Source organism: Lytechinus pictus, chromosome 12 (genome assembly GCF_037042905.1).
Source record: "Lytechinus pictus isolate F3 Inbred chromosome 12, Lp3.0, whole genome shotgun sequence".
In the NCBI taxonomy this organism is placed as follows: Eukaryota; Metazoa; Echinodermata; class Echinoidea; order Temnopleuroida; family Toxopneustidae; genus Lytechinus; species Lytechinus pictus.
This window is the reverse complement of record NC_087256.1, coordinates 26,680,574-26,968,931: the sequence shown is the minus strand read 5'-3', so window position 1 is coordinate 26,968,931 and position 288,358 is coordinate 26,680,574. Positions and strand designations below refer to the sequence as shown.

General features: G+C 36.4%; 12 protein-coding genes and 68 non-coding genes across 83 annotated transcripts; 49 read left to right on the top strand and 31 right to left on the bottom strand.

Moving 5' to 3' along the window:
- Window positions 1-6,411: 6,411 nt before the first annotated feature.
- On the bottom strand, window positions 6,412-7,591 carry LOC129272650 (ceropsin-like). Its single transcript, XM_064107210.1, has one exon. The coding sequence runs from the start codon at window positions 7,589-7,591 to the stop codon at window positions 6,476-6,478; it is 1,116 nt and encodes a 371-aa protein (XP_063963280.1). The 3' UTR covers window positions 6,412-6,475.
- Window positions 7,592-13,030: 5,439 nt separating this feature from the next.
- LOC135156082 (ceropsin-like) lies at window positions 13,031-14,146 on the bottom strand. Its single transcript, XM_064107209.1, has one exon. The coding sequence runs from the start codon at window positions 14,144-14,146 to the stop codon at window positions 13,031-13,033; it is 1,116 nt and encodes a 371-aa protein (XP_063963279.1).
- Window positions 14,147-19,583: 5,437 nt separating this feature from the next.
- LOC135156081 (ceropsin-like) lies at window positions 19,584-20,699 on the bottom strand. The gene has a single exon (XM_064107208.1). The coding sequence runs from the start codon at window positions 20,697-20,699 to the stop codon at window positions 19,584-19,586; it is 1,116 nt and encodes a 371-aa protein (XP_063963278.1).
- A 21,109-nt stretch (window positions 20,700-41,808) lies between these two features.
- Window positions 41,809-42,807, bottom strand: LOC129273085 (rhodopsin, GQ-coupled-like). Its single transcript, XM_054910135.2, has one exon. The coding sequence runs from the start codon at window positions 42,805-42,807 to the stop codon at window positions 41,809-41,811; it is 999 nt and encodes a 332-aa protein (XP_054766110.2).
- A 17,473-nt stretch (window positions 42,808-60,280) lies between these two features.
- Window positions 60,281-61,297, top strand: LOC129272654 (melatonin receptor type 1B-A-like). The gene has a single exon (XM_054909770.2). It carries the CDS (start codon window positions 60,281-60,283, stop codon window positions 61,295-61,297), a length of 1,017 nt encoding a protein of 338 aa, XP_054765745.2.
- Window positions 61,298-77,037: 15,740 nt separating this feature from the next.
- Window positions 77,038-78,155, top strand: LOC129272653 (rhodopsin, GQ-coupled-like). The gene has a single exon (XM_054909769.2). It carries the CDS (start codon window positions 77,049-77,051, stop codon window positions 78,153-78,155), a length of 1,107 nt encoding a protein of 368 aa, XP_054765744.2. The 5' UTR covers window positions 77,038-77,048.
- A 17,222-nt stretch (window positions 78,156-95,377) lies between these two features.
- Window positions 95,378-134,559, bottom strand: LOC129272352 (armadillo-like helical domain-containing protein 3). The gene is made up of 26 exons (XM_064107429.1): window positions 134,409-134,559; window positions 124,250-124,396; window positions 123,131-123,187; window positions 122,527-122,592; window positions 121,762-121,842; window positions 120,439-120,546; window positions 119,561-119,653; window positions 118,662-118,736; window positions 118,249-118,335; window positions 117,394-117,450; window positions 116,914-116,957; window positions 115,134-115,197; window positions 113,614-113,663; window positions 112,469-112,550; window positions 111,658-111,736; window positions 109,869-109,976; window positions 109,011-109,135; window positions 108,248-108,311; window positions 107,328-107,388; window positions 106,608-106,696; window positions 105,451-105,533; window positions 104,423-104,549; window positions 103,406-103,481; window positions 102,146-102,221; window positions 101,627-101,743; window positions 95,378-100,450 (listed from the first exon to the last, which is right to left on the bottom strand). Exons 1-26 carry the CDS (start codon window positions 134,460-134,462, stop codon window positions 100,358-100,360), a joined length of 2,163 nt encoding a protein of 720 aa, XP_063963499.1. The 5' UTR covers window positions 134,463-134,559; the 3' UTR covers window positions 95,378-100,357.
- Window positions 134,560-139,022: 4,463 nt separating this feature from the next.
- TRNAP-AGG (transfer RNA proline (anticodon AGG)) lies at window positions 139,023-139,094 on the bottom strand. Its single transcript has one exon. It is a non-coding gene; the product is annotated as a tRNA-Pro (tRNA).
- Window positions 139,095-140,379: 1,285 nt separating this feature from the next.
- Window positions 140,380-140,451, top strand: TRNAP-UGG (transfer RNA proline (anticodon UGG)). Its single transcript has one exon. It is a non-coding gene; the product is annotated as a tRNA-Pro (tRNA).
- Window positions 140,452-141,790: 1,339 nt separating this feature from the next.
- Window positions 141,791-141,863, bottom strand: TRNAI-AAU (transfer RNA isoleucine (anticodon AAU)). Its single transcript has one exon. It is a non-coding gene; the product is annotated as a tRNA-Ile (tRNA).
- A 1,030-nt stretch (window positions 141,864-142,893) lies between these two features.
- TRNAP-UGG (transfer RNA proline (anticodon UGG)) lies at window positions 142,894-142,965 on the top strand. The gene has a single exon. It is a non-coding gene; the product is annotated as a tRNA-Pro (tRNA).
- Window positions 142,966-150,443: 7,478 nt separating this feature from the next.
- Window positions 150,444-150,515, top strand: TRNAP-UGG (transfer RNA proline (anticodon UGG)). Its single transcript has one exon. It is a non-coding gene; the product is annotated as a tRNA-Pro (tRNA).
- A 368-nt stretch (window positions 150,516-150,883) lies between these two features.
- On the bottom strand, window positions 150,884-150,956 carry TRNAI-AAU (transfer RNA isoleucine (anticodon AAU)). Its single transcript has one exon. It is a non-coding gene; the product is annotated as a tRNA-Ile (tRNA).
- A 597-nt stretch (window positions 150,957-151,553) lies between these two features.
- On the top strand, window positions 151,554-151,625 carry TRNAP-UGG (transfer RNA proline (anticodon UGG)). Its single transcript has one exon. It is a non-coding gene; the product is annotated as a tRNA-Pro (tRNA).
- Window positions 151,626-151,996: 371 nt separating this feature from the next.
- On the top strand, window positions 151,997-152,068 carry TRNAP-UGG (transfer RNA proline (anticodon UGG)). The gene has a single exon. It is a non-coding gene; the product is annotated as a tRNA-Pro (tRNA).
- Window positions 152,069-152,435: 367 nt separating this feature from the next.
- Window positions 152,436-152,508, bottom strand: TRNAI-AAU (transfer RNA isoleucine (anticodon AAU)). Its single transcript has one exon. It is a non-coding gene; the product is annotated as a tRNA-Ile (tRNA).
- Window positions 152,509-152,922: 414 nt separating this feature from the next.
- On the top strand, window positions 152,923-152,994 carry TRNAR-UCG (transfer RNA arginine (anticodon UCG)). Its single transcript has one exon. It is a non-coding gene; the product is annotated as a tRNA-Arg (tRNA).
- A 1,471-nt stretch (window positions 152,995-154,465) lies between these two features.
- On the top strand, window positions 154,466-154,537 carry TRNAP-UGG (transfer RNA proline (anticodon UGG)). Its single transcript has one exon. It is a non-coding gene; the product is annotated as a tRNA-Pro (tRNA).
- A 370-nt stretch (window positions 154,538-154,907) lies between these two features.
- On the top strand, window positions 154,908-154,979 carry TRNAP-UGG (transfer RNA proline (anticodon UGG)). Its single transcript has one exon. It is a non-coding gene; the product is annotated as a tRNA-Pro (tRNA).
- A 367-nt stretch (window positions 154,980-155,346) lies between these two features.
- Window positions 155,347-155,419, bottom strand: TRNAI-AAU (transfer RNA isoleucine (anticodon AAU)). The gene has a single exon. It is a non-coding gene; the product is annotated as a tRNA-Ile (tRNA).
- A 414-nt stretch (window positions 155,420-155,833) lies between these two features.
- On the top strand, window positions 155,834-155,905 carry TRNAR-UCG (transfer RNA arginine (anticodon UCG)). The gene has a single exon. It is a non-coding gene; the product is annotated as a tRNA-Arg (tRNA).
- An 802-nt stretch (window positions 155,906-156,707) lies between these two features.
- TRNAI-AAU (transfer RNA isoleucine (anticodon AAU)) lies at window positions 156,708-156,780 on the bottom strand. The gene has a single exon. It is a non-coding gene; the product is annotated as a tRNA-Ile (tRNA).
- Window positions 156,781-157,654: 874 nt separating this feature from the next.
- On the top strand, window positions 157,655-157,726 carry TRNAP-UGG (transfer RNA proline (anticodon UGG)). The gene has a single exon. It is a non-coding gene; the product is annotated as a tRNA-Pro (tRNA).
- A 372-nt stretch (window positions 157,727-158,098) lies between these two features.
- Window positions 158,099-158,170, top strand: TRNAP-UGG (transfer RNA proline (anticodon UGG)). Its single transcript has one exon. It is a non-coding gene; the product is annotated as a tRNA-Pro (tRNA).
- A 364-nt stretch (window positions 158,171-158,534) lies between these two features.
- TRNAI-AAU (transfer RNA isoleucine (anticodon AAU)) lies at window positions 158,535-158,607 on the bottom strand. The gene has a single exon. It is a non-coding gene; the product is annotated as a tRNA-Ile (tRNA).
- A 414-nt stretch (window positions 158,608-159,021) lies between these two features.
- Window positions 159,022-159,093, top strand: TRNAR-UCG (transfer RNA arginine (anticodon UCG)). The gene has a single exon. It is a non-coding gene; the product is annotated as a tRNA-Arg (tRNA).
- Window positions 159,094-160,072: 979 nt separating this feature from the next.
- On the bottom strand, window positions 160,073-160,145 carry TRNAI-AAU (transfer RNA isoleucine (anticodon AAU)). The gene has a single exon. It is a non-coding gene; the product is annotated as a tRNA-Ile (tRNA).
- An 873-nt stretch (window positions 160,146-161,018) lies between these two features.
- TRNAP-UGG (transfer RNA proline (anticodon UGG)) lies at window positions 161,019-161,090 on the top strand. Its single transcript has one exon. It is a non-coding gene; the product is annotated as a tRNA-Pro (tRNA).
- Window positions 161,091-161,465: 375 nt separating this feature from the next.
- On the top strand, window positions 161,466-161,537 carry TRNAP-UGG (transfer RNA proline (anticodon UGG)). Its single transcript has one exon. It is a non-coding gene; the product is annotated as a tRNA-Pro (tRNA).
- Window positions 161,538-162,359: 822 nt separating this feature from the next.
- On the top strand, window positions 162,360-162,431 carry TRNAP-UGG (transfer RNA proline (anticodon UGG)). The gene has a single exon. It is a non-coding gene; the product is annotated as a tRNA-Pro (tRNA).
- Window positions 162,432-162,798: 367 nt separating this feature from the next.
- Window positions 162,799-162,870, top strand: TRNAP-UGG (transfer RNA proline (anticodon UGG)). The gene has a single exon. It is a non-coding gene; the product is annotated as a tRNA-Pro (tRNA).
- A 367-nt stretch (window positions 162,871-163,237) lies between these two features.
- Window positions 163,238-163,310, bottom strand: TRNAI-AAU (transfer RNA isoleucine (anticodon AAU)). The gene has a single exon. It is a non-coding gene; the product is annotated as a tRNA-Ile (tRNA).
- A 431-nt stretch (window positions 163,311-163,741) lies between these two features.
- Window positions 163,742-163,814, bottom strand: TRNAI-AAU (transfer RNA isoleucine (anticodon AAU)). Its single transcript has one exon. It is a non-coding gene; the product is annotated as a tRNA-Ile (tRNA).
- Window positions 163,815-164,229: 415 nt separating this feature from the next.
- On the top strand, window positions 164,230-164,301 carry TRNAP-UGG (transfer RNA proline (anticodon UGG)). The gene has a single exon. It is a non-coding gene; the product is annotated as a tRNA-Pro (tRNA).
- A 363-nt stretch (window positions 164,302-164,664) lies between these two features.
- On the bottom strand, window positions 164,665-164,737 carry TRNAI-AAU (transfer RNA isoleucine (anticodon AAU)). Its single transcript has one exon. It is a non-coding gene; the product is annotated as a tRNA-Ile (tRNA).
- A 495-nt stretch (window positions 164,738-165,232) lies between these two features.
- TRNAI-AAU (transfer RNA isoleucine (anticodon AAU)) lies at window positions 165,233-165,305 on the bottom strand. Its single transcript has one exon. It is a non-coding gene; the product is annotated as a tRNA-Ile (tRNA).
- A 415-nt stretch (window positions 165,306-165,720) lies between these two features.
- On the top strand, window positions 165,721-165,792 carry TRNAP-UGG (transfer RNA proline (anticodon UGG)). Its single transcript has one exon. It is a non-coding gene; the product is annotated as a tRNA-Pro (tRNA).
- Window positions 165,793-166,155: 363 nt separating this feature from the next.
- TRNAI-AAU (transfer RNA isoleucine (anticodon AAU)) lies at window positions 166,156-166,228 on the bottom strand. The gene has a single exon. It is a non-coding gene; the product is annotated as a tRNA-Ile (tRNA).
- Window positions 166,229-167,211: 983 nt separating this feature from the next.
- TRNAP-UGG (transfer RNA proline (anticodon UGG)) lies at window positions 167,212-167,283 on the top strand. Its single transcript has one exon. It is a non-coding gene; the product is annotated as a tRNA-Pro (tRNA).
- Window positions 167,284-167,658: 375 nt separating this feature from the next.
- Window positions 167,659-167,730, top strand: TRNAP-UGG (transfer RNA proline (anticodon UGG)). Its single transcript has one exon. It is a non-coding gene; the product is annotated as a tRNA-Pro (tRNA).
- Window positions 167,731-168,552: 822 nt separating this feature from the next.
- Window positions 168,553-168,624, top strand: TRNAP-UGG (transfer RNA proline (anticodon UGG)). The gene has a single exon. It is a non-coding gene; the product is annotated as a tRNA-Pro (tRNA).
- Window positions 168,625-168,990: 366 nt separating this feature from the next.
- TRNAP-UGG (transfer RNA proline (anticodon UGG)) lies at window positions 168,991-169,062 on the top strand. Its single transcript has one exon. It is a non-coding gene; the product is annotated as a tRNA-Pro (tRNA).
- Window positions 169,063-169,429: 367 nt separating this feature from the next.
- Window positions 169,430-169,502, bottom strand: TRNAI-AAU (transfer RNA isoleucine (anticodon AAU)). Its single transcript has one exon. It is a non-coding gene; the product is annotated as a tRNA-Ile (tRNA).
- Window positions 169,503-169,933: 431 nt separating this feature from the next.
- TRNAI-AAU (transfer RNA isoleucine (anticodon AAU)) lies at window positions 169,934-170,006 on the bottom strand. Its single transcript has one exon. It is a non-coding gene; the product is annotated as a tRNA-Ile (tRNA).
- A 415-nt stretch (window positions 170,007-170,421) lies between these two features.
- On the top strand, window positions 170,422-170,493 carry TRNAP-UGG (transfer RNA proline (anticodon UGG)). Its single transcript has one exon. It is a non-coding gene; the product is annotated as a tRNA-Pro (tRNA).
- A 363-nt stretch (window positions 170,494-170,856) lies between these two features.
- On the bottom strand, window positions 170,857-170,929 carry TRNAI-AAU (transfer RNA isoleucine (anticodon AAU)). Its single transcript has one exon. It is a non-coding gene; the product is annotated as a tRNA-Ile (tRNA).
- A 495-nt stretch (window positions 170,930-171,424) lies between these two features.
- On the bottom strand, window positions 171,425-171,497 carry TRNAI-AAU (transfer RNA isoleucine (anticodon AAU)). The gene has a single exon. It is a non-coding gene; the product is annotated as a tRNA-Ile (tRNA).
- Window positions 171,498-171,912: 415 nt separating this feature from the next.
- On the top strand, window positions 171,913-171,984 carry TRNAP-UGG (transfer RNA proline (anticodon UGG)). Its single transcript has one exon. It is a non-coding gene; the product is annotated as a tRNA-Pro (tRNA).
- Window positions 171,985-172,347: 363 nt separating this feature from the next.
- On the bottom strand, window positions 172,348-172,420 carry TRNAI-AAU (transfer RNA isoleucine (anticodon AAU)). The gene has a single exon. It is a non-coding gene; the product is annotated as a tRNA-Ile (tRNA).
- A 983-nt stretch (window positions 172,421-173,403) lies between these two features.
- Window positions 173,404-173,475, top strand: TRNAP-UGG (transfer RNA proline (anticodon UGG)). Its single transcript has one exon. It is a non-coding gene; the product is annotated as a tRNA-Pro (tRNA).
- Window positions 173,476-173,847: 372 nt separating this feature from the next.
- Window positions 173,848-173,919, top strand: TRNAP-UGG (transfer RNA proline (anticodon UGG)). The gene has a single exon. It is a non-coding gene; the product is annotated as a tRNA-Pro (tRNA).
- Window positions 173,920-174,286: 367 nt separating this feature from the next.
- Window positions 174,287-174,359, bottom strand: TRNAI-AAU (transfer RNA isoleucine (anticodon AAU)). The gene has a single exon. It is a non-coding gene; the product is annotated as a tRNA-Ile (tRNA).
- A 437-nt stretch (window positions 174,360-174,796) lies between these two features.
- TRNAI-AAU (transfer RNA isoleucine (anticodon AAU)) lies at window positions 174,797-174,869 on the bottom strand. The gene has a single exon. It is a non-coding gene; the product is annotated as a tRNA-Ile (tRNA).
- A 391-nt stretch (window positions 174,870-175,260) lies between these two features.
- Window positions 175,261-175,332, top strand: TRNAP-UGG (transfer RNA proline (anticodon UGG)). The gene has a single exon. It is a non-coding gene; the product is annotated as a tRNA-Pro (tRNA).
- A 374-nt stretch (window positions 175,333-175,706) lies between these two features.
- TRNAP-UGG (transfer RNA proline (anticodon UGG)) lies at window positions 175,707-175,778 on the top strand. Its single transcript has one exon. It is a non-coding gene; the product is annotated as a tRNA-Pro (tRNA).
- Window positions 175,779-176,627: 849 nt separating this feature from the next.
- Window positions 176,628-176,699, top strand: TRNAR-UCG (transfer RNA arginine (anticodon UCG)). The gene has a single exon. It is a non-coding gene; the product is annotated as a tRNA-Arg (tRNA).
- Window positions 176,700-177,044: 345 nt separating this feature from the next.
- On the top strand, window positions 177,045-177,116 carry TRNAP-UGG (transfer RNA proline (anticodon UGG)). The gene has a single exon. It is a non-coding gene; the product is annotated as a tRNA-Pro (tRNA).
- Window positions 177,117-177,491: 375 nt separating this feature from the next.
- Window positions 177,492-177,564, bottom strand: TRNAI-AAU (transfer RNA isoleucine (anticodon AAU)). The gene has a single exon. It is a non-coding gene; the product is annotated as a tRNA-Ile (tRNA).
- An 874-nt stretch (window positions 177,565-178,438) lies between these two features.
- Window positions 178,439-178,510, top strand: TRNAP-UGG (transfer RNA proline (anticodon UGG)). Its single transcript has one exon. It is a non-coding gene; the product is annotated as a tRNA-Pro (tRNA).
- A 371-nt stretch (window positions 178,511-178,881) lies between these two features.
- Window positions 178,882-178,953, top strand: TRNAP-UGG (transfer RNA proline (anticodon UGG)). Its single transcript has one exon. It is a non-coding gene; the product is annotated as a tRNA-Pro (tRNA).
- Window positions 178,954-179,321: 368 nt separating this feature from the next.
- TRNAI-AAU (transfer RNA isoleucine (anticodon AAU)) lies at window positions 179,322-179,394 on the bottom strand. Its single transcript has one exon. It is a non-coding gene; the product is annotated as a tRNA-Ile (tRNA).
- Window positions 179,395-179,808: 414 nt separating this feature from the next.
- TRNAR-UCG (transfer RNA arginine (anticodon UCG)) lies at window positions 179,809-179,880 on the top strand. The gene has a single exon. It is a non-coding gene; the product is annotated as a tRNA-Arg (tRNA).
- Window positions 179,881-181,689: 1,809 nt separating this feature from the next.
- Window positions 181,690-181,761, top strand: TRNAP-UGG (transfer RNA proline (anticodon UGG)). The gene has a single exon. It is a non-coding gene; the product is annotated as a tRNA-Pro (tRNA).
- A 364-nt stretch (window positions 181,762-182,125) lies between these two features.
- On the bottom strand, window positions 182,126-182,198 carry TRNAI-AAU (transfer RNA isoleucine (anticodon AAU)). Its single transcript has one exon. It is a non-coding gene; the product is annotated as a tRNA-Ile (tRNA).
- An 875-nt stretch (window positions 182,199-183,073) lies between these two features.
- TRNAP-UGG (transfer RNA proline (anticodon UGG)) lies at window positions 183,074-183,145 on the top strand. Its single transcript has one exon. It is a non-coding gene; the product is annotated as a tRNA-Pro (tRNA).
- Window positions 183,146-183,517: 372 nt separating this feature from the next.
- TRNAP-UGG (transfer RNA proline (anticodon UGG)) lies at window positions 183,518-183,589 on the top strand. The gene has a single exon. It is a non-coding gene; the product is annotated as a tRNA-Pro (tRNA).
- An 850-nt stretch (window positions 183,590-184,439) lies between these two features.
- On the top strand, window positions 184,440-184,511 carry TRNAR-UCG (transfer RNA arginine (anticodon UCG)). Its single transcript has one exon. It is a non-coding gene; the product is annotated as a tRNA-Arg (tRNA).
- Window positions 184,512-185,312: 801 nt separating this feature from the next.
- Window positions 185,313-185,385, bottom strand: TRNAI-AAU (transfer RNA isoleucine (anticodon AAU)). Its single transcript has one exon. It is a non-coding gene; the product is annotated as a tRNA-Ile (tRNA).
- Window positions 185,386-185,799: 414 nt separating this feature from the next.
- Window positions 185,800-185,871, top strand: TRNAR-UCG (transfer RNA arginine (anticodon UCG)). The gene has a single exon. It is a non-coding gene; the product is annotated as a tRNA-Arg (tRNA).
- A 1,750-nt stretch (window positions 185,872-187,621) lies between these two features.
- TRNAP-UGG (transfer RNA proline (anticodon UGG)) lies at window positions 187,622-187,693 on the top strand. Its single transcript has one exon. It is a non-coding gene; the product is annotated as a tRNA-Pro (tRNA).
- Window positions 187,694-188,587: 894 nt separating this feature from the next.
- TRNAI-AAU (transfer RNA isoleucine (anticodon AAU)) lies at window positions 188,588-188,660 on the bottom strand. The gene has a single exon. It is a non-coding gene; the product is annotated as a tRNA-Ile (tRNA).
- A 1,516-nt stretch (window positions 188,661-190,176) lies between these two features.
- On the top strand, window positions 190,177-190,248 carry TRNAP-UGG (transfer RNA proline (anticodon UGG)). Its single transcript has one exon. It is a non-coding gene; the product is annotated as a tRNA-Pro (tRNA).
- An 814-nt stretch (window positions 190,249-191,062) lies between these two features.
- On the top strand, window positions 191,063-191,134 carry TRNAP-UGG (transfer RNA proline (anticodon UGG)). Its single transcript has one exon. It is a non-coding gene; the product is annotated as a tRNA-Pro (tRNA).
- An 807-nt stretch (window positions 191,135-191,941) lies between these two features.
- TRNAP-UGG (transfer RNA proline (anticodon UGG)) lies at window positions 191,942-192,013 on the top strand. Its single transcript has one exon. It is a non-coding gene; the product is annotated as a tRNA-Pro (tRNA).
- A 5,364-nt stretch (window positions 192,014-197,377) lies between these two features.
- On the top strand, window positions 197,378-197,450 carry TRNAI-AAU (transfer RNA isoleucine (anticodon AAU)). Its single transcript has one exon. It is a non-coding gene; the product is annotated as a tRNA-Ile (tRNA).
- A 717-nt stretch (window positions 197,451-198,167) lies between these two features.
- LOC129272350 (filamin A-interacting protein 1-like) lies at window positions 198,168-218,701 on the top strand. The gene is made up of 8 exons (XM_054909502.2): window positions 198,168-198,448; window positions 201,092-201,723; window positions 203,729-204,031; window positions 209,360-209,584; window positions 210,285-210,512; window positions 214,807-214,932; window positions 215,985-216,101; window positions 217,253-218,701. The coding sequence occupies exons 2-8, from the start codon at window positions 201,127-201,129 to the stop codon at window positions 217,598-217,600; spliced, it is 1,944 nt and encodes a 647-aa protein (XP_054765477.2). The 5' UTR covers window positions 198,168-198,448; window positions 201,092-201,126; the 3' UTR covers window positions 217,601-218,701.
- A 12,229-nt stretch (window positions 218,702-230,930) lies between these two features.
- LOC129272348 (uncharacterized) lies at window positions 230,931-248,592 on the top strand. Its single transcript, XM_064107257.1, has 9 exons — window positions 230,931-232,156; window positions 235,415-235,668; window positions 236,411-236,633; window positions 237,101-237,957; window positions 243,490-243,600; window positions 245,520-245,652; window positions 245,960-246,070; window positions 246,962-247,114; window positions 247,994-248,592. The coding sequence occupies exons 1-9, from the start codon at window positions 232,067-232,069 to the stop codon at window positions 248,075-248,077; spliced, it is 2,016 nt and encodes a 671-aa protein (XP_063963327.1). The 5' UTR covers window positions 230,931-232,066; the 3' UTR covers window positions 248,078-248,592.
- A 3,982-nt stretch (window positions 248,593-252,574) lies between these two features.
- Window positions 252,575-257,759, top strand: LOC129272347 (uncharacterized protein C6orf163 homolog). The gene is made up of 4 exons (XM_054909500.2): window positions 252,575-253,182; window positions 254,854-255,056; window positions 255,907-256,109; window positions 256,317-257,759. Exons 1-4 carry the CDS (start codon window positions 253,050-253,052, stop codon window positions 256,687-256,689), a joined length of 912 nt encoding a protein of 303 aa, XP_054765475.2. The 5' UTR covers window positions 252,575-253,049; the 3' UTR covers window positions 256,690-257,759.
- A 4,458-nt stretch (window positions 257,760-262,217) lies between these two features.
- Window positions 262,218-271,397, bottom strand: LOC129273081 (uncharacterized). Of its 4 annotated transcripts, none has more exons than XM_064107748.1 (8): window positions 271,022-271,397; window positions 270,275-270,433; window positions 269,374-269,406; window positions 269,016-269,066; window positions 268,073-268,152; window positions 266,725-266,893; window positions 264,225-265,973; window positions 262,218-263,653 (listed from the first exon to the last, which is right to left on the bottom strand). In XM_064107748.1, exons 2-7 carry the CDS (start codon window positions 270,378-270,380, stop codon window positions 265,912-265,914), a joined length of 501 nt encoding a protein of 166 aa, XP_063963818.1. In that variant the 5' UTR covers window positions 270,381-270,433; window positions 271,022-271,397; the 3' UTR covers window positions 262,218-263,653; window positions 264,225-265,911. The 4 variants fall into 4 exon arrangements, with proteins under 4 accessions (XP_063963818.1, XP_063963817.1, XP_063963819.1 ...); XM_064107747.1 differs by having other exon boundaries at window positions 271,144-271,397; XM_064107749.1 differs by having other exon boundaries at window positions 262,218-263,829; window positions 264,079-265,973; window positions 271,144-271,387.
- A 2,863-nt stretch (window positions 271,398-274,260) lies between these two features.
- LOC129272346 (DDB1- and CUL4-associated factor 10 homolog) lies at window positions 274,261-286,913 on the top strand. The gene is made up of 5 exons (XM_054909499.2): window positions 274,261-274,723; window positions 279,777-279,890; window positions 280,261-280,458; window positions 281,267-281,648; window positions 282,469-286,913. The coding sequence occupies exons 1-5, from the start codon at window positions 274,380-274,382 to the stop codon at window positions 282,880-282,882; spliced, it is 1,452 nt and encodes a 483-aa protein (XP_054765474.2). The 5' UTR covers window positions 274,261-274,379; the 3' UTR covers window positions 282,883-286,913.
- The last annotated feature ends 1,445 nt before the right edge of the window (window positions 286,914-288,358 follow it).

Genomic DNA, 288,358 nt, shown 5'->3' with positions numbered 1-288,358 from the left:
TGTAGACTTGGTTAAAACGCAGACGAATGTTTTACTATGATGAGGGTTTTTGGCTGAAATTATTCTACAAGTAACTTTTATCTCTGGAAGAGGGGTAGCCCTTATATGCGTTATCAACCTTCATTTTGTTTACATTATGCCCGGAATTTCATGGAATGGAAAGGGAATCGTCCCCGCCGTGCAAAATTGCAAAAATGAACGGCAATGTACACCAAGGACACATATACCACCTTCGCTCGGGAATTCTAATTCAAATCACAGTTTTTGAGTGAGCGTGTGAAAGGTCCGATGATTCTAAAGACGAATTGCAATCATTATTATTACTATGATGATTCAAGATTCACGTGTAAAATGGCCCTTATTCAAGTCCCTTTAAAATTGAATATGTGCCCTTGCTATTTGCCTCGATTGAAACGACGAATTAACTCAGTGTAATATTTTATAAGGTATTATCGTCCCTCCATAGAAACAGATCGATGCATCCAAAATAGCCAATTATCTGTTGATAACCGCTATCAAACACGAAATGGGCATTCAACGGTTTGCTGTGAGGTCTCATGCGCCGTAAAACATAATCTAAAATGTATAATTTTCTCCGATAGCGATGTGCACATCGCATACTTGCAGGAGTTGCAGATTCTACGCTGTACTCGCCCTTATACAAACAGTATTAACTCCTGATGAAAATCTGATGTGTATACGAAATATACACACACACAGTGGCGTACCGTGGGTCACGGCATGGGGGGGGGGGCACCACCAGAAAATTTAGTCACTCAGTGGGCGCGCGAAGCGTGCTCAATAGGTAAACAGACCTATTTGATACAGTAAAATTTTAAGGGAATGTGCCCTTAAAAGAATATGTATCTCATTGATCAAACTATACGAGCGCGAAGCACGAGCAGGAATTTGTGTATATATTGACCCAAAACAGTGACATTTTAAGGACTATTTCTTAGGAATTCATGAAGAGCATACATATCTCACCATAGTCATCTAATGCGAGCGCCAAGCGCTTGCTGACGTAGGTCCATGGTTAGAACTATACCTAAACCCATAAAACACTTTTTGTATTCATTGTAATCATGTACATGATACGTATTTACTATTTATTGAAATATTGCGAGCGCGAAGCGCGAGCCGAAAAGTTTTGAAATTCATACCTGGAGAGGGGCATTTTGAGGCATGGTTGTGGGAATTCATTAAGACCATACGTCCGTATTTCAATAACCAAATGATGCGAGCGCGAAGCGCGCGAGCTGAAAATTTTTGATATTCAGACTAGAAAAGGGGGCATTTTAAGGACTGTTTTAGGAACTCATGAAGAACAGATATGTATCACCAATCTACTAATGCGAACGTAAGCACGGACTAGAAACATATTATATTCAGACCTTAAAAGGGGGCAATAACTTTAAGTACTCATGAAAAAGAAGCATATGTCACTTCATGAAAAAAATTAAAACTCGAAGTGCGATGAAATATATTTGATGTATATTGACTTGAAAACGAGATGTTTAACTACCATTCAATCATTTTTTTTTCATAAAGTAATGATAAATATTTCTTATATGATATAATATAACATAATATGCCTATAACATAATATGATATAATATAATATAATAGAATAGAATATATAATGATTTCTTCTTCTCTCACTACGTTTCTCTTTCTTTCTCCTTCTTTTTCTCCTTTTGCCCCGTTTTTTTTTGCCAGCCGATTGAGGGGGGGGGGGGGCACGTGCCCATCCAGTGCCCCCCCCGTAGTTATGCCATTGCATGTACCCGAACAGACGTTCAGAAATAATAACATGATAATAATGTTCGAGTATATAGATAGATAGAAAGATAAATAGATTTGGTGGTGATTGGTGGTGATTTTTTACCTGATTGCTAAGAAAGCATGAATGCTTGTAAGAAAGCAACCAGACGACCGACGGCTTAAGGTCCTCTCCGGAGGACCTGGTACTGAGGATTAATGCCTTACCAAAGGGCACTAGCGCACCAAGTGGGAGTCGAACCCGGGTCACCGGAATACGAGTCCCCCGCTCTACCGACTGAGCTATCGCGCCTCCATCCGATTTAGATAGATAAGACAGATAAATGTTATGTTAATGAAAATCAAGACATCATTGCTCTAAGGCCGAATAGTGATGTATTTACAAGGTAATTACCCGAATGACACAAAATTGTTAAAACAATAACAGATAATTACAAAACAAATAAAACAATTATTAAATGCTACTAAAAGTACATATCATTGTGGAATTTTGAAATGAAATATTTACTGGAATGTAAATCGGATGTCTGGAAAATGACTCGTGGGTAGGCTACTGAAGTATAATCAATATTATGTCTAATAAAAAAATTGAAATATTCAACAGTTCAACAGAAACATTAAACAATTTGGCAAAACGTATTTTGAATGATGAAAATATAAAAAGATGTATACGTTAAAAGATATGAGTTTATGAAAACGCGGGTAACGCATGTGGTATTATATATACCCGGTATACTGTTCCTTTGTTTACATTTACATTTATCATTAATTTCAAAGAATCGACCTATAACAATACAGATTACATAACATGTTATCTAAAACAAACGTAATAACATAATGAACAAATCCTTGTACTGGTGAAAAGAGTGAAGAGTATAGTTACTTTTACTGGTGTAAACATAATATATTTGAATCATGGAGATATACTGGTGGTAAATTATAGTAAGCAAAGCAGAATTAAATGTTATCTGAAAATATCAATTTCGTTTAAGGACTAGACAAATTACAAAAAATCAAGAATTAATTAAGAAGTATTACGAAGTAAAAGAGTGATTGAAACATGACAATATATAAGTACAGTATATATTCAGATCATAATGCATTATGATCATTCAAGTCTAGTATTAAGCAGACCGAACACAGTCCATTCTTATTGAGGAGTCTCACGATAAATGGCAGGGCACTACTACGACACTGTACAGACCTGCAATTAGGTTCTCTCAGTTTTTCACTGTGTCTCAGGGATCTGTGAGTGCTCTAAAGTTCAGGTAGCAAGTCATGAAACTTGATAAGGAGAGACTTGGCAAAATGCAGGCAGAGCACATCCCGTCGGTGATAGAGAGTGTCAAGTTTGGATAGTTGGAGAGCATTCTTGTATGTCACATACTGATCACCATAGACATGATAGATGAGACGCAATGCTCTCTTTTGAATCCGCTCTATTAGTTCAGATTCAGTTTAGTTTATTTCACTTCCATTTTCTGATAATAAACATATCAAACATATATACATATGTATGAATGTACATAACAGAATAAGTGTCATAAGAATACTTCAATAATTAATTAACAAATTCGTAGGAAATAGTCAAAGTATATATAATTCTTTTTGTTCCAAACACATTTTGATAATTAGACAAATTATAGATTACAGTTAGCATGTTAAAATAAAAATGAGGGACTTATTAAAAAGCAAAGCTTGTAATGGTAAGTCCCTTGGGATAAATTTGTAGTAATCTTAATCGTATGTAATTAAAAGTAAAGTAGGACAATCTTGACCATAATATGGTCAAGATATATTATATGAAGAACGGCAAAATAGGTTTGAATAACAAGGAAAGGGGGGGGGGGCTGTGACTACATAAATTAGGGGGAGAAGGGAATAAAAACTGGGGGGAATAAAACAAAAAACAAAAAACGGTTATGTGTCCAGCAGAGAAAAGGAAAAGGGGAGGGGAAAGAGAAATAGGGTCGAGAGTCAAGTATCGTGGAAAAGAGAAAGCAGTTCATATGTGTTGTGTTATACGTTGTACTCATTAAGGAATGAGAGTTTTAGGTGTTTTTTTTTTGGAAGGTGTTTATATTTCTATTTTGTTTAAGGCTTTGGTGAATACCATTCCAGTATTTGGGACCTGTGTAAATGATGTTTTTTGTGCGAGTGTGGTTCTAGTCAGAGGGGGATGATATTGATTTTGAATAGCTTGTCTTGTAGGGTATGTATGGATGTCAGTGTTTTTGGTAAAGAGTGAAGTCTGTGTCCGTTGAGAATATTACATTCATGAATGAATTTAATCGTTCGAGTATATACAGTTCTTTCTAAAAATTTTGAAAATGAAGTCAATAATGATATGGGTCTATAGTTGCCCATTTCTCGGGTGTCTCCTTTTTTAAATATAGGTATGACCTTGGATTTTTTCATTTGGGAGGGGACGATGCCACATGTTATTGATAGATTGAATATGTGTGTTATTGGTGTCACAATTTCTGAGATGACGTGTTTTAGAATTTTATTCGTGATTCCATCAAAACCTGGGCTTTTTTGAGAGTTTAAGTTATTTACAATGTCTATGATCTCGAATTCTAGTATTGGGGCAAAAAATATTGTTTTGGGGTTGGGATCTTCCAGAAAACTGGAAAATACTTTTTCTGAGGGTTCGATATCTTTGGCAAGATTGGGACCAATATTAACAAAGTAATCATTCAAGCTTTGAGCAATCTCATTTACGTCTGTTATAATAGTGTCATGTGTATTGATTTTATGAATGTGTGATTTATCAGTGTTTTTATTGAGCACACGATTGATTGTTTTCCATGTACTTTTGATATCAAATTTATTTTTTTCAAATTGGTTGGAGAAATACGTTTCCTTAGCATGTCGTAAAGTACAAGTAAGACTGTTTTTATACCGTTTGTATTTATGTTCAATGTGTATAGATGGATTTGCTTTATATTTATAAAATAGTCTGTTTTTCCTGTTAATACAGCGTAATAGAGATTTAGTTATCCAAGGCTGACGAGGTGCCTTTTTATATTGTTTAGTGTGAGTGGTGCGTGTGATAGGTATATCTCTGTTATACAAGGCCATAAAATAATCCATGAACAACTCAAAAGCTTCTTGAGGATCTAGACATTCCAAGACATTAGACCAGTCCAAAAGTCCTAAACTATTTTTTTATTTATTCATATTTTCTTGGGTTGCTTTGCGAGATCCTGCTGTGTATTGTGAGGTAACATGTTCGTGAAAAGAAATATGTGAGAAAACCGGGAAGTGATCGCTTATGTCTGACAATAATATTCCTGACGTGCATTGATTGCCCTTCTAGATTAGTGAAAATGTTATCTATGAGTGTAGCAGATGTGTTGGTTATTCTGGTTGGTTTATTGATTAGTGGGATGTAGGAGTGTGAGTACATGCAGTCTAAGAAATCCTGACAGAGCGAGCTTTCTTCTGCATTGAGCAGGTTTATGTTAAAATCCCCCATAATAAAACAGTGTTTATTTCTTAGAATGTTAGAGGACAATATGGTTTGTAAAGATGTATTAAAGTCAGAATGGGGACATCCCGGAGGGCGATAAACAGTACCAATAATAATATTTTTTTTTCAGATGTGGTTATTTCTACAAAAAGACTTTCTAATGATGGATGCATTATATTCAGGTCATATAATATCGTACTCTGTTGTGGTGTAGCGGTTCTGACTCTCGCCTTGCAATCAGAGGGTCGTGTGTTCGAATCACATCGTGGCCTAGTGTCCTTTGGCAAGACGTCAAAATCGACACTTTGCCACTCTTCACCCAGGTTGTTAAATGGGTTCCCGGTAAGATGCGACAGCACTAGCGTACCTAAGGGGGGGGGTGGCAGACTGCCCCCCTGACGAGTCATAACTCATGCAGGGGACGTACCCCTGCCCCCCTGACGAGTCACAACTGATCCATTTGTAATGTAAAAAATGCAATAAAAACAGACGTGTGCCCCCTCTTTTGAACCTGAAGACCCTTTTTTTTCTTTTTGCTTGTCAATTTTTTTTCGGGTAAGAAATCCTTTATTTTTGGTTGAAGACCTTTTTTTTTTTTTGCTTGTCAAATTTTTTCGAGGACGAAATATCCTCCAACAAATTTGCGCCCCCCCCCTTGGAAAATCCTAGGTACGCCACTGTGCGACAGCCTATGTAGTATGCCTAGCAATCGAGTCTTAGAACTCTTGTTGGAATGCTTCCCAGGGAGTGGAGAGAGTGTATACATTGTGTGCGGGCATGCCAGGATTTTAAGACAGGGGTAATAATATCTGTAAAGCGCTTAGAGACGTCGTTCCGATGTATTAAGCGCTATGATAAAAGCCGATTATTATGTATTATAAAACAAAATGTTCATGTCAAGTGAATAAAGTTTATCAATAAATTCAAATTCAAAATAAAATTCATATGATATCATCAATCGTACCAGATTTGTTGATGTTTGGAGTACGCTATTTATCATTGCTAGGAATACAAGTGGACCGATCGAGGCGTGTTCCTTGTTTAAAACTGCGTTTGCTGACACCGAGGTAGTCAGTTTGTCTAGATAACGCGCAACGTACACTAGGCCTGCGGCTCTTGTCACTTATGATGAAAAATATTTTATACGCGTTTCAGTCAGATGTCACAGATGTCAAGCAGTCACAGAAAGCCTTCCATGATTTAGTTTCTATGACAAATCTATCCTACAGATCGACAGCTTAGGATTTTCTTGAAGACCACCTGAAAGTTCGGATGCTTCAAACCATAGATGATCGGATTGGCCACACTGTTCCCTAACAGTATCATAGTAGTGTACAGAGTAACTGCACTAGTACCAGGGATAACGAAATTAACAACAGTGGCTAGGAAACAGAACATGAAAACACAAACGACCATGAAAAGATTCTTAGTGATCTCGATTTCCTTTTGGTTGATTGCCTTGATCATGGGTGGATGAGAACCTCCAGAATCAGATGAAGAAGCTTGGCCTCCGCGTGTACTTGCTGACGTGGACTTGGTCTCATCATCTGTTGCGTACTTGTTTCGAAATTGGTCATTGTGTCGACGAACGTGACTCAGAAGCAAGGTGTAAAGTGTAAGAGTGAGCAGTAGAGCAACTGCTACCAAGGTTCCTTGAAGTAAGACGTAATAAGTTGTGGATGTTTGCCCACCTTTTAAAGAACATGTGCTGTAATATTCGGAGTAGCCGAGTGTCCCGAGACCAAACACTGGAGGTAGGACCATGGCTGATACCGAGAACATCCAGATTATCACAGCTACGACGATGATTCTCTTGGGAGTATGAAGACCTTGATGTCCTCGGATAGACTTGGTGATGACATACCACCTTATAAATGCTATTGCTACAAGAGTGTATGCACTGCAGCAGACGCTGATGTAGAGTACTGCGGCCACTGTTGCGCAGACCCCCTCGTTCACTGGGTAAGTTCCTGTCTGACTTAGGAGACCAACACTTTGGAAAGGTATAAAGGAACACGTCAAGATATCGGCGAAAGCGAGATTGACGACCAGAATATTGGTGATCGTCCGTAGGTTTTTGCTAACAATAACTGAAATGATGACGAGGGAGTTGCCCAAAAGACCGACCAATGCGAATACGAGCAAGACGGATGCAACAATTACGCGATGGCGGAAGGGAACGACACTTCTTTCCGATGAAGCACTTGGAATCATCGTGAAATCGAATCCTGAATCTGAAGTGCTGGTGATATCCTGTGCTTCTGTGGTAGGGTATATGGTTTGCGTGACGGCAATTGATACATTTAGGAAATCAGAGAGAGTTGTATTTGCCATAATCGGTTCAATATGTTTTCTGCAGTGTGATATTCTGGAGAACAGTAGTAGAAAGAACACAAAATACTATGGCATGCAAGCCTCCAAATCAAAGTTAAAATACCTCTTAAAGCACCATTTAAAAAACAATATACATGGCAGCATTTATATATATATGTATATAATATATAAAATCTCCAAGCTATTTATATTCATCTGCAGTTGATTTCACCGTTACGCTCGAGTGTCTCATCGAGGATAACCTACAATTATGACAAAGTACTTCGTCTCCTCAAGTTAACTTTTATTTCAAATTTGAAAAATTGACAAGAGTGGATTCGTGTTTAGACTGTCTTGAGTGCTTTTGAAATTGTCACTGTAGGCTGCGTCCTAGTTTCCTTGAGCGAATTAACGATCTAGCTCAAATAATGAAATATTTATAGGATATTTGTGCCTCGGCTCTCCAAAGAAACGGGTGCGTGCAAAATGGCCAATTGTCTCCTAATAGCTGCTGTCAAACACTGAATGGCATATCAAACATCCTTGGTTGAAAAAAGGGTTTTTTTAACCATGAGTGCTCAAAACGCCTTGAACCATAATCTAAACCGGCCATTTTAATTTTATCCAAGAGCGATGTCTAAATGACTGACACTTCAACATGCATCGCATAGTTTTAGCTTCTCCGCTCTTCTCGCCATCAACTGCATAGGTGGATCCAGGGGGATCCAGCATAGGTGGATCCCCCCCCCCCCCTGGATCCACCTATGCAGTTGATGGCAAGAAGAGCGGAGAAGCTAAAACTATGCGATGCATGTTGAAGTGTCAGTCATTTAGACATCGCTCTTGGATAAAATGTTATGATAGTGCCACTTCGTCAAATGACCATGTCGGCTAATGCCATTTTCCACAAAACAGTTGTATGCACAACTGTCCCTCACTCACTGTTTTTTTTTTTTTTTTTTTGGCTTATACAATATTTAATTTTTACAGGTTTGACAATAAGGGTCAACTTGACTAAACCATATAGTATTAGAGTAATGATAATTCCATGTGTTCAGGGAGGAATTAATCTTTGTTTCGCTTGACAGTGAGGGGAAATTAGAATATTTCACATTTCATGTAATAAAATACAAAGTAAATAGTGAGTGGATGACGTCACCAGTCTCCTCATTTGCAAGCCAACCAGGATGTGCATAACTGTTTTGTGAAATTAAGCGAAACTTTAAAATGTCATAACTTTCTTATTTTACATGCGATTTTGATGAAATTTTCAGTGTTTATCTCGTTGGATTTTTATCTTTTTATTCAAATAAACTTTTTGTCGGAGTGGACTTGTCCTTTAAGTGCGACTCTTTTTTTGTGAAACACTCCCAGGATTTGAAGTACGGTTTGATAGATCAAGGCAATTTTGTATTATGACAGTCATCCCGCAGCCGCCCGTTTAAAACTTTGATAAGTGATCGCCCCATGAGCAATTAGTTTAACTTTTAATTGTCGTGATATCGAATTGGAACTCTTTGATCGGGGCTAATCAAAAGTCCTCCAATTAAGTTTGAGTTGGACAAATTACATATGTAGGGCCCCCAATATAATTATATAAATGCTTATGTACAACGTCATAGATTAGCTCCACAGAGGGTCAATAGATAGGCCTACTTATAACTTTACAAACTACACTTAAAAAAACCTTGATTTTGCAGAAAAAAAGATTTTGCAGAAAGCAGTAACAGAATCACTGTGTAAATTCCTAAAACAGGAATTTTTCTGCAATTTAACAGAACAGTTCTGTTTAAAAAGGGGAAAAGGGCGTTTTATTAAAGAAAATTTGTAAGGTTACATACACCAAATACCAATTTCCTGTAAGATTACGCAATCTGGTAATATTACAGGTGTTCTGGAGACTCTGCTGCAGGAACTTCTTTTATTTTAAGGATAAATTTTCTAACAGTGTAAATCAACCCTTTTAAATGAGAAGGTTACCGTACGGATATAGGGGGGGGGGGGGTTCGCGTCAGAATGTCTGTTTTATCAGGTTTATTGATTCAATACAAAACGTTTATTTATACGACTATCCTATATTCATACGACGTACATGAACTTTATTATGTTACAAATACCCTGAAATTATTATCTTACAATATCATATCAAAAATTATAGTTGTCGCCAAGGTAACCGTAACTTGACTACTTAGCCCCCCCCCCCCGTAAAATAGCCTACATGTGCATACGTATAACAGTAGGCCCTAAATTGAATGCGACGCGATACCCCAATGATTCCCCTATGTATGGCAGCGCTTCTCAACCTTTTTTTACTCGAGGACCACTTTGACTTTGGGAATTTTTTTGGAGACCCGTGCACCTACCAAAATCTTAAGAAAACGTCCATTTTGATGAAGACAATATTTCGTGAAATTTGAACACAAAGCTCTGAAGCACGTTCGAAACCAACAATATGAGAATTAGATCCTGGTCCCACTGGCCGACGGACACAAAACGTTTGCACAAAGGACACAGCGGACGAGCAACATTTCGGGGGTGGCTCCATCCGTTTTTATCCGCTCTAGAAATAGATAAATGGTGGCGAAAATTTGCGAAAACAGAGCGGAAAAAAGGGACGTGGGTAGTATGTAGTGGGGATGTTAAATGAATGTTTATCGGAAGCCTAGCACATGAAAGCGGATGGAAGTGGGGTACGTTTTACCGGAGGTTTTGAATACTTTATATACGAGATGCGTACGCTTACATCCTTTCTATTTCCGCGCTACTACAGTGCGTATAAAAAAAAACGGGACAGATTTGAAAAGTCTATAAAATTTTGGTGTTAATAGGTGCTACGAAGTCCTATCTTTCAAATGCCATTAAAAAATAAAGTTTTGTTAATGCTTGAGCGAACTCGCTTGGCGTTTCGAAGCTACAAGCTGGTCAATGGCTTGTTCCGCTGGGCTGGTTGTGGCTGCCGTAAGATCTTCGGCGTGGCTATCAAAGGTATTGCTCTGCGAGGTGGGCGTGGCATCAAAAGAGCACTGCATTTGAAGATGGCCTGGCTGTTTACATCGACGACAAACGACAGGATTGCTACACAGTGAGCGGTGATGACCTTCGCTCAGACATCTTGAACCCACCACAGTAGATCAAGGGGTAGATGGGATCTGGCCAAAGTGAAATATCTTCCCTTTGAAGGGGCCAAAGTTCATGAATCTGGGCAAGGGTTTGGGGGCGACTGTATGTACACAACTCTGTCACCAGTGAAGCAGTCCGTCAATTGACCATCCACCCTTAGCCTCTGGTAGATTATAGGACCAAGTATCTTACAGTTCAATTTATCAAGTTCATCAGCTATCAAAGTATCATGTGCAGATAGGGGGATATCTCTAATCACTAGGCGTAGGCTATTTTCTTTCCCAGCGGAAAGAAAAGGGTTTTTGTCGTACACTGTTACGTTTGCGTTTCTCATATTTATTCCATTTGTAATGAGTTTTATTCTAGAGTTTTGACTCTCGATATAGAGTCTTCACAGGCCTCCAATTTTCTGCACTCCCTTTATTTCACGTCCTTTAAGAACTAGAGAATGAGGGCGAGCTTCGGTGAAGGTAATCTGCATGGCCTTGCATTTAGTGGGACTAAATCGTGTATATGACGGCTATTGGCACCAATAGCGAGTCTAAAGCATCCGGAACCACACTTTATCCACCCATACTGCAAGCATCTCCAAATGTCATATTGTATTATGGAAACGTCGTGATGTAGCGGTTCTGACTCTCGCCTTGTAATCAGAGGATCGTGTGTTCGAATCACACCGTGGCCTAGCGTCCTTTGGCAAGACGTCAAAATCCACACTTTGCCACTCTTCACCCAGGTGTTAAATGGGTACCCGGTAGATGCGACAGCCTACGTAGTATGCTTAGCAGTCGGGTCTTAGAACTCTTGTTGGAATGCTCCCCATTGGAGTGGAGAGAGTGCATGCATTATGTGCGGGCATGCCAGGATCTTAAGACATGGGTAATAATATCTGTCAAGCGCTTAGAGACGTCGTTCCGATGTATTACGCGCTTTATAAAAGCCGATTATTATGTATTATAAAACAAATGTGTATGTCAAGTGAATAAAATTCATCAATAAATTCAAATTAAAAATAAAAATAAAATTCATATCATCAATCGTAACATATATGTTGATGTTTGGAGTGCGCTATTTATCATTGCTAGGAACATAAGTGGACCGAGGCGTACCGTGTCCTTTGTTTAGCAACTGCGTTTGCTGACCCTCGGGCTGACCCTGAGGTAGTCAGTTTGTCTAAATAACGCGTAATACTAGGCCTACTCTTGTCACTTATGAAAAAGATATCTTATACATGTATGATCTACGCCAGGGATTCTCAAATAGCGGCCCGCGTGCCACTTGTGGCGCACCGAGCCTTGCGGAGTGGCGCGTGGGAGCTAGCCGGTATGAACAAAATGGGAAAAATGTAAATTGAGATGTTTGATGTTTGATGATAATTTTACACAAAGGGAAAAACAAGTCAGTTATAATTTAAACTTAAGTCTTTATTGATTTTATTTTTATTTTATTTTTATTTTATTCTAACGTTATGGTTTTTATATGCTTGGTGTATGGATTCATGTGCAACTGTCAATAGTCATGTGCATCACGAGAGAGGTATACAAATTATCTCTATCTGTCTATGATCACAAGTGATCTGATAGCCCCGTTCATCGGATATCTATCACGTTTTCAACTATTTCTACGGCTAGTAATTTCGCATTTCCAGATTATACATTGAAAATTTATGGAACTGCTCAGAATGATGCAGCATTTGAAATGATGACAATAAAGCCAGGCTTTTAATCAACAACTTGGACTCCTGGCAAAGCACATCATATCGGAAAATGTGGTGACATAAAATTATACAGATATAAAATAAAGTTCTTAATCTGCATATTAGTGTGGCATCACAAAAAGTAAGTCGGGTAAGTTTTAACCAACAAATAATTTTCACAGAAGTAAGGAGTTTTAGACATATTGAAAATCAGAAACTTTGTTTCCGAAGCCGATTATTTAAAATCCAAGGTTGTGAAAGAGAAATGCTGCAAGGTATTGCCTGCTGTGATGTGTTCATGCCTTCGAGAACTAGCGGTATCACTGGTATGTTATGAAAAGTCACTTATCATTTAAAAATTAATAAATTGTGTAGTTTGTTTGCATTTGTGTTTCTTTTTAGACCCCCTCGTGGCCATTTAAAAAGCCTCATATTCCAAAGCTTCAAGGGGCTCCGCCCCCTCGAGCCCACCAGGGGCCCCTCAGCAATATTTGGCTCGTTAGCGCTAGGGGAACAGTACAGATTCTCAACAAGAAATGTGGAGCTTAATTGAGAATGACTGATCTACGCGTTTCAGTCAGATGTAGAATTTGTCAGTCAAGCAGTAACAGAAATCCTTCCATGATTTAATTTCTATGACAAATCTATCCTACAGATCGACAGCTTAGGATTTTCTTGAAGACCACCTGAAAGTTCGGATGCTTCAAACCATACACGATCGGATTGGCTACACTGTTCCCTAACAGTATCATAGTAGTGTACAGAGTAACGGCACTAGAACCGGGGATGACGAAATTAACAACAGTGGCTAGGAAACAGAACATGAAAACACAAACGACCATGAAAAGATTCTTAGTGATCTCGATTTCCTTTTGGTTGATTGCCTTGATCATGGGTGGATGAGAACCTCCAGAATCAGATGAAGAAGCTTGGCCTCCGCGTTTACTTGCTGACGTGGACTTGGTCTCATCATCTGTTGCGTACTTGTTTCGAAATTGGTCATTGTGTCGACAAACATGACTCAGAATCAAAGTGTAGAGTGTAAGAGTGAGCAGAAGAGCAACTGCTGCCAAGGTTCCTTGAAGTACGACGTAATAAGTTGTGGATGTTTGCCCACCTTTTAAAGAACATGTGCTGTAATATTCGGAGTAGCCGAGTGTCCCGAGACCAAACACTGGAGGTAGGACCATGGCTGATACCGAGAACATCCAGATTATCACAGCTACGACGATGATTCTCTTGGGAGTATGAAGACCTTGATGTCCTCGGATAGACTTGGTGATGACATACCACCTTATAAATGCTATTGCTACAAGAGTGTATGCACTGCAGCAGACGCTAATGTAGAGTACTGCGGCCACTGTTGCGCAGACCCCCTCGTTCACTGGGTAAGTTCCTGTCTGACTTAGGAGACCAACACTTTGGAAAGGTATAAAGGAACACGTCAAGATATCGGCGAAAGCGAGATTGACGACCAGAATATTGGTGATCGTCCGTAGGTTTTTGCTAACAATAACTGAAATGATGACGAGGGAGTTGCCCAAAAGACCGACCAATGCGATTACGAACAAGACGGATGCAACAATTACGCGATGGCGGAAGGGAACGACACTTCTTTCCGATGAAGCACTTGGAATCATCGTGAAATCGAATCCTGAATCTGAAGTGCTGGTGATATCCTGTACATCTGTGGTAGGGTACATGGTTTGTGTAGTGGCAATAGATGCATTGAGAAAATCTAAGAGAGTTGTATTTTCCATAATCGGTTCAATATGTTTTCTGCAGTGTGATATTCTGGAGAACAGTAGTAGAAAGAACACAAAATACTATGGCATGCAAGCCTCCAAATCAATTTTAAAATACACCTTAAAGCACGATTTCAAAAACAATGTACATGGCAGCATTTATATATATATGTATATAATATATAAAATCTCCAAGCTATTTATATTCATCTGCAGTTGATTTCACCGTTACGCTCGAGTTTCTCATCAAGGATAACCTACAATTATGACAAAGTACTTCGTCTCCTCAAGTTAACTTTTATTTCAAATTTGAAAAATTGACAAGAGTGGATTCGTGTTTAGACTGTCTTGAGTGCTTTTGAAATTGTCACTGTAGGCTGCGTCCTAGTTTCCTTGAGCGAATTAACGATCTAGCTCAAATAATGAAATATTTATAGGATATTTGTGCCTCGGCTCTCCAAAGAAACGGGTGCGTGCAAAATGGCCAATTGTCTCCTAATAGCTGCTGTCAAACACTGAATGGCATATCAAACATCCTTGGTTGAAAAAAGGGTTTTTTTAACCATGAGTGCTCAAAACGCCTTGAACCATAATCTAAACCGGCCATTTTAATTTTATCCAAGAGCGATGTCTAAATGACTGACACTTCAACATGCATCGCATAGTTTTAGCTTCTCCGCTCTTCTCGCCATCAACTGCATAGGTGGATCCAGGGGGATCCAGCATAGGTGGATCCCCCCCCCCTGGATCCACCTATGCAGTTGATGGCAAGAAGAGCGGAGAAGCTAAAACTATGCGATGCATGTTGAAGTGTCAGTCATTTAGACATCGCTCTTGGATAAAATGTTATGATAGTGCCACTTCGTCAAATGACCATGTCGGCTAATGCCATTTTCCACAAAACAGTTGTATGCACAACTGTCCCTCACTCACTGTTTTTTTTTTTTTTTTTTTGGCTTATACAATATTTAATTTTTACAGGTTTGACAATAAGGGTCAACTTGACTAAACCATATAGTATTAGAGTAATGATAATTCCATGTGTTCAGGGAGGAATTAATCTTTGTTTCGCTTGACAGTGAGGGGAAATTAGAATATTTCACATTTCATGTAATAAAATACAAAGTAAATAGTGAGTGGATGACGTCACCAGTCTCCTCATTTGCAAGCCAACCAGGATGTGCATAACTGTTTTGTGAAATTAAGCGAAACTTTAAAATGTCATAACTTTCTTATTTTACATGCGATTTTGATGAAATTTTCAGTGTTTATCTCGTTGGATTTTTATCTTTTTATTCAAATAAACTTTTTGTCGGAGTGGACTTGTCCTTTAAGTGCGACTCTTTTTTTGTGAAACACTCCCAGGATTTGAAGTACGGTTTGATAGATCAAGGCAATTTTGTATTATGACAGTCATCCCGCAGCCGCCCGTTTAAAACTTTGATAAGTGATCGCCCCATGAGCAATTAGTTTAACTTTTAATTGTCGTGATATCGAATTGGAACTCTTTGATCGGGGCTAATCAAAAGTCCTCCAATTAAGTTTGAGTTGGACAAATTACATATGTAGGGCCCCCAATATAATTATATAAATGCTTATGTACAACGTCATAGATTAGCTCCACAGAGGGTCAATAGATAGGCCTACTTATAACTTTACAAACTACACTTAAAAAAACCTTGATTTTGCAGAAAAAAAGATTTTGCAGAAAGCAGTAACAGAATCACTGTGTAAATTCCTAAAACAGGAATTTTTCTGCAATTTAACAGAACAGTTCTGTTTAAAAAGGGGAAAAGGGCGTTTTATTAAAGAAAATTTGTAAGGTTACATACACCAAATACCAATTTCCTGTAAGATTACGCAATCTGGTAATATTACAGGTGTTCTGGAGACTCTGCTGCAGGAACTTCTTTTATTTTAAGGATAAATTTTCTAACAGTGTAAATCAACCCTTTTAAATGAGAAGGTTACCGTACGGATATAGGGGGGGGGGGGGTTCGCGTCAGAATGTCTGTTTTATCAGGTTTATTGATTCAATACAAAACGTTTATTTATACGACTATCCTATATTCATACGACGTACATGAACTTTATTATGTTACAAATACCCTGAAATTATTATCTTACAATATCATATCAAAAATTATAGTTGTCGCCAAGGTAACCGTAACTTGACTACTTAGCCCCCCCCCCCCCGTAAAATAGCCTACATGTGCATACGTATAACAGTAGGCCCTAAATTGAATGCGACGCGATACCCCAATGATTCCCCTATGTATGGCAGCGCTTCTCAACCTTTTTTTACTCGAGGACCACTTTGACTTTGGGAATTTTTTTGGAGACCCGTGCACCTACCAAAATCTTAAGAAAACGTCCATTTTGATGAAGACAATATTTCGTGAAATTTGAACACAAAGCTCTGAAGCACGTTCGAAACCAACAATATGAGAATTAGATCCTGGTCCCACTGGCCGACGGACACAAAACGTTTGCACAAAGGACACAGCGGACGAGCAACATTTCGGGGGTGGCTCCATCCGTTTTTATCCGCTCTAGAAATAGATAAATGGTGGCGAAAATTTGCGAAAACAGAGCGGAAAAAAGGGACGTGGGTAGTATGTAGTGGGGATGTTAAATGAATGTTTATCGGAAGCCTAGCACATGAAAGCGGATGGAAGTGGGGTACGTTTTACCGGAGGTTTTGAATACTTTATATACGAGATGCGTACGCTTACATCCTTTCTATTTCCGCGCTACTACAGTGCGTATAAAAAAAAACGGGACAGATTTGAAAAGTCTATAAAATTTTGGTGTTAATAGGTGCTACGAAGTCCTATCTTTCAAATGCCATTAAAAAATAAAGTTTTGTTAATGCTTGAGCGAACTCGCTTGGCGTTTCGAAGCTACAAGCTGGTCAATGGCTTGTTCCGCTGGGCTGGTTGTGGCTGCCGTAAGATCTTCGGCGTGGCTATCAAAGGTATTGCTCTGCGAGGTGGGCGTGGCATCAAAAGAGCACTGCATTTGAAGATGGCCTGGCTGTTTACATCGACGACAAACGACAGGATTGCTACACAGTGAGCGGTGATGACCTTCGCTCAGACATCTTGAACCCACCACAGTAGATCAAGGGGTAGATGGGATCTGGCCAAAGTGAAATATCTTCCCTTTGAAGGGGCCAAAGTTCATGAATCTGGGCAAGGGTTTGGGGGCGACTGTATGTACACAACTCTGTCACCAGTGAAGCAGTCCGTCAATTGACCATCCACCCTTAGCCTCTGGTAGATTATAGGACCAAGTATCTTACAGTTCAATTTATCAAGTTCATCAGCTATCAAAGTATCATGTGCAGATAGGGGGATATCTCTAATCACTAGGCGTAGGCTATTTTCTTTCCCAGCGGAAAGAAAAGGGTTTTTGTCGTACACTGTTACGTTTGCGTTTCTCATATTTATTCCATTTGTAATGAGTTTTATTCTAGAGTTTTGACTCTCGATATAGAGTCTTCACAGGCCTCCAATTTTCTGCACTCCCTTTATTTCACGTCCTTTAAGAACTAGAGAATGAGGGCGAGCTTCGGTGAAGGTAATCTGCATGGCCTTGCATTTAGTGGGACTAAATCGTGTATATGACGGCTATTGGCACCAATAGCGAGTCTAAAGCATCCGGAACCACACTTTATCCACCCATACTGCAAGCATCTCCAAATGTCATATTGTATTATGGAAACGTCGTGATGTAGCGGTTCTGACTCTCGCCTTGTAATCAGAGGATCGTGTGTTCGAATCACACCGTGGCCTAGCGTCCTTTGGCAAGACGTCAAAATCCACACTTTGCCACTCTTCACCCAGGTGTTAAATGGGTACCCGGTAGATGCGACAGCCTACGTAGTATGCTTAGCAGTCGGGTCTTAGAACTCTTGTTGGAATGCTCCCCATTGGAGTGGAGAGAGTGCATGCATTATGTGCGGGCATGCCAGGATCTTAAGACATGGGTAATAATATCTGTCAAGCGCTTAGAGACGTCGTTCCGATGTATTACGCGCTTTATAAAAGCCGATTATTATGTATTATAAAACAAATGTGTATGTCAAGTGAATAAAATTCATCAATAAATTCAAATTAAAAATAAAAATAAAATTCATATCATCAATCGTAACATATATGTTGATGTTTGGAGTGCGCTATTTATCATTGCTAGGAACATAAGTGGACCGAGGCGTACCGTGTCCTTTGTTTAGCAACTGCGTTTGCTGACCCTCGGGCTGACCCTGAGGTAGTCAGTTTGTCTAAATAACGCGTAATACTAGGCCTACTCTTGTCACTTATGAAAAAGATATCTTATACATGTATGATCTACGCCAGGGATTCTCAAATAGCGGCCCGCGTGCCACTTGTGGCGCACCGAGCCTTGCGGAGTGGCGCGTGGGAGCTAGCCGGTATGAACAAAATGGGAAAAATGTAAATTGAGATGTTTGATGTTTGATGATAATTTTACACAAAGGGAAAAACAAGTCAGTTATAATTTAAACTTAAGTCTTTATTGATTTTATTTTTATTTTATTTTTATTTTATTCTAACGTTATGGTTTTTATATGCTTGGTGTATGGATTCATGTGCAACTGTCAATAGTCATGTGCATCACGAGAGAGGTATACAAATTATCTCTATCTGTCTATGATCACAAGTGATCTGATAGCCCCGTTCATCGGATATCTATCACGTTTTCAACTATTTCTACGGCTAGTAATTTCGCATTTCCAGATTATACATTGAAAATTTATGGAACTGCTCAGAATGATGCAGCATTTGAAATGATGACAATAAAGCCAGGCTTTTAATCAACAACTTGGACTCCTGGCAAAGCACATCATATCGGAAAATGTGGTGACATAAAATTATACAGATATAAAATAAAGTTCTTAATCTGCATATTAGTGTGGCATCACAAAAAGTAAGTCGGGTAAGTTTTAACCAACAAATAATTTTCACAGAAGTAAGGAGTTTTAGACATATTGAAAATCAGAAACTTTGTTTCCGAAGCCGATTATTTAAAATCCAAGGTTGTGAAAGAGAAATGCTGCAAGGTATTGCCTGCTGTGATGTGTTCATGCCTTCGAGAACTAGCGGTATCACTGGTATGTTATGAAAAGTCACTTATCATTTAAAAATTAATAAATTGTGTAGTTTGTTTGCATTTGTGTTTCTTTTTAGACCCCCTCGTGGCCATTTAAAAAGCCTCATATTCCAAAGCTTCAAGGGGCTCCGCCCCCTCGAGCCCACCAGGGGCCCCTCAGCAATATTTGGCTCGTTAGCGCTAGGGGAACAGTACAGATTCTCAACAAGAAATGTGGAGCTTAATTGAGAATGACTGATCTACGCGTTTCAGTCAGATGTAGAATTTGTCAGTCAAGCAGTAACAGAAATCCTTCCATGATTTAATTTCTATGACAAATCTATCCTACAGATCGACAGCTTAGGATTTTCTTGAAGACCACCTGAAAGTTCGGATGCTTCAAACCATACACGATCGGATTGGCTACACTGTTCCCTAACAGTATCATAGTAGTGTACAGAGTAACGGCACTAGAACCGGGGATGACGAAATTAACAACAGTGGCTAGGAAACAGAACATGAAAACACAAACGACCATGAAAAGATTCTTAGTGATCTCGATTTCCTTTTGGTTGATTGCCTTGATCATGGGTGGATGAGAACCTCCAGAATCAGATGAAGAAGCTTGGCCTCCGCGTTTACTTGCTGACGTGGACTTGGTCTCATCATCTGTTGCGTACTTGTTTCGAAATTGGTCATTGTGTCGACAAACATGACTCAGAATCAAAGTGTAGAGTGTAAGAGTGAGCAGAAGAGCAACTGCTGCCAAGGTTCCTTGAAGTACGACGTAATAAGTTGTGGATGTTTGCCCACCTTTTAAAGAACATGTGCTGTAATATTCGGAGTAGCCGAGTGTCCCGAGACCAAACACTGGAGGTAGGACCATGGCTGATACCGAGAACATCCAGATTATCACAGCTACGACGATGATTCTCTTGGGAGTATGAAGACCTTGATGTCCTCGGATAGACTTGGTGATGACATACCACCTTATAAATGCTATTGCTACAAGAGTGTATGCACTGCAGCAGACGCTAATGTAGAGTACTGCGGCCACTGTTGCGCAGACCCCCTCGTTCACTGGGTAAGTTCCTGTCTGACTTAGGAGACCAACACTTTGGAAAGGTATAAAGGAACACGTCAAGATATCGGCGAAAGCGAGATTGACGACCAGAATATTGGTGATCGTCCGTAGGTTTTTGCTAACAATAACTGAAATGATGACGAGGGAGTTGCCCAAAAGACCGACCAATGCGATTACGAACAAGACGGATGCAACAATTACGCGATGGCGGAAGGGAACGACACTTCTTTCCGATGAAGCACTTGGAATCATCGTGAAATCGAATCCTGAATCTGAAGTGCTGGTGATATCCTGTACATCTGTGGTAGGGTACATGGTTTGTGTAGTGGCAATAGATGCATTGAGAAAATCTAAGAGAGTTGTATTTTCCATAATCGGTTCAATATGTTTTCTGCAGTGTGATATTCTGGAGAACAGTAGTAGAAAGAACACAAAATACTATGGCATGCAAGCCTCCAAATCAATTTTAAAATACACCTTAAAGCACGATTTCAAAAACAATGTACATGGCAGCATTTATATATATATGTATATAATATATAAAATCTCCAAGCTATTTATATTCATCTGCAGTTGATTTCACCGTTACGCTCGAGTTTCTCATCAAGGATAACCTACAATTATGACAAAGTACTTCGTCTCCTCAAGTTAACTTTTATTTCAAATTTGAAAGATTGACAAGAGTGGATTCGTGTTTAGACTGTCTTGAGTGCTTTTGAAATTGTCACTGTAAGCTGCGTCCTAGTTTCCTTGAGCGAATTAACGATCTAGCTCAAATAATGAAATATTTATAGGATATTTGTGCCTCGGCTCTCCAAAGAAACGGATGCGTGCAAAATGGCCAACTGTCTCCTAATAGCTGCTGTCAAACACTGAATGGCATATCAAACATCCTTGGTTAAAAAAAAAGTTTTTTTTAACCATGAGTGCTCAAAACGCCTTGAACCATAATCTAAACCGGCCATTATCCAAGAGCGATGTCAAAATGACTGACACTTCAACATGCATCGCATAGTTTTAGCTTCTGGGCACACGAGAGTAATTCATCTCCGCGCAAAGCATGCCGGACAGGCGTAAGTAAAGATCACATGACTTTATTGATTAAAATAATTCATTAAAAATAGATCAAATGTTTGTATATCAAAAGAACAATAGAGATAATGCTATGTTCATACTCTTTCATAATTAAGGCATTGGGGAGGCTAGACTGCATTTTTGTCTTTCATTTTAATTATTATTACCCACAATGCAGTTATGTTTTTTCTGGCAATGAACTGGCCGAAATTATGGTTAGTCTTATTTCAGGCCATTTAACTTTTGATTGAGCTGGGCAAGTACCTGATTAACATATCAAGTCTTAATGTACTGTTAATTGTGACTAATGTCAGTGAATTAAAGCAAAATCTATCGAGGGATTGATTTTTAATGATTTTTTGATGAGCTATGATATAACACGTGAGTGAATGGGGGTCTGTAATACTCATGTGTGCCCTATAGGCAAGCGCGACTACACTTCTACACTGTCGTTGCTATGGCTGGGCGTCGTCTGCTAGAAATCAGTGGTGAGAATGCTTCAAACAGTTTTATACAAAGTGATAGGTTATGTTTAACAGCAGTTGATAAGTATATAACTCGGCATTTGGTGCATTTATCAATCACGATGCTGAAATGACGCTTTCAAATGTATATTCAATGCCTATTATCATTTATCATGCAGAAATGCGAGTTTCTACTGCCAATAGGAGATCAGATCTGGTTGGTTTGAGAGTGTGAAATGAAATAAGTAGGGTTTTCAAAATGATACATAACTTCTAATTATCATCAAGGATTCCTATTTTCAATATTTAGAGCACGCCGAGAAAGAAAGATGAACAAAACACTAAAATACATAAACTTGTCTCAGTCAGATGTTATACATCATAGATTGCGCACTTGAATACTATTCACTTCATTGAAAGCTACGCGGGGTGGGGGGGGGGGGGGCGAGCTGAGTCGGGGTACATACCCTATCCTCCTAGCTTGTACGCAGGGCGGGGTTGATGGTATATATCTATAGCACCCCCTCCCCCAACTTGTGAGTTATAATGAGGAAGAGAGGCGATATGAGCACAAGAATTGCTTACACTCTTTGTTTGTTATCAATTTTCTTTTATTTACTTTGTTTATTTGTATGCGAATAAAAAAGGTAATAAATCACTTCGAACAAAATTAAACATGCTAACAAGAAGTTGTAACTCCACACAATATATATTTTAGCCTATTGATTGACATCAAACAAGTAGAACTTGTAGCTGCAATACCATAGCCTATAGGAAGCGCACAAAATATATGAATGGAACACTGTATTTTTACATTAAAATCAGGGGCGTCTAATGAGACGTTTTCTTTTCTTTTAAGACGTTTAGTCAGATTAGGTATTGAATGCAAGGTATCAATCTATTCAGGAGAACCCACTCTTTCTTTTAAGACCAAAATATTCAACTTTTCTTTGTTTGACCCTCAGTATAGCGCGACTACACTTCTACACTGTCGTTGCTATGGCTGGGCGTCGTCTGCTAGAAATCAGTGGTGAGAATGCTTCAAACAGTTTTATACAAAGTGATATGTTATGTTTAACAGCAGTTGATAAGTATATAACTCGGCATTTGGTGCATTTATCAATCACGATGCTGAAATGACGCTTTCAAATGTATATTCAATGCCTATTATCATTTATCATGCATAAATGCGAGTTTCTACTGCCAATAGGAGATCAGATCTGGTTGGTTTGAGAGTGTGAAATGAAATAAGTAGGGTTTTCAAAATGATACATAACTTCTAATTATCATCAAGGATTCCTATTTTCAATATTTAGAGCACGCCGAGAAAGAAAGATGAACAAAACACTAAAATACATAAACTTGTCTCAGTCAGATGTTATACATCATAGATTGCGCACTTGAATACTATTCACTTCATTGAAAGCTACGCGGGGTGGGGGGGGGGGGGGCGAGCTGAGTCGGGGTACATACCCTATCCTTCTAGCTTGTACGCAGGGCGGGGTTGATGGTATATATCTATAGCACCCCCCCCCCCCCACCAACTTGTGAGTTATAATGAGGAAGAGAGGCGATATGAGCACAAGAATTGCTTACACTCTTTGTTTGTTATCAATTTTCTTTTATTTACTTTGTTTATTTGTATGCGAATAAAAAAGGTAATAAATCACTTCGAACAAAATTAAACATGCTAACAAGAAGTTGTAACTCCACACAATATATATTTTAGCCTATTGATTGACATCAAACAAGTAGAACTTGTAGCTGCAATACCATAGCCTATAGGAAGCGCACAAAATATATGAATGGAACACTGTATTTTTACATTAAAATCAGGGGCGTCTAATGAGACGTTTTCTTTTCTTTTAAGACGTTTAGTCAGATTAGGTATTGAATGCAAGGTATCAATCTATTCAGGAGAACCCACTCTTTCTTTTGAGACCAAAATATTCAACTTTTCTTTGTTTGACCCTCAGTATAGGGCACACGAGAGTAATTCATCTCCGCGCAAAGCATGCCGGACAGGCGTAAGTAAAGATCACATGACTTTATTGATTAAAATAATTCATTATAAATAGATCAAATGTTTGTATATCAAAAGAAGAACAATAGAGATAATGCTATGTTCATACTCTTTCATAATTAAGGCGTTTGGGGAGGCTAGACTGCATTTTTGTCTTTCATTTTAATTATTATTACCCACAATGCAGTTATGTTTTTTCTGGCAATGAACTGGCCGAAATTATGGTTAGTCTTATTTCAGGCCATTTAACTTTTGATTGAGCTGGGCAAGTACCTGATTAACATATCAAGTCTTAATGTACTGTTAATTGTGACTAATGTCAGTGAATTAAAGCAAAATCTATCGAGGGATTGATTTTTAATGATTTTTTGATGAGCTATGATATAACACGTGAGTGAATGGGGGTCTGTAATACTCATGTGTGCCCTTCTCCGCTCTTCTCGCCATCAACTGCATAGGTGGATCCAGGGGGGTGTTATGATAGTGCCACTTCGTCAAATGACCATGTCGGCTAATGCTATTTTCCACAAAACAGTTGTATGCACAACTGTCCCTCACTCACTGTTTTTTTTTTGTTGCTTATACAATATTTCATTTTTACAGGTTTGACAATAAGGGTCAACTTGACTAAACCATATAGTATTAGAATAATGATAATTCCAGGTGTTCAGGGAGGAATTAATCTTTGTTTCACTTGACAGGGAGGGGAAAATTAGAATATTTCACATTTCATGTAATAAAATACAAAGTAAATAGTGAGTGGATGACGTCACCAGTCTCCTCATTTGCAAGCCAACCAGGATGTGCATAACTGTTTTGTGAAATTAAGCGAAACTTTAAAATGTCATAACTTTCTTATTTTACATGCGATTTTGATGAAATTTTCAGTGTTTAGCTCGTTGAATTTTTCTCTTTTTATTCAAATAAACTTTGTGTTGGAGTGGACTTGTCCTTTAAGTGCGACTCTAAGTCAAACTTTTTTGTGAAACACTCCCAGGATTTGAAGTACGGTTTGATAGATCAAGGCAATTTTGTATTTTGACGGTCATCCCGCAGCCGCCCGTTTAAAATTTTGATAAGTGATCGCCCCATGAGCAATTAGTTTAAATTTTAATTGTCGTGATATCGGATTGGAACTCTTTGATCGGGGCTAATCAAGTCCTCCAATTAAGTTTAAGTTGGACAAATTACATATGTAGGGCCCCCAATATAATTATATAAATGCTTATGTACAACGTCATAGATTAGCTCCACAGAGGGTCAAAAGATAGGCCTACTTATAACTTTACAAACTACACTGTTAAAAACACCCTGATTTTGCAGGAAAAAAAATATTTTGCAGAAAGCAGTAACAGAATCATTCTGTAAATTCCTAAAACAGGAATTTTTCTGCAATTTAACAGAACAGGTCTGTTTAAAAAGGGGCAAAGGGTGTTTTATTTAAGGAAATTTGTAAGATTCCATACACCAAATACCAATTTCCTGTAAAATTACGCAATCGGGTAATATTACAGGTGTTCTCGAGACTCTGCTGCAGGAACTTCTTTTATTTTAAGGATAAATTTTCTAACAGTGTAAATCAACCCTTTTAAACGAGAAGGTTACCGTACGGATATAGGGGGGGGGGGAGGGTTCGCGTCAGAATGTCTGTTTTATCAGGTTTATTGATTCAATACAAAACGTTTATTTATACGACTATACGACGTACATGAACTTTATTATGTTACAAATACCCTACACCTATGCTACTTCTGGGCTGAAATTATTATCTTACAATATCATATCAAAAATTACAGTTGTCGCCAAGGTAACCGTAACTTGACTACTTAGCCCCCCCCCCGTAAAATAGCCTACATGTGCATACGTATAACAGTAGGCCCTAAATTGAATGCGACGTGATACCCCTATGATTCCCCTATATGTATGACAGCGCCTCTCAACCTTTTTTTACTCGAGGACCACTTTGACTTTTGAAATTTTTTTTGGAGACCCGTGCACCTACCCAAATCTTAAAAAAACGTCCATTTTGATGAAAACAATATTTCGTGAAATTTGAACACAAAGCTCTGAAGCACGTTCGAAACCAACAGTATGAGAATTAGAACCTGGTCCCACTGGCCGACGGATACAAAACGTTTGCAAAAAGGACACAGCGGACGAGCAACATTTCGGGGGTGGCTCTTATCCGTTTTTATCCGCTCTAGAAATAGATAAAAGTGGCGAAAATTTGCGAAAACAGAGCGAATAAAAACGGACTTGGGAAGTATGTAGTGGGGATGTTAAATGAATGTTTATCGGAAGCCTAGCGCATGAAAGCGGATGGAAGTGGGGTACGTTTTACCGGAGGTTTTGAATACTTTATATACGAGATGCGTACGCTTACATCCTTTCTATTTCCGTGCTACTACAGTGCGTATAAAAAAAAACGGGACAGATTTGAAAAGTCTATAAAATGTTGGTGTTAATAGGTGCTACGAAGTCCTATCTTTCAAATGCCATTAAAAAATAAAGTTTTGTTAATGCTTGAGCGAACTCGCTTGGCGTTTCGAAGCTACAAGCTGGTCAATGGCTTGTTCCGCTGGGCTGGCTGTGGCTGCCGTCAGATCTTCGGCGTGGCTATCAAAGGTATTGCTCTGCGAGGTGGGCGTGGCATCAAAAGAGCACTGCATTTGAAGATGGCCTTGCTACACAGTGAGCGGTGATGACCTTCGCTCAGACATCTTGAACCCACCACAGTAGATCAAGGGGTAGATGGGATCTGGCCAAAGTGAAATATCTTCCCTTTGAAGGGGCCAAAGTTCATGAATCTGGGCAAGGGTTTGGGGGCGACTGTATGTACACAACTCTGTCACCAGTGAAGCAGTCCGTCAATTGACCATCCACCCTTAGCCTCTGGTAGATTATAGGACCAAGTATCTTACAGTTCAATTATCAAGTTCATCAGCTATCAAAGTATCATGTGCAGATAGGGGGATATCTCTAATCACTAGGCGTAGGCTATTTTCTTTCCCAGCGGAAAGAAAAGGGTTTTTGTCGTACACTGTTACGTTTGCGTTTCTCATATTTATTCCATTTGTAATGAGTTTTATTCTAGAGTTTTGACTCTTGATATAGAGTCTCCAAAGGCCTCCAATTTTCTGCACTCCCTTTATTTCACGTCCTTGTACGCTACTCAGTAGACATTTGTATACTTCCTGGTTTGTTAGCGTATTTTCATTTACTGATGGTATGTCCTTGTGTTTAATGAAGATAGGCTTACCTCCGATTGGTTGTGAAGACGGGAGATCACTACTCGCTTTCCTAGCGTATGACTATGAGGCGCCGAATGTACCAATATTATATAGAACAATTATTTGTTATATAATCATTATTTGTTAAATAATAACTATTATTTATATATAATTTACATTTTATTTGTAAATAACTACTATTATATAAAATATCATTTCTAATTATTTATATATAATTCCAAGTAATACTTCATTATTTGTAAATAATAATAGTTCGACATTCCATTATTTATAAATAATGATTATTTGTTTTTCATTATTTATAAATAATGATTATTTGTTTTTCATTATTTATAAATAATGATTATTTGTTTTTCATTATTTATATATAATGATTATTTGTTTTTCATTATTTACAAATAATGATTATTTGTTTTTCATTATTTACAAATAATGATTATTTGTTTTTCATTATTTATAAATAACCCAGGTAACAAGCCAACGTTGGCTCCACGTTGGAAACTTGAAAGTCGTTGGACGTTGGAAAAACTTGATGGATTAACGTTGAATCGACGTTGGAAACTAGTTTGATGGAAAGATGATGGACAATCAACAATGACACGACGTTGCAACGTTGGAAACTTGTTAGTTGGAGAGTTGTTGGACAGTCGACAATGTCACAACGTTGGAAACACGTTTGATTTGATTGTTGTTGAACAGCTAGCAATGGCACAACGTTGGCAACGTTGGAAACTAGTTCGCTGGAAAGTTGTTGAACAACCGACAATGGCACAACGTTGACAAAGTTGGAAACTAGTTTGTTGGAGATTTGTTGGACAGTCGACAATGGCACAACGTTGGAGACTAGTAAGTTGGAGAGTTGTTGGACAGTCGACAATGTCACAACGTTGGAGACACGTTTGATTGGATAGTTGTTGACAGCCAGCAAAGGCACAACGTTGGCAACGTTGGAAACTAGTTTGCTGGAAAGTTGTTGAACAATCAACAATGACACGACGTTGGCAACGTTGGAAACTTGTTAGTTGGAGAGTTGTTGGACAGTCGACAATGGCAGAACGATGGAAACTAGTAGGTTGGAGATTAGTTGGATAGTCGACGATGACACAAGGTTGGCAACGTTGGAAACTAGTTCGATGGAAAGTTGTTGAACAACCAACTATGGCACAACGTTGTCAAAGCTATAGAAACTAGTTCGATGGAGATTTGTTGGACAGTCGACGATGGCACAACGTTGGAAACTGGTAGATTGGAGATTAGTTAGATAGTATACAATGACACAACGTTGATAAAGCTGGAAACTAGTTAGATGGAAAGTTGTTGAACAACTGACACTGGCACAACGTTGGAAACTGGTAGATTGGAGATCAGTAGGATAGTCGACGATGACACAACGTTGGCAACGTTGGAAAGCTGTTGAACAACAGACAATGGCACAACATTGGAAACTAGTGTGTTGGAGATTTGTTGGACATGCAGCCAACAACGTCACAACGTTGGAAACGCGTGTTTGATTGGATAGGTGTTGAACAGCCAACAAAGGCACAGCGTTGACTACGTCGGAAACTACTAGTAGTTCGATGGAGAGTTGCTGAACAACCGACAAAGGAACAACGTTGGAAACTATTTTCTTGGAGATTTGTTGGACAGTCGACAATGGCACAACGTTGGCAAAGTTGGAAACTAGTTTGATGGAGAGTTGTTGAACAACGGACAATGGCACAACGTGGAGCGTTCGGAATAGTTTATTGGAGAGTTGTTGACAGTTAACATTGACACAATGTTGGAAACTATAGTTTGTTGGATATTTGTTTGACAGTCAACATAATATCCCGGCATAATATACCCAGTGTTGAGAACGTTAGAAACTGGTTCATTGAAGAATTGATAATGATATACAGACGACTACTCGCATAATTTCCATTGGGGCCAAGGGGGGGGGGGGGTCGATCAAGTAAGTTTGCTTGTCTATCCATGTCACCCTTGGTATCCCCCAGCAATAAGGGGAAAATAAATCGAGAGAGAAGGAAAATAATGGGAAGGGAAAGAGGAACTAAAACTAAGTCTAAGGGGAAAACAAAAATAAAGATGAGGTAGAATAGAGAGGCTGCATGCACCGGGGGATGCAAATGTGTCGATTAATATAGAAAATAAAGGAGAAAAACAAGAAAAAAATGTAGTTCAAGACCAGAATTTCCAGAAACGCCCTCGTCCTTTGCAGCTGGCTAGGTGTTTCACAGTAAGTACGAGATATGTCATAGGCCTAACATCACATAATAACTAGAAGAAATTGAAGAAGGAAATACAAGCATCAAATGTGCCTATTTAAAAATACCATACTATTCTGATGCGCAAAATTAGTCGCGACGTCGGACTCCTTTTGTCATGTCTGTGTAGTCTGCTTCCTTCAATTTTGAACTTGAAGAATCTGGCAGAATTTGGACTGGATATTACAATTAAATTCCAGAATATCTAGTGATCTGGAACAGTACTTATAAGCTGCATATTTAGGACCTACAATCTACAGTGGAATTTTATTTGCACTTGCAGATAATCGGTAACTGCAACCATTGATCCCCTCCGAAAGATCCCGGACTCCGGAGTCAGCTTCTGTGCGCGTACAGTCCGACGCTATTATGTTCGTGTAAGTAGTAGTAAAGTAGTACTTAAAGGAGAAGGAAACTCTTGGAGCAAGTTAGCTTTTGTGAAAGCAGAAAAATCAAAGAATAAGATCAACAAAATTTTGAGTAAAATAGGACTATGAATAGAAGAGTTATGAGCATTTGAATATCGAGATCACTAATGCTAAGCCTAAGGAGATCCTCCCATTGGCAATGCGACCAAGATCTATGATGTCACAGATGAACAACTCTCCCCTTTTGGACACTGAAAATATACCCCAAAACATCTCTTTTTGCTCATTCTAATCATATGACAAACGATTCATCAATGATATAATGTTGTGGAACCTCTGTACTTGTCCTCTCATAAAGAGAACACCTTACATTGTGATAGACTCTATAAAAGTGAGAATATAAGTGAAATAAGTACTTAAGTAATGAGGGAGTTGTACGTGTGTGACATCACAGATCTTGGTCGCATTGCCAATGGGAGGAACTACATGGCATTAGTGATCTCAATATTCAAATGCTCATAACTTTCTTATAATTCATTCAATCTTCCTCAAACTTTCAACAATATGTTTCTTTGATTTTTCTCTTTGATATGGATTCAGCTGGTTTCAAGGGTTTCATTCTCCTTTAACACCAGTCACTGCACAGTATAACCACTCCTAGTACCAATGAGGTCCAAACATTAACATGTATGGACCTCATAGGCGACATTACCCAAATTATGGGTTGGACAATGCTGTTCTGATTTCCAACCCAAGACTTTGGTAAATGTACGCATTAATACAAGGTGCAGTGTTAAGATATAACTTTTATTTGGTCGCATTTAATTGAGTAAGTTCTAAAAATAGGGTTGAAATTAAAATGGATTATTGTTAAACTTACATTTCAGGCCCTTTTTGTTGATTTTCGGTGAGCGTTCCACACACCTGCGACGAGTGATCAACTCCGAAGTGATACGCGTACTGGTCAGCTGATCGGTCAGCTAGCTCAGGTGATCGGTTGGTTATCTTTTTGTCAGACGTTCATAATTTATGTTAAGCGTATCAATCTTCAGTATCTTGATTTCAAAGCATTAGTATTGCAGAGAAAAGTCATTATTGATTGGAATCAGTGGCGGGGGGGTTGGGGTGAGCATTTCTGCCCGTTCCCCCTTTTGAGATTTATAGTAAACATTTTGGAATTAAATATGTTGTTAATACTAGTTATGTGCCCCCCCCCCCTCATGAGAATCACGTACAGCATTATTTGTAATGGGGATATTTCGTTCATATTCTTTTCTCTTTTTGGCCTTTTTTTTTTATTGCCAAATTCAAAATTTTACTGGGAACAAATTAACAATATGACTTTCTATACATCACTTTTAGGGACAAACTTTTTTATGGGGGTGGGGGTTGGGGGCTTGCCAAATATAATCAATGGTGGAAAAAATGACCTTTTTAGTGACAACTTTATAAAAAAATTGTCAAATTTTACGCGAGACAAAATGACCTTCGATCATTGCTATAGTTAAAACCTTTTTTTTTTTTTTTTTTTTTTTTTTTTTGGGGGGGTTGCCAAATATCACGTGGACAAAATGGCTTTCCCTTTTCTTATTTTTGTGGGGGGGGGGGGGCTTGCCGAATATTACGCGGACAACATGACTTTCATTTTGAGTGACCATTTTTTTTTTAACTTGTCAAACTTTACGCGAGACAATATAATGACCGGTTTTTTTTTTTAGTAAGAACCTTTTTTGGGAGTTGTCAAATTTTACTTGAGAAAATTCACCCCGCCCCCCCCCCCTACTTAATTTGGAAAATCTTGGATGCGCCTCCATATAGTTTGAATCATAATGAAGATTAAGATCATGCGTTTATATAGCTTACATCCACGGCAGAGGCGTATACCGCCGGGGGCATGCAGGCTGGCCCTTGATCCCCGGTCCAGTGGATTTCACCAAAAAAAAACGGGATAAGAGAAAAGGAATGAAGGAAGGAAAAGAAAGAAAGACAGAAAGAGAAAGGGAAGAGAAATAAAAGGCCATAAAAAAGCAAAACGAAAGAAAAATGCATGCGAGAATAATTCCGAATGTTATGTCAAAATCTATTGCAAAATTGATATTTGTAATAAAAGTGACAAAGGTTTTGCTCGCTCGCCTCTTCATCTGGTAGGCGCGTAACTAGGGGCGGTGCCCCCCGAAAAGGTCCCTCCCCCCAAAAAAAAATAAGGAGGGAATAGAGAAAATAAAAAGCGAAATGAGAAAAGGGGGATGTATATAACTTAGTTTATAATTGTTTTTCCTTTTTTTGGGGGGAAGGGGTCAAAACATTAACGTTATGTTTTTCTATAAATAGGTCTAATTGCTAAATATCCAGAGTTATCGAGACCCACCTGCTGATATTGCACTGGGGGTACACGATGGAAGGGTTAGGCCCAGGGGCCCCCGAAAGTTCTACAACCAAGATAAAAAAGAAATGAAGGGAATTAATGAAAAGAAAAGGAAAAGTGTAAGTTAAGATATCTATCTCAAATTTAGATTTGCACGAAAAGTTTTTTTCTCGCTTGCTTCACTCGCTTGGAACATATAAAGCAACTTTATTCCCACGCGCCATGTATGCCTACATTGGCCCTCTTTCTTTCTTTTATTTTATTTTTAAGTTGAGCAAGTTCTGTACAAAAAGGCTTCAATACCCCCAAGAAAAGACAAGGCGAGTACTATTTATACATTTTTTTCCATTTAGTAATATCTAGAGTCTAATTTAAAAATAGATTTCGTCATGGAGCTCCATGGTAAGATCTAGTAATTTAAGTCCAACATTTAATTCGCGTGCACTCACTTTTTTAACACAGGAATTAATAGCCTTGGTGCCTAGAGTGAGTATAACATATGGCAGTGTATCCTATTAGTATTACCGGACACCTTTATTTCAGTGCTTTAAAAATGACAACTAGAGGAAATACAATCAAGAAATATTTGCACTTGCTATTCCAAAAATTATGAATATGATAAAATTATTTTATATTTACCAACCGTTTTCTTTGCATCGCAATTGTCGCATACCCCTCCACGAAAAACAGTTATTTTCGCGCGCGACAAATTTCATCATGATTCCGGACGCGCGCCGGACGGGTAAAGATATTCTCCATTATAATGATGTAAGAAAGAATTTGTGTGAATTTTTCTTCATATATCATATCATACATAAATTCTAAGCTTATGTTTTTTTTTTTTCACATCAAATCTGAGCAGATGTTGGTAATAAATTCGTGTTTGATAAATTTTATTTTGACTTCTCAGCTGCATGTTCCATGGCACTGTCCAATACTATGCTCGTTTGTAGTCGTAACGCTCATCAGGTTTGATGAGCTGTCGATAGACGGCTCTAGTCACGGTAAACCTCACGCACGGTATACCTCGAGTCTAGCCGTCGACGATTAACCACAATACACCACACTTCATCATTCGATCAAAGGAGCGGACGAGACTGAAATTCGGCAAAATCAGGCCCATTTTTTCATCAGAAAATATATCAATTGTTAATGCAAAACTACCTTATATGATATTTTAATCATTTTCTGTCATTTTAGAGATAAATAAGGTAAAAGTTTGATTTTTTCGCCTTGTTTTAGCAATCTTGTTCTATGTATTGCTCGGTACGAAATTGTTTTCGTACGCAGTACTATGCGCGTCCGGAATCATGATAGTGTCCGGTAATACAATACGTAACTATACTAACTAACCTCGTAATTAGCTTGTGTGAGTGACTAATACTAACCTCGCAATACGTGTGAGTGGGAACGAGTATGCGATACCAAGGGCAAGTCAACAGTCATTGGGTGATTGCAATAATTTCAAGTACAGTGTTGAAATCTGGTGTTGTTGTTGTGACAACACCATACTTGAATCAGGCTGGTGTTGAGATTGACCTCGGAAAATATGGTGTATTTCCGGCAGTTTGTGTTGAAGGCTGGTGTTGATTGTCATCTGCTGAACCCAACACTGCACTGTGGCTGCATGGTGTTGATGATCTACATGCAATTTCCCCATTCAGCAACACCGACCCCCAGGGATTGGGAGAATCGTGATTTAAAGTTCAGTGTTGGTGTTGATGAACTGTAGCTCACGAACAGGGGGTGAACACGACGAACCATTTCCGTAAAATTATCTTTTACATTTAAGATTAGAGCAAATCATTAGAGTTTTAATACATTTCAATGAAAAATAATATTACGCTTGGTGTTGGAGCTCAGTTCAGCAGCCCTTTCACACTCTCAACACCGTACACCGTACTTGAAATCACCCAATGACTTGCTACCTGGCATTCCTGCCTTATTTATTATACGCTGCCTTGAATTGACCTGGTCGGTCCTGCCTGGCCTAGCCTGGACCGAGTGTTTTCCAACTGCAGTCAAACCTGTAGTTGCTATGTGAGGCATGCTACACTTGACGCTGATGAAATATCATTTAATAGTTATGGCACGAGCGAGACTAGGCCATGGCCATGCATATTGAGATATCAGTTGACTTCTATCTTAATAAAAAAGAGGCACTCTTTAGTTACAGTAGGCAGTAGCTACATTACTCTGAGTGAGGCCAAGCTACGCGACCTCCTTTTTAGATTTTGTAAGTACTGAGAGACTGCAATTACACATGTGAGTTTTTGTGATGATTACTGACGTTGCAATTGGCATTGCATACCGAGTCATTAAACAATTGTAGACAGAAACAGAGATTGCAACTCGCAAGAAAATGTAATACATCTTAATTCTTATTACATATGCATATGTTTTTTGGGTATTAGTCTTGTTTGAGAAAAAGAGGATGTCAAAAAAGTTTGAATGCTACAAAGGCCTCAATAAATATCACACGTAATTCTCTTGATTCCTCTTAATTATGTGAAGAGACTTGTGACAGAAAGAATGAAAAAAAATGAATAGCTGTAATAATAGTTGTAATGTTTTTTTTATAGAATCATGAACAGGTTACAGATGATGATGGCACAGTGTTGAAAACTGTTTGATGGAGATGGCGCATCGTTGGATTTGTTTAAAATTAGACCAACAAAGAATCAATGTTACAAGAACATTTAACCGATATTAGACAAACATCAAATCAACGTTTACGCCAACGTTGGACTAAGATTGGACTAAAGTTGAATCAACTTTCCATCAACATTGGACCAACATTATACCAACGTTGGATCAACGTCACCCAACGTTGGACCAACATTGGACCAACGCTGCCATACCTGCCTCATCTGGACAAAATGATTATGCACTCATGAATATTCATTACATCAGTAAATGACCAAAATTTTAGGTAATATTGCTATAATAATGAGAGTATTTATGTTTATTCAATATTTCCACCATGAAAAGTTTCAGAAAAGTATGTGGCTCCTTTACCATATCATTTATAATCAAAACATATTATTCTAAGTGAAATTTTCAAGGTTAAGTGTGGAAAATGATATTAACTGTATTCTGCCAAGTATAGCAAAGTTGCTCTATATATAGGAGTCAATGACAGGATACAGTGGATAGGTGTAGGATGATAGGAATAGGATATAGGATTAGGATGTAGGATTTTAGGATAGGATAAGACATGATGATAAAGATTAGAGTGTAGAGTTGTAATGGTGGACTTCACCTTGAAACCAATTAATGTTTTGTTAATTACTGCCATACGTTGGAATAACGTTGGAGCAATGTTGGAGCAACGTTGTTACAACGTTGTAACAATGTTGGAGCAATGTTGCCAGACAACGTTGGAGCATTGTTGCTGGACAGCGTTGAACCAACGTTGTAAACATAGTTGGACTGACGATGTATGCACGTGCACGTCCATCGCTGCTTCAACGTTGCCCATCAACGTTGCAGCAACGCTGTTATTGATGACTCAGCCGACATTATACCAACGTTGGAGCATTGATGGTGGACAACGTTGAACTGACGTTGAAAATGTTGTTGGTCTGACGATGTATTGACGTGCACTTCTATCGATGATGCAACGTTGCTTACCAACGTTGTAGCAATGTTGTATTTGACTATTTAGCCAACATTGGATCAACGTTGCCAGACAACGTTGAAACATTGTTGCTAGACAACGTTGAACTGACGTTGGAAATGTTGTTGGTCTGACGATGTATGCGCGTGCACTTCTATCGATGATGCAACGTTTGCCTACCAACGTTGAGGCAACGTTGGGAAAAAATTTCCCAACGTTGATCCAACGTTGGTCCAACGCTGTATTGTTACCTGGGAAATGATTATTTGTTTTTCATTATTTATAAATAATGATTATTTGTTTTTCATTATTTATAAATAATGATTATTTGTTTTTCATTATTTATAAATAATGATTATTTGTTTTTCATTATTTACAAATAATGATTATTTGTTTTTCATTATTTATAAATAATGATTATTTGTTTTTCATTATTTATAAATAATTTGTTGAGTTTTCCATTATTTATAAATAATGATTATTTGTTAAATAATGAAAACGTCTACTTCATTATTTATAAATAATTTTTTCGAGTGCACCATTATTCTCATTATTTATAAATAATCATTATTTAATGTTCGAGTTTTCCATTATTTATAAATAAAGATTATTTGTTAAATAATGAAATATCTACTTCATTATTTATAAATAATAATTTTGTTTCAATATCCCATTATTTATAAATAATCATTATTTATAAACAATTTTTACAGTTTGCCATTATATACAAATAATAATTATTTATATACAAATAACCATTATTTATTAAATAATGCCATTATTTATTAAATAATGCCATTATTTATTAAATAATGGAAAACTCGCTATAACATGCAAATGTGGGACCGCCCATGATATGAATATTCATGATGCGATTTCCTTTTTCGTGATTTTTCTTCACAAATTTTTGTCCATTTCCTCTTCATAATGACATTTCTTGAAGCAATTTTCTAGGGATATGGTCTGATTGTAATATTCTTCATTTTCTATATAACTTCGTCTTCGTAGAAATATCAAAAAGTGTAATTTTATACGATTTTTTCTACAGTTCACAATCCCCATAGGCGCGCGTGTACGGTAGGGACAACCGGTGAATCGACGGAGTGCTCTTCATCGAAATACTACGTTGGTTGGTCCCCGGAAGTGGCGGGCGGAATTTAGCCCGAATCCTCGATGGAAGTCGATCAAGTGCATATGAGCTGAGAGAGTGAAATATCAGTGTACTTGTACAGGCCCTTCTACTTTTTATAAATATTTCTTGTTGCTTTTTTTGTTAAGTTAATTTTTCCTGGTGTAGAGATAAGTTTCATTTCTAATAATGCACTTCAAATACATTTTGGAGTGTCTGTTTGAGGCGTTTGGGGCGATTTCACCCTGGCCCCAAAATGCTCGCAACGACAATACGGGGGGCATGATGACCCCTAATTTTTTAAAAACTTATTTTTCTATTGAAAATTATCACAAAATTCACCAAAAGTGTGCACGAAAGCCTTCGTATTTCACTTTTAAAACTCCAAAAAGTGCCCAAATGACAAGCTTGGTCGCTTCGCTGTGTCGCTTTCAACTTGAGAACATTTACGCGTCTGCTTCCCCCCCCCCCTCCTCCGAAAGAAATTCTGTATACGGCCATGCTCTAAAGAGCCTGGCACATTGATTTATGTATACTTCATTTTCATTATTTTTATCTCATTATCATCATGGCCTTACGCAGAATTTTTTCCGGGGGGGGGGGGGGGTAGGGGGAGCAGGACGCGCGTAAACTTTCTCATTCCGGGGGGGGGGGGGGAAGCAGACGCGTAAATGTTCTCAAGTTGAAAGCGACACAGCGAAGCGACCAATTAAGCTTGTCATTTGGGCACTTTTTGGAGTTTTAAAAGTGAAATACGAAGGCTTTCGTGCACACTTTTGGTGAATTTTGTGATAATTTTCAATAGAAAAATAAGTTTTTAAAAATTTAGGGGTCATCATGCCCCCGTATTGTCGTTGCGAGCATTTTGGGGCCAGGGTGAACTCGCCCCAAACGCCTCAAACAGACACTCCAAAATGTATTTGAAGTGCATTATTAGAAATGAAACTTATCTCTACACCAGGAAAAATTAACTTAACAAAAAAAGCAACAAGAAATATTTATAAAAAGTAGAAGGGCCTGTACAAGTACACTGATATTTCACTCTCTCAGCTCATATGCACTTGATCGACTTCCATCGAGGATTCGGGCTAAATTCCGCCCGCCACTTCCGGGGACCAACCAACGTAGTATTTCGATGAAGAGCACTCCGTCGATTCACCGGTTGTCCGTACCGTACACGCGCGCCTATGGGGATTGTGAACTGTAGAAAAAATCGTATAAAATTACACTTTTTGATATTTCTACGAAGACGAAGTTATATAGAAAATGAAGAATATTACAATCAGACCATATCCCTAGAAAATTGCTTCAAGAAATGTCATTATGAAGAGGAAATGGACAAAAATTTGTGAAGAAAAATCACGAAAAAGGAAATCGCATCATGAATATTCATATCATGGGCGGTCCCACATTTGCATGTTATAGCGAGTTTTCCATTATTTAATAAATAATGGCATTATTTAATAAATAATGGCATTATTTAATAAATAATGGTTATTTGTATATAAATAATTATTATTTGTATATAATGGCAAACTGTAAAAATTGTTTATAAATAATGATTATTTATAAATAATGGGATATTGAAACAAAATTATTATTTATAAATAATGAAGTAGATATTTCATTATTTAACAAATAATCTTTATTTATAAATAATGGAAAACTCGAACATTAAATAATGATTATTTATAAATAATGAGAATAATGGTGCACTCGAAAAAATTATTTATAAATAATGAAGTAGACGTTTTCATTATTTAACAAATAATCATTATTTATAAATAATGGAAAACTCAACAAATTATTTATAAATAATGAAAAACAAATAATCATTATTTATAAATAATGAAAAACAAATAATCATTATTTGTAAATAATGAAAAACAAATAATCATTATTTATAAATAATGAAAAACAAATAATCATTATTTATAAATAATGAAAAACAAGTAATCATTATTTATAAATAATGAAAAACAAATAATCATTATTTATAAATAATGAAAAACAAATAATCATTATTTATAAATAATGAAAAACAAATAATCATTATTTGTAAATAATGAAAAACAAATAATCATTATATATAAATAATGAAAAACAAATAATCATTATTTACAAATAATGAAAAACAAATAATCATTATTTATAAATAATGAAAAACAAATAATCATTATTTATAAATAATGAAAAACAAATAATCATTATTTATAAATAATGGAATGTCGAACTATTATTATTTACAAATAATGAAGTATTACTTGGAATTATATATAAATAATTAGAAATGATATTTTATATAATAGTAGTTATTTACAAATAAAATGTAAATTATATATAAATAATAGTTATTATTTAACAAATAATGATTATATAACAAATAATTGTTCTATATAATATTGGTACATTCGGCGCCTCATATATGACGCGTCAGTACGTGCCGCCATATTCAAAATTCCAAATTCGGCTGAGACTCGTGAATTGAAATCCGTATTTGCAGGGTCACAAAAAAGTCACCCAAAGTCAATTTCTAGATAGAAAGTTTTAATGGGATCTCCGATGCAATATTTCTAATCCAGATGAATTCAAAGCGTTCAAAATGAGGAAATTTCACCGCAGTGAGAAAAGTCGTAACCAAATCAAATGACGGTGACGGGCGCCCTCCTCCGTTGTTAAACATAGCATGTGAATATTGTAAGTCCTCCACTGGGGCCCGGTATATCTTCATCACACAAATGATGTTGCATTTCGTTCACGTGGGAATCCCAATTCAAGTTCCACTGAATAGTAACACCAATCAGTTGTATCTCCCTGATCTCTTGAAGAGTGGTGTCATTAAGAAATAGAGGATGAGGGCGAGCTTCGGTGAAGGTAATCTGCATGGCCTTGCATTTAGTGGGACTAAATCGTGTATATAACGGCTATTGGCACCAATAGCGAGTCTAAAGCATCCGGAATCACACTTTATCCACCCATACTGCAAGCATCTCCAAATGTCATATTGTATATGGAAACGTCGTGATGTAGCGGTTCTGACTCTCGCCTTGTAATCAGAGGATCGTGTGTTCGAATCACACCGTGGCCTAGCGTCCTTTGGCAAGACGTAAAAATCCACACTTTGCCACTCTTCACCCAGGTGTTAAATGGGTACCCGGTAGATGCGACAGCCTACGTAGTATGCTTAGCAATCGAGTCTTAGAACTCTTGTTGGAATGCTCCCCATTGAAGTGGAGAGAGTGCATGCATTATGTGCGGGCATGCCCGGATCTTAAGACATGGGTAATAATATCTGTAAAGCGCTTAGAGACGTCGTTCCGATGTATTACGCGCTTTATAAAAGCCGATTATTATGTATTATAAAACAAATGTGTATGTCAAGTGAATAAAATTCATCAATAAATTCAAATTCAAAATAAAATTCATATCATCAATCGTATAACAGATATGTTGATGTTTGGAGTGCGCTATTTATCATTGCTAGGAACACAAGTGGACCGAGGCGTACCGTGTCCCTTGTTTAGCAACTGCGTTTGCTGACCCTCGGGCTGACCCTGAGGTAGTCAGTTTGTCTAAATAACGCGTAATACTAGGCCTACTCTTGTCACTTATGATAAAAGATATCTTATACATGTATGACCTACGCCTGGGATTCTCAAATAGCGGCCCGCGTGCCACTTAGTCTGCTGGGCAAACCCTTCACTCGAGTTAAGGGTCTGAATGTGCAGCCTACTCATGCCTTGTGTACTGAAGACTCTCTCGCTGTATTGGAACAGCAAGTTTTGTATGTGCTAGTCTTTGCGTGGAGGCACACTTATTGATCAAAGTTTCAATCAGGGTCTGTGCCTGCAGACTACGTGCCACTTGTGGCGCACCGAGCCTTGCGGAGTGGCGCGTGGGAGCCGGTATAAACAAAATGGGGAAAATGTAAATTGAGATGTTTGATGTTTGATGATAATTTTACACAAAGGGAAAAACAAGTCAGATATATTTTAAACTTAAGTCTTTATTGATTTTATTTTTATTTATTCTAACGTTATGGTTTTGATAGGCTTGGTGTATGGATTCATGTGCGACTGTCAATAGTCATGCATGTGCATCACGAGAGAGGTATACAAATTATATCTATCTGTCTATGATCACAAGGGATCTGATAGCCCCGTTCATCGGATATCTATCACGTTTTCAACTATTTCTACGGCTAGTAATTTCGCATTTCCAGATTATACATTGAAAATTTATGGAACTGCTCAGAATGATGCAGCATTTGAGATGATGACAATAAAGCCAGGCTTTTAATCAACAACTTGGACTCCTGGCAAAGCACATCATATCGGAAAATGTGGTGACATAAAATTATACAGATATAAAATAAAGTTCTTAATCTGCATATTATTGTGGCATCACAAAAAGTAAGTCGGGTAAGTTTTAACCAACAAATAATTTTCACAGAAGTAAGGAGTTTTAGACATATTGAAAATCAGAAACTTTGTTTCCGAAGCAGATTTTTTAAAATCCAAGGTTGTGAAAGAGAAATGCTGCAAGGTATTGCGTGCTGTGATGTGTTCATGCCTTCGAGAACTAGCGGTATCACTGGTATGTTGTGAAAAGTCACTTATCATTTAAAAATTAATAAATTGTGTAGTTTGTTTGCATTTGTGTTTCTTTTTAGACCCCCTCGTGGCCATTTAAAAAGCCTCATATTCCAAAGCTTCAAGGGGCTCCGCCCCCTCGAGCCTACCAGGGGCCCCTCAGCAATATTTTGCTCGTTAGCGCTAGGGGAACAGTACAGATTCTCAACAAGAAATGTGGAGCTTCAACAAAAGTAATTGAGAATGACTGATCTACCCGTTTCAGTCAGATGTAGAATTTGTCAGTCAAGCAGTAACAGAAAGCCTTCCATGATTTAATTTCTATGACAAATCTATCCTACAGATCGACAGCTTAGGATTTTCTTGAAGACCACCTGAAAGTTCGGATGCTTCAAACCATACACGATCGGATTGGCTACACTGTTCCCTAACAGTATCATAGTAGTGTACAGAGTAACGGCACTAGAACCGGGGATGACGTACAAATTAACAACAGTGGCTAGGAAACAGAACATGAAAACACAAACGACCATGAAAAGATTCTTAGTGATCTCGATTTCCTTTTGGTTGATTGCCTTGATCATGGGTGGATGAGAACCTCCAGAATCAGATGAAGAAGCTTGGCCTCCGCGTGTACTTGCTGACGTGGACTTGGTCTCATCATCCGTTGCGTACTTGTTTCGAAATTGGTCATTGTGTCGACGAACATGACTCAGAATCAAAGTGTAGAGTGTAAGAGTGATCAGAAGAGCAACTGCTGCCAAGGTTCCCTGAAGTACGACGTAATAAGTTTTGGATGTTTGCCCATCTTTTAGAGAACATATGCTGTAATATTCGGAGTAGCCGAGTGTCCCGAGACCAAACACTGGAGGTAGGACCATAGCTGATCCTGAGTATATCCAGATTATGACAGCTATGGCAATGATTCTCTTGGGAGTATGAAGACCTTGGTGTCCTCGGATAGACTTGGTGATGACATACCACCTTATAAATGCTATTGCTACAAGAGTGTATGCACTGCAGCAGACGCTGGTGTAGAGTACTGCGGCCACTGTTGCGCAGACCCCCTCGTTCACTGGGTAAGTTCCTGTCTGACTTAGGAGACCAACACTTTGGAAAGGTATAAAGGAACTTGTCAAGATATCGGCGAAAGCGAGATTGACGACCAGAATATTGGTGATCGTCCGTAGGTTTTTGCTAACAATAACTGAAATGATGACGAGGGAGTTGCCCAAAAGACCGACCAATGCGAATACGAGCAAGACGGATGCAACAATTACGCGATGAAGGAAAGAAACGACATTTGTTTCCGATATAGCACTTGGAGTCATCGTGGAATAAAATTTTGATTTTGAATCACTGTTGATGCCCTGTACATCTGTGGTAGGGTATATGGTTTGTGTACTGGCAATAGATGCATCGAGAAAATCTAACAGAGTTGTATTTTCCATAATCGGTTCAAAATGTTTTCTGCAGTGTGATATTCTGGAGAACAGTAGTAGAAAGAACAAAAAATACTATGGCATGCAAGCCTCCAAATCAAAGTTAAAATACCTCTTAAAGCACTATTTCAAAAACAATATACATGGTAGCATTTATATATATATATATGTATATAATATATAAAATCTCCAAGCTATTTATATTCATATATCTGCAGTTGATTTCACCGTTACGCTCGAGTTTCTCATCAAGGATGACCTACAATTATGACAAAGTACTTCGTCTCCATTAGTTAACTTTTATTTCAAATTTGAAAGATTGACACGATTGGATTCGTGTTTAGACTGTCTTGAGTGCTTTTGAAATTGTCACTGTAAGCTGCGTCCTAGTTTCCTTAGCGAATTAACGATTTAGCTCAAATAATGAAATATTTATAGGATGTTTGTGTGTGCCTCGGCTCTCCGAAGAAACGGATGCGTGCAAAATAGCAAATTGTCTCATAGCTGCTGTCAAACACTGAATGGCATATCAAACATCCTTGGTTGAAAAAAAGGGTTTTTAACCATGAGTGCTCAAAACGCCTTGAACCATAATCTAAACCGGCCATTATCCAAGAGCGATGTCAAAATGACTGACACTTCAACATGCATCGCATAGTTTTGGCTTCTCCGCTCTTCTCGCCGTCAACTGCATAGGTGGATCCAGGGGGGGGGGTGTTATGACAGTGCCATTTCGTCAAATGACCATGTCGGCTAAAGCTATTTTCCACAAAACAGTTGTATGCACAACTGTCCCTCACTCACTGTTTTCATTTTTGCAGGTTTGACAATAAGGGTCAACTTCACTTAACCATATAGTATTAGAATAATGATAATTCTAGGTGTTCAGGGAGGAATTAATCTTTGTTTCACTTGACAGTGAGGGGAAAATTAGAATATTTCACATTTTATGTAATAAAATACAAAGTAAATAGTGAGTGGATGACGTCACCAGTCTCCTCATTTGCAAGCCAACCAGGATGTGCATAACTGTTTTGTGAAATTAAGCGAAACTTTAAAATGTCATAACTTTCTTGTTTTACATGCGATTTTCATGAAATTTTCAGGGTTTTACTCGTTGGATTTTTATCTTTTTATTCAAACAAACTTTTTGTCGGAGTGGACTTGTCCTTTAAGTGCGACTCTTTTTTTGTGAAACACTCCCAGGATTTGATAGATCAAGGCAATTTTGTATTTTGACAGTCATCCCGCAGCCGCCCGTTTAAAATTTTGATAAGGGATCGCCCCATGAGCAATTAGTTTAACTTATAATTGTCGTGATATCGGATTGAAACTCTTTGATCGGGGCTAATCAAAAGTCCTCCAATTAAGTTTGAGTTGGACAAATTACATATGTAGGGCCCCCAATATAATTATATAAATGCTTATGTACAACGTCATAGATTAGCTCCACAGAGGGTCAATAGATAGGCCTACTTATAACTTTACAAACTACACTGAAAAAACCCCTGATTTTGCAGGAAAAAAAAAAGATTTTGCAGAAAGCAGTAACAGAATCATTGTGTAAATTCCTAAAACAGGAATTTTTCTGCAATTTAACAGAACAGTTCTGTTTAAAAAGGGGAAAAGGGCGTTTTATTAAAGGAAATTTGTAAGGTTCCATACACCAAATACCAATTTCCTGTAAGATTACGCAATCTGGTAATATTACAGGTGTTCTCGAGACTCTGCTGCAGGAACTTCTTTTATTTTAAGGATAAATTTTCTAACAGTGTAAATCAACCCTTTTAAACGAGAAGGTTATTGTACGGATATATGGGGGGGGGGGGGTTTGCGTCAGACTGTCCATTTCATCAGGTTTATTGATTCAATACAAAATGTTTATGGAAGGAAATATTTGAACATTGTATTTATACAATGCTACTTCTGGGCTGAAATTATTATCTTACAATATCATATCAAAAATTACAGTTGTCGCCAAGGTAACCGTAACTTGATTACTTAGCCCCCCCCCGTAAAATAGCCTACATGTGCATACGTGTAACAGTAGGCTCTAAATTGAATGCGACGCAATACCCCTATGATTTCCCTATGTATGACAGCGCTTCTAAACCTTTTTTTACTCGAGGACCACTTTGGCTTTTAGTTTTTTTTTGGAGACCCACCTACCAAAATTTTAAGAAAACGTCCATTTTGATGAAAACAATATTTCGTGAAATTTGAACACAAAGCTCTGAAGCACGTTCGAAACCAACAGTATGAGAATTAGATCCTGGTCCCACTGGCCGACGGATACAAAGCGTTTGCAAAAAGGACACAGCGGACGAGCAACATTTTGGGGGTGGCTCCATCCGTTTTTATCCGCTCTAGAAATAGACAAAAGTGGCGAAAATTTGCGAAAACAGAGCGAATAAAAACGGACTTGGGAAGTATGTAGTGGGGATGTTAAATGAATGTTTATCGGAAGCCTAGCGCATGAAAGCGGATGGAAGTGGGGTACGTTTTACCGGAGGTTTTGAATACTTTACATACGAGATGCGTACGCTTACATCCTTTCTATTTCCGTTCTACTATAATGATGTATAAATGTACCATATTATCTTTGGGCCCTTTTCATTTTCAGCTGCAGTGGATGTGAGTTGCGAGGATGTAATGCCCAGAGGAAGCAAAGAGGATAAAGCGGACGTTTAACGAGTGATAACGGGCAAAACGTTTGTTGCTCGTATATGTCGCGGATTTACATCGCAGACAGCGGAAAAGTTCATCCCGTCTGAAAGTTTTGTGCAGCTCAAAACTTTTTGCGCGGATGAAAATCACAGTGGGCGGATGCTCAATGGATAGAGCGATATGAAACACTATGCAATGAGTACACAACGGATGCATAGCGTTTAAACGAACGGATGGCAAGATTTTTTTTTTCCGTTTTACATCCTCTTTGCATCCGCAAGTGCAGTGGGATCGGGCCTTAATCTGCACTCGCAAATGTCCGGTAAATGGGCGACAACACAATATGCATACATAGGAGGTTCACATCAAAGTTAGATCGAAGCCATCATAGTGTATGTGCAGTGGCGTACCGTGGGTCACGGCTTTGGGGGGGGGCACCAGCAAATAATTTGTGTCACTTAGTAAGAGTGACTTAGTGAGCGCACTTTTCACGCGCTCAGTTGCCTGGTATAGGCCTGCTGACCTAATAGAGACATTTTAAGGACAGTGCCATTAAACGGCTATGTATCTCACAGATTAAATAATGCGAGCGCGAAGCGCGAGCTGAAAATTTTTCTATATTCAGACCTTAAAAGGGACATTATGAACAAATTTGTTATAATTATGATACGTACCTGTCTCGCTAAACAAACAATGCGAGCGCAAAGCGCGAGCTGAAATTCTTATATATATTGACCCCAAACAGGGACATTTTAAGGACTATATTTTAGGAATCCATTCAGAGTATACATATCTCGCCATGGTCATCTAATGCGAGTGCCAAGCGCTTGCTGATTGTGTTAGAATTACATCTTAACACACTTTTTGTAGTCATTGTAATCATGATTAATATACGCATCTCACTAATCACTTGCGAGCGCAAAGCGCGAGCTGAAAATTTTGGAAATTCAGACCTGAAAAGGGCCATTTTAAGGCTTGTTTGTATGAACTCACGAAGACCATACGTATTTCACTAACCAAATGATGCGAGCGCGAAGCGCGAGCTAATATTTTTGTATATATTGACCCAAAACATGGATGTCTTAAGGACTATTTTTAAGGAATCCATTAAGAGTATATATATCTCACCATAGTCATCTAATACGAGTGCCAAGCGCTTGCTGATTTTGTTAGAATTGCATCTAAACACACTTTTTGTAGTCATTGTAATCATGATTATCATATTCACTAATCAAATATTGCGAGCGCGAAGCGCAAGCTGAAAATTTGGGAAATTCAGACCTGCAGGCTTGTTTGTAGGAATACACTAAGACCATACGTATATCGCTAACCAAATGATGCGAGCGCGAAGCGCGAGCTGAATTTTTTTATATTCAGATCAGGAAAGGGGACATTTTAAGGACTGATTCTAGGAATTCATGATGAGCAGACATATCTCACCAATCCACTAATGCGAACGTAAGCACAGAAAGGAAATTTTTATATTAAGACCTTAAAATGGGGCAATCGCTTTAAGTAGTGATGAAAAAGAAGCCCATGTCACTACATAAAACAATAATATCTCGTAGTGCGAGGAAATATATTTGGTGTAATTGACTGAAAACGGGAGGTTTTAGTACAACAGGATCATATATCTCGTTAAACAGACTATGCGAGCACCAGGAACAATGAAGACATAAGGCCCTGAGCAAATTATGTTTCATAAAGTTATGAAAAAGATGTTTCTTATGTAATATAACATTACATAATTATAATATAACATTATAATGAACAATAATTTCTTCTTTCCCACTACGTTTCTCTTCCTTTCTCCCTCTTTTTTTCCTTTTCCCCGTTTTTTTTGGCCAGCCGATGGGGGGGGGGGGAGGGGGCACGTGCCCCCCTGCCCCCCGTAGTTACGCCACTGTGTATGTGCATGTTCTGCAACATGCATTATACCTAAGCGTGCTTTAGTTTTCTTTGACCCACGTAGACCGATCGGACAAAACATGTTCAGATCGACAGGTCTGTGAAATATACTATAGTTTTCCCAATTTTTTTCTCCCTCTGGAGCTTCTAGCGGCCCACCGACTGAGAAGCGCTAGCTGGTATATGACAGTCAACTCTGTATGCCTGCCCTACCAATGCAAAGCTCGTATTCAGTGTCAGAGACGGATCAAAGATTGCAGAATAAGGGGTTCAGATTTATTTTGATAACCGAAGGCGGGGATGGGGGTCATCGATCCACTGAGAACTTTTTCCTTTAAAAATATATATCATATGTCGTTCAATTCTACAAACATGAAACAATTATTTTCCTTACCCACTTTCGAAGGGTTGCGCAAGGGGGGGGCACTACATATCACCGGATGCAAATTGCTTGCAAATCTATTTGGCCTTAAAGGTCACGTACCCAATGTGCCCATGTATCCGCGCCTTCCTAGTACAATATAGTTTCCCATTTAGCTTAAAATATGCTTAATAATGATAATAATAATGGGTATTTAGAGGCGCTAAAAACAAAACGTACCATGCTGATTAGCTTTTTATCAGTGTCAAAGTGCTTTGCACAAAAGCGCTTTGACCGAGAACTTGACTTTATCGATAACGAGAAAGGTTTCATTTCCAATAGTTGAAGAAAATATCCTTCATAAGTAACGTATTTGAATGGCACGTGCGAATTCTTTGTATGACAGTTAAGTTAATCGTTTTTTTAATGCTTTTAAATAGAGCGGAGGCCTAGATATTCGTTTTGATTTTAGACACATAATGCATCTTTCAAAGGCCTTACGTCATATCTTTTGATAGAAAGAGGTCGTCGAATTGAGTGATATTACAGCAGCCACAATCAATAGCAACGTAATTGAGAAATTGGGTTGCTGTAGTCTTGATGAACAGAGTCTTTGAAAATTTCACTTCAGTCCTGATAATATGAGTTCTAATTGAAGGAAGCACTTAAATGTGAAAAGGAAAGTAGAAGTAATGTTATTGGTTTTTTGTATCCATTAGTAACATTCTCACCACTCCCCATGATATAGCCTCGAGTATGTGCAAAACTGTGTAATATCCAAAAACCAGGGCCCCGTCTTACAAAGAGTTACGATTGATCCAATCAGTCGTACCTCTATGGAAATCCATCAGTGTCATAATTGTTTCTCCAGGAAATGTGCAAAATGTCCTTTGTAAACAAAGGAGATCACACCGAACTGACAAGAAATCAATGAATTTATGGATATATACATTCATGTTTAGAAAAAATTTGAGCAAACACGCATTTTATATGTTGACTTTGCTGGCTTTCCATAGTTGTGATTAATCGGATCAATCGCAAGTCTTTGTAAGACGGGCCCCAGGATTTCTTTTTATCTAACCCGACCCCTCCCTCCCCTCTACTCCTGTCACTCTACTCCCTCTCTCATTTTATCTACATAAGGGGGTGGAATAAATGAACAAGGTATCATTGAAATGCTGTTCAATTTCTGAGTTCTGCATTGAAAATTTGTATGTATTGGTCATGTCATGTTCGTGATTTGATTTGATTTGATTTATTTTATTTAAACACGGTAAAAGCCCTCGAGTTCTTAAAGAAATCAACATATTTCCATTAATTTATGCTTAATATAGTTTTTATGTTTCTGCACGTTTTCCCTATGAATTTAAAAATTCAAACAGTTATAAGTGTTTTATACATTACTAGCTCATATAAAATCAGAATGAATTGAATTCCTATATCATTATTACACAAATTAATGTATGCACACGATAAAATCAACCCTCTTGGCAGAAAAAAACAAAGAAAATAGAAAAACAAACAGAAAACAACGAAAGTTGGTCAAAGCCTCAACGGCAATACATCAGAGTAGGCCTATATATCTGATTTAGTTTTCCATTTATATTGTCAGTCATTGATCGCCTTCCCATTATCAGTAATCAAAACGATAATCCGAATAGTGTTGCAAGAAAATGTTTGAGATCAATTGCAAATATTCTGTTGCAATTTTACAACTGATAGATCAATGTTAGCTGTAGCAAATCAGATTAAACTTCTTTTTTCAAGGAGCAGATTAGCAATCAATCACTAATTTGCAATTAACAACAAGACATATATAATTGATTTATGGACCAAAAATAGACTTGCAATTGATCGCAAGTTTCTTGCAACACCCCAATAGTAACACAGATATTTAGAAATATGAACCTTAGTATCACCTGAAAGGGGAATCCAGCCTTGGCCATAAAATGTTGTGTTGGGAAGGAGAAAAATAAATTAAACAGAACGGTGAAAGTTTGAAAGAAATCGGACAAGCAATAAGAAAGTTATAGCTGCTTTAAAATTGAGATCACTAATACTATGTAGATTTCAAATTGGCAACTGGGTAAGTAAATAATGACAAGGGGCAAGGACAACTTTCCCATAGGCCATGTACTTTATTATCAGGGATTTGTGGTTTTCTCCTAAGTACCCGTTCCCCTGGGGCAGTAATCTAAATGTAACACAGGTAGTATATTGTTTTATGTCCTCATGAAAGAAAAATATAATTTGAAATAAAACTTTTGGGAAAAATGACATATTAGCCATAATATGTAATGGAGTACATGGAAGAGTAGTCCTTGCCTTACATCACTATGACATCCCATATGCGGCCAATTTGAAGTCTCCATGGGTATAGTGATTACCAATATTTACAACTTTTAAAAATTCATAACTTTCTTGTTTTTTGTCCAATATTGTTCAAACTTTCACCTATCAACTTGTCTGATTTTTCTTTTCCTTATAAAAACAAGTTTTTATTTGGGTTGGATTCCCCTTTAATAACCTTATGTTTGAACGGGTGGATTGTCATTTGAACTGAATTAGGTAAAGTGACATTGTAAAGTATAAGTGAAATAGTAGTTTCACACCATTCTTATCTCGTTCATCGGGTATTCAGAATCCCATGAAGAATGGGGTGTGTGGGGCACATCCACTCAGAAGATTAGGAAAAGAACCAGGACGAGACTGCCCAGTTTTTATCTTTCTTTTACATGTGAAGTCATCTGTATCCGTTATAGTCCAGGATAGGCCCCATAGAAAACCGACCAAACCTTGCTTTTTCATATATACAATATTTTTTGATGGTTTCTTGTCAATTCGAGGGTGCTGATTACGAATCTGAATGATGCCACCCGTGTAACCTCGAGCATTTTCCGCAAATTGGCAAAATCCACTTTGGCCGCCAAAATATGCCAATTACCCATGAAAATCATAAAATTGCCCGCACATTGGTTATAAAATGTATGTATTTGTGTTGCAGGAGTGAAATACTCTCTGAAAAAACGATTTTTGACAAAAAAATATTTTCTAGATATTCAAAATGGCCGCCATAGACCCCTGAATTCTATATTATGTACAATATGAATGGGAAAAACTAAATTTTACAAAAGTGAGCACTAAATGCAAGTAATTGTGATTTGTTGTGAAATAATGGATGAAAACATGATTGCTAGCGAAATGTATCATTTGTTCTGTCATGTATGTAATAAATGAAGCATTTTAATATTCAAAAAGCCACCAAATACCCTGACAGTATTATGTACAATATTAATGGGGACAAAAGAAAATCACAAGAGTGAGTACTAAAATGCATATTACTAGTATTAAGATAAGCGAGTAGAAAACTGGCTAAAAACATAATTTTATCAAAATATAAATGCAATTTATGTGATAAATGCTGTATTTTGACATTCAAGATGGCCACCATATGCCCATTATACATTATGTACAATGCGAATGGAGAAATTAATTTTCAAAATTTTTGGCTAAAAACATAATTTTATCAAAATATAAATGCAATTTATGTGATAAATGCTGTATTTTGACATTCAAGATGGCCACCATATGCCCATTATACATTATGTACAATGCAAATGGAGAAATTAATTTTCACAAGAGTAAGAACTGTAAAATGCTTGTAATTGTGATCACCGAGTAAAATAATGTCTGAAAACATGTTTTCTAGCGAAACATATAATTTCTTTTGTCATGCACGAGATAAATGCTGTATTGTGAAATTCAAAATTGCCCCTATAGGCCCTAACAGTATTATCTACAATGTTAATGGGGACATGTAATTTTGTAAGAATTTAGATTTACTTGACTATGAAATCCATAAAGTCATGTTGTATGATAAAACATTATTTGAAAACATGATTTTTATGAAATATAGTATTTCTTCTGCCATGTAAGTGATAAATACTGTATTTTGACATTCAAAATAACTGATACAAGCCCTAACTAAATTATGTTACATGCGTATAGGGAATCTATTTTTTGACAAGAGTGAGAATCATGCGTTCATTAAATTTTGTTAATGTTCCTTTTTTATTATCAAAATGTGAAGTATATGCCCACACCATTTTTTTCCTTCAAATTATGTATTATGTTTATATTGTATGCATTATGAATTATTTTGTATATTACAAACAATGTAAATATTTGTGATAATGTATTGTGAACGCAGAAATAAAAATAAAATAAACAAACAAAACAAACAATAAAATGCATGTTTCATTTCGTTTCGTTTATTTCCATTTTCAACAAATACAGTTTATTTTGTACATTTTAACATATAAATAACAAAACATATTTCAAGTATTCCTGTAAAAAAATTATATTCAAGATTATTACATATCAGGTTGAAAATGGAGGAGGCTTCTAAAAAGCGGAGCTTGTAGAGTGCAGCCTCCTAATAAATATTTTTGTAGTTGCTTAGCATATAAAAATCAAAATAAGAACTTGAGCATGAACCAGTTAAATTAAAAGGAAATAGGGGAAATTCAAATAGAAAAGGAAATAAGAAAAAGACAGATTAAAGTCTCCAGAATCCAGCCCCAGCACTCACAGACAGACCTCGTTGATCAACAGGAAAACGAAAGAGATGGAAAAGCGTACGTGACATGATAATCATGTTTGACTTTAAAAAAAATACAAGAGTTTGAGTGATGAAGAGTTAAATTCAGTGGTTATCTTAGAGAAATTCGAAATTTGAATATATATTTGAAAGAATTAAGGCTTGGTGATTCTTTGATGTTTTTATTAATAGTTCCCCAGAGTCTAGGGCCTTCAAAAGTAAAAATTGATTTTGCAAGGATGGTCCGGGGTAGTGGTAAATGGAATACATCTGATTGACGTGTGGGATATTTGTGAAGAGTTTTGTTTTTGTTAAATGAAGAATTAAATATGAATGGTAACATATTATTGTTTAACTGATACATGAATTGACCTAAGTTATATTGGTACAGTCTTTTTATTTTTAGAATGTTATTGTTAAAAAACAACTCATCTGTGTGAGACCTCCAGGACAAGTTGAAAATAACACGCAATGCCTTCTTTTGTAAAAGTAATATTCTATCAAGGTAGGTTGAGTGTGTATTTCCCCAAACAATTGCTCCGTAATTTAAATATAGTAAAATTAATGTTGAATAAAGCATTTTAAGGGAGGAAGTTGGAAGAAAAAAACTTAACTTTGTTGATAACACCAATATTGCGTGAAATTGTACGACATACAAAGTCAATTTGTGTTTTCCAAGATAATTTGTTGTCTATTATGAGACCTAAAATTTTTGTTGTAGTAACAACTTCAATGTTTTTATTGTCCAATTTGATATTAAATGGCAATTGTTCTAAAGAATTGCTAAAAAGCATGCATTTCGTTTTTTGTACATTAATTGACACTTTGATAGCCCTAATCCATTGTACCAATTTATCCAGTTCAGTGTTCAGTACATTTATTAAAATATCGGGGTTATGATGAGAGTAGAGTACATTTGAATCATCTGCAAAAAGGACATAAGATAATATTTCAGAGGAGTTCTGGATGTCATTTATATAGATTATAAATAAAAGAGGGCCCAGGAGGCTGCCTTGGGGAACACCCCAGTTAACATTTTGTAGAGAAGAATTTTGTTTATTTATGCTTACGAATTGTTTACGATTTACGAGGTAGTTTCTGAACCACTCCAAGGCCTTCCCACGAACTCCGTAATTTTCAAGTTTGTAGAGCAGTATTTCATGATTTATAGTGTCAAAGGCCTTGGAGAGGTCCAGAAAAACACCTATTGTATGTTCAATGTTGTCAATAGCTTATGTGATTTTGTCAATAAATGAGAGAGTGGCCTGAGATGTACTATGTTTTTGGCGAAATCCAAATTGAAAATCAGAGATTATATTATATTTATTCAAAAAATTTAATAATCTTGTGTAGATCACCCTTTCCATAACTTTAGACAAAGTAGGTAATAAAGCTATCGGTCTATAGTTACATACATTAATCTTTTCTCCTTTTTTGTGCACTGGTACTATCTTTGATATTTTCATATTGTCAGGCACGACGCCATTACTTAAAGAAAGGTTGAATATGTATACTAATGGATCAACAATATATTCTATAACATTCTTTAATAAAATATTGTCAATACCATCGTGACCACAGCTTTTTTTTGTTTTTTAAGTTGTTCACTATATCTATTATTTCATTTCTATGTACTGGTACTAAAAATAAAGAATTAGGGTTTGGTTGGTGAATGAAATCCGTAAATATTTTGTGTGTTAATGGTATATTGTCTGCAAGACTCTTTCCAATTTGTGTAAAGTATTGATTAAATATATCAGCTATACGAAAAGAATCATGAATTTCAACATTATTGTGCTTTATTGTTTTTATGCGTGCTTTTGTGCTTTGTTTATTTATGGCAGTGTTTATTGTTTTCCATGTTTCATTGATGTCGTGTTTGAAACGAATTAATTGATTTGTGAAATATTTTCGTTTTTCACTCCACAATAATTTAGTGAGGGTATTTTTATATGTAGTATATTTACAATGTGACTTTTCTGAGCGATTAATTTTATCGGCATAGTATAAGTTATTTTTGCGATTTATTGATCGTAATATTGATTTCGATATCCAAGGAAGTCTTGGACTCTTTTTATAATTATTACATTAACTGACCAATGGTACATGTCTATCTAAATGTGAAGTAAAAATGTTCATAAATATATTATATGCTGTATTTGTATTTTGAGAACTGAATGCCTCAGACCAATCCGCGTCTTCAAGACCATCTTTTAAGCTCTGTAAATTATTTGGTGTTAGTCGTCGGAATTTATGTTGCGGTGTATCTTTTTTTGCTAACCTAAACGGAGTTCTTGAAAATATCGGGAAATGGTCAGAAATATCAGATAAAATTATTCCAGACTCGGGTAAAGGAGAAACATTACAAAAAATATTATCAATAAGGGTTGCAGATTGGTTAGTAACCCTAGTGGGTTTTGTTATCAATGGTAAAAAGGATGATGAAAGCATGATATCCAAAAATTCATGTGGCCTGTTATGATTAGATTTAGATATGTCTATATTAAAGTCACCTACCACATAACAATTCTATTATAAAAAACCGGATTTTGTAGAAAGTCTTGCAAGTATTCAAAAAAATTATTTGTGTTGGAGTTAGGAGGTCTATAAAAAACTGCGATCATTATGTTTTTAGAGTTTGGTACCCGAATTTCAATGATAAGAGATTCAGCAATTTCATTCATACAATTAAGATCATTGTGAGTAAAATATTCTAGTTGTTCATTGATATAGAAACCTACCCCTCCTCCCCGTCTATTACCCCTATGGTTTTCTACAAATGAGTAACCAGGAAGTGAGTATAAACCATGTCTCAGTTAGCGCGATTATGGACATTTTGGTTTGTGAAGATGAATCGGATAAAAGGCGTAAATTGTCGAAATTAGAGCTCAAGCTCCTTATATTCATGTGCATTATTGAAAGTGAATTTGTAGATTTATCAAGAGAATTAGATTGATTTATTGTAAAGTAATTCGAACTTGGATAATTATTGTCGTTATTTTCATTTAAATCTGCAGCTAAATTTATCTCCATTGATACGAGATTTTCAAAAGAAGAATTGTAGTTAGTATTTTGGGTTTCGTTGTTCGGCCTAAACAAATCGTAAAACTCATCATCATTCAACACTGAAAAGGGGAAATTTTCAATCACTGGGAATTGAAAGAGAAAAACACGAAATGCAAAAGAGTCGCTTCCAGCGAGGCAAGGACCTGGAGAGAATAATAATTGGATAAAGAAAAACTGGTTATACACATTCCTATGAAGAAAAGGAGCACAAACACATGAAAAGTCATCAGGTAAACATTGACAATTATATACGATGTCAATTGCATTGTAAATATTTTGTACTAAATAAGCATAACAGAGTTGGGTGAGCTCCCGTGAATAAAATAAGCTGGGAAGCCTCCCCTATATAGAATATGATAAGGAATGACACAAATTCAAATTATTCAGGGCATGCTTCCCAGAAAACTGAAAGAAGGTGGAAAGGCATTCGAATGTAGTTATGGTGTTCGTACATTTAAATAAAACTTGTACTCTTACACCTGGTATACAATTTGTTTGGCTTGATCGAAATACCGGTGAATTGATGAATAAAAAGAATGATCGTCTGAGATCCAGATCATGTTACACTGTACATTAATCATAGTTGATTTGTCAAAAACATAAATTAACTAAAGCTATCTTTTTCTTATGTAGAATGGTTACAGCTTTTACAAATAATTATGTCCTATATACGTCCTCAGTGAACAGAGTAAACCTACATGATAATTACAAAGTTATTTCCTCTTTTGACCTTAAAACAGCAATGTACACTTATGATTATGATCAGTAAAGATTTTTTTTCTTCAAAACAGAAAGAAAATTTTGCAGTTAAGAATAAGTCTTTATGAATAATGCACAAGCATGGCATTAAAATGTACACAAAGGTTAAAACAAGATTGTAATTGAATCCAAAATTCCAAAATAAATCCAGATTGGGCAGTTTACTAGATAATTTAGAATTCATCACGGTCACATGTCACAGGTTTGTTTGTTCTTTTTAATCAATGGAGTTACTATAATATATTCCTTTTTTACTCCGAAATGAACCGCGAGATTTAAAAATAAAATAAAAAATAAAAAAATCCACCGGCAAAATATTAATCTTGCTTATGTATATACATTTCCGGAGAAATGAATAAAAGGAATATTTTACTGAGATCCAGGTCATGTTCACACTTAAGTAATCAAAAATAAGTCTAGAGTAATCAAGCACCAACAGATCACTGGATCAATTAAAACTCCTCAAAGATTAAAAAAAAATATATATACCACGAAGTTAGGAACCAATTTCAAAATTTGACCGACACCTATAAAACACATCGTTTATCATGTTTCAATTACCGGATAAATTATTTAGACAAAAAGAATGCTCTACTGGCTGCAGGTCATTTTCATACTGTAGAATTAGTAAATAAATCTAACTCAATTCATCATTGAACTAGCTATTACATCTTCTGTCCAATATTGTTAGCAACAAAAAGAATGGTTATTACTTTAACATCCTTCGTATTTGTAAACAGAAAAGTTAAAAATGCAAAGAAAAAAAATCATCTGAAATGACCAGGTTCTTTCCTCCATTGGTCTAAAATAAATGTACCATGATTAACATGATTATAATTTATATTTTTATCAAAAGAGCTTGTGTTAATCATGTGAATGACTACGTCAATAAAACTGTAAGCAATTGTAATAAAAAAGGTCAAACATTTCTATGCACATGATGATATAAATGAATCAAGATTCAAAATCGAAGGCAAGTCTATAATGCACATGACCATCCGTTTATTGGATTGTGAACCCATTATGCCTATAGAGTATTATTTTGAAAAATTAAAACCACGAGGGTGAAAAAACAATTCCAAGTTTCAACCGGCACTAAGCATGTCCAAATTTTACTCAGTTGAAGTTTTGAATCTTAATTCAGAGGGGTTTATAAAAAAGATCTAGATGAAAATTTTTCTTCTACTATCTTTAAAAAAAGCTCATACAGTCATAGTACTATACTTTCTCTCCCATTGTATATTAAGCATACATGCTTTCATGAAGAGCAAAATAAGGAAATGTTGTTTCTCCTACGGCCTATGTTATTGGTCATGGAGGTAATAAATACTGTACTTTGAAATTCAAAATGGCTGCCATAGGTCCTTAAAGTATTATGTACATTGTAATTTGGGACATATAATTTTGACAGAATTTGGCTTCGCTTGACTATAAGTATTTCACATAATTGTGATGTAAGAGTGAAATATTGCCTAAAACCATGGTTCCTAACGAGGTATATCATATCTGGTGCATTTAAGGTGATAAATGCTGCATTCTGAAATGGAAAATGGCCGCCATGGGCCCTTATTGTATCATGTACAATTTGAATGAGTACAGATAATTTTCACAAAAGGGCATATGGCGGCCATTTTGAATTTTGAAATATTACATTTATCACCTAAATTTTAGATGATATGATATATTTCGTTAGTAATCATGTTTTCAGACAATATTTCACTCATACAACACCATTTAGTCAAGCAAAGCCAAAATCTGTTAAAATCATTTGTCCCCATTCACATTGTGCATAATACTGTTTGGGCCTGTAGCGGCCATTTTGACTTTCAAAATACAATATTTATCACCTACCTGGCAGAAGAACTGATAAATCTTGTTAGAAATTATGCTTTCAGACAATATTTTACTCATAGATCACAATTACGTGTATTTATGGTGCTCACTCGTGTGAAAATGTATTTTCTAGTTCGCATTGTACATAATATACAATTAATGTCTATGGCGGCCATTTTGAAAGTCAAAATACAGTATTAAACACAAAATTTAAACCCGAATGATAAATTTCGTTAAAAATAATGTTTTTTTAGACAGTATCCCATTTATTCATCACAAATAAATGCATTTCAGTGCTCACTCTTATGATTTCTTTGGTCCTCTTTCTCATTGTACATAATACTGTTAGGGCCTTTGGCGGCCATTTTGAATATCAAAATACAGCAATTATCACATATATGGCATAATGAATAATATATTTCGCTAGCAATTGTATTTTTAGTCAGTATTCCACTTGCTTCTCTTAATAATATGCATTTTAGTGCTCACTCGTGCGATTTTTGTTGGCCCCTTTGCCATAGAAAATAATACTATTTGGGCCAGTGGCAGCTACTTTGAATATTAAATACAACGATTTTCCCATGCATGACATAACAAATTATATATCATGTTAGCATTGATGATTTTCATATATTACTTCGTCCATAGATCACAATTACTTGCAGTTTAGCGATCATTTTTGTGAAAAATAAATTTTCCCTATTCATATTGTACATGATAGGGTATACAGAGGTCTGTGGCGGCCAATTTGAATATCAAAAAATAAATATTTTGTCAAAAAAAAATTTCAGAGAGTATTTCACTCCTGCAATACAATTACATACATTTTATAGCCAATTTGCTGGCAATTTTATGATTTTCATGGGTAATATGCATATTTTGGCGGCCATATTGGATTTAACCAATTTGCAGAAAATGCTCAAGGTTACGCGAGTGGCATCATTCAGATTCGTAATCAGCACCCTCGAATTGACAAGAACCCACAAAAAATATTGTATATATAAAACAAACAAGGTTATGCCTCTTCTATCCTGGACTATCAGTCATAATTAGTCATTAGAATCCACAGCAGAAGAACGGATACCTTTAAAACTACTTCTCCAAACTATACGATTGATTTACGCTTCATTTCACTTTGTCTTAGTAGGATATTGAACCGGCTAATCTCCATCTAAATTCTTGTACTTGAATTCTTTTTTATAAATACATTTAAAAGGTCCAATGGTCGATTTATATTTGCTACTATATATAATACCTGTCACCCATGACAACCACCCCGTCCAACTCGTTTCCGTTAGCTGTAACCAAAATTATGGTATCTCGGGAGTGTTCTACAAGTCATGTTCGACAGCCAATTAGAATTGCTTTATAGCCATGCATTCAATTTCGCGTTTAGTCTCCTTCATTAATACGAATGAATACAAATTCGAGACGCAAAGTTTCACATCAATAATATCAGGGGCCGCGGAACGGTTTTCAAAGTGGGGGGCTGACCTTGCAAAAAATCACAATCTTATGGTAATTTTTACGTTTTTGTACACGGTTTTGGAAAAAAGTGGGGGGGGGGGGCTGAAGCCCCTCCAGCCCCCCCCCCCCCCCGCTTCCGCGGCCCCTGTAATATCACATTAAGGAAATATTTTCAATGACGCAATGAATGTCGTCATCGAGTTCATTACCTGCTTTATCTACTACTTTTGATACGGATGTATTTGTTGCCTTTGGCAACGTGCATACATTTCATAATCTCTGTGCCTTTCTTGTCGATTGGTTATTTGCATATATTCCTAAGGAATGAAACCAAATGCAGGGAATTCAAAAGAAAGGTTACAGTTTAGCACAGCTCATTCTGCTTCCTTGTGGCTCTGTAAGTCTGTATGAGCGCGTGGAACAATATCAGATCGAACATTATTTGTTATATATACGCTTTCTGAAATGTGTAAATTTCAGTTTTTTACCAATTCTGCAAAATATCACATGTACATCTACATGGAGGAGTGACCAACTCATCCAATGTTTGTTTGCCGATCGACATTTGCTGATTTTCTTGCCAATGAGAGGGAGATATAAAAAGGCTTGTGAAACAACCTAGCGCTGAAAACTGTACCCTTCAAGACGAAAAAGTGAAGTTCCCAAGAGTGACCGTATCAGAGAACCCTGATAATCTAGCCATGGAAAGCGTAGAAGCAACAGTAGGACCGTCGATAGTTCCATTTAATCATCGAATAGCAGTTGCATTCGTCTTGGTCATGGCTTCAGTTATTGGTCTGTTTGGCAACTCCCTCGTCATCATCTCCGTCATCGTCACAAAGAAGCTTCGTACGATCACCAACATCCTGGTGGTCAATCTCGCCTTCGCTGATGTGTTTACGTGCGCCTGTCTACCTTTCCAGGTGGTCGGTCTCCTCAGCCGTACTAGAGCGTATCCTCTTCCTGAGATCGTCTGCGATGTGGTCGCTGGAGTCGTAACCACCTCAGTTTTCGGCAGCGTGTGTAATCTAGTTGCTATAGCATTCGTACGGTGGTACGTCATCACCAAGTCTATCCGTGGACATCAAGGTCTCCATACCCCAAAGAAAATTTTCACATTGGCTTTGATTATCTGGGTATTTTCTACATCAGCAATGGTCATACCACCTGTTCTTGGCATCGGAACACTCGGCTACTCCGAATATTACGCTACATGCTCCTTGAGAGACACAAACGAACTAGAATTCTATTACATCGTACTTCAAGGCTCTCTGATAGCAATTGCTCTCCTTCTCACATTTCTGTTCTACATCCGTATTTTACGCCATGTTTTACGGCACAATCAGAAGTTCCGAGTTAGGTATTCGACTGAGGACGAAGCAGGTTCAAGCCCCACAGAAGTGCCCCAGAACAAGACGTCCTCGTCAACTTCTACAGGTACCTGTCCACCCATGATCAAGGCCATCAATCAAAAGGAGGTTGAGATCACCAAGAACCTCTTCTTGGTGGTCTGTGCGTTTATGCTATGCATTCTACCCAACGTCATAAACTTCCTTATTCCTGGCACCAGCGTACTAACATTGTACAGTGTCATGATATTGCTTGTAAACAGCGTTGTTAATCCTATCATCTATGGTCTGAAACACCCGAACTTTCAAGAAGCCTTCAAGAAAATACTGACCTGTCGTAAAGAAATGACGATGCAAGTGTCAACCTAAAATTTTGCCGGGGACCCCAAAAAAGGAGGTGGAGATTTTAGCTTACAAATACACCTGCTTTCATGCTAAAATTGGAACTGACCTTCAATGAGTTCTTGTACACAATGATTTGACTGGAAAAGCCCCTATCATTTACATACTAGGTAGTCTTCTTTATATACGCACACATATCATGCAAATGTTTTGGCAATGGGTAATCGGAGATATATTTCGAATATTCTTTTATAGAGTATGATAGCTACTCGATATACATAGGGGATAAAGGATTTTAATGGAACCACAATGTGAACAATTTTCATTATTTGAAATTTTGGTAATATTGCAAAGAGTAGCAGAATAATCTTAAGTTTGGGTCAAGTAACTATACACTCCCCAAAAAGTTTAGAAATCTGATTTTGCTCGACGGCTATCTCTTGTCTATGTATACGATGCGATCATCAAAACATGAATAAATCCTTCATAATTATCTACTGAGAACAATTGAAATCAAGTCAACAAAATCGTGTTAATCTTCGAAACCACAGATGTACAGTACATGTAGCCTATAAGTGGTTAACATTTAGACCCACTGCTCCACTTTTAAGTGGATTTGAAAAAATCCCCTGTGAAATTTTCCTTCGTTGATAGTAAAACAAATTTCTTGTTTCTTTGTCAAAATCTAAAAGTGTTTATTTTAGAGGACAGTTTTTAAGGAAATATAAGAGTAATTAAACATGGTAATGGGTTCGTAGTTCTTCTGTTTTGATCATTCACATGAAATACTTTTGCCGTGTCCAAAGGAAGATGTATATTTTGTCAACAGATTTAACATTGTTATTGCTTCTTGTTATCATACAACTGATGCTTTTAACAACGAAAGTAAATACATATGCAGTTAAAGACACAATTTGTAGTTTAAAATATCTCTTATAACATTCTTTCAAGTCACTGTTGGCTCATCTCATTCTCAGTTGCAATGCCACAAATATTAACAGAAATTTTGCATCTGCATAAATATATAGGCAGAGCTCTATAGATAGAATTTGCAAACTGAAATCAAAAATAGTTTTTAGCACTTCATTTCCTTCGGCAAGAAATTTATCCACATTGTGCCGCACTCGACCCAGGTGAGATGAATGGGTACCCGGCAGGATTTATTCCTTGAACGCTTTAGCGCCTATAATATGGCGGCTCAGCTACAGCCGGGGTAATAATATGATACTAGGTATCAAAGCGCAGTTGAGTATATGCACATAGTAACTGCGCTATATAAATGGACATATTATTATTTATTAAAAAAGGGTAATTAAGTAGGAATCAGTATCAGTTATATGCTGTGTCAGATTGAAATTAAAGACTTCTTTTTAGACAGATGAAGCGTTGCTGCAGTTTTTGTCCTTCGGGTGAAAAGTGATAAAACTCAGTATGTTTGTGCTTCTCCTATTGTATCACACATATTTTTAAAAATAAACTGACGTTTATTTAAAAAAAATCACAATAACTGTACACTCATAGTTGTATTGTATTGTTTTGTATTGTATTTATTTTTCGTCAGTTGAAAATTACAACAACGATAGATATATTTACAATTACAAAAAAATTATCATTGAAAAGACGGAGGGATTGCCCTACTCAGCGTTGATAACATATCAATGCTGTTTTACAGAGGGGTCCCTTATATAGATATACATGTAAATATAATACAGGAAAATAAAAACTTAGTTGACTTACGATAAAGACGTTGACAAAATGTGAAAAAGTAAGAAAAACGTATTTACAATATATATACAGATTATTATTATGTATCTTGTATATTGCTCTCCAACACCAGCAATTTGTTCATATCTATCCATAGCAATGGCACTTTAGAACCACAAATACGTAAAATTTAAGAGTAATTAAAAAAAGAAACTATGAACTTATAAGGCTGAATTCCAACAGAGATTCTTGCCAGGATGGGTTTTACATGTTTGAATCAAGGTTTGTTCAAACTTTCTGTATATATCCCGGGGGGGGGGGGGGCACTTCCATTGACGAGTGGATACCATGCGTGACCATGGGGTCTCCGAAAGCACCATAAACACGTATTTTCCATATTCTGAAAATGCACCCCTTAATAAGTATTGGCGTGTGAAACCCTACCCTTAACAAGTATTGTAAACAAAACGATACTCTTGGCAAGTATTCCCTGAATTGAACCCTAAACAAGTATAGCGATATTATAATTTATGTCTAGACGTCGGTCGTCGGTTTTACCTTTACCTACATCATTGGGTTTAGTACTGCCCAACGTACCTCCCACCTCGCACAAAACAGGTACTCTAAACACGTAGTGTTGGGGCAATAAGTACATCCTTTATAAAACATTTTAGTCTGTTTATACCCTCGCAAATTTGACCCTAAACACGTAGCTTTCTTAGCGAAATAGATACCCTTTTTTCATTATTTTAGTGTTTTTGACACCCTTATTACGTTACGTACGTAACGTGCCCTATCTTGAAAAAGAAATCCTTTTTACGTGTTTTTTTGGTCGCGCATGTCAATGTAAGTGCCCCCCCCCCCCGGGGTATATATACGAGATTGCTTCATCCAGCAGGTACACTCGGAAATGTTCAATATGTATAAAAAATATATATATATATGTATGCATGCTCTTGGCAAAGGACACTAAATCATGGCAACAACCATACAGTTAGTGCCCTTTGGCAAAAGCGAGCATTTATTTTTGTACATTTCTCAGTGAATGTGTTGAATCGAGTGCAATTATTCGCAAAATCTGCTTTTGTCCCTGGTAAGCCATAGTGTAAAATTGTATTCTTTTAAATAAATACATAAACTGCAGTAAATGTTGTAGCTGTAGCACCCGTTTTCTTATTTTAGCAAACCTGCTAACAAATGCCGAATACTAATATTCGGATCTATTATTTTAAAAAAAATCATTTAAACTTGCAAATTTTTCCCCACCTTTCAAGTTCATGCTTTAAAATAATCGAAGAGTTCCAACTACGTTCAAAGAACAAAGGAGGTTTAAACAAACGAAAAAATTAATGCAGTTTTCTTTTATTCAGTCTATGGCTTGAAAAAATAAATGTTTCTCTTTGGAGAATGTGGCCTCTGAATTATGGAATTCTTCCAAAAAAACTGATCCTCATTTCATGTTTAGAGCTTTGAATAGGAACACCAACTATGCAGCATTGGCTGTCTCGAGACAGTTCATCAACTTAGATTGAACCAGCCTTTCTACACCAGAGGATGCAGACACAGCAGAAAATGTCGGCATCTTCATGACTTTAATACTCTCTATAAATTCTAATTTGACTGGATTTAATATGAAATATATACATAGTTAAATATCATTTTATAGAGAAATGTATGATTTTTAAATTGATTTCAGTGTAAAGGGTTATATTGTGGGTGTTTTCGCTTTGTTATAAAAAAAAACTGTTTAAAAAACATTTTTTTTAATTCGCCAACCCTGCTGCAGCCTGCAATTAAGGTGCCGTGTATTGACATAGCTGCAACTTTCATGACACTCTTAAAATAGTTGGGGGAAAAACCCAACTTTTAACCAACCCTGGGCAACATACTGCATGTCCACACAACTATAGGTTAAGTCCTGTCCAAATTGGGTAATAAAAACTAATAATTGGATAATAATAGCCCAGAATACATATATTCTTTTTACCAACATACATTACCCAACACGGTGGACAGTATGTTGCCCAATATTTTAAGTGTGTAGATAAGTAGTAATGCGGATACAGGGATGGCTAAAGGTACAGTTACCCAAAAAATTTTGAAAATATAGTGGTGCCCCATGGAATGCCTTCCTTGCATTGATTTTTTATTTTATTATTTTTATGTTGCTTGTAACATTTCTCGGACAAATCAGCACACCGTAAAAGTCCGACTCTGGATCTGCGTGTGATTATGTATACGTATACGTGAACATGAGTTTGGCACTGCGAGTTGTAAAACCCGTTTTGCAGGAAAAAAATGTTTGTGTGCCTTGTCCCTACCTAACAATGGTAAATGAATGTACTGTTTTTTATTGCTTAAATAAACGACAAATGCTATGTATAAAATAAAATGCTCGACGAATGACGTTCTTTCTAATAATGAGTATCTATATACACAGTAAAAAAAAAATTATACAACGCTGTTTAATATATGAACCTTACAGTAATTGTTTAAACAGTTTAAACAACTGTTTAAATCTTAAGCAACAAAGTTTAATTTTCAATATCTGATTTTCAATAAATTAAACATGATTGTTTAAACGGTCAAACAAATACTGTAAGGTTCATATAGTAAACAGCGTTGTATAAAATCTTAAACAGCGTTTTTACTGTGTACTAGTACGTTGTGTTACAGTCTGACAGTGGTGAATCAAAGATTTGATTGGAGGGTTGGGGCAGTATTTAGACAAAAATGTACATATAAAAAAAAGGTTTGCACGCAAGAGGCCAACTTCGGCCATAGCTATTGCATTGGGTACTCATCGGAGGGGGGGGGGGGGCATTCGCCTGAACTCACCACTGCGCTGCTCTTTTAATTTGTTACTTGCATGGATTCTCACTTGTTCTCACTTACATTATTATAGAAAGTCCATTAGCCTTTTACTGTGAAGATTTTGCTTATTCGCTAGGCGGATAAGTGGAGCACTTTTTTCATCTATCACTATCAAAGTCATGAGAAAATATTGACGTACTAATCTACCTTGCAATAGAAATGTCAGTACGCCGTTAGATCTAATCAATCTCGGTTGATAGACCACATTCCTTGTTTGCTTGAATTAAAGATAGATCACCAATATGCAAATATAATTTAAAATCTAAAATGGCTATGTTTGACCTAGTTTCTCATAATTGCCTGTCGTAATATTGTATCCAGTTGTGCTGATTAACGAGGCTTGAAGAATATTTTCATCTTCTTATAAATCTGAAAAATTAACATAAAATGTATCTGTAACATAATTTTAAGAATATTGATAAGTGAAATCGTAAACATATTTAAAAAAAAATGACATATAATTTCATAGACTTCAAAACCGCCCAATATATCGCCCTTCAAACATCTTTTCTACATGTCCAGTTGTCAATAGTGATTTTTGTTTTGTTATGGGCACGTGTTCTCCGACATAACGATGTCATGATTTCTGATTATTAAATGAACAGAGAAGTGCTATCCACAAGGATCTGCAAAGTATTATTCATGAAGAATGGGTATAGACAATATGATACAGAAGTGCAGATCAGCATTTGATCAAGGTTTGATAAAAATAGTGAAGGGGGGGTGGTAAAAAACTACACAGTTTCTCTTCTCCTTTTTTGGACACCACATATCCCGTAAATTTTCATAAATTAGCAAAATTCGTCATTTTTTTCACAAGCACAAAAAATTCAAAATTTCGACCTTTTTCTCCGAAAATCCTTCAACAAAACATCAAGACAGTCCTAATCGCTCCAACTAACACATCCCCTGACAGTGACGTCAGAGGGCATCATTTTACACACACACTTTGCTATAATTTGTTTTCCAAAATTTTTCACATTTCGCGGGGGGGGGGGGGAGTTCCATGGAATCGCCAATCCTGGGGCTAAACAAGAGTTTGCTTTCCTTGGCCCGTTGCATAATACTTTTGCCATAAAAAACTCTGCCAAAGAAAATTATGCCATTGAACATGTTGAAACTAACACATAAAAAAAAACTTTGGCAAAAAATTACCAGAATTTATTTTATGCAACAGGGCCCTTCACTCTGGAACGGGAGTGGTGGGGGCGTGCATTTCATTCAAGTTGTCAGCTCTGACCATGTTACTTGAAAGACTGGCAGAAATTGTTGTTGGCTAGTTTTCATACGGCAATGAGTTCCGTAACCTGATCGAATCTCTGAAGAAGTATTTCAGGTAGATAGTCCAGTAGAACCTTACTGCAAGCGTTAAGTAGGGTGAAAATGCAATTTCTTTATGGAAGTGTTAATTGAAGGGATACTGATACGAAATCCTGATCTTTCCAATATAAATCCGTCATGAATGCCCCATGTTGGTTCGTTCAAAGATCTCGGTCGACCGATACATTTTGCTAATTAATCTGTGCATGTTTTAAATCACATTCACTCGGTTAACACTCTACAATGCGCGTCTAAAAGCTTAATCTATTTCTATCAATTTGTTTGTCCCTTCTATAATTGCGTTGTACATTTACTATGACACGATTTAGTGGAAGCCGAAAAGCTTCTGCATATGCAAGCCCTATATCCTAAAATGCCAAAATGCTATATTACAGATTTAAAAAAAAAAATCAATTTTCTGGTTTCTTATGTTGTTGTGGATATAGTGATATTTCCACTGAAACCAGATTTATTTAGTAATATAATGGAAAGCCTTATTAATTGGCTACATTGATTTCCATGCTGGTGGTGGTGATGATAAAAACGTATGAAAGTAATGATAATAGTGATAATAACCATCTTTGATTGCTATCAGCTAGAATCATTTTAGCCTTGCGCTGGTTATTAAACTTCTCAATAGAATGGAATTCGGAAGTACCAACTTGAAATCAATTAACAGTATTCAATTTACCTTAAGATTGTTTTCATTATTCGGTCATAATAATCTGTTTTGAAAAATAAGAATTAAGAATAAGAATTAAGCTTTTGGTATTACATGTTTATTGAAACCATATCGAATGGCGCTGCACAGGCCATAATATTGAAGAAAATTGACGTGTACACTTTTGTATTTGCGTTGAAAATCAAAATATGAGAGAAATTTTCCATCTGTTCCCAAAATATCATTAACAAAACGCACCCCATTAGCACACCAAGACCTGAAAAATATTACATTATTATTCATTTTAATTTTTGGATTATTCCAAAGGGCTTGACATGCAACGTCATCAACAATAAGGCGGGAAAGATCTGAAAAGGCCAACAATACCTGTGCCCAAAATGGGTTATTCATTGATATAGCAAGTGATTTATAATGCTCAGCCCCCATGAATAATTGAAAAGATGTATATGCTGCAGGCAAAAATGATTGAAACATGTGAAAAGTAAAATTTTCAGAACAAGAAATGAACCTTCTTATCCATGAAATTTTTAATGATTTGGAATGGATAAAAATATCAGTCATCCTAACACCACCCTCACTATACGGTTGACACATTTGTTTCCTACTTATTTTATCAGGTTTGCCTTCCCATATAAAGTCGTAAAAACATCGGTGAATATCATTCATAATTTCTAATTTTGGTTCTGGAAAAGATAAAAACAAGTAATTCAATTTCGGTATAAATATAGATTTAACAATGGTTACCCTCCCTAAGGGAGTCAAAGATCTTTTTCGCCATACCGCCATCTGACGTTTTATTTCTTTAAACTTTTCTTGATAATTGTAATCGACCATTTTTGATAGTTCAACTGAAAAGTCTTTACCTAGGTACCTAAAATATCCTTCCGAAATCCAGTTCAGTTTGTACTCGTGTAAAATCTCTTTTTTGAAAGTTCTATTCTTCCCAATCCATATCACCTGGGTTTTAGTTATGTTAATTTTGAGGTTGGATACTTTTTTCAAATTCATCAAGTGTATCAAGAGCACATTTTAAATCTTGTTCTGAACCATTGAGTGTCAAAAGGGTATCATCTGCATATTGTAACACTTTAAGTGTTTTCCCATTAATATGCATTCCCTCTAGTTTGTCTGAGTGTCGAATTAAAATACCAAGAATCTCACTGACTAACAAAAAAAGATAGGGAGATAAAGGATCTCCTTGACGACACCCTCTTCCTATATTAAACCTATTTGTACAATGTCCGTTAATAACACACAAGAGGTTGCGTCTGCATATAACAATTTTATCCAGCTTTTAATGGATGGACCGAAGCGAAAAAAATCCAGGACATTGAAAAGAAAATTATGTGATACAGAATCGAAAGCTTTTTCAAAATCAACAACCAAAAGCATGCCAGCTATATCATGTAATTCACTGTAAAGTAATGTGTCATACAATAAACGAATGTTTTCACCTATGAAGCGACCATTCAAAAAACCAGTTTGGTTTTGATGAATTAAAAAAGACAGAACACCTTTGAGTCTGTTTGCTTTACAACTGGACGCTATTTTATAGACAACATTTAATAGGGAGATAGGTCGCCAATTTCTTAACAAGTGTCTGGGTTTGTTTCCTTTCGGAATTAAAGTAATTATTCCCATTTTTTGTGAATTAGACATATGTCCTGAAAAATACGCATAATTTAATGATCTAACCAAAAAAAGTTTAATATCTTCCCCAAAATAACGATAAAATTCTACGGTAAAACCATCCTGTCCGGGCGATTTACTATTTTTCATGAGCTTTAAAACGGAAAGGACCTCATCAACATTTAAAGGACCCTCCAATAAGGAAGACATTTAAGGGGACAACTTAGGAATACCAGGAAAATTTAATAATAATTCCAAGTTGCTTACGTTGGTTTCTTTTTCCGCATAAAGATTAGAGTAAAAATTAAATATTTCATTGATTATGTCACTTTGCATTTCTAAATTATCACCATTTTCAGTGGATAACTGACGTATTTATTTATTAATGCAATTTTGTTTTTCTAAATTTAAAAAGAATTTAGAAGGCTTTTCACCAAACTCCATCCACTTAATCCGAGATCGAATCGCAATTCCTTCATTTGTTTTTAAACGGAATGTTTCCAGTTCTGATTTTGCTTTATCAATTTGATCCAAAATAGATATTTTGTATTCAAATTCAATTTAGTTTTTCATTACTTCCGTTTATTTTTCACAGCGGTGCGGTCTGTGAGTGCTGACCTGCGCTTTCAAGTTACTTAGTTTACACGATTTATTTTTTATTTGTATACTACTTGTCACTGATAATCAATCAGTATTTGTTACTTTAAGGTTACCCTAACCACAAGCTCTTACTTCTTTGTACTCGTTAACCATTTTACTTTCTATCGTTTCGTTACACTATTCCTTGAATATTAATGTAAACCTATCCTGTTAAAAAATAATGGTTGAATCAATAATGAAATAAAATGAATTTACTTGCATATAGTTTAATTATGTATATAAATGCAATGTATACGAGCTGTTATGATATAGTGTCAAGACCATGAATAATCAAAACAAATTGCTTTCATAAGAGTTCGAGAAGTTTGACAAATCTAGAGTTGATTCGTACTAAATAATCGGATTACAGATTTCATCGGTCAAACGTATTGTAATTAAAAGCTTAACACGATCATTGCATAATTTAACACATCAATAATTCTTTAATACCTCCTTCCGACCCAATCAAAAGGCGTTGAGGTAAGTGTACTTGCTATTCAGGAGATTATAACAGTACATGGTTTTGCATCATATACATGGTGGATGAAAAAGAAATAAAGAAGGATCCGATTGTGAAAGAAGAAGATGAAAAGCGGGTTTCCCGTCAAAATAGGGTCAATCTGTTTAAGGGCAGTAACGTTACACGGCCTTGGGAACCGGGGAAGCGCTGAACAGGGGCCGCGGAACAGTTTTCAAAGCAGGGGGGGGCTGAGCCAAAAGTGGGGGGTGACCATGCAAAAAATCACAATCCATGGTCATTTCTACCTTTTTTTTACACGGTTTTTGAAAAAAGTGGGGGGCTGAAGCCCCCGCTTCCGCAGCCCCTGCTGAAGCACCACCAAGATTTTCCTTGGGGATGCTGCGTGTGTTATTTTCACAGGCAGAACCCTTTGTAGTGAAACCCTTTTTTATGTTTGTCAAATTTCTCGGGACGAAAACGACCTTCATTTTGTTTAAGAATCTTTTTTTTTCTTTTGCTTGTCAAATTTTCCTGGACCAAATTTACCTTCATTTTGGAGTTGAAACGTTTTTTTTTTTTTTTTTTTTTTTTTGGGGGGGGGGCTTGTCAAACTTACATCAGCACCCCCTGTAAAAAAAAATCGTTCCCAGGTCCCCATAACGTTTATGTCCATTATCAAATTAAGACTATGAAACTCGCCAGAACAATATTCATCAATATCATTATTATCATAGTCAGGTTGGTTGCAGAAGCAAACAATTCAACCAGCAAAGTTTCAAAATAGAACCACAGATACTTACCCGATTTCCTACATTGTACAGAAATTGGTAATATAACAAGAGTTTGTGTAAAGTTTGGGGCGGTGCAACAACTAGGGGGGGGGGTCGATCGCCCTATCATATTTGTATTGTAGTATATTTGCGGGAAAGAGAAGAGGGGGGAAAAGCAGAAATAGAGAGAAAATGGAAGTCTTAGAGACGAAAAGGATATAAATAGACGTATTGTTAAACGTCAGTGCGTATCAATAAATAGTTTACAATTTAAAAACATCCCTCAAATTGAAAAAAACCATGGCGATAATTTTTCACATACATTCTTAGCCTTTGGTCTCATCTATCAGGTGAAAGAATAGGCCTATTTCTTGGGGAATGGGGAAAAGGCTTCAGGATATTAAGAATACATAATTTTATAAGAATATTTTAAAGTGTAGGCCTATTTTTATGTATAAGCCTTATATATACCCCTACGATATAATGAAAATAATGAGTAATCGCTCACTTAGTATCCTTGCTGGTCCAGAATATTGACTACCCAGTTCGAATCCGTATTGCCACGATGCGTGTTTTTGCTAATTGTTGATACGGCAACATTATTTTGTGCAGTGACATCTGTATCAAATCACGTGTGTTCAATGTCGATTTTCAAGGTCTTCAACAAATCAACACTGCCTTAACCCTTATTAAACTGGGGGGGGGTCAATTTAACCCCCCCCCCCTCGAGAAATTTCGCCGCTTTGCCGCCGCGCAAATTTTTTTTGCCCGCGCTGCTCGCTGACTTTTTACTTTCAAGTCTTGTGCATATTTTGAGACCAAATTTGCGAAGCCCGGATACGCGGTTCCGAAATTACGCAATATTTTGTAATCGCATGTTGGTCCCCAAATTACTCAAAAACGTGATTACGTGTACAAAGTCAATGCAAATTGTGTTTTTCAACCAAAAATCATAAATGTATGATTATATTCATATTTGTTGGTTTAGATGGATTTATTTTATGTTATGTATGATCGCAAAAGGGTCCCCGACAAATTCCATAAAAAAAAAACAAATAAAAAACAAAGGTTTGAAAAAAACTAAGAAATAAATAAGAAAAAAAACCAATAAGATACATATATAGGACATTAATTATTTGTCATCATTTTTTGTAGATTTTTTGTTAAAAATGTAAGAATCTATGTCCACCAAAAATTAGCATTCTACTACCAATATAAATTGAGTTAAAGGTAAAAGCATACACAAAAAAAAAATCAGGGCTAATTTGCATAATTAATTAATGAAAAAATATGATCAATTATTGTTTTTTTTAAATTTACTATACAGTCTTGTAGTTTACATCCGGCTCTATGCGCGTGCAAATTTTCGCGACGATCGCGCAATCAACGGCCGAGATCAGTGTTAATTAGCCCTGTTAAGATAGGGTTAAAGTCCTTTTGACCAACTAATTTTTGGAGGAGCAGAGGTGAAGGCACAGTACAGTGTAAATTTCCCAGAAATTCCAAAAGGTTAAAAGTAACCTCCTAGAAAAATGCCCGTTTGAAATTGAAATCACTCATTTGGTTCAGTTTCAATTATTGACTCGAGTGTGGAATGATTCTGTATCTAACACAATCAAAATCGCCAACTTTACCAAGTCATGTACACGAAGTGTGCTACTTCTATACTCTTTATGTGGGGGAGTAATTCATGCATAACCATGTGCTCAGCAAACGCGGAAATAATGCTTCCTTTTAAACGGTTTTCATTAAGATCATTAATTATCTAATATAATCATTCAAATTGTTCAGCCAGTATCCAAGCGTAGATCAAAGGACATTTAGGGAATTTTCGAACCGGGATGCTGAACACTTTCAAAAACATAGAAAATGTATTGAGAATGCGCGTCAAATGAACAGCCGGGAGGTCTTTGTCGAAAATGGGTGATCCGAAACTGCAGTTTCGTCCTAAGTTTCGGGACCGGACGAAAAATTGCAAAATAATGTATGTCCAGAGTCTAGGATGAAACTGATGGTTTTATTCACCGATTTTCGACAAAGACTTCCTGGTTGCCCTTTGTCATGATCGAAGGATATTTTGACGACACATTTTCTATGTTCTTGAAAGCGTTCTGCGTCCCGGTGCGAAAACTGCCTACTTACGACGCAGGTACAACAACGAAACTTCTGTCTGAGGGGGTGTTTCACAAAGATTTAAGTATGACTTAGAGTCGCGTATAAAAGGCATGACCACATTGGTCAGATCATGCCAAGAGGACGCGCACTACTTTGTATTGACCAGTAAGATTGCGCGTTGCATATTTTGTACGCGTTGGCATCTATAAGTGCAACTCTAAGTCAAACTTGAATATTTGTGAAACACCCCCTGATCTGAACCGACTGATCGTATGTCATTGAAAATAAAGTAATGACTTTGATCGATCAGGCGCCGTTGCTGAAAGAGATGCAATCAATCGCAACTCAAAAAATCTTGCGCAACTTGATTTTCAGCCAATGAAGCACCCGCATTCGGGACTTGCGCTTGATATTTTGACTTGCGTTTAAACGCAGCTCTTTTTGCAGAAGGTCTATTCCGTTTCCTTGTAGTGGCAGCGACGTTAAACCATCAAGATCACGATGTAGCAACCATTCGAGAGATCACTGGCTCTCGTGGGGCACAAGCCCCGTTGCAGAAAGAGTTGCGATTTAACACAGCTCAGAAAATCAAACGCAAGTCTAAACTACGCGCCTCTGATTGGTTGACACTCAAGTTGTGTTTGATTGTATCTCTTTTTGCAACAGGCCCAAGGGCTACGTATTTGAATCGATTATAATGTGAACTCAATTACAGACATCAACTCTACGATTTATCGTCATTTTGCGTTAGAAGGTCACCTTGCTTCGTGACCAATAACAAATGGGTATTCCTCTTTACATCACCTTTATGAATAATTATGGAAAGATTTTCCTTATAATTGGCAGAGCTCCTGCTTAACCGTTATAATTGCTGTCTGAAGTATTTTGATGATCCCGCCTAAAGGAATTCGATCCGCCGTTTAATCAACTAACATCTCAATATCCTCAAATTTGTACTTTCTTCGATCGTTCACCCAGCAAAAGTCAACATACTGGTGAGTGCTTGTTTCATTCTTAATTGATCAATAGTTCATAAATACATTTTAATACCTATTCATGATTACACTTTCATCCAAGTTTGCCTTTGACTCAGTTTTCTTCTTTATGTTGATACCTGATAATTGCATGAACAGTTCATACAAAGATAAACGAGAAGAATTTGAAGTTTCAATGCAGAAAACTAAGTTGTGCAGCAAAAAGAGTAATAATTATGTTAAGGATACGACAACATTGCATAAGAAAGTGATGGCATATTTCTTTTTTCCATTTTTTTTAAAACTTTCTTTATCTAATCTATGGAGGATGTGCATGTTTACCATAGTTGACTCGTTTCAATTTTATTTCAAATCAATTTGGAACGAAAATTTAGTAATTTTCAAATGCCTTAGCCTCGGTGGGGGGGGGGGTAACAAAAGGAAAACAAAGACTTAATAAGTAAGTCTTTGTTTTCCTTTTGTAACCCCCACCGAGGCTAAGGCATTGGAAAATTAGGAAATTTTAGTTCCAAATTGATTTTTTATTCAAACAATAATCAATATCGAGTTATGAAAAATGCAAGGTAATTCAGCCATGTGGATCTATGATTTATTATTTCATGATAACCTGTTTATACGCCTATAACGACGACAAAACATAGTAACATAATCAGAGTTGAATTTTTACGGGGTGCTACAGGATCCAGGATTTTGAAAAGGGGTGGCACATTCTACCCGGTGGAAATTTGACAAGCAAACAAAAATTAGGTTGTCACCTAAATTTAAGGTCAATAATTCGTCCGCAAAAAAATAACCAAAAAAAAAGGTTTTCACCTAAATGTAATTCGTCCGCCAAAAAATTAACAAGCAAAAAAAAAAAGGTTTTCACCTGTATTTAAGGTCAATTCGTCTCTATAGTCTTTTTTCTTTTTTTAATCCTACGGGGGGCCAGCCCCCCACCCCTAGATCCGCACCTGGTGTGCACATTCTCTTTAATTACAACAGGGGTTGTCAAGACTTACGTGCTAATAATGAAAGATGAAAGATTAGTTCAAACGTAGTGTAGCCATGGATAGTCTGCGATTTGACGAGATTTACTCAGATGATACCAGCAAAGCCTTGATAATGTCTTGGAGATGAAGTAGATTTAAGTATCCTGTCATATTGATAGCGGAACATTGAGGAGCCGATGTATACCCAGATTATAATAACCGTGAATGAAATCGGCACATCCATCCATTAATTCAGGGTAAAAGGTCGGAATGACATAGATAAAGGCTTCTTCGTTCTTTGCCCGGAATCATGATTTTGAGATTGACAATGGAGAGTAAATGACCTTGATGACGGCAGGTTTAAGTCCACACCAACAACAGGTTGGTTTGAATAAAAAGAGAAAAATAATACAAGCATAACATTGAAAATTTCATCAAAATCAGTTGGAAAATAATAAAGTTATGACTTTTTAAAGTTTTGCTTAATTTCACAAAACAGTTATATTCAAATCCCGGGCCCCGTTGCAGTATGCAAATGAGTAGACCAATGACATCATCCACTCACTATTTCTTTTGTATTTCATTATATGAAATATGAATTAGTCTAATTTTCTCTTCATTGTCATGAGAAACAAGTGTTTATTCCTCCCTGAACATATTAAATTACTAATTTTTTTAACATTCTGTGGTTAAAACAAGCGGGTCCTTATTGTCAAACCAGTAAAAATTGAATTATTGTATAATCCAAACAATACAAAAACAAAAGAAATAGTGAGTGAGGGACATCATCGATTCTCTCATTTGCATATCACCGAGTTGTGCATGTAACTGTTTTGAAAAAAATAAGCAAAAGTTCAAAATGTCCTAACTTTCTTATTTTTCACCCGAGTTTGATGAAATCTTCAGTGTTATGCTTGTTTAATTTATATTCATTCAAATCAACTTTCTTCTGGGGTGAACTTTACCTTTAAGTCTTGTTTATACCTTGGCGTAAAACGATTGCCCCAGATATGGAAAATTTACTTATATTACCATTTGTTAAAAAAGGCTGAGATTGTTTGAAACATCAACCCATTTTTTAATTGTCATTTTATATATCTTTTTCTAAACAGATGAATGTAAAGTATTACGTCTTAGAGGATCAACGTTTTATTTTGGGGTTCAAGCTGTCAGTAGTCAAGAGAAGATGCTAGGGGATGATTTTAAGCGATGACAAATAGAAGAAAAATCTGAGAAAATGATCAGGTACTGATTAACCTATTTCAAAAGAAGCACGAAAGATTGTAAGCAACTAGATGACAAATGACAAGCATGAATGAGCTTAGTCCTAGTGACTTATAGATGGTCGATTCCTTACCAGAGAGTGACTCGGGTTTCGAAAACAGGTAGTGGTCAGATTGACCACTGCTAGAGCAACTGACTTTCTCGAAACTACACAAGGGTGTACGAATTTGATTATAGGTTCTTTTCTCAGGAGAATTATCATTAAATAATAAAAGCTTACGAAAGTAAATTGTCGACAAAGGTACAGCTGTTGTTCAGAATATTTACTGGTAGACTAGATTATTATGCAATAGTTTGTAAATGAAATAACAAAAATGGAAAATGATTATAACAGCATGGACAATGTAACTGTCATTGCTACTGATTACATAACTTCACTTGGGTCATCAACGCCTCATTTGTTTGCCGTGAAATCTACCGAAACACCCTTCTCGGGCATCGCCTATCACCACCGTCTGGTTGTCTCATCCTGCTTATTTTTCATCATCATCTTGGGACTCTTTGGAAATTCCCTCGTAGTCGTCGCCGTTGCCGTATCTAAGAAGCTCCAGACGACCACCAATATCTTGGTGGTCAATCTCACCGTGGCCGACCTGTTTACGTGTCTCAGCCTCCCATTCATGGTTGTGGGTCTGCTTGCTCAAGGCGAGGAGTATCCTCTCCCTGAGATAGTCTGCTCAATCGCCTCCGGACTCAATACGATATGCCTTGGGGTGAGCGTCATGACCCTCGCAGCCATAGCGTTCATCCGATGGTATGTAATCTCTAAATCAATACGTGGTCATCGCGGGCTTCATACGCCAAGAAAGATCGGCATGGCCATTATCGGAATCTGGATGTTGGGCATCACCATCACGGCCCTTCCGGTCTCGTTGGGAATCGGGGAATTAGGTTATTCTCGGTATTACATGCTCTGTAGCGTCACCGATACGAACCCTTTCCGATTCTACTACGTCCTGCTCCAGGCAGCTGCCATATTCGTCGTACTGGTCATCACTGGAGTCTTCTATGTTCTCATCATGATCCATGTCTTGCGTCAGACCCGCCAGTTTCAGAAGAAATTTGCAGACGACAGTCGATCCACTGGGCCGAAGGCGCCCTCATCCCAAGCCAACGCAGATTCCAGAGCCATGCAGACCGCCTTCATGAAGCGCGAATATGAAATCACAAAAAATCTCTTCACTGTTGTCTGTATCTTCATGGTCTGTTTGGTCCCGAGTATAGTCAATTTCATCATACCAGGTACCAGTGTCCTCACTCTCTACGGGGCGATGGTTCTAGCAGCTAACAGTTCTATCAATCCAATCATCTATGCCCTCAAACATCCAAACTTTCAAGAAGCATTCAAGAAAGTCATTTGCTGCCGCACAGTCGACTCCCGTAACCCTGGCAGCTCTAAACCACGCACGACAGCAACAAACACAGCAACAAACCGCTTGTAGATAGCAGATACTTTTAATATGAGTATTGCACAGAATTCTATTATTTTGTAGATAATGTAAGTATAATTATTATTTATTTATTTATTTATCTATTCATCTATTTAAACAGGATGTTCACAAGATCAGAGATAAAATTACTGTTTTGCATCTTGTCCTTGAGTATAAAAACATAGTAAAATCGTAATAACATCGAGAGGGCATAAGACGTAAAGAAATAGACATTTCGATATGTCAAGAAAACATGAAGCAATTAATTCTTTATTGTTAAGAGCCTCGTGAAAATCATCAATTACCCTGTGATGGCAAGTGATTGTAGAATGGTGTGGGAGAAATGCATATTGATCTACATTTATCATATAATTCTCTTTAATAATTGCAATTGAGCTTCTTTTTTTTCTATCATGTTAGACATGTTAGATAACTGGCATACAACAGATATGGGGCGATAGTTTGTAATGTCATCTTTGTTCCCCTTGCCCTTGTATACAGGGGTAGTGCGGGCAATATTCCAATCACAGGATATTTCACCTGTCTCGAAACTAGCATTAACATTAGAACATAGAGATTCATATTATACAGTGCGTCCCACAAAAAACGAAACCGAGATTTATCGATGATTTATCATAACTTAATCACAAATACAATAGACAAATGACCTACCAATGTAAAGCTCAGGATCTCCTCTTTCATCTGAAATTACTTAGATTATTTCTCATTCACGCATGAGTGAACAAAAACAATTTGAAGAGGGGATACTAAAAAGTCATTTGGCGGGCTGTATCTGGGTTTCAAAAAGAAAAGCACATTTCTAAAAAATTCAATATCTGCTCTTTAATTTGATACTTCAATTACAGAAAATGGTCAAGAAATAAGAAAGTTCTGGTTATTTGAAATAAGGCTTGAATTTCAATAATTTCATAAAATGAAGAGGTTTTGCAGGCTAGCGTTCAAACTCACTCGACACTCCGTTTTGTTGACGATCAGCCATGCATGAAGTCTTTTGTTAACCTTGTGATAGCTTCTGTGGGAAACCGGTGAAAACACGTTTATTTAATGAAATTATGGAAATACAAGCATTGTTTCGAGAGAACGTAACTTTTTTACTTCTTGACCATCTTTTGTGATTAAGGTATCAAATTAAAGAGCAGATATTGAACTTTTTAGGCATGTGATTTTCTTTTAAAAATTCAGATACCCCCCGCCAAATGAGTTTTTGGTATCCTTTCTTCAAATTGTTTTTGCTCACTCATGCGTGAATGAGGAATAATCTAAGTAATATCAGATGAAAGAGGAGATTCTAAGCTTTACATTGGTAGGTCATTTGTCTATTGTATTTGTGATTAAGGTTTCGTTTTTTCGTTTTTTCTGGGACGCACTGTATAGGGAGCAGCAAGTCTTTGTAATTTGGTATCGAAATCCAATATGTCGAGATGACTGCTAGTAATCAAGACAACTAAAGCAAAATGATATTTTTGAAGATTTTATTTGTTCAATTTCAAAAGTGTGAATACATTAAGGGTGTTTCCAATATAGAATGTATGAATTATCAAAGCTCTTAGATATTTCTTTGCCTATATTTAGTAAAATAATCATTTATAACATTGCAGTCAACATTACACATTTTCTGAGTTTTTTTATTTGTAACCTTTTGCAATTCTTTCAAAGTGTTTTTTTTTTGTCTCACGTTATACTTATGAGTGATGTCATTAAAATGCGTATGTTTATTTTTTTTCTAATGAGATCAGTTATACGATTTCTCATCATACGATATGCTCTATTCTTTTCATTTGAAAACTGTAAAATATATTTATTTCTTAAGCACTCTCTTTTATAAATCATCTTCACAATATCGGTGTAATCCAAGGATATGTTTTATTCTTTACGCTTATTGTCTTAATAGGAGCATACTTATTCAAATACTGATAAATTCAACCTTCCATGAGCCATGCATCAGTTACAGATTGTTATAAATTTGTCTTCATCAAACTGTTTATAATTAAGACAACGTTTGATCTTCTGTTCATTAATGGTAGACTTAAAACTAATGCAAGTAAATACAAGATAATGATCACTTATTTTGGCAACGTCACAAATGACATGATTTTCAGGCAGAGATGACTCACCCGAGTATGCTTGTCTATCATTTGAGTAAGAGCAAAAAGATCTTCAATGAGATTAAAAGGATTAACACTGTGATTGTTATCACGTGTAGTATTATAGTCAATATTAATATCTCCAAGTATTAACATTTCTTTCGATTCAGATGAAGCCTAGTTTTTAAATGCATCGATCATTCTTTCAAAATAATCATTGTTTGCATCTTGAGGTCTGTATATATAGCATATAAGTATGTTTTGATTTGATTTGATTTATTTATTTCCGTTTCACAATTGTACATAATAATGATTAACATAACATAACAAGGTCGAAAATACTACAAGACAAAATATAATATATATTTATATATATCCTAATCATAGATTTAAGGAACACAATTCAGTAAATACAGTTATCTCAAATGACATTTGTATTTAAAAGTAAAACGGAGGGACTTGCCGAAAAAAGCAAAGCTTGTACAAGTGGCAAGCCCCTATCTTAGTTACATTACAAAATTACAACAAATAAATATTGGGTCGTAATAATAATTTTGTTTAAAAATAAATACAAACAATGTTTGTGCACTTGACAAAAACGTAACTGATGGATCATGTGAGAAAATATTACGTTTAACAATATTATAAGAGAGGGGGAGGTGAGGGGGAGAAGACAGGAGGGACAGAGGAGTGCAGTAGTAGCAGACGAAGTAGACGACGACCTATGTTAAGAAATACTTACCTTCACAAGTCACTATCTAACCCGGTTCCTTTAAATTTCCATCAATCCGAGGCCGAGGTTGACATTCCAGATAGTGACAGTGCATCACAGGACAGTACTTACCCGATCAACGTGACAACCAGAGGGCCTCGGGTCGCTCACCTGAACATTCATAGTCTTCTCGGCAAATACGATCACCTAAAGGAAAAACTCAGGACGAAACCTTTTGATATCTTGACATTTTCAGAAACGTTGTTAGATCACACAGTAACTGACGAAGAAATTCAACTGGATGGCTACTCACTTGAAAGGATGGATCGTAATCGTAGAGGTGGGGGAGTTGCTGTGTATATATCTCATTATCTGGCTTATACACGTAAACATGACTTAGAACTGTATGGGCTTGAAGCCCTATGGACTGAGATTAGACTACAAAACTCTACCACAATACTGATAGGTACTTTTTATAGGCCTCCTAGTGCAGATTTAGGATATCAGAGATTGATAGAGGATTCCATTAACAGGGCGATAAGTTTAAATAGAGAACTATATATATTAGGAGACTTCAATTGTGACATGCTCTGTAAAAAAAAGTCACAGTTAATTCTGTCACTCTGTAGAACCCATAAGTTGAAACAAGTTATTCAAAATGCAACCAGAATTACTGAAACAAGTGTAAGTTTGATTGATATTGTTCTAACAAATACCTCTCATAACATTGTAGAAAGTTGTGTTCTGTCTGAAGGATTGAGTGATCATAGTCTTGTGTATTTTGTAAGGAAATTACATAGACCAAAGATTAAACCCAAAACTGTAATCTTTCGTAATTTTAAGAGATTCGACACACAATGTTTCTTGGAAGATCTTTCCAAGACTGACTTAGGGAGGCAACTCCAAACTCAAGATGTTAACTTAATGTGGAATGCATGGAAACAAGAGTTTGTAGAATCTTGTGATAGAAATGCTCCAGTAGTAACTATGAGAGTAAGAGGGCAAAAAACACCTTGGGTAAACGATGAGTATATCCAATTATCATATGAACGGGATAGGCTAAAAAGAAGGGCAGAAGTTAGTGGACTGAGTATCCATTGGCAACAGTATCGCTTTTGTAGGAATCATATCAATAATTATAGACATGTCTTAAAGAAGGATTACTATGTAACTAATATAATTGAGCATAAACGAAACCCCGCTCAACTGTGGAAAATCTTGAAAGGTCTCAGTGGCAGTAATGTCCAATCTTCCATTGAATGTCTAAGAGTAAATGATGAGTACATTCATGAACCACTCGAGATAGCAAACGTACTAAACCATTCATTTGCAAATTTTGGTGTTATATCTGAGGGTGCCCCACAACATTATGATGACGGTAACTTGCATCGAGTTGTTTGTAACCATAATTTTGCATTCACGGACATCAACTCTCAGCGTGTACTAGAGATTCTGAAAGCACTGGACTTTAAAAAGGCAACATGAATAGATGGTTTGGACCCTAAATTGCTCAAAGAAGCTGCCCCAATTATATCTGAACAATTGACTCAGATTTTCAATGTCTCTCTCCAGACCGGTCTAATACCAAATGAATGGAAGACTGCTAAAGTCACACCTATATACAAAAATGGTGATAAACAGGATCCAAATAATTATCGTCCGATATCTATTATTCCCATCATAATGAAGGTTCTTGAAAGAGTGGTTCATGATCAACTCCATGCCCATTTTAGTGATAATGATCTGTTTGTAAAACAGCAATCTGGTTTTAGGAAAAACCATTCAACGAATACTGTACTTACCTATTTCTCTGATTATCTTCTGAAGCAAATAGACCATGGCCGTCTAATAGGTGTCGTATATCTTGACCTAAAAAAGGCCTTTGATTCTGTCAGTCATGAATTGTTGCTAAAGAAACTTCCCTTCTATGGTGTTAAAGGCAGAGAGCTTACCTGGATTCAATCATACTTATCTGGAAGAACCCAACGTACATTTGTCAAAGGAACCTTGTCTGACATTACTCATGTCAAGACAGGCGTTCCGCAAGGTTCGATTATCGGACCTTTGTTGTTGTCAGTTATGGTGAATGATTTACCCAGCATTCTAGATAATTGTCACATTATGATGTATGCTGATGACACTATACTGTATCATAGTGCTGAAAATATCAATGATATTGAATTAGTATTAAACAAAGAACTTGAACTTGTGAATAAATGGCTGACACAAAACCATCTGAGGCTAAATTTATCTAAAACGCAATACATGATTTTTGGATCCCCCAGGAAACTACCAACCTGTGATGATATTAACCTAGTTGTTAATAACCATGTGCTTGAAAGAGTCAGTAATTATAAATATCTAGGTGTATGGATGGATGATACCATGACATGGCAAAAGAATGTAGAAGAATCAATGAAGAAGATTGGCTCACGGATAGCTCTTCTCAGTAGGCTTAGAAAATACCTCACGATTGACAGTTCAAAAGTCTTAGCTAATTCACTTATATTACCGTACTTTGATTACTGTAGTAATTCTTGGAGCATGTGTGCACAGTATCTTAAGGATGGCTTAATCAGACAGCATAGGAAAACGGCCCGTCTAATCCTAAAAGTTAATTTTTCTACACCTATTGAACAGGTGCTCCATAGACTCAAATGGGTGTCGATTGAAGAAAGGTGGAAATACCATAGATGTAAAACAATGCACATTATCCTTAACGAGGAAGCGCCAATATATCTCTCTGAACTCGTAGTAAGATCTAGTAATGTCCACTCGTACAGAACTAGAAACTCAGTCCAGAATGGTGTAGTGGTACCGCTTGTACGCACACAGGCTGGAAAAAAGGCCTTTTCTCATAGTGCTGCCATTCTCTGGAACCAGCTGGATAGTGGTACCCGTAGTGCAGTCTCGAGGCAATCCTTCGCTACATCTTATTGGAGAGCGAGAAACTACTGAATTAAAATAACTACTCCTATCTGGCTGGTTCCAGGGACAAGCAAACAAATATTTAAACACAAAATTAATCAATAATCATAGGGAATATATAGTTATATGGATTTGCATATGCACAATATGTTGACTTTTGTTCTACTTATAAATACACACATGTATTTCAGTATGTCTGTATGTCCTGCAGGTTGCTTGTCTCTTTGAACATATTTTCTTCCTTGTTTCTCATTGTTTGTATTTATTATATGTATGTACATGTATTTGTTACTTGTATGCAGGGCCCCCAAGAAAAACAGTGCTTAGTCCACTGATGGGGTTACCCTGGGTAAACAAAACGAAATAAATAAATAAATAGTACACTAAGAAGAAAGAAAGAAGAAAGAAGGCGGGCAGCAGGAGCAGGTACTTTAGCTAATTGCAATTTTAAGAAGATAAAAATAATACAACAAATAATATACATGACTATGTATATAATATGAGCGCATATAATACGCATATACACAAAAGTCGAGTATAATTAAATTAGTTATTCAGCTTGACCTGTTTGCAACGAGTATTGCAGAATTAACATTTTTTTCAGTTTGCGTTTAAAAATATTTACATTAGGGGAACCTTTGAAATCTTGAGGCAGAGAGTTCCAGTAGGCAGGCCTGGAGAAAACAAATTAGTTTTTTGCAAATAAAGTTCTTGTTTAAGGAAGATGATAATATTGTCGTTGCCTTGTTGGGTAGCAGTGTACGGATGCATTTTTACGGAACATATTAGAGAAAATGGCGGGGAGATCGTCCTTGCTTAATTTGAACATAAATTGACTAAGTTCGAAAAGATATATGTCACTTACTTTAAGAATGTTATTTTCAAAAAATAAGATATCAGTATGTGATCTAAAGTGTGTTTGAAAAATTGTTCTTAGAGCTTTTTTTCTGGAGAAGTAATATTCTATTTAGTTGTGTTAGTAGACGTTTTCAGATGATGGTGCTTTTAAGTTCACCCAAACATTTTCAACAGTACTGTCATTTAAGTCATTCCGTTCGTTGATTAACAATGGATTTTTTTTTGGCTAAAATTCCCACACCACCTCCACGGCGACCGTCAGAGCGGTCACGGCGGAATATGCATATGGAGCAAAGCCAGTTCGCAGTTCCATTCTGCGCATGATCAGAAGATTCTGCGCATGATCAGAGAAAGGTCATTTGTACTAAAGTGGCATGGTGGTTTAAAATTTAATGAGATAAGCACCAACTTTGGTGTCTTGATTATTCATATATTCTTTTCAATTGTGTTTTTCATTTGCATCCACAAAGAACAAAAATGCGTCCACGACTGGTATTTCACAAGTTGCCAAGTACATTGTACAACATGCTATAATATGCATTCAAAGTAGAAATGCAACAAGTACCTTCATGGGGTCTTCAATGGTGTGCTATTCTAGTCACCTGGTATAATTCAATTTCTTCATCTTGCTATGTAAGGCATGCATATGTTATATCCTGCTTTGAAATCTGCCTATCATAATGAAATAAATGAAAGGTCATTTGACCAAAATTGTCCCTGATGTAACTACGAACTGGTCTATTGAACTGTTCGCAATAATTAGAGCTAAATTAGTTTCGGTTATACATAATACATTGAGATTTAGTTTGTTGATTAAAATTTTTAGTTCATCCATTTTATCAAAGAAGCTGCAGGCATTTACGTGGGTGGTTCTCAGTCCATTATTTTTATTTAAAAGAATTTTAATGTCGCCCTTTCAAGCTCTCCTCTCTTTGTCCGGTTCCCCTTTCGCACCTCTTGTTTTTGGCGGGTGGTGGTGAATTTGTAGACCAAAAATTTGAGTAGGAGCAGGGGTGAGGACAACTATCGTCAGTTCTTCGACTTTCCTCCTTTCATATATTTTTCTTTCTTTCTCTTTCTTCCTTCATGTCTTTCTCTCTCCCTTTCTTTCTTTTTCTTCCTCTCCTTTTCTTTCTTTCTTTTTTCTTTCTTTCTCTCACCCTCTCTCTTCCTTCCGTCCTTTGTATCTACCTTCTGACTGGGGGGGGGGGGGGCTACTATTTAATCTCCCTCGACTCCCCTCCAGTCTATTCCTTCTCTAAATCTCAACGATCATATTCATTTTTGTATGAGTCAGGGGAAATATTAAGTGTCTCTTGGGAGTCTATACTTTGATCAGCAATATTCGCATTATATTGCATAAAGCGTTCTTTGCGTTGCCATGGTTCAGTGGATCGCTTGTCAAACTCAAGTGGGCGTGGCACCGGTGGTATCCCGGAACGCATCCGATCGTTACTAGATAGAGGGACAGGGGAATTCCGATCGCAGCAATGTCAGCGTAGTTAGGTTGATGACGAATGGTAGTAGTATTTGACTTAGAAGGATTAGCACTAGAAGTTTTAGCATAGGTGTTTTTCGGTGTTACTGTTATATCTGAAGTTAAGATTCCATTGATTCTCGTTGGTATAGCCTTCTGTTCATGATAGAGCTGATGGTAATTGTGGTAACTGTTGGGGATTTCGAAAGTATATTTTGTGAACCCAAAGACTCTACCTTCGTTGCAATGCACATAGCATCGTTGATAGGAATGTTATTACCACCAATATGGAGGATTAATTCTTTTACATTGTATACGTTAGCAAGGGATCGTGCTGGGTCAAAAAGATCATCGATCTTATTAGCTCTACTAATGGTTTTACAGATGGCCTGTTTAAAGGTCAATTTTTCTAAAGATCAATTAAATGTGTTTGTCTGAACCTAGTCTTTGAGTTTATAATTGCGTTTTGAATATAATGGTCTATATTTTCATGTTATGCTATAAAAAAAGTTTTGTGATGGTAGGAACACAGAGTCCAACCGTGTGTGCCACACTGTGAAAAAAAACACTGTTAGATTTAATCATTTCAACAGTGTGAATCACATATTCACATAGTCGCCTATGTGGACACACTATGAACAGTCACACTGCATATCCACGGTGTGCAAATATCTTCACACTGTTGAATTTGAGCATTTTAACAGTGTGAACAATTATGGTCACATAGTCCACTATGTGAGCACACTGTGATCCCTCTGCGTGACATTGTGTTCTTTTCAGCAGGGTTACTGCAATCATGGAATTCAACACTGTGAGTATCATTAATTATATCACTAAACAAAGCATTGTAAGTATACCCCTTCACATAAACAATTTAAAAGAAGTACCAACACTCTCGACAGGATCAAATATCATGAGTAAATTTTCGGATCACTTTTTTTTTTCCTTTTCAGGATTTTTTCAATCAATGTTTAAATAATTTTTATGCATTTCTTGATAGATATCAACACATTTGATAAAGTTTACCGTCTCAACTTTGATTTTATATAATTCTAGATCAATTATTGTACGAAGCAGTTCCTTGGTCATTAGTTGACTGACGTCACTCGATCGCAAACACATGCGTCACACACGATACTTATTATTTTCATTTTCCCCCTCTTATAGATTCGTGAATTTTATCTGCACAACAATGAAACCATAAAAAGAACTATCATTTTAATAAAACAGACTACGCCCCATCTCCGGGAGCGTCGGGTTGTGATATTTTTATTCCATTTCATTTCTTTTCTTTTCTTACTTGTCATTTGTTTTTATTTTTATATTTTATTTTTCATTTCTTATCTTTCATTGTTTATTCAATTTTTAAATTATTTTTTCATTTTATGTATTTTATTTATTCATTTATTCATCCTCTCATTTATTTATTCATTTATTTATATGTATTTTTAAATAGAGTATTTAAACTTTTGCCTTCTTTGTAATTACCATGGTAATAAAGTTCAGGGATGAATCAAAATCATACATTCTAAGTCACATGCATTATAATACCCAAGTTATTTAAACGTAATGACAGAACCTGTGGGCCGTTTCATAAAGCTGTTCGTAAGTTAAGAGCGACTTTAAGAACGACTGGTGAACCTTTCTTATGCGCTAAACCATTGCCGATGAACATTTTGCTTTATACTATTACTAATCCACAAGAAAGGATCACCAGTCGTTCTTCAAGTCGCTCTTAACTTACGAACAGCTTTATGAAACACCCACCTGGATCTCTATATAGCATAACGGGTAATGTTGTTAAATAGTTTTTACCCCGAAGTAGATTTTGTTGTATACCGACTTGTGCGCTCGGTCAACTCCATGTCTACGATTCATAATGTTCTTTATTTTTAAAATTTTCGATTTTGGACTAGATTGGACTAGATATTGAACTATTGTTTAATATTGATATATCTGTTATTTTACTCATTGTCAATCGCCTCGATTATATTTATCTTATGTTTGTTTAAATAAAACTATTACTTGATTTTAATCAAGTAAACATGAAGAGAGAAAAAAATGATGGTGTTTGCATTTTTGACTTCAGGTATTGTACCATTGTCGAAGTTTGATTTTTATTACCTTGATTTTGCATCCACACTCTTCGTAAATAGCTAATAACAATACATACGAACCATGCACATGCTCCGGGCCGAAAAATATATCTATCTAAATAAATAGAGTAAAATTCACAAAGCAAAATGCTGAAAATTTCATCAAAATCAAATAGCGAAACTATTGAGTTTTAAAGTTTAGCAATAGATGGGCTGATGATGTCACATCCCCACTTTCCTTTTTCTTATGTTATTACATAAAATCGTCATTTTTTTATTTTTTACTAAAAGGTCTAAATGATATGTCTCCCTTGGAATAAAATAAGTTGCAGCAATAAATATATAATGCACTTAATCAGTTGTTATTCAAATATTTTTGGCTATTGAAGGAAAACATTTTCATATAATAAAATACAAAAGAACAAGTGGGGATATGACATCATCACTTTGCATTGAATATTTATGAAGACATGCTTATAGAACTGTTTCACCGGAATAATGCAAATCTTTAAAAATGCCATAACGTGTTATTCCTTGTCCAATTTTGATCAAAGTTTTCAGTATTTTGTTTGTCTGATTTTTCTTAATGTGTTCAAATCAAATTATTTTCAGCCTGGAGTATCCCTTTAAGACATGAGCACGTAGGAACCTAATGGAAAGTCAAGGTCGATCATTCTCATTAGCTAGTCATTGGTTGTGTTATGTGTCCAATCAAAAATCAAATACGATACCTAAACGAGAAAGGGTCATTTTACGCTGCCTCTGAAACAATGGATAAATAGGGACTACTGGTGAATGAATCCATTTGATTTTTTTTTATTACAATGTTACTGTACTATATATACGACGGAAACATTTTGTGTTTTCGATTACCGTTTTTTTCTGCCGAAAGAACATGCATGTATGCCAACTCTCTTTTCATCATTAATTCGAGTGGGCGGGGGTAATATAATTTCCCCTGAAATTTCAAAGACTGCATGAAAAAGAAATGATTCTAGAATGAAAATGAGCAAAGTGTGTCAAATGATGTTCCAGCCATTAAGTGTTCTTTTTATATCTTCAATTTCGAGAGATTCATCACTCGGTTGTGTTCAGCTTCCTCACGTGCTATAATTATTACACTGTATGATAAATGTCCATTAAATCATGAAAATTGTATGAGATCTCGAAAACTTTGAGTATTTAAGGCAAAGATATTGTCAACGTAAACACTTGCTTGAGGCGGGATGAGTGATGGAGTTCAAATATTGAAAGTAGTGGAGGTGCCGTGGTCGAGTTCGGATTGGAGATTCGAGGATCGTGGGTTCGAATCCTGGCACGGCACTTATGCCCTTGAGGAAGACATTTATCCACATTGCTGTTTCATCGTACATCGAATGAAAATGCTATATTCATTATTAATACCAATGTGTGGACTTAATTTTGTTCAACATTGAAAGTTCAACCAAGGACCCTCGCCGGATAATCTAACATGTCCTATTTAAGTTTGGACAGTGATTGCCAGTATTTATAAATAGTTACATAATCGAAGTTGTACATACACTGTTGGTCATAAAGGTGGAATAAAATATTTTTGAATAAAAATCGACAGTTTTGTTGGTATTTGAAAGGCTACGCGTAGACAAAATGGTAATTGAGTGATTACATGTTTCCCCATTACACAGGTGACATTATAACATGATAATTTTGGATTACGTAATAAATTCTTTTGTTGTAGACTATAAAAGCATATGCATATGATATTCTGTCCCTTTCCCTTATTTAGCACTGTGTATAAGAAGGTTGCATTTTTTCGAGTTCCTTGTACCGCTTGAAATAAAAATCGGTAGAGACGTTCCCTGGACTATGCCTGGTCCAACGGCAACAGTAACACGCGAGAGAGTGGTAGCACTGCGACAGAAGGGCTACAAGCAGACTGATATCGCAGAAGTCCTAGGGATGTCACAGAGTGCAGTCTCTAAAATCCTGAAACGTCAACGTGAGGCGGGGAATGTGCGGCCACGGAAATCTCCAGGACGTCCCAGATTGACCACAAGAAATATGATCGCCAACTGTTGAATTTCAGCCGCAGAAACCGGAAATTGCACACGAGCCGTCTTCGTCGCTTGTGGAGGGGATATCATGGGATCAACGTTTCCCGGTCAACCGTTAATCGCAGATCGCTCCAACATGGTTACCGAGCACGACGGTTGACCAAATGTCCACGCCTGTCTGTTGGCCACAGAGTAGCTCGTCTTCTTTGGGCTAGGGAGCACAGAAGGCTTCATCCAGGAATTGGCAACATGTGGTCTTCACGGACGAGAGCCGGTTCATCCTTGACCGAAAGGAAGGGAGACAACGAGTTCGTCGATTAGCCGGGGAAAACCTTTGCGATAAATGTATCCACGAGACGACTCAAGGCGGAGGCGCGGCTCAGTGATGATATGGGCCGGCATCCATTATGGAGGGAAAACGCCACTGGTGGTTCCGGACGGAAACGTCAACGCCGCCGCCTACAGGGATATCTTGGAGTTCCACTGTCTTCCATATGCAAGACGAGTGTATGGGCACAATTTCCGACTGCAGGATGACAACGCTAGACCGCAAAGGGCCGCTGCAGTAAGGGAATTCCTGGAGGCAGAGGGCGTCGTACAGTTGCCATGGCCAGCTTGTTCGCCGGATATATACCCCATAGAGCATGCATGGGATGCCCTAGGCCGAGCCATCAACGACAGAGAGGTCATTCCTCAAAATTTGCAGGAGTTGGCAGATGCTCTGAGGGAAGAATGGGACGCTATACCTGTTGACGTCATCAACAAGCTAGTGGACAGCATGCAACGACGTCTGCATGCGCTGGTTCGTGCCAGGGGTGGACATACCCGATACTAGTGACTGAGTAAGAACAATGACTCAAGTTTGATGCAAATTTGTCCATGAAATCACAAAAAAAGTCATCTGGAAAACTGAGAGAGATTGAAAATAAATATCTCATGATCCTTTAATTTACTGTATATTGTCGTCAGTGTTGTTCTATGCTCATGACATCCATCGCTTAGGACACAAACTTGTAAAATATCACTGTCAAACGTGTGTAAAAGTCAGAATAATAAAGTAAAGTGGTTATCATGCACCATAAATGCCATATTCAAATCATGTTGTAATAATTACGCTGAGAAAATTTGGTGAAAAAAAATATTCCACCTTTATGACCAACAGTGTATATTTGAATCTAGGCAAATATCATAGTGTAGAGAGATTGGCCAAATTGAAAAGTTAAATTACAGCGGGACTTGAACACTGCTTTAGAATTTTACAAACTGTGAAAAAAGGGGTCTGATGAAATAGGAAGGTTTATATTAATCACATCATGCAGATAATGGAGAGATGTCCCCTCATTATTTAAGTAAAAATCGTCGCCTGTGCATGCAGAAGATGATCTCCTGGATAGGGGACGGCACAAATTTACTCAGGTTACCAAAAATTACCACATTGCGGCTAAAATCTTATTAAAAGCAAAAATATTTTCAATGTATCTATTGTTTGTAACTGCATATATTTGAGATGCATATTATTAGTGTCCAATTGAATGCTCTGATTGAATATAAATGAATAATCAAAAGTATGTATGAAGAGGTAACTGATCGAAGTGAGAAGATTTGTAAGGGTTTCAGGGTCAGTGCACGTACGTGTAATAGGTAGGTAGGTATAAAGGTAGATAGGTAGAGAGAGGGGAGGGAGGATCGAGGTGATATGGAATTCGGCCTTGCGTTTCTTATACTTGAATTGGTAAATATGAACTATTAATTTGGTGTGACGTTTTTATTTTGACGCCATCAGCGCACCTGCTATAGCTTTAATGAATAAAGAAATCAGCGCTTTCACAAGGATATCTGAAAACGACACGCACTCCCTTCAGTATTCAATATTCGATTGATCAATCATTGAATTTTAAAACCTGCTATAAACCACTTAACGCACGATTAAATGCTCCTTGTTCTCGCGCGTGTTCTATAGTTTACAAAGAACTATTAAAACACGCACCGGTTTTAAAGAAAGCTGGAAATTGAAAGCCATTTGAATTAATGCAGGGAAATCTGTCACCTTTTAAACTACACACGAGCAACAGGCCTACCGATATCAATTATCAATGCCATAGAGCACTAATAACTCTTGCTCAATGGTTTTTCTTTAATTTACTTCTTATTTTCTTATCACGGAGGTTACATAAAAAGAAAGTTTGGCTGTTGCTAGGTTCTATTTGAAATGAAATAAAGACGGAAAAAAGAGCTGAGAAGTGCATGATGAATAGTGACAAAACTGAGGTCTGGAGAGATTGAAAAGAAAAGTGAAGAACTAAAAAAGAAATCTTGACAAATAAAAGCAGGTAACAATGTAAAGACTTCTTAAGCAGGAAATAGAAATTAGAAATCCTCTAAAGTATCGCCAATAACGTTTTTTTTTATACGACTTTTTTTTTTCCATTTACGATATGACGGTTAATCACCTCTGCACTATATAAAAGTCACGGACATACTCAGTTATTGGCGCTATAGAGCGATTATGATCCTCGCAACTCCATTAAGCATGATTAAATTCGGATCATGGCTTTTAAATGTTCAATTATGCACATGGCTACTAAGGAATGACTTTTATCCAGTGCAAATAATGACTGACACTGGAGGGTATTAAAGGGGAATACAAATAGGTTGGTTATAAGTTCGCTAACCATGATTGCTATTAAAAAAATGCACCCGGGCTATAATGCACCACACTTATATATGGATGTATCCGAGTCGGGGGTGGCAAATAATGAATAATCTTTGTGGGTTACACATAGCCCGTAACAAGTCTGTGCGGTACATGATTTAAAATTTATTTATCTACACATTTATTTATTTATCTAATTTTTAGTATTCCAAAATAACAAATAAATTTCGTTGATAACCCAGATAAAATTTTTGATGAATTATAAACTTTTCATTCAAATGCTTAATTATTTGCATATTAACCTAGAAAAGAACAGGTTTCAGTATGTGAAATTAGACTGATTGAGAATCTAATCTGATTTAGCCACCGAGAACAGGCCATTGGCTGAAATTTTTAAAAATTGCGAGCGAGGGAAACAAAATGAAGTAGCAAACATTTGACAATTTTATTATGAAAATCAAATTTTGTGATAGGTTTTGACGTAAATATTTTTTTTTGGGGGGGGGTAAGTGCCCCCAAGCCTCCCCAAGTGTACGCCACTGCTGCGAACAACTTATGAATCGCCTCAAGGAAAGATGGGCTAGGTTTAATGTGTCCCGAGCCCGAGCTAGCAAAAATAAGTATTTTTATAATGATATCGCCCTTTCAAACATTCCTCTGTTGTCCGGTTCCCCTTCGTTCAGCCCCTCTTATTTTTGGCGGGTGGTGGTGAATTTGTAGACCAAAAATTTGAGTACGAGTAGGGGCGAGGAAAACTATCGTCAGTTCTTTGACTTTCCTCCTTTCATTTTTTCGTTCTTTCTCTTTCTTCCTTCATATCTTTCTCCCTCCCTTTCTTTCTTTTTCTTCCTCCCCTTTTCTTTCTTTCTCTCACTCTCTCTCTCTTCCTTCCGTCCTTTTTATCTACCTTCTGACTGGGGTGGGGGGGTACTATTTAATCTCCATCGACTCCCCTCCAGTCTATTCCATCTCTAAATCCGATATTGAGCATTTCTTTTTTTCTTCTACTGTCCCCTACCTCCTTTTTACCGCCCCCCCCCCACCACCACCGCTCCACCTTCTTTGTGGAGTGTTACAGTATAAGAAAAAAAATATGGCAAATGCAATAATGATCATGAATTCATGACGATCATGAACTTTATTCAACGAGAATTAATCTATATTTTATACATATTGTAAACAGAGTTGTTATTTGCCAGAGGGCAGCTGAAGATATTAAATTAATATATTGCAATAAACATATCTAGAAATTAAAATCACATCTGAATCCCCATGGGATATAACCATTATAATCTATGAATACTCCATAGAATACATAATGAGGCATCTTAGCAAATGTCAGAGGCATTTCTTTTCGCAATAATCACACTCAGCGTCTTTTACTTTCTAATCCTCCCATTTGAACATAGACAGAGTAATGGAGAATGGTGGGAAGTTGCTGGGAAAGGCACTGAGCATGGTTCTTGCTCAAAGAATATGGCACAAACTCTTGTTCAAGAGCCTTACTTGTGTATCGTAAACAATAAATTAAAGAAATTTGAATTACTGTTACAAGGTTGAATATACTGTTGTAACAGATGGGTAGAAATCATCCCCATTTTCTATACATGTATCATTAAATAAGACTGACCAGCAATGCTACACACCAAAGTACGAGTAGGGGCGAGGAAAACTATCGTCAGTTCTTTGACTTTCCTCCTTTCATTTTTTCGTTCTTTCTCTTTCTTCCTTCATATCTTTCTCCCTCCCTTTCTTTCTTTTTCTTCCTCCCCTTTTCTTTCTTTCTCTCACTCTCTCTCTTCCTTCCGTCCTTTTTATCTACCTTCTGACTGGGGTGGGGGGTACTATTTAATCTCCATCGACTCCCCTCCAGTCTATTCCATCTCTAAATCCGATATTGAGCATTTCTTTTTTTCTTCTACTGTCCCCTGCCTTCCTTTTTACCGCCCCCACCCACACCGCCACCGCCCATATCCCCCATCTCTCCACTTTCTTTGTGGAGTGTAACTACAGTATAAGAAATACAATATGGCAATATAATGATCATGAATTCATGACGATCATGAACTTTATTCAACGAGAATTAATCTATATTTTATACATATTGTAAACAGAGTTGTTATTTGCCAGAGGGCAGCTGAAGATATTAAATTAATATATTGCAATAAACATATCTAGAAATTAAAATCACATCTGAATCCCCATGGGATATAACCATTATAATCTATGTATACTCCATAGAATACATAATGAGGCATCTTAGCAAATGTCAGAGGCATTTCTTTTCGCAATAATCACACTCAGCGTCTTTTACTTTCTAATCCTCCCATTTGAACATAGACAGAGTAATGGAGAATGGTGGGAAGTTGCTGGGAAAGGCACTGAGCATGGTTCTTGCTCAAAGAATATGGCACAAACTCTTGTTCAAGAGCCTTACTTGTGTATCGTAAACAATAAATTAAAGAAATTTGAATTACTGTTACAAGGTTGAATATACTGTTGTAACAGATGGGTAGAAATCATCCCCATTTTCTATACATGTATCATTAAATAAGACTGACCAGCAATGCTACACACCAAAGCTTCGCAGTACGAATGAAAGATAAGTTTTCAATATCACTAGAAAGTAAATGTATTTTCCTGATCATGGAATTAATCTTTTTCAAATAAAACACCACTTCAATTTTTCATGACAAAAAATATTAAAGAATAGTCTCATTGTGCGCATATGACAGTTCTCATTTTTACCAACCACCCCAACTTACACTCACATTTTGCAAGTAAATGTCTAATAGCAATGTTGACATTATCACTACACTGCAAAAACTCCGGTGTTGATTTAACACCAGCCCGGAATATATATATATGTCCACACCAGAGAAGTGTTAAACAACACCAGTTTCGTTTTGGTCTAACACCAGAAAGGTGTTTATACAACACCAATTAGTATTGAGACAGCATCGGTTTGATTCCAAACTGGTGTTGTTTCAATACATCTCTGGTGTGGACATATATAGATTCCAGGCTGATGTTAAATCAACACCAGAGTTTATTGCAAAATCATTTTAGTTTCTTTCAGTCACAGTGAGCAGAATCAGCTTGGTGGTAAGTTGTGCACCCAAGGGCTTCTTTATTTCTTTTTGCTCATTCACAGCTTTTTTGTAGCCCTCCTCAAAAGGATGAAGTAAGAAACAATGAAAAATCGGCAGAAAAGATCTTTGCAAATTTTGTCTACTGTTTGTAAAAAGAGAACTTTTTTTCAAAGATAACAGCGAGAATTTATAGTTTGCTTTAATAATACAAAGGATAGAGATTTATTCTTCTAGATGACCTTAATAAGGTAACTTGACAAAAGTCAAAGCCACGTCCTTTCGCGCGGGAATCCCGCCAATGGCCTTTTACCATGTATACCGTGTTTACACAGTGACTCGACTCAGGAGTTCGACACGCGAGCCGTGCTCAACATGGCAATTTTATGCTGTGTAAACACGATCGGTGTGATCCCTGTTGAACACGGCTTTTTGATCTGCCAAAAATCGTAAGTTCCAACCTGCGAGCCAAATCAGACACGCTCATTTTTTTCGTAAGTAAACAGGAAGCCGTGTCGAACCTGCATGACCTACGTCAAACACGGCATCAATTTGTGACGTCTATTCTACTTCCGTTCGTGATCCGCGGGCCGTGTCGAACTCTCCTTTTTTGTTTCAGTATAAACGCGATCACAGTTGACCTCATCGCACGCGTTTGACCCTGCTTGAGGATTCAACACTCGAGCCGACTCGTGTGTAAACACGGTACAATTCTCACACTTCAGAGACAAAGCAACGGAGAACACAGGAAAGCCGCTATGAAAAGACACTAGGTGCCTTGACAGGGGATTCCTGCAAAAAGACGCGCCAAAGACATTTTGACAAGGTGACTGAACGGTTCATGAAGAGCCAGGTGCACCGGTACTAACAAAATCCAAAATCTCTCATTTTGGAGATATATCACGTTGACTATAAGATCACTCATCAGTGATAACTTAGTATTAATCATAATTTAAAAAATTATATGTCATCAAACTAGTCATATTCTCATTATGCAGCCAAAATATATTATTTAAACAAAGATAATCTTTCCAATGAAATGTTTGCTCTCCAGTTATTCACAAAGTTTCACATCATGTGGCCAAATTAATTGTACTTATTGCCACTGGGCATTAAAAACCTAAAACCCTTCCATCGCAAAGTTCTAAAATTCAGAAATTTCGAGTGCAGCTCAGAAAAGGCTCTATTTTGAAATATGGCAATGATGGAAACATCATATTACCTGAAGAGTCTCTTCATTACTGTACACAGCCGTGCAAAAAAGTTAGTGAACCCCAACCACAAAATACACTCCTTCATGCCGAGTGTTGAATGTGGACAACAATATTACAATGTTTGGCATGTCCAGACAAACTAACGTTATTGAATGTTATATGTTATCAGGGGGCAGATCCAGGATTTTCCAAAAGGGGGGGGGGGGGCAAATTTTTCGGAGGAAATTTTTGACAAGACAAAAAAAAAAGTTTCAACAACAAATAAAGGATATTTCGTTCCCGAAAAAATTTGACAAGAAAAAAAAAAGGGTCTTACCTCTATTTCAATGGCATTTTTACATTACAATTTTTATTTTGCTTCTCAAAGGGGGGGGGGGGGGCACATGCCCCCTGTGCCCCCCTGGATCCGCGCCTGTATGTTATCACCTTACTTCACAATTAAATATCTAAAACATGGCAGAACTTAAACACTTAAAATCTGTTCATTTTCTGGTGGGGTTCACTAACTTTTGATCAAGTTGCAACCTTTGTTATAACTTCAATAAAAGCCAAGCTTTCAAAGTTGACCTACTGTTTTTTTCAATTATGAGATACAAGATTTCAACAGTCCAGCAATTAAATATCTAACTAAAAAGAAGTTCAGATAGACAGAGATTAAACAACTGGAATGTATACTCCATGTTCATGCTTAATCTGATATGAAGTAAAAAGCAATTTCCAGCTGTGACAATGATCACCAAATAAAAACGAACACAATCTAACAATATTGACACCTTAGTGACTGTATGTTGTAAAACATATAAAAAACTATTAAATGATTCTCTAGAAAATGAGTAATTGTTCCCTGTAATCAGCAAGTAAGCATGGCAAGCTGAAGAAAGGCCTTTTTAAATAAATGATATGTGTGCCATTGTGTGCTTTTCTGTGTTGGCCATTTTCAACGTTCTCCATTTTCAGCCTCAATTTCATGACTTGGTTGAAGCACACTGTGCAGGAACTTACTGTACTAGACATATTGGGCTGGAGCTAGAAATTCATAATAATAATAATTGGCTTTTATAGTGCGCGATATAAATCTGTGACTGCTCAAAGCACTGCACAATTATTATTACCAGATCACTGGATTCATAGCTTTTTAATAATAATAATAATAATAATAATAGCTGGATTTATAAAGTGCTTTTTGCCAGAGGATACAAAGCTCTGCTATTATTACCCCGGCTTTAGCTCAAGCTACCATCACCAGCGCTCGGTGCATGCAAGGGATTAATCTGCCGGGTACCCATTCACCTCACCTGGGTTGAGTGCAGCACAGTGTGGATAAATTTCTTGCTGAAGGAAAACACGCCATGCCTAGGATTCGAACCCACCACCCTCTGTTGAAAGGCGAGAGTCAGAACCACTAGACCACAACGTGCCCGTTAAGCAGCCTGTTAGGAGTACCCTCGCTAAACCAACCACAATGACAGTTGTTTCCTAACGGTACCCAATTAGCACCTGGGTGAGAGTGGCAAAGTGTGGATTGACGCCTTGCCAAAGGACCAATCAGATCAATTGCAAATTTGGGGTCCCCAATCAATCATAATTGTCTTGCAATTAATTGAAAATTGCCAATTGACTGTTGATATGCTTCATGCAACGAAAGGAATTAACTGATTTGCTGCAGCAAAAAATGTGATGGTAGCACACTATAAGAGGAAATGGCAATGGAAGAGCTCAGGGAGAACTGTTCTCAACTCACAAAGTAAAACACCGGCCTGTGGAAATATTGAGATTATATAAGTCAGGTTTGTATTGCTTCTATGAAATCTCTTTTATAAATTACACTGCCGTTGATATAAAGTTATGCAAGCGGATCCCTTGGAATTGATGACAGTTCAGTCCAAAGGTTAACAAAGCCTCAGAGACTTACATGTAGAACTATGACTGAAAAAATATTGCTTGCAACATTACCAGCCTCTATCACTGACATTGCTATCCCAATATTATTAGAGCTGATCTCTTGACATATTAAGGGTGGCAATGCTTTGAAGGTAAAGCCTCTAAGAGAAGAGATTTGCATGTGGAAATATAAAAAAGAGAACCCTGAGTGGTGGTTATCGGATTCCAGTGTCCTAGGTTCACTTAGTACACTAGTACCTTCTGGTAAGACATTCTTCTCATTACCAGGTCCCTTGGAGAGGACCTTAAGCCTTCAGTCTTCTGCTTGCTTGCTTACAAGCATCCATGCTTTCTCAGCAATCAGGTATGAAATCCCCATCAAGTTGCCAGCTACTGTTATTGCCACGAATCAAATTCAATGACTGACATTCTCTTGAGGAATGGCACATTTTAGGGGTTATGCACCACACATGGCTCACAGGTGGACTCTTCAAAGCACATTGTCACTGCTCTTTAAAAGCAAAGGGAAACTAAAAAGCTGTCCCATATTGAGGGCTGGCACATTTAAATATCAAGCCTATGAGAGATGACAGCTAAAATGTTACAGGCAAACTCTTTCACGCAGACGGCCATTAATGATACATACTTCCACAGCTTCATAAAAGCAAAGGAAAGCTCAACTGGCACATTAAAGTGTCAAAGAGTTGACAGAGAATATTGAAAAAAAAAAGCCATTATTAGTTCAGTGAATACCATTTTAAAGATTCCTTATTCATACATTGCACTTGATTATCAGCATATCATACATGTACTTCTTCTACTTCTCTTCTTTCCTCTATCATTTTCTTCTCAACCTCCTCCTCCTCCTGCCAAGGTACCTTCTCCTTCTCAGCATTCTTTTCTTTTCTTGCAATCTCCTCCCCTTCCAACTCTTCTTCACCCCCTCTATATTTTTCTCTCTCTCTCTCTTCATGTCTCTCTACCTCCCCCCATCTAAAATGAGTCTCTTGAAGCCCTGTGCAAGCAGGAAGAGACCACGACGAATGGGGGTCATGGGCAGAGGCAAGGATCACAGCAGCCGAGAGATCAGAATGGAGGCGTTCTGCAGGGGCCCTACGGTATCTGAAGGACAGGCAGCAAAGGGTCCAGAGCATGGTATCCATCGCCATCACTGTATGGTCGAAAACTCTTGAAGAACGCTCTTCTGTTCGAGGTTGCCCACGCCAGAGTTGACCCGGAAGTTGACCACCAGTGATCGCACCTGCAACAAAAATGAAATCATAACAAGTACTAAATTAAAACAAGAAGCATCACAGTACTGTCAACTGGGCTATGTATCTGCGACACAAGGGCATGCAATGACCAATCAAGGTCATCATAGCATGTGCATAGACAGTGGCCAGGGCCCCGGAACACAAAGGTCAGTGATCAATCGCTAATTGCAATCCGCCTATCAAGATCATCATTGCGTGCTCAGTAGACTGACTAGGAACCAATCAAAATTGTTATTTCAAATCAGCAATGAATCGCTAACCTTTGTGTTATGGGTACCTGGTGTGTGTTTCATATAGCTGTTCAGAATTTACAAGTTTATTAACAACTAGTAATACTTTCTTAAGAACCAATTCAGTAGTGCACACCCTCTTAGCTAGATTTGACCAACGTGGTGATGCCTTTTATACCATGTGCAACTGTGACATTAAAGGGGAATGAAACCTTTGGAACAAGTGGGCTTGTGTGGAAACAGAAAAATCACAAATCAAGTTCAAAGAAAGTTTGAGAAAATTCAGACAAATAATGAGAAAGTTATGAGCATTTGAATATTGCGATCACTAAATGCTATGGAGATTCTCCAATTGGCAATGCGACAAAGATGTTTGAAGTCACATGTGAAAATATTACCGTATGATGGACTATAAAATGCCCCCAAAATGTCTCTTTTAGCTCTGTCATATGGATATAGAAATTCTTTATTCATATTGTATTCTTTGAAAATCTGTTTTACATACCCTCATATAGAAAGAATGCATGATCTTCTCAAAGATGTGATAAAAGAGGCAGTTAAGTGAAATATATATATACAAAAGTAATGGCAAAGTTGTTCACGGGTGACATCACACATTGCCAATGGGAGGATCTACATTAAATAATGATCCAAATTCAAATGCTCATAACTTTCTTATTATTTATTCAATTTTTCTCAAACTTTTGTTGATCTGTTTCTTTGATTTTTCTGTTTTCGCAAAAGCTATCTTGTTCCAAAGGTTTCATTTTCCTTTAAGAGCGTCTCTAAGTCACTTAAATCTTTGTGAAACAGCCCCCAGGATTCAGATAACAAAGAATACAGATTTCCATGTATTCAGAGAGTAAACTCATTATCAATGACAAATGGTGAAGCTGAAGTGGGAAGTTGGACCGTCCACCATGCTCGACTTACCAATTGTGTGAAGAAGGCTGATTCTTTTGGTTTCTCTGCGTAGCGTTCAAACTGATCCAAGCTGTCCTGCAGCTTCAGAGTTAGCGTGTCGTAGTTGTTCTTCACGATGCTAAGAACCTGAGACAGAAGAGATCAAAGGACATAAAGGACATAATGAATGACAATGTTTCTATTTCTACACTGACCCATTGATCGCGATATGGCCTAATTCACAAATGAGACTTAAAACGTTTTCTGTTTTTATTTGAATGTGTGCACAAACTGAACTACATCCAGTGGAAAAAAAGAGGATGAAGGATACAGCCATGGGAAAATGTGTCAATGTGAAAAAAAGTGCACTCTCATGCACGTCGTCCCTGATTTGGGATGACATGAGAATGCTGATTTTGATAGTGGATGAGGGAGAGCATGCACAGTGGATTCAATATGTTGCAGCCCTCTATGTTAGTTAATGGGCCAATCAAAAAGCCTATAATGACAACTTGTCAAGTTGACAAGAAAGGGTTTAATGGTTCTTACCTGTTCCTCTGTAAGAGCTGTGGTCTGACTGGCCGCCCAGGAATCAATCTTAGGTGTGAAGTGATTGATAATAGCTCTGCAGGGGGGGGGGGGTGGAGGGACACAAACGCAGAAAACAATTCATAATTATGTACTCTACACGTACAAGATTTAGTGTGGTGGGACAAATATTTGCTTAGATCACAGGCAAAAATAATAAGATGAGAAAGATTTTCATAATAAATAGTATCATGAGATAAAGAGTTACAAATATAATATTTTCAATATCTAAGAGTTAGCTTGGTTTCAAATTTCTCAGAAACATCTCGACATAGAGGGTGGGGTTCAGGCTCTAACTTTGCATTGCAATAAATTGGAGGAAAATGTCTCTATATACAGTATACAACTAATCATAATCAAACTCCCACATCAATATCACATGAAATTTCAAACAAAATAGTGTCACATACATAGGAAATTAGATTTAGGCAATTCCCAAAAATATTGCAACATGGAACCCATAACACAATGGTTAGCGATTAATCGTACGCTGGGTTTTCACCATTCATCAATCGTAGAAAAATGTTCTACGATCATTGCTAAGCTTTGTGTTGCGGGCCCCTGTTTGTTTGTTCACTCCCCAATTTTCTACTTTTCCTTTCAAGTCATGAACTGCTCAAGCCATGGTAATAATTTTAAAGCTTTACAACTTTTTATCTGAATGAGAGAATAGAGACAAAGCCTTTCAGGATGTCCCACATTTTATAGTGAGTCAGGCATGCCCACCTTACGGAATTACCCATTTTGAGAATTTATTTTTGAAGGATATAATTTGAGAATGTATTTTGAGTATACATTTTGAGAATATATTTTGGAAGTAAATTTTGAAAATACATTTTGAGAATATATCATGAGAATGTTTTAAAAAAATATATTTTGAAAATGTATTTTGAGAACATACAGTTGTATTGTGAGAATATATATTTTGAGAATATGTTTCAAGAACATTTTTCAAGAAAATATATTTTGAAATATATTTGGAGAACATATTTTGAGGATATATTTAGAGAACATTTTGAGAACATATTTTGATATGTTTTAAGAAAATACATTCGAGAACATATTTTGAAAATATATTTTGAGAATATACTTTGAGAATATATTTTGAAAATATAAGTAAAAAATATATTTTGAGAATATAATTTGAAAATATATTTTGAGAACACATTTTGAAAATATACTATGAGAGTATATATTTTGCAATGATATGTGATTTCTTACCTGATATTGACAATGTTATTAGCAAGCTTATTGGCGGAGTCTTTGTATTGCCCATTGTTGGTCACATGCCTTCTAGCTGTAGAGAGAAATTACATCAATAATATATTACACATTTCATCTTCAAATTTGGCAAATTTATTTACATTCCTGTTGCTGTTTTATTAATAATTCACCATATTTCTTGATCACTTATTAACTTGACTGCACAATGAGATTACAAACTACTGCATAAACAGATAATCAATAGTCAGACCATAGCTTTAAAGACCAAGCCTGGAGCTAAATGTAAAAGTGACAAATAGGAAATATACAAGCTACATAGTAAACTTCAATGCATATTCACCGCTTGAAAGCCAAGATTTTGCCAAAGAAACACTCAAATTAACGGCATTTGAAAATAGGCTTTATCAAGCTTCTGAATAACGTGACATCACACTTCAGGAACATTGTGATTCCATAGAATTTTACGTAGAAAAGATCAATTATTTTTTTCATTTCTATATTATGAATTTGATTTTTATTTTATTTTGCAAAGGAAAATGGTACCGGTAAATTATTCAATACTCAAATGGATGGAAACCTACAACTCATCACTTGTTTTTTTTTTTGTGACTTCTTTGTTTGGCTCTTATTGGGCTTACAATGAATGTCAAGAAATGTTGTTACACGTAATCGGAAGGCAGAGAGAAATGGAAAGCTGTGCCAAATAAGTGGGAAATAAAATATGGCAACACATTTTCTACAGTTCAAGCTTGCAGGTAAAGATATTAATGATATCTCTATGTGATTGAAAAGAAGCAAATAAAATGCGTAATCTGAAAAGCAAAAAATATCATTAAGTTTTTCTGTGTACAATCCTATGGAATCACATCACTAGAATGAAGTCGCGGATCTGAGGCCAGAGCTTTCGATTAAAATATGGTTTGTTAATTTCACTTTTGGGTTTGGTTAGGGTCTCCTAAGTATGGATTAAATTAGTAGAGTAAAACTATGGGAACATGGACCATCATTTCTCACCCATATGGTAGATGTTGTCAAAGACTTGATGCATACGGATGAGTTCGTAGTAGAGTTGATCGTAGCAGTTTGCTGAAGGCAAGAAGGTATCTCCATAGGTGATAAACAGGTTGAACAGGTTCACCACCTAGGTCAGAGGTCAAAGTTCAAGAGGGTAAGATTTTAATTTTATATGAAAGAATTAGAAATAGAGAGACCATAACAATTTGCTAAATGCAAAATACTTTTGCTGAAGGTGATTAACTTGACAGAGGTCAAAGGTCATAAGGAAAGATTATAATATGTTTTCACACTGTTTAAATGGAAAAGTCATGTAGAAGTAATGGTTGAAAACGTCTGTAAAACCATTTTGGAGTAATTTAGGGCCTTTTCACACGAGAATCTTGAATCATCATTGTAATGATGATTGCAATTCGTCTTTAGAATCATCGTACCATTCACACGTTCACTCAAGAACTGTGATTTGAATTCAAATTCCCGAGAGATGCCGGTATGTGTCCTTGGTGACTTGTCAATCAAAGCACTGCATCGCAAATACAATACATTTCCTTTTATTTCCATGATACAATGCTTGAAAGGTCACGTAAGCTCCGCTCCCCAAAAGATGTTTAAGAGGTCAAGCGTTTCAGACATAAAATTCGTACCGTAATTTGAATGAAACTTAACTGGAATCCGAATCCGGAGTAGACTTTGAATTCTTGATTGTGATTATCGTTTGTGATTCTAGTTTGGTTTCACACGATCTAAAAACTTGTCATTAGAATTATTTTTCACTGGAATCATCATTCAAATTACAATTTTGGTACCATGTGAAAGGGCGGTAAGAAAGAGTATCATGGAAATTGGAAAAGGATTAGTACTGCTTTGCAGATGTCCAACATTCAATGTAGGATAATGTGCTGAAATAAAAGGTAATGACAGCCATATGTAAATTATAATATTTGTTTTGGCTATACCAACTTTTAATATTGAATATTGTACAAATATGACTTTTTTTTCAATTCTAATGTAAGCAATGAGTTAGTTACCTTGCAAGCCAATTCAAAGATGTTGTTCGATGGCAGTAACACAGATTCACTGGCCAAAATATATTTCAGTAGACTGATCAGAGCTGAAAAGAAATTGGAGTATAAATTGGTCATTGATTATGTGCAATGTAGGAATATGGATCACATACAAAACACAATAGAGGAAGTGTTCAAATATGCATTCAGCTGCATAATCCAGTGGTAGACTAAGATAATTGTTTGAACAAAAAAAAAAAAAATCGTTTGACTTTTGAATTTCATTTATTTACACTCATTCAAAAAATACAAATTATATGGACGATAACCTACATATTTACAAAAACAAAGACATGTGCAAAATATCTTACATGAAAATTTCAATAATTTTTCAAAGTAAAAAATATCTATATCATCATCAGTTTCAAAAGTTAAATATGTTCATTATTTCAAATTTTAGAAGTTAATGTATAATATATGCGTGATCTGGCGCGCTTTCTCTCTCTCCATTTGTTTGTGCTTTTCTTTCTGTTACCTTCCTTGTCATGAAATATAGGTGTATCTTGCAAGTTAGTAGGTTTTCATTCGATTAAACCATTATAAGTTTGTATACGATACATATAGTTTTATTTATTTGCTTTGTAACCATAGCATACCTCATTCATTTAAAGGGGTACTCCGGGCTGAAAACATTTATATGTACATGTAAATAAACAGAGCAAAATTCACAGAGCAAAACGCAGAAAATTCCTACAAAATCTGATAACAAATAGCGAAGTTATTGAAATTTTAAGTTTAGCAATTATTGTGAAATATGAAGTCGTCATGAATATTCATTAGGTGGGCTGATGATGTCACATCCACACTTTCCTTTTTCTTATGTTATTACATGAAATCATAATTGTTTGATTTTTTTTCATACATGTGTGAATGTTATGTCTCCCTTCTTATATACCATACCATAAATTTGTTATTCCTTTTCGATTTTGGTCAAATTTTCAGTGTTTTTTTTAGTCTGATTTTCTTCATCTGTTCAAATAATACTATTTTCAGCCTGGAGCATCCCTTTAACACATCAGCATATGCTACTGGATATTTACAGATGTACCACTGAATTAAAATAATAATAATAGTTATAACAAAATAAATAAAAAAATAGATTTAATTGATTGTAATATTACCTGTCCAGATACTGATCCATGAATATTGTAATCTCACTCTGCATTTCTTCTGATAGCACAACACTCTATGAATCACACCTAAACATTTTCTGAAAGAAAAAAAAAAGGAGAGCCTTTCTAAAGACAAAAGCCTACTTCAAGAAAAGTATATTGCGACGCTCGTAATATACCAGATTGGAGGATGATGTATGGAAGCTCTCTTTCCCAAAGCAAACATGGAGGGCCTCCTGACTCCCAATCCCTATCCCAGAGATAAGCCTTCATCTCCCCCCCCCCCCAGCCCCTCTATGAGGGAGATTGACACTGGATTTGAGATTGGAATCATATGCCCTCTATGTTAGCTTTGAGAAAGACAGTGTCCATACATCAATGTCCAATCTGGACTACACTTGTCATTGATGTGTATCAAACACTTTCACAGGAGGGTAATTTCATAAAATACTAGTAGATATATCTGACTCCCTACATGTGTTACCATACAGAAATAATTTGTCACTATTTTCTATTTAATGTAACAGGTTGTTTCTTTCACTCTTCTGCTTCAATTAAACCAATTTATGTCAGGGTGAACTACATGTAGCCCTTTGATGTTCCTTTAAAATCACATGTACAAATTATAAAACAAAGGGAGAGGCAAAATGGGACTAAATGCACACTAAAGCTGCATGATTTTTTAAAGATAAATTTCTCAAATTTTTTTCTCAAGTTGTAAATACTTACAAATATAACTCTTGCGGCAAGTTCCTCATCATGTGACTAAGAATAAACTCAACAGTCAAATCTAAAAGACAAGAACAATAAGAAAATAAAGTTGTTAGTGAAGAAGGAACTAAAAGAACTGAAATTTTGAGAGCTCTAAGCTATTTCCAGGACAAGTGCCTATGAGAAACTCCTATGTTAGATCAGAATAAAGGGATGGGGAAAGGGGAAAGGGGTAGACATTTTGTGTGTGTATAGAACACAGCTCATTCTACATAATGTAATCACTAATCATTGATAGATTTCTGATGTGGAAATGAGATGTTATCCTGAAAGGTTTCATCACCTAATAATGTAACTAGTATTTCATACCAAGTCTGAATACACATATTGTTCAAACACTAAGCCTTCGCAAGAACGCATCACTGTAAGTCATAGAACTGATGTAATTTCAAAATCAATTCTCATTAAATCCAAGTCTTACTGGAATTCTCCTCAAGGAGTAGAGAATGTGAAAACATGCTTAAGTTTTGATGCGCACATTTACTAAACGCGCAATCTCACTGATTATCGTGCAGTAGCGCGTATCCTTTTCGCATGGTCTGACCAGTGCGGTGATGCATTATATATTTTTTGCATGCACCTGGAAATTAAGAGCAACTCTTAGGGGGAGTTGCAAGAAAATATTTGCAATCAATTGCAAAGGTGTTATTGCAATTTCAGATCAATTTCAGCAATATCCAATCAGATTACATGTACACCCCTCTTTTCAAGAAGCAGAACAGGAAATCAATCGCAAATTTACAATTTATTACAAGACTTATGATCGATTCAGGGACCACAATTAGACTTGCAATTGATCACAAGTTTCTTGCAATGCCCCATAAGTCACAAGTAAATCTTTGTGAAACACCGTCCATCTAGGAATGGACTGTACTCACCAAGGAGAGCACAAGCAAGCGGTCTGGCTTGCAGATCTTGGGACTGTTTTCTGTGTCTCATCGGCTGAAAATAAAACAGGAATCATATTTTTATGAAAATACATTCAAAACCAAAATGAAATTTTTATCAATCAGTCTATTGTTAATCTTATCTGTACTTGAATTGTACTCCACAAACTTGTAATTCTTCATAACAAGAGTGGTAATGATAATTACCACCTCAAGCAATCTATGGAGTGGACATAAATGCTTTGCAAGTTGCATTTATATTGTTATTTTTAATGGAGCTCAGTCTGAATACTCTACAAGAGCCCTTTATGAAATTCCCTTATAATCATAGCTAATTTAAAATAGGTGAATAGGGTTGGTTTAGAATTGGCACAATAAAGGAGCTCATTGTAAATGCTCTAGAAAATCCCTTTGTGAAAGTCCCAATATACATGTACCCACAACTTGATAAATAATTGAAAAGTGTTGGTCTAGAACTGATCTAGTACAGGAACTCCGTGTAAATACGGTATGAGAGCCCTGTTTGGAAGTCCCCTTACACTCATAGCTTGATAAATAATTGAAATGTGTTGGTCTTGAACTGATACAGTACAGGAGCTCAGAGTAAACACAGTATATGAGCCCAGTGTGAATGCTCCCTTTATACTCACAACTTGCTGAGTAATTGATTAGTGTCGATCTGAAAACGAGATAGTAAAGGAGCTCAGTGTGAATGCAATAAAAGAGCCCTGTGCGAAATTCCCATTATACTCACTGCTTGATGAAGAGGAACTCTGAATGTAAGGTTAGCATCATGGAGGAATGAATTTGCGTATTGGTCTTCAGCGATGCAGGAGAGAATAAGTAAACACAGCTTGGTATTGCTGAATCTCTCATCATCTGTCAAAACAGAAATATAACAAAACCTATTATTCAATTTACTTATTTATTCATTTATTTCTAGGAAAGTCATCAAGAATATTATTCATTCCATCTGAGTTCAAACACCTGAAGAATTGCACATTAATATTCAAACTTACTTTGAAAATACATTCTGCAACCATTTAAAATACGTCTCAGACTCACTGTGCAGGTTGATGGCAGGTACATGTACGTGTATACCGTGTCAATAGTTACAGAACACATTTTACAATCAATTCAAATTTTGATTTATAGATGTTAATTGTTATACCCTTTTCTCAGGGCAGTTTCTCAACCCCTATCATTATCCCCAAACTAATTTCTAAGTTTCTAAGTTGGTGCGCAAATATGAAGAAGGCTTCAAAGAAAAAACCTCATGTAATGGCATATGATGCAGTTGTACAGCAATCACAAATCGATGCCCCAAGACATTTTTAATGTAATGTAAGCAATAAGAACATGGCAGCTTGTAGAAATATTTAACTGGAATTGGGAGGGGGGGGGGTGGGGCGAGACGCGTAAACATTTTCAAAGAAACTCAAAAGCGATGGAGCTTGTCCATTTTCCTAAGTAAAATTGAAGGCTTTTGTGCACACTTTTGGTGAATTTTGTGAAAATATAAAGAAAGCGTAAGTTTTCAGCAAGCCCCCCCCCCCCTTCAACTGCATACGGCCATGACTTAAAAAGTGTTGGTTGAAATTGAGAGTATTACCTTTAAGGTCTTGCATGATGATGGAGCAGTAACTAAGAAATGTGACAAGAATGTTGGTAGATCCTCCGGTAGATGGAACTCCTCCAACGGTCTGAGGGTTCTGCAAATCTGATTTCAAGAAGAGCAGGCTGCATGATACCAAATACATCGGTTTCACAAAGATTTAAGTATGACTTAGAGTCGCACTTCAATGCCTAGTTGCGTACGGTAGTAAGGGCATGACCACATTGGTCAGATCATGCGAAGAGAACGCGCACTACTGCGTATTGATCAATAAGATTGCGCATTGGTCAGATCATGCGAAGAGAACGCGCACTACTGCGTATTGATCAATAAGATTGCGCGTTGCATATCATGTGCACGTTGGCATAAAAGTGCGATTAAAGTCATACTTCAATCTTTGTGAAACACCCCCCAGCTACAATAACACCATAAGGCGATATTGTAATTGAACACAATAGCTAACTCTATATTAGCTCCATGTCCTTCCCATTCAATTCATTTATTTGTCAAGTATAAAAAAAAATACATAATGTATATCAAACAAATATCAAGTGAACATTGAACATGAAAATGATTCTACAGACAGGATTCCAAAGTAAAAACAAAATTGCTTGATGAAATAAGGGATCCCAACTAAATTGAAAAATATGTACCCCCTTTCAAACTATGTTTTGCTGAGGGTTAATCAAGACATTCCTGAAAGAGTGAGGGAAATATAACCAAAATGTGAAATTCAAATTTTCACAACGAAACAATAGATGTAAAATAGAATTAAATGTCACTAAACTTTTGTAAGATAACAATACTAGACAAAAAAAATATATAACTGACATTATCAAACTTCCATCAGCTTATAAATGTGAAAACAAATTTATCAAATAATGAATAATAATGTTGGGTATTCATATTGCACCCAATTGCGCAATTTTACGCACTCACAGTGTATGAAGAGCAAGTTTCATGACAAATCAATATTGTTGATTTCACAACAGTTATACACATATGTATGTATGTATTCTAGAAATGTAATTCTGTAAGTTTGCTGATATATTGCTCTATTCATATTTAATGATTTGGGGGGGGGGGATCATTTGCTTCAATTTGTACTGTATGTATTTACATATGAATTAAAATTAATGAATGTGTAAAGTCTTTTGAAAATATGCATTATAAATGAATTTTTGTCGCTACATTGTTATAATTAACTTTTTGAGTATTACTGTCATGCACATACAGTGGGAAAAAGGGGAAGGAGCAATGAATGAGTATAGTAGAAAGGGAACTACTTCTCAAGGCAATTCAATGAATATAGAACAAGAGTGTCGCTAAGGCGAGCACATAATACGCCCGCCTGTAATGCAGAAAATGGAGTTATTGGTCAAGCAAGCAAAGTGGAAGGTGGCAACTTCACCTTTGACCTTCAGACCTCAAAACTGTTAAGCTTTCTGGGATTCATGCTAGTATCATACGCATCAAATTATATGAGCCTAGGTTAAGTTTAACTAAAGTTATCTCATTTACAAAGACTTCAGAAGGGTAAGATGAAAACATGTCAGTATGACCTTGACCTTTGACCTCAAAATCAATAGGGTTCCTGGGATACATGCTAGTATCATACACACCAAATTGTATGAGCCTAGCTTAAGTTAAACTGAAGTTATCGCGTTTACAAGGAAAAGTTAACGTACGGACAGACAGACGGATGGACACTGAGCGTGATATCATAATACGTCCCGTCTAAGACGGGCGTATAATAAAAATGGGATAAAAGTTCAAATGTACTTACTACTGACAACACTAGGCACTGCTGGTGCTTGAGGGGACGTGGGTGTGGTTGGAGCACTGCCGCTAGGGTCCGAATGATTCTAAAAACATGCAACAATAATAAAGATTGATTGCAATTATTCCTTACTTTCAGTTCTAATATTCAAAAGCAAAGGGAGCTTATGGGTGAGATGAAAGACAGAGAGAGAAATAGGATGATAAAGAACAAAAAAGGGATAATGAAAATAGAGAGAAGTGATCTGAAGTAAAGAAAGCAAAATGAAGAAGTATCAAGTAATTGTTACCCATTTTTTCCCCCCCTTTCTTTATATGTTACCCCCAAAAGTGATGATGAAGCTGAAAATGTGCAGTTCACACTCTTTGTTTAAAATACATTAGATTCATAATGCATTGAAGGGAAGAAGTGACTTGGGACATTTTAAATCCCCAATTTTTGTTTTTTGGGTCTGCACCTTCAATGGTTTTTTGAACAGATTATGGCGCCATACTATTGCTGAATATCACTATGATCATAATGATCATGGTGATCCTCATCATCACCATCACCATAATTGTCGTCATCATCATCATCATCATCATCACCACCATCATTACCATAACCATTTCAATCATCACCAAAACCATAATCACCATCATCACCATAACAATCATCATCATTATCATCATCATCATCATCCTCACTATTATTAACATCATCATCATCATCATCACCATTGTCATCATCATCACCATCATCATCACCATTATCAACATCATCATCGTCATCGCCATCGTCGTCGCTGTTGTCATCAACATCACCAATAGGTACTTACATGTGATAGTACTGTAATGAAATTTCTGTTGAGATGAACTGCTTCATAGAGAGCCAGTAATGTTGCATTATTGGGATCTCTCCTATCAATAAAAAAAATATATCATCATCAACATGTATTCAGTCAAAATTCTTACAGAGTTGCGACTGATCCAATCAATTGCAACTCTGGAAAGTCAACATATAAAATGCATGTTTGTTAAAAAAAAAATCTAGATACGAATGTATATCCATAAATCCATTGATTTCTTGACAATTTGGTGTGATCTCCTTTGTTTACAAAGGACATTTTGCAAATTTCCTGTAGAAAAATTTATGACACTGATGGATTTCCATAGAGTTACAAGTGATTGGATAAATCGTAACTCTTTGTAAGACGGGGCCCAGATATCCTGTACAGCAAGAAGATCAAGAAATCTAGAACTTGAGGGTTGACAAACAGAATTTCTTAAAAGTCAAGTCCAAAGCAGCAAATATTTTGAGTTGCACAAATAGAGGAAAATCAGACAAGCATAGCACCGAAAATTTCATTAATATTGGATGTAACATAAAAAAAGTTGTATAGAATTTTGTTTATTTTCACAAAAAGCTCAACTTTAAACATATAAATGTATCTTCTTTTTTTTTTACTTTTGTTGTAAAAAACGATGTGTTAAATAAACATATTGCTTTAACAATTTATTAAATAAACATGTTGCTCATTATGATTAAGTAAAGTTCTAACAATTTTCATTAAATAAAAACCCCAATTAAAAGTCAGAAAACAAATAAATAAAAACATTAAAAAAAATTTACAAAATAGATAAGGATGTGTTGATACCATTTTTTTTTTTCAAATTACATTTGATCAGAATCTCAAGTCCTCCCAAATAGCTACTTGGGGCTTTATCTGAATAATCAGACAAAATTCACTACATTATGCATAAATTAGCATAATTGATTAATTAGTTAAGATATTATTCAGAGAAATTGATGTTACAAATTTTGTAGATTTGCATGCCGATTTCTGTTGCGAATGCCAATGGATAGAAGTTGATAGAAAATATATGAGAAATTGCTAATTTACACACCCTCTCAAATACTAAACATGTTGTGAGGAGGGGGCGGGGGGGGAGTGGGTGGGGATGAGCAATATTTCTTACTTACACATAAGCTCGATGTGTACCTGACTCCTCCGAGACAAACATGTTTCCAACCTGTTAATTGAAAAAAAAAGTTCATATTTGAAGACACAATATTGGTGACTTTTCAGCTCATTATACCTAGATCAAAGCATTTCCCTTTGCATTCTCAAGTTATCGCTGCTATGTGGGGCAATCCAAGGGGGGAATGGTTGAGATGACAGAATATATATTTGGCAAAATAAAGATCAAACCTGAAATAACTCGAAACCATGTCTTTGTAAAGAGTAATCATTCTTTAAAATGTCACTTTTGCCATATACTTTATACATGTTCCAGGGTCGAAGAGGCCTTTAATGTATATGCAAATTAGCTCATTAATATTCAAAATACCTATAATTGTCTACAAATCGATTGCAATGATAAGCAATGGCACTCTTCTAAAAACCTTAACTTCATCATAGGGTTGATCATTTGTCAACTGCCTAGAACATCATTTCAGTCCCTTTGTGACTAGCAAATGCATTCAGCTCATTACCATATCTGATGAATATTCATATATGGCCAACACAGCTCAAAATTGTACATTTTACATCAGATTTACTGCTTAAAAACACTTTCTTCTCATTGAAACTGCAGGAAACTTTCCAAATATATTAGTAATTATATCTACTCCACTGAAATATAATCAGAAATACATTCTAGAATAAAGATGCAAAGATATGACTTCAATTCAATTTACTAACCATAAAAGATATACCAAATAGATAATAAATAGCAGAGTTCAACATTAATTCATTGATCCTTCTGGTTCAGAACAGGTGATGACTTGCATGATCATGTGACCATACATGAGATGTGTCAGCAGTCCATTGTTACGCATGGCACATATGCAATCTGATGCTAGCCAGATGGATTCATATTCTTTATAGATAATTGTTTATATGTATCTATTGTGATACAGTCCCACATGTGTAAAATGCTGCTAGGCAAATCGATGGAATATATCCTTATCAATTTTACATTCTTTACTTACTCCATTCACTTACTTTTGTAAAATTGTTGCCCTTTTTTTCTATCAGCAATCATGTAAAGACAAAAAAATTCTACTTTATCCCTATACTATATCATTTCTCTTTTGACAACCGCTCGACCAGATGAAAAAAATGAAGACCATTGGATTATGGTAATTTTTCCCCCATTTTCCTGTCATTCTCCTTGTCTTATTGTTTGTATATGTTGATTATATGTTTGATTAAGCCGAATAAGATAGTAATAATAACAAATGCCCCCCAAAATGTGTAAACTTCACATTTTACATTTTTACATCCAGTAAGAGGCCATCTATTGTCCATATTTTGTTGAAATTGTTTTGATTTAGTTGGAAACCAAATTTCCATGACATTGTTTTGATTTAGTTGGAAACTCAAGAAAAAAATTTCTTTCTGTACTATGAAAGATCGTTTTCAGTTGCTGTCACGCATAGTCACCATGAAAGGCTACATGTGGGACCACAATGCCATTATTTTCTCTGAACAAACTTACCATTGATGTTATTGAGGAGAGCCATCCACTTCCTTTCTCTTCATCTTGCTGGGCTTTATACCTCCTATGATAAACAAAATGGACACCTCTACAGTAAACAAATATATCGGGCTATGAGAAAGTATAGTGGAATTGTTTATCCCAGGTTGGTCTGGCAATGACTATTTTTCCCTGAGGGGCAAAGCCCTGAGGGAAATATAGTAGTTTTGCCAGTCCAACCGAGGATTAATAATTCCCACTTTGCTTAAGAAGGAAACGCCCGATATATTTGTTTTATATCCTACTTTAGAATTTACGACCACAATCTATGCGCTAAGCTTGCAGAGTCCGGTTACTTGCGTTGAATTACCCACTTTTCCCCAAGAGGAACATTGATTGGTGCCGACGCATTGCGGTCGCTGGACTTGCCCGGGAGAGACAGTTCACTGACCGGTGCGCCCGAGAGTTGAGCTAAATATCCAGTTTTCTGAAATGACGTCAGAATATTGGTATAGCGAAAAATATATTGAGGTCTGACGTCACGCAACATCATAGTTAAAATGTATTTGGTCACATGATGCTATTTGAACTAAATACAGGATTTAATCTATGTAGGATATAATGTTATATATTCTTTTACATATTTTCTATATCTGAACGATCAAAGTTCCAAAAAGTGGTACGAATACTAAAATCAAGATCCCAGACAATTTTGAGCCTCCCTGTAGGAATAAAAGCAATTTCAATTCCAAATCACATAAATGATGTCATAATCAGCTGTGACTTGAAGTCGATTCAGACTCTATATCAAACACAAGGCTTGCAGCAAAGCACAATTCTTTTTTTAGTATTCCTACCTCTATGGGGAACTTAAAATAAATATTTTTTTCCAACACGACTTACTTATGAAATGAAAAATGTGATTTATTCACAAATCACGTCTTATTCAGATCGTGTAGTGTATGGCGGGCGTAATATTCATTCTATCCATATACATTAAAAAAAAAACCTGTGTTCAGTTTAATTTCTATTAAGCCATAGAACATGGAGCATTGTGGTCTGGTGTGTCTTGACTCTCCCTTTGAAACAGAGGGTAATGGGTTTGAATTCCAACCACGCCATAATTTCCATTAGCAAGGAATTATTCTACATTGTGCTGCACTCAACCCAGGTGAGGTAAACCGTACCTGGCATGATTAATTCTGTGAAAACCCGAGCGCCTTAAACACTAGCAGGAGTCAAAGCTTGGGTATAATGCACCATTGAAAAGGTAACTACATTGTCGATGCTACATATTGTATCATATTTATATATTTATCTATTTGTCCATCCATCCATCTATCTACCTATTTATCAATCTACATATCTATCTATTCATCCATCTTACAGTACCTAATAATAATAATTGTCATTTATATAGCGCTTTATCAATCTACGACTGCTCAAAGCGCTTCACAATTGTCATGATTATTATTACCCGGTCACTGGATTCATAGCTTTTCTAGCAGCCTGTTAGGCACTGTCTTGCTAAACCAACCACAATGATGGTTGTTTCCTACCGGTACCCGAATAGCACCTGGGTGAGAGTGGCGAAGTGTGGATTGACATCTTGCCAAATATAGGCCATGGTGGGATTCGAACACACGACCCTCTGATTACAAGACAAGAGTCAGAACCGCTACACGACGATACTTCCACCTACCTATCTCTTTTATCTATCTTATCTACCTATCTTTTCATATTTGTTTTCTGTTTCATGCTAACTCTTTCAAAGCAATCTCATATTACAACAGTTTCTTACCCATTAAAGTCTCCTAGTATTGTTGATATTACATGACCCAATCCCTATAGGATGAAAAAAAAGAGATCAGTCAGTACTTCAAACATAAAATGAAGAATTACATGTGTTACATGGAATATAATAATAACAACAATAATAATTTTAAAAATAAATAATAATAATTATAATATTTATAACACTTGCAAGACACTTAATACAGATGTTTGTAAGTACATAATATAACCATCAAATTCTTTGACAAATTTAAGCAAAGTTAGAAATAAAAACACCATCACTTTCTTAATAGTTTTAATCTATTAATTTCAATTCCTTCAAAACTTTATTGCAGGTAAGTGCCTTCATTACAGAATTGGTTTGTATGAGTGACTTTGTGATTATATCATCATGTTCAGGATTACAAAACATGATTAATCCATTTTCTCCACTCCTTGGGGAGCATTCCAGCATCATTTCGAAAGACTTAACTACAACTTTACTTACATTCAAAGCCAGCTCATCATCCAGAATAGAAAGCTTCACAATGTATGCATTGGCAGACTGAAATAAAGAGAGATGAATAGAACATACAAAATTCAATAACAACGGCAATGACAGCCTGCTTTCATAACTTTTGCTCATTCTCCTGAAGACAAGAACACACTTGTCGAAACGTCGAGTTTGGGTGGTCCTTTTCAGGACCAGCATATGCCCACGAAAGAATAATACATGGTGTACCGTGAAACCACTCCCCTGAACGACATTTACATCTATGTTGGACAAATATCCATTGAAGGGTTCAGTTTTGTAATGTACAAGAACTAGGTAGGACCGGTTGCACAATTATTAGTTTTGGTCGATATTTTATTTCAATGTTAGTCTATTATCGCCAAAAACATTGCTGATAACATGATATATCGCAGAGTCTGAATATTCATTACATATGTTCATTATAAGCTGCAATTCTGTGAGAGTAAGGAAGGGGGAAATAAAAGTCAGGCTATCATCGGCGCTTGTCGATGAAAAGCGGGCATTTGGATACCAACTTTAATATGAAGTTGTGTTAAGGCAATACAGTGCAGCATTTGTAGTTAATAAATAGTCATTAACTTTTCATAATGGACAATATTTTGGTGATATTGTGTTACTGTGATATCAACATAATAACAATAATAATAATGAAATTCTGCTTTTATATAGTACTTAACACATCAGAACAATGTCTCTTAGTGCTTTACAGATATATATAATAATCATAAAACCATTATATTAAATTTTTTTCAATATTGCATATTCTCGATAATATCATAATACCACCCACCACTAATAATTAGTATGGTAACTTTTGGATATAATTACCTCATATTTTCTATAGTTGACAAGGATGGTCAACAAGAGTAGCGCTTCATAGCCATGTTCTCCTCTAGCCACTGGATTAGCCATAATCTGAAATAAAGTATCAATTCAAATCAGAATGCTTAGTTACCGAACTGTTTTAATCATTTCTCACTAGCAGGAAAATTCACTCTACAAAAAATTATATTCATAAGATCATGCAATCTCTACGACCACTCAGTGAATTTAATTTTTTTTGTATGTGTTGTTCACACCTAGCACGTTTAGGTTGCAGTAATATCAAACGACATCATTTCCCTTTTGGTGACTCAATGCCCTGTAATGAGCATGCAAGAACCCTTATGGAGCCTGAAAATCAAAAAGAAATATGCAAACATGTTTAGAAATCGATTTATAAAACAGAAAAGTGCTCCTACCTGGACAATAGACTCAAAGACACTGTTCATCATCAGGTATTCTAGTAATGTGTTCTGACTCACATTATTGGCAACCTAAAACAAAATAAATTGCAAAACAAACATCAGAGTAAACAAATTTGATGATAGATTTAAAGAGAAATGAAGGTAGTTGCAGTAAATGCTGATTTCATGAGAAAGTCTGTAAAACCAAGGTTAATTGTCACTATATTATGGTAGATCTAAATCTGGTACTTTCTGAAGTCATGAAATCTAAGCTGAAATACGATCACACTGAAGACTGCCGACACAGATAAGCACATGTGGGACAGTGTACTAATTCTATTGCTTGGAAAAATACCCGACATCGAGCTTGAAATTTGTGCTTGCTTTGCTAATTTCTCAGCAATTACACAATTTATTCCAAAATCCTTTGGAACACATTCTTTTTTATTCATACATACAGACACTTTGGTGGTGATTCTGTACGAACTAATTTTGAAATCATTACAACTGGCATTTACCTTTAAGTTAGAACTTAATGGTCATGTATAGAATTTTTAATTGTTATGTAGATATAGACTATTGAATCCCCTGCAATGCTCTGGTGACACAAAGAGCTATTTTTTCTGGCAATCTATTTTTTTCTCTTTTTTTAAGCACTATAAAGGCTCTTTCCTCTGTAATGTTAGTGATTGCCAATCACACATGTTTTTGAGGGGGTTATTGCGGCTCAATCTAGGCGAGTCCTATCATTAGAAAATATATTTTACGAAGAACCATAACTCAGAAAAATAATAAATGAAAGCGATTGGTGGTTTTTGTAAGGTCACTGTATGTAAATGTTACAAAACTGCAATTCATTCAGAATTACAGAGTTAAAATGTTCAGTTATAATTTAAAAAACAAATCAAACTTACTGTTGAGATGACAAGAAGTACTTTCAAGGCAAGATTTTTAAGGCTGATAGACTGGTCTCCTGTCAGTATACTGTTCAGTCTCTCAATGAGCATCTACATATTAGTGAATATAAGAGCATAATTATTCCAGTTTTGTTTAATAGTTTAATTTAGTTTAGTTTAATTAAAATTAAATAGCAACAATTATAACAATAATGATGTAGAAGATGATGATGGTGGTGGTTGTGATGATGGTGATGATGGTGGTGGTGGTGGTGATGATGGTAATGATGATGGTGATGATGATGATGATGATGGTAATGATGATGATGGTGATGATGATGATGGTAATAATGATGAAGATGATGATAGTAATTAAAATCAAATAGCAACAATAATAACAATGATGATGGAGATGATGATGATAATGATGATGGTAATGATGGTAATGATGGTGATGACGATGGTGATGGTAATGATGATGGTGATGATGATGGTGATAGTAATGATGATGATGTTGATAGTGATAATGGTGATGATGATGGTGATTATGATGATGGTAATAATGATGATGACGGTAATGAAAATCAAATAGCAACAATAATAACAATAATGATGGAGATGATGATGATGATGATGAAGATGATGATGATGATGATGATGATGACACCGATAATGATGATGGTGATGATGATGATGACGATGATGGTGATGATGATGATGACGATGATGACAATGGTGATGATGATTTTGATGATGGTAATAATGATGATGATGGTGATATGGTGATGATGATGTAATGATGATGATGATGGTGAAGAAGAGAAAGGATGAGAGAGGGGACAAGAATTCAGACATGGACTTGTTGCCCCAAAAGTGAAATATCTCAAGCTCCTTACCTGCATGACCTGTTCCGCAGAATCAAAACCAATGAGAATGTTGATTATATCAAAGCCATGATCCACCATAGCCTTCTGATAAACACCTCGAATCAGCGCACACAATGTCTAAGAAAAAAAAATGACATCATTTTTATATCAAATATAGAAAACAATTAATATGATTCTATAATATTTCATAGTATGGTGATATAACATCATTGTTTTAAGTTCATATGACACATCTGTGCAGGGAAGCATTTAAGCAGATTATCGTTTAAGTTTTGTAGTATGCGCAATAGGAGTACCAAAGTGAAGTAGAATATATATATAGTGGCTGTGCTATACAAATTCATCATATCTAATACATCTCCTTGGTTATCAATTATAAAAAAGATAAATATAAAAATAAATCACAAGTTGATAAGAGGGCCAGAAAATCACCTATTTGAGAAATGTGCTTTTTCAAGAAGATAATAATAAGAAAAAAAAAATTATTTGGCCCTGAATATAGACGCAATAGCCAGAATTCAAAATTTAGCCTGCACAAGTTCTCAAAGGATTTTAAAGTTTTCCATTTACCAATTCAGCAACATATTACACTGCAATCTTAGCATATAACTAAGTGAGCTACACTATCATGTACTAGGTACATAAAGCTAATATTTTCAAGATGAAAAAAAAAATTAATCATGTTCAGGAATACCTATATTACCAATTTCAGGGCCCTATAACAAGCTTAGCGATTGATTATGAGGCTGATATTCACTTTCAATCATACGCAATATTTTGCCATCAATCATAGAAATCAGCTGAACAATCAATCCCTATTAGCTTTATTTTACAAATTCAAGCAATGTCTTAACATTCAGCCATAGCAATATGCAAAAAAAATTTTTTACTGATGTCTCACTCTGAAATTAGTAAAAATAACACCATAAAAATAAGCCAAAAATTCAGCTTATACAGTAAACACTTGGGCCCGTATTCTGAACTCAGGTTTATATTAAGCCATGGTTTAAAGTTGTGGTTTAACTATGGAGAGCCAATTGGGGCACCAATCCCTAATATTACACATCCTATTTATTAACTCATTAGACACATACATTGTTCATAATTGTCTATTGAAGTATTCTGAAGTATTTTTCTTCATTATGAACGCAACAGGAAACAAAATAGTAAACATAAGAGATATACAATATAAACAAAATTTTTGAATTTTTGGCTCCCCATAATTTTAGCACAGAGTTAGACCTGACTTCAGAATACAGGCCTTGTCGTCCAATCACTGTCAACATTGTTGTTAAGACAGATCATTAAATAAAGACTGATTTTAGTACTAACCTGAAGTGCATTGACCACACGGATAGGATAGCTTTCTTCCAGAGCCATTGCACAGTGATAGAACAGAGCATTAATGTTTTCCTGTATCAAAGCAAAGAACATGGTCAGGTTTTCATCATCTTAACCTTAAAATCTAATTATCATATTAAAATTAAAAGTACAGCCTTGGAGATTACATTACACACTACTATTATGCAAAAAAAAAAGCCAGGCCTGGTTTAGGGTGAACACAGAATTTATAATGTGCTCATTTTAGAAAATATAAAGAAATAGAGATAAACTTATTACCAAAGTCTGAACTTTGATGTTAACAAATCAGAATATCTATTTTTTTAAATAGTAAATTTGTATCAAACGTTGGATAAAAATATTCTCAGTACTGCTATCCCGTTGAAAAGAAATATGTTTAACCCACACAAAGTTTATAAACTTAAGAAGAATAAGCACCTGGGCTCCATTGCATAAAAGTTACCATTATGGTAACTTTGCCAGGCAATGGTAACTTGTCTGGAATGCTTGATTTTGACTGGCTGTTGATCAGCGTTACCACGGTACATGTACTGTACATGCAGTTACCAGTAGATGGCAAATTTACCAAAAAAGTAACTTTTATGCAACGGGGGCCTGGTGTAAACATGTATATTGATGCTTGAAAAGAATCATTTGAAATAGAACTGACATCTGGATATCTATTTCTTAACACTATCACACCACCTATTAACAATATTGAATTGAATTTTGTTAACGACGACATCTAAAACTTACTTTCAGGTTAAGCAGGCCAGCAGGAGTCAATTTGTCAAGTTCCTTCTCAATATAACTCACATTCGCCTAGAAAAGTGATGAAAAAAGATGAAGGACAGATAGTATTTTTATAGCATCTTAAAACACAATGGTACAAACCTTAACTTGTTTTATGCTGTAAACAGCGCTTTGTATCCTCTGGAAAAAAAATGCTATATACATGTATATATCCAATCATCATCATCATCTTCAATATCATTATATTATTATTATTACATTTATTTCAAGAACTATTTCAAGAATCTTCATGTATCGGGGCAGAACAGGTAGCAAACTAGTATTTTTTTTCCAAATTTCCTGAATTTATGTATACAGGGCCAGTCTAGGTTTAAATTTCTTCCTCAAATTAACAGCCTGGACTACTTACATGAAATTGTGAATGTTTGCCCCCTAACGATTTAGATTCTAGTTTTGAAAAGCTCAAATGTTCAGCAATACACAGAAAATATAAAGCTCCTACATTCATTTCCCACTCTTAGACAAAATCTCAGTTGTTATCGCTATTTGAATACATTGGTAACTATAACAAAATATTCATATATTTTTGGAAAAGAACAGATCTTACCTTCAGAAGAAAGAATTCATCCCAGAAATTTGCATTGTCTCTTGTTGGGTCTTTCCCCTTCGCAAAATATGAGATAAGAAATTTAAAAAATATAGCAAAGACTTCTTTTCAGGTAGACATATTTAGAAATCAATATTAAGAAGGGCAACTACTAAAGCATTACATGATATGCAAATAAAGATACAATAAATCACGCTTTCATTCTGTATATCATTGGTCCAACTCTCAAGCTTAATCAATGTCTATTACAGCCCAAAAATGAATGAAGAAAAATGGGACCACGTGAGCAAATCGGGTTAAAAAAATGAAGATTCAGACAGATAAATTTGTGAAAGTTTGAACAAAATCAAACATACATGTACTATCATAAGAAACTGAAAGGTTATGGTAGCTAAGGATATCGACATGAAAGTGATTAAAAGTGGTTTCATAATAAATAAAAAAATCATGAAAATATGAGAAATATCCTGGTAAGAAATTTGATATCCCACTCATGTTTATATGGTGACTTTTCACAGTAAGTTTACCCAACGCTCTAGTTAGTTCTTATTCTGTGTGCGGGCAGCTCCCAACATACAAGTACAACAAATTGCAAAATTTCCTATTCTCCTGAACAGAAAGCTCATTTAATTGGTGCTACGCATTTAAGCAGCTTTTTATATATACGGAAGCACAAGATTTGATGTTTGCATATTTATTACCCATTTGTCCATTACTAAACCAATTTTAAAACCCAATTTGAAGAAATACATGTACATGTATGTGTCGCAAATAAAGTAATTTTTTCCCTATCTGACAAAGTACATGGACATGTATTCCAAAGCAATGACCTCCCAACAAGCAAACTTTAGTTTGGGGTTTCTTGACTACCTTTGCTTGTGACATATGACAAGGTGGAAACTAGTATGCAAGCTGCATAGACTCAAATCTGACAATTTAACCAATTATACCATATCTAGAATGAAGACTACACTCCAAACTTCCTGCATGTGTCAAATGTAGAGGCAGCCACTAGTGAATCTAGTCTCACTACTTCAGACTCTGTATTATGCATGGTGCAAATTGAAAAAACAAAGGTCTGTGTCTACAGACTAGGTGGCAACTACAATGTCAACTCACCTGGAAGAATGTGTCGTAAATATGGAGTATCTTCTCTTTCAGTTCAATCTTGCTTTGCGATCCCTGACGGAGTACTTGTTGATTAGGATGAGGCATGTTGAAGGTGGACAGGATGAATACAGATGATCTTGGATCTACAACGGGGATCTGTTTGGATGAAACAGCACAAGAAAATATGCTAGGAAAGATAAAGCTGCACAATAATGCATTTTTAGAACCCTACACTAATTAAATGAAATGTATGGATTCAGAATGATGCTTAATTCTCTCAAAACAATGATAACGAAGCAAATTAAAATGTTACTTTTCATGTATACCTACACTCCCCTCCAAAAGTTTGGGAACACCTGCATTCAGTGTGTGTTTTTCTATACTTGGTAGACTTTATTGATATTCAGGCTCATAAAACAGTTGAATTTTTGATTTAAAGTGAAGATTATACAGCAGTGTAAATTTTGTTATTGATTCAAACAAATGTTTACTCTCTTAAATGGCTGGCTACCAGTCAAGATGGTATTCTCTCAAAATGCTAACTTCTTTTATTACATGCAGTTATTGCAGTTATTCAGAGCTTTTACACTAATACATGTGCAACTTCATTCATTTTTCCTTTTCCTAGTCAGCAGTCAGACACAAAAATAAAATTAAACAATACTCAGTGTTTCACTGATATGGAAAACTTAAAAAAAAAAATTATTGAATAAACATAAAAGACAATAAATCATATATTTCTTTTAAATAACCACAATAACAATCAAAAGGGCGTCAGTTTTTTGTTGATCATGGAAACTCATTTATTGCAAAAAGACTTCACAGTTTATTCTTTGTTTTTGTGAAACTGTAACAAACAAAATAAAATCTAGAATGAATTTTAACTTAAAGGCATGTCTTTCTTTTTCAAAGTGTTCCAATTAGACTGCCTTCTCATCAAAGAATCCTCCTTTGACAGCAATAACAGCACGACACACTCTCGGCATCCTGTTGGTCAACTTGTTGAGGGAGTCACTTGAAATACACTGCCATGCCTTCTGTAGTATCTCCCACAGATGAGTCTCACTTGTTGGGCAAGTTTCTCAAACCTTCCTGTATAGTTCTTCCCAAAGCAGCTCGATGGGATTGAGATCTGGGGACTGGGGCGGTCAATCCATGATTTCCAGGACTTGTTTCTCTTCCTTTTTCTTCAAGTAGTCTTTGCATAGTCTTGACGTGTGTTTTGGGTCATTGTCCTGCTGGAAAACGAATCCTTCTCCGATCAGGCGTTTCCCTGAAGGGATGGCCTTCCGCTGTAGGATTGAATGATAGCCGTCCTGGTTGAGGATACCCTTCCTGGTTGAGGATACCCTCTACACTTTGCAAGCTGCCTACCTTTCCTGCACCAAAGCAACCCCATACCATGACATTCCCACCACCATGTTTCACAGTTGGCTTGATGCACTGGGGTAGCATCTTTTCTCCCTTTCTCCGTCTCACATAGGTACGTCGCTTGCTGCCAAACACCTCGAACTTTGATTCGTCAGACCAAAGAACCTTCTGCCACTGCACCAAAGACCAGTCTTCATGCTTCCTAGCCCAAGCAAGCCTTTTCTTCCGGTTGTTTTCTTTGAGGAGAGGTTTCCTTGAAGCCACACGGCCCATCAGCCCTGCTCCACAGAGACGTCTTCTAACAGTTGAAGAACATACAGGCATCTCATGGGTGTTGTTGAGGTCAGCTGTAATCTGTGGGCAAGTCAGACAACGGTTGCGCAGACTGCTCACCCGAATGTATTTATCTTCAGCAGGAGATGTTGTTTTTGGCCTACCACTTCGTCTCCTGTCCCCATTAGACCCAGTGGCCTCTTTGCGTTTCAGGCTGTAGTGAACAGCATGGATACTGATCTTGAGTTTCCTGGCTATTTCTCGCATGGAGTAGCCTTCTTTCCTCAAAACTACAATTGACTGACGTGTTTCCAAAGAAAGCTGTCTTGTCTTAGCCATTTTTAGTTTTTGACTGACTTCTGACTAAGAGAAACTGAATAGGCAAAATGAATGAAGGTGCACTGGAATAAGTGCAAAAAACTCTGAATAACTTTTGAATTCATGAATTTCAAATTGCACTGATGTCTACTCCACTTCCATGCATTTTCTTTAAAGAAGGATTAGGCATTTGTTAAGTTCAGATGTTTTCCAGGATAAAGATGCAGATTTCCATAAATTAGCTGTCTTATGAACAATACTGAGCAACAAATTCTGAGGACATCTGCTGTAACATTCACAAAATAATGGGAAGAATTTCAGAATAGAACCCCAAACAGAACAATGTTAAAAGAAGTAAGCATTTTTTAGAGAATGCCATCTTGACTGGTAGCCTGCCCTCTTTGGCAGCTGCACGTCTCTTAAGAGCTTTGAATTTGTTTGAATCAATGATAAAATGTACAATGGTGTATAGCCTTCACCAGGGCTCCACACTAACCCTTTTTTTCTACTGGTCCAACCTATTCATGTCGGACCAGTAGATACCCAGTTTTTCAATTTTTTACTGGTCCGAACCTAAAATCTACTGGTCCCAAAAAATAAAGAAAACATTAAAAAAAGGTGTGAGTTTATTTTGCTGTCCTTTCTTGTTACCCCCCCCCCCAAAAAAAAAAAAAATGAAGGAATGAATGAATGAAAGACAAAAAGAAAGAAAGGAAGAAAGAATAAAAGAAAGGAAGGAAGGAAGAAAAAAGCAAAGGTAAAGAAAGGATAGATGTGAAGGAAGGAAAAAAAGAAAGAACTAAGGAAAGAAAGAAGGAAAGGAAGGAAAGAAAGAACAAAAATAAAGAAAGAACGAAAGAAAAAAAGGAAGGAAAGAAAGAAAGAAAGAAAGAAAGAAAGAAAAAAAAAAGAAGGAAAGAAATGATGCAAGCAATAAAGAAAGAAAAAAACAAAAGACAGAAAGTAATGAAAAAAGAAAAAGAAAGAAGGAAAGAAGCAATAAAACAAGAAAGAAAGGGTAAAAGGAGAGATGGAAAGAAGGAAAAAAGAAAGAATAAAAGAAACGAAGGAAGAAAAGAGTAAAGAAAAAATGTGAAGGAAGGAAAAAAAACCAAAGAAGGAAAGGAAGGAAAGAAAGAACAAAAGAAAAAAAGAATGAAGGAAAGAAGGAAAGAAATGAAGCAAGCAATATAGAAAGAAAGAACAAAAGACAAAGTAATGAAAAAAAGAAGGAAAGAAGGAATAAAAAAAGAAAGAAAGGGTAAAAGGAGAGATGGAAAGAAGGAAAACAGAAATAAAGGATTGAAAGAAGGAAGAAATCAAGAAAAGGGAAAATGATAGAAGGAAAAAGGAATGTTGGGAAGGAATAAAGAAGGAAGGAAGCAAGCAAGCAATATAAAAAAAAGAAAGAAAATGTAAAAGAATAAATGAAAGGAAGAACAAAAAAGAAAGACCAAACTTCAAAGAAAGAAAGGAAAGGAAGCAAGCAGTAAATAAAAGGAAGAAAGAAAAGGTAAAAGGATTGATGGAACAAAGGGGAAAAAGAAAGAACAAAAGACAAAGAAGAAAGGAAGGAATGAAAGAGAGAAAGGGCTGAAAGAAGGAATAAAAACAAGAAAGGGTAAAGAAAGGATGGATGGAATGAGGAAAGATAGAAAGTAACAAAGAATGAAGGAAAGAAAGGGGAAAAGAAGGAAGGAAATTAAGAAAGAAAGAAGAGATAAATATAGGATGGATGGACTCAAGAATTAAAGAAAGAAGGAAATCAAAAAAAAAAGAAAAAGACAGAGCATTAGAAATAGAGAAAAATATTAACAGGACAGAAAGAATGAAAGAACAAAAGACAAAGAAAAAGGGAAAATTAAAAAAGAAAGACAGTAAAAGAAGAGAGGGAAGAAACAAAGAAAGATTGAAAAGAAAGAAGGAAAGAAAGATTGAAAGAAAACAAAGGAAGAAAGCTAAAACTATCATCATAAATAAATTATCAGTTTCTTTTTGGCTCAATTAAAATATACTAGTACTAGCTACAAAAGAAACCAAGTGTATCAACACACACACAAATGCATATGTGGGGCTATCATGTATTCAGACGATATCACTCGAAACCCGATCTCTTTGAACTAAAACAGAAGTGAAAATTTCTCCTTTTACTGCTTACAAATGACAGAGTTACCCCAATTTTGGCAATTTTTTAGGAAATATGGACATTATAAGAGCTTCTCATTAGTGTGAAATGTGAATTTTGACAGTTCTGTGAGAGATTTCTGCCAGAGGTTAGCCAAGCAAGCTTCGTCCGTGCAGCCAGTAGGAAATTTACCATGTGGGCTGTGTGGCTGGCTAGCCACGTGTACACTGTATGTTACCCTATCAAAAATTGCATGCGATTCATTCTGTGTGTGTTCTGTGTGTGAATGCCAGAATTCAACGGGAGGAAAAGGGTTCGCAATTTGAGTCATGGAATATTTTTCATGTTTATGTTGGACTAGCGAATTTGACCATTTCTGAAAAAGTTACTGGCCCAACAATAGTTTTTATTACTGTTTATGTCGGACCCATAAATCTTGCTATTTTTGGAAAAATTACTGGCCCGACAATGATATTTTTTACTGGTCATGTCGGACCAGTAAATCTTGCTATTTCTGAAAATCTACCGGTCCGACAGTGATTTTTACCGGTCTGGGACCGTCGGACCGGCGCTAGTGTCGAGCCCTGCCTTCACTTTAAAACAAAAATACAGCTGTACTATGAGGCTTAACTTCAGTAAAGTCTACCAAAGTTCGAAAAACACACACTGAAGGCAGGTGTTCCCAAACTTTTGGAGAGGAGTGTATATGTATGTTTATATCTAGTATTAGATAAGAATATGTTTCAGACAAGGCCACATATTTTATTGGGCATATTTCTACAGCACTAATTGAAGAAATAAAAATGGGGGCAAAATACATCACAATTCACAGATACCTTCTACAAAGTGACTAAATTTTACCAGCATGGCACCAGCAAATCTAGCATACAGTGCGTCCCAAAAAAAACTATACACTTTTGAAATGGCTGCCAAACAAAAAATATAGCACTTTGGGGGAAATAACTTATAGATATGAAAAGCCAATAAAGTCAACTTTCAAGTGACACCAAAAAGTTGGAAAACTATTCATGCTTGAGCGAGCACTGCCCACTGAAACAAAGGGTATGAAAATTAGGGTGGGCCGGAATTAGCCTTCCAATTTCTTTCAGGTTTTTTGTTTGGTACTTGCAAAGTTGAGGGTTATTTGGTGAATTAAAGATCAGTTGTGATCAGTTTGTTGTTTGTGAAAATTTAATGCGTTATTTATTAAATTGAATTTATTACATTGAAATTTAATGCATGAGTGATCGTGAATTGCAATTTTTAGTGCAGCATTTTGTCTTTTTTCATGTGGATCTCAACAATGTGTTTATGAAAGTCAGGAGAAAAGGGGGTAATATGACTTAAGTAGGTGAAGAACGTTGATGGGAGAAAGGTCAACAGAACATTTAGCAACCCCCCCCCCCCCCCCCCCGCTTCTCTCCTCCTCAGACACTAAGCTCGGCTAGGCTGGGCAGGAATTAGCCTTACAATTTTTTGAGTGGTTAGTCCTTTGGAACTTGCTAAGCTAAATTAATGAGTGAGATAAGTTTTGGTTTCTTAGGCAAATTTCATGAGTTACTAAATTGAAATTTAATGCATGAGTGAACAGGAATTGTAATTTTAGTGTAGCATATTCATCTTGTTGACCTCAGAAATGTGTTCGTGAGAGTCAGAGTAATGTGATGGTACCTGTTACAAGCAAGAGGGCGAGATATGCTAAGACTTGGTTAAAAGGGCATTCCTCTTCTTTTTGTCCTTTTACAAATTAAAAGTCATATGTACCCTCCCCTCTCCACCTCCATTTCCCAGCCCCCCTCTCTGTCTCCCTTCCTGGATTGTAGCCTATTCAAAACTTAGCTGCCAAGTGACCGCAGAGATGCCAACCTAAAGGGATGGTTGTCAGGAACATTTACCATATTTGTCAGGAACAAATGGGAGTTTCTCAGGAACATCCCGCGGAGTAGCATCGTTTATACAGGGATGCCACTAGGTGTCCTCCAAAAATACTGAAACTCATCGCGGGCCGGGACAGTGTCCAAGAAAAAAAAATTTAGGGGGGTCCACCTTTAATTTTGGGATGGACACATGTCACAGGTAAAAAATTGGACAAGCAAAAAAAAAAAAAAAAAAAAAAAAAAAAAAAAAATTAGGAGGGGGGGTCTGCCCCCACCTCAAATTTAGGGGAGGGGGGGGGGGAGGACCAAGTGGCTTCTTACCTTGTTGTGATTGATGACTTTGAAGTCAATTAGGACTTAGGTTTGAAAAACTGTTAGTTGTGTGTTTCTCATAGAACGCTAGACCAAAAGCTTCAGTCTCTGTATTTTGGTTGTTCAGCTGAACCGCGTTGGCTCCACTCACCAATACATAGACTGAAGAGTTGTTGGCCCGTACATTAAGACAACGTATCAGCTAACCCAGGGAGATCTGGGCTAGCTGATACGTACGTAACCCAAGGAGCTCCGGCCCGCTTTTCGGGCCGGAGCTCCCCGAGTTCCGTATCAGCATGCAGCAGTAACGTTAGATCTAACATTCGGCGGAAACCCGATTTTCGGATCGTTTTTGGTACATCAAATGTCACATTATGAAAAAATAATTACATCCAAACTTACGAGAAAATATATAAAATTAAGAAACATCGTACCTTAGACCGCAGTTACCGCTAATTCCTTTCAAATGATGATAAAAACTTAGTCATCCTCGATTCCTTCGTTGGTCATCGTAAGTTGCCATCTTGGATGACGTCATCATCTTTACAGTCGTATTTACCAGTCGCTATTATACCGCGATTCGTGCCGCTGATTTGTGCTTGTCTATGTGCGTGCGTTCGGAACTTGTCGCTCGCATTGATTGGCCAGGATATCGATAATTCTAATCAGAAAGCCTTGATAAAAGCATAACTCAATGAACGTAGTAGGCAGTGCGCGCGTTTATAAATTATAGTAGAGAAACTCCCGTTGGTTTACCGTTGGCCACACACACGCTGCATGCACGATACATGTATACACAATACACGCATATACATGCACAATACACAATACACGCATATATACACATGCACAGCAAAGCAATACACAATACACAATACACATGTATTGTAGTTGTTTTTTCCGTAACCTTTTTATTGTTGCCGTAACACCGTAATTGGAGGAATAAAATCGGAACAAATACGGCGAATCCGTAACGGTTGGCATCTCTGTGACCGGTGGCTGATGGTCATTTTTTATTGAATTATTACCAAGAAATTTAATGATTATGATGATTAATGAAATAATTTATAGAAGAAAAAAACCTGAATGTTTGATTGATCACATTGCACATTGAATGAGTTGATTTACTGATAAATTGTTGATGAATTGAAATTGGAAGGCTAATTCCAGCCCACCCTAATTTTCATACCCATTGTTTCAGTGGGCAGTGCTCGCTCAAGCATGAACAGTTTTCCAACTTTTTGGTGTCATTTGAAAGTTGACTTTATAGGCTTTCCATATATGTAAGTCTTTTTCCCCAAACTGCTATATTTTTTATTTGGCAGCCATTTCAAAAGTGTATAGTTTTTTTTGGGACGCACTGTATATTGCAGTACACACCAATCATACACGTGTATCACTCCCCAGATCCCGATTACAACTCCCAAAATCCATCTGTAAAGAAAAACTTTTCTATCATGGAATCTGTGTAATATTTCCAAAGCATGCATAGATTTTAGAATGGGATCACCAATTTAAATCAAAATAAATTTGGCATTTAGCACCCTTTCTCAGTAATGTTTTCTCTTTCATTAAAAAAGCCCTTTTCAGCACTGACTGTTTATGTATTGGATATCAAAGCTACAGTGCAAAGAGATTGTATGATCCAGAAATTTTCAGGTCATTCCATGGCTCCATGCTTTAGAAGAGTTTTGAACATGCAAGACAAAAATATGCGAGCGGCTTCCCCTCATATCATGTACATGTAGAATAACAAGTGGAGCGCCTCTGGCAGTTTCACCTGCATTACGCAATTCAATATTGCAGCGGTGACTTTGAAAACAACAATAGAATAATTATTCACAAAGAACACTAACCATATAATAAAATACTATGTTCATTGACCTTAAATGGCCTTTGACCTTGGTCATGTGACCTGAAATTCGTGTAGGATGTTCACTGATATTTGATGTTGAAGTTTCATGAACTAGATCCATAAACTTTCAAAGTTATGATCACAAATCTACAAATTTATATGCCTACCCCCACATGGCCAAAGTTCATTGACCATAAATGACCTTTGGCCTTGGTCATGTGACCTGAAACTCATGTAGAATGAATGCTCAGTAATACTTGATTACCCTTATGTCCATGTTTTATGAACTAGGTCCATATACTTTTTAAGTTATGATGACATTTCAAAAACTTAACCTTTGGTTAATAAGACTTCAATGTTGATTACCCAACATGGTATAAGTTCATTGACCCTAGATGACCTTTGAACTTGGTCACGTGACCTGAAACTCATTTAGAATATTCAGTAATTTACTTAATTCCCTTAAATCCAAGTTTTACGAACTAGGTACATATACTTTATAAGTTATGATGACATTTCAAAACTTGAACTTTGGTTAAGATTTCAATATTGATTCCCCCAACACGGTCCAAGTTCATTGACCCTAAATGACCTTTGACCTTCTTCTTGTGACCTGAAACTCAAGCAAGATGTTAAGTAATACTTGATTACCCTTATGTCCAATTTGTATGAACTAGATCCATGCACTTTCTAAGTTTATGATGACATTTAAAAAACTTAACCTTCGGTTAGAGGATTTCAATGTTGAAGCCGCTGCCACCGCAGCCGCCGTCGGAAAAGCGGTGCCTAAGTCTCGCTCTGCTTTGCAGGCGAGACAAAAATCAATGAGAAGCAATTTTCTCAAAAATTGAAACTGGTTTTATTGCACCTTCAATATATCAACAGATTCATTTCAAATCTGCTCCTGAAAGAATACATTTTTAGTAATGAATTAAAAAAAAATGAAATTTATGCATTTTCATTTTAATTACAGGTACATGTATTGTATGGGGTAGACAGCTGGCAGCCGTCTGTTTCAAGGAGTTTTTTTACTTTTTTTTTTTTTTTTTAAATTTCTCCTCATACACAGACGGCTCGCTAGCGTGCAGCCACCATTAGGGGACTTGCAATGCAAAATCCCCCCATCGGGGCTCTTCAATTTTTGTCTTTAATGAATAAAAATTTTGAAAATTAACCCGACCAAAATGCAAATTAATATTCCCTCTTGGCATTAATTGCCAAAAAACGGAGAAAAATCAAGTTAAAAAGAACAAAAACAGTGACTTACCTCGGCTGTCGCGCAAATTCACTTCCCCGTTTTATCCGATCTTAAGTACATAAACATATGGCAATTGAGTCCCCTGTACAGATCGCGCTAGAACTTCGGTCTCTGTAATTGTATTTGGTGAGTGAAGCCAACGGAGTTCAGCTGAACAACCAATATAACAGAGACCGAAGCTTTTGGTCTATGTATGGGGCAGCTGCTCATAGTCATAGTCATACGTGTACATGTATGACGTCACACACACAAAAAAAAAATCCTAAGTTTCTTCATCAGATGGATTTTCAGTTTTTCACAAAACTCACTTCCAATGACTAGACTAATTTTTCATTCAATTGAAATTCAGTAAAAAGGAATCAAACTAAAATAAAATTATAGGACTAGGCCCTAATTAAAAACAGACTATAATTCAACTTTTCATCCAAACATTAATGTTAACAAGTTGTTACACACTCCAGTCTTTAAACCTCTCTATTCCTGAACTCAAAATCTGCGTCCGCGGTGACGGTCACAAGTTAAATTATGAAGACTCATTTTTTCGTACGACATTCTGCAGTACAAGCAGGGCGGTTTTGCGCTTGTGCAATTCCAATTCGTGAATCACAGATTAGTGATATCTTCATTGGACATGCGTGTACAAGAATTGCTTGCGCCGATAACGGGTAACGTTAACGTGTCGTCCTAGTTACTCGGTGCAGAGTCAGAAAACGAATCTAAAAAAAAATGAGTGATAAATGACTACATTCATATCGCGAATAAGAGTATGATATACTTACTAAATCATCTGAAACTATACGCTCTACGAAATTACTTCGAGAACACCACTGCATTTACAAATGTTCAATTCGTAATGTGGACTTTTCCGATTTTTAACCAGTTCCACGTCGTCGTCGTACATATTACCGTACATGTAGTTCGCACAATTTCAGCGACGTATGGTGTTGCAAAGAATTAAAGAAAATTGAAAATATACGTGGTATTTTTTTAATCTAAAGAATTTACAGGGGTTCATCCATTATTGATTTGAATAGAGTTTTCCTCTTTGGGCAACTGATATTAAATTTACTTAACTACAACCAGCCTGCATATGCCGACTAAAGACAAATACAACTGAAGTAAGAATTAGTCATAAACAGGAATGAGCGACAAAAAGTTGTAATGTTTGCAAATTTTCTGACAGGAAATGTAGATTGAAATATGCAAAAAATAGGCCAATATAGGACATAGGATTTCAGCTCAAAAGGAAAGCTAATTAAAGAAGAAACATGATCGGGTGAATTTTATATCAATAGAAGGGGACACGCAGTGACGAAGGGGGTGGGGCATGTGCCTCGTATATATGCCCTCTGATTCTGCGCCTGATCATCAGTACTTATAAGATGGGAGAATATCCACAGAAAAAGTGGTCTCAAACATTCAAGTGCTTATAACTTTTTTATTATTTCACGTATTTGTTTCATTTTTCTCAAACTTTCATTGATTTCATTCTTTGATTTTCTGTAAATCATACTGTTCCCAGCTGTATATTCTCCTTAAATGCATTGGCGCCGTTTAGCAAGGATTTTTTTTCCTGTGTGGGCACTGGGGGTCATTGCTTTTTAATGGGGGGGGGGGAGGCAACAATTTTTTTTCTGTGCGTATATGTGTCACAGGGGTGGATACAGCTTTCGCCAACAGGGAGTGAGGCCCAAAATTATTTCCCCCGCTCGGTCCGCGCTCAAAGTTGATTTTTGTTTCTTTGAAGAGGTAGTCCTCACAGTCACTTCTTAGCTATTATATTCTTATAAAACAACCAAAATATGAAATAATCTCATATGCCCTATATAAATAAGTACGAGCGCGAAGCGCGAGCTAATTATTTTTTGTCTTACTTTCATGTATTTTGTCGTGATCAAAAATTTAACATTCTGGGCAATGTTTGTATCCTGAACAAGATGCGTATGTAACTAGATAATTACCGCGAATGCCAAGCGCGAGCAGAAATTTCTAATAAATGTTCTGGTCTGATCGAAAAGGGACCTGTGTTAATGACTGTTTGCAGTTACACATGAAGACGATACATATTTCAACAATTAAATGATGCGAGCGCGAAGCCCGAGCTGAAAATCTTTGACATTCTGACCTGAAAAAAATTATCGTTCTAAGCACTTTTTGTAACCATGAAAGGGATAGGTATGTAACTAATGATGCGAGCGCGAAGCGCCGCCGCGAGCCTACACTGTCAAACAAAAACCTGACTTTACAGAAAAAAAAGAAGATCATTTTGCAGAAAGCAATAACAGAATCATTCTATAAATTCATAAAACAGGATTTTTCTGCAATTTAACATAACAGGTCTGTTTAAAAAGGGGGAATGGGTGTTTTATTTAAAGGGATGGTCCGGGCTGAAAATAATTTTATCTTAATACATTAAGTAGAATTCACTGAGCAAAATGCCGAAAGTTTCATCAAAATCGGATAACAAATAATAAAGTTATTGAAGTTTAAGGTTTAGCAATATTTTGTGAAAACAGTCGTCATGAATATTCATTAGGTGGGCTGAAGATGTCACATCCCCACTTTCCGTATATAATATGTCTCCCTTATAATGAAATAAGTTGCAGCAATAATTATCTAATGCACTAAATCACTGTTGTCAATCCAATTTTTCTAGTTCTTGGAGGAAAATAATTCAATAAACCTAAATTCATATAATAAAATACAAAAGAACAAGTGGGGATGTGACATCATCAGCCCACCTAATGAATATTCATGACGACTGTTTTCACAAAATATTGCTAAACTTTGAAATTCAATAACTTTGTTATTTGTTATCCGATTTTGATGAAATTTTCGGCATTTTGCTTAGTGAATTCTACTCTATTTATTAAGCTATAAATACTTTCAGCCCGGACCATCCCTTTAAGGAAATTTGTAAGGTCACACCAAATACCAATTTCCTGTAATTTCACATGATATAATGTAAGATTACGCAATCTGGTAAGATTACATGTGTTCTCGAGACTCTGTTGCAAGAACTTCTAACAGTGTAAGAAAATTGCTAATTTAGACCTATAAAAACGGGATACTCTATTCATGTTTTGTAAATCATGAATAGGATGGGTAATTAGGTATCTTCCTACATTAATAATTTTTTTTTGGACCTAGGTCTAGGACGCGACCGGTACGTCATCATATGAAAATGCTGACTATCTTCCTATTAATTCCTAAGCGCGAAACTCGTTGATATTCCATTCTTAAAAAGGGCCAATTTAGTTATTAGGAATTCATGAAAATTATTTTGTCTTATTTATTAATCCAATATGCTTAATGAGAGCGTGGAATTTGTTGATATTAAGGCTTGAAAACTAGACATTTTAAGCATTTTGTAATCATGAATAGGACGCATGGGTTAATACATTTTAAAAGATTAATGCGAGCGCAAATCGCGAGCCAAATTTTTTATAAATTGTAATGAAAAGGGGATTTTAAGCTTGTTATAGAATAATATGTAAGTATACATAACTCACCAATCAAAATGCGAGCGGGAAGTGCTATTTGATAGGCATACGTTTGACAATCACATCTGAAAAGTGATTATTTTGATAACTTCATGGAATACACGAAGACAATAGGAACTTGGCAAAATCAAATAATGCGACCGCGCAGCGTGAGCTGAAAATGCTGATATTTTAAACCATAAAACGGACATTTTACATAGCAGTTTAAAAAATCATTTTGTAAATTAAAAAAATAATAATGAAAGCTCGATTTCTGAGCTGAAATATCTTTGTATATTGACTTAAAAACTTGATATTTTAAGCTTCACACTGTAAAAAGTATTGGGTAAAAATTTTACCCCGAGGGTATATAACTATGTGTCCAACCAACTTAGGGCAGTATTTTAAAGGACAAGACCACCCCAACAAAAAGTTCATTTGAATAAAAAGAGAAAATTCCAACAAGTATAACACAGAAAATTTCATCAAAATCGGATGTAAAATAAGAAAGTTATGACATTTTAAAGTTTCGCTTTATTTCACAAAACAGTTATATGCACATCCTGGTCTGTATGCAAAAGAGGAGACTGATGACATCATACACTCACTATTTCTTTTGTGTTTTATTATATAAAATATAAAAATATTATAATTTTCTCCTCTTCGTCAAGTGAAACAACAATTAATTCCTCCCTGAACATGTGGAATTAGCATTGTTTGATGCTATATGGTTCAGTCAAGTTGGTCCTTATTGTCAAATCTGAAAAAAATGAAATATTGTATATTTCAAACAATAGAAAACAAAAGAAATAGTGAATGAGGGACATCATCAACCGTCTCATTTGCATGCCACTGATGGGATGTGCATATCACTGTTTTGTGAAAAATAAGCGAAACTTTAAAATGTCATTACTTTCTTATTTTACATCCGATTTTGATGAAATTTTTACCGTTATGCTAGTTTGATTTTTCCCTATTTATTCAAATCAACATTTTTCTGGGGTGGACTTGACCTTTAAACATGGCGGGAAGCATATTGTCCAGTAAGGTTAAAAAATAAGCAGCAAATACTTTAGAATGGGCAAAATTTTCATCACACTGGATACATAAAAATGCATGTTGGTTGGACACATAATTATACTCAGGGAGCACTTACATAATATTTTTTAGAGTGCATATCAGCCTATTGAGCAAAATATGAATCTCATCGAACAGGCAATGCGAGCGTGAAGCGCGAGCAAAAATTTTATATAGTGACATGAAAGATGTTTTTCGCCAGTCTTCCCCTCACCTTATTTTATTCACTCGTCTTCCTCCTCATATTTTCCTCTTCTTTTTTCCTTCTATCTTTCCCCTTCTTTTCATTTTTTCTTTCTCCCTTTTTTTTGCTCCGCCAATTTTTTCCAGGGGGCACCTGGGGGGCACACCAAATCCCCCCCCCCCCGTAGCTACGCCCCTGCTTAAATGCACGATTTTTTTTCTCAGTTGACTTACGAGTAATTATGAATATGCCTGGCAACACTAATCTTGACACTATACTGTATATACGCAATGCCCGAGAATAATTCGATCTCAAACCGGTTGGGCAACATCATCAAAATCGAAACAGACTTGAACTATATGTATCAATACGATTGCCTACAGTCCAAACTAACTTATCATGTTTAAAAGGTAGAAATTAAATATTCTCTTTGTTTGTTTATCTGTTGATTTTATTTTTCGTCTATACAGTAGTATACCAAACTTAAACTAATCACTGGTCAACATAAAATGCCTAACTTGAATAGGAATGAAGGCCTACATTCCTATATTTATTTCCAGTATATAGACATAATAATATGCAAATCTATCAAAATTAGGGCAAAATATATTACGCGGGGTCAGAGAGAGAAAAACAAAAGTTCTTTCGTAGGGCTTGTCCGGGAGTCGAACCCGGGACCTCTCGCACCCTAAGCGAGAATCATGCCACTAGACCAACAAGCCACATTTTCTGTTGTTAAAGTGCGTTTTTCCTTTTATTTCTGTTCTGAGTGATTATTCTGGCTGAAACCCATGGCAACAATCTCAGGGACATTCCACGTCATTTGTTTATTAACATGAAAATTAAATTGATAAATGAATAAAGAAAAAAGATACGAAAGTCTTTTACAAAAAGAGCGAAATTTCCTGCTAGAAGTGATATTTTCACTATTTTTCAAATAAAATTGATCAAACAAACAAGTCATGCATGAGTTAGCAAGCAAAATCAAACTGGACACTTTTCAAGTGTCATTTCCTTTTAGCATTCCTTTCCATAATATAATGCCACTCTGCGCTCACTCAATCATGGTATAAAGATTAGCTGTTACTTATCAAAAACACATGGTGACAAAAAAAAACACACACGGTGACAATATCTCTGTTCTATTTTTTATTGTTCTCAATATTTGAATTCAATTATTACACATCTAGGAGCAATGAACAACTGGAATTCTAATGAAAAAAATGTTCATCAACCAGGCACCCCGGAGGAAATCTCGGGTAGGGTAGGACAAACATCCCGCGTAAATTGATAGACAAGAGACGTTCAAATCATATACATGCATGCATAATGGCATGTTCGGGAATATTCTCCGGGACCTCTCGCACCCAAAGCGAGAACCATGCCACAAGACCAACAAGCCTCGCCTTAATTTTGAAGCGAACAAAATAACTCCAAGTCCGATTAGGCCTAAATTCAAGCAAATGTGGTAATTAAACTTTGAAATTTTGTATTTAAAATATATTCGGGTCTATTATCATCATGGTTATCCTTTTTTCTACACTACATGGCATACTGCTTCTGTAGCCTGCCACAATATAATGGCATGACCAAGGAGACATGACCGTTAATAAAAAAAAAAAACGATGGGCGGCGATGGTCTCGTCCCCCCCCCCCTCGGTTCTGTATATTTTGTCCTTTATTGTATAAAATACCATCATTCACTCCCTCTCATGAACAAGATGAAGGCCTATACCTAAACAAAATAGTGAAATCTCGATTGACTTAAGAAAGCGATTTCAGCATTATCCATGCTCTTGAAAGGGAAGTTTCTCACTTCAACAAGCAATGCAAGCGCGAAGCGCGATCAGAATTCATAATTCTATTCGGTAAGTAAACTTAATTTCGAAAGAGAGGGGGGGGAGTATAGGTTCGCATTGCCAGGGATATTATGCCAATTCCTTTGAAAAATTAATTCTTGAATCGAATCAGACTTGAGGATATTTTGTTCGAATCAGAATCATGTGAGGCTTGTTGGTCTAGTGGCATGATTCTCGCTTTGGGTGCGAGAGGCCCCGGGTTCGATTCCCGGACAAGCCCTTTTGTATTTCTTTCCCGTCTCCGTCTAGGTCTATAATCGACTAGAGATCTCATAAAAAGGTACACTTTCCGACATTTACATATTTTGGAAATGTTAATATAACACTTTGAAATATGAATTTAATTTTTTTATTATTATTGGGGGCTTTGGGGCCTAACATCATCATAATTATTAAGTATTATTATTATTAAATACATTTCCCACTTTTCATACACCATATCAGGTAAGATGGTCGTAATTTTAAAAATAAAAGTATAGGCGGCGGGCAATGTACATTATGGAGGCACACCGGTTCCTTATCTATCGGTCGTTTTATACATCAGAATCAGGTGAGGCTTGTTGCTATCGTGGCGTGATTCTCGCTTTGGTTGAGAGAGGCCCTGGGTTCGATTCCCGGACAAGCCCCTCGCATTAGTTTTCCTTCTCAGTATAATCGACTGAGATCTCCTAAAAGTTAAACAGGCTCTTCATCATGCACTCCAAATCCCGGGGGGGGGGGGCACTCGACCAAAAAAGTAGTGGGTATGTGCCGCGGGCGAGACAAAAAACGGAGGCCTTGGAGCGGGCTTATTGTAAAAAGGAGGGTCCTCGGAACTGGCTTCGGAACGACAAATGTTTGTGAAAACGGGGGTCCTTGGAACGGCTTGCGTGTGCATCCTATGGAACGGAACGGGCATACGTGTATGCAGCTAGCCCAGCGGCACGGGCGCCGGGTGCGCTCGCGAAGAGGCGATGGTCGGACAGCGCTCAGCGGCCGGTTTTCACCAAAATTGCAGCTCATTGTGGCGGATCCGCAATGCGACCGGAACGGCGTAACGAAAAATATGCGAAGCTTTGGAGCGGATTTCTTTCTTCTTTTCTCTCGATAAGAAGAAAATGCTATGCTTCGGAGCGGCTTTCTTAGTTCTTTTTCTAAATAAGATGAAAATGCTATGCCCTGGAACGGAAATTTGAGTGTAAAAATGGGGGTCCCTCCGCGGCACATACCCACTATGCCTTATATACTGAGTGCCCCCCCCCCCCCCGGGCTCCAAATATTTTGGAAATGTGGGTATAAAACTTTGAAATATGAATTATAAGATTTGAAATTATTTTGGCTTACCATCGTCATTGTAATGTTTTGATATACATGTATATGGCCTACTTTTATCAAGTACCTTATAAGTAACATATGATCGTCATAAAAAAAAGTATTGGCGCTGGGCATTCTAGGGCGGCAGTGTTCCTTGTCGAAGGGGCTCGGGGTCTCGTCATGCCTAGTTTAAGATATTTTGGTTGTTTTATGTATAGTAGTACCAACAATCACCTTAAAAATAGAAAAAAATATATTCCAGCTGATGGTCTATATGAGGCTCGAACTCATGACCCTCGCGTTATTAGCACGATGCTCTGCCGACTGAGCTAACAGACCGTTCGCTAATCAATGAGGAGTAATCTGATATTGAAAGATAAGCCAGAAGGGAGTGAATCGAATGATACCAAAGCGATATACAATTCATTCATAATGATGTTTATGATAATATATATATTTTTGTACCGCTTACACGCTTGAAAGTGCAATAAACTGGTTTATTTTGAAAATAAAAGTACACACACAAAAAAGCATGTCGATGAAAATCAATTATATTAAAGGTCAAGTCCACCAAAGAAAAATGCTGTTTTGAATAAATAGAGAAAATTCAAACTATAGCATAACGCTGAAAATTTCATCAAAATCGGATGTAAAATAACAAAGTTATGAGCTATTAAAATTTCGCTTATTTTTCACAAAACAGTGATATACACAATTCAGTAACATGCAAATGAGACAGTCAATGATGTCCCCCACTCACCATTTCCTTTGTTTTTAATTGTTTGAATTATACACTATTTCATTTTTTTACATATTTGACAATAAGGACAAACTTGACTGAACCATATAGTATTAAACAATGCTAATTCCACATGTTCAGGGAGGAATTAATCGTTGTCTTACTTGACAATTAGGAGAAAATAAGAATATTTCATATTTTGTATAATAAAATACAAAAGAAATGGTGATTGGATGACGTCATCAGTCTCCCCATTTGCATACTGACCAGGATGTGAATATAACTGTTTTGTGAAATTAAGCAAAACTTGAAAATGTCATAGCTTTCTTATTTTACATCCGATTTTGATGAAATTTTCAGCGCTATGCTTGTTTGAATTTTCTCTTTTCAAATCAGCATTTTACTGGGGTGGACTTGACTTTAATTTAATTGATTGGATTTTTCTCTTTTTATTCATAACAACTTTTGTTGGGGTTTGCTTGTCCTTTAATGGGGAATATGGTCTTATTTAATTCTTTTCATAATAATCTACAGATTTTAAGTCGAAGTTGTTTCTTTTCTTGACCAACTTACTAAATAAAATGAAACGAGAAGAAAATAAGAGCAGGTTTGGAAAAAGGAAGCAGGTGAGGATTGTTGGTCTAGTGGCATGATTCTCGCTTTGGGTGCGAGAGGCCCCGGGTTCGATTCCCGGACAAGCCCCTATTGCATTATTTTTCCTTTTCGAGCGTTCTCATCGACTGCGATCTCACGAACAGTAAACCTTGCGACACTATGAAGGCTCTTCGTCACTCCAAATATTTTTTGAAATGTGGTCATAACCTTTGAAATATGAATTTTAATGTTTGAAATTATTGGGGCCTTTCGTCATCACTGTTCTTTCTTTTATAATCATGGTTATTCTCTATATTTTCCTGTAGGCCTACCATTATCAAATAACACGAACGCAAAAAAAATGTATGGTTTCCGTATCTTTTTGTCGTTTATTGTATATAATTCACTCCCTCTAAAAAAAGAAGAAAAATTGGAACTTTTGGTCTATATGAGGCTCGAACTCATGACCCTCGCGTTATAGTCTAGGAGATGGGGGGCTTTATTCAGAATTTTTGGTGGGGAAGGTTTGACAGGCTTATCCGGGGTAAAATTGTGTGCTGATTCCAAAAATGTCAGTCTTATTGACCGTACTCACGACATTTTAGCCATTTTGGCCAATTATTGACCAAAAATGACCAATTTGACCACTCTTTGGAAAATGGTCCCTTAACAGAATGCTTTTGTAACCACATCCAATTAAAAGGGTCTATCTTAAGCAAAAATGCACCCAGATTCCAAATAAAGTGGTTTCATTTTCCAAATCACACTAGAAGTGGTCATTTTGGCCATGTTTTGACCAAAAATGACAATTTTCATGATTTTTTTTGTCCGAAATGTGTTACAAACATTGATCAGAACAAAGATTGGATGTCTTTAGTAATCCACATTTATGTTTAAAATGTGCGCTGGATCATAACAATCAACCTCATATAATTTATTCTGTCATTTTTGACCTATGACGGTCATTTTGGGTACTTAAGACATAAACTGACCATTCTCGCAGTTATGCATTATAAACTGTTCAAATAGGCAGGAAATTGAGGTCTGAAGCATGTATTATCTTCTTCCCTTATTGAATGGTAATGCATTCAAAGGTCCTTCTTGTGTAGAGTTTTATGCTGATTCCAAATATATCAGTCTTGATGACCCTTTTCAAAAGCTTATGGTCATTTTGCTCATTTATGTCCCTCAAAATGACCAATAATACAAGTTAAATTTATCCAAAAATACTTCGAATGTTTCCAGAATCTTAACAAGGGTGTGCTGTGACACTTAACATTGGTGTATTAATCCTTAAATTGAACATCTCAAAATTATTTTGACCTCATGTAACTTATTCCATCAGTTTTGAACTATGAGGGTCATTTTGAGTACTTTAGACATTACTGACCATTCGCGCAGTTTTGCATAATAAACTGTTCAAATAGGCAGGAATTTGAGGTCTTCAGTGTTTATTATTTTCCTCCCTTATAAGATGGGAATGCGTGTAGAATTTTATGGTTATTAAAAATAAATCAGTCTTATTGACCCTATTTAAAATCTGTTGGTCATTTTGGCCTCTTTTTGGCCCCAAAATGACTAATAACATAAATAATCCAATAATACTTCAAATGTTACCAGAATCATTACAAGGGTATGCTGTGACACATAACACTGGTGTATGATTCCTTGAAATTGAGCATACCCAAATTATTTTTACTACCTTGGTCATTTTGTCCACCTTGACCCCCGGGCATGACCCCTGCCCAATGTGTGTGTTAATTCACCCTATAGCGAACATGATGAGGATAGATTCAGGATTGCGTTAATATTAGCATCAGTTATTGTTAAATGGAGAAAGTTTTGAAAACTTTTGAGTGAAAATCAATACAATGATTTCATATAGTCCAGTGTTATTGGCCTAACTATTGGACCCTGTGGTCCTTTTGACCACTTTTTCCTCAATGACCAGTGACCACTAATGCTTGATGATAAAAAAATGCCATCGTCAACGTCAAGCTCGTCACAATAATCATTCTCCCTCACATCAACATGCCGGAGATTATTGTTATTATCATTGGCGCTTTGGTACAAAATCTCACAAATGTGTACCACCTTGCAAATTCAAAAAGGCTTCAAACAAACAGGACACCAACAAACCAAAGCTAGCAACAACTAACCAATCTTCCTCAAAATCAAAAAGTCGCCTTTTCTACATCACTGATAGGAAAACTGGAATTCGTTTTTTGGTCGACACAGGAGCTGAAGTTAGCGTTCTTCCTCCATCAAAAGCCGAAAAACATCATCCTTCATCAAAATTCTATCTACAAGCAGTTAATCGCTCAAGCATTACGACTTATGGAGAGCGAAGCCTGACTCTCGACGTCGGCCTGCGTCGAGCTTGCAGATGGATTTTCATCATTGCTGATATTCCCATTCCTATCATCGGGGCAGACTTCCTTCATCACTTTGGTTTTCTTGTTGATGTGCGCAATCTCAAGCTCATCGACTCTTCTACAAATCTATCTATTACTGGCATCCTTTCTTCATCTCCTTCTATTAGCCCTATGTTTCTGAAGCCAGAAAATCAAGCTGCCTACAAATCTATCCTCGAAAAATTTCCTGATATCACACGCCCTGTGTATAAGGAGGCTGAGATCAAGCACTCCGTCACCCATCACATTGTGACGAAAGGCCCTCCTGTTTCATCCCGTCCTCGTCGCCTAGCAACCGACAGGTACAATATCGCGAAGGCGGAATTCGATCACATGCTGGAACTAGGCATCATTCAACCGTCTAGCAGCAACTGGGCATCCCCACTTCATATGGTGCCCAAGAAAACACCCGGAGACTGGAGACCGTGTGGAGACTATCGTGCACTAAATAGGAATACAGTGCCCGACAAATATCCCATTACCCATCTTCAAGACTTTACATCTGCCCTAGCAGGCAAGCGAATTTTTTCAAAACTCGATCTCGTACGAGCATATCATCAGATTCCTGTCGATCAAGCAGATGTACACAAAACTGCCATCACCACACCCTTTGGGTTATTTGAGTTTGTACGCATGCCTTTTGGGCTACGCAATGCCGCACAAACTTTTCAACGATTCATTGATGAAGTAACCCGTGGTCTTCCATTTGTGTACGCCTACATCGACGATCTGCTCATCGCTAGCGAAAATGAAGAGGAGCACAAGCAACATCTCCAGCTACTTTTCGCTCGACTCTCAAAATATGGCGTCGTCATCAACCCAGCCAAGTGTGAATTCGGCGCATCTTCTCTCACCTTTCTCGGACACATTGTTGATGAGAACGGCATCCGCCCTCTGCTCGAGAAAGTCAAAGTCATCAACGATTTCCCTGTTCCTGATTCTCTTCGCAAACTCAGAGAATTTCTAGGACTAGTCAATTTCTATCGTCGCTTCATTCCTGATTGTGCAACTCTCACTCAACCACTCACCGATCTATTGGCATGCAAGCAGAAAAACAAAGCAATCCATCTCGATGATACAGCCCTAAATGCATTCAACTCAGTGAAAACAGCTCTCGCTCAAGCTACTCTCCTTTCACACCCAAAACCTAATGCCCCACTCTGCATTATGGTGGATGCATCAGATGTTGCTGTTGGAGGTGTGTTGCAGCAACACATTGACGATGACTGGCAACCCATCGCCTTCTTCTCAAAACGCCTGCAGCCAGCTGAGACAAGATATAGCACATTCGGACGTGAACTTCTCTCTGTGTATCTCACTATTCGTCACTTCAGACATGCACTTGAAGGACGACAATTCTTCATCTATACTGATCACAAACCTCTCACTCATGCCTTTAATGCTAGACCTGACAGGTATTCACCACGCGAAGTCAGACACCTAGACTACATATCTCAATTCAGCACAGATATAAGGCATATTAGTGGAAAACACAATGTAGTGGCAGACGCTCTATCTCGCATGGAAATCAACTCCCTCACTTCAACTCCTACCATTGATTTCAATGCCATCGCCGCTGCCCAGGAGGTTGACGAGGAACTCAAACAACTCACTTCAACCTCGCTCAAACTCGAACCTCTACCTCTTCCTATCTCTGACTCTACTATCCTATGCGATACTTCAACTACCAATCCTCGACCTTACATCCCATCTAAATTCAGACGAGTTGTATTTGATGCTCTTCACAACCTATCTCACCCTGGCATCAATGCTACCCAAAAACTCATCACAGACAGATTTGTTTGGCCTGGAATTAACAAAGATGTTCGAAATTGGACCAAAACTTGCATACAGTGTCAACGTTGTAAAGTACACCGTCACACCAAGACACCGATAGGTACCTTTTCAACACCTGATGCTAGATTCGATCACATTCATATCGATCTCGTGGGACCACTTCCTCCTTCAAATGGCAATGCATATCTTCTCACATGTGTTGACCGTTTCACCCGATGGCCTGAGGCAATGCCTATTCCCGACATATCAGCTGAGACAGTTGCCCGAGCATTCATTTCACACTGGGTATCTCGTTTCGGTGCTCCCTCAACCATCACTACCGATAGAGGTCGACAATTCGAATCTTCACTCTTTCAAGCTCTAACTCATCTTCTTGGTAGCTCTAGAATTCGAACTACATCTTATCATCCTGCATCAAATGGACTGGTTGAGCGCTTTCATCGGCAACTTAAAGCGTCACTCAAAACTACACCTTCTTCACGATGGACTGAAACTCTCCCTCTCGTCATGCTTGGAATTCGAACTGCAGTCAAATCTGATTTGGGATGTTGCGCTGCTGAGCTGGTATATGGAACAACTTTAAGATTGCCAGGTCAGTTTGTAGCACCTAATCAGAAAGATTGTGATTTGGACCCTAGCAACTATATCCATCGACTGAGAAAACAAATGGAGAACCTCAAACCTCAGCCCACTCGTATTCAGCATCGCAAACCACAGGTCCACCCTGATCTCACATCATGCACCCATGTCTTTGTGCGTCATGATGCTGTCAAGAAACCCCTTCAACCACCCTATGATGGCCCATATCAAGTCATCAAGCGAGCTGATAAGTTTTTCACCATCCTACTCAAAGGAAAACATGAAACTATCAGTCTCGACCGTCTGAAACCAGCATATTTGGAACCACCCATTTCAACAACCGTTCCAACCACTGTTCAACCTAGCTTATCTACTCCTGAAAACCCTAAACCTTCTCAAGTGACTACTACACCAACCACTAAGCCTACGCCTCCCTCCATCACTCCTTCTTCATCATCTACCGAGCCTGAAATCAGACAAACTCGTTCAGGTCGAAAAGTGCATTTTCCAAAGCGCTTTGTTCAAGTCCTTCATTTTAATTGAGAAATTATTTTCTTCATTTGGACTATTACTATTTTCTTTGTTATCGACCGTTTCATTTTATTCAACGATCTAGGAGGGGGCTGATGTAGTATTTTCCAAATTTCATCCTTTTTCATTTCTCAACTTTGCCTTCTATTACTCATCATCTTCGAGAGGACATTACCCTTGGATACCAGTTACTTCCACTCCTTAGCAATAAACATGCCAACAAGTGGTCAATAATGACCCTCACACAGCACACTCACCTGTGACTCACTATAAATTCTCTGAATTGGTACCTCTCTCTCCCCTCTCTCTTTGTTTACATCCTACATCACATTTGGGATGAAAACTACTACTTTCTTTTCTGAACACACTTCTCAAAGTTTTCTTCTTCAGTAAACACGTGTCTTGAGAACGTCGTCAAATAACTTAATACATTTGTGGATTCCATCATCTCACTTGGAGCAAATTCATCCATTGCATCTTCCACAGCATACCATTTCAAATTTGCGTACTACCCTTTTTTCTCCGTTATTTTCACTAAGAGAAAATCCAAATACCGCTTGTGCTAGCCAAGTTATTTTTTGTGATATAATCTTGTGTGATTTTGTGTCATTGGGATTGTGCAATAATTGGAACACTTTGTTATATTGGAGGATTGTCTGTCGGATCTCTACACGCATAAAGTCGGTAAGTGGAGATTGGCTTATTACCATTTCATCTTATAAACCAACCCCCGCTTCAAATGTAAAACTGCGCGACTGGTCAGTTATGTCTAAAGTGCCCAAAATGGCCCTCATAGGTCAAAACTGATGGAATAAGTTACATAAGGTCAAAATACTCTCATGATGTTCAATTTAAAGATATAATAAACCAATGCTTGGTGTCACAGCACACCCTTGTAACGATTATGGTAACATTCGACATATATTTTGATAAATTGAACTGATGTTATTGGTCATTTTGAGGGACATAAGTGGCCAAAATGACCATAATCTTTTGAATAGGGTCATTAAGAGTGATATATTTGGAATCAGCATAAAATTATACACAGGATAGATCTTTAAATGCAATTCCATTAAGAAGATACATGCTGAAAACCTCAAATTCCTGTCGATTTGCACAGTTTATAATGCATAACTGCGCGAATGGTCAGTTTATGTCTGAAGTACCCAAAATGACCGTTATAGGTCAAAACTGACAGAATAAATAATATGAGGTTGATTGTTATGATCCAGCGCACATTTTAAAAATAAATGTGGATTTCTAAAGACATCCAATCTTTGTTCTGATCAATGTTTGTAACACATTTCGGACAAAAAAATCATGAAAATTGTCATTTTTGGTCAAAACATGGCCAAAATGACCACTTCTAGTGTGATTTGGAAAATGAAACCACTTTATTTGGAATCTGGGTGCATTTTTGCTTAGGATAGACCCTTTTAATTGGATGTGGTTACAAAAGCAATCTGTTAAGGGACCATTTTCCAAAGAGTGGTCAAATTGGTCATTTTTGGTCAATAATTGGCCAAAATGGCTAAAATGTCGTGAGTACGGTCAATAAGACTGACATTTTTGGAATCAGCACACAATTTTACCCCGGATAAGCCTGTCAAACCTTCCCCACCAAAAATTCTGAATAAAGCCCCCTATCTCCTAGACTATTATTAGCACGATGCTCTGCCGACTGAGCTAACAGACCGATCGCTGCACATAAAGGCAGTAATTTTATTGTTTGAAATTTGAAGTGCAGTTGAGTATATATCAATCAATCTACCATTATTACCTTCAACCCTAAAAAAAAAGGAAGCTAGGGTAAAACAGAAGTCAGCTGATGGTCTATATGAGACTCGAACTCATGACCCTCGCCTTCTTAGCACGATGCTCTGCGGATTGAGCTAACAGACCAGTCGCTGCTCATAAAGGAGTATTCTTATATGGAAAGATAGGGAGTGAATTAAATGATAAAAATGTACCAAAAGAGATATATACATTTATACGATGTATGGAATATATCTCCATCAATTTAACAGTCTCTCGCTCAAAAATGCAACAAACTGAAGCATGCTGAATGTCAAAGTACACACACACACACACAAAATCAAGTGGAAAAAATCAATTAGATAAGGGGGTAATATTGCCTTACATAATTTATGATTTATACTAACTTACATTATCAAGTCGAAGTTGTTTTTCTTGGCACACTTACCAAATAAAATGAAATAAGAAGAAAATAAAAGCAGAGGTGGTTTGACAAAAAGAAGCAAGTAAGGCTTGTTGGTCTAGTGGCATGATTCTCGCTTTGGGTGCGAGAGGCCCCGGGTTCGATTCCCGGACAAGCCCCAACGCATTATTTTTACTTCTCAGTCTAATCGACTGAGATCTCGCAAACATACGCTTCGTCACTCCAAATATTTTGTAAATGTTGTTATAAAACTTTGAAATATGAATTTTAATGTTTGGAATTAATGGGGCCTTTCGTCATCATTGTCATGATTGTTCATTCTTTTACAATCCCACTTTTCCAAAACCATATCATCATCGTGACGTCGTTCAAAAGAAATTGTATGGGGGCAGGCATTACATGGCGTCAGTGGTCCTGGTCGATGGTGCCCGGGGTCTCGCCACATTCGTTTCCTTACCTTTTAATCGTTTCCTCGAGAATAGTACCACATTCACCCCCTCTAAAAATAAGAAAATATAGCAGCTGGTGGTCTATATGAGGCTCGAACTCATGACCCTCGCGTTATTAGCACGATGCTCTGCCGACTGAGCTAACAGACCGTTCGCTGCTCATGGAAGGAGTTCTCTGAAGAAAATTATAATATGAACATGATATTGAGACTGAGAGTTGGCAAAAAGCAAACCTTTCAGGTTAAGCCCATCGTGTCGGAAAAGGTAAGCTCACGCTTCGTGTTTGCATTACTTGTTTAATTCATGAATTCAAACGGTACTTGAAATGTCCAATTTACAAGTCAGTATTAGTCAGTGAAAAAATATAGCAAGCACTTTGACTTCGGATTATTTTAAAGTGATATAAATTTACACATTTTAAATTTTGTCTTACTATAATTCATCATTTATACATTTATTTAAGGGAACCTTTCCAGGAGGTTCATTACAGCCTTATATTTCGCCTTAATTTGTAAAGTCTTTCGCTTATGAAGTATGCTGAATATCAAAGTATACACACCCAAAAAAAAATCTTGTCGAATAAAAAATAAATAAATAAAGGGGGTAATGTTGTTTTATATAAATATATTTTATACTAACTTACATATTATCAAGTCGAAGTTGTTTCTTTTCCTTACCCACTTACCAAATAAAATAAAACAAGAAGAAAAAAAGAGGAGAGGAGGTTTGGCAAATAGAATCAGATGAGGCTTGTTGGTCTAGTGGCATGATTGTCGCTTTGGGTGCGAGAGGCCCCGGGTTCGATTCCCGGACAAGCCCTTATGCATTACTTTTCCTTCTCTGTCTCATCTCCTGAAGAGTAAACTGTCCAAGATAGGCAGGCTCTTCGTCTCTACAAATATTTTGGAAGTTTAATTTGGTTGCTAAATTTGGAAAAGGAAATTCGATTTTTTATATTTTTTTATTATAGTGAGATATGGTTCTCATTTAAGCAGGCGATGCGAACGCGAAGCGTGATCAAAATTCATTATTCTATGTGATAACCCATAACCTTCAAAGTTTATATTTATATGGAGGGGGAGGGGGTTAGCATCATGAGTTGCCATGGACATTTATGTCAATCTAAAACATAAATGGTGGAAAAATTATATTGGACTTTAGGGTATTGGGTTTGCATCGGAACCAGATGAGGCTTGTTGGTCTAGTGGCATGATTCTCGCTTTGGGTGCGAGAGGCCCCGGGTTCGATTCCCGGACAAGCCCCTACGCATTATTTTTCCTTCTCAGTCTAATCGACTGATATCTCCAAAAAATCATGCGACATATATATTCGTCACTCCAAATATTTTGGAAATGTGGTTAAAAAACTTTGAAATATGAATTTCAATTTTTGGAATCAATGGGGCCTTCCGTCATCATTGTTCTATATTTTATAATCCCAATTATTCCATACCATATCATGATCGTCGTTCAAAAGAAAATGTATGGGTGGCAGGCATTGCATGGCGTCAGTGGTCCTTGTCGATGGTGCCAGGGGTCTCGTCACACCCTTTTCCTTATCTTTTATTGTTTTCTGGAGATGAGTACCAACATTCACCCCCTCGAAAAATAAAAAAACCAGAGCGGCTGATGGTCTATATGAGGCTCGAACTCATGACCCTCGCGTTATTAGCACGATGCTCTGCCGACTGAGCTAACAGACCGATCGCTGCTCATAGAGGGATTACTCTGAAAAAAATTATATAAAATGAACATGATATTGAGATTGAGAGTTGGCAAAAAAGCAAACCTTTCAGGTTAAGCCCATCGTGTCGGAAAAGATAAGCTCACGCTTCATGTTTGCATAATTTATTTATTGACATACTTCTTTAATTCATGAATTCATACGGTGCTTGAAATGTCCAGTTTTCAAGTCAGCTAATCAGTGTAAAAAAATATAGCAAGCACTTTGCCTCCGGATTATTTTTAAAGTGATATACTTTGTCTTATATAAATATGTTTTTTACTAACTTACACATTATCAAGTCGAAGTTGTTTCTTTTCTTGACCCACTTACCAATAAAAATTAAACAAGAAGAAAAAAAAGCAGAGGAGTTTTGGCAAAAAGAATCAGGTGAGGCTTGTTGGTCTAGTGGCATGATTCTCGCTTTCGTTGCGAGGGGGCCCGGGTTCGATTCCCGGACAAGCCCTCTTGCATTACTTTTCCTTCTCTGTCTAATATTCCGAAGAAGAAACTTTTCAAGACAGACAAGCTTCTCGTCTCTCCAAATATTTTGGAAATTGAATTGTTGGAAAATTTGGAAATGTAAAGTTCAATTTTTGAATTTTTGATTATTTTGAGATATGGTTCTCATTTAAGCAGGCAATGCGAACGCGAAACGCGATCAGAATAAGTGATAACCTTAAATTTATATAATTATGTTCAAGGGGGGGGGGGGGGTAGCGTAATGTGTTGTCATTGAAAATTTTGGTGATCTAAAAAATGGTGTAAACATTGAATTTGACTTCAGAGTACTGCGTTTGCATCAGAATAAAATGATGCTTGTTGGTCTAGGGGCATGATTCTCGCTTTGGGTGCGAGAGGCCCCTGGTTCGATTCCCGGACAAGCCTTTTCGCATTTATTTTCCTTCTCGCATGTCTCAAGCGTTCTCATCGGCTGAGAGCTCTTGAAAAGTAAACCTTGCAACATATATATACAGGATTCGACACTCCAAATATTTTTTGAAATGTGGTTATGAAACTTTGAAATATGAATTTCAATGTTTGAAATTATTGAAGCCTATCGTCATGGTCATTCTTTTTATTATATGTATACTTTTCCTCTACCATTATCAAGAAACATGATCGTCATTAAAAAAGAAAATGTATAGGCGGCATCCTTGCCGATGGTGCCCGGGTTCTCGTCACCCCCAGTTCCGTATCTTTTGATCGTTTCATGCATAGCAGTACCAACATTCACCACTCTAAAAATAAGAAAATATAGCAGCTGATGGTCTATATGAGGCTCGAATTCATGACCCTCGCGTTATTAGCACGATGCTCTGCCGACTGAGCTAACAGACCGTTCGCTGCTCATGGAAGGAGTTCTCTGAAGAAAATTATAAAATGAACATGATATTGAGACTGAGAGTTGGCAAAAAGCAAACCTTTCAGGTTAAGCCCATCGTGTCGGAAAAGGTAAGCTCACGCTTCGTGTTTGCATTACTTATTTAATTCATGAATTCAAACGGTGCTTGAAATGTCCAATTTACAAGTCAGTATTAGTCAGTGAAAAAATATAGCAAGCACTTTGACTTCGGATTATTTTAAAGTGATATAAATTTACACATTTTAAATTTTGTCTTACTATAATTCATCATTTATACATTTATTTAAGGGAACCTTTCCAGGAGGTTCATTACAGCCTTATATTTCGCCTTAATTTGTAAAGTCTTTCGCTTATGAAGTATGCTGAATATCAAAGTATACACACCCAAAAAAAATCTTGTCGAATAAAAAATAAATAAATAAAGGGGGTAATGTTGTTTTATATAAATATATTTTATACTAACTTACATATTATCAAGTCGAAGTTGTTTCTTTTCCTTACCCACTTACCAAATAAAATAAAACAAGAAGAAAAAAAGAGGAGAGGAGGTTTGGCAAATAGAATCAGATGAGGCTTGTTGGTCTAGTGGCATGATTGTCGCTTTGGGTGCGAGAGGCCCCGGGTTCGATTCCCGGACAAGCCCTTATGCATTACTTTTCCTTCTCTGTCTCATCTCCTGAAGAGTAAACTGTCCAAGATAGGCAGGCTCTTCGTCTCTACAAATATTTTGGAAGTTTAATTTGGTTGCTAAATTTGGAAAAGGAAATTCAATTTTTTATATTTTTTATTATAGTGAGATATGGTTCTCATTTAAGCAGGCGATGCGAACGCGAAGCGTGATCAAAATTCATTATTCTATGTGATAACCCATAACCTTCAAAGTTTATATTTATATGGAGGGGGAGGGGGTTAGCATCATGAGTTGCCATGGACATTTATGTCAATCTAAAACATAAATGGTGGAAAAATTATATTGGACTTTAGGGTATTGGGTTTGCATCGGAACCAGATGAGGCTTGTTGGTCTAGTGGCATGATTCTCGCTTTGGGTGCGAGAGGCCCCGGGTTCGATTCCCGGACAAGCCCCTACGCATTATTTTTCCTTCTCAGTCTAATCGACTGATATCTCCAAAAAATCATGCGACATATATATTAGTCACTCCAAATATTTTGGAAATGGGGTTAAAAAAACTTTGAAATATGAATTTCAATTTTTGGAATCAATGGGGCCTTCCGTCATCATTGTTCTATATTTTATAATCCCAATTATTCCATACCATATCATGATCGTCGTTCAAAAGAAAATGTATGGGTGGCAGGCATTGCATGGCGTCAGTGGTCCTTGTCGATGGTGCCAGGGGTCTCGTCACACCCTTTTCCTTATCTTTTATTGTTTTCTGGAGATGAGTACCAACATTCAACCCCTCGAAAAATAAAAAAACAGAGCGGCTGATGGTCTATATGAGGCTCGAACTCATGACCCTCGCGTTATTAGCACGATGCTCTGCCGACTGAGCTAACAGACCGATCGCTGCTCATAGAGGGATTACTCTGAAGAAAATTATATAAAATGAACATGATATTGAGATTGAGAGTTGGCAAAAAAGCAAACCTTTCAGGTTAAGCCCATCGTGTCGGAAAAGGTAAGCTCACGCTTCGTGTTTGCATAATTTATTTATTGACATACTTCTTTAATTCATGAATTCATACGGTGCTTGAAATGTCCAGTTTTCAAGTCGGCTAATCAGTGTAAAAAAATATAGCAAGCACTTTGCCTCCGGATTATTTTTAAAGTGATATACTTTGTCTTATATAAATATGTTTTTTACTAACTTACACATTATCAAGTCGAAGTTGTTTCTTTTCTTGACCCACTTACCAATAAAAATTAAACAAGAAGAAAAAAAAGCAGAGGAGTTTTGGCAAAAAGAATCAGGTGAGGCTTGTTGGTCTAGTGGCATGATTCTCGCTTTCGTTGCGAGGGGGCCCGGGTTCGATTCCCGGACAAGCCCTCTTGCATTACTTTTCCTTCTCTGTCTAATATTCCGAAGAAGAAACTTTTCAAGACAGACAAGCTTCTCGTCTCTCCAAATATTTTGGAAATTGAATTGTTGGAAAATTTGGAAATGTAAAGTTCAATTTTTGAATTTTTGATTATTTTGAGATATGGTTCTCATTTAAGCAGGCAATGCGAACGCGAAACGCGATCAGAATAAGTGATAACCTTAAATTTATATAATTATGTTCAAGGGGGGGGGGGGTAGCGTAATGTGTTGTCATTGAAAATTTTGGTGATCTAAAAAATGGTGTAAACATTGAATTTGACTTCAGAGTACTGCGTTTGCATCAGAATAAAATGATGCTTGTTGGTCTAGGGGCATGATTCTCGCTTTGGGTGCGAGAGGCCCCTGGTTCGATTCCCGGACAAGCCCTTTCGCATTTCTTTTCCTTCTCGCATGTCTCAAGCGTTCTCATCGGCTGAGAGCTCTTGAAAAGTAAACCTTGCGACATATATATACAGGATTCGACACTCCAAATATTTTTTGAAATGTGGTTATGAAACTTTGAAATATGAATTTCAATGTTTGAAATTATTGAAGCCTATCGTCATGGTCATTCTTTTTATTATATGTATACTTTTCCTCTACCATTATCAAGAAACATGATCGTCATTAAAAAAGAAAATGTATAGGCGGCATCCTTGCCGATGGTGCCCGGGTTCTCGTCACCCCCAGTTCCGTATCTTTTGATCGTTTCATGCATAGCAGTACCAACATTCACCACTCTAAAAATAAGGGAAAAAATAGCAGCTGATGGTCTATATGAGGCTCGAACTCATGACCCTCGCGTTATTAGCACGATGCTCTGCCGACTGAGCTAACAGACCGTTCGCTGCTCATGGAAGGAGTTCTCTGAAGAAAATTATAAAATGAACATGATATTGAGACTGAGAGTTGGCAAAAAGCAAACCTTTCAGGTTAAGCCCATCGTGTCGGAAAAGGTAAGCTCACGCTTCGTGTTTGCATTACTTATTTAATTCATGAATTCAAACGGTGCTTGAAATGTCCAATTTACAAGTCAGTATTAGTCAGTGAAAAAATATAGCAAGCACTTTGACTTCGGATTATTTTAAAGTGATATAAATTTACACATTTTAAATTTTGTATTACTATAATTCATCATTTATACATTTATTTAAGGGAACCCTTCCAGGAGGTTCATTACAGCCTAATATTTCGCCTTAATTTGTAATTGTATTGTTTAAACTTTGAAGTGAAGTGGAGTATCAACCAATCTACCTCCAGGAAGCTAGAGGAAAATGGAAGTCAGCTGATGGTCTATATGAGGCTCGAACTCATGACCCTCGCGTTATTTGCACGATGCTCTGTCGACTGAGTAAACAGACCGATCGCTGCTCATAGAGGGTACTCTGATATGGAAAGATGGGAGTGAATTAAATGATAAAATGTACCCAAAGAGACATCCAGTACATTTATTCGATGTATGTAATATATCTCTATTAATTTATCAGTCTTTCGCTTATGAAGTATGCTGAATATCAAAGTATACACACCCAAAAAAAATCTTGTCGAATAAAAAATAAATAAATAAAGGGGGTAATGTTGTTTTATATAAATATATTTTATACTAACTTACATATTATCAAGTCGAAGTTGTTTCTTTTCCTTACCCACTTACCAAATAAAATAAAACAAGAAGAAAAAAAGAGGAGAGGAGGTTTGGCAAATAGAATCAGATGAGGCTTGTTGGTCTAGTGGCATGATTGTCGCTTTGGGTGCGAGAGGCCCCGGGTTCGATTCCCGGACAAGCCCTTATGCATTACTTTTTCTTCTCTGTCTCATCTCCTGAAGAGTAAACTGTCCAAGATAGGCAGGCTCTTCGTCTCTACAAATATTTTGGAAGTTTAATTTGGTTGCTAAATTTGGAAAAGGAAATTCAATTTTTTATATTTTTTTAATTATAGTGAGATATGGTTCTCATTTAAGCAGGCGATGCGAACGCGAAGCGTGATCAAAATTCATTATTCTATGTGATAACCCATAACCTTCAAAGTTTATATTTATATGGAGGGGGAGGGGGTTAGCATCATGAGTTGCCATGGACATTTATGTCAATCTAAAACATAAATGGTGGAAAAAATATATTGGACTTTAGGGTATTGGGTTTGCATCGGAACCAGATGAGGCTTGTTGGTCTAGTGGCATGATTCTCGCTTTGGGTGCGAGAGGCCCCGGGTTCGATTCCCGGACAAGCCCCTACGCATTATTTTTCCTTCTCAGTCTAATCGACTGATATCTCCAAAAAATCATGCGACATATATATTCGTCACTCCAAATATTCTGGAAATGTGTTTAAAAAACTTTGAAATATGAATTTCAATTTTTGGAATCAATGGGGCCTTCCGTCATCATTGTTCTATATTTTATAATCCCAATTTTCCCATACCATATGATCGTCGTTCAAAAGAAAATGTATGGGTGGCAGGCATTGCATGGCGTCAGTGGTCCTTGTCGATGGTGCCAGGGGTCTCGTCACACCCTTTTCCTTATCTTTTATTGTTTTATGGAGATGAGTACCAACATTCACCCCCTCGAAAAATAAAGAAAACAGAGCAGGTGATGGTCTATATGAGGCTCGAACTCATGACCCTCGCGTTATTAGCACGATGCTCTGCCGACTGAGCTAACAGACCGATCGCTGCTCATAGAGAGATTACTCTGAAGAAAATTATATAAAATGAACATGATATTGAGATTGAGAGTTGGCAAAAAAGCAAACCTTTCAGGTTAAGCCCATCGTGTCGGAAAAGGTAAGCTCACGCTTCGTGTTTGCATAATTTATTTATTGACATACTTCTTTAATTCATGAATTCATACGGTGCTTGAAATGTCCAGTTTTCAAGTCAGCTAATCAGTGTAAAAAAATATAACAAGCACTTTGCCTCCGGATTATTTTTAAAGTGATATACTTTGTCTTATATAAATATGTTTTTTACTAACTTACACATTATCAAGTCGAAGTTGTTTCTTTTCTTGACCCACTTACCAATAAAAATTAAACAAGAAGAAAAAAAAGCAGAGGAGTTTTGGCAAAAAGAATCAGGTGAGGCTTGTTGGTCTAGTGGCATGATTCTCGCTTTCGTTGCGAGGGGGCCCGGGTTCGATTCCCGGACAAGCCCTCTTGCATTACTTTTCCTTCTCTGCCCAATATTCTGAAGAAGAAACTTTTCAAGACAGACAAGCTTCTCGTCTCTCCAAATATTTTGGAAATTGAATTGTTGGAAAATTTGGAAATGTAAAGTTCATTTTTTGAATTTTTGATTATTGTGAGATATGGTTCTCATTCAAGCAGGCAATGCGAACGCGAAACGCGATCAGAATAAGTGGTATCCTTAAATTTATATAATTATGTTCAAATGGGGGGGGGGTAGCGTAATGTGTTGTCATTGAAATTTTTGTTGATCTAAAAAATGGTGTAAAAATTGAATTTGACTTCAGAGTACTGCGTTTGCATCAGAATAAAGCGAGGTTTGTTGGTCTAGTGGCATGATTCTCGCTCTGGGTGCGAGAGGCCCCTGGTTCGATTCCCGGACAAGCCCTTTCGCATTTCTTTTCCTTCTCGCATGTCTCAAGCGTTCTCATCGGCTGAGAGCTCTTGAAAAGTAAACCTTGCGACATATATCAGGGGCCGCGGAACCGGGGGGCTGGGGGGGGGGGCTGCAGCCCCCCATTTTTTCCAAAACCGTGTACAAAAACTTAAAAATGACCATATGATTGTGATTTTTAGCATGGTCAGCCCCCCCCCCCACTTTTGGCTCAGCCCCCCCACTTTGAAAACTGTATCGCGGCCCCTGTATATATACAGGATTCGACACTCCAAATATTTGTTGAAATGTGGTTATGAAACTTTGAAATATGAATTTCAATGTTTGAAATTATTGAAGCCTATCATCATGGTCATTCTTTTTATTATATGTATACTTTTCCTCTACCATTATCAAGAAACATGATCGTCATTAAAAAAGAAAATGTATAGGCGGCATCCTTGCCGATGGTGCCCGGGTTCTCGTCACCCCCAGTTCCGTATCTTTTGATCGTTTCATCCATAGCAGTACCAACATTCACCACTCTAAAAATAAGGGAAAAAATAGCAGCTGATGGTCTATATGAGGCTCGAACTCATGACCCTCGCGTTATTAGCACGATGCTCTGCCGACTGAGCTAACAGACCGTTCGCTGCTCATGGAAGGAGTTCTCTGAAGAAAATTATAAAATGAACATGATATTGAGACTGAGAGTTGGCAAAAAGCAAACCTTTCAGGTTAAGCCCATCGTGTCGGAAAAGGTAAGCTCACGCTTCGTGTTTGCATTACTTATTTAATTCATGAATTCAAACGGTGCTTGAAATGTCCAATTTACAAGTCAGTATTAGTCAGTGAAAAAATATAGCAAGCACTTTGACTTCGGATTATTTTAAAGTGATATAAATTTACACATTTTAAATTTTGTATTACTATAATTCATCATTTATACATTTATTTAAGGGAACCTTTCCAGGAGGTTCATTACAGCCTAATATTTCGCCTTAATTTGTAATTGTATTGTTTAAACTTTGAAGTGAAGTGGAGTATCAATCAATCTACCTCCAGGAAGCTAGAGGAAAATGGAAGTCAGCTGATGGTCTATATGAGGCTCGAACTCATGACCCTCGCGTTATTTGCACGATGCTCTGTCGACTGAGTAAACAGACCGATCGCTGCTCATGGAGGGTACTCTGATATGGAAAGATGGGAGTGAATTAAATGATAAAATGTACCCAAAGAGACATCCAGTACATTTATTCGATGTATGTAATATATCTCTATTAATTTATCAGTCTTTCGCTTATAAAGTATGCTGAATATCAAAGTATACACACCCAAAAGAAATCTTGTCGAATAAAAAATAAATAAATAAAGGGGGTAATGTTGTTCATATAAATATATTTTATACTAACTTACATATTATCAAGTCGAAGTTGTTTCTTTTCCTTACCCACTTACCAAATAAAATAAAACAAGAAGAAAATAAGAGGATAGGAGGTTTGGCAAATAGAATCAGATGAGGCTTGTTGGTCTAGTGGCATGATTCTCGCTTTGGGTGCGAGAGGCCCCGGGTTCGATTCCCGGACAAGCCCCTATGCATTACTTTTCCTTCTCTGTCTCATCTCCTGAAGAGTAAACTGTCCAAGATAGGCAGGCTCTTCGTCTCTACAAATATTTTGGAAGTTTAATTTGGTTGCTAAATCTTGAAAAGGAACTTCAATTTTTTATATTTTTTTTTTTATTATAGTGAGATATGGTTCTCATTTAAGCAGGCGATGCGAACACGAAGCGCGATCAAAATTCATTATTCTATGTGATAACCCATAACCTTCAAAGTTTATATTCATATGGAGGGGGAGGGGGTTAGCATCATGAGTTGCCATGGACATTTATGTCAATCTAAAACATAAATGGTGGAAAAATTATATTGGACTTTAGGGTATTGGGTTTGCATCGGAACCAGATGAGGCTTGTTGGTCTAGTGGCATGATTCTCGCTTTGGGTGCGAGAGGCCCCGGGTTCGATTCCCGGATAAGCCCCTACGCATTATTTTTCCTTCTCAGTCTAATCGACTGATATCTCCAAAAAATCATGCGACATATATATTCGTCACTCCAAATATTTTGGAAATATGGTTAAAAAACTTTGAAATATGAATTTCAATTTTTGGAATCAACGGGGCCTTCCGTCATCATTGTTCTATATTTTATAATCCCAATTTTCCCATACCATATCATGATCGTCGTTCAAAAGAAAATGTATGGGTGGCAGGCATTGCATGGCGTCAGTGGTCCTTGTCGATGGTGCCAGGGGTCTCGCCACACCCTTTTCCTTATCTTTTATTGTTTTAAGGAGAAGAGTACCAACATTCATCCCCTCGAAAAATAAAAAAAACAGAGCAGGTGATGGTCTATACGAGGCTCGAACTCATGACCCTCGCGTTATTAGCACGATGCTCTGCCGACTGAGCTAACAGACCGATTGCTGCTCAATGAGGGATTACTATGAAGAAAATTATAAAATAAAGATGATATTGAGACTTAGACTTGGCAAAAAAAGCAAACCTTTCATGTTAAGCCCATCGTGTAGGAAAAGGGTTAGCCCACGCTTCGTGTTTGCATTACTTATTTATTGACATACTTATTTAATTCATGAATTCAAACGGTGCTTGAAATGTCCAGTTTTCAAGTCGGTATTAGTCAGTGTAAAAAGGTGATATACTTTGTCTTATATAAAGATTTTTTTATACTTACTTACACATTATCAAGTCGAAGTTGTTTCTTTTCTTGACCCACTTACCAAATAAAATGAAACAAGAAGAAAATAAGAGCAGATGAGGTTTTACAAATGGAACCAGATGAGGCTTGTTGGTCTAGTGGCATGATTCTCGCTTTGGGTGCGAGAGGCCCCGGGTTCGATTCCCGGACAAGCCCTTATGCATTATTTTTCCTTCTCTGTCTCATCTCCTGAAGAGTAAGCTGTCCATGATAGGCAGGCTCTTCGTCTCTCCAAATATTTAGGAAATTTTGATTGGTTGCAACATTTGGAATTGTAAATTTCATTTTTTTTATTTTGTATTATTGTGATATATATATGGTTTTCATTTAAGCAGGCAATGCAAACGCGAAACGCGATCAGAATTCATTATTCTATGTGTCACCTTAAAGTTTATTATGTTCATATGGAGGGGGAGGGGGTTAGCGTCATGTGTTGCCATGGACATTTATGTCAATCTACAACAAAATGGTGTAAAAATTGAATTCGACTTCAGAGTATTGGGTTTGCATCGGAATCAGGTGAGGCTTGTTGGTCTAGTGGCATGATTCTCGCTTTGGGTGCGAGAGGCCCCGGGTTCGATTCCCGGACAAGCCCTTTTGTTTTTCTTTTCCTTCTCAAGCGTTCTCATCGACTGAGATCTCCTAAAACCCATGCGACATATTTATCCGTCACTCCAAATATTTTGGAAATGTGGTTATAAAACTTTGAAATATGAATTTTAATGTTTGGAATTAATGGGGCCTTTCGTCATCATTGTTCTTTCTTTTACAATCCTACTTTTCCCATAATGATCGTCGTTCAAAAGAAAATGTATGGGTGTCAGGTCAGGCATTGCATGCTGTCAGTGGTCCTTGTCGATGGTGCCAGGGGATTCGTCACACCCTTTCCTTATCTTTGATTGTTTCATGGAGATGAGTACCAACATTCACCCCCTCTAAAAATAGGAAAAAATAGAATCTGATGGTCTATATGAGGCTCGAACTCATGACCCTCGCGTTATTAGCACGATGCTCTGCCGACTGAGCTAACAGACCGATCGCTGCACCTAGAGGGAGTACTCTGAAGAAAATTATAAAATGATCATGATAATGAGACTGCGAGTTGGCAAAAAAGCAAAACTTTCAAATTAGGCACATCGTTATAAAAAAATGTAAGCTCACGCTTCGCGTTCGAATTATTTATTGACATTCAAGTCAGTATTAATCAGTATTAAAAATATATGTATGTAATAGCAAGCACTTTGCGCTTGGATTATTTGTCAAGTGATATACATTTACATATTTTAAATTTTGTATTAATGTAAATTATCGTTTATTCATTTATTCGAGGAGGTTTATTACAGCCTTATATTTCGCCTTTATTTCTAATTATTGTTTAAAATTTGAAGTGAAGTGAAGTATTTATCAATCAATCTACCAATGTTACCTCCAACCCTAAAAAGAATGGGAAAATGGAAATTAGCTGATGGTCTATATGAGGCTCGAACTCATGACCCTCGCGTTATTAGCACGATGCTCTGCCGACTGAGCTAACAGACCGATCGCTGCACCTAGAGGGAGTACTCTGAAGAAAATTTTAAAATGAACATGATATTGAGACTAAGAGATGGCAAAAAAAGCAAACCTTTCAGGTTAAGCCCATCGTGTCGGAAAAGGTAAGCTCACGCTTCGTGTTTGCATTACTTATTTATTGACATACTTATTTAATTCATGAATTCAAACGGTACTTGAAATGTCCAGTTTTCAAGTCAGTATAAGTCAGTGTAAAAAATATAGCAAGCACTTTGCCTTCGGATTATATTTAAAGTGATATACTTTGTCTTATATAAATATTTTTTATACTTACTTGCACATTATCAAGTCGAAGTTGTTTCTTTTCTTGACCCACTTACCAAATAAAATGAAACAAGAAGAAAATAAGAGCAGAGGAGGTTTGACAAATGGAAACAGATGAGGCTTGTTTGTCTAGTGGCATGATTCTCGCTTTGGGTGCGAGAGGCCCCGGGTTCGATTCCCGGACAAGCCCTTTTGTTTTTCTTTTCCTTCTCAAGCGTTCTCATCGACTGAGATCTCCTAAAACCCATGCGACATATATATTCGTCACTCCAAATATTTTGGAAATGTGGTTATAAAACTTTGAAATATGAATTTTAGTGTTTGGAATTAATGGGGCCTTTCGTCATCATTGCTCTTTCTTTTACAATCCCACTTTTCCCATAATGATCATCGTTCAAAAGAACATGTATGGGTGGCAGGCATTGCATGCTGTCAGTGGTCCTTGTCGATGGTGCCAGGGGTCTCGTCACACCCTTTTCCTTATCTTAGATTGTTTCATGGAGATGAGTACCAACATTCACCCCCTCTAAAAAAAAAGAAAAATAGCATCTGATGGTCTATATGAGGCTCGAACTCATGACCCTCGCGTTATTAGCACGATGCTCTGCCGACTGAGCTAACAGACCGATCGCTGCACCTAGAGGGAGTACTCTGAAGAAAATTATAAAATGATCATGATAATGAGACTGCGAGTTGGCAAAAAAGCAAAACTTTTAAATTAGGCACATCGTTATAGAAAAAATGTAAGCTCACGCTTCGCGTTCGAATTATTTATTGACGTTCAAGTCAGTATTAATCAGTATTAAAAATATATGTATGTAATAGCAAACACTTTGCGCTTGGATTATTTGTCAAGTGATATACATTTACATATTTTAAATTTTGTATTAATGTAAATTATCGTTTATTCATTTATTCGAGGAGGTTTATTACAGCCTTATATTTCGCCTTTAATGTAAATTATCGTTTATTCATTTATTCGAGGAGGTTTATTACAGCCTTATATTTCGCCTTTATTTCTAATTATTGCTTAAAATTTGAAGTGAAGTGAAGTATTTATCAATCAATCTACCAATGTTACCTCCAACCCTAAAAAGAATGGGAAAATGGAAATTAGCTGATGGTCTATATGAGGCTCGAACTCATGACCCTCGCGTTATTAGCACGATGCTCTGCCGACTGAGCTAACAGACCGATCGCTGCACCTAGAGGGAGTACTCTGAAGAAAATTTTAAAATGAACATGATATTGAGACTAAGAGATGGCAAAAAAAGCAAACCTTTCAGGTTAAGCCCATCGTGTCGGAAAAGGTAAGCTCACGCTTCGTGTTTGCATTACTTATTTATTGACATACTTATTTAATTCATGAATTCAAACGGTACTTGAAATGTCCAGTTTTCAAGTCAGTATAAGTCAGTGTAAAAAATATAGCAAGCACTTTGCCTTCGGATTATATTTAAAGTGATATACTTTGTCTTATATAAATATTTTTTATACTTACTTGCACATTATCAAGTCGAAGTTGTTTCTTTTCTTGACCCACTTACCAAATAAAATGAAACAAGAAGAAAATAAGAGCAGAGGAGGTTTGACAAATGGAAACAGATGAGGCTTGTTGGTCTAGTGGCATGATTCTCGCTTTGGGTGCGAGAGGCCCCGGGTTCGATTCCCGGACAAGCCCTTTTGTTTTTCTTTTCCTTCTCAAGCGTTCTCATCGACTGAGATCTCCTAAAACCCATGCGACATATATATTCGTCACTCCAAATATTTTGGAAATGTGGTTATAAAACTTTGAAATATGAATTTTAGTGTTTGGAATTAATGGGGCCTTTCGTCATCATTGCTCTTTCTTTTACAATCCCACTTTTCCCATAATGATCATCGTTCAAAAGAACATGTATGGGTGGCAGGCATTGCATGCTGTCAGTGGTCCTTGTCGATGGTGCCAGGGGTCTCGTCACACCCTTTTCCTTATCTTAGATTGTTTCATGGAGATGAGTACCAACATTCACCCCCTCTAAAAAAAAAGAAAAATAGCATCTGATGGTCTATATGAGGCTCGAACTCATGACCCTCGCGTTATTAGCACGATGCTCTGCCGACTGAGCTAACAGACCGATCGCTGCACCTAGAGGGAGTACTCTGAAGAAAATTATAAAATGATCATGATAATGAGACTGCGAGTTGGCAAAAAAGCAAAACTTTTAAATTAGGCACATCGTTATAGAAAAAATGTAAGCTCACGCTTCGCGTTCGAATTATTTATTGACATTCAAGTCAGTATTAATCAGTATTAAAAATATATGTATGTAATAGCAAACACTTTGCGCTTGGATTATTTGTCAAGTGATATACATTTACATATTTTAAATTTTGTATTAATGTAAATTATCGTTTATTCATTTATTCGAGGAGGTTTATTACAGCCTTATATTTCGCCTTTAATGTAAATTATCGTTTATTCATTTATTCGAGGAGGTTTATTACAGCCTTATATTTCGCCTTTATTTCTAATTATTGCTTAAAATTTGAAGTGAAGTGAAGTATTTATCAATCAATCTACCAATGTTACCTCCAACCCTAAAAAGAATGGGAAAATGGAAATTAGCTGATGGTCTATATGAGGCTCGAACTCATGACCCTCGCGTTATTAGCACGATGCTCCGCTGACTGAGCTAACAGACCGATCGCTGCACCTAGAGGGAGTACTCTGAAGAAAATTTTAAAATGAACATGATATTGAGACTAAGAGTTGGCAAAAAAAGCAAACCTTTCAGGTTAAGCCCATCGTGTCGGAAAAGGTAAGCTCACGCTTCGTGTTTGCATTACTTATTTATTGACATACTTATTTAATTCATGAATTCAAACGGTGCTTGAAATGTCCAGTTTTCAAGTCAGTATAAGTCAGTGTAAAAAATATAGCAAGCACTTTGCCTTCGGATTATATTTAAAGTGATATACTTTGTCTTATATAAATATTTTTTATACTAACTTACACATTATCAAGTCGAAGTTGTTTCTTTTCTTGACCCACTTACCAAATAAAATGAAACAAGAAGAAAATAAGAGCAGAGGAGGTTTGACAAATGGAATCAGATGAGGCTTGTTGGTCTAGTGGCATGATTCTCGCTTTGGGTGCGAGAGGCCCCGGGTTCGATTCCCGGACAAGCCCTTATGCATTATTTTTCCTTCTCTGTCTCATCTCCTGAAGAGTAAACTGTCCATGATAGGCAGGCTCTTTGTCTCTACAAATATTTTGGAAGTTTAATTTGGTTGCTAAATTTGGAAAAGGAACTTCAATTTTTTATATTTTTTTTTTTATTATAGTGAGATATGGTTCTCATTTAAGCAGGCGATGCGAACACGAAGCGCGATCAAAATTCATTATTCTATGTGATAACCCATAACCTTCAAAGTTTATATTCATATGGAGGGGGAGGGGGTTAGCATCATGAGTTGCCATGGACATTTATGTCAATCTAAAACATAAATGGTGGAAAAATTATATTGGACTTTAGGGTATTGGGTTTGCATCGGAACCAGATGAGGCTTGTTGGTCTAGTGGCATGATTCTCGCTTTGGGTGCGAGAGGCCCCGGGTTCGATTCCCGGATAAGCCCCTACGCATTATTTTTCCTTCTCAGTCTAATCGACTGATATCTCCAAAAAATCATGCGACATATATATTCGTCACTCCAAATATTTTGGAAATATGGTTAAAAAACTTTGAAATATGAATTTCAATTTTTGGAATCAACGGGGCCTTCCGTCATCATTGTTCTATATTTTATAATCCCAATTTTCCCATACCATATCATGATCGTCGTTCAAAAGAAAATGTATGGGTGGCAGGCATTGCATGGCGTCAGTGGTCCTTGTCGATGGTGCCAGGGGTCTCGCCACACCCTTTTCCTTATCTTTTATTGTTTTAAGGAGAAGAGTACCAACATTCATCCCCTCGAAAAATAAAAAAAACAGAGCAGGTGATGGTCTATACGAGGCTCGAACTCATGACCCTCGCGTTATTAGCACGATGCTCTGCCGACTGAGCTAACAGACCGATTGCTGCTCAATGAGGGATTACTATGAAGAAAATTATAAAATAAAGATGATATTGAGACTTAGACTTGGCAAAAAAAGCAAACCTTTCATGTTAAGCCCATCGTGTAGGAAAAGGGTTAGCCCACGCTTCGTGTTTGCATTACTTATTTATTGACATACTTATTTAATTCATGAATTCAAACGGTGCTTGAAATGTCCAGTTTTCAAGTCGGTATTAGTCAGTGTAAAAAGGTGATATACTTTGTCTTATATAAAGATTTTTTTATACTTACTTACACATTATCAAGTCGAAGTTGTTTCTTTTCTTGACCCACTTACCAAATAAAATGAAACAAGAAGAAAATAAGAGCAGATGAGGTTTTACAAATGGAACCAGATGAGGCTTGTTGGTCTAGTGGCATGATTCTCGCTTTGGGTGCGAGAGGCCCCGGGTTCGATTCCCGGACAAGCCCTTATGCATTATTTTTCCTTCTCTGTCTCATCTCCTGAAGAGTAAGCTGTCCATGATAGGCAGGCTCTTCGTCTCTCCAAATATTTAGGAAATTTTGATTGGTTGCAACATTTGGAATTGTAAATTTCATTTTTTTTATTTTGTATTATTGTGATATATATATGGTTTTCATTTAAGCAGGCAATGCAAACGCGAAACGCGATCAGAATTCATTATTCTATGTGTCACCTTAAAGTTTATTATGTTCATATGGAGGGGGAGGGGGTTAGCGTCATGTGTTGCCATGGACATTTATGTCAATCTACAACAAAATGGTGTAAAATTGAATTCGACTTCAGAGTATTGGGTTTGCATCGGAATCAGGTGAGGCTTGTTGGTCTAGTGGCATGATTCTCGCTTTGGGTGCGAGAGGCCCCGGGTTCGATTCCCGGACAAGCCCTTTTGTTTTTCTTTTCCTTCTCAAGCGTTCTCATCGACTGAGATCTCCTAAAACCCATGCGACATATTTATCCGTCACTCCAAATATTTTGGAAATGTGGTTATAAAACTTTGAAATATGAATTTTAATGTTTGGAATTAATGGGGCCTTTCGTCATCATTGTTCTTTCTTTTACAATCCTACTTTTCCCATAATGATCGTCGTTCAAAAGAAAATGTATGGGTGTCAGGTCAGGCATTGCATGCTGTCAGTGGTCCTTGTCGATGGTGCCAGGGGATTCGTCACACCCTTTCCTTATCTTTGATTGTTTCATGGAGATGAGTACCAACATTCACCCCCTCTAAAAATAGGAAAAAATAGAATCTGATGGTCTATATGAGGCTCGAACTCATGACCCTCGCGTTATTAGCACGATGCTCTGCCGACTGAGCTAACAGACCGATCGCTGCACCTAGAGGGAGTACTCTGAAGAAAATTATAAAATGATCATGATAATGAGACTGCGAGTTGGCAAAAAAGCAAAACTTTCAAATTAGGCACATCGTTATAAAAAAATGTAAGCTCACGCTTCGCGTTCGAATTATTTATTGACATTCAAGTCAGTATTAATCAGTATTAAAAATATATGTATGTAATAGCAAGCACTTTGCGCTTGGATTATTTGTCAAGTGATATACATTTACATATTTTAAATTTTGTATTAATGTAAATTATCGTTTATTCATTTATTCGAGGAGGTTTATTACAGCCTTATATTTCGCCTTTATTTCTAATTATTGTTTAAAATTTGAAGTGAAGTGAAGTATTTATCAATCAATCTACCAATGTTACCTCCAACCCTAAAAAGAATGGGAAAATGGAAATTAGCTGATGGTCTATATGAGGCTCGAACTCATGACCCTCGCGTTATTAGCACGATGCTCTGCCGACTGAGCTAACAGACCGATCGCTGCACCTAGAGGGAGTACTCTGAAGAAAATTTTAAAATGAACATGATATTGAGACTAAGAGATGGCAAAAAAAGCAAACCTTTCAGGTTAAGCCCATCGTGTCGGAAAAGGTAAGCTCACGCTTCGTGTTTGCATTACTTATTTATTGACATACTTATTTAATTCATGAATTCAAACGGTACTTGAAATGTCCAGTTTTCAAGTCAGTATAAGTCAGTGTAAAAAATATAGCAAGCACTTTGCCTTCGGATTATATTTAAAGTGATATACTTTGTCTTATATAAATATTTTTTATACTTACTTGCACATTATCAAGTCGAAGTTGTTTCTTTTCTTGACCCACTTACCAAATAAAATGAAACAAGAAGAAAATAAGAGCAGAGGAGGTTTGACAAATGGAAACAGATGAGGCTTGTTTGTCTAGTGGCATGATTCTCGCTTTGGGTGCGAGAGGCCCCGGGTTCGATTCCCGGACAAGCCCTTTTGTTTTTCTTTTCCTTCTCAAGCGTTCTCATCGACTGAGATCTCCTAAAACCCATGCGACATATATATTCGTCACTCCAAATATTTTGGAAATGTGGTTATAAAACTTTGAAATATGAATTTTAGTGTTTGGAATTAATGGGGCCTTTCGTCATCATTGCTCTTTCTTTTACAATCCCACTTTTCCCATAATGATCATCGTTCAAAAGAACATGTATGGGTGGCAGGCATTGCATGCTGTCAGTGGTCCTTGTCGATGGTGCCAGGGGTCTCGTCACACCCTTTTCCTTATCTTAGATTGTTTCATGGAGATGAGTACCAACATTCACCCCCTCTAAAAAAAAAGAAAAATAGCATCTGATGGTCTATATGAGGCTCGAACTCATGACCCTCGCGTTATTAGCACGATGCTCTGCCGACTGAGCTAACAGACCGATCGCTGCACCTAGAGGGAGTACTCTGAAGAAAATTATAAAATGATCATGATAATGAGACTGCGAGTTGGCAAAAAAGCAAAACTTTTAAATTAGGCACATCGTTATAGAAAAAATGTAAGCTCACGCTTCGCGTTCGAATTATTTATTGACGTTCAAGTCAGTATTAATCAGTATTAAAAATATATGTATGTAATAGCAAACACTTTGCGCTTGGATTATTTGTCAAGTGATATACATTTACATATTTTAAATTTTGTATTAATGTAAATTATCGTTTATTCATTTATTCGAGGAGGTTTATTACAGCCTTATATTTCGCCTTTAATGTAAATTATCGTTTATTCATTTATTCGAGGAGGTTTATTACAGCCTTATATTTCGCCTTTATTTCTAATTATTGCTTAAAATTTGAAGTGAAGTGAAGTATTTATCAATCAATCTACCAATGTTACCTCCAACCCTAAAAAGAATGGGAAAATGGAAATTAGCTGATGGTCTATATGAGGCTCGAACTCATGACCCTCGCGTTATTAGCACGATGCTCTGCCGACTGAGCTAACAGACCGATCGCTGCACCTAGAGGGAGTACTCTGAAGAAAATTTTAAAATGAACATGATATTGAGACTAAGAGATGGCAAAAAAAGCAAACCTTTCAGGTTAAGCCCATCGTGTCGGAAAAGGTAAGCTCACGCTTCGTGTTTGCATTACTTATTTATTGACATACTTATTTAATTCATGAATTCAAACGGTACTTGAAATGTCCAGTTTTCAAGTCAGTATAAGTCAGTGTAAAAAATATAGCAAGCACTTTGCCTTCGGATTATATTTAAAGTGATATACTTTGTCTTATATAAATATTTTTTATACTTACTTGCACATTATCAAGTCGAAGTTGTTTCTTTTCTTGACCCACTTACCAAATAAAATGAAACAAGAAGAAAATAAGAGCAGAGGAGGTTTGACAAATGGAAACAGATGAGGCTTGTTGGTCTAGTGGCATGATTCTCGCTTTGGGTGCGAGAGGCCCCGGGTTCGATTCCCGGACAAGCCCTTTTGTTTTTCTTTTCCTTCTCAAGCGTTCTCATCGACTGAGATCTCCTAAAACCCATGCGACATATATATTCGTCACTCCAAATATTTTGGAAATGTGGTTATAAAACTTTGAAATATGAATTTTAGTGTTTGGAATTAATGGGGCCTTTCGTCATCATTGCTCTTTCTTTTACAATCCCACTTTTCCCATAATGATCATCGTTCAAAAGAACATGTATGGGTGGCAGGCATTGCATGCTGTCAGTGGTCCTTGTCGATGGTGCCAGGGGTCTCGTCACACCCTTTTCCTTATCTTAGATTGTTTCATGGAGATGAGTACCAACATTCACCCCCTCTAAAAAAAAAGAAAAATAGCATCTGATGGTCTATATGAGGCTCGAACTCATGACCCTCGCGTTATTAGCACGATGCTCTGCCGACTGAGCTAACAGACCGATCGCTGCACCTAGAGGGAGTACTCTGAAGAAAATTATAAAATGATCATGATAATGAGACTGCGAGTTGGCAAAAAAGCAAAACTTTTAAATTAGGCACATCGTTATAGAAAAAATGTAAGCTCACGCTTCGCGTTCGAATTATTTATTGACATTCAAGTCAGTATTAATCAGTATTAAAAATATATGTATGTAATAGCAAACACTTTGCGCTTGGATTATTTGTCAAGTGATATACATTTACATATTTTAAATTTTGTATTAATGTAAATTATCGTTTATTCATTTATTCGAGGAGGTTTATTACAGCCTTATATTTCGCCTTTAATGTAAATTATCGTTTATTCATTTATTCGAGGAGGTTTATTACAGCCTTATATTTCGCCTTTATTTCTAATTATTGCTTAAAATTTGAAGTGAAGTGAAGTATTTATCAATCAATCTACCAATGTTACCTCCAACCCTAAAAAGAATGGGAAAATGGAAATTAGCTGATGGTCTATATGAGGCTCGAACTCATGACCCTCGCGTTATTAGCACGATGCTCCGCTGACTGAGCTAACAGACCGATCGCTGCACCTAGAGGGAGTACTCTGAAGAAAATTTTAAAATGAACATGATATTGAGACTAAGAGTTGGCAAAAAAAGCAAACCTTTCAGGTTAAGCCCATCGTGTCGGAAAAGGTAAGCTCACGCTTCGTGTTTGCATTACTTATTTATTGACATACTTATTTAATTCATGAATTCAAACGGTGCTTGAAATGTCCAGTTTTCAAGTCAGTATAAGTCAGTGTAAAAAATATAGCAAGCACTTTGCCTTCGGATTATATTTAAAGTGATATACTTTGTCTTATATAAATATTTTTTATACTAACTTACACATTATCAAGTCGAAGTTGTTTCTTTTCTTGACCCACTTACCAAATAAAATGAAACAAGAAGAAAATAAGAGCAGAGGAGGTTTGACAAATGGAATCAGATGAGGCTTGTTGGTCTAGTGGCATGATTCTCGCTTTGGGTGCGAGAGGCCCCGGGTTCGATTCCCGGACAAGCCCTTATGCATTATTTTTCCTTCTCTGTCTCATCTCCTGAAGAGTAAACTGTCCATGATAGGCAGGCTCTTTGTCTCTACAAATATTTTGGAAGTTTAATTTGGTTGCTAAATTTGGAAAAGGAAATTCAATTTTTTATATTTTTTTAATTATAGTGAGATATGGTTCTCATTTAAGCAGGCGATGCGAACGCGAAGCGCGATCAAAATTCATTATTCTATGTGATAACCCATAACCTTCAAAGTTTATATTCATATGGAGGGGGAGGGGGTTAGCATCATGAGTTGCCATGGACATTTATGTCAATCTAAAACATAAATGGTGGAAAAATTATATTGGACTTTAGGGTATTGGGTTTGCATCGGAACCAGATGAGGCTTGTTGGTCTAGTGGCATGATTCTCGCTTTGGGTGCGAGAGGCCCCGGGTTCGATTCCCGGACAAGCCCTTTTGTTTTTCTTTTCCTCTTCAAGCGTTCTCATCGAATGAGATCTCTTAAAACCCATGCGAAATAAATATTCGTCACTCCAAATATTTTGGAAACGTGGTTATATAAAACTTTGAAATATGAATTTTAATGTTTGGAATTAATGGGGCCTTTCGTCATCATTGTTCTTTCTTTTACAATCCCACTTTTCCCATAATGATCGTCGTTCAAAAGAAAATGTATGGGTGTCAGGCATTGCATGCTGTCAGTAGTCCTTGTCGATGGTGCCAGGGGTCTCGTCACACCCTTTTCCTTATCTTTGATTGTTTTATGGAGATGAGTACCAACATTCACCCCCTCTAAAAATATAAGAAAAAATAGCATCTGATGGTCTATATGAGGCTCGAACTCATGACCCTCGCGTTATTAGCACGATGCTCTGCCGACTGAGCTAACAGACCGATCGCTGCACCTAGAGGGAGTACTCTGAAGAAAATTATAAAATGATCATGATAATGAGACTGCGAGTTGGCAAAGAGCAAAACTTTCAAATTAGGCACATCTTTATAGAAAAAGTGTTAGCTCACGCTTCGCGTTCGAATTATTTATTGACCTTCAAGTCAGTATTAATCAGTATAAAAAAAATGTATAGCAAGCACTTTACGCTCGGATTATTTGTCAAGTGATATACATTTACATATTTTAAATTTTGTATTAATATAATTTATCGTTTATTCAATTATTTAAGGGAACATTTCGAGGAGGTTTATTACGGCCTTTTATTTCGCCTTTATTTCTAATCATTGTTTAAGATTTGAAGTGAACTAAAGTATTTATCAATCAATCTACCAATATTACCTCCAACCCTAAAAAGAATGGGAAAATGGAAATTAGCCGATGGTCTATATGAGGCTCGAACTCATGACCCTCGCGTTATTAGCACGATGCTCTGCCGACTGAGCTAACAGACCGTTCGCTGCTCATGGACATGAAGAAAATTATAAAATGAACATGATGTTGAGATTGAGAGTTGGCAAAAAAGCAAACCTTTCAGGTTAAGCCCATCGTGTCGGAAAAGGGTTAGCCCACGCTTCGTGTTTGCCATACTTATCCATTGACCTACTTATTTAATTCATGTATTCAAACGGTGCTTGAAATGTCCAGTTTTCAAGTCAGTATTAGTCAGTGTAAAAAATATAGCAAGCACTTTGCCTTCGGATTATTTTTAAAGTGATATAATTTGTCTTATATAAATATGTTTTATACTAACTTACACATTTTCTTTTCCTGACCCACTTACCAAATAAAATGAAACGAGGAGAAAATAAGAGCAGAGGAGGTTTGACAAAAAGAAGCAAGTGAGGCTTGTTGGTCTAGTGGCATGATTCTCGCTTTGGGTGCGAGAGGCCCCGGGTTCGATTCCCGGACAAGCCCTTATGCATTACTTTTCCTTCTCTGTCTCATCTCCTGAAGAGTAAACTGTCCAAGATATAGGCAGGCTCTTCATCTCCACAAATATTTTGGAAGTTTAATTTGGTTGCTAAATTTGGAAAATGAAATTCATTTTTTTATATTTTTTTAATTATAGTGAGATATGGTTCTCATTTAAGCAGGCGATGCGAACGCGAAGCGCGATCAAAATTCATTATTCTATGTGATAACCCATAACCTTCAAAGTTTATATTCATATGGAGGGGGAGGGGGTTAGCATCATGAGTTGCCATGGACATTTATGTCAATCTAAAACATAAATGGTGGAAAAATTATATTGGACTTCAGGGTATTGGGTTTGCATCGGAACCAGATGAGGCTTGTTGGTCTAGTGGCATGATTCTCGCTTTGGGTGCGAGAGGCCCCGGGTTCGATTCCCGGACAAGCCCCTACGCATTATTTTTCCTTCTCAGTCTAATCGACTGATATCTCAAAAAAATCATGCGACATATATATTCGTCACTCCAAATATTTTGGAAATGTGGTTAAAAAACTTTGAAATATGAATTTCAATTTTTGGAATCAATGGGGCCTTACGTCATCATTGTTCTATATTTTATAATCCCAGTTTTCCCATACCATATCATGATCGTCGTTCAAAAGAAAATGTATGGGTGGCAGGAATTGCATGGCGTCAGTGGTCCTTGTCGATGGCGCCAGGGGTCTCGTCACACCCTTTTCCTTATCTTTGATTGTTTTATGGAGAAGAGTACCAACATTCACCCCCTCGAAAAATAAAAAAACATAGCAGCTGATGGTCTATATGAGGCTCGAACTCATGACCCTCGCGTTATTAGCACGATGCTCTGCCGAGCTAACAGACCGATCGCTGCTCATAGAAGGATTACTCTGAAGAAAATTATAAAATGAACATGATATTGAGATTGAGAGTTGGCAAAAAAGCAAACCTTTCAGGTTAAGCCCATCGTGTCGGAAAAGGTAAGCTCACGCTTCGTGTTTGCATAATTTATTTATTGACATACTTCTTTAATTCATGAATTCATACGGTGCTTGAAATGTCCAGTTTTCAAGTCAGTATTAATCAGTGTAAAAAATTATAGCAAGCACTTTGCCTCCGGATTATTTTTAAAGTGATATACTTTGTCTTATATAAATATGTTTTTTACTCACTTACACATTATCAAGTCGAAGTTGTTTCTTTTCTTGACCCACTTACCAAATAAAATTAAACGAGAAGAAAAAAAAGCAGAGGAGTTTTGGCAAAAAGAATCAGGTGAGGCTTGTTGGTCTAGTGGCATGATTCTCGCTTTCGTTGCGAGTGGGCCCGGGTTCGATTCTCGGACAAGCCCTCTTGCATTATTTTTCCTTCTCTGTCTAATATTCTGAAGAAGCAACTTTTCAAGACAGGCAAGCTTTTCGTCTCTCCAAATATTTTGGAAATTGAATTGGTTGCAAAATTTGGAAATGTAAAGTTCAATTTTTGAATTTATTGTGAGATATGGTTCTCATTTAAGCAGGCAATGCGAACGCGAAACGCGATCAGAATAAGTGATAACCTTAAATTTATATAATTATGTTCAAGGGGGGGGGGTGAGCGTAATGTGTTGTCATTGAAATTTTTGTTGATCTTAAAAAAAATGGTGTAAAAATTGAATTTGACTTCAGAGTACTGCGTTTGCATCAGAATAAAATGAGGCTTGTTGGTCTAGTGGCATGATTCTCGCTTTGGGTGCGAGAGACCCTTGGTTCGATTCCCGGACAAGCCCTTCTTTTCCTTCTCGCATGTCTCAAGCGTTATCATCGGCTGAGAGCTCTTGAAAAGTAAACCTTGCGACATATATATACAGGATTCGACACTCCAAATATTTTTTGAAATGTGGTTATGAAACTTTGAAATATGAATTTCAATGTTTGAAATTATTGAAGCCTATCGTCGTGGTCATTCTTTTTATTATATGTATACTTTTCCTTTACCATTATCAAGAAACATGATCGTCATTAAAAAAGAAAATGTATAGGCGGCATCCTTGCCGTTGGTGCCCCGGGTTCTCGTCACCCCCAGTTCCGTATCTTTTGATCGTTTTATGCATAGCAGTACCAACATTCACCCCTCTAAAAATAAGGGGGAAAATAGCAGCTGATGGTCTATATGAGGCTCGAACTCATGACCCTCGCGTTATTAGCACGATGCTCTGCCGACTGAGCTAACAGACCGTTCGCTGCTCATGGAAGGAGTTCTCTGAAGAAAATTATAATATGAACATGATATTGAGACTGAGAGTTGGCAAAAAGCAAACCTTTCAGGTTAAGCCCATCGTGTCGGAAAAGGTAAGCTCACGCTTCGTGTTTGCATTACTTATTTAATTCATGAATTCAAACGGTGCTTGAAATGTCCAATTTACAAGTCAGTATTAGTCAGTGAAAAAATATAGCAAGCACTTTGACTTCGGATTATTTTAAAGTGATATAAATTTACACATTTTAAATTTTGTATTACTATAATTCATCATTTATACATTTATTTAAGGGAACCTTTCCAGGAGGTTCATTACAGCCTAATATTTCACCTTAATTTGTAATTGTATTGTTTAAACTTTGAAGTGAAGTGGAGTATCAATCAATCTACCTCCAGGAAGCTAGAGGAAAATGGAAGTCAGCTGATGGTCTATATGAGGCTCGAACTCATGACCCTCGCGTTATTTGCACGATGCTCTGTCGACTGAGTAAACAGACCGATCGCTGCTCATAGAGGGTACTCTGATATGGAAAGATGGGAGTGAATTAAATGATAAAATGTACCCAAAGAGACATCCAGTACATTTATTCGATGTATGTAATATATCTCTATTAATTTATCAGTCTTTCGCTTATGAAGTATGCTGAATATCAAAGTATACACACCCAAAAAAAATCTTGTCGAATAAAAAATAAATGAATAAAGGGGGTAATGTTGTTTTATATAAATATATTTTATACTAACTTACATATTATCAAGTCGAAGTTGTTTCTTTTCCTTACCCACTTACCAAATAAAATAAAACAAGAATAAAAAAAGAGGAGAGGAGGTTTGGCAAATAGAATCAGATGAGGCTTGTTGGTCTAGTGGCATGATTCTCGCTTTGGGTGCGAGAGGCCCCGGGTTCGATTCCCGGACAAGCCCTTATGCATTACTTTTCCTTCTCTGTCTCATCTCCTGAAAAGTAAACTGTCCAAGATAGGCAGGCTCTTCGTCTCTACAAATATTTTGGAAGTTTAATTTGGTTGCTAAATTTGGAAAAGGAAATTCAATTTTTTATATTTTTTTATTATAGTGAGATATGGTTCTCATTTAAGCAGGCGATGCGAACGCGAAGCGCGATCAAAATTCATTATTCTATGTGATAACCCATAACCTTCAAAGTTTATATTTATATGGAGGGGGAGGGGGATATCATCATGTGTTGCCATGGACATTTATGTCAATCTAAAACATAAATGGTGGAAAAATTATATTGGACTTCAGGGTATTGGGTTTGCATCGGAACCAGATGAGGCTTGTTGGTCTAGTGGCATGATTCTCGCTTTGGGTGCGAGAGGCCCCGGGTTCGATTCCCGGACAAGCCCCTACGCATTATTTTTCCTTCTCAGTCTAATCGACCGATATCTCCAAAAAATCATGCGACGTATATATTCGTCACTCCAAATATTTTGGAAATGTGGTTAAAAAACTTTGAAATATGAATTTCAATTTTTGGAATCAATGGGGCCTTCCGTCATCATTGTTCTATATTTTATAATCCCAATTTTCCCATACCCTATCATGATCGTCGTTCAAAAGAAAATGTATGGGTGGCAGGCATTGCATGGCGTCAGTGGTCCTTGTCGATGGTGCCAGGGGTCTCGTCACACCCTTTTCCTTATCTTTGATTGTTTTATGGAGATGAGTACCAACATTCACCCCCTCGAAAAATAAAAAAAAACAGAGCAGCTGATGGTCTATATGAGGCTCGAACTCATGACCCTCGCGTTATTAGCACGATGCTCTGCCGACTGAGCTAACAGACCGATCGCTGCTCATAGAGGGATTACTCTGAAGAAAATTATATAAAATGAACATGATATTGAGATTGAGAGTTGGCAAAAAAGCAAACCTTTCAGGTTAAGCCCATCGTGTCGGAAAAGGTAAGCTCACGCTTCGTGTTTGCATAATTTATTTATTGACATACTTCTTTAATTCATGAATTCATACGGTGCTTGAAATGTCCAGTTTTCAAGTCAGCTAATCAGTGTAAAAAAATATAGCAAGCACTTTGCCTCCGGATTATTTTTAAAGTGATATACTTTGTCTTAAATAAATATGTTTTTTACTAACTTACACATTATCAAGTCGAAGTTGTTTCTTTTCTTGACCCACTTACCAATAACAATTAAACAAGAAGAAAAAAAAGCAGAGGAGTTTTGGCACAAAGAATCAGGTGAGGCTTGTTGGTCTAGTGGCATGATTCTCGCTTTCGTTGCGAGGGGGCCCGGGTTCGATTCCCGGACAAGCCCTCTTGCATTACTTTTCCTTCTCTGTCTAATATTCTAAAGAAGAAACTTTTCAAGACAGACAAGCTTCTCGTCTCTCCAAATATTTTGGAAATTGAATTGTTGGAAAATTTGGAAATGTAAAGTTCAATTTTTGAATTTTTGATTATTGTGAGATATGGTTCTCATTTAAGCAGGCAATGCGAACGCGAAACGCGATCAGAATAAGTGATAACCTTAAATTTATATAATTATGTTCAAGGGGGGGGGGGGTAGCGTAATGTGTTGTCATTGAAAATTTTGGTGATCTAAAAAATGGTGTAAACATTGAATTTGACTTCAGAGTACTGCGTTTGCATCAGAATAAAATGATGCTTGTTGGTCTAGGGGCATGATTCTCGCTTTGGGTGCGAGAGGCCCCTGGTTCGATTCCCGGACAAGCCCTTTCGCATTTCTTTTCCTTCTCGCATGTCTCAAGCGTTCTCATCGGCTGAGAGCTCTTGAAAAGTAAACCTTGCGACATATATATACAGGATTCGACACTCCAAATAGTTTTTGAAATGTGGTTATGAAACTTTGAAATATGAATTTCAATGTTTGAAATTATTGAAGCCTATCGTCATGGTCATTCTTTTTATTATATGTATACTTTTCCTCTACCATTATCAAGAAACATGATCGTCATTAAAAAAGAAAATGTATAGGCGGCATCCTTGCCGATGGTGCCCGGGTTCTCGTCACCCCCAGTTCCGTATCTTTTGATCGTTTTATGCATAGCAGTACCAACATTCACCACTCTAAAAATAAGGGAAAAAATAGCAGCTGATGGTCTATATGAGGCTCGTACTCATGACCCTCGCGTTATTAGCACGATGCTCTGCCGACTGAGCTAACAGACCGTTCGCTGCTCATGGAAGGAGTTCTCTGAAGAAAATTATAATATGAACATGATATTGAGACTGAGAGTTGGCAAAAAGCAAACCTTTCAGATTAAGCCCATCGTGTCGGAAAAGGTAAGCTCACGCTTCGTGTTTGCATTACTTATTTAATTCATGAATTCAAACGGTGCTTGAAATGTCCAATTTACAAGTCAGTATTATTCAGTGAAAAAATATAGCAAGCACTTTGACTTCGGATTATTTTAAAGTGATATAAATTTACACATTTTAAATTTTGTATTACTATAATTCATCATTTATACATTTATTTAAGGGAACCTTTCCAGGAGGTTCATTACAGCCTAATATTTCGCCTTAATTTGTAATTGTATTGTTTCAACTTTGAAGTGAAGTGGAGTATAAATCAATCTACCTCCAGGAAGCTAGAGGAAAATGGAAGTCAGCTGATGGTCTATATGAGGCTCGAACTCATGACCCTCGCGTTATTTGCACGATGCTCTGTCGACTGAGTAAACAGACCGATCGCTGCTCATGGAGGGAGTACTCTGAAGAAAATTATAAAATGAACATGATATTGAGATTGAGAGTTGGCAAAAAAGCAAACCTTTCAGGTTAAGCCCATCGTGTCGGAAAAGGTAAGCTCACGCTTCGTGTTTGCATAATTTATTTATTGACATACTTCTTTAATTCATGAATTCATACGGTGCTTGAAATGTCCAGTTTTGAAGTCAGTATTAATCAGTGTAAAAAATTATAGCAAGCACTTTGCCTCCGGATTATTTTTAAAGTGATATACTTTGTCTTATATAAATGTGTTTTTTACTAACTTACACATTATCAAGTCGAAGTTGTTTCTTTTCTTGACCAACTAACCAATAAAAATTAAACAAGAAGAAAAAAAAGCAGAGGAGTTTTGGCACAAAGAATCAGGTGAGGCTTGTTGGTCTAGTGGCACGATTCTCGCTTTGGGTGCGAGAGGCCCCGGGTTCGATTCCCGGACAAGCCCCTACGCATTATTTTTCCTTTTCAGTCTAATCGACTAATATCTCCAAAAAAATCATGCGACATATATATTCGTCACTCCAAATATTCTGGAAATGTGTTTAAAAAACTTTGAAATATGAATTTCAATTTTTGGAATCAATGGGGCCTTCCGTCATCATTGTTCTATATTTTATAATCCCAATTTTCCCATACTATATGATCGTTGTTTAAAAGAAAATGTATGGGTGGCAGGCATTGCATGACGTCAGTGGTCCTTGTCGATGGTGCCAGGGGTCTCGTCACACCCTTTTCCTTATCTTTGATTGTTTTATGGAGATGAGTACCAACATTCACCCCCTCGAAAAATAAAGAAACAGAGCAGGTGATGGTCTATATGAGGCTCGAACTCATGACCCTCGCGTTATTAGCACGATGCTCTGCCGACTGAGCTAACAGACCGATCGCTGCACCTAGAGGGAGTACTCTGAAGAAAATTATAAAATGAACATGATATTGAGATTGAGAGTTGGCAAAAAAGCAAACCTTTCAGGTTAAGCCCATCGTGTCGGAAAAGGTAAGCTCACGCTTCGTGTTTGCATTACTTATTTAATTCATGAATTCAAACGGTGCTTGAAATGTCCAATTTACAAGTCAGTATTAGTCAGTGAAAAAATATAGCAAGCACTTTGACTTCGGATTATTTTAAAGTGATATAAATTTACACATTTTAAATTTTGTATTACTATAATTCATCATTTATACATTTATTTAAGGGAACCTTTCCAGGAGGTTCATTACAGCCTAATATTTCGCCTTAATTTGTAATTGTATTGTTTAAACTTTGAGGTGAAGTGGAGTATAAATCAATCTACCTCCAGGAAGCTAGAGGAAAATGGAAGTCAGCTGATGGTCTATATGAGGCTCGAACTCATGACCCTCGCGTTATTTGCACGATGCTCTGTCGACTGAGTAAACAGACCGATCGCTGCTCATGGAGGGTACTCTGATATGGAAAGATGGGAGTGAATTAAATGATAAAATGTACCCAAAGAGACATCCAGTACATTTATTCGATGTATGTAATATATCTCTATTAATTTATCAGTCTTTCGCTTATGAAGTATGCTGAATATCAAAGTATACACACCCAAAAAAAATCTTGTCGAATAAAAAATAAATAAATAAAGGGGGTAATGTTGTTTTATATAAATATATTTTATACTAACTTACATATTATCAAGTCGAAGTTGTTTCTTTTCCTTACCCACTTACCAAATAAAATAAAACAAGAAGAAAAAAAGAGGAGAGGAGGTTTGGCAAATAGAATCAGATGAGGCTTGTTGGTCTAGTGGCATGATTTTCGCTTTGGGTGCGAGAGGCCCCGGGTTCGATTCCCGGACAAGCCCTTATGCATTACTTTTCCTTCTCTGTCTCATCTCCTGAAGAGTAAACTGTCCAAGATAGGCAGGCTCTTTGTCTCTAGAAATATTTTGGAAGTTTAATTTGGTTGCTAAATTTGGAAAAGGAAATTCAATTTTTTATATTTTTTTAATTATAGTGAGATATGGTTCTGATTTAAGCAGGCGATGCGAACGCGAAGCGCGATCAAAATTCATTATTCTATGTGATAACCCATAACCTTCAAAGTTTATATTCATATGGAGGGGGAGGGGGTTAGCATCATGAGTTGCCATGGACATTTATGTCAATCTAAAACATAAATGGTGGAAAAATTATATTGGACTTTAGGGTATTGGGTTTGCATCGGAACCAGATGAGGCTTGTTGGTCTAGTGGCATGATTCTCGCTTTGGGTGCGAGAGGCCCCGGGTTCGATTCCCGGACAAGCCCCTACGCATTATTTTTCCTTCTCAGTCTAATCGACTGATATCTCCAAAATAATCATGCGACATATATATTTGTCACTCCAAATATTCTGGAAATGTGTTTAAAAAACTTTGAAATATGAATTTCAATTTTTGGAATCAATGGGGCCTTCCGTCATCATTGTTCTATATTTTATAATCCCAATTTTCCCATACTATATGATCGTTGTTTAAAAGAAAATGTATGGGTGGCAGGCATTGCATGGCGTCAGTGGTCCTTGTCGATGGTGCCAGGGGTCTCGTCACACCCTTTTCCTTATTTTTGATTGTTTTATGGAGATGAGTACCAACATTCACCCCCTCGAAAAATTAAAAAAACAGAGCAGGTGATGGTCTATATGAGGCTCGAACTCATGACCCTCGCGTTATTAGTACGATGCTCTGCCGACTGAGCTAACAGACCGATCGCTGCACCTAGAGGGAGTACTCTGAAGAAAATTATAAAATGAACATGATATTGAGATTGAGAGTTGGCAAAAAAGCAAACCTTTCAGGTTAAGCCCATCGTGTCGGAAAAGGTAAGCTCACGCTTCGTGTTTGCATAATTTATTTATTGACATACTTCTTTAATTCATGAATTCATACGGTGCTTGAAATGTCCAGTTTTCAAGTCAGCTAATCAGTGTAAAAAAATATAGCAGGCACTTTGCCTCCGGATTATTTTTAAAGTGATATACTTTGTCTTATATAAATATGTTTTTTACTAACTTACACATTATCAAGTCGAAGTTGTTTCTTTTCTTGACCCACTTACCAATAAAAATTAAACAAGAAGAAAAAAAAGCAGAGGAGTTTTGGCAAAAAGAATCAGGTAGGGCTTGTTGGTCTAGTGGCATGATTCTCGCTTTCGTTGCGAGGGGGCCCGGGTTCGATTCCCGGACAAGCCCTCTTGCATTACTTTTCCTTCTCTGTCTAGTATTCTAAAGAAGAAACTTTTCAAGACAGACAAGCTTCTCGTCTCTCCAAATATTTTGGAAATTGAATTGTTGGAAAATTTGGAAATGTAAAGTTCAATTTTTGAATTTTTGATTATTGTGAGATATGGTTCTCATTTAAGCAGGCAATGCGAACGCGAAACGCGATCAGAATAAGTGATAACCTTAAATTTATATAATTATGTTCAAGGGGGGGGGGGTAGCGTAATGTGTTGTCATTGAAAATTTTGGTGATCTAAAAAATGGTGTAAACATTGAATTTGACTTCAGAGTACTGCGTTTGCATCAGAATAAAATGATGCTTGTTGGTCTAGGGGCATGATTCTCGCTTTGGGTGCGAGAGGCCCCTGGTTCGATTCCCGGACAAGCCCTTTCGCATTTCTTTTCCTTCTCGCATGTCTCAAGCGTTCTCATCGGCTGAGAGCTCTTGAAAAGTAAACCTTGCGACATATATATACAGGATTCGACACTCCAAATATTTTTTGAAATGTGGTTATGAAACTTTGAAATATGAATTTCAATGTTTGACATTATTGAAGCCTATCGTCATGGTCATTCTTTTTATTATATGTATACTTTTCCTCTACCATTATCAAGAAACATGATCGTCATTAAAAAAGAAAATGTATAGGCGGCATCCTTGCCGATGGTGCCCTGGTTCTCGTAACCCCCAGTTCCGTATCTTTTGATCGTTTTATGCATAGCAGTACCAACATTCACCACTCTAAAAATAAGGGGAAAAATAGCAGCTGATGGTCTATATGAGGCTCGAACTCATGACCCTCGCGTTATTAGCACGATGCTCTGCCGACTGAGCTAACAGACCGATCGCTGCACCTAGAGGGAGTACTCTGAATAAAATTATAAAATGAACATGATATTGAGATTGAGAGTTGGCAAAAAAGCAAACCTTTCAGGTTAAGCCCATCGTGTCGGAAAAGGTAAGCTCACGCTTCGTGTTTGCATAATTTATTTATTGACATACTTCTTTAATTCATGAATTCATACGGTGCTTGAAATGTCCAGTTTTCAAGTCAGTATTAATCAGTGTAAAAAATTATAGCAAGCACTTTGCCTCCGGATTATTTTTAAAGTGATATACTTTGTCTTATATAAATATGTTTTTTACTAACTTACACATTATCAAGTCGAAGTTGTTTCTTTTCTTGACCCACTTACCAATAAAAATTAAACAAGAAGAAAAAAAGGCAGAGGAGTTTTGGCACAAAGAATCAGGTGAGGCTTGTTGGTCTAGTGGCATGATTCTCGCTTTCGTTGCGAGGGGGCCCGGGTTCGATTCCCGGACAAGCCCTCTTGCATTACTTTTCCTTCTCTGCCCAATATTCTGAAGAAGAAACTTTTCAAGACAGACAAGCTTCTCGTCTCTCCAAATATTTTGGATATTGAATTGTTGGAAAATTTGGAAATGTAAAGTTCATTTTTTGAATTTTTGATTATTGTGAGATATGGTTCTCATTTAAGCAGGCAATGCGAACGCGAAACGCGATCAGAATAAGCGATAACCTTAAATTTATATAATTATGTTCAAAGGGGGGGGGGGTAGCGTAATGTGTTGTCATTGAAATTTTTGTTGATCTAAAAAATGGTGTAAAAATTGATTTTGACTTCAGAGTACTGCGTTTGCATCAGAATAAAATGATGCTTGTTGGTCTAGGGGCATGATTCTCGCTTTGGGTGCGAGAGGCCCCTGGTTCGATTCCCGGACAAGCCCTTTCGCATTTCTTTTCCTTCTCGCATGTCTCAAGCGTTCTCATCGGCTGAGAGCTCTTGAAAAGTAAACCTTGCGACATATATATACAGGATTCGACACTCCAAATATTTGTTGAAATGTGGTTATGAAACTTTGAAATATGAATTTCAATGTTTGAAATTATTGAAGCCTATCATCATGGTCATTCTTTTTATTATATGTATACTTTTCCTCTACCATTATCAAGAAACATGATCGTCATTAAAAAAGAAAATGTATAGGCGGCATCCTTGCCGATGGTGCCCGGGTTCTCGTCACCCCCAGTTCCGTATCTTTTGATCGTTTTATGCATAGCAGTACCAACATTCACCCCTCTAAAAATAAGGGGGGAAAATAGCAGCTGATGGTCTATATGAGGCTCGAACTCATGACCCTCGCGTTATTAGCACGATGCTCTGCCGACTGAGCTATCAGACCGTTCGCTGCTCATGGAAGGAGTTCTCTGAAGAAAATTATAATATGAACATGATATTGAGAGTTGGCAAAAAGCAAACCTTTCAGGTTAAGCCCATCGTGTCGGAAAAGGTAAGCTCACGCTTCGTGTTTGCATTACTTATTTAATTCATGAATTCAAACGGTGCTTGAAATGTCCAATTTACAAGTCAGTATTAGTCAGTGAAAAAATATAGCAAGCACTTTGACTTCGGATTATTTTAAAGTGATATAAATTTACATTTACATTTTAAATTTTGTATTACTATAATTCATCATTTATACATTTATTTAAGGGAACCTTTCCAGGAGGTTCATTACAGCCTAATATTTCGCCTTAATTTGTAATTTTATTGTTTAAACTTTGAAGTGAAGTGGAGTATCAATCAATCTACCCCCAGGAAGCTAGAGGAAAATGGAAGTCAGCTGATGGTCTATATGAGGCTCGAACTCATGACCCTCGCGTTATTTGCACGATGCTCTGTCGACTGAGTAAACAGACCGATCGCTGCTCATAGAGGGTAATCTGATATGGAAAGATGGGAGTGAATTAAATGATAAAATGTACCCAAAGAGACATCCAGTACATTTATTCGATGTATGTAATATATCTCTATTAATTTATCAGTCTTTCGCTTATGAAGTATGCTGAATATCAAAGTATACACACCCAAAAAAAAATCTTGTCGAATAAAAAATAAATAAATAAAGGGGGGTAATATTGTTTTATATAAATATATTTTATACTAACTTACATATTATCAAGTCGAAGTTGTTTCTTTTCCTTACCCACTTACCAAATAAAATAAAACAAGAAGAAAATAAGAGGAGAGGAGGTTTGGCAAATAGAATCAGATGAGGCTTGTTGGTCTAGTGGCATGATTCTCGCTTTGGGTGCGAGAGGCTCCGGGTTCGATTCCCGGACAAGCCCTTCTGCATTAATTTTATTTCTCGAGCGTTCTCATCGACTCATGAGATCTCCTGAAAACCATGCGACATATTTGGTTATAAAACTTTGAAATATGAATTTTAATGTTTGGAATCAATGGGGCGTTTCGTCATCATTGTTTTTTTGTTTACAATCCCACTTTTTCCATACCATATCATGATCGTCGTTTAAAAGAAATTGTATGGGTGGCAGGCATTGTATTGCGTCAGTGGTCCTTGTCGATGGTGCCCGGGGTCTCGCCACACCCTTTTCCTTACCTTTTAATCATTTTCTGGAGAACCACATTCACCCCCTCAAAAAATAAGAAAAAATAGCAGCTAATGGTCTATATGAGGCTCGAACTCATGACCCTCCCGTTATTAGCACGATGCTCTGCCGACTGAGATAACAGACCGATCGCTGCTCTTAGAGGGAGTACTCTGAAGAAAATTGTAAAATGATCATGATATTGAGACTGAGAGTTGGCAAACCTTTCAGGTTAGGCCCATCGTAGAACAAAATGTTAGCTCATCCTTTGCGTTCGCACTATTTAATTTACATACTTATTCAGTTCATGAATTCAAACGGTGCTTGAAATGTCCAGTTTTCAAGTCAGTATTAATCAGTATAAACAATTTTTTTTAGCAAGCACTTTGCGCTCGGATCTTTTCAAGTTATATACATTTACATATTTTGAAATTTTGTATTAATATAATTTATCATTTGTTTATTCATTGAAGGAAGCCTTTCCAGAGGTTCATTATAGCCTGATATTTCGTCTTAATTTGTAATTTTATCGTTTAAAATTTAAAGTGAAGTGGAGTATCTATTAATCAATCTACCATTATTATCTCCAACCCTAAAAAAGAAGCTCGGGGGAAAATGAAAGTCAGCTGATGGTCTATATGAGGCTCGAACTCATGACCCTCGCGTTATTAGCACGATGCTCTGCCGACTGAGCTAACAGACCGTTCGCTGCTCAAAAAGGGAGTACTCTGAAGAAAATTATAAGATTATCATGATATTGAGACTGAGAGCTGGCAAAAAAGCAAACCTTTCAGGTTAAGCCCATCGTGTAGGAAAAGGGTTAGCTCACGCTTCGTCTTTGCATTACATATGTATTGACATATTTATTTAATTCATGAATTCAAACGGTGCTTGATATGTCCAGTTTTCAAGTCAGTATAAGTCAGTGTAAAAAATATAGCAAGCACATTGCCTTCGGATCATTTTTAAAGTGATTTACATTTACATATTTTACATTTTGTATTATTTATTCATTTTATTCAAGAAAACCTTTCCAGAGCTTAATTACAGCCTTAAATTTCGCCTTAATTTGTAATTTTATCGTTTAAAATTTGAAGTGAAGTGGAGTATCTATTAATCAATCTACACTCTAAATTACAGGGATTTAAAATTAGTCCACATGGACTGTAGTTAGGGACCAATCGAATTCCGGATTTAATTGAATCCTTCAGATTCCTTTTTTAAATCTCGAAAGATTTAAATTTAATTTGAATTTAAATCATTTGAGATTTAAATTTAAGTCTTTAGGATTAAAACAAAATCCAGAAATCGATTGGTCCCTAACTACAATCCATCTAGACTTATTTTAAATCCCTGTAATTTAGAGTGTACCATTATTACCTCCAAAAAGGAAGCTAGGAAAAAAATGGAAATTAGCTTATGGTCTATATGAGGCTCGAACCCATGACCCTCGCGTTATTAGCACGATGCTCTGCCGACTGAGCAAACAGACCGTTCGCTGTTCAAAGAGGGAGTACTTTGATGTTAGAAGATAGGTAGTGAATTTAAAAAAAAATACCCAAAGAGACTATTCTCTCGCTTATGAAGCATGCTGAATGTGAAAGTACACACACACAAAAAAGTCATATCGAAAATTTTGTAATGTTATCTTACATAAATATGTTTTTTACTAACTCACATATTATCAAGTCGCAGTTGTTATTTTCTTGAACCACTTACCAAATTTACCAAATAAAATGAAACGAGAAGAAAATAAGAGCAGAGGAGGTTTGACAAAATATATAGAATCAGATGAGGCTTGTTTGTCTAGTGGCATAATTCTCGATTTGGGTACGAGAGAGGCCCCGTGTTCGAATCCCGGATAAACCCCGTTGCATTACTTATCCTTCTCTGTCTAATATTCTGAAGAGGAAACTTTTTAAGATAGGCAGGCTCTTCGTCTCTCCAAATATTTTGGAATTTTAATTGGTTGCAAAATTTGGAAATGTAAAGTTCAATTTTTGAATTTTAAATTATTGTGAGATATGGTTCTCATTTAAGCAGGCAATGCGAACGCGAAACGCGATCAGAATACGTGATAATCTTCAATTTATATAATTATGTTTAAGGGGCGGGGGTAGCGTCTTGTGTTGCCATGGACATTTATGTTAATCTTTAAAAAAATGGTGTAAAAATTGAATTGGACTTCAGGGTATTGGGTTTGCATAAGAACCAGGTGAGGCTTGTTGGTCTAGTGGCATAATACTCGCTTTGGGTGCGAGAGGCCCCGGGTTCGATTCCCGTACAAGCCCTTTTGCATTACTTTTCCTTCTCGAGCGTTCTCATCGACTGAGATCTCCTGGAAACCATGCGACATATATATTCGTCAATTCAAATATTTTGGAAATGTAGTTATAAATTTTTGAAATATGAATTTTAATGTTTGGAATTAATGAGACTTATCATCATTATTGTTCTTTCTTTTACAATCCCACTTTTCCTATACCATATCATGATCGTCGTTCAAAAGAAAATGAATGGGTGGCAGCATTGCATGGCGTCAGTGGTCCTGGTCGATGGTACTCGAGGTCTCGTCACCCCCAGGTTCGTATTTTTTTATCGTTTTATGGAGATGAATACCAACATTCACCCCAGGCTCTAAAAATAAGAAGAAAATAGCAGCTCATGGTCTATATGAGGCTCGAATTCATGATCCTCGCGTTATTAGCACGATGCTCTGCCGACTGAGCTAACAGACCGATCGCTGATCTTTGCGGAGTATTCTGATATGGAAAGATAGGGAGTGAATTAAATGATAAAAATGTACCCAAAGAGACATAAAGTACATTATGCGATGTATGTAATATATCTCCATCAATTTACCATTCTCTCTCTCACAAATGCAATAAACTGAAGCATGCTGAATTCAAAGTACACACACACACACACAAAATCAAGTCGAAAAAAATCAATTAGATAAGGGGGTAATGTTGCCTTACATGATTTGTTATTTATACTAACTTACAAATTATCAAGTCGAAGTTGTTTTTCTTGGCACACTTACCAAATAAAATGAAACAAGAAGAAAATAAGAGCAGAGGAGGTTTGAAAAAAAGAAGCAAGTGAGGCTTGTTGGTCTAGTGGCATGATTCTCGCTTTGGGTGCGAGAGGCTCCGGGTTCGATTCCCGGACAAGCCCTTTTGCATTAATTTTCCTTCTCGAGCCTTCTCATCGACTGAGATCTCCTGAAAACCATGCGACATATACAAGCTATTCGTCACTCCAAATATTTTTTGAAATGTGGTTATGAAACTTTGAAATATGAATTGTAATGTTTGGAATTACTGGGGCCTTTCGTCATCATTGTTTTTTTTTCTTTTAAAATCCCACTTTTCCCATACCATAATCATGAACGTCGTTCAAAAAAAATTGTATGGGTGGCAGGCATTGCAGTGGTCCTTGTCGATGGTGCCCGGAGTCTCGTCACCCCCAGTTCCGTATCTTTTGATCGTTTTATGGAGATGAGTACCGACATTCACCCCCTCTAAAAATAAGAAAAAAATATACCACCTGATGGTCTATATGAGGCTCGAACTCATGACCCTCGCGTTATTTGCACGATGCTCTGCCGACTGAGTAAACAGACCGATCGCTGCTCACAGAGGGAGTACTCTGATGTGGAATGATGGGGAGAGAATTAATGATAGAATTGTACCCAAAAGAGACATCCAGTACATTTATGCGATGTATGTAATTATATCTCTATTGATTTACCAGTCTTTCGCTTATGAAGCATGCTGAATATCAAAGTATACACACCAAAATAAATCGTGTCGAGCAAAAAAAAAAAATTAAATAAAGAGGGTAATGTCTTATATAAATATGTTTTATACTAACTTACATATTATCAAGTCGAAGTTGTTTCTTTTCCTTACCCACTTACCAAATAAAATGAAACAAGAAGAAAATAAGAGGAGAGTAGGTTTGACAATTAGAATTAGATGAGGCTTGTTGGTCTAGTGGCATGATTCTCGCTTTGGGTGCGAGAGGCCCCGAGTTCGATTCCCGGACAAGCCCTTTTGAATTACTTTTCCTTCTCGAGCGTTCTCATCGACTGATATCTTTTGAAAACCATGCGACATATACAGGCTATTTGTCACTCCAAATATTTTGGAAATGTGGTTATAAAACTTTGAAATATGAATTGTAATGTTTAGAATTAATGGGGCCTTTCATCATCATTGTTCTTTCTTTTACTATCCCACTTTTCCCATACCATATCATGATCGTCGTTCAAAAGAAAATGTATGGGTGGCAGGCATTGCATGGCGTCAGTGGTCCTAGTCGATGGTGCCCAGTTCCGTATCTTTTGATCGTTTTATGGAGAATAGTACTAACATTGACCCCCTCTAAAATAAGAAAAAATAGCAGCTGAATGTCTATATACGAGGCTCGAACTAATGACCCTCGCGTTATTAGCACGATGCTCTGCCGACCGAGCTAACAGACCGTTCGCAATCGGTAAACGGAGTACTTTGATAATGAAAAATAAACCGAGAGGAAGATAATTAATTGAGATTCAGTCCATATGATGTATCTGATGTATTTCTCTATCGTTTATAGGCATATAAATTAACCGTATAGCGCGCTGAATAAAGCACACTGAAAACAAAACCTCGTCCAAATTGCTCAATTATGTAGAAGAAATCAGATTAATTTCTTAAACCCGAACATAAACATGACAGATGTCAATTCCGGTGTCAATTCCTTTCAAACTCTAAAAAATTAACCAATTGACCTACCATCTTTGTTTTCTAATTTGATATTGACTAATTGCTAATTTTGACCCTGTCTGTATTGTTTATGTTTCAATTCGATAACCATGTTTTTATTTCTCTCTTCATATTACAATGAAGGTTAATTTATTTAGAAGTATGATTATGATTGCACGTTTAAATTCATTTCTATTTCATGTTATTCTATGTAGGCACCAGCCAATGTAGGGAACCTCTCGACAGAATTGAGGTAATCCCCAGGCATTGGCTGGTGCTCAATTTTATATTTCTCTTGTAATGATTCTATTGTATCTGTCATGTTTGTTATTATCTTGCCTGGAAATAAAATGAATAATAAATAAAGGGGAATATTGTCTTATTTCTTGTCATACTAATTTATCATTAATTATGTTTAAGGGGCGGGGGTAGCGTCTTGTGTTGCCATGGACATTTATGTTAATCTTTAAAAAAATGGTGTAAAAATTGAATTGGACTTCAGGGTATTGGGTTTGCATCAGACAAAAATTTTGTGATTTCTAACCTAAAATGTATTACGTTTTACTAGAAAAATTTGTATTTCATTTTGAAAAAGGGGCATTTCGTTTTGAAAAGGGTATTTTCCGGGGAATGAGGGGAGGGGGAAAGTGCCCCCCAGTGGCGTAGCTACGGGGGGGGGGGCCTGGGGGCACGTGCCCCCCCCCTGAGATTTGGTGTGCCCCCCAAGGTGCCCCCCTGAAAAAAATTGGCAGAGCAAAAAAAAAGAGAGAAAGAAGAAAAGAAAAAAAGGAAAAGAAGGAGAAAGACAAGAAAAAAAGAAGAAGAGGAAAATAAGAGGAGGAAGACGAATGAATGAAATAATGTGAGGGGAAGACTTGCAAAAAAAAAATCTTTCATGTTACTAAATACAAAATTTTCTTGCGCTTCGTGCCAGAATTGCCTGTTCGATGAGATTCATATCTTGCTCAATAGGCTGATATGGAGCAAGTTTTGAAGTCAATATACAAAACATATTTTAGCTCGGACATCGAGCTTTCATTATTTATTTTTCATTTACAAATTTAAGTGCTCTGTAAAATGTCCGTTTTATGGTCTACATATCAGAATTTTAAGCTCACGCTGCATGGTCACATTGTTTGATTTGCCAAGTTCCTATTGTCTACGTGTATTCCATAAAGTTCCATTAAACAAATGTATTCAGAATGCCCAGATTCTAGGTCTAAATCTAAAACAAGCGCGATAGCCTGCATGTTCTTTATTTAAAATGTACTTAAATTATCCAGTTTCACATCAGAATATCAATAATAAATTGTCTGCTCACGCTTCACGATCGCATTATTAATGATACCCAATTAATTATATCCTATTTACATGTATGATTTACAAAATATGAACAGTGTCCCGCTTTTAGGTCTGAAATCTCAATTTTCTTCCTTTAGGGCTTCGCGCTCGCATCAATAATATTGTTTAGTTACATACTTATCCCATTCGTTAATACAAGAATGACAATTTTTTAGGTCGGAATGTAAAAATAAATTTGCTCGCGCTTCGTGCTCCCATTATTGAAATATATACCGTCTTCGTGGGTAACTGTAAGAGTCCTTAACAGGTCCCTTTTCGATAATGCTAGAACAGTTAATATAAATTTCTGCTCGCGCTTGGCGTTCGTAGTAATCATCTAGTTACATACGAATCTTGTTCAGGATCATACATAACATTGCCCAGAATATTAAATTTTCAGGACAAAATACATGAAAGTTAAAAAAAATTGCTCGCGCTTCGCGCTCGCACTTTTATAAGGCTTATGAGATTATTTCATGTTTATGTTGTTTTATAAGAATAAAACTAAGAAGTGACTGATCAGGGAAAATATAGGTGAAGATGAATTCGGGCCCCGTCCCCTATTGGCGAAAGTCGGATCCGCCTTTGTGACACATACACAAAAAAATGGTGCCCCCCCGTGAAAAAGCAAGGACCCCCCAGTGCCCCCCAGGAAAAAAATCCTAGCTACGCCACTAGTGCCCCCGCCCCCCTGGTTCCGCCGCCTCTATTTTTATAATCTTTCCAAAAATTAACCAATTGCATCGATGGGGTGTGTCCTCTTTATTTTACCACCCTTTGAACAGGTGCGGGTCCGGGATATTCTTAATTTTTAATCAAACAAATTTTCTTGATGAAAAAAATGGTTTGATAAGTCACAAGGCTGCAGATAGCAGCCGAAAGTTTTGGGCAACTCTGAGATTATTTTTTTGCGTGCATGTTGAGATCAAAAGTAACTAACACAGATGAACTTTCATGATCAAATTTGTAGGAATCGACTTTTAAAATGTGTGCTTTCTTTAAAGGGATGGTCCAGGCTGGAGACATTAATATCTCAATAAGAAGAGTAAATTTCACAAAGCAAAATGCTGAAAATTTCATCAAAATCGGACAACAAATAACAAAGTTATTGAATTTTAAAGATTTGCATTATTAGTGGTGAAACAGTTCTAGGCATGTCATATCCCCACTTGTTCTTTTGTATTTCATTATGAAATTAGGTTTATTCAAAATGTTTCTACCAAGAACTAAAACAATTGGGTTGACAACTGATTAAGTGCATTAGTTATTTATTGCCGTAACTTATTTCATCGTAATGGATACACAGCATTTATACATGTATGAAAAATGAAAAAAATTATGATTTCATGTAATAACATAAGAAAAAGGAAAGTGGTGATGCGACATCATCAGCCCACCTAATGAATATTCATGACGATGTGCATATAAATTTTTCATAAAATATTGATAAACTTTAAAATTCAATAACTTTGTTATTTGTTATCCGATTTCGATGAAATTTTCAGCATTTTGCTCTGCCGGTGAATTTTACTCTATTTATTTAGATAAAAATATTTTCAGCCTGGACCATCCCTTTAAGGGGGATGAGCAGAGGAAAGACGAGGGTTCAAAGAACTGATCACTCATTTTCAATAAAAAAGGGTCTTTTCGAACAGTGATTTGCCCTTGGCGGTGTTCAGGAGACGGATCAAGGTAGGTCTTGCCCTTACCGTGGGATCGATCCTCATACAATGGCACATCCTCAAGCATTAGTAACGAATCCAAAACAGTAAACAGTTTGATAATGTGACGTCAAACTTCGCGCTTTATATTGTTTGCTCTCAATACTCGGCAAATTTTATTTAGGAAATACAACCATTATACACCATGGCAATGGAAATAATATACGAACTTCGTACAATGAAGTCAACGTCACGCCTTTATTCATATCTTTAGAAAAATTGGTAAAATTATTTCAGCAACATTTTCTGCATTCCTGTGGCAATAAAAAGAGAATCAGAAGGGATGATAAAATGTATTCTTCTATTGTCAAGATTATGATAAAAGAATACTTTTCGCAATAAAAATAATTGTTCGAAATGATCATGACATCGAAATTATTATTTTTTTTTTTTGTTGGAGCATTATATGGAATGGCATGAAATGACTGGCATGACTTAGGAGGCAAAAACGATTTCAAACTGTTTTGATATACAGTGGATCTCTTAAACTGTAAAAAAAATACCTTAATTACTTTGGAATTGTGATAAAAAAATGCCTCCATTTCGGTAACTTTGGCAGTTAAAATTGACTTGTTTTCTTTACAGCCATTTACTCAAGTATATGTTACATCAACTTGAATGAGTAAAACAATCATTGCAATATCTAAAAAATAACCGGGGGAGGGGACTGGGATTTTATGTGCACGAAAGCCCACTACTCGTCCGACTTTCAATCGTATTATTGTTGTTTGATTGGCTTTTCATTTTTAAAAAAGTGAGTCTGTCAGGTCACTCCACTGCTCAGTGAGGGAGCTTCACCGTGACATGCTAAAGGTCCGGGAACGAATTAATTGATTTGAATTAGATCCTCTTGCTGACGTACCGGCTTCCAATGTTTGGAGAAAACAGCTCCAGTCTATCTTCAAGAGTTGATCAGAATACATATTCACCTTCTCGCAACTTGCGTTCAAGAAACAAATCATTAATAGTTCCTGCCACCAATATATACCCAGTCTTATGGTTCACGATCTTTTTATTCTGCATCCCCTCAACTCTGCGTGAACAATCTACTACGGCAAAGAATATAACAAGCAGATTCAACAGAGAAATTCAAATCTATGTTAAAAATCTACTTTTTTTGTTTTAAAAAAGTGGGGGGTGGGAGGGGGCTTCAGCCCCCCCCCCCTGCAGCCCCCCCCCCCGCTTCCGCGGCCCCTCCATTTAATTGATCGAAGTAATTTAAAATTACTTGAATTACCCGGCTAAAAAAAAAATAAAACAAATTCAAAGACACTTGCAAAATAGATTTGAGTTAGGAAGACTTAATTTGAATGTTTTAGGAAAATAGGCCTATATAGTGTAATTTCAAAGTCAAATCTACTTTTTAAAAAGTCAAGGAATAATTAGGCTACAAAGAATGAATTCTAATTGTACAGTGGACCATGCAGTGAGCCATGCAGGGATTACTTGAGCATGATGAGTGGACCTTTGTTCAGTGTGATCATGGTGACCTGTGTTGTGTGCGTGGTACACACGTACTCTATTCATGTACAACCATAGAGTATGTGTACAACCACTCCGGCATCTTGAGTATAATTACTATAATACTCCAACTGAATGTAGCGAACGGTCTGTTAGCTCAGTCGGCAGAGCATCGTGCTAATAACGCGAGGGTCATGAGTTCGAGCCTCATATAGACCAAATGCTCATATCTTTTTTTTTCTTATTTCGAGGGGTTTGAACGTTTCAACGAGATATAGAAACAGGAGTCCCCGAGCCCCGTCGCCATGGACAAAAAAAAAAAGGAATCGAATCTTCATCGGGAATCCTCCGTATCTGAAATTTTCTCCTTGTTTTATTTATGGTTCAGAAGCATGCAACTTGGGCTGGTAAAGAGTAATCGGGGTTGTTGAGCTGTGACGGGTTTTTTATTCTTCTTTCTTCTTCCTCTTGTTAATACTAATACATGGGAGCGGGGGGGGGGGGGCAGGGGGGGATGATGTTTCGTCAGAAATCCTGTTTTATCCAGGAATGTTGTCCACCAAATGAATGACGATGATAATGAATATATGATGATGAAGATAACAGTTATGATAATAATGATTATGATGATGCCGTTGATGAAGATGATATGCAGATATGGTGATAATGATGATGATGATGGTGATATAATGACGATGAGGATAATAATGATGGTATGACTTTGTTTTGAAAGTGTCAAATTTTAGTGTAAACTTGCATGCAGACCGGACCTAGTCTGCTGGGCAAACCCTTCACTCGAGTTAAGGGTCTGAATGTGCAGCCTACTCATGCCTTGTGTACTGAAGGCTCTGTATTGGAACAGCAAGTTTTGTATGTGCTAGTCTTTGCGTGGAGGCACACTTATTGATCAAAGTTCCAATCAGGGTCTGTGCCTGCAGACTAGACCGGACCAGCCCGCGCCCCTCGCCAGCAGATGGGCGGTTCCCCTCAATCTCCCCGCCCCCCCCCCCCACGTTGCGAAAGCCAGGATGTGCAATTTCCGTGGCGTTAACGACGACGTCAGGGAATTCCCCTCTAGCTCGGTGCTGCCAATACGGTCTCGCTATATTTTGCTTGTTGATTTGTTGTATGTGCGTGATGGCGGCTGCTGATCGTTGACCAAGATATTTCCGAGAGGTCTGACGTTAAAAGAGAACATAATTTATCATTTTGCTCCGGTAAGTATAAATAAAAATCATAGTAATTACATGGTTATGATGAAGACATGAAGGTTATTTGAAATTGACTGAATGTTTCGGTGACTCAACGTAACATGACGATTTGTTGGCATTCGCGGAAAAAAAATCATGAGTAACGTTACAATTAATACAAAGAATAGCATTAGCAGCTCCGCGCGCAGGTTGGTGCTACGGCTCGCAAGCCGCACTGCATGCACTGCCCAAGGCCCAAGCTTCAGTCTCTACTCTAGTCTCTAGATCTTTTGGTTGTTCCGCTGAATTGCATTGGCTTCTCGAATGGGGATGATAGTAAAATGTCAGAAACGATCGCTATTCCTGTCTAGAACTGATGGCTGATGCTCCTTTTTCGGACTGGCAGTAGAATCTAATTGTAACCATTTTTGTTTTAAATTAAATTATACAATACAGCTGTAACAAAGTTAGGGCAAAGTTTAGATTCTTCGTTGCTAGATCTAATTTAAGATCAGTAGGCTAGGCTAGACTATTTCTTATTAAGATATTGACAGAACATCAACAAATTTTGTCACATTTTTGTCGCATTTGATGATTTGTAGAGAAAATCCAAATCCAAAAATCTCAAGACTTGACTCTCATTGTCAACAACATCAACACTAAACTTCTAAAAGCAACAGTAAGTTATAAGAAGACTTCAAATTTCAATTGCTATTTTTCATGCAGATGTATTTGAGAACAGTAAGTAATTGTGGTATCAACCAATTTAATAGCATTTTATACTTTCATAGTCAAGTACACTAAAGCCAGGCCAGGGCTACGGATGGGGAAATTACATCTGACCAAAACAAATAATGGTTTTGCTAAAATCTATGCAGTGCAATATAGTCATCCAGTTTTAATGATTCATATACTTATTTAAAGCAAATTTAGTACTCTTTCAAAGCAACTAATTTTCGAAACATTTAGATGTAATATGTTGATGTTCAGTGTAAGACATTTTTTTCCCAATATCTTTGCAATGCATCATGTGCATGGCTAAATGATTGTATTGCCTAGTATACTAATTAACCTTGCACAAGTGTGAGTGTGTTGCCTTGGTACACTGTACTTCATTTCTCAAGAGATAATTTGATACTTATTTACATCTCAAAATCTCCTTTGTGACTTGTCTATTGAATATTCAAACGAGATGAGCTAGAATTATGTATTGTGTGGATGGGGTGGTGGACAGGGTGAAAGTGGGAAAAAGACAATGTATGTTCTGATTGGATGAAGGAACCAGGTGGGTGTTTCATAAAGCTGTTCGTAAGTTAAGAGCGACCGTAAAAACAACTGGTGATCCTTTCTTCTCATAATTACCATTAAATGTTCATTAGTGATTATTTAGCATGTAAGAAAGGATCACCAGTCGTTCTTAAAGTCGCTATTAACTTACGAACAGCTTTATGAAACGGCCCCCAGATTTGAAAAATTCATTGTATGTCTGATCCCGATATTTCTTAGATCTTTAGTCATGCCAATAAAACTGCTATTGTTTCAAACAAGAATTAGAAACCCAATATTTTCATACAGGACTACAGGTACCAAACAAATAAATGGGGCTGGGCCTTTTATGATTAATTCAATTGTTCATTTAATACTAGTTAATAGATTTTAATTAATATTAGATCATTTTTAATTTTCTATTTGAAAATACTTGTTATTTGTCTAATGCCTGATCAAATATGCTCAGGTTATTTTCTTTGGAAACATGTTGTGTAGACCATATCCATACAAATCATAATTGGCAAAATGTGTATTTTACGTATTTAAAAAAAAACAAATTCTTAAGATTGAGAGGTAATAACTCAAAATGACCTCTTATGTATGTCGTTTTCTATTTTTTATAATTTGGTCTTTTGTAAAGCGCTATGATACAGTCATTGTGAAGAACAGATTTTTATTCTTTGCCAAATTTATTATCACATTTTATTACTGTAACTGGTATGTGAAATATGGACTCTCCATCATGTGAGAATTGTTGCTTAGTGATAGAAATTCAAATTCAATCTTTGCATGCTATTAAAGCAAAATGACAAGTATTTATGAGCTGCTGTCCTACAAAATTGAAATCAATAAACCTTGTAACTGTTGATATTGGATGAAAGCCAAAGAAGCTTGGATTAGAAGCTACATCATCTGTATTGAGTGTAAACTGACACTTAGGTCTCAAGTTTAGATTTTAAGAGGGTTTGTCAAGAATTCTAAATGATTGTGTAGCAGTTAAGCGAAATGGATTACTGGCAATATGTTTCATGATACCTTGTTAATGTATTAGACAGATTATAGCGTTGAGCAAGAACTGTAAGTTGCAATCCGACTTGGGATTTCAAGGCGTTGACCCGGATGTGTACATTTTCTTGTTATGAGTCATAGGCCTACTCATCTTCTTTTGTTGGAAAATATGGATACATATATATATCATGCAGTTGTTTCATTGAGGTCAAATATATCATTGATTGCACCTACAATTGTAGATCTGTTTTCAGTTTTATTTTTAAGATCTTTCTAGATGGCTCACTTTACATGTAGGTCTGTGATAGACTGGTAAAATTCATGTAACTAACTACTGATAAAACATGAGAAGCCTAATACCTGTAATTTTATCTCTGTTTTCCAAACTCCCAGGTGCAAAATTGGGATAGGGTCATTCTCTTATAACGATGGCTGCTGCTAAAGCATCGCCGGTTCACAGAAGTCGGACTCATGGCCAGGCCCAGCAGCGAATTCAGACTTCCGGAGGGGTCAACACCAGTAGCGGCCAACATGTAGGGTCCCACTTCTCACGTTCCGCTCCTCAGGCCAACAGTGGGACGGCCATGCCAGGGTACAGCAACATGGACCTATATGCACCAGAAGATATTGACATGTATGGCCCAAACCGGACTAACCGCCATGGTCAGCATCGCTTAATACAGGAAACCCACAAAGTGACTCAAGGGCATCCAGTGGACCCCTTGCATGTTCCATCTGCAGATGACAACTATGAGACACAGCATCTGAGGGCACAACTAGGAGGGATAGGGGTTCTTCAAGAACTGCTTGAAGATCAAAGACAGGAGATTCAAGATTTACAGGAGTGTTTGGAGTTAGTGGTACAAACTGCCGTAGAGAACGGCGTTCTTGTGGATCCAGTTTTGCGAGAGAAACTTGATAGAGTGAGGGTTGGTAGTGTTACATTGTCGGACACACAATGGTCCGTGGAACTAAAGAGACCGCCACCATCGTCCATGATGTCACAAGCAGATGGAAGGGATCAGGTAAGAAATCTTCTTAACCATTTATGTTTCTATTAAAGTCGAGCTGTATTGACGAATGGTTACTATTTGATGATTCTGTACATTTGTACCTACCGGTACCCTCATTTGTATTTCATCTATGGAAATTAGTATTCGCTCTTTCATTGATACAGTTGTTCATAACAATCATCAATAAAGTAGATGGGTTATAGTTCCTCGATAATAGGCTTTTTGTTGCCTAGAGGGACAGAGTGCTTGATCATCAGAATGGCAAAATTTCATCTCTTTTACATGTATTTCCAAAAGTAATATACATACATGTATGATGCTAGTAAAGTGAAAAATTCTTCTTTCTGTAATATTAATTATTTTGTGTTAAATAAAGTCTTCCACTTTAGTTAAAGAGAGTTATGCTGAGAATTTAATACCTCTTTCATTATCAAGCTCTATCTGATTTATTGCAACTTTTGATGGTTTTGTGCTGCCTGGTCTCAGTTTTGTATAGATTATCAAAGATAAATCATTTCATATGTCATTGTCCGTTTTCACCAAATCCACCATCTTTCGTACTTGTTTGAACAAAAAGTTAAAACAAAAAGAGTAGAAGTTACATTAATCAGTTCAAATTTTAAAACTAAGTTTATGGGGCTGTACGTGAAAATATTTTACATAAGTATTTTTTTATATATCATCTGGTCTTGTTCATGATATTTATTTAGGAATTTTTACTTCCAAAATTTTAATAGGATAGGGAAGAGGGATATTTTTTCAATAAATCTCTTTTTTTGGTTATTCTTAGAGCAGCTTTTGATTAAAGTGTAATAAGCTTTTTTGTTTTTGTTTTTTGGTGAACAATATTTGTTTTCTCGGAAAATACAGAAAAATTTATTTGCCAGAAACTATTACTTTTAGTATCAATTTCATTTCCTACTTTTTCATTTTAAAAGGTCTTATTCTGGGATATTAATTGAAATTTTTTCATATAATTTGTAATTGATATCTCTTGATAAAGTAATACTTAGAACTGGAATATTTGTTGAAAAAACAGTAAAACTGTATTACTCAGAAAAAAAATTCTCAGAGTTGCTAAATTACAGAATGCTGAAGTTTCACTGAGTAAATCCCCTGATGAAGAAATTAGAAATTAAAAACATTTTTTTTTAAATCAATCGTGCATATCGCTTTTGGCGGCATGCATGTACTGCACATTAAATGTGGTTTTCCCCACTGACTAACTACATGTACGTGATCATGCAGTTGAGATTGCCTTGACGATTATTTTTTATTTAAAAGTGAATAGGATCATCATGCACAGAATGTACACAACATGTTCATGGGAATCCCCAGTGAGCAAAGTTCACATTATAATGACATTATTTTGAATAATGCACACCTCTTGATAAAAAGTGTACATGTAATCTGATGTTAATGTTGTGGCAATTCTACATGTCTAATGGCAGATCCAGGGTTTCGTTGAAAATGGGAACCAATCTATATCTCTAAAATTTGTAAACTTCTATAAAGGACAGTGATTTTCCGTTTTACTGGTAAATAAAACGGAAATTCCTTTTGGTTCGTATACTTTTCATGTAAAAAAATCATGGAATTCACCTTTGCAAAACAAAATTCATGGTTTTGCTGTGTACATCTTCAGTGACAAAACAGAATTTCCATTTTTAGATCAAGTTGAAACGGAATAACAGATTTTCAGAAACGGAAAAGACCATTTTTTGAAATGGAAAATCACTGTCTCTACTAATAACACTATTTCAATGAATTTCTTTGGCAATGGATAAAAGAAATCACACAAGTCAGAACAACAAACAAATGGCCAATTTCTCAAGAATAAAAAAGATAATATTGAAATATTATTTTCATCCGATTGATGATATTGCCAGTGTTATGCCATCTCATTTCAGTTCTCTTAAACTTAAACTTGTAGTTGAGGTGAAATTTACCTAGTTACAAACAAGAGATCCAGGTGGAAGCTCTTTTTTAACCTAGCTGTACAATTTTTTGTCCACAGATTTCAAGATTAACGGAGCAATTAAAAGCCAAAGACAATAAAATCAAGACTCTCGAGAAGAAAATCATAGAACTGAGAGAGGAATTGCAGCTCTCTTCGGATGAGAAGTCACAGGAAATAGCGAGGTTGCAAGCTCAGCTTCAGATCACGTCACAGGATGGTCAGACGTCCAAGGATCTGTGCCAATCCTTGACAGGAGAAGCAGAGGTTCTGAGGCACAAGCTTCAGACCATGATTCAACAGTGTCAGGGACTAGCCTCTGAGCTGACGGACTTCAAGAAGAATAAGATCAGGAATGGACAGGTTAGTCTGTTGTTCTGTTTTAGGGTTTGTTTCTTTCAACTTGATGGCTACTTGAACAGGGTGCTCCGTACTCCGTAGTCCAGATTTGACGTTGATATGGGGGAAGAGCTATCTTTCCAGAGGACTGACTCCCAAAGTCCCTCAGCTCATCGTTGATGCGGAGTGAGCTTTATAGTAGATTGGTACTGGATATATTAGGAGTCGGTTTCTCTATGTTATTTGCTAGCTTTAAGAACTAAGACTGAAGTATGATGTCCTATCTGGACTACATGTATACATGTGTTCCCTGGTCACAGGAAATCACTGATTTCAGCTGTCAGTGGATAAATTTGAGTTGATCAAATATCATAGACTATTTTTTTAGATACCACCTTCATCCTTTCCCTCTGTCCTTTTGGTGCTCAAATTCCCACTGCAATTACTGTAGACTACCCTTTTAATTTGGACATTTTTACCAGGGACTTATGAATCAATGTCGATGAAGGAGTGCACACCTACACCTATGTTGTAACCAAAGGATTGTGACACAGAAGAAATCCCCTGAATTTCAATGAAGTGTAATTTTGCTGGTAAACACGATTGGTTCCACAAGTTCACCCGTTGCACACCCTTTTTAATGATTACTCTTCAAATATTGCTGTTGATTCATTGCAAAATAAACATAACACATGTAGTCTACAGAGTAATACTTTTTTTCAAAACAATTTCCCTCTTATTGTATGTAAAGTTATTCAATTAATTTGCTACGATTAATCTCATACTCTACAGTAAGCAAAGGCTATTAGTAGCCTACAGAATGTGGAGGTCTAATGGGTTTCAAAGTAGAATGAATTTTCAATTTGAATTGCTTTTGATACTGTAGTAACTGTACAGTCTTGAGAAAAGACTAAAAACGAATTACACAAGCCCTTATAAATGACAATTAACAATGCATCATCATCACTCCAGATATTATTTTTAAAGAGTAGGCCTACAAAATACATGTGCATGTTCATACATGTATACTGCTAGCACATTAAAGGGGAATCCAACCCAAATAAAAACTTGTTTTTATAAGGAAAAGAAAAATCAGACAAGTTGATAGGTGAAAGTTTGAACAATATTGGACAAACAACAAGAAAGTTATGAATTTTTAAAAGTTGTAAATATTGGTAATCACTATACCCATGGAGACTTCAAATTGGCCGCATATGGGATGTCATAGTGATGCAAGGCAAGGACTACTCTTCCATGTACTCCAATACATATTATGGCTAAAATGTCATTTTTCCCAAAAGTTTTATTGCAAATTATATTTTTCTTTCATGAGGACATAAAACAATATACTACCTGGGTTATATTTAGATTACTGCCCCAGGGGAATGGGTACTTAGGAGAAAACCACAAATCCTTGATAATAAAGTACATGGCCTATGGGAAAGTTGTCCTTGCCCCTTGTCATAATTTACTTACCCAGTTGCCAATTTGAAATCTACATAGTATTAGTGATCTCAATGTTAAAGCAGCTATAACTTTCTTATTGCTTGTCCGTTTTCTTTCAGACTTTCACCATTCTGTTTAATTTATTTTTCTCCTTCCCAACACAACATTTTATGGCCAAGGCTGGATTCCCCTTTAATCATCCTTTCCCGATTAGTTTGCTTGTATGGGAGTTTTTCATACTTACCTTCCAGAAGGCCTGACTGACCGTACATACATGTACACGCAGATTGTACTAAATTGGAACATTGTAATTTTCTTTCCTTGGTCACAATGAAAATGTACATGTACATGTACATGTACATGTAGGTCTTTCTTTTGATTAAATTTCATCTTGGACAAAGTCAATTTTTTATTTCCTCCTTTCCCTTGTACTAGTACTGCATGCAGTTTCTTTTTCATGTAAAATTCACGAAATAGGAAATGGTTCCCCTTTAATCCAAAGCATATTGTAATGGGGATTCCCCTTCTATTGTACCATATAGTGTAGATGTTATCTGAGGTTTTGGCATATGGCCAGATATACATGTAGGCATAATGTATGTACATCAAAGGGACTTCATAGGCAGACATTGCAATATTATGATTATTATTAGTCTACAAACATGTACCTTGGCTTGTTGGAAGAAAAATATACATGTAATGACTACATGTATATTGCTTGAAGTTATCTTTTATTTCCATTGCTTTGAAGTCAAAATGTTGCTGAGCACTAAAAAAAAAGAGAAAATGAGTGAAAGATTAGCTACATAATTGTACTTTATTGTACATGAAAAAAAAAAATGAAATTTGTGTATTATGCTATATGTATGCAATAAAGCCGTAAATTACCAGTTCATCAATACCTATATATACATTATTGCTATAAAGAAAACTACGGTACAGTACATGAGACCTGTTTTGACCAAACAAGTGCTATAAAATGTAATATCCACTGTGTAGAAGAATGTTGCTTTTATAGCTAGGCCTTAACCCTAAAAGGACTGGGGAGCCATCCCCCGAACAGTTCGTGCGATATTTCCAAAACGCAAAAAAAAAAGGCCGCAATTTTTTTTTTCTCTCTGAAGTCTTGGCTCATTTTTATGTACAAAGACTATGGGAGATGAAATTCATAAAAGGATGATTATTTTTCTTTCTAATTGGTCTGCTTGATTAATTTAAGGTTTGATTTAGTTGTTAGATGGTCTGTAATAATTTTCATTGAAAAAAACAATGAAAAACAAAAGATAAAAAACGTAGAAATACATAAGAAATTCTAAAAACAAAGAAATACATACCGGTAAGGAAAGTATTGACTCTCGCAATTTTTTGTGTGGAAACCTTTAAATTAGATTACAAAGATGACATCTGGAATTTTTTTTATATTTTTCACAAATAAATTTGCATATAATAAAAAATGAATGTTTTCAGAACTTTTTTTATACTGGCTTGTAGTTTATGTAGTAAGGAATATGCGTGCCAAATTTCGGCGCGTATGGCGGTCGAGATCAGAAGGGGGGCCATCATGCCCCCCAGTCCTCAATACATCTCAAGTAGCCAGTCCTTTTTTATCTCAAAATAGACTTGGGATCAGAACTTTCAGTCCCTTTTAACAATAAAAATATGCTTTAAAACTGTCAATCACAAAATAAGAACTGTCCAAGAAGTTTTACTTGCTGCTGAACTTCCTTATTGAAAGAAAAATCACTGCCATTTTCAAATTTCCTTCAGAGGTCCCTTCTTCAATATAAATAGGTGTCACCGAAAGTAACCCAACCCAGTAGGGAGAAACCATGCTATTGTTTGAAAGAAAACAAGATGTATATTGACAGTTTACCCTTTTCTTTCAACAATGCTTAAATATCATTTAAACCTCCCCACTGTCAGCTCAAATGTAGGCATACATGTACTTATCTGTTCCACCTTTCCAGTGTTTGATATGGATGAGGAACTGTTTTTAAAATTTGTTGATCAATATAATGCTCTGTTTTTGTAGTGTTGGACAACTTCATACAACATAATATTTACTTAACACATTGATGATACCTCTGTTTACATATTTTTGTTTTATTTAGTCCTGGTAAACTTTATGCAACATTGATATTTACAAAGCACATTGATCATAATATTAGGGGCCCTTTAACACAGCATTTTGTCATCAATCACTAATTTCAGTGTTGATTCTGATTGGTTGACAGTGGATATGTGCACAGTGACACGTAGTGCAAAGACCTTGAATGGCGATTGGCATTGTTGTGGTTTATGGGAAGCCTTTGTGGATATGGTGTACATGTAATTGTGTTTTTAATCAAGATTTTAATCAACAAAAATGCTTTAATTGTGTGATAAGGGAATGCAAATATAGACATTTTACTCATTAGAAGGGGATTTTATATTTTTCACATACATGTTGTAATTAGTGATTTGAATTAACAGTTTTTTGTTGACAAATTTGTCTTGTGTGCAATATTGACAATAACAAGAGTTGAGTATTAATAGCATTTCTATTAATAGCATTTCTATTAATAGCATTTCATATCAATACATCTATGCCAGGGGCCGCGGAACGCTTTTCAAAGTGGGGGGGGGGGGGGGCTGAGCCAAAAGTGGGGGGCTGACCATGCAAAAAATCACAATCATACATGGTAATTTTTACGTTTTTGTACACGGTTTTGGAAAGAAGTGAGGGGGCTGAAGCCCCCCCCCCCTGTATGCTTTTGCACTTTGCAGTGATTTAGAAATATATGAGGCCAGGGTGTATATAAAGAAAGAAAAGATCTGTGAATCATTATGAATTTTAATAGCAAACTGAAAAGGGGATTTTATTTTTATATGATAATCATGATTTGATTAAGATTCTTGAAACACAGTTGGTCATGGTCAGGAGAACTCAAGGTCATGCCATGATTGCCATCTGCTTCGACTGGTTTCAGCATGAACCTCTCATGAGGCAATGCGCATTGCAAACTAGCGTACTGCCTACTGTTATTTCATCATTTCGTTCTGTTTATCCGCTGACTATCTTTCTTGTCCCAACGTGTGATTTAGCCCCATCCTGATTATCCATTTATTGTGGTGTTGATAAACAAGTCATGTGACCTTGAATACATTGCATTTGCATATACATGTAACTTACAGGAGATATGCTAGTGTATCACCGTTAAATTGCACAATCATTGAGAGAGTTTTAATTGAGCCAAGTTCAAAACATGTCTAGTGTAAAAAACACTCCAAACCAACCACAACTAGCTATCAAATCCTGATTTGTCACTTTGAACTAGGAAAATCCTTCTGCGGGTCCGGTAGATTACCTACCCAACAAAGCAATGATGTAATGCTAGTTGTATAAAATGGCCCTACATGTAAGGTACTCTGGTTACTTTTATTCTGTTCTTAGGAATTAATGGTCAGTACGGTCCAGAATATTGCTGATGTATGATGTCTGCAGACTAAAAAAACTCTTTTTTCTTCATGTTTTGTATTTGAGGCATTTGTACAATCATAGTAGACTTTGTAAGTTTTCATCTATACTGAAGTCAGTACAGTATGATTGCATTCTTTCATTTGTGATACTTTTACAATCATAGGCCTGCATAGGTATATCATGTTTGTTCCTTAAAAATTTGTTGCAATAACTGCATTTTTCTTGAAATCTTGTCAAAGTTTGACTTTACATCGGGCAACACTAATTGATTTCTACAGTGTACATGTACTGAACAACCTGGATGTGAGAAGTGCACTGTTTCTGCTTTACAAAATAAGTTCATGAATACATGTATTATACATGTACCATGGACTTTAATAGATAATAAATGCAATTGTCTTGTGAAGTGAATCTAATGTGGAAGATCCCCTGTTTCTTTTTCACAGGTTGAGTCCACACCAGCCATGATGAATACCCCAGTGAGCGCGGAGAACCAACTGAAGATCCATAGGAGACAGCTGGAGCAGCTGGAGCGGGAGAAGGAGCAGCTCTCAGACCAACTGAAGGAGGTGATTCGGATGAATAAAAGATGGCAGAAGTACAGCCAGCAGCAGGATGCTGCCAAAGGGGAACTGACGCAGATCAGATTTGACCTGGAAAACAGGAATAAGGTAAAACAAAAGTAACTGTGATCAAATATTTTTTACATTAATGCTCACCTGCTTTCCAAAATGTATGTGATTATTTAAGGAAATATTTCCTTCATTCATTTCCTTTTTTTTTCATCACTGATGAACAGTGTTCAGAAATATGAAGAAATGCATTGACATTGCAAATAATATATGAAACTGCAATGTAATTTGAACATAGCAAACTTCCCACTCGCAGAGGGTGATTGTTGAGTTCCGAAGACCAAAATGTGTCAGTCATTGTGTCAATGTGTCAATCATATTTGAAAACATAGCAGTCAGTATTTTCATAACCCTTCTTTGGTATTGTGGAGCGTTGTGGCCCAGTGAATTAGTCTCCGGACTTTGAAACAGAGGGTCGTGGGTTCGAATCCCAGCCATGGCGTAATTTCCTTTGGCAAGAAATTTATCCACATTGTGCTGCACTCGACCCAGGTGAGGTGAATGGGTACCCGGTAGGATTTATTCCTTGAATGCTTTAGCGCCTATTAATATGGATGCTCAGCTTCAGCCGGGGTAATAATATGATACCAAGTATCAAAGCGCAGTTGAGTATATGCACATAGTAACTGCGCTATATAAATGGACATATTATTATTATTGTCTTCTGCCAGCGTACAATCTTTAAAATACACACAGCAAATTATCCCTTTTTCAATATCAATATCAATATCTCATAAAGGTCTTGGAACTACAGTGCAAAGACTATGGAGAACTCATGGACAAACTACAGAAACAGATCCAGGAGAACGAGGAGTGTGTCAGACACCGACGGGTGGACAAGACGGAAGCAGCGCACAAGGACGACGTCATCAGGAGGCTGCAGAAGGAGGTCATCGACCTCGAACAAGACATCCGGAAAGCTAGACGAGAGAGCATGAAGTATGACACTGAGGTCGTCAAACAACAGGTAAAGGCTGCAATTCTACCCACCCACGATGCATTTCAGAGGGCCCAATGAAAAGATGTTGTATTGCAAGGTCAAAGATTTGAATTCAAAGAAAGGAATTCGAACTCTACAATTGCATAAAGTTCTAAATCCAAACTCCAAAGAATTCAGCGATTTCCCTTTCTTATCCGATGCATCATTCTTTCGGGCCCCATTGCATAAAATTTCTATTATGGTAACTTTGCCATCCAATGATAAATACCATGGTAACGATGATCAACAGCCAATCAAAATCGAGGATTCCATGCAAGTTACCATTGGATGGCAAAGTTACCATAATGGTAACTTTTATGCAACTCAACGGGGCCCAGATTTTATATTCATATGAGAAAAAAAAAAAACCTCTGAGTAGACAGACTCATGATCGAGTTTCAGATATTTTTTTTTATTATTTCAAATCATCCTCATCTACAGATTATTTGAAGAAACTTCCCAAAGCATTCTTTTTCCTTCATTACTCTCTACTCTTTAGTCATTCCTTTCTTTCTATATTTCAGTCTTACTTCTGCAATGTATTTTAGTATTTACTTTTTAGTACAACTGTTTTAGCACTGCATTTCATATCCATGGTGGAGAACACAAGTCTCACACTTGTGTGAAAGTACTTCTGAGGTCAATTTCATAAATAGAATATTATGTAATGTCCCATGATTTACCGAGTGAGCCTCGGCGAAGATACTAAACTGATATATTCCGTATGGATATCCCCCTTATAGTGCATTCAAAGGTAGTTTTATTTAATCATCATCAGCTGCAGCATGCAAAACATTTTTCACATGTGATATCAGAAGTACTGGGTAAAGACTATCCTTGAAAGGATTTCCACCCCACATCCTGAAGTGACCCACTCACATCCGTTACGTTCTGAAGCACAGCTACTGATCTAGCTCTGTCATTGGCTGTGTCCAGTCACCCCAAAACCTACAATAAGTCACCAGGGAAGGTTCTCTGTAAATAGCCGAAACAGTAAATTTGGTCTTCTAAAAAGCAAAACTTGAATGATTAGCTTTTATGTTTAAAAGGATAATGTTTTTTCTTTATACAATCAAAATTTCTACATGTAGTTGTACATGTAGGGTTGAATAGAAAAAAAAAGATAGAGGTTCTTTGAGTACGGTATGTTTTTGAGGACTGAGATTGACTAGTGTGCAAATCTTTTGCTTGTTTTATAGTTTCTTCTGCATTCAAATAAATACTTGTGTGGGTTACTGTTGATCAATTTTTAATAAGTTATATATAATTATCTTAAGATGCACCTTTTTTCAAGCTCAATGGAAATCTCAAAACTCATATTTGGCAACTTATTCTTGATTTTGGGGTGGCTGGCCATGATCGGCAATATGAATTCATCACCATGCCCATTTAATAAACAAAGGGGTCCGTATTCTGAAGTCAGGTTTAACTTAAACTCAGGTTTAAAGTTGTGGTTTAAGTATGGACAGCCAAAAGTATTAAAATTTTTATTAAGTTGTATGTTTCTTATGTTTACTGAGCTCTTTCCTGATTCATCGATGGTGAAGACAATCATCTATTTGTACTTCCTAGACAATTATGAATGATTTGAGAGCCAAATGAGCTGAAATATGATATCCCTACTGTTAGTGATTTATGTAACAATTGGGTGTCCATACTTAAACCACAACTTTAAACCTGAGTTTAAGTTAAACCCGACTTCAGATTACGGTCCAGGGTATTTAAATACAGGAAGAACTGTTTTCTGTGTGGTAGAACATTGGTCAATCTTGGAATTGACTCAGTAATGTTTTTAATGTGTGGTATGGCTTCCTGTGATAAAGTTCCAAAAGGTGTTTACATGAAGTCTGTTAAAATAGGGACCAACATAAAATGTACCACATGGTCCAAACAAATGGTGACGCTCACGATGTGGTGTGCATCACAGTCTACTCTTTATTACACAGTATCTACATATGTAGCGAAGGGGAACTTTTTTTTTTAATTGTCTATTCATGAAAAGGATATTTACATCCTGTTTAAGTATGATCCGATTTTCTTTGAATCAAGTACCACATCCCTGTTGTGTGTATTCATTTAATCATAAAGATAGTTATGAATGATGACAATGACCCCCCCCCCCCCCCCCGATGTGACTAGAGGGGGGGGGGAAGAGATGAAGGAGGAAGTACAGTGACCTGCTTGTTCTGTGTAAATAGATATCAAGAGGTTGTGGAAGCGTCGTGGTGTAGTGGTTCTGACTCTTGCCTTGTAATCATAGGGTCGTGTGTTCGAATCCCACCATGGCCTAGCTGCTTGAAATGCTATGAATCCAGTGACCAGGTACATGTAATAATAATTGTGAAGCGCTTTGAACAGTCATAGATTGATAAAGCGCTATATAAATGCCAATTACTATTAATTATTATTAGGTTTCAATCTCCATCATGTACATTGTACATTGAAAGGAATGGTCATACATTATAATGTCTACATGTACATGTATAGAGCGCTTCTTCATGTAAACATGCTCAATACGCTTTAATAATAATAACAAGGAATACTTCTACTCTCCATTGATTTGAACTGAACCATAAAAATTTCATCAAATTGGACGAGGAATGACAAAGTTATGATATTGTTAAAGTTTCTTTAAAACAGTTCTATGCATGTCCTCATGAGTGTACATGTATGTAATAATTTTGCTGATGCTACATGTATGAAACTATTTGAATTTTGTCCACCAAGAACGGAGAAGGTGAATTGACAACTGATTTTATGTAACATGAGCTATTCATTGCTGTGTACATGTAACTTACAAAGTATTTTGTTACAAGGGAGACATATCATACACATGTATTTAGGAAAATATCATTTAATTATTATTTCAGAAGAAGAAGGAAAGTGGGGCATGACATCATCAGTTCACCTAATGAATATTCATGATGGCGGGCATATGGCTGTTTACACAAAATATTGCTAGACTTTAAAATTCTTTAACTTTATTATCTGTTACCAGATTTTGATGAAATTTTCATTGATTTTCTCAGTGAGTTTTGCTCATAAGTATTTTTCAGCCCAGAGTAACCCATTCAAAAAGTTTAAAGGAGTTCGAAAGGAGTGCAAACTCGCAGATAGTTCACTTCCACTGCACAAAGAATAGACAATTGTGAGTGTGTGTTCAGAACAATGGAGATCTTAACAATCCACTAGCAACATTTCTAGAGGAAATATTCCTTTTTTAATATGGCTAGACGGAAATCTGGTTATTATGTTTGATAGCAATTGGTTCTGAAGAAAGGAAAACAGATTTATGAAACTGGAACAAGTGTGGGATTTTTTAATGGTTTATTGTGTTTATAGCATGTAGAGTGAATGACTTTCAGTCTTATTTTTAGAACAAAAATGCATGGTTAAAGAATATTAACAATCAAAATACTCAATCATGTGTTGTACTTTCAATTTTATAGCTTTTATCATCTTTGATTTTATGAACATGTTGCTCATATCCATGAAAGATACAGAGTTGGGTTTCCCTGTTTTATACACTAACCAATATATGAGTTTAATACTTTCATGTGTGTTTCCTTTTTGATAGTATGAAAATCATATTAGTTTGTTGCACATTTGAAGTTGGTCTCAAATACAAGCACCTGTACTGATAATGATAAAACAATTTATGTAAAGCTAGAAATGTCTTTCTAGCTTTACAGAAAACCCCATTCTATCAATCATGGCAGACTATTGTTTACAATGTGAATTTCAACAAGTCAAGAGTAGCGGATCATAGGTACACTAATATCCAATTTGACTTTGCCATCATTTGCCAAAAGGACCTAGCGTGGTGAAGTTACTATCCGGCCAAAAGCACTTATAGATATTAAACAGATTGAAATCCTTCCTATTACAAGATCGTTTATGACAATATTACCAGATCAAACAGATGATATCACAAGATTAAAAAAAACTGTTTTCTTAATGCAGCTGAAACAGTATAGAGAGATTTCCAAAAAGATCATACATTTTTTTGTTATATCCTATTTTCTTTGTGTACCTAAAGCAGTATACAAAAGATTTTCTATAAAAAAATCTGTCTTGAATACCATTTTCTTTTTGTGGCTGAAGCAAGATACAAAAAACAAAATCCACAAAAGAGCATGATATTTTTCGTCACAAATATTGCTATCTTATTGTAGCTGAAAGCAATATACAGAATATTTCAAAAAATATATTTTGTGGTGAATAATGTTTTTCTTTGTGTAAGCTGACACATGAGATAAAAGAGATTGTTTTCTATTCGCAGTTGAAGCAGTATACAGAAGATTTCCAAAAAGAACATATTGAAAAGGAAAAGCTGAAAAGGGAGCATGCCATCTTGAACAGGAATCATCTTGAAGCAGAAGAACTGGTTAGACAACTGACTAGACAAGTAAGTTGTATTGGTAAAGTGCTGATTCGACTTTTGCCGACTCGTCCTCTCATCACATGGTCTACCTTCATCTAGTCTAATGCCATTCCGTCCATCAACATTTCGTCTAACAACCATTTGGTCCAATAATCACTTTGTCTAATCACCAGTTCGTCTATGACCATTTCGTCTAATAAACAGTCGTTCTAATACCCATTTTCTTTTCATTCATTTTGCCCAATAAACACTTATGCAATTAGACCAAATGGTTTATGGACTTAATGGCTAATGGACCAACTGGTTATTAGACAAAATGGTGAGCAGATGAAATGGCAATTAGACCATGTGGATAGTGGACGAATTGATGATAAACCAAATGATAGTAGACGAGTTAGTAATTAGACGAATTGGCATTAGACCAATTGGAAATAAGCAGTTGTATTGTACATGTAATAGAGAAGTTCACTATGATATAAGAATGGTTGTGATAAGTAATTACAGCAGAAAAACTAAATAAATATATGAATAAAACTTTTTACAATTTTTTTTTTATTTCGATAACAGTCTGTTTCAAGTGCAAATGACTCCAAAATGTGATATTATTGATGAGTGCACAGTGGCTTGGAGATTTTTAAGGAAAAATTTATGTGAAATTGATTTTAAAAATGAAGAAAAAGAAATATAAAAAATTGGTAAAAATGTGCATTGTCCAAATTCATTTGTAAAAATAGGTATCATGCTTCTTGATCAATGTACATGTATTCCCAGCCATGTAAATTCCATTACGTCAAACCCTCGTTGCAGATTTCGCTGCACCAGCTAATGGTTTGCTACGGTCCAATACCCCGATAACGAAATCCTTGTTGGAGGAACCAAGATATTTCATTCCCAAGTGCTATCAACCCTGAATCGCCCGATAATCCCTCTTATGTATTATACTCAAATAACTGGCCCGGGGTGATTGAGGTTTTCCATGGTTCGTAATCGGGGTTTGGCTTCTACAACGACGGTTTCGCCTCATGCTAACACATTTAAACTTTATGTATCATTCTTGTATGACTTTTTTTTTACAGCTTGAAATAGCTAAAAGAGAGACACAACAACTCCAGCGAGAAAACCAGCAATTACAAGCAGATAAGAGAATGAACGCTGGTTACGTAAATGCAATGCCAGATAACCTAGTTTACAGGGTATGTATTCCATCAAGTTATTCAAATTCTTATTACTTTCCCGTACTCATGCTATCATTGGTTTTTGGATTATTTCTATTTTTTTATATAAATTTCCATAATATTTGCTGAAACACTGGGGCTTGTTATTCACATTGAATAACAAATTTAAACTATTACTCCCCAATTCAAGATTCAAGGGAGGCAGCGTAGCTCAGTCGGTTAGAGCGCATGTTTCGGATAAGATCGTAGATCTCAACGTGAGGGGTTCGAGTCCCGCTCATGCCGAAACGCGTCTATAAAAAAAAAAAAGTCTGATGCTATAGCGTTGTGTGTTAGCGTGCCTCACCAACTGTATTCAGTGCAGGTGTGAATACAGTTGGAAAACACTCCGTCCATCGGAAAGGACGCAAATATTGGTCCCGTGTATAGGAGAGGTACAACCTATGCACGTTAAAACCAATACACTATTCGTCAAAGAGTAGGGTGTCCACCCGGTGTATTGCACCTGCCGGTCCCGGTAAAATCCAGGTCAAGTACCCGATGCGTTTATGCCCAGGAGGGCCCTGCATCGTATACATCCAGATCCAGAAGATAGGTTCAGAATATACATGTATATTTCAGTTTAAAAGTTTTTTAAAAAATGTGAAGTAAAATATGATGTGTACCCAGAATTGTTCTGTAGACTTCCTGCTTGACAAATTTCAACATAACCTCGGTTAAAGTTAGGAGGTATTTTTTACTTTTAACAAAACATGAATGATAGTTATGAAACTTCCATAAACACTTTTTTTTCATACACGTACAAGTGGATCTAAACAATTTAAAAACTTTTCTCCTTGGGAACAGAAAACAAATGAAATGAAAAAACTAGGTGATCAATTATTTGAAAATGTAAAGAAAATGATGAGCTACAGAATATACATCTACAAAGTCCTCAAGCAGCTACATCATAACAATGGTTTCTCCAGTCTGGTAATGATGGCAATGAACAGCTTTGTCAGCGACATCTGTGAGCGTAGGAGAGTTGCTAGAATCTGCAAATGGAAATATGAAAACGAGATGAGAAAGACTAATACTGGAGTAGAGATTGATGAAATTTTATTCATTTGAAATATTAACATTCAAAATTTGTGCATTAAATTTTTTTTTTTTTTTTTTTTTGTAAACAGGAGAGACGAGAATTGACTCCCCACGGCCTTGGTCAGCAGAATTCTGTCATCTCATTGGATAACTTTCCGACGCTCCCCCGGGACGTCGAGCACGACGGCCCTCCCAACGGACCCCTGTCCGCCCCATCTCGTACTCTGGCACACCTGTCCATGGTCTCACCCCCGGTCTCCCCTCCCACAGCGTCCCCGTCCCGGTCGTCAGGCAGGGACTCGGTGGACTGTAACCAAGGTCAAAGGTCGTCATTCAGCGACGACGAGCCTCTCCAGTGCCCTCGGTGCTTGAGGGAATTCCCCGTGGTGAAACACTCAGACTTCATGAGGCACACAGAACAATGCCTTGATAAGTGATAATGGCCTGAGGGGTGATGTAGGGACAGTGCTTTGATAACAGGCAGCAAAACAATTCAAATCAATATTACTACTACTACTACTACTACTATTTTAGTAGTAGTACTACTACTACTAATACTGCTACTACTGCTACTACTGCTACTACTGCTACTACTGCTACTACTACAACTACTACAACTACTACAACTACTACAACTACTACTGCTACTGCTACTACTACTACTACTATTACTACAACTACTACAACTACTACAACTACTACTGCTACTACTACTACTACAACTACTACTGCTACTACTACTACCACATTTTACTATGACTACTGCCACTACCACTGCTCCTTCTACTAATCATAATATTAATTATTATTGTTAGCCTAAAAGGAACCATAGGGGAATCAACGTTAGGGAGAACAATGTGTTCATTTCACAGAATAGTAGGATGGGTGATATTAAGGGGAACCAACTCGAGGTTAGGGAGAAATTACCATGATGATAAATTGATAATAATTATTGTGATCTTAAAACTAAGATAATACTAATAGAATAGATGATACAAACGACAAAAACTACACTAATGATGATAATTACAATGGTAGCTAATTATGATAAAGAGTGCCAAATCCACTCAGAAGAGTATTCACAGTTTAGTAATAATAACAAACACCGTGAAATAATATAAAGAAAAAGACATTCTAACTCGATAATAATGATGATGATTTATACTTGTGAAAAAAATATCTTAAATATGCATTGCCAATTTTAGTTTACATATGAACAATTACCAATGATCAGGAATAATGATAATAATAATTATATTATAAAAATCAAAGACTTACACCAAAAATGATAATAATAATTATATTATAAAAATCAAAGACTTACACCAAAAATGATAATAATAATTATATTATAAAAATCAAAGACTTACACTAGCAATTCAAGCTGTGCCCTTAACTAAATCTGTTTCCACCAAACCTTTTCTACGACAACTACATCTAACTTCAGAGAAATAAATTCCAATATCATTTTAAAGAGTAAAGACTTGGCAAAATTCGTTTGAAAGATGAAAACATTAGAGTACTTCTGAATACATAGTGCAGGTTGCTACATAAGCACTTGCCCAATTGCCAGGGGCAAGTAAAAGTTAGAGTCGGGCAAGTGTTTTGAAGTAAAAACCAAAACTACTTGCCCGAATTAGGCAAGCAAAATTCCCACAGTAGAATGACCAAAATGAGGGTCGATATGATATGATATTGACCCTAATTTTGGTCATGGCAGGTAGATCAGTTCATGTCAAAAGAGAGAAAAAGGTCAATGGTTTATAAAACCGCAAAACTTTCTTTTGAAGAGGTAAAACTTTTTTTTTCAAGGATTTTTTCGGGCAAGTGAAATAGATTTTTGGGCAAGTATTTTCCAACTATTTGAAAATTTACTTGCCCGACTGGGCAAGTGCTTCCCCGACTGGGCAAGTGCTTCTAACAAGTTATGTAGCACCCTGCATAGTGTAAAGTGTAACATTAGGACAAAGCACTGTTATTGTCTGATATTACTGTATGCAGCTTTACAGTTGTATAATTTTTAGTAAGAAAAAAAGATATAAATCTGTCATTAATTTTATCGATTCATCTGTTATAATTCCATGTTGTTCAAGCAACAAAAACATTTCATTTGTATGTTTGGTTTTTGTTTTCTGCTGTCGAAGAACTGTCCCTACATCAACGGGGGGGGGGGGGCAGATTGGGAGGCAGGGGAGGGGACTCTAAAATTGATTTTAAGAAATTAATGTAACCATGGAGGTAAACATCAATATGGTCTTTGTTTTCAACCTCTTCAGCTGTGACACAATTGAATCTGGAAAAGTGAAATTCTTTCATAAAAGCATTGTGAAAATATGTAGCTCTGGAAACTCACTGTAATATATATTCTTCACTGCATTGTTGTCCATCGTGTTCTCTATTATAGGTTGTTACAATTGTATGCATGGTATGTCTCATGGGGGCGTTGCAAGGATCTTGCAATTGGTCGCAAGTCAATTTTGTGTCCAATATTCAGTTGAGATTCATGCATTTCATGGCAATTTTGCAATCGATTGATGGACTGCTCTTTGCATTATCAGGTATGATTCGCTTCAGTTAAATTTGATCCATCACTTGTAACTTTGCATTTAAAGTTTGCAATTGATCGCAAATATTATCTTGCAAACCCCCCCCCCCCCCTTAAGTGTTCTTTGTACATTATATGGGAATGTTACCTATCCGGAAGAAACTTCTAATATTTCTAATTTCTGTATTTCTGAAATCATCCTGTGTGTGTCCTTTGAACATTATATGGGAATGTTACCATTGCAGAAGATCCTTCTTATATTTCTAATTTCTGTATTTCTGAAATCAGCCACTGCCATGTGTAGAATCGATGAAACTATCCAGTTGTGTGTTAAAATGACAATGCCACAAATGATGAGTGAATAACACCCAATTCAGACAACATAAAAAATAAACAAACTCACGTTCTGTGTGAATAAACATTGTTTTTAGTATTGATAGGCATGTTCAGACTAAATACATTATGTTGGCAAAACATTGTAAAGAAATTTACGAAGAGAAAATTTTGTGGGTTTTGAAAATTTGACAATCATTGGTGCATGCTCTTGTACTGCAGTGGTATTTTCTGGACTTTTCATGAGTCAATGTTTACAAATTTTGAATAACTGTTTCTTGTGATTTATTATGTCATTGCAGCACACCAAAGCATTTCAAACCACAAATGTGTCACAGGACAACTTGTGACATCAATATTTTGTATGATACAGTCAATACCTATTTGGCAATTTAATTTAATATTCAAAGTAGGCATAGAACCATAATGTTGAGTTAACTCTAGATCTATGCTGACACGTACATATTCTTTTCAGGATTAATATTGCAAAAATAAAATCTACGTGTACTAAAAAGAATGCTGGAAATTCTAAGTCGAAATTTTCTCCTTTTTTTTCATTTCAATATTTTCTTTTTTAATATTCTGTACACAGAGATCTGATTTAATGTCTGAACATATTGATATCTTTACCTAAGAAATGATTGCATATTTTTATCAAATTTGAAACTCATTTTTGTATGAATATGATTCTAATAAAAAAAGTATAAATACCTATACACAAATGTACTTAATATATAAGTAAAACGCATCGATCTTATTCTGCTGGATTAGATCCAAATCAAACTCTTCATCATTTCTTCATCGTTTTCAGATAATGGTTATAAAGCTAACCTTTTCATTTTGTTTCATTTTGTAAACACTTGCCATCTTGTTTTTTTTGCAATATGTCATGCAGTGTTGGTCTGACTAGCTAGTAGAATTTCGTGGGTTTTTTTTCATTTTAATTCATCTTTGAAATGTTTTCTCTGTGCTATTTATTTCTGGCAGGGGAAAAATGGAGGAAATGGATAGTTGATTATCTGCTATTCTACACATATAGAACTTGATAGTAAGCTATTGTAAAACCCATCCGGGCTCAATAACACAAAGGTTTGCGATGCATTGCAAATATGAAAGAAAAGCACTGATTGGCTCCCGGTCAGTATTTAAAACAGAGTGCGCATGCAACGATGATCTTGATTGGTCATTGGTATTTAGCGATTGATTGTAAACCTTTGTGCTACGGAGCCCTGGGGGGTGTTGCATGAAAGTTGTCAGCACTGACTAAATGTCGTTGGTGACAATGTCAGTGAAATACTTGGTCTTGATTGGCTGTGAGGCACTTGCCTCTGACTGTTACTATGGTAACTGTCGGAGAAAGCCAACTTTCACGAAACGCTCCCCTGGTCATAAACTGCTTAATTATTAAAGAGTGTAATAATCAAAACTTGCAACACACCGCTTCATATACAAAATTATTTTTTTAATGTACATATGTAGGATATTTCCTGTAGTGGTTGTTCATTGATTTGTTGAGTGTGTTAATCGGATGAGATACTTGGTTTATTGTTTGAGACCTGTTTATTCGTGCATCAGTACTAGACGATTCTCGTCATTTTGGAAAGCTTTTGAATGTGATAGTTGTAGAATATGTAGATACATATAAGAAGTGTGGTACGTGAATTACATGTAGTATAATGAAAATGGATCACAGCGAAGTTGACCAGTGAAAACCATTCAAACGTTTAAATTATTGAACTCAATCAGTAAATATAATTTCCCATGATTCAAAGATATGTAAGAGACTTGGTGATTGGTAATGAATTATTTTGATACTGAAATTAGTTAAAAGTCATGGTGAATATCAATATTCAGAACACCAAACTTACAATTAATACACAATGAGATAAAAGTGTCACAGAGGCGTTTTTTTTGGGGGGGATGGCAATTTGAAGTTAATTTTACATGTCTTTTCAATTTTGATGTCGATCTTTTAGTGTTATTGGTGGGTCAATTTTTTATTGTCAGTATAGCACTAAATTTAAAATGAAATATATCAATAAGGTATTGAGCTATCATTAATGTGATTTGAATCATTTTTGTAAGCTCACATGAGATGTTAAAGCTAGGGACAGCAATCTGAATTGTGCTTTTAACACCAACACCCGCCCTAACACCGATACCAACACCAACACAGAACTTGAAATCACCCATTGAGTACTCCTGTCATATATGTTTCATCGCCAGTCACTGCTCTTGGAAGAAAAAAATTAACTAGCTGAAATAATAAAACAAATTCCAATTACTAAACATTCAAATTATTTAAATAACCAAACCCTTTCCACATTTACAATTTACTCAGTAATTCTTATCAGGTTGCTTTTTTACAAGTATTCATGCTTTCTTCACAATCAGGTAAAAAAAAAGAGAATGAAATTACCACCAAGTAGAAGATATGGTATCCATTCACAGGGCTGGTTATTTAACCCTTCCCTTAATAATGAGGAGAATTTTATAGAAAATAGTGTTTTTTAATACAAAGTAACAATCCTTTGTTGTTACATAATTTTTTATTGATTTGTTATTCTTATATTTGAGATTGATGTTTGTGTAAAATTAAAAATAGAAGATGGTTAGATGGGTTCGATAGATCATTGTAGTGTCGTTTCATCTTTGCTTGATTGAAGATGAAGAAACTAGGGTAATCTGATAGGAAAACAGGTGGGTGATTTGTCGTATCAAAAGGAATAGGAATGTTTGCTAAGGTAATGCAAATGTTTTGATGGGGAAGTGAACTACAAGGAGCTGTGGCTATGGGCCCATGTGAGTTAGGGTAGTCTTAGTGCATAAACCTTTTATAGACACAATTTGGAATGTGAAAGATTTTTTTAAATTGTGATGGCTGTTACTGACCCGACACCCCCACCCAAACCAACAACAGGTCTTCTCTGTAAATAGCCTATAAAATAGTCATGTGGTCTTCAAAAGTAAGATTTATACAAATTAGTTTATCTGGAACAATACTTCTTATTCTTCATACTGTCAAAATTTAAAGTTGTAAATCTGAAGTAAAAGACAAGAAACAAGATACTCTTTTACACCATGTGTTAAATTCTTTGCATGATGAATTAATTTTAGGGGGATAATAATGACAATTGTTTCCATGTTATTTTCTTTAATTCTAGATTTCTATTTGCACCATTGATACTAATTATTATTATATAGATGTTTTTCAAGAAATATTGCCTTTTATTAACTTATGTAATTTGAAGGAAGGGGAGAAAACTAATTATTACGATTGTTGAATTTAATTGTACAAATGTGCAAGATTGCAACATCAGCGGGCAAAGGGTTAAAGATTGATGGGAAGTTTCAGGGAGATTGCATCGTGCTTTAAAAACCATGTTTTATCTTGATCTTTGATGCTCTTGTGTAACTTCTTCTACAGTCAATCAAGTGCTTGTGTAGGTTATTGTTGACCGATTTTGACAAATTATATATCGTTTTAAAGCTTAGGATGTGCCTATTCAAGCTTAATGAAATTCTCAAAATTCATTTTTGTCCACTTACTGCTGGTTTTGGGGTGGCGGGTCACATTTGATCGTCATTTAAGCCAACAAAAATGCTTAGAAATTTACTGTAACATTTTGTTTCTTGTAAAATGTTGAGGTACGAAGGTGTCTGGAAAATATTTATCATTCCAGTGGACTTATATCATAAGACTTCATGATAATAATGTTTAATCTTGGATTCATAAGGATCCGGTATATTTAAGTGAGGTGTTGTGGTCTTGAGCTGGCGCTGCTCACAATGGCAGCGTTTTGTTGGCTTTAGTATAGGTATTGTTAATTTGAAATCAATTAATTACTATTTTAGAAGTCATTTTCATAAAGTTCATAAAGAATGGAGTATTATTCCCAATTTGGTATCATTTATCAGTTCATTTTATTTTCAAATATATTATCAATGTGATTATAATATATGTAAGAATATACTTATTTTATATTATTTACCTTATACTTATTGATATTATATTATTTACCTTATTTATATTATATCGTTTACCTTATACTTATATTATAAGTATAAATATACTTATACTTATACTTATAAGTATACCTATAAGTATACTTATAAGTATACCTATAAGTATACTTATAAGTATGCCTTATAAGTATACCTTATACTTATATTATTTACCTTATACTTATTTTATATTATTTACCTTAAACTTTTTTTTTATTATTTACCTTATTATTTACCTTATAATTCTATTTTCAAAAAATTAACAATATATGACTTTTTATGTTACATTGCATACATCAGTCATTTTATGTTATGCCTTTATCTTTAATAGTATTAATGATATATCTCGATATTGTGACTTTTTCAGACCTCTTCTTGAGCCTCAATCAATCTATTCATTACATGAAGAAAAAAATCAAATCTATATTTTTCCTTATTATATTCCCCTTATCATATTCAAGAAGTATTCCGACCTAATCATGGTTATACATATCATGATTTGAGTAAGATATATGTCTCAGAAGTCTTAGGAATAGGTAGTCCTAATTATTAGGCAAAAGGCATAGAGGGCTTATATTTTTTTGTCCAATTTATCTTTGTTTATAAGTAAAACTCTTAGTTCTGAATTCAGATCTCTATTTGGTCATTTATTTTGATCAAGTAAATAGTATATCTTTTTGTTTTTGATAATTATTTGAACTTGTATACTTGATGTTTATTGATATAATAAGGTAAAGTCGGTGAAATTCATGATGTAAGTGTAGCACAGATATATTTATATCACTAGCCATTCCTTATGTTGTATGTATAAATGCGCTGTATGTTTTATTCCAGTAATCCGAGACTGTGAAATTGGCTGAAATATCTCATGCGACCTCTCAAATCATTTCAGCTAAGAGGTAAATATGCTAATACTAGTTCTGTTGACCGGTCATAGTTTTTAAGATGAGGATGATTTATCATCTAACAAGGACCTGCATCACTATCTCTTAAAACAAATGATACATATCATTTTGATTGGGTATTACACTGCAAAAACACCGGTGTTCATTTAGCACCTGCCCGATATCTATATCGGTCCACACCAGAGAGGTGTTAAAACTAGTTCAAACAACACCAGTTAAGAATCAAACCGATATTGGTTAACACTAGTTGGTGTTGCTGAAATGCCAAATTGGTGTTAGCCTAACACCAAACCTGTGTTGTTACAACACCTCTCTGGTGTGGACCAATATAGATACCAGGCTGGTGTGAAATTAACACCGGAGTTTTGCAGTGTAGAAAATTTAATCACACTTATTGCATAAATGGAACAGTTCAAATACGCCTGCGGATATGCTTTGGGTGTTTTTCGAGCTGTATTCCAAAGGTACCTCTGTAGTGCATGATTCTTACTATTGCCTTCAATGATGTGTGTTATGTGTATACTATCACATGTTTACTTTAGTGATTGCATAGGCTATCGCATGGTCCCTTGTTCCATGGGTAGAGTTCATTTATTTTCAAGACATGGAAATCTTCAAAACGACTGTGTTTAAACTACACCACCAGTGGACATACATGTAGATGACCAGGGGCCCTTAACACAAAGCTTAGAAATCATCGTCGAAGAAAATCTTGATGATTGATGTCATTGACTATACAGTGTACAATTAATCGTGAAAATGAAGCACATAACCAATCACTAACATAATATATGCCAGGGGATCCAATCCAACTATTTATACCAGTGTTAAATTTATAGTGTTCATTTCACACCCAGTGGTGTCGATATCATTGTTTGACTGTTCAAACCCCAGGGTGTTCTTTTAACACCTGATAGTATGTTCCAGTGTTAGCACAGACTGGTGTTGATTTACACCTTATAGTTTTAATGCCAATCTTTGCAAAGATGTTTGATGAATATATTATATACCCGGTGTACAAAGACTGTCATAATGCATTTTTAGACCTTTTTAAAACGTCATTGGATACTCCCCTGGGAGTGGATTATGCTCACATTCATGCAGACTAACAATTCCATACCATGACACTGGTTACAACCATCTACACAGTTATAGTGCTTAAAAGTATATTTGTAAAAGTTATCCGCATTTTCTGATATATACTCCAGAATGTTCCAAATTTTGATTACAGTTTTTTTGATGTTTTGCCACTATCTTTCTGAACAATAAATTCACTACAGACGCCAAATTATTCATGAAAAAGGTGATGTATGATTGTAATTGTGTAAAGATTTGTGAAAATACCTGTTTCATTCCATACTCACATTTGTGATTTCACTTTTCATTGAAAGCGATCATAATTGACTAGCAAATAAATTATTTTATTTTGTGAATTCAGTGCGAAATAAAAGCTAAACTAAATGACTTTGTTATAAAGTATTATTCTATTACTCTTGTTCCAAAATATATACCATGTTAATTACAGGGTTATATACCTACATGTAATTGTATTACACTGTCAAAAATAATAAATAATTAAAAAACGCTGTTTACTATGTGAATCGCACAGTAGTTTAAACATTTTAAACAAGTGTTTAAAATCTTAAACAAAGTTTAAATTCAAATATTTAATTATCAATAATTTGAAATAAGCGTGGTTATTCAAGATTTTAAACACTTGTTTAAACTGTTAAAACAACTACTATACGTGCGATTCACATAGTAAACAGCGTTGTTTGAATTATTTTTAACAATGTAGTCGTAGATTTACGAAAAATAATAGCAGTAACAATGGGTTCTTATAGCACTCATTAGTGACACACTTCACTCCTATTATTGAACGAAACTTAATTATGTCATTACATTTTCTATTAATGGTATTCAACCATTGATGCAAGATTTTCAAACAATTACCTATTAATGGAAAATATAGTTTCCCTTTCATTGTCTTTGTTTTTCACTCCCCCCCCCCCCCGGTCATGAAATATTTTGAGGGTGATGAAGAAGGGGGGGTGCAACAATTCCTATCGCCCTAAATGAATGTCATTGGCGAGGATTGAGATCAATGGCACAGCAATAGATTTTGCAAACAACAAGTTTGATATTTGTGGGCAAACAGTCGAAGAGAATTTGAAGAAAAAAAATGCTATAAAACAGAGAAATAGAAATGGAGTGTAAAAGCTAGATCATCATTGTCATCATCATCGTCATCTTCATCATTACCATTATCATCATTACCATCATCATCATTACCATCATCGTCGTCATTACCATCATCATTATACCATCATTGTCATTACCATCATCATCGTCGTCTTCATCATTACCATCATAATCATAATTATGATCAAAATGATAGTCTTACAGAATTAAGGTAATGATGTATTAAGTGTTATAAGCGCCATTTAGAACCCGAGATTATACCCCTACTCTTGTTTTTCACAAGAGCATTTCCTTTAATGAAAGGGGAATTAACTATGGGTATGTAGTAAAGACAAAATCAAAGTTGAGATGCAGAATAAGAAGTTGCTGCATCTAAAGTAAGTGAACTCAATGCAAACAAACAGAACCAAAATATAAATGTTTGAAAAAGTTCAGTTTCGGCACAATGCTAACAATAAGCCTCCTTCTCTTGATTTAGCAACAAATACCGTGTTTACACTTAATCGGCATTTGAATCGGCTCGCGGTTCTGAACCGCGAGCCGATTCAGCATCGGCTTTTTCATAGCGTGTAAACGCGAGCAACTTGAATCGGCTCGCGGTTCAGAACCGGCAATTTGCACCACCAAAGTAGTAGGTTCTGAACCGCGAGCCGATGCAGAATCGGCTTTTTTACTACGTGTAAACAGAAAGCCGATTCTGCACCGGCAATTTGTGCGCATTTCAATTACTTTACCATTGTGACGTAATTGTAAGCGCACTGATCCAGCGTTGTCTTTATTATGACGTATATTGTAGGTATGCGTATATCATTTCAGGTTTTTGCATCGGCTCGCGGTTCTGAACCGCGAGCTGTAACAACGTGTAAACGCAATCCAAATGCCGATTCTGCATCGGCATTTGGTTCAGAACCAATTGCCGATTAAGTGTAAACACGGTACCTCAAAGACGGAGGTACGCGTAATAACGCGCCGGTTGGGGTAGTAGAGGATTTTTATCATCATGTAATTATACCGTGTTTACACTTAATCGGCATTTGAATCGGCTCGCGGTTCTGAACCGCGAGCCGATGCAGCATCGGCTTTTTCATAGCGTGTAAACGCGAGTAACTTGAATCGGCTCGCGGTTCAGAACCGGCAATTTGCACCACCAAAGTAGTAGGTTCTGAACCGCGAGCCGATGCAGAATCGGCTTTTTTACTACGTGTAAACAGAAAGCCGATTCTGCACCGGCAATTTGTGCGCATTTCAATTACTTTACCATTGTGACGTAATTGTTAGCGCACTGATCCAGCGTTGTCTTTATTATGACGTATATTGTAGGTATGCGTATCATTTCAAGTTTTTGCATCGGCTCGCGGTTCTGAACCGCGAGCTGTAACAACGTGTAAACGCAATCCAAATGCCGATTAAGTGTAAACACGGTATATATTGCATAGATTCATGAGAAACGGCACTTTAGATGCAGAGAGGGTACTCTTTCCACAGGGAATGAAATGGTGATTGTATGATCGTCAAGATACTTATAAAACGAGAATTGGTTTTCAATTGCCCTATTATTCTTACTTTGTTCTTGTTTTGTTTTATTTTTACGTTCACACGTTAGTTTATTAATGCCTGTAGTTTTATTTATTTAATCTAAGATTGAAGAGCAATATAAATTTTTGATATAAAAATGCATTGCAACTGGGCAGAATGAACGTGCCGAAAATCGAATCACGGTACACTGTAAAAACTGCGGTGTTAAAACTGACACCAGTTGGTGTTAATAGAGGACCACACCCCGAGGTGTTAAAATTACACCCTAGAGATTAAAAATAACACCAAAGCGTGTAAATGTAACAACCAAAGGTGTTGTAATGACACCTATAGGTGTAAAACTAACACCACCAATTCAACACCGGTGTAAAATAACTGGTGTGGTCCTCTATGCACACCGGTTAACACCACAGTTTTTGCTGTGTACATCATACTGTTCCCCTTCTAACTTTAACACACACACACTCACATACATACGCTCACCCACACAACACACATACCACTGGCGTAAATCCCGGGGGGATGGGGGGGATATATCCCCCCCACTTTTCGAGGAGGGGGGGATGGCCTGTACAAACATCCCCCCCCCCCCAGTTTTTACGAAAGAAATGAAAAAAAAAATCACAAGAGATAATTGTTTTATTGGTGAAAATTCTTTCTAAAATACCGCTTAACAAATAAAACAATATTATTGAATCATAAAATGCAAATAAAGAGCCAGTTCACCATTTCCAAACGAAATACTTATGTCCTTACTATAACATTGAAGAGATACCCCCGTTTCTTCCAATTCATCAATGTTGGGGTCTTTGGGAAGGGATTAATATGGAATGTCAAAACATTTTTAATGTAATCTCTAATAAAACCATTAACCATCAAGGGGTAAAAAAGATAATAATATTGGAGGGTATTTGCCATATGGACATACAGTGGCGTAACTACGGGGGGCATGGGGGGCACATCCCCCCCATCGGCTGACAAAAAAAAAACCGGGGAAAGTGGGAAAAGGAGAAAAGAGGGAGAAAAGAAGAGAAGCGAAGTGGGAAAGAAGAAAATATTATTCATTATAATGTTATATTATATTATAATTATGTTATGTTACATTATACATAAGAAACATTTTTATCATAACTTTATGAAACATAATTTGCCCAGGGCCTACGTCTTCATTGTTCCTGGTGCTCGCATTGTCTGTCTAACGAGATATATAATCCTGTTGTACTAGAACATCCCGCTTTCAAGTCAATATAAACCAAATATATTTCCTAGCACTTGAGTTATCGTTGTTTTACGTAGTTACATATGCATCTTTTTCATGTCTCAAAAAGTGATCGCCTCATATTAAGGTCTTCGTATATATGAAACATTTCCTGTCCGTGATTACGTTCGCATTAGTGGATTGGTGAGATATGTCTGCTCTTCATGAATTCCTAAAATCAGTCCTTAAAATGTCCCTTCTTCTGATCTGACTATCAAAAATTTTCAGCTCGCGCTTCGCGCTCGCATCATTTGGTTAATGAAATACGTATGGTCCTAGTTAATTCCTTTAAAGAAACCTTAGAATGCCCCACTTCAGGTCTGAATTATCTAAGTTTTCAGCTCGCGCTTTGCGCTCGCATTGTTTAGCGAGACAGGTACCTATCATGATTACACAAATTTGATTATAATGTCCCTTTTTAGGTGTGAATATAACAAAATTTCAGCTCGCGCTTCGCGCTCGCATTATTTGATTAGTGAGATACATATCCGTTTAATGACATTGTCCTTAAAATGTCTCTATTAGGTCAGTATAACTGGCAACTGCGCGCTCACTAGCGCACTCACTCAAAATGATTCAAAAATTTTGCTGGTGCCCCCCTCCCCCAATTTCGTGACCCATGGTACGCAACTGTGGACATATCAATGACAATTCCTTGCATATCTAAAAACATGATTGCAAAAAATGCCAAAATATTTCAGTCATCCCCCCCACCCATCAACACGGATTTACGCCAGTGACACATACGCACACCCACACTCACCCGACAATACGACCCAAACACCTAGAGGAATGTTCTCTGTCCACAAGGTACACCCTTTAATTAGTTTCTAACAGAGCACCCGACAGTCGTCCTTAACATAGTCTATTTTTGTGTTTAATGTCATGAAAATAAGGAAAGCGGAGGATGGTAGCACAGAAATTTGAGAAGAACGACACTTTTATCCGACTGATTGACACTGCGTCGGGTCTAATACCAAGCTCTGTTGGTGAACATGGTGAAAGGATGACGGATGTCAGAGAAGAACTTTCGATTTCTTTCAGAGGAAAGAATAAATCTCTTCTTAAAAAAACTTGCAAAGCTCAAGTGTTACTATAATTTGTAAAGAAGCCACATCTTAGTTTAGAAAGCTTCGTTGGTTTTGTTTACTCATTAATTTTGATACCGTAATTTGCTCTCGCTGTCAACGGTATTATACAGTACACGTAGTTCTAATCAGATGCCAATGAGTTGTAGACTTTTTATTCGACGATTACATTGCAGTACAATGTATTGTTTTTTAAACATCCATGTCTGTATTCAGTGAAGTAATATCAGTTTGTGTAGCATGGTTTTTCGAACCGTGGTGTGGTAGTGATATCACCAGTCTCGTGTACTCTACATTGCTCGAGTATTTGTGTCTGGAATGACGAACATCGAACAACCCAACTTCACAAGATCAACTGTTAAAACCTTGGATATATTTTGTGTGGACTTGCGAGGGTTGGTTTCCTCAGCTTCTGTCGTGAGACTCGTCCTGTGAATTTGAAGATCGGGTGACTTGCCCCACACTTCTTCAGACAAGTTCGTGACTGCCCGATTTGACCTGCACTTCTACACTGCTCCTGATGGAGAGGAGAAAGCCATTGACTCCCTGAACAACCAAGACCCAGCGGACTTGATCGGGAATTTCGCAACAGAGTTATTTGGAAGCAGTAATACATGACTTGTTCAGGTCTTCTTTGAGGAATCCATGCATTCTTTGTTTATAGGATTCTAGACCAACGGATCAAGGTTTAATTTTAACTTACAAAGCGACTGATCGAAAATTAAGAGATGTTAATAGTTTGATATCCATCATTTTTCTAATGACCAATAAAAGTAAGATTAATCTAGAAAAAGTTCGATCCAGAATTCGAAGTAAGGTTTCGTTAGCCAGGAAGATTATTGTTTGGCAACAACTGAGATTTTGAGCTTTGAAGAAGCAGTCTTTGGTTTTCCAGCGGCAATACTGTAGAGAGTTGTGCTGGTGCTTCTGGTGGACTAATCGATTCGAATCATACTTTAAAGGTTCTCGGATCGACTAAAAACGCTTTTAATCACTAAATATATTAGACTGTAATTCTAGGTGAAGAAGAAATGTCGAGGAAAAACAAGGCGCCAGATATCCATATTAGAAGTGGAGTGCTGTCCTGTTTCAACTACAAGAAGAAGGGTCTGCTTCACAAGGTAGGTCTCCAATGTAGGAATGAATTAAGGTGCATGGAGGGAATCAATAATTTCAATAAATGTACGGTGTTTCTCTGAATTGATTTATGAGTTACCTTGTTATGTATATTTTATGTCTATGTATATATGCCATGCAGGTATCGTGTTAATTTTCCCAACTTTCCCTTTTATTAGCTTAGGTACCATTCTCAATGCGGATCTATAAATCACGCAAGTTAATTTTGCCTGCGAATGAAGAACCCAAGATGTAGATATATTTTTTGCCAACCATTTAACAAACGGTTTGGCTGAAGATCAATTAAATTTTTTTATTGTTTAAGAGAAAAGGGATAGGATATGTTACTGACAGGGGCAACATCTAAATTTTGAAATCGATTATCGCCCCCTTATCGCCACAAACACATGTTGTTCTTCGGCTGTTCGAAGAGACACATTTGACATGCAGAATTTGGTCATTAAAAAAAACTTATTTCATGCAAACTTTGATGACAATTACACATACCAGTTATGATGACATTGTGTGACCGTGATCATGTGGCATCAGCCTATGAAACCAACAACTTGGTGTGAACATGATAAACTAGCATGTTGCCTGTTTTTAACTTGACATGACAATAAATTACTATGACATACTGAGCAGGAATGTGCCGCATCTGTTAGTTTCGGACGACTGAAGCCGAATCTCGTTGAGCGCAAATTATGATACTAATATTGATTTCATGGAAGTGAATTTAATATATTTATTTCCGTCTTGGACTATATACGACCCATCTTTTCAAAGAGTGTTTCTCATATAGGAATAAGCCTACTTTCGGTAATGTCTTGGTGTGCAGGTCGAGCAGAGCTTGGGGAGTGCTTTGTGAGAAATGTTGTCCTAATGCATGGGACTACAAAATCTACAAAATCGGGAACCACAATGTACTGGGTGTTTCAGTTGTCAATATCCCCCCCAAAAAAATTATAATAATAATAACAATAATAATAATGATAATAATATTAAAATAAAAATGGGTAATCCGACTGATAGTAATAATTACTTATTCTTATATTGGGGTGATATTTTGTGTTGGTATTTATTCAGTCTGAAATTGAAATAGTAGTACATCGAGTAGTAATAATATTGGATAGTATGGCAGTCGTATTATTAGTGGCTGCATGATAGTAGGGGTGGTATTAGTAGGCCTAGTAGTGTAGTAGTAGTAGTATAGTAGTAGTAGTTGTAGTAGTAGTAGTAGTTGGCCTAGTAGTAGTAGGAGTAGTAGTAGTAGGAGTAGTAGTAGGAGTAGTAGTAGTAGTAGTAGTAGTAGTAGTAGTAGTAGTAGTAGTAGTAGTAGTAGTAGTAGTAGTAGTAGTAGTAGTAGTAGTAGTAGTGGTATAGTAGTAGTAGTAGTAGTACAGTTAACCTTACGGAATATGGAGGGTATCAATGGGTACTCTGGCCATGCAACGCGTGTTAAGGCCACCGCACAACCTCTTACGACTGGTCTGCGACTCGATTTCGGAATAAAACCTAAAATTTGATGCAAATATTGAGACACGGAACATCTAAGTCATCGTACAAATACGTATGTTTAAATCTGTGACTAAATATATGCTACCATCCTTATTAGAATAAAAGCGGATTGAACCCCTAGTCGGATTGACGTCATAACAATCGTACGATTGGCTATACGATATGAAACTAATTTGGCCTTTTCTTCAAAATGAAGGCTCTGAACCTTAAAAATTGATATTTTTCTTTTCTAATTTCATTAGTAAGGAAAGTGCGATTTAATTGTTCCGATATCGGATCGTGGATCAGTCGTAAAGTGCACGTGCGGTGGCCTAATAAGGTGTGCGGAGGCCTTTTAGGCAATGGATTTCCGGCGGGTTGCCGGAGGGATCGCATTCAAACGCAACTCCCAAATTAAAATGCAATTTTATTTTTAGCCTGTCAGAAGCGCGCATTTGTCATTTGAATTTTATTTTCATAGTTGAGTTCACTGTAAAAAATGAAGTGCTTATTTAGCACTTACAGTGCTTATACATTGCGTCCCACAAAAAACGAAACCGAGATTTATCGATGATTTATCACAACTTAATCACAAATACAATAGACAAATGACCTACCATTGTAAAGCTTAGAATCTCCTCTTTCATCTGAAATTACTTAGATTATTTCTCATTCTCGCTTGAGTGAGCAAAAACAATTTGAAGAGGGGATACCAAAAAGTCATTTAGCGGGCTGTATCTGGGTTTCAAAAAGAAAACCACATTATTAAAAAGTTCAATATCTGCTCTTTAATTTGATACCTCAATTACAGAAAATGGTAAAAAAAAACCAAAGTTATGGTTATTTGAAATAAGGCTTGAATTTCAATAATTTCATAAAATTAAGAGGTTCTACAGGCTAGCATTCAAACTCACTTGACACTCCGTTTTGTTGACGATCAGCCATGCATTAAGTCGATAGCTTCTGTGTGAAACCGGTGAAAACACGTTTATTTAATGAAATTATGGAAATACAAGCATTGTTTCGAGGGAACATAACTTTTTTACTTCTTGACCATTTTTTGTGATTAAGTTATCAAATAAAAGAGCAGATATTGAACATTTTAGGCATGTGATTTTCTTTTTGAAATTCAGATACCCCCCGCCAAATGAGTTTTTGGTATCCTTTCTTCAAATTGTTTTTGCTCACTCATGCGTGAATGGGGAATAATCTAAGTAATATCAGATGAAAGAAGAGATTCTAAGCTTTACATTGGTAGGCCATTTGTCTATTGTATTTGTGATTAAGTTATGATAAATCATTGCTTAATCTCGGTTTCGTTTTTTCTGGGACGCTCTGTATAATGATTGCACTACGAGTGCTGATTTTCTAGTGCAAATTTAAGCTAGAAAATCAGCACTCGTAGTGCAGTCACTATACAAGCACTGTAAGTGCTAAATTAGCACTTCATTTTTTACAGTGTTTAAACATAACTGTTTCTGCCACGGGCCCCCGATATAATGCATCTTGCATGGTATCCGTGTAATTAATAAAAACTTAAATTTTTGGAAAATTCGATGATGATTGGCTGTTGATTCTTCAAGGGTATCAATAATAAGAGATAGGGACTATAGTTACCATTGACAATGATAGCCATGTAGGCATTTTGGCCATGAGAAAACATTCTGAAAAGACGATCAAGCACACCTTATCCAGGCATTAGAAATGCAAGTAAAACCTGGATTTATTTGGGTCACGTCTTTCCTTATCCTTTAATATTTCTTTAGGAAGCATACGAGTTGTCACCAATATACTGGAAATGCTTCCGTCACGGCACCAACGGAAATGTCCTCCTGCAGGGATACAGGAGTGAGGTGTCCCACAAAGACAAGCCTCGTGTTTCCATGGTCGTCAATGGCTGCACCACTGAACTCCTTCCACCTCTACTCAAGTCTAAAGGCATCGACTACCCGGGGAACGATAACTACCTGGGTATCCAAACCGCGGAAGACAAGATTGTGTTTCTGAAGGCAGAAGGGAGGTAGGTGAAAGATGTCCCTGGGGCCCGTTGCAGAAAGAGTTGCAATCAATCGCAACTCTAAAAATCATGCGTACCTTAATTTTCAACCAATCAACAGCGCGCATTTGGGACTTGCGATTGATTTTTTTGACTTGCGATTAAACGCAACTCTTTCTCAACGGACCCCTGATCATGCAACTCCAAAGTTGATTTAATTACTTTCAGAGTGACTTCAGCATGGTTGAGGAGGATGATTAATGAGTAAATTAGAGGAAATCATCATGTGCATTTTTTGTCAATTTGGGATGAGAAATTAGTCAATGTGGTTCTTGAAAAGTGAAATATTTGCCATTCACGACGGTTGTGTCAATTATTTTGTATCAGAAGTTATTCAGTTAGTGCAGGAACATCTAGCCAAACCATGGACCTATAGGTCCATGCCCAAACCAAAAAAGAGGGCGTTTGGAGAGGGTGTGCGTTTTTGCTGTGCTTTATCAGACAACAATGAAGAATAGATAAGAGAAGCTATTTGTTATTTTGTTATTGGTCCATATATGCTTCAGTCTCAATGGCGAAACTGCCGCAGTCAGACCGACCAAAGCTGTTAATGTGTTATTTCCAATTGCATTCCGTCGGTCGGTTTGGAGTCTTGGTGTGAATGGAGCATTCGATTCTGATGTCCTTCTATCACGATGATCATATCGACGGGACAACACCACCGCATACTCTTATCCAACTCACCCTGATTCATAACTTTACATAGATCCCAGCGCGACCTTTGGTATAAGGACATCTTGGAAGCACTAGGCGACGATCCGGGTAAGACGACGACGAAGGCGATGACGTCGATTACCGAGGAACATTCGACCACTCAGGAGAGACCTCCGATGCCGTCGTTGGATGACAAGATCGACAACGACAATCGTTCCTTGAGTACCAAAGCACAAGGTCCCCGGCCAGGTCATTCTGATGTGTACCATGTACCCGTAAGTATGTTCATGTAGGCCAACCATTAACCTCTCAAAGAGTGTGGTAAATTGTAAGTAGTGAGTGAATAATATATGCTGTCCATCAAAGGGAAATTTATATTGTTTACATCAGTGTGAAACACACTAATTGACAAAATATGAAGATGCATACAAAAATATAAACGCAGGCCTATACATTAAACAATAACAAGAAATGCAATTATATCAAATGATTTTTGAAAAATAGCATCGAGGGTAACGAGCCCTCATGTGAACAGAAAATTTAAACAAGTATTTTTGAGGAGCATGCTAAAACTATATGGTACTATATCATTCACGTGGTTCGATTGTAGTTCAAGAAAGAAAACTGAGTTGGTTGATTGATTTTGAGGATCCTGACCCAATTACATTTCTTTAATGAACGTGCCATATCTTAATTCCATCGACCATTTTACTTGATTTTATCTGATCATCTCTTTAACCAGTATGAGGATTACGAGCCAATGCGCTGTTCTGTTTCTACCGACGACGATGGAATATCTTGGCCCGGTACCAAGCCGTCGCCATCAACGAGCACAAAACATGCTTCCCCCATCATCTCAGATGCCGGGGATGAAGATGCATTTGTCTCCGAGCCTGGCGATATGGATGACGATGGATACATCTTTCCCACCAATCTGGCTATGAATATCAGTGACGTCCACTCTGAAGGGGTTGAAGAGCCACCGTCGGCTGAAACTTCGCATTCTTCTGCCAAAACGGCACCGTTAAATGGTCCCCGCTTACCCGAAGCAAAGCCGGTACCGGTGATACTGGTGGCTGCAGAGGATCGGCCAGCCATTTCGTCCGACTTCATCGAAAGCCTGAAACAAGCACAAGAGAGCAAGACCCGTTCTGCAGACAGTTCACCTGAGAAACCCCGCTATACCCCTTTAGCTCGCCGGACCAAGCCACTTCCCCCACCACTCCCAGACAATCTCCCGAAGGTAGTGATGCCCAAGGAGCTCAAGCAACCAACACCTGAAATGAAAAGTGCTACAGAGGAGACTGTATCGCCGCCGGTGAAGACACCGTTGAAGGTGCCGGAAGGGGAACAGGGTAGGAAGTCTCGCCGGAAGCCTTTGAAGATGCCACCTCCGTTGCCTGCTGGAGGGAATTTAAAGCCCAAGACCTTTCTAGGGAATAGCAGCAGCGATCGGCATGAAACCTTACCACAGTTGCCACCATTCCCCCAGGCTAGGATTCGGACTAACCAAGGAGACTCCAATACAAGCTCTTCAGAGACATCACCTGTCAAACAACCTGTTGCTGAAGCTAATGAGAAAGTCTATCAGCTAGTGAGGTAAATTGACAAACTTATCGTTAAACGTTATCGTTAAACAACGTTATCGTTAAAGATGTACATCTTGAAAAACCAGTGAGCCATATGTTCATGCGGAATATACAAATTATTGATGTTCTGCCTAAAACTCTTTATCGTTGTATTTACTGCCGAAAATCATATGTACTTCTGATCAAATGAATTATATTTACGTTTTAGGTGATCCTTTTGTTTCTCTTGTTCATTAATTCCTCCATTCATCGATCCACGCGTCCTTACGTTATGTTTATTCATTATCATTTCGTTCAATGGTATTCGATCTGTAGGCTGGGCTTAGTTATCATTCGGAAACATAATAATAGGTAACGCTCTACAACTCATGTTCACATTCTCCTCTAATAGCAATCAGGATGGGAAGTACTTCAACACCTGATTAATTTCAACTGCAAACGGGTGATTAATAAAAAATATGAGATTTAATCTTACTCTTATATTGAAGTTTTTCCATTTAGATTGGTACTTGAAACCAACGTTTAAATAATAATGAATATAATGAATGCATCTTATAAAGTGATAAAAGAGCAAATAATGTATCAGTGATGCAAAATTAGTAAAATACACTGCAAGTAAATGAAAATAAAGTCACAAAAATCACACTTAAACTTTAAAAAATTGCATGACTTCGAAAGAGGCGGGAATGCACAATCAAATCGTAGAATTATAAGAAAAAATCTACAAAAATTATTAAAATGTCTCATTTGGATTTGTTAACAACGTAATAAAATAGAAAAAAGGAAGTTGATTAAACGTTATAGTACAATTTATTTTCAATTTATCGCTTAACTCTGGAACTATACCTATTGACTGGAAAAAAGCAAAGGTAACCCCAGTTTTCAAAAATGGAAAAAAGGATGATATTAACAATTATAGACCCATTTCAGTCATATGTCATTTGATGAAAATTTTGGAAAAGGCAATACACGAACAAGTGTACAATTATTTTACTTCAAATCAATTATTAAGTCATTGTCAATCAGGTTTTCGCCCACTGCACTCAACGACGACTGTTTTGTTAGAATTGAATGAATATACTAAATAGGTTCATTATTGCGGATTGAAATAATCGCTAGAGGGTATTCATTTGTCTCGCAATCTACTATGGTCAACAAGGAAATTCGTGATCACTCTCGCAAAAAGTGTTCACTGGCTTTCTAGGAAATTCGTGATCACTCTCGCAAAAAGTGTTCACTGGCTTTCTAGGAAATTCGTGATCACTCTCGCAAAAAGTTTTTGCGAGAGTGATCACGAATTTCCTAGAAAGCCAGTGAACACTTTTTGCGAGAGTGATCACGAATTTCCTTGTTGACCATAGTAGATTGCGAGACAAATGAATACCCTCTAGCGATTGAATGAATATGTTTTAAAAAATATTGACGGTGGTTTTGTAACAGGATGTTTATTTTTGGATTTCAAACGGGCGTTTGACTCTGTATCACACACTATTTTACTGCATAAATTATTTAGATATGGTTTTAAGGATAGCGAATTAAACTGGTTTAAAAATTACTTTTCTGATCGACAGCAGTGCGTGTCCTTTCAAGGCATACTGTCAGATTTACAAAATATCAAGTTGGGGATTCCTCAGGGGTCTATATTGGGACCTCTTCTTTTTTCTATATTTATAAATGATATGTGCAGTTTACCGTATTTAACAAATACGAAATTGTGTTTATATGCAGATGATGCTGCTGTTTTTTGTAAAGACCGAAATATTAATACAGTATCTAAATTACTCCAAAAAGAATTTACCAAGATATTTAACTGGGTAGAATCAAATAATTTAGAATTGAATTTAAAGAAATGCAAAAGTATGTTGATTGGGTCAAAAAGGAAAGTTAAAAATGCTAATTTGATTATAAAATATAAAAAAGAAATTGTCGAGCAAGTACATGAATTTAAATATTTAGGTGTTGTTCTTGATGATTGTTTTTCATGGAACAAACATATTGAAAAAGTATTTACGAAGATTTCAAGAATAATTGGTTGTATCAGACAGATAAAGCACAATGTTCCACAAAATATATTAATCATGTTATATAATGCATTGATCTTGCCACATATTGATTACGGTATCGTTATTTGGGGCAGAACTAGTAAGTGCAATATAAAGAAAATACAAAAACTCCAAAACAAGTATGCTCGCTTGATTTTTAATGCGGATTTTTCAATACCTTCCAATGTTCTTCGCACCCAATTAAACTGGCAAACTATTGTACAAAGACAATAGTATCATACCTACCTCATCATGTTTAAATTAATTAATGATTTAGTTCCAACATATTTAAAGGAAATTATTGTTTATCGTGATATTAACTTTCAAACTCGATATGCACATTCTTGCCCATTAAAAATCAAAACACCTCGAACAGAGCATTACAAGAAATCTGTACATTTTTATGGTTCAAATCTCTGGAACAGTTTACCCCAGAGTATGCAAACTGTAACATCTTTTCCAATATTTAAGAAACAATCTAGAATTTTAACTCTTAACTCTTATGCAAATTTTAAAAAGCAGTGTTAACTTTGATTTAATGTAAATATTATAGTAGTGTTATTTTAGATTTAATTTAAACTTTATATAAAAACTCCGCTTGTATGTTATTTTAGCTTTTTAATTTTAATTTAATTGTGATTTTACCTGAGTAAATTTTTGTAGTTAAGTATTCAGTTTTAATTTTTTTGTGTGTAAATTTGTTATTTATATGTATTTGTTTTTTATTGTGCAGGGCCCCTTGGTAGAGCAGTTTTGTAACTGAAAGGGCTACCCTGCTGAAGTAAAACGGAAATAAATAAATAATACAATACAAGGAAGTGAATTAAAGTAATAATTTCAAGTCAGCTGAATATAATTAACAATGGTAAATTGTAAGGTTTAGACAGAGGCTTGACATTAAAACTATTATGTTACCAAGGCCATGGCAGGCAGTATAGCGGTTACCAATTACCATTTTATGATTTCATCTTCATCTTGTCCACAATCACTGTGTTTGTGCCGAGTCAATGTAAAGATAAAATGGTTAAGTATTTTATTGATAAATTAATGATTTAACTTTCGGTTTTTGTTCTTCAGATAATGATCAGAGGCTATATTAATATGAGATTCTGTCAATCAACTATTCATTTCCGCCTTGAAACAAGATATAAGGGGGGGCATGACGAGACGTAATTTTTCGTAGGGGGCTACGCTATGATTTTTTTTTCTTCAATAAGATAATGATAGTAAAGCGCCTTGGTCATCTTTTACTATTGACACAACAGATGCTCCTGCGGCATTTGATCCGGTCTTAAAGGGATGGTCCGGGCTGAAAATATTTATATCTAAATAAATAGAGCAAAGTTCACAGAGAAAAATGCAAAAATGTTCATCAAAATCGGATTACAAATAACGAACTTATTGAAATTTAAAATTTATCAATATTTTGTGAAAACATGCAGTTATATGCACATGGTCATGAATATTCATTAGGTGGGCTGATGATGTCACATCCCCACTTTTCTTTTTCTTATGTTATTACATGAAATCATAAATAATTCATTTTTTATACATGTGTAAATGATGTGTCTCCATTATAATGAAATACGTTGCAGCAACGAATAACTAATGCACTTAATCAGTCGTCAATCCAATTGTTTTAGCTCTTGGTAGAAAAATTTTGAATGAACCTAATTTCATATTAAAAAAAATACAAAAGAACAAGTGGGGATATGACATCATCACTCACCTAATGAATATTCGGGCATGCCTAGAACTGTTTCACCGGAATAATGCAAAAATTCAATAACTTCGTTATTTGTTACCCGATTTAAAATAAACTTTTCAGCATTTTGCTCTGAATTTTACTATATTTAATGAAATATAAATATCTCCAGCCTGGACCATCCCTTTAATATTTCGGAGGGCACGGGTTTAGAGTCAGTCGATTGTAATAAAGTTTTTGGTTCAGAATAAGTTAAAGATATGGATTAGGGTTTATTTAGTTTTGGGGGTAACATTTCTTTTTGATTGGCTTAGCGGCCAGATTTTCCATCGGAGCAGATGTCATGGAACCATTTTACCATCATCGTCGAAACTTTGATTCATTTTGCATACACCCCCTTGTATACAGGGGCCGCGGAACAGTTTTCAAAGTGGGGGGGCTGAGCCAAAAGTGGGGGGGGGGCTGACTATGCTAAAAATCACAATCATATGGTCATTTTTAAGTTTTTGTACACGGTTTTGGAAAAAAGTGGGGGGGGGGGGGGCTGAAGCCCCCCCAGCCCCCCCGGTTCCGCGGCCCCTGGTATACGCGCACTGTATTTTCAGTTGTTTTTTTCTTTATTCTTTTTTTTTTGAGAGAGGGTAAACATAATTACACCAAAATGTTGATCATATATCTCTTTCTAAGTGCTAATCTGGTCCCTTACACTGTTTTAAAAAAAAACTGATTTTACAGAAAAAAATAGAAGATTTTGCAGAAAGCAATAACAGAATCATTCTGTAAATTTATAAAACAGGAAGTTTTTCCTGCAATTTAACAGAACAGGTCTGTTTAAAACCGGGGTTTAAAAAGGGGAAAAGGGTGTTTTATTAAAGGAAATTTGTAAGGTTACATACACCAAATACCAATTTCCTGTAATTTTACATGATATAATATAAGATTACGCAATCTGGTAAGATTACAGGTGTTCTCGAGACTCTGCTGCAGGAACTTCTTTTATTTTAAGGATAAATTTTCTAACAGTGTACAACAGTCCTCTTGAAATGATAATAGGGACCAATCCCTTTGGGATGAACTGTTCATTAAAGAGCGCATTATAGCTAATTTTCAAGTGGATGATGCATCTTTTTAGGCATATTCAATTAAAAAATGTAAAATACACTCAAAAATTGCAAATCTTGCTCTAAAATGGGTGAGATCTCTCACCGGCTCCGAGTGGAACGCAATTAGGGATCAGATTAGCTCTGTTGCATTGATATGTTGATAGCTGGATGCAAGCTTGAGAATACTCACATGCATCCAAATCTAGGCTGGGTTCATATAGTTGCACCCTTTCTTTGATGTTTTAAGTAACTGCATGTTATATTTTATTTATGTTATTGTTATAATTGAATCGTTTTTACTGTCTTTTGTATATTTTTATTTTGTTTATTTGTAATTGTAAAGCGCATAGAGCCTCTTTACTAGTTATTAAGCGCTTAATGAATATCCTATATTGTTATTGTTATTATTATTATTATTGTCGTTATTATTAAGAAAGTATATTATAAATCTAAATTTTTATGTATTTTTTGTGTATATTATGTGTTATTCATGTTTGAATTGTTTTTTTATATAATTAAAAACGTCTAACTGTTTATTCAAATTGAATTCGAGGTTGACATTGGCATTTATCTAAATTGATTGAACAAACAAGTCTTTACCACAATCTCAAAATGTGAGGAAATGGAGAATAATAATGAATTTTTTTCCCTTCATTATATTAACTAAATCCCCTTTTATCATTACTTTTAAGGAGCTTCCGAAGTACTCAGATGTCTCCTGATACAAAGTCTATTGAGATTGCCAAAGACCTTTTAGAAGAAAAGGAGTCATTATCAGTTACCGTGATCAAGAGTATGGTTTAGTGAGTTGATTACCCATTAATTTTGTATGTCATTCTGTCATTTAGATATGGATTATTTTATCAAAATTGATAAATAAACATATATGGCCTGAGTGTTTGGAGCACAATTATAATTTACTTTCGTATCATTCAAACGTATTTTGTTCGAAGAATCTAAAATTTGACATTAATTTTGTTTTACTTCATGCAGATATTTTTAAATAAGAATTTATTTATCAATCCAGTCGATTTAGTGATTATACTGTACATATTGATTCTTTTTATTTTATTCTATATTTATATATTTCCTCTATTTCACATTTATTCATCAGTTCATACTCAATACTGATTATCTGACGAATTGATTAATCGATTAATTACTTTTCCACTCGTTAAGGGGTGGGGTAGGAGTTAGTGTACAGTTCTGATAAAACTTATTATCAGCGAAAATATAAAAAAAGATGATGTTGTTTAGATTTTGCAGAATTGTCTCGTCATACAGAAAGGGAAACCGATATTTTTTTTATTCATAACTTACTTAAAATTATAATCAATAAATATATCCGGTTATCAGGGGTTGTGGAACTGGGGGGCAATTGCCCCCACCCCCATTCCCCATAGGAAATATCCCCTTTTTCATAATGGAAAATGCCAATTTTTTCAAAATGAAATGTGCCCTTTTTCAAAATGAAATACCCTTTTTGAAATACATTTTAGGTTAGAGAAACAATTTTTTTGCTCGTGCTCGCATCAATTATTTTTTAGCATAAGTTATTTGTAGTGTTCATAAAAGAATGATTAGAACGTTTAGTTTTCAGGTTGGAATATTTCACATTTTGGGCTCGTGTTTTGCGCTCGCACCAATTATTTTTTATTAGGGTAGTCATTCTGTTTCTTGTTGAATGAAATGCCTAGAATGTCCAGTTTTTGGGTTAGAATATCACAAATTTTGAGCTCGCGCTTCGCGTTCGCATTATTCGATTGGTAAGACATGTAGCCGCTATTCATGGGTCACTAAATGCATTCTTTAAAAGGTTCCTTTTCTGATCAGTATGTGAAAAAATTTCAGCTCGCGCTCGCATTCATTCTTTGGTATGATTCACATCCTTTTTTCATGATTACAAAGACTGCTCGGAATGTTTACTTTTCCTGTCTAATCACATGAAATATTTAAAAAAAAATTGAGCTCGTGATTCGCGCTCGCAAAATCTCGCAAGAATGCCCTTTTAACAGTAATTAGGTTCATAATTGACCAAAAAAGCGAGTTTTACAACTTCAGATTTTAAGGTTTTTTTTCCAATCCCTGAAGCCCCCCCCCCCCCCAACTTTTTCCAAAACCGTTTAGGAAGACATAAAAATGACCATCTGATTATATTTTTTTTGGAATGGTCACCCCGCGGGCTTTTGGCTCAGTCCCCCACTTTCAAAACCGTTCCGCGGCCCCTGTTATATAAGGGAAAAATTAAACTTCTGCATGATACATTTAATATTCTCATTGAAGTTTAGATACTACCTGTCATATTAGTACCCTCTCGTCTAATTCGTTCAGTCATGCGTGAAATATGCATGAATTAAATCTTTTATAAAGCATGCGTCTTTTATCAATCATTAGTTGTAATATGAACGTTATATGATAAAACCTCGATATTATGTTCTCCGTTTATTATATTTCGACGCAATGTAGAAATGCAGTTTAGTCTATAAGATATCAAGAGGCACTTACTAGAATTCATATTTGAAACGAAATATCATTTCTGACAGACATTATTCATTTTGACAAAAATGTCACGGTAGTCTTTTTTTAAGTAGAAAGTCTTTTCAAACTTTGAGTAGATTGCTTTTAGAGTTTCAGATTTGGAGTCAATGTTAATACCATCAAGATCCCCTCTCAGCCTCTTCCAACATTAAAATCACTTGCCATATCCCTTCAATCTCTGTAGCATCAGTGGATTTCGGGGTGAGCTATGTACGACGGAGCTCCTGATTGGAGATGAGGTTCATAGGATCAATGGGCAGGCTGTCACCTCGGCAGAAGATACGCACAAGTACATTCATGATCACGAAGGGGATACGGTAAGACAGAGCTTATCAAATTTTGCAGTAATAATTAAATTCATTTCAAAGGAGATTCAGAGAGAGACGACATCAGAGGGAGACGAGGGAGGGAGTCAGGGGGGGGGGGGCGAGCGAGGGTGGGTAGGTTGGAGAGAGAAAGGGAGGGAGGGCATTTTCTACCCTTAATCAAATCATATCATTTTCAGCCTGGAGTTATACCCAAAATATTTTTGCATTTCTCTTTCTGTAAAAGGAATTCAATTTTTCTAAATTTTCCCCATTTTTTTCCTTCAATAAAATCTTGGGTATAATATCTTTAATAAAGGTAACTTTCTCAATCAAGAAAATCCCTCACGGTGTGCTGAGCTTCATCTCAAGAGCGCAGGAACCGTCTCCAGATCTCAAAAAGCTTGGGCTGACTCTGGCAGGTAACGAAGTAAGTATATCTATATGTAGCTCTGAAGAGTGTTCCATCAACATCATTTGTCAGACAAATTGTCAGATCCGACATCTTTCCTCGTTTTTGATTGGCTGAGATGCACGGTTGCTATGGTAATTGCCGGATAAACCGGGACTTGAGCTACCTGAATATACCACCCACGGTAACCACCATACATTAGGATTGGTGCCAGGGTAATGGGTAAAAGGGGGAAGGGTCCCGGAGGGAGAAGGGTAAAGGACGAATAAAATGTTGTATAAAAGGTGACGTCACCTGACTGCCCTCTATCGAGCTCTTCTCAATTATTATTTTCTTTCGCTTTCCCTTCCCTTTTTATCTCTCGTCTTTTTTGAGGGAGTGGGGGCAGGGGCACTTGAAAAACTATAGGGACAGTCACATCCCATGCACCCCCACCGTGTGGCGCCTCTTCGGCCTTACCTTATATATCGTTGTCATCTCTTTAATCCTAAATCTGGACGTAAAATCAATGGCGTATAAAGAGTCTAGCAAATTATTTTATCATGAGGCGTGGTACGTAGGTTTTGTGGATACTGATCGATCTTCACTGGCAATGGCCAGTCATCTGAATGTTTACGAGGTCAGAGGTTCAAATCGAAATTATATGAACATAATTCGAGTAGAATATATCCTCTTTGGGGGAAATAAGTCAATTGAGGACCCCTCTTTTAACCCCGTCTTTAATGTATTTAATCTAAACCGAGTATGTTACTTTTAGAGTGTATGACGGAGAGTAAAACTGTGAGCGAGAAATTATGTAACCTGTAGTAGTTCCTTAAGTGTCTTCGTTTTACGATACAAAATGCAGTTGTATAAGAAAAGTAGACGTTGAATTAATTAGACTTTTTATACTTTTTTATTGTTCTGAAGATTACGAAGTTCGATTCGGAAGGACTGGTGGCACGAAGTGGTATCCCTTCTCGGCAAGTAGCCCCTGGTATCACAAACGGTGGAGAATTGGTCAACTGGGCGCTCACACAGATAAATATGATACCAATCTCAGCGAATGTCACCCCTGCCCAAGTAAGTAAAGTTCCTGTTTTATATAACTCCATTATATCCATGATAAAATAAAATACACTGCAAAAACACCGGTGTTAATTTAAACACCAGCCTGGTATCTATATCGATCCATACCAGAGAGGTGTTCAAACAACCGTGACTGGTTTGGCGTTAGGCAAACACCAATTTGGCATATCGGTTTGGATCTTACTGGTGTTTCAACACCTCTCTGGTGTGGACCGATCATAGAGACTATATTACTAGTTTGCGTTATAAGTATTGGACCGATATAGATACCAGTCTGGTGTTAAATTAACACCGGTGTTTTTGCAGTGACCCTTGCTGAATAAATTTTCGACCTTGTTGATCAAATTCATACACATCTGATTAATATCAAGTGGCGCAAGTCGGACGTGTACGTCCATGATATATATAGGCCAATGAGGAAAAACTACAGGTACTCTACCTAGTTTTGAAGACGTTGCACCCCTTTTTTTAATGTGAGCGAGTGAGCAAAGAGTGGCAACATTTTGTTATTAAATTCGTGTATAGACTTAACTGCTATCATAATGTAAGAAAATGAAATAGTATCGTAAGATTCAATCGGTTTTCCTCACAATTTTGTCATCATTTTACATGATTATAGGCAGGGAAATACACGTGTACATTAGTAATATTCGACAAACAATATTTATAATAAACTATGATACATAATTAATCAATATCCAGAGATGCATGTTTAAAATGTAGTAGCGAAGGGGATAGAGACATGGTAGGAGAGAAGAGTATGAATATCCTCTTTAAATACTGCCAATGGTACAGTTTTTGTGCCTATTAATGATTGATAAAACTGAAGAAAAAATGCTTAATCTTAACACTACTCTTTCTTTTTTATTACAGGTGGAAGACATTTTATCCGACTCTGGCAACAATTTAGCCCTTGTCTTTCATCCCACTGATTTTGCAGCAGCCCTCGTACAATGATATCGAGTTCAACTGCAGACGATGATGACGACGACGATCATAAGTCTTATTTAGGGGTGGATTCTTTGGGGATTTCATAAGGGAGGGGGGCAATTTTGAAATCATGCAAGCAGATTTTTGGTAGCGTATATAGCGCGTCAGAGAAGGAGGTGTGTATGTGTGTGTGGGGGGGGGGGGGGTAAAGCAACAAAGATACAGGACGGTCCAACAATTGTACTTTCGAATTCTGTGGTTGGTTGTCCTATCATGGACCCTACAGGATCCATGGTCTTATGGGCTGTGTCCTTTGCACCCTCTCAATGCCGTGTCTCGTTGTGTGGGTGTGTAAGCGCGTGTTTGGGTGGGTGCACGTATGTGTGTGTGTCTGTGGGAGGGGGAGCTCTAGAAATGCTTGAGGCAAAATGTCAATTTTTAATATAATGATCAGTTCACGATCGAGAGACGATTAATTTAAATTTATTTCTGTCTCGCTGCAGCTGTAGCGAACTATAAACTACCATTCTTGATAATTATGGAACAAATTTTTTTTTTTCAATGGAAAGTTGATGGGCAAGAATTTAAGGAGAGAAAGAGAGCGAGATCGAATAAATTCAAAATGTGCTTGAATGATTGAATAAAACCAAAAAATTTAAGAATTTCCTATCTTAATATCATCGCAATGTCCGACAAATCTTCCAGACTTAATACCGGAGGCTTCTCAGTTGTCCCTCCCTCGATCTATTCTATGTAAATAATGGTATCCGTGGCGGATTCAGGGGGGGGGGGCACATCCGACCCGTGCCCCCTTGAGAGTTATAGTCAATATTTTTTTATGCAAACATGCCATCTTTAATTTTGCCCCCTTGAAAGTTACACATCATAATTATTTTCAATGGGAATATGACGTTCATACACAAGTGAGGGATTTTTTGTCGTTGTTTGTTTTTGTGGACGCAGTGACCTTCAATTTTTTGTGATTTTTTTTCTTGCTAGTCAAATTTTCCTCGGGAAAATGTGCCCCCCCCTCTTTTAGAAAATCCTGGATCCGCCCCTGATCGGCATTATGGGGGTTCAGTAAAAATAGTGGAGATACCATAAAAATTGAGCGGCCGTAATTAAGGAACAGGGCTATATTGATGTGCGTTTTCGTTGAGAATAGGTCGTTAGATGAAAATTTCCTCGGAAATGTGATTATTGCAGAAATGGTTGTGTTACTAAAAATGTAATTATCTATAAAACTCATTAAAATTCATTATATAAATGTAATAGTTGTATGTAATTATTTACAAAATTCATTTTAATTTAAAGTTCGCTTATTTTGATATATACTGTGTATATTTTGGATGTTATAACCCTGTCCATGTTAACGTTTCTTCAAGTAAACTCAAGTTTTGTTTCACTTCTTCATCCTCCCAGCAATGATATTTAAGTAACATTGTTTGATGGTATGCATGCCGACAAAGTGAAAACTAGAAATTAAATTAAATGAAATTAAGTGAAGAATAGATCTTTTTTTTTTACTTTGGACCAACTAAAAATACGGTTGACGAAAAGAAAAGATTGATTTGCAAATCTATCAGAGATTTTGAGATTTTAGATCTACATGTGATTTTGGATTGGTCCAGAAATTATTAAAAAATGTTGGTCGACTTTGCAACTGTTATAAAATATTTTCTTGTATAATTTTTACTATAGAAAGCAGTAATTTCTGACAATGAAATCATGGAAATATAGTGTCCAAAATATGAGTTGCTCCCAGCTGACTGCAGTCATCATGGTCATTTTGACCAGGTTATTGTTAGTATCGGAGGGTAGTACTGTTAAGGTATTGTATTAAATACATCATTCCTTTTCGATCTATTGCTTATCTCGTCTGTATAGGGCCGGTGTACCCCAAAAAAGTTCACTGCAGAAACGCTGTTTAAACTTTTAAGCACGTTGTTTAAGCCCGTCACTCTAACAAGTTGCTTAAAACTTTTAAACAATAATTAGTTAAACCTTTTTTAACAACTTTTTTTTTCAAAAAATGTAAACAACTTGTTTAAATCGTCAAAACAGTAGTTGTTTGAGTGACGGGCTATACTATACGGTGGTTAAACGTTTAAAGAGCACTTTGATGCGTAACTATGGTTATTAATTTCTTATGTAAGCCATTTTAAATCAGTTTTTTTCTTGTCTTTGTCATGATGTGATGCATGATTTGTAAATTGTCATTATCTTCTGACCAATAAAAAACATTCGAGAACGATGTTCTTTATAGGCCTATTCATTTTATGCCGTGTTCGTGCTGAGGATGATGCACTGAAAACGAACTTATCATTTAAGGATCCCTATTAAAATAAAACCCTGTTAAATCCAACGAAAAGTGAATAGAAATTGGTTGAAAATGGAAATAACATTTTTTTTTAAATGAATGTATTTATGATTCCGCTATTCCCGCTATGCATGATTGGATCCTATTAATATGACTGTTTTCCCCCCTATAAGGTCTTAAAGGGATGGTCCGGGCTGAAAGTATTTATAACCTAATAAAAAGAGTAGAATTCACTGAGCAAAGTGCCGAAAATTTCATCAAAATCGGATAACAAATAATCAAGTTATTGAATTTTAAAGTTTAGCAATATTTTGTGAAAATATTCGTCATGAATATTCATTAGGTGGGCTGATGATGTCACATCCCCACTTGATCTTTTGTATTTTATTATACGAAATTGAGTTTATTCAAATTTTTTCCTCCAAGAACTAGAAAAATTGGATTGACAACTGATTTAGAGCATTAGATATTTATTTCTTTATAAAAGGAGACATGTTATTCACACAAGTATGAAATAATGAAAAAATTATGATTTTATGTAATAACATAAGAAAACTGAAAGTGGAGATGTGACATCATCAGCCCACCTAATGAATATTCATGACGACTGTTTTCACAAAATATTGCTTAACTTTAAACTTCAATAACTTTATTATTTGTTATCCGATTTTGATGATATTTTCGTCATTTTGCTCAGTGAATTCCAGTCTATGTATTAAGATATAAATATTTTCAGCCCAGACCATCCCTTTAATATATATTTTATATCATTTTTTTTGCAGGATTTTCTACATTTATTGGAATAATATACAAAACAAATTTACAATGCGTGAGACATAATCATAATATAGCATAAAGTACATAACCAAGTGACAATCGTATATATATAGTGACTGGAGAAAGACATAAATACAATATAGAAAAAAACACCTTAAAGGGATGGTCCGGGCTGGAAGTATTTATAGCTTTTTTTATATTTCTGTTGGCAGTATTTATAGCTTAATAAATAGAGTAGAATTTACTAAGCTAAATGCCGAGAATTTTATCAAGATCGGATAACAAATATCGAAGTTTAGCAAAAATTTTGTGAAAACAGTCGTCATGAATATTCATTAGGTGGGCTGATGATGTCACATCCCCACTTGTTCTTTTGTATTTTATTATATGAAATTAGGTTTATTCAATTTTTTTCTCCAAGAACTAGAAAAATTGGATTGACAACTGATTTAGTGCATTAGATATTTATTGCTGCAGCTTATTTCATTATAAGGGAGACATATTATTCACACAAGTATGAAATAATGAAAAAAAAAATGATTTTATGTAATAACATAAGAAAACGGAAAGTGGAGATGTGACATAATCAGCCCACCTAATGAATATTAATGACGACTGTTTTCACAAAATATTGCTAAACTTTAAACTTCATTAACTTTATTTTGTTAGCCGATTTTGATGACATTTTTGGCATTTTGCTCAGTGAATTCTACTCTATGTATTAAAATATAAATATTTTCAGCCCGCGGACCATCCCTTTAATGAGTAAAATGCAGCGGCAAACTATATAAGCAAATAAATGCTTAAAGAAGCATAGCAATAACGGGCCTTTATTTAAGACCGCTACCTATCATACCTATCATGTCCATTATCATTATTATGTTCATTTTTTTAGAAAGTAATGTAGCATATTCATTTTGATACTTATTCCAAAACATACAACGGATGGAATGTGTATTCTACTTTTCTAGAGTAGAATGGATCGTTGAGAAAAAAGTAGAAAGAGAAGAAGAAGAAGGAGGAAAAGAAGATGAAAAATAATAATAAGAAGAAGATATAAAAGAAGTAAAAGAAGAAGAATGAGGAGGGAAATGAAGGAGCATGTGATGAGAAAAGAAGTTTTATAAAAATTAAAAAGAAAGTAGTAAGAGGAGCCAGGATCGAGGCCTATCAAGTATCATAATACTACAAATATTATCTACGAAGATTTTAAGAATATTATTGCATATAACCCAAGTTAAGGAGGAGGGCTGGTAGAATATGATCCAGTCAATGAATTACTTTAGCCTTATATACTTTTTGCGCCTGACAAAACGATCAATATTTCAATCGCATACGAGTCTAAACAAATGGGTTTCATTCATCTTTTAATCAATGCACCGTACGAAAAACACTGTAGGCAAACCGCACGTACAGTGTAAACGTGCACAATAACATGTTGCTATGGACACGACCACAGCTAAGCAATCTTTTCGCATGGAGGTGTGAACTCGTAGAACACACATGTTCTAAACCTTTGATGCTGGCTCATTCAAACATAATTGCAAACATTTATCGAAGCGACTTAAAGCTCTCCGAATAGTTTACCAAGCCATAACCAGGTCGATGAAGGTGGATTTTGAAGGAAGTGTGAGCCAAAAAGAACAAGTTTTGTGGAGAACTTCGTTATTTCTTGTCATCGGAACTTGGTATAGACTTGCGCCTTGAGTAGCGGCGTAGCGTTTCCCGGAATACTCGCCTGTATGCAAGCTCCAGCTGTATTGAATTGAAACGTCAGCCGTAGATGTCTAGTCGTTGACCTCTTGTCTCAACCCTTGATATATCAATCATTATCAATTGACTTGTAATATTTAGTGTTGTGCTCCATCTACTTCAAGATCTGGTGAACTATTGGACTCAATTATGGCTTTGGCTGTCAAAACAAAACCAGGCGTCATCACTCACGATCGCAGTCCTCGATTCGAAGGTGTTCCAAAGCGTTATGAAGACACAAAACCAGTCCAAGTCCAGATTCATGCACATCAAAAGATCATTGGTAAGGAAAGATGTAGAGTCTAATACCCCTTTCATAAACCCAATAAAACCCAATTATGCGGCTAATAGCAGCATAATTTGGTCGTAAAATCAGAGGAGGACAAGAGTTATCCGCATTATTCTGATGCTGCTATTATCCGCATAATATAGCAGCATCGGGACAAGATTTTGAGTTTATGAACGTATTTCCAAATAATGCGGATAGTTGCCATGGTGCGGTCACAGGGTCACCCTTTTCCAACACAACCGCATCGGAGGGGGCGTGTCCAGTTCTCATGACGATTATCCGCCTTGTTCAGGAGTTTGTGAACGCAATTTTTATTGAATTATCCGCATTACTCTTAGGCGGCTAATTGGAGGATAGGTTTTATTGGGTTTATGAAAGGGGTATAATTCTACTTTGTCCAGGGTCAAATTGTAATGATCTAGAAGGTCTAGGATTAAGTCTAACGTTTGATTAGATTACATGTACTGGTGGCGGTATACATACATGTACTATGTAGATCAAGCCAGGTGTTAATATTTATGCCCCTGGCCTGAACCTGCCCTGAGAACTGAATAATTCCCAAAAATAATTGAATTTAGAATTAGATCTAGACTAGGTCATGTGTAGGTAGACTAGGGCCAAGACCAAAGATTAATATGCCTACAGCTCTGTAGACTCTAGATTAATTTATATGCACATTTTCATCACATCACATGATCAGGTACGGAAATGGAGGACTTCTCCTGCAATGTCATGACTTGTCTCACATCCAAGTATTTCTTAGTGAGATGAGATTCTGAAAAGATTACCTCGTAAAAGTATAAAGAGAGAGAAAGAGAATGGGTGGAAGGGTGGAGATACATGTATCTTCATTTCAAACTAAGAAAGTGACTCTCGTACATGCCAATTTTTCATTGAATTTATCAATACCTAGGCTATATCTCTGTGTCTTTGTCCTTGGTATAGATCTAAACATTTTTTTACTGTGACCTCTGGTATGTTCTCTATATTTTTCGACTAAATTCAGCTTTGTACATTGATCATAATTATTGAAGTGTTTATATGTTTCAATCATGTCACCCCTAACTCTTCGATACACCAGAGTTGGGATTTTTAGCTGTTTAACTTTAAGTCGATGCGGATAGGAAAGCTTCCTTAATTCAGGGACTAATTTTGTTGCCCTTCTTTGTACGTTCTCTAATGTACGTTCCACACAGCATGGGCAAGTTCGACTTGTGGTCAGACAAGCGACTTATACAACAATGCAAAGTTTTTTTGTCTCGATAAACAAGTTTGTCTGATCAAGCCCATAAGCCAGTTGGCCTTGTTTATCTTCGATTGCATGTGCTCTTCAAAGCTGAGTTTATCATCAATTACAACACCCAAGTCCCTTTCGGAGGTGACATGTTCGAGTGCATCATTCATTAAAGTGTATGCAAAAGCTTCCTGCCGGTCCTGCTTGTTACCAATAGAGAGAACACTACATTTCTTGGGGTTGAATTTCAGCAGCCATTTTTCTGACCAGCATTTCAGATGGTCAAGATCTCTCTGGAGTGAATTGCAATCATTCTGATCTCTTATATACTTGAACAACTTGGTATCATCAGCAAAAAGATAAACATTACTTCCAGTAACAACATCTGGGATGTCAATTGACCCTCACTGCCTTTCTCTCCTTCCCTTCAGATATTGGACAAGAAATCCATGCCAAGTGGGAGAACCTTTCACACAATGAGAAATCCCAAGCCATCGTCGATGCCGAGAAGGAGGTTTGGAAACAGGCTGAGCACTTCAAGAAGGTTGCGCTAGAAAAGTGTGAAGCTGACTGCCTAGCTGTAAAGGAACGTGAACTCCAAGAACTCAAGAATACCCATGAACGAATGCTTAAGGTAAGCCGGATAAATATCCAGTAATTAGGTATATATTGGTGATTTTTCTCTTTTTTTTTTTTTTTATAGTGTACAAAAATACAAATGTGTTGGATTTTTCATTTACCTGAAGAGGCATGCATGTATTTCCATTTACACAAGGACAATTGATGCTATGATAAGATTATTCCAGTGGCAGATCCAAGAAACCAAAATTGAGGAGGAGAAGGGGGATAACAGAATTGATTCCATTTTTGTTTAACCTCCCCCCTCCCCCCCCAAAAAAAACAATAGCAGAAATGAACAAGGTGGAGTTTATTTTCGCCAAAAAAATTTGACAAAAGAAAACGCAGCCATAATTTCCATCTTTAAAAAATCTAGCAACACCCTCCCCCCAAAAAGGAGGGAAAAAAACGCTTGGCCTTTGTTACTCTTTTGCTTGCTTCACAGATTGATAGTAAATGTGATTTTTTAATATATGAAACTGTCCATTCGCAACTCCATTCAGAGAAAACTGCCTTACACAGTATTGAAAAATTTTCATAAAGACTAAATTCTCCAATTGCAGATGTAATCGTATTAAAACCATTGTAGAGAATATCAAATGTAGTGCCTTCAAACTTAAATAGGGGAGATAGAAAACTTTGCAATTATTTACGGTACGCAATTTACAAGTGATAAATCACTTTATTTATTTTAGTTTATGTTCCGAGGAGCAGATTAGCTATTGATTGCAAGTTTTCTATTAATTGAGAGATGTCTGATTGATGGGTACATGTATATCTATGGGAAATTAGAAGCGTGGTGTGAAATATAGGATTATTAATTTTTAAAAAAGAAGAAAATAATAGCCATGATTGTTTATTTTCAGGAGGAAGCCCTGCGTGTGGAAGGAGAGATGACCAAGATCCAACACCAGGAAGTCAAGAGAGAGAAGGAGGCTGGGGAGAAGATTCTTAGAGAGACGGTAGAGAAGGTGAAGGCATTGAAAGATAAAGAAAGAGAAGAGGCTGTAGCAAAGGCTAGGCAAGAGGAGGTGACCAAGGCTAGGCTGGCAGCGGAGAAAGTCTCTGGGTGAGTATATATTTTTTATTAAAGATTTGCCCCCCTTGTTCTTCTTTGCTATCGGCTTGACTGTTAAACATGCTACATGCATTTTAAGCTTTTGAAATTACAATTAAAAGAGAAAATAAACAAATGAAAATATGACTCATGAGCAAACTAATAATGAACCAATTATTCATCATATTCCTGTCCCATTTGTTGCTTACATCCCAACAGAGAGACAGCAGAGAGGGAAGCTGCAACTGTGAAGAGGTTAGCAGAAGAGAAGGCACAAGCCCTCAAGGTCCTCAAAGAAGACAAGACACAAGAGCGCATCAAGGCAGTGCTCAACGCCCAGCAGGAAGAGCGCCGCATCGCTGCTGCTGAACTTGCCAAGGTCCGAGAGGCCCACGCCAAGGAGATCCAGGAATTGCGGGAGGAGATCAAGAGATGGCAGGTGAAAGTGGATGAGACAAGGGCAGAGGTAGTGAGTGAGGAGGAAGAGAAGGAGAGATGGATCCAGAAGCATGCGGAGCTGAAGGAATCCTATCAGGTGTTCATCAACAAGACCAAGGGATTCAGGCCAGGACAGGCCGAGTTCTTACTGTAATAAACACTTCAGGTCAGATCAGGACAGTTGCCTTTATGAGAGAGAACACCGAAAGCCGGTGGCAGAAAGATGGCCACAGTTGCCAAGAGTTAGCCTAGATGTTTCAGTCCTAGGCACTCAGACGACAAAGGGTCCTGTGAGCTCTTCTTCACTACTTGCTCAAGGAAAACCTTCAGTTAATATGAAGTAGTACTTGAACAACAATGATCAGTGGATTAGAAGCGATATGTGCAAAACCCTCCAAAATTGTCTTAAAAAGACTGCTCCGAAAAATCCCTTAGTATCCCACAATGTCAAGAATCTGCGTCTACGTCTACTTGGAGTCGGGACCGAACTATTGGCAAAATCCTTGCTAAAATGGTATTTCTGTTACCAATGTTTTATATGAATGTGTTGTACTGTGATGTCTATTCAAAATCAGTTACTAATACATTGGCCTGTATTCTTAACTACTATAAACTCTGGTCTAAAGTTGTAGTTTAACTATGGATAGCCAATTGTGACATAAATCTCTAAGAGTTCGATTTGTCAGCTCATCCGTCACAAATCAATCAAGACTCTGGGAATAATAGCTGAATTTATTTGCTTTGCCATTTCAACATGGTGAAAGAGCATAATGAGATATACAATGCTAATTTTTTTTTTTACTTTCGGTTTCTCACAAGTTTAGCACCGAGTTAGACTTTTGCCTTTATAGGTAATCCTGACTTAAGAATACGGGCCAATGACTGTGAGGTCTGTATGGTTTATTAGGTCTGAAACTCAAAAGGGTAACTTTGATTTTGATTATGACATTACTGAAGAATTTCTGGAAAGATGGAACATTGTGATGCATTAGACACACTAGAATTAATTGCAGCTTCCTGGAACTGATCTTCATTAGGTATCCATTAGTCATGTCAAGCACAAGACCACAGCTCAAAGCTATTTAGAACAAAAATTAACAAGACCAAAGATCAAAACTCTTTAGAACAAAAATTAACAAGACCGCAAATCAAATCTCTTCAGAACAAAAATTAAAATGACCACAGATCTAAGCACTTTAAAACAAAATTTGCAAGATCACAGATCCACTTCTCAACAGAGATTACAAGACCATGAATGCAATCTATTTGCAACAGAAACTCTCAAGACCACAGATCAAAACTCTATAGAACAAGAATCGCAAGACCAAAGATCAAAGCACTTAAGAACAAGAACCGCAAGACCACAGATTAAAGCGCACTTGTCCCTTGAACTGGGAGAATAGATTAAGAATCCAGGGCTCTGTCTCACAAAGGGATGTGATTGATCCGATCAACCACAGCTATGGATGTCCAGCATTGTCACCATAGTCTAAAATGCAATTTTCACAATGTTTTCTGGATATGATGTATATTCATACATTCATCGTTCTCTTGAAGATTCAATGTGTTTCTCTCTTTACTATTGAGATTGTGCAAATTTCCTGTAGAAAAAAAAAATTATGCTATGGATGGATTTCCATACATTTGAGATTGATTGGATCAATTGTAACTCTTTGTAAGACGGAGCCCTGGGCCCCGTCTTACAAAGAGTTACGATTGATCCAATCAATCACAACTATGGAAAGCCAGCAACGCCCACATCTCAAATGCATGTTAGTTTAAAAAAAATTATAGGTATAATGTATAATATATTTAATTGTTTTCTTGACAATTTGATGAGATCCCCTTTGTTTACAAAGGACATTTTGCAAATTTCCTGTAGAAAAAATTATGACACACTGATGGATTTCCATAGTCACGATTGATTGGATCAAGCGTAACTCTTTGTAAGACGGGGCCCAGATGTATGCTTGTTACTGTTAGCTTTGACCTGGAGGAGACTTTGGTCTCATTAAAGGGATGGTCCGGGCTGAAAGTATTTATAGCTAAATAAATTGAATAGAATTCACTGAGCAAAATGCCGAAAATTTCATCAAATCGGATAACAAATAACAAAGTTATTGAATTTTAAAGTTTAACAATATTTTGTGAAAACAGTTGTCATGGATATTCATTAGGTCGGCTGATGATGTCACATCCCCACTTGTTCTTTTGTATTTTATTATATGAAATTAGGTTTATTCAATTTTTTTCCTCCAAGAACTAGAAAAATTGGATTGAAAACTGATTTAGTACATTAGATATCTATTGCTGCAACTTATTTCATTATAAGGGAGACATATTATTCACACAAGTATGAAATAATGACAAAAATTAAGATATAAATATTTTCAGCCTGGACCATCCCTTTAATTGTTGCCTTGCAAACCTTTTGATGGCAATACTTTTCAGAAGCCCATAAAAAATATGCTGCTCAACTTTGGCAAAAGGAAGCAGGTGACACATTAGTCAAATTGAAGTTATTGTTGTTTCTGAAACACCCTTTGTATGTTGCACGTTCAGGCAAAATTTGGGGAAGAAATGATCATTCTATGGAAAGATATTGAAGAAAAATATGTTGTTAAATTGCATTGACGCCTATGTAGATGACGAACACACATTGCTCATTTACAACAAATGATACTTTTGTACCTTGCTTCCTTTTGCCAAAGTACAGCAGCATGGGGACCTTATTTGAGACTTTGATACAGGGTCACTATTTGTATTGCAATCCAGTATTTTTAAATCAGTAAGAATGACACTCAATACTTTGTTTATTTACACTGGGAAGTACCGGTATTAATTTTTTGTGGTTGATGTAAATGGACATTGTATGCACAAAGTACTTTAGGATTTTCTACTTCTACCAAATCTGCTTTGCAGTATTATGAGGTATTGTTATTGTCTGTTATCTGAGCAACACTTTTTTTTAAATGTGTTTTTCATCTGATCATTTAGCTCTCACCGACACTTGAAAATGATGCAATTTAGTTCAAGCCATAGTTGTAATGCGTACAATACCGGACAAAAGTATGGTTTAGCGGAAATTCAGTATAGGTTAGGAATTACATTTACAAAAGTTGTTCTCCTGACCTTGGAAATACACACTGTATGTGAATTGTATTTTAGAAAGCTTCATGCAACAAGTTTCTTCTAAAATGATGAACAATGAAATAATTGTGTTGATCTAGCTGATTCTAGCAAAAGTATACATGTATACCGAGTTTTTCGGCACTTATAGGGTACATGTTTTTTTTATTTTTAGCTTGCCAGAAAATATTCAATCTCGTAAAATTCTCTTTTTTTTTTATAGAATAGAGTATAAAAATAACATAATTCATGTAGCATTGTAAGTAGTGATAAATGAACAATCATTATGCACAGTATTGTTTTGATCAATGAATTCACTACTCTGAACTTCAGCCGTAGGCCAATAAAGAACAATATATTTTGAGGGTGCTACTGCATGTAACTGCTAAAAATGTAAATGGAAATTCTGTTAAAAATAATACCAGATATACAGTTGTGCTAAAAGGTAGTGAACCCCACCACAAAATGGACACCTTCATGCCGAGTGTTGAATGTAGACAACATCACTACAATGTTCAGCAAGCCCAAAGAAACACATTTTATTGAATATAATATTTTATCACCTGACTTCACAATTAAATATCTAAAATATGGCAGAACTTGAACACTTTCTGGTGGGGTTCACTAACTTTTGAGCACCACTGTAAAAAAGAAATGGAAGTAGGCCTATGTATTTTTTTTTTTTGACAGGTGATGGATTCATTGTAACATGTGTCATGTAAGACTTGCATTTACAGGTGTCTATCATGTATATGAAGTACAAAGTGTAAAATGTTTTGGGGACAAATCTTGTAATAAAGTGATCTACATGTACCTCTTATTCTATTAATTCAAGAATGGTAAGGGAATAGTTTTGAGAATATTGACATTCTCTGTAATGTGATACCTCTTGCCAGGTGAGTCCCTTAGTTAAAAAGTCGTCCGTTTTGTTTTTGTTTTCATTTAATTGACATTTGCTCATTATTTTGTCTTCAATTCTATTATTCATGAGGTGTGTTGAAGTGTTAATTTTAATATTCTGTTTGCACTGTGAACTTGTTTGATTTCTGTGTGCCTTATAATCATACAATATTCCCCAAGTGAAGGTGCAATTGCATCGTTGTCATCATTGTTATTATTATTGACAAAATAGCATTTTTTGTTATTCGCATTGCTTCATATTTTTAATGTTAAAAATTCCCATACTAAGTTAATGAGTAATATAGTTTACAAAAGAAATTAAGCTGCATTTATTCATGGATGAACAATTTTGTACAAATTTGTCAGTATTATGGAATATATATAATGTATTTTGAATATTTTACACCTTAAGAGCTTATACACGTATACCTTTTTTGATATGTATTAATTTTGTTTTTTAAATAACAATTTGATATCACATCATGTGAATACATTGATTACTTAGTCATTTTTGTAAAATGCTGAGGTGAGATGGGAAACCAGAGTAATTGAAACAGAAGCAAGAAAATCTTTGCAATCGATTGCAAACTTGCAAATTCAATTCAAAATTTACCTATTCATGATTGCCTTTTGGACCTAAATTGAGTTGCAATCAGTTGCAAGTTTCTTGTAATGCCCCATTGGAGTGATACATGGGTAGTTAAAGGAGAATGAAACTCTTGGAGCAAGTTAGCTTTTGTGAAAGCAGAAAAATCAAAGAATAAGATCAACAAAAGTTTGAGTAAATTAGGACTAGCAATAGAAGAGTTATGAGCATTTGAATGTCGAGATCACTAATGCTATGGAGATCCTCCCATTGCCAATGCGACCAAGATCTATGATGTCACAGATGAACAACTCTCCCCTTTTGGACACTGAAAATATACCCCAAAACATATCTTTTTGAAACGATTCAAAGTGTTGTGAAACCTCTGTACTTGTCAGCTCATGAAGAGAACACCTCACCTTGTGATAGACTCTATAAAAGTGAGAATATAAGTGAAATAAGTACTAAAGTAATGAGGGAGTTCAACGTGTGTGACATCACAGATCTTGGTCGCATTGCCAATGGAGGATCTACATGGCATTAGTGATCTCGACATTCAAATGCTTATAACTTTCTTATTATTCATTCAATCTTCCTCAAACTTTCAACAATATGTTTCTTTGATTTTTCTCTTTGATATGGATTCAGCTGGTTTCAAGGGTTTCATTCTCCTTCGAGACAGACAGATTGACAAACAGTGAGGGAGGGAGAGAGAAAGACAAAATGGGAAAGGGTGGGGGGGTACCTGAGAGGTGGGTAGATAAAAACAGACAGTAATAAATATAGAGGAAGAGATAGTGGGAGGGATGAAGAAAGAGAGAGAGAGGGAGGTGGGGTCAAGAATAGCTGAGAAAGGAGGGGGGGGGGTGAAGAGAGTATCAGGCTTGGGTTGGTATGAAGGCAGAAAAAAAAATTAACATGTAATTTGTAGGCCTTCACATTGTCAAGTTCTTGTAAATTTACAGGGATTTTGGTGATCAAGATGGCTTAGCACCGAAAGTTACCCACAGCTTTTAACTCGTATGAATTACCACCACTTTTGATAAATGTGCAGACGAGAAATCTTTGAGAGAATTATTACGTTTCATGTTTTATTAACAAATTATTTGTATTAAATGTTACAGGTTTAAATTCTATCACTACAAACCAATTTAGGATACTGTTTGAGATCACATCAACATAATTTATAAAAAGTATCACAAAGATCATACTCTTTAATACATGAATTATAAACTTTCCAATATCTATTCTCTTATAGGCTAAATAGATATATCTAGACATTTTATTTACAGCAAATAATCATTGATCATTGTAAAACTAATAACACATTTTTTTCTAATCAATTCAAGTTCCAGGATATGTATTTGATTAAAGGACAAGTCCACCCCAACAAAAATTGATTTGAATAAAGAGATAAATCCAACAAACATAACACTGAAAATTTCATCAAAATCTGCTGTAAAATAAGAAAATTATGACATTTTAAAGTTTCGCTTAATTTCACAAAACAGTTATACACATCCTGGGTGGTATGCAAATGAGACTGATGACGTCATCCACTCACTATTTCTTTTGTATTTCATTACATGAAGTATGAAATATTCTAATTTTCTCCTCATTGTCAAGTGAATCAAAGATAAAATCCTCCCTAAATATGTGGAATTAGCATTGTTTTTATGGTTCAGTGAAGTTGGTCCTTACTGTCAAATCTGTAAAAAATGAAATATTGTATAATTCAGACAATAAAAAACAAAAGAAATAGTGAGTGATGGACATCATCGACTCTCATTTGCATATCACTGTTTTGTGAAGACTAAGCGAAACTTAAAATGTCATAACTTTCTTATTTTACATCCGATTTTGATGAAAATTTCAGTATCATACTAGTTTGATTTTTCTCTATTTATTCAAATCAACATTTCTCTCGGGTGGACTTGACCTTTAATGTTAAGCCTTTAAGGGCAAGCATGATAGATTAATACATTACATGATAGTCTTCAGGGGCCACAGAAGAGTTTTTAAAGGGGGAGGGGGGGGGGCTCACCATGCACAAAATCACAATCAGATGGCTTTTTTTTTGTACACGACTTTTGGAAAAAGTGGGGGGCTTTGACATATGATATGATTTAAAGAAATATTCAAACATATACAGTAATCATTAAACTACTCTTCACATAAAATAAAAAATGACTTTTTAAAAAGTTCAATGTGTTAGTTGGTTAAATAAAACCACACAAGATGTTTGCTCCTACAGCATATGGTTTACAGTTGTTAATCAGTTGAAGATCTATAGAAGTAGACAGATTCAATAAACATTTGACAAATTAGTTTTGATTCCGATTTTTATTATGTGCTTGCTATACATGTAATTATCTGGCTTGAAATATGAGCTAGATTTTCCTTTGTCTATGTACCATGGTCCCTATATCCCTTCAGTGTATGTTTATTGTAGAAATGAAGACAGATTCAAAAGTGCACCGAGTGCACTCCAAACGCATCTATGCTTTATTAAAGGGTTGGTCCGGGCTGAAAGTATTTATAGCTTAATAAATAGAGTAGAATTCACTGAGCAAAATGCCGAAAATTTCATCAAAATCGGATAACAAATAAAAAGTTATTGAATTCTAAATTTTAGCAATATTTTGTGAAAACAGTCATCATGAATATTATTTAGGTGGGCTGATGATGTCACATCTCCACTTGTTCTTGTGTATTTTATTATATGAAATTAGGTTTATTCAATTTTTTTCCTCCAAGAACTAGAAAAATTGGATTGACAACTGATTTAGTGCATTAGATATTTATTGCTGCAACTTATTTCATTATAAGGGAGACATATTATTCACACAAGTATGAAATAATGATAAATATGATTTTATGTAATAACATAAGAAAACGGAAAGTGGAGATGTGACATCATCAGCCCACCTAATTCATGATTACTGTTTTCACAAAATATTGCTAAACTTTAAACTTCACTAACTTTATTATTTGTTATCCGATTTTGATGAAATTTTTGGCATTTTGCTCAGTAAATTCTACTCTATGTATTAAGATATATTTTCAGCCCGGACCATCCCTTTAAATAAAAAAGTAACCATCAGACCCAGCTAAAAATACTAGTGTTATTATTCGTAAAAAAGATTTTAAGGTAAATGCCCTTTTTTCATGAACTGTTATTTTGGTAAACCACATGCAAAATCATTTCAAATATCATTTAGATAGATCTTAAAATAATCCCAGAACAATTAAAGGAAAATGAAAAATAACAATAATAATTTGTAGTTTCTATTGGTAAATACTAGTATGTACATATTCACTTTGTTGGACGGATGAAAGATCACTCATTTTTTAGAAGTATTTTTGAAATATACATTCATTATTCCTCATAGAAATTAGTACTGATTTTCAGGAAAGACGTTAATAACTAGAACTACAGCTGTGAGTATTAATTATCAAATAATCAAGACCTTAACTATACAGTGCGTCCCACAAAAAAGGAAACCGTTTTCAGAGATAGATTTCACAATTATGTTTTTACTATAAATCTGATACTCATGGTGAGAGTGGAATCTCATCTCTAATTTGAAACCAACAGCTTAGCACATCGTTCACGCATGGAAGATTACAAACAATAAAATACTGAGGTATATCAGAAATGATTTGGCAGAAACTCACATGTGAATCTGAATCCTTTCTCATTTCACGATCAGTGAGAGAATCTTAACAACGAATACAAAAGAAATAAGCATGTTTGTTGTATCATGAACCAATCTTGTCCAAATTCTCTGTGCTACCTGGTTTTGACATGAAAATTTCAAACTCATTTTGCTCATTAATGCATGAAGTGTTTGTCACATATTAGGTATCAAAATAAAGAGGAATAATTGAATTATATGATTATGTAAATTAGATATAATTCATTTGAAGAAGAAGAAAGACATTGGAATCCCGGTTTTCTTTTTTTCTCAGATGCACTGTATATCATATAAACTCATACTGACATATGACATAATCAACAGTGACAGAGACAATTGTATACAAAATAAAAGATTCTGTATAAAAACTAGAATCTTTGTTTGTTGTACATATATAAAAACAGTGAGAGCATGAAATGGAATTTTTCATGATAAATGATACCCACTATGACCTGAGGTGTATCGTAAAACAGCTATCCGTTTCTTGTTTGTGCATTGTGCTATGAATGAAAACAAAGATTGGCTCTGATCTATCTATCTCATGCAGAGAAAAGGGAATGTATGAAATAATCTCTTAAGGTTCTGAAAACATTTTTTTTTTCATGAAATAAAATAATTCTCTGTAGTTATGCAATGATTACCTGAATCTTCCAAAAACTGCAAATTAATGATGAAAGTTGAACTTCACATGATGTGTAAATCCATGTTTTGCATAGTTATTATATAAAACTTCTACAACTGAGTTGAGCAAGGGACAATAGAAGAACATTTCTAGAAATGTTCCATAGCTGTAACATATAGCACAAGGAAATGCAAGGAAGAAATAAATCATGGGATAAATCCACAATAATAACATTCTTTCAGTTTCAGGCAAATGAAAAAATGAAAACGGTAACTGTGGTAGTCAGGTATTTTGTTAAACACATACCTGCTGAACCACGTCATGATGTGAACTACTCAAAACTGAATGAAGAGTATTGAAAATATTCATCCAGCTATTCAATTTAATAAAGATGTATTTGTTCTTGGATTATGCCTCTGATCTGATGAAGATTTCCCTGGTTTACTTGAAGAGTGGATTCGGTGGTGGACATCCGCTGACTGTATGCTGAGTGAAGTCCATACCTTTTGGGACAAAGTAGAAGGAAATAAAACAGGAGCAAAGAACAATATAATATGTCAAAGTTGAATGGTATACATGTTGTTAATTTAGTAATAAGATTATATTATCGCTTTACTAGGTTAAACTAGTTGGGACTTGTGCTCCTTCAAGCAGGTGAAGGCTCAGGAAAGCATTTCATCAGCATGTCTCGTGCGAAAAGTTACGGTCAGATCTGACAAATTTCCCTGGGTTTGACTGGCTGACAAGCACAGTTCCTATGGTAACTGTCAGATAAAACATACTGTCGGATAAAACATCCAACAAGTCCTTTCCTGAAATGATCCCTCCCAGGTATGTACATTGTAGCATACAATTATAATACTAGTAGTATTAACATGTCAGGTTCAGATATATCAGAGACAGAAACAATGTTTGAACCTCATCCTTCAAACTTAAACACAAAATAGCAGAATGAAAGCTATATCTAGATTTAACAAAAAATTGTTTAGTGCATGACAGCAAATTGGGCGATGAATGACCGTAGGGCATATCCAGAATTGATAGGGAGGGGGGGGGGGGTGGCTGCAGATGTACATAGCCCTTCTGCAAAGCAATAAAAAAAAAAAAAACAAGTTACAAAATGTAACAACAAGCAAAACAGAAAAATGGATCTAGGGGCTTAGGGCCTCCCCCTGGATCCATCCCTGAGATGAGAAACTATCACACACAAAAAAAGGCCTATGTATTTGATGAAATAATGAAACAAGTGTTTACCAAGGTTCTTGGTCAATCCGATCAGGTTCTTATAATTCTGCCCGGCATCACAGAAAGCCCCAGCTATCTGAGATATGGAGAAGGCTTTCACAAGGCAGAACGAGTCCATCGTAGAAAAGGCAAAGTTTAAAGTATCGTTGTAATGATGCTCTTGGGTGCGATGCCACCCCTACGATCGAGAGAACAGAAAGGGAATGATATGGTATTTATAAAGTAAACAAATCTGATACAGAGAATGGAATTTGAAGTTATCTGCCACTCCGGCAGTTTCAAGAATAAAAAGGATGAAAAGCAGGAAAATTAAATTGGATAGCATTTTCAAAATAATGGAAGATGCAGTAACCTGTCAATTTCAGAAATTAAAGTGAAAATCAAAAGTAATAAAATCAATACCATTATCATCTAGGGTTCATGATTTTATCAATACTGAGATCATTTACAGGGAACAATAATATTAAAGAACAATTTACATCATTCAATAATGACAAGAAATGGTTTTCTAAATCTTTTGTTCTTCCGAATACTGGGAAGCTAAGTACCCCCTAAATACATTCATAACTTGAATTTATTTGCTCCTACAAGTTCGGAGTTACCTCATGGGCAATTTTGGTCAAATTACCTTTTATTACTTTCATTATGATAGGTAGATTTCAAAGCAAGATATTATGTAAGCATGACTTACAAAGCAGGATGCAGAAATTGCATAGACCAAGTGACTAGAATATCACAACAATGGACACTCTATGAAGGTTTTGTTGCATTTCTACTTTGAATGAATTATCATCTTATAACAATTTTCTTGGTCAACTGTGAAATACCAGTTGCTATAGTTGATGCATCGTTGTGTTTTTTAATGAAAATCCCAAAAGAATATATGAATAATCAAGACATCAAAGTTGGTGCTTATCTCATTAAAAATTAAAACAGCTATGTCACTTTAGTACAAATGACCTTCTTCTGATCATGCCCAGAATCGAACTCCGAGCTGGCTTATTGCAATCAATTTCACGTTCATAATGCGCCTCAATGCCCCCCACCTTCGTCTTTACGTCTATATGTGTATCATGACGGAATAAACCCATTCATTGACTGCCTAATTGATGAATTCCTAATGTCAAATGGAAGGTTGTTCCATAGTTTTGGGGCTGATATAAAAAAATAGTGTTGCTTTCGTCCTGTGTGGGGGGTACTTTCAGTGTGAGTGTGTCTTGTGTGCTATGTAGGTGATGGTCATGAGACCAGGATTCCTTGTAATCTGCTGCAATTTTGCAATTGGTTTCTGATCTGTTTCTCAAACAGATTGTCTGGTATTATAAAAAAAAGCAATGCATGAAAACAAATACAGTACCTGTAGAATGAAATCAGCCTTGACCTTGTACTTCCTGAGGTCATCTGAACCAATAAAGGTGTAGCGGCCATCATCACCACCTAAAAAGAAAGAAAAAATCCTCAAACAATCAAGCCTTAATATTCACTAAGTGAGAATAGGCCATCTGGGGACATAACACAAAAGGTGGTTTCAAACCGCCTCGATCACAAGAATCCCCGTTAAATTACGAGAACCTTTTTAGGCTAAAAATTACCCATTAATTATTCCTGCATTCACACTGCCCCGAAACATACCCTTCGGGATATTATTCCTGAAGTTAGGAGCTTGCGCAGTATGGTCTCATAATCAGACAAGGCGCGAGATTCAAAACCACTAGCTCAGCAGCCACCCTCGGCACCCGTGCCCGGCCAACTACACGCTGGGCTAAAAGTTCCCGTAAATTGCTTTCCCATTGCCAAAATACCTGCGACCTTGGAAAAAATCCCAGCGAAAATTCTCGTAATTTTGCCAAGTACCTTCTATTTAGTGGGTATTTTCTTTCAGGGATATTACGCGTAATTTGCTTTCACATTGCCAATATTACCTGGTATTTTCTGATCGGGTAAATTTCCCGATCAGAAAATACCTGGAACTGACGAACTTCGAGGCGGTCTGAAACCACCTTAAGATTAGTTATGACCGTTTACACTTTTCAACGATTGATTGCATTGACAACAATGTACCATCAATTAGGCGTATGATTATATTAATCGCTAACCTTTGTGTTACGGAACCCAGGAGATTAAACAGGGCTGCTTTAGACCAAGCTTACATAAGCAAAACAAGAGTGGTCTTTGTATCACGCTACACGGATAGTTGATACAACAGCAGACCAGTTTAAACTACTGGTTGGTATTAAGCATACAGCATTGTACTTAAAACTCAGCCTAAATCTAAAGAAAATAGTACCATGAAACCTTACCTCTTTTCAGTCCATCAACATACGCATCAAACACCTTTTCACTCGGTGCAGCTGTAAAAAGAATAAACAGATCAGATACAAAGTTATCATCTTACTTCCTGAAAAAGAAAATGGCCACAAAAAATGGGGTCAAAACAACCAACATGATGTGGGTATCACTTCATATAATAGTTGGTTATGCTGTTTCAAATGACAAATTTTTATATTTTGAGAATTGCCACCATTTCTCTCTGTCTGCATATACATGTGTATGTGTGTCTCTCCACCCCCCCCCCCCTCATAATAAAGAGAATGCAAAAGACATCCTTTTAGTGTTAGAGGGAGATTTTGCTTCTTAAATTGAAAACAAGATACTTACTGAAAACAAGCTCCAGTGTACAGCATGCATTTCCTGAAGAAATATGATAAAGTATCACAACCAATGTTTTAGTGAAAAATTCATCATAAATAATCGAGAATGATGTGTTTCTTCTTTAATATCATAATATGCAGTAGTATGTTGTTTAATTTATTGCATTCATTCTGTGATATACGTGTACTTTTTAATAAATAAATAACTAAATAATTCCACTTTTATGAGACTGTATATTTTTTTTAATATGGTATATCCATGTGCAATTCAGTCTTTGCAACTGCGATGCATGATTTAATAAATACCATACCATACCATTCATCTCTGTACTATATAACTGTGTACAAGAATAAGATTTGGTACAGGAGACACAATATGAATCATAATAGTAAATATGGCGTTCGTAATGAACAACGGATTGAGAAGCTATTCTGAGGTGTGTAATAGACAATTGGAAAGCTCCAAACAAGGATTATATCCTTACTTTTCCAGCCCATATACCTTGCTTCATAAATACTTAAATGAAATTTAGAATGAACAATAATTTCAATTATTTTCCTTTAGGTGAAAATCGTAATCCAACTTGATTTCCATGTAAAATTGCAAATCAACTTAAATATGTTTTTATTTCATATTTTAGAACAAACACTAGCCCTAGATGACAAACACATTCATATAATGTGATTAAAACTGGAATAGTGACTAACACATTTATTAGTTTTATTCATTTATTTATTTATTAATTTAATTTTTTTATTTATTTATTTTTATTAATTTATTTATTTCTTTATTATTATTATTATTAGTAGTAGTAGTACTACTAGTAGTATTTTTATTTTTACAGGGGGGGGCGATAGGCTTGGTTAAAAAAAACATAAATAGCAGAGGCTTAAAATCCTTGGCTTACCACATGTTCCACAATCTGGTCTGTCACAATCTGGAGGTTGACAGGAAAGGACCAAGCCAAGTCCACAAACCAAAGTAACAAACAGGAATCTCTTTGATAACACCATATCTCTTCAATCTTAGACTCTACCCCAAAATTTCAAATTTAAAAAGTTCAAATCTGTATAAGACAAGATAGAGAGAGGACAAAAATGAAGTAACAGCAGCAGAGCTGTAAAATGAGAAAATGAACTATGAATGATTGAAAATAAGAAAAAAAATCCCATATGTGGCTATCATGAATCAAATGGATTTTATAAGGATTTTTCATATATCAAAGAGAAAAGTTTAGCTTTTGTTCTAGCTGCAGCTACAGCCTGTAATTTTTATCAAGAATCGATATCATGCATGCAATACAATAATGCATATATTTCCATATATCGATCGCTGTGATCATTGAACTGAAGTGTGACATGCAACGCTTCAATGTAATTCTCACTACTTCAATCCGGATTACTCATTTTGCAAACAATTTTAGATAAATGAATGTCTGAATGCTGTTGCCTCATTGGGTTTTGTACAGTATGTGCTACAAAAGTACAATTATTTTGATTTCAGAATCAGAATTTTACTTTAGATCAAATTAAATCATCTGTCAAAAAATAAAAAATAAAGATAAATCATGATGTGTGAAATTATGCATTATTGCACTTATGATTCAGAAAGAAAAAAATTAAAACTGAAAATATCAATGAAAGTTTGAGTAAACCTGGACAAACAAAAGCATTCAAAATTTGTGACAGCTGTGGCGGCTGTGCCCACGTTCACCCCGTAGGCTACACTAGTACTACTCCTCCCGAGTCGTACTCGTAGTGACGGTCGGTACTTCACCTGCTTCAGCTCAGCCTCAGCTCAGCTTTGCCTTCGCTTCGTCGACCGGCACTGGCCTCAGTTCAGCTCTACTGGTGCAGCCCGGTTTGGTGAAACAGCTACAGCACAGACAGTACTTCAGTTGCTATCTCCTGTGAGCTGGGCTTGAGAGTTCTTACTGTAGTCTGTAGGAATGCGAATATGAATGAAGAATGTAAACAGTGGAATGAGATCACGGGATCATGCTAGCAGCCTACAGTGACTTGCGCATGCGCACGTTTTACACTTGGATAATTAAAACTAGCTGCTCATTTCTGTCTGCTCTGACTCGTTGCCAATCTACCACCATGACACCATGCGAGGGTGCGTAGCCAGTGGACCTGGGGCCCCGTTTCATGAAAAAGTTACAACAGAAATCCGAATTAAGGAAACTGAAGAACATGTGTTGTGCCATTCATGAATCCAATTTTTTTTATTAAACAATCCAAGTGTGTGATGCATTTGTACATACCAGTTAAAAAAAGGATGTTCTAAAGTATTTCAAAGATGTATCTAACTCATCTATATTGCACAATACTATCGCGGCTCATGCTTTTTCGATTTGGTTTAACAACCGAACAGAAAATGGGACGAATGAGCCAGAGTATACCTATCGAACCCAACCTTCTTCCCGAAGGCAAGATCTCAAACAGTTAGTTAAAGGTCAAGTTCACCCCATAAGAAAGTTGATTTTAATCAATAGAGAATAATCGAAGAAGCATAACCGTGAAAATTTTATGAAAAATCGGATGTAGGCCTAAACTAAGAAAGCTATGACATATGAAAGTTTTGCTTATTTTTCACAAAACATTATATGCACAACTCAGTGATATGCAAATGAGAATCGATGACGTAGCTCACACATTATTTCTTTTTTCAGTTATTGTTTGAATTATGTAATAATTCAATTTTTACGGATTTGACAATAAGGACCCTCTTGTTTGAACCACAGAATGTTAAAACAATGGCAATTCCATCATGTTCAGGGATATAATTCACATTACATGAGGAGAAAATTACAATAATTCATATTTCATGTAATAAAATACGAAAGAAATAGTGATTGGATGATGTCATGCAGTCTCCTCATTTACATAGGCCTACTGACCATGATGTGAATACACAGGACAGGACCAAAATCCAATTGAAACCAGTTGGATTTCCAACTGGTTTCAACTGGTTTCAATTGGTTTTAACTGGAATATACCAATTTCCAATTGAAACCAATTGGAACCAGTCGGGCAACTTGAAATCCTAACTGGAGCCAGTTGAGTAACTGGAAATGTCTTCCAACTGGAAGCTTAGTGACTTCTAACTGGAACCAGTTGGGTAACTGGAAATCCTAACTGGAACCAGTTGGGTAACTGGACATTTCTTCCAACTGGAAATGACTTCTAACTGGAACCAGTTGGGTAACTAGAAATCCTAACTGGAACCAGTTGGGTAACTGGAAATTAGGCCTGGAAATCCTAACTGGATCCAGTTGGGAAATGACTTCCAATTGGTTTCCAATTGGAAATTTTCCACTTACCCAACTGGATCCAATTGAGAACCAGTTGATTTGCATATCATCTGCCAAAACATGTGTACAGATTAATGTTTTATGTGATTCATCATCATTTACAATGTATCTATTCATTTCTTTTCATTCTCAAGTGCCACACTTTTTTAAGGTAAATGTTTCGAATACTTAGCAGTGAAAACCATGTTCATTAATATTATAGATAATTAAAACTGATTAAAAGATAATTAGCACACCACTAACTGTTACCAAATTACATCAAATACAAATACATATATTCGGGGCTCCTCCGTGTGGGCGTTGTGGCGTTGTGGCGTGCGCCTGTAATCCAAGCTGCGGGGAAGTTACAAATTGATGCAGAGGTTCGACGGGTTCGAGCCCTGGAGAGCGTTTCATCAATATTTTCATCCGACAAGTTGTCAGATCTGACATCTTTCCATGATTTTGATTGGCTGAGAGGCCTTGTCCCTATGGTAACTGTCGGATAAAATGGGACTTGTCGGATAAAACGTCTGACAAGTCCTTTCATGAAACGCCCCCCTGGTCACGTCTTTCGGATGGTGACCTTAAAGGTCGGTCCCAGACGTAAAAAATCATATCTGATTGATACACGTCTGACAAAACTCAAATACACACACATATGTAAATGTATATATGAGAGTCATTTAGCAATGCCCTTTACTTTGGTATTTAGTGCAAATGCTAATTAATTTGTAACTAATTAAGTTCATTCCAACTGGATGTCCCAACTGGTTTCAACTGGAACCAGTTGCCTCCAATTGGTTTCAACTCCTGGAACCAATTGAAACCAGTTGCCTCCAATTGGATTCAACTGGTTTTAATAGGGAAATTGGAACAACTGGAACCAACCGAGATGCAGTTGCCTAATTGGTTTCTAACTGGAACCAATTGGCAACTGGTTTTAATTGGAACCAGTTGTTCCAATTTCCCTATTGAAACCAGTTGGCCAACTGGTTTCAATTGGTTTTGCTCTAATTGGTTTCAACTGGATTTTGGTCCTGGGTAATTATGAATGTTTTGCCAAACTTTAAACTGTCGTGGCTTTCTTATCTCCCAATGATTTTGATGAAATTTTCAGCGTTATGCTTATAGTGTTTGATTTTTGTCTTTTTATTCAAACCAACTTTTTGTTGTGGGTGGACTTGTCTATCAAGGAGTCTACTTTTACACTCTTCCGTTGGTTATATATATTTCTGTCATACTCGTTATCTTTACAACACTTATAATTTTCTGAAATCCTCCTTCCGACATGCTCCAAACCAAATAACACAAATTTGAAAAGGCTCTCAGTTCGTTATTCTTCGAATTAATTATTTATTCATATTCTTGAAATGTCGAAATTTTGCCGCCAAAATTCCAAATACATACGACATATAAAAAGAATCAATTTTACTATATATATCATTACGCTTGGTGTGATCGTCAATTTTTCTTTGACTTTTCTCATTTTCTTGGCATCAACTTGACGTCAATTTGGGGATATTCTTCAAATTGGACACGCAATCCTTTCTTCGGATCTACATACAAGTGTATCCTAATTTTTCGCTATCTTCAACTTCATTCAGAGATGGCGAATCTCTGATCAGTGACGTCGATTTGGAATCGTGTGATTTGCATACCAACTCTGCCACATGGAATGTGCTCTTTTGCCTAGTAATTAAGAAAATTTTCTTACATGGCTGAACGGCAAGGGATGCCGAAGTGTTTCGTTGTCCGGCATGAAGGCAACGAGTCAAACGAACACTTATCTACAATGATGTGGGTTCGCCGACGTCAGCTTGCACTGCCCCTGCAGAAATCAGCGGCAATTCAAAGTGACCAGAAGGGCCGAGTCCCCCGCCCGTCTACCTCGGCGACGGGGTCCAACTTAGGCTGTGTGAAATTGTGTGGGAATGCAAATAGGCGAATCCAAGATCAGATCCAAAGTAGATTGTACTACCATCTCACCCCGGTGAATATTTCATCAGAATCAACAGATGGATGTGGAGCTGTATTTAATCTAGAATTTTCTCCAATTGGGTAATTAAAAATTAAAATTGATTCTTGTCAATCATGACACTGTCACTGACAGTCAACATGGTCATGGTCAAAATTCCGACCAATTGTCATATTTTGTCAATCATGTCAGTGAATGAATTTGCTGCATGTTGTCTTTGTGACGTTCATTGACATTGAGAGAAAAAAGAGACTTATTTGTCTTTCTGAGTTTGTCATGTTTGTGAAGACATTTGTCTTTGACTTGAGTTTGACTTGTGTCCAGTCATCATGCACCTACCTATGGGTACATTACCGCCGCCGTGCACAGGATAACCGCTGGCACGGCACTTGCAATAAGTTTTTTATTCTTATTTAAAAATTTGAAATTTATCTACATTTTACATGAAGTAAGCTTTGGATCACTCACACAACATGAGAGGTTAGTATACTAACCTCGCACAACGCATGTGATTTCATAGTGCATTTTGACGTTTACATTCATCACACGAATGTGAGGGACTATGAAACGCCAAATCTTTCAATATTTTTCCACTATGTTAATCTTGATCGTATGATTTAGTTCATTTTTAAAATGAATTAGAAATTATTGATAAAGGTGTTTTTATCGCTTACCTCCAAATCTCAACCAGGATACTTCGCTCGGTCCGTCCTTAGTCATCCTTCATACTGCGGTGGAAATTACGCAAACAAAAATCGAAATGCGAATTTTTCCTATCGAACATTCTCGATTCAAGTCGTCGGCGCATAATAGGAAATTGTACCAAAAATCAACAGGTTGCATCTCATTCTCATATACTGTATATACTTAAAGAGTGTCCTATTTGGTCAAACTCAAAGTCGTGAGAATTGAAATATTGTATAATTCGAACAATAAAAGAGAAATAGTGACATTATTGACTCTCTCATTTAGATATCAATGAGTTGTGCATGTAACTGTTTTGTGATAAATAAGCGAAACTTTAATATGTCATAACTTTCTTATTTTACATCCGATTTTGATGAAGTTTTCAGCGTTAGTCTTGTTTCATAATTCTCTATTTATTCAAACATTTTTTTTCTGGGGTGCACTTGACCTTTAAGAGATTTTCCAATGAAAATACTACATGGAACTTGGAAATACAAATCATAATTTGGTTGAACAAAATGTTTTCTGTTAAAGTATAAAACAGAAGAGGGACATTTCCTTCACGTATTTTTATATCCAAAATATGTTGCCTTAGTATGGAATAATCACAATGACATAAAATGAAAATGGGTAAAGTACCTTCCTAATGATCATTGAGATTTCGCCTATGGAATCGTTGTTTATTAATTTTCAAAGCTTTAAATAGATGAAAATGTTCATTGAGAAAATATACATATATATATATATATATACCGGTATATATATATATATATATAAACAAAATGATAATGTCCCCATTGTTTCGCATTACGTGTGTTAGATTGCGGGCGTTTGTGTGTGTGTGTGTAGGAAGCAAGATTTTCGTGTTAATGTTTGCACAAAAAAGGAGAGGGAAAGGGAAAGGAAAAGGGGAGGGGGAAAGGTAGAGGAGAGAGAGGGAAAAGGAGACCATAAAATAGAAAGAAAACAAAGGAAAGGAAGAGGGGAAAGAAGAGGGGAAGGGAGGGGAAAAGAAAAATGGAAAGAGCGAGAAAACAGTAGGGGAGGGAGAAAGGAAAGAAAAGAAGGGAAAGGAAAAGCGAGAAAGGGAATGGAGGGGGCGGGAAAGGGAAAGAGAGACAAGAAAAGACAGATCAAGGGAGGGGGAAAGGTAGAGGAGAGAGAGGGAAAAGGAGACCATAAAATAGAAAGAAAACAAAGGAAAGGAAGAGGGGAAGGGAGAGGGAAAGAAAAAATGGAAAGAGCGAGAAAAGAGTAGGGGAGGGAGAAAGGAAAGAAAAGAAGGGAAAGGAAAAGCGAAAAAGGGAAGGGAAAGGGAGAGAAGAAAAGAAGGGAGAACGAAAATGGGGAAAGGGAGAGAGAGAGAGAGAGAATGATGAAGGGGATAGGAAAATGTCAAGTTTGAAGATCTGAATATTAACACTAAAACAAAATTAGACTTCCATGTTTTATTTATAAAACTACCATCTTTTTCATGATTATAAAGGTTCAACGTCCCTGTTCTAGGTCTAACTTCAACATAAATCTACTGGCGCTTTGCACTTGAATTCTGGATGTCATTCCTTTTTTTAAAGTATAGGTAATCTGTCGGACTTTTCAAATCCCAAATTTAAATCTTAAGCGCAAATGCCCTCGCATTATTTTTCATTTAGATGCAGTCCTGTCATCAATATCAAAAATTATAAGTGCGAGCTTCGCGCTGGCATCATTTTGTAAGTGACAGTTATGATGTTGTTCATATTTTAAAAATGCTTAGAATGTCCATTTGTTGAGGATTAAATGTCCAAAAGTTCAGCGCTCGCATAATTTGTAAGGTAAATAGGCCTACCCTTTTAATTGTTATACAAAGGTGCTTATACAACGTCCAGAATGCAGTTCGGAATATTGAAAATAACTGTTGGTCCCGCTATTTCTGCCCGTGCGACAAGCATTTATCATTTTGAATCATGAGATTCACCTATATATATGATGAAAAAGTATCGTTAAGACTGAATTAAGAAAAAAAGAAGCTCACGTTTCACGCTCGCATTTTGATCCGTTAGCTTATGATAATAATGGTGCATGACTTCGTTAATATATTTTATCGGACATGTCCACCTTTTGGTGCTTCAAGAAAAATAAACACAACACACAAATAATAATAGAAAACGAACAAGAATAGAATAGATAGTTACCTATCCCACTCATGAATTCTTATTTAACAGTCCCCAAAACGTCTTTTTTTCGTGTTAGCTTATTTCATATACATACCGGTATATATATATATATATATACATATAGGTCTCCTCATCATGGTTATAAAAAGTGCTCAGAATGTTTTATTTTCAAGTCCTTGTATCAGAATTTTCAGCTCGGGCAGCTCTATCGCATTTTGATTACTATCCTGTTGATTTATTTATTTGAACAAAATATTTAAAATGTCCAGCTTTTAGAACAGATATCAAAAAAAGGTATTCACCTTTGATCATAGATGAGGAAGAAGAAAAAGGGCAAAAAAATAGGAAACAAACTAACAAATTAATGTGACACAATTTTTCTTCATTTCAAGGCGACTCTTTACATTTCATCATTGCTGATGGCGTTACAATAGAAAATACCGCTTGACAGCAAAAAAAAAAAAAAAAACAGAAAGAGGAATATAATGCCAAGCGTCTAAAATGCAGCTAGCAGTACAAGCTGCAGAACCGTAAACAAACGTCTTGTGAATAATATCGCGCGCCCTCTTTAGGCAAAAGTTGATACCCACGATGATCCGGCGGCATCTACGTGAAGATCACGAGAAAATGCTTTTTTTTTCTTAAAAAAACAGCAAAGAGAAGTCAACAAACGATCCATATGGTTCGGAAAGTGTCATAGCACAATTAGAAACTTTAGGTAAACTGTAATGGCATAGTTATTTTAGTAAAAAGGGTGTGAAAGATTCGCGTGCACCATGTGCATATGAATCCTTCGCACCCGAGATGCATTGAACCCATGAGTGGCTTTGGATATGAAACTTACCGAACGATATGAAGCCAATTTCAATTCCTCTCTGTCTTTCTGGTACTTTATATCGATGATTTTTCTTGATGTCGAAGCAAGCATGGCCCCGATTAGCTGGTTCTCTCTATACGCACAGAGAGGGCGCGCGATATTATTTAATAAACTTGCTTTTTTACGTCGTTTACGTCAGATCAGCTGTACTGCTGGCTGCGTTCTAGGCGCTCCGCCTTTTTTTCGCTGTTCAGCGTTATTTTATGATGTAGCGCCATCAGCGATTATACGTGACATTTCCTATTATGCGCCGGCGACTCGAATCTAGACTGTTCGATAGGAAAAATTCGCATTTCGATTGTTGTTTGCGTAATTTCCACCGCAGTATTAAGGATCGGACGGAGTAACTGGCTGAGATTTGGAGGTAAGCGTTTAAAATCCATTTTTATAGATAAGTTCGTGCTGATTTTTAAAATTAGATTACATTATAAGATTAAGATTACTAAATTTAGTATATTGTGAAGATTTAGGCGTGTTTCATATTCTCACATTCGTGTGATGAATGAAAACGTCAAAATTCATTATGAAATGACATGCGTTGTGCGAGGTTAGTATACTAACCTCGCATGTTGTGTGAGTGGTCATCATGTTGAGTAACGTTAGACTTAGACATCTACTACTCTAGTCTCTACTTTTGACTTCTGTTTTTGAACCGTAAATATTAATCAGCATACCCGTGATACCAATCGCTTGTAGGCCTACCAGAATTTAAATTTGCATAGATCTACAGCATAAGTTTGAAAAATGATTTTTACTCTCTGAATAGACACTAATATTAATGCAGTGCTACTTGCCATGCTTGCTAGTTCAGTAGTTGAGATAAGACGAGTCAAGACTGACAAGAGTACTAATGAATAAATATGTAGGCAACAATCATGACACAAATGCATGCAAAAATATCATTAAATGAATAGCATGAATGGTGTTGATTTTGTTACCGGTATTTAATTTGGTGCAGTTCATATTTTGGAACTAACAAACATTTGTTTCCAGCTCTAATGCCCAATTATTATTCTTTCCAATATAGCAAACACTTTGCTCAGTGTTGCTTAAATGAAGGTTATTGATTTATTAGGTATTTTAGACTTCAATCTGTGCTTGCAAACTTAAGCAAAAAGTAGGTTGCTAAAATCAATGAGGAGAAAAGATGCCATTAGATGATTACGGCTGGATACAAAAGTCTATTTAGCTGTTGCCTGGGCCTGATAAAAGGATCAATGACTGGCACAAGTGATGCATCATGTGTTTATTTTCTGGAAGAAAATGTTAAAAGAACTTTAAAGCTTTATCCTGAATCAACAGTGTCATGTTAATGTTCAAATGAAAAATAAATCAAATGAGATTTTCAAACAATCTGAGATTTTGAGACAAACTTGGAAATTAACAAATATTTTTTAAATATTTTCTCCTAAACAGTGACACATTAGTGACAGCATATGAAGGGGAAGCAATGCAACTGTTTGATCCTATATCTGCCAAGTTGATCACCAAGATACCTAATGCTCACAGTGATTGTGTTAACTGTATCAGGTATGTATTTTGTCTTGTTGGCTACATGTAATTTGATTGCACAAAAAAAAAAATTATAATAGGTTTGCATGGGACTGAAATCTGAAGTGCCGAAACATGTTCCCAATTTTTTCCTGTCATCTTTTCATTTTTAACAGTATTTTTATTTGAATGAATTTGAAATATATGACTTGCCAAGAAATAGTGCTATGGAAAAAAAAAATGCTAATCAACATTTGAACTGTCAAGTGTCTTTTTTATTTATTTAGTAGGCAGTAAAATATGGACAGGTTAGAACTATTAAATCTCTTCTGTTGAAGATGGCAACCAAGTTGGTTGATCATTCATGTGACAACAATCAATGACATTCTGTTATTCATCCCCCCTAAAGATTTTTAGACAGCCGTACCTTTGCATCCGGGTCAGACGACAAGACCATTGCATTGTGGGATATACGTAACCTCAAGCGTAAGATCTGCACACTGAAAGGTCACAGTAATTGGGTGAAGAGCATAGAATACTGTCAAAAGTCTGGTCTTCTCGTCACATCGGCCTTTGATGGCAATGTTCTTGCCTGGGACATCAATAGGTAAGTGATCAAACTTGCCAATTTTGTGATGCTTCACAGTGTGTCCTTGAAAAACAGAAAGAAGAATCTTATGGTAAGAGGTACACGTAGATTAGATCATCATCTAATATGATTTTATATATCAAATTTCCCATTCAGGATGAGATTGGAAAATATCTAAGTTGTTTTGAGGTCGGACACATCAAGACTACTGAAAATTTCAAATTGATACTGAAAAACATTTTTCTTCTGGTCAGTTGAAAGTCAGATTGTGATAAACTCTGTTAGTTTATGAAAGGAGGTGTAAGCTGACAAATGCAACTTAAAAAGTTGAATGCAAGTCCCAAATGTGCTCTATTTGCTTGGAACTGGGAAATCAAGTTGCATTTGATTTTTGGAGTTATGTTGATTGCAAATTCCTGCAACATTCCTCAGATTGAAAAAAAGACCATCATTTAAGTAAAGAGCCTAAAGGACGACTGATAAAGCACAATGCTGATAATGGTCATGATTGCTTGTAGATAAAAAAAAAATAATAATAACGGTTTATCTACCCAGGGTAGCCACTTCAGCTAGGAATCTACTCTACCAGTGGGCCCTGCATAACCTAATATGTTATTATTACCCTTGAACTCCAATCTAAATGCTGAGCGCCTAGCAAGAATACAGAAGGTCACATTTTGTAAGTCTTTGGTATGACTCGGACAGGGATCAAACCCACGACCTCCATTTCATGAGGCGGGCGCTCTACCACTGAGCCTCTGACCTGTATTAAGCCTAAATAAAGTTTTATTGCGTCTTGCATTATCTTCATACACTCACACTGTAGGTATCAGGATGAGATGCAATACACCAAACTGTTCCACCTGGAGAGTCTGATGCGGACGCGCCTCACACCCGACTCCTCCAAGCTCATCATGTCAACATCAGAAGGTTACTACCTGGTGATCCATGACCTTGACCTTACGTCCTTGGCAACGGACTTTGATGAATTTGAACCTTCAGAATATTGTGACCTTTTGTTGGATGAAGCCAAAGAGGAATTGAAGGAACACGAACATAACCATTTGTTTCATCGGTCGTGGAATCGGCCGGAGATCGTGATGGACTTTCCGGAGGAGGGGTTTGCGGAGTGTATATCGTCTTTAGTTGTTCATCCACAAGGCTGGTGTATGGTGTCTCGGTATACCACTACAGAGGAGGACCAAGAGGTAAGCTTATTTATATGGGGGAGGATATACTCAAGCAACATACATGTTCAAGCCCAACCTACCAGCACAACTTAACGTTATATTCAAGGGCATTTATTACAGTGTACCTGTGCAGGACGTGTGCATGCAGAACTGAATATGTCAAGAATTTTGAAAAGATGACAAGGTACATTTTAAAAGCATTTGCAAGTTTGTGCATATCAAAGAATGGACACTTGCCTTTATTTGTAAAGGCAGATTTGGTAGGAGCTGTTGTTGAACTTGATATGTGCCAAGATTCACCATTGGCACTAGTGCACACAGCTTCTTTCCCTAAATCCTAAGTTATGGGTCTGATTAAAAAAAGTGTGAAAAATCAGGGCAGCGTTTCATGAAAGGACTTGTCGGACGTTTTATCTGACAAGTCCCACTTTATCCGACAGTTACCATAGTAACAGTACCTCTCAGCCAATCAACATCAGAGAAAGATGTCAGATCTGACAACTTGTCGGATGAAAATGTTGATGAAACACTCCCCAGCTGATAATTTTATAATAAAAAAAAAGAAGAGTAAAAATGAAATACAATATTGCCCAGAATGGTGTAATCACATGACATGGCACTGGGCCACCCACGTGACCTGTCTGCTGGGTGCTCTCATGGCTTTGGCAAACTTCAATTATTTGTCACCTTTTTAGTGGCATCCATCTTGTCTATAAAAAAAATCAAGGTATTGTTGATACAATATGAGGAGGTATCCCTCCCATTCCATCAGAAACAAACTATTTCATATGTTTGACGAGGTTAGTTCATCTCTTTAACGCTTCTTTTTTGGTTCCAGTTGACCTGTGTGCATGATTTACAAGAGACTTCTATTCCCGATGATGAACCTAAGCAGGATCCAAGCCAGAGACAATTTTCTCCTTTCAAAGCCAAACAAAGACTACTCTATTACGCTGTGGAGCCAAACGATGGCAAAGGCTACATCAAGGAACTCAGTATAAGTCCCGACGGCCGCATCATCTGTTCCTCGTTCAGCCACGGGGTGCGCCTGCTTGCCTTTAATACTCAGTGTAGTGAACTCTGCGACATACAATACACCAACCCCCCCGCTGGGCCTCAGGGACTGAAACAGGTTAAACTCGTATCTTGTCATCGAGCGACCGTTCTTACATCTCGTTTCTCACCAACGCAGTGTCTACTCGTCAGCGGATGCCTGGAAGGAAAAGTGGTGTTCCATCATCCGTACTTATAACACCGGGGCAATGTTTCCTAAAGCTGTTTGTGAGTCACACACGACTGGTGATCCTTTCTTGGATGCTTAGTAGTCAGATTCTCAATCATCTCGATTCCCGTCAGCTAAAGTTGAAATCGGGGTCCTGTCTGACAAAGAGCTGCGATTGATCGAACCAACCTCAAGTATATTGAATTACATCATTGTTATTATTTTCCTACAAAAAAGATTGCACTGTGTTCTTTGTAAACAAAGCGGAAGACACTGAATTATAAATACCACAATAGATTATGATTTTACATCATATCTTGGAAACATATTGAAAAAACAGGCATCTTAGATGTTGGTGTTGCTGGCTTTCCATAGTTAAAGTTGATTGGATCAATTGTAACTCTTTGTAAGACGGGGCCCAGACCTCTGTAGATTAAACTTCTCGTTGGAATGGACAATTCAATATTATTCAAATTTGATTAGGGTTAGGGAGGGAACACTCCAATTATTTTAAATGTGTAAATTTGAGGTGTCACATTTAGCACAAGAAAGGGCTACCAGTCATTCATAAAGTCATGCATGATTTACTAACAGCTTTATGAAACCACCCCCTGGCTATGCCTTCCTATATTCTCTTTCTGGTGAGGACTTTATTTAGCCTAGTAGGCATAAATTTGATCAGCTGTATACGCATGTAGAATCATGAATAGATTGAACTTCCCTCAGCTCACAGTTTCATACCATTTAACTGTAACATGGTATAATAATTTCGGATGTGAGGAATCAGCTACAGGCCATTAGTCTGTGTGGGACTGCGGGAAGATGATGGCAACATAGAAAATGGTCATTGTTTTGCCAGCATAGTATTAACCTGCAAAAACATTACTTTCGATTCTAGTACTAATTCCCATTTTGGGGATTTTTTGGGGGGTAAACTTTTGATAAAAGGCTATAAATTATTTTTCCTACATATAATACCACTACTTGAGCACTGTGGCTTGCTCCTTTAATCAATCTGCATGTCCCAGAAGTCACTTTTTCGGCGCCTACATGTAGGTCGCGTCATTTTGATGGAGATGTGAAAGGTCGGTCCCAACAAATTGATAATCGTGTTTCTGTTTGTTTATAGACATCTGTAAAAAATGCAATTATATACATCCCCAGGTACCCAGGGTGGGATAAAATCATTACATACATGTTTTGTATTTCATTTTATGTGTAAGTACAGTTACATGTATCCATGCCCATCAGTTTTTAGAACACTGTTAGTCAGATTGAATTGAAATATATCTTAGAATTGTTGGCAAGTACATGAAAAGTGTGGCGAACAAGCATTTCTATTCTCAATGACAGTCAAACGATTTGAACCACAGACCTTGTGAGTATGTATGTATACTCTGCTGTGCAGCCAATGCCATTCAGAAAAATCCATAATTGCAAATTCGAGATCACTTCACAAAGCTACAAATGCTCTCTCAGTAATTACTTAGTTAAGCACCAGTAGGCATGCATGCGTTAGATATACAGTAAACACATAATACATGTATCCCATGAACTTGCTCTATTTCTAGTCATATTAAAGTGACTCTTCAGCCTTCTTTAAAAAAGGGACACCTTTAAACTTGTTCAAACATGGCCTATATGTACGCAGACTTTTTTTCGGGGGGGGGGGGGAGAAGGACCTGTAAAAATTTTAAAGAAAATTAAAAGCAAGGGAGTGAAGCGAAAGATCTTGCCATGGGGTACTTTTACATTTTCTAAAGTGGAATCGAATGATTGTGTGCACACTTGGTGAATTTTGTGGACATTTTGAGTAAAAAAAGTAAGTTTTCAAAATTTTGGAGGGGATGGGAGCTACTGCAACCTTTCAGTATCCGTTCATGTACATCTGTATGTGAATTTACTTACATTTATTTGCAAATATACTACAGAGTGCGGTATCATATTGTCTTTCTGGGAACTTGGTACCGCCTAATAAATTACACATTCTATCCCAAATTAATGAATTTTTAGCTTCTGCATGGTGTATTAATTACTAAATTGTAATCAATGGTTGGCTGCTCTGCACTCTCAAATATCTTTGAGGTTTCAAAGATGGATGAATTTTTATAATCCTACTCTGAAAAGATATTGCACATTAAACTCCTATCCCCTTGCAAGGATGTTTTCTTTCTCCTGCTTTTTATTTGCCCTTCTTTATTTCGAAATTGATAATATGCGATTAAGCAAAGCGATTTCAAATCTAGCTTGTGTTCCATCTCTTCAAACTATCTACTCTTACCATGTGCAATTCGATGCAAAGATATATCACATTATGTGGTGGAAGAATTTTTATATTTGTTTATGAAAGGCGGCAACTCCTTCAATTACGAGTATTAAATTAATCATGAGCTGAGGTCACTGTGAAGTTGTGTGAGTAAATTATACATGTTAACACTTCAAAAATGATATCAAGTGATTTTTAATTAAACTCTCTTTCATATGATGTATATAATATTCACAATTCATTAAAAAAAAATTATCAATTATTGGCAATTTAGGCATAAATACATGTATGTTTACTCACTCAAATATTTACTCACTTAAAGGTACAATCCTTAATCACCCAATTTATAAACAGACAAAGCACATAGAAAACACATACATACATTTGCTACCAGAGCTAGTAAAACCATAGACTTGATGGCATAAAGTGATACATCTAGTTTACTTAAAGAATTTCCCCATGAGCTTTCATATCGTAATTTTGATAAATTTGGTTTGGGATGGGATTTAAGTGTTAATACAAATCAAATATGATTGCACTGAAATGGGGATACTTTGGATTTATTTTGTAGACCTTGCTTTTGATCACGTGTGTACTATTAGAAGCAGCTTCATGTTTAGAATGTATCCCTGAGTATTTTTTTTTTTTACAAGATTTCAAAGTTAAATGCCCAGGTATTCAGTATGTATCAGTAATCAATTCAACTTTCCCATTTTCTATTGAAATATAATAAAACCAAGGATGATGTAATTTAGACAATTATTTGAAAAACCACATGGGGAAGTTCACCAAGAAGAAGAGTTTGTTGTAAAAATAGCAGAAATTGTTTTTTTTTTAAATACGGGTGAAGGTTTGAGGAAAATCCATTAAAATTAAAGATTAAGGGAAGTTATTATAATTTTATGTTTTGGATTTGTGACATCATAAACGAGCAGCTGCCCCATATGCTATGTAATGTATAAAATATCAAAATTTTTAATGGTTTGTGATGACTTATTTTTGTTTTCCTTTTAGCAACTGGTGTGAAAAGATAGTTTGTCTATTGATATACTGAAGGTACAGTAAAAATCATTTTAAATTTACTGAGTAAATGACATTTCACTGATTTTTTTGCCATATGATATGTAGAAAAGCTGCTCGCATATGACATCACAAATCAAAATATAAAAATTTCTAAGAATTTTTTATTCTTTGATAGATTTTACTCAAGCCTTCAGCAATATTTTTTAATTATTTCTTCTGCTATTTTTTCAATAAACTTTTCATCAGGGTCAACTTCCCTTTAATGTGCATGCATGTGACTCCGCTGCAGTCTGCCTCATTAAATAACGGGAGATTGTGAGTAATGATCTCTGGCCGAGTCATACCAAAGACTTTCAATAGATTGAACATTCTGCTTTTAGCTTGGTGTTCAGATTGGAGAAGTAGTAAAGTGCTATGTTATGTACTGCCGACTGGTAGATCAGTTCCATAACCGAAGTGGCTACCCTGGGTCAATAAAGCATTTTTGTCTCGCCTGTGTAGCAGAATGAGAATATAATAGGCTCCCCTTTTCTGATGAGAGAGTCAACATTGAAATTTAAACCAAAGTTAGTTTTTGAAATGTCATAACTTCAAAAGTATATTGATCTATTTCATTTCAATGAAATGCCCATTTATATCTTAAAGTGTATGACCTCTGTGCTCATGAATGCTTGTCCAGGATAAAAGCTTGTCAAGTCCGGAGATTATATTAATGAGATTTTTTTGTCTTTCTTTTTGAGCAAAATATGACTTAATTAATGATAATGATGACAATAACTTTAAGGACAATTGTTTCATTTATTTTGCCTTTGTATTTTACCAGCAAGAACATAATTATGATGGTATGATAAATTTGTTGTATCTCAAAAACAAAAGGTTAAAGGGGGAAGTCCTGACAATGCATGTAATTTGGTTTTATGAAAGCAGTAGAATGCGAGAAACAAATGACGGTTTTACCATATTCCATTAAGGAATTAACAGGAGTCCTGAAATTTTAAGGTCAAGTCCAGAAAAATGTTGATTTGATCAATAGAGAATAATCAAACAAGCACAATGCTGAAAATTTCATCAAAATTGGATGTAAAATAAGAAAGTTATATTTAAAGTTTTGCTTAATTTCACAAAACAGTTATATGCACAACTCAGAGACATGCAAATGAGAGAGTTGATGATGTCCCTCACTCACTATTTATTTTGTTTTTTATTGTTTGAATTATGCAATATTGCAATTTTTACAGATTTGACAACAAGGACCAACTTGACAACCATAAACTGTTAAAAGAATGGTAATTAAACATGTTCAGGGAGGAATAAGACTTTGTTTCACATGGTAATGAGGAGAATATTAGAATATTTTAGATTTCATATTAGGAAATACAAAAGAAATAGTGAGTGGATGATTTCATCAGTCTCCTCATTTGCATACCGACCAGGATGTGCATTTAAAGGGATGGTCCAGGCTGAAAGTATGTATAGCTTAAAGGGGAATCCAACCCAAATAAAAACTTGTTTTTATAAGGAAAAGAAAAATCAGACAAGTTGATAGGTGAAAGTTTGAACAATATTGGACAAACAACAAGAAAGTTATGAATTTTTAAAACGTGTAAATATTGGTAATCACTATACCCATGGAGACTTCAAATTGGCCGCATATGGGATGTCATAGTGATGTAAGGCAAGGACTACTCTTCCATGTACTCCAATACATATTATGGCTAAAATGTCATTTTTCCCAAAAGTTTTATTTCAAATTGTATTTTTCTTTCATGAGGATATAAACCAATATACTACATGGGTTATATTTGGATTACTGCCCTAGGGGAATGGGTACTTAGGAGAAAACCACAAATCCCTGATAATAAAGTACATGGCCTATATGGGAAAGTTGTCCTTGCCCCTTGTCATAATTTACTTACCCAGTTGCCAATTTGAAATCTACATAGTATTAGTGAGCTCAATTTTAAAGCAGCTATAACTTTCGTATTGCTTGTCCGATTTCTTTCAAAGTTTCACCATTCTGTTTCATTTATTTTTCTCCTTCCCCACACAGCATTTTATGGCCAAGGCTGGATTCCCCTTTAATAAATAGAGTAGAATTCACTGACCAAAATGCAGAAAATTTCATCAAAATCGGATAACAAATAAAAAAGTTTTCGAATTTTAAAGTTTAGCAATATTTTGTGAAAACAGTCGTCATGAATATTCATTAGGTGGGCT

Coding starts and splice junctions, on each gene's coding strand:
- LOC129272650 (XM_064107210.1), bottom strand. CDS start 7,591: ATGGCAAATACAACTCTCTCTGATTTCCTAAATGTATCAATTGCCGTC.
- LOC135156082 (XM_064107209.1), bottom strand. CDS start 14,146: ATGGAAAATACAACTCTCTTAGATTTTCTCAATGCATCTATTGCCACT.
- LOC135156081 (XM_064107208.1), bottom strand. CDS start 20,699: ATGGAAAATACAACTCTCTTAGATTTTCTCAATGCATCTATTGCCACT.
- LOC129273085 (XM_054910135.2), bottom strand. CDS start 42,807: ATGACTCCAAGTGCTATATCGGAAACAAATGTCGTTTCTTTCCTTCAT.
- LOC129272654 (XM_054909770.2), top strand. CDS start 60,281: ATGGAAAGCGTAGAAGCAACAGTAGGACCGTCGATAGTTCCATTTAAT.
- LOC129272653 (XM_054909769.2), top strand. CDS start 77,049: ATGGACAATGTAACTGTCATTGCTACTGATTACATAACTTCACTTGGG.
- LOC129272352 (XM_064107429.1), bottom strand. CDS start 134,462: ATGCAGTGGTGTTCTCGAAGTAATTTCGTAGAGCGTATAGTTTCAGAT. Junction 120,547..121,761: donor GTGTGGTCAATGCACTTCAG/GTTAGTACTAAA, acceptor TTTTTTTCTTAG/ACATTGTGTGCGCTGATTCG. Junction 109,977..111,657: donor AGTGCCTAGTGTTGTCAGTA/GTAAGTACATTT, acceptor TCTTGAAATCAG/ATTTGCAGAACCCTCAGACC.
- LOC129272350 (XM_054909502.2), top strand. CDS start 201,127: ATGGCTGCTGCTAAAGCATCGCCGGTTCACAGAAGTCGGACTCATGGC. Junction 201,724..203,728: donor AAGCAGATGGAAGGGATCAG/GTAAGAAATCTT, acceptor TTTTGTCCACAG/ATTTCAAGATTAACGGAGCA. Junction 216,102..217,252: donor CAGATAACCTAGTTTACAGG/GTATGTATTCCA, acceptor TTTTGTAAACAG/GAGAGACGAGAATTGACTCC.
- LOC129272348 (XM_064107257.1), top strand. CDS start 232,067: ATGTCGAGGAAAAACAAGGCGCCAGATATCCATATTAGAAGTGGAGTG. Junction 232,157..235,414: donor AGAAGGGTCTGCTTCACAAG/GTAGGTCTCCAA, acceptor ATATTTCTTTAG/GAAGCATACGAGTTGTCACC. Junction 236,634..237,100: donor CTGATGTGTACCATGTACCC/GTAAGTATGTTC, acceptor CTCTTTAACCAG/TATGAGGATTACGAGCCAAT.
- LOC129272347 (XM_054909500.2), top strand. CDS start 253,050: ATGGCTTTGGCTGTCAAAACAAAACCAGGCGTCATCACTCACGATCGC. Junction 255,057..255,906: donor CCCATGAACGAATGCTTAAG/GTAAGCCGGATA, acceptor GTTTATTTTCAG/GAGGAAGCCCTGCGTGTGGA. Junction 256,110..256,316: donor GCAGCGGAGAAAGTCTCTGG/GTGAGTATATAT, acceptor ACATCCCAACAG/AGAGACAGCAGAGAGGGAAG.
- LOC129273081 (XM_064107748.1), bottom strand. CDS start 270,380: ATGGTGTTATCAAAGAGATTCCTGTTTGTTACTTTGGTTTGTGGACTT. Junction 268,153..269,015: donor TGTTGATGGACTGAAAAGAG/GTAAGGTTTCAT, acceptor CTTTCTTTTTAG/GTGGTGATGATGGCCGCTAC. Junction 265,974..266,724: donor CGGATTGACCAAGAACCTTG/GTAAACACTTGT, acceptor TTGTCCCAAAAG/GTATGGACTTCACTCAGCAT.
- LOC129272346 (XM_054909499.2), top strand. CDS start 274,380: ATGGCTGAACGGCAAGGGATGCCGAAGTGTTTCGTTGTCCGGCATGAA. Junction 279,891..280,260: donor GATTGTGTTAACTGTATCAG/GTATGTATTTTG, acceptor TCCCCCCTAAAG/ATTTTTAGACAGCCGTACCT. Junction 280,459..281,266: donor CTTGCCTGGGACATCAATAG/GTAAGTGATCAA, acceptor CTCACACTGTAG/GTATCAGGATGAGATGCAAT.